Source organism: Xyrauchen texanus, chromosome 7 (assembly GCF_025860055.1).
Source record: "Xyrauchen texanus isolate HMW12.3.18 chromosome 7, RBS_HiC_50CHRs, whole genome shotgun sequence".
In the NCBI taxonomy this organism is placed as follows: domain Eukaryota; kingdom Metazoa; phylum Chordata; class Actinopteri; order Cypriniformes; family Catostomidae; genus Xyrauchen; species Xyrauchen texanus.
Genome location: NC_068282.1, coordinates 8,979,183 through 9,267,540, shown reverse-complemented (window position 1 = coordinate 9,267,540; position 288,358 = coordinate 8,979,183). Strand labels below are relative to the sequence as shown.

At 38.4% G+C, this 288,358-nt stretch overlaps 3 protein-coding genes across 5 annotated transcripts in view; 1 reads left to right on the top strand and 2 right to left on the bottom strand.

The window, feature by feature from the left end:
- The window catches only part of LOC127646621 (metabotropic glutamate receptor 4-like), a 274,744-nt gene extending 251,051 nt beyond the window's left edge, over positions 1-23,693 (bottom strand). For both annotated transcript variants that reach the window (XM_052130380.1, XM_052130381.1), the window contains exon 1: positions 23,468-23,693. The gene's annotated coding sequence lies outside the window, so the exon portion shown is untranslated. The remainder of the gene's footprint in view (positions 1-23,467) is intronic.
- A 13,453-nt stretch (positions 23,694-37,146) lies between these two features.
- On the top strand, positions 37,147-68,199 carry LOC127646678 (hematopoietic progenitor cell antigen CD34-like). The gene is made up of 8 exons (XM_052130482.1): positions 37,147-37,307; positions 50,805-50,879; positions 51,309-51,460; positions 52,848-52,928; positions 56,229-56,349; positions 56,452-56,504; positions 56,965-57,114; positions 64,612-68,199. The coding sequence occupies exons 1-8, from the start codon at positions 37,217-37,219 to the stop codon at positions 64,786-64,788; spliced, it is 900 nt and encodes a 299-aa protein (XP_051986442.1). The 5' UTR covers positions 37,147-37,216; the 3' UTR covers positions 64,789-68,199.
- A 31,468-nt stretch (positions 68,200-99,667) lies between these two features.
- LOC127646661 (membrane-associated guanylate kinase, WW and PDZ domain-containing protein 3) lies at positions 99,668-286,278 on the bottom strand. Of its 2 annotated transcripts, XM_052130457.1 has the most exons (22): positions 285,189-286,278; positions 160,467-160,583; positions 144,675-144,794; positions 137,018-137,224; positions 132,459-132,645; positions 129,412-129,491; positions 124,728-124,785; positions 123,700-123,812; positions 116,000-116,194; positions 114,737-115,354; positions 113,839-113,870; positions 110,067-110,226; positions 108,976-109,085; positions 108,663-108,855; positions 108,371-108,550; positions 107,891-108,076; positions 107,370-107,460; positions 107,104-107,209; positions 104,971-105,108; positions 104,173-104,308; positions 103,954-104,043; positions 101,655-101,789 (listed from the first exon to the last, which is right to left on the bottom strand). In XM_052130457.1, the coding sequence occupies exons 1-21, from the start codon at positions 285,496-285,498 to the stop codon at positions 103,991-103,993; spliced, it is 3,390 nt and encodes a 1,129-aa protein (XP_051986417.1). In that variant the 5' UTR covers positions 285,499-286,278; the 3' UTR covers positions 101,655-101,789; positions 103,954-103,990. The 2 variants fall into 2 exon arrangements, with proteins under 2 accessions (XP_051986416.1, XP_051986417.1); XM_052130456.1 differs by lacking the exon at positions 103,954-104,043 and having other exon boundaries at positions 99,668-101,789.
- Between the last annotated feature and the right edge of the window lie 2,080 nt (positions 286,279-288,358).

The window sequence follows — 288,358 nt, the reverse complement described above, 5'->3', positions numbered from 1 at the left end:
CTCCAAATTGGGTTGGGGCACCATGTGCAGCGGGCATGCAGCCGCTGGCTCCTGGCAGGTTCGCGGCTGGGTTGGCATCAACTGCCTAGAGTTGTTGACTGTACTTCTTGTCCTACAGAGATTTCTCCCACCCCTTCAGGACAAGCACGTTTTGAGTTGAGCCCTCAAACTCATGCTTGCTGGATGTTCTTCCTCCTAGCCCTATGGCTCGCGAATCCAGCTGAGGAATTTCCGACCAGACCCACTATGGGGGAACTAATTACTCTGTACTGGATTAGGTGCTCCATAAGTGCTTGTTATCACGGTAACCCCCTGTGATGTATTTTTCACGATACGCCGGCTGGCGCGGCCTGCCACCATGCTTGTCATGTTACTTGTTCCCCCCCTCAGGGATGCCGGAACCTAAAAATGTATGATGTCCTCTGGGCATTGGGGAATGTTACATGCAGTCTGATGCACCTGATCCTTTGGCTCGCAACAGTTTGCTTTGCACCTGCATCAGCAGTCCACGTAACACAGTTCAGTGTCATGGCGTTATTGAATGGGACCCCTAGTGTCACTTCAATCGACACAATGTCGAGTGAGTGACAGACAGGGAATGTCAAGGTTACTATTGTAACCCCTGTTCCCTGATGGAGGGAACGAGACGTTGTGTCCCAATTGCCACGACATTATACCATACCGCTGTAACGGCTGAACTTTATTCTCGGCTCCTCAGAATAAAAACTAACTAACAGATGCACGATTCCCTCCTTATATACCCGTATGTCCGGGGGAGGGACATGCAAATTCTGTTCGCCAATTTCTCATTGGCCTTTTATCAAAATCAGAGGTAACTGTGGCTTCTGAAAAAAGCCCCTAGTCTCACTTCAATCGACACAACATCTCGTTCCCTCCATCAGGAAATGGGGGTTACAATAGTATCCTAGACGATTTCATCACGAGTCATGCTGAATATTTTATACTACTTGTCACATTTTAAATAAAGTGTTGCGACTGCAAATCTGCAAGTTATGTTTTTATATTGCCAACAAATGGTTATGGCATATTGTTGACTGTTGTGAAGGTTTAGAAAAGGCACACATACATTTAGAGGCAATGTCGGGTCATTTCAAACTTGTCGCTCTACAAAACATGACATAAATCGTGAATCATTTTAATTACTGACAACCCTCAAACATTTGAACAGTAATTTTACATTTTAATCTTTCTGGATAATGAAATGATAATGAAATGATTTACTTACCTTTCCTTGTGGTTTTTGAAATGTCTGATGAAATTCGAGGTTGTTGCGGTTATATCGGATATTTTTGCGTTGCATATTGTGCATCTGGCAAATCTTTTTTTATTCACACAGTTCAATTCGAAATCGTTATATCCAAAGGATATTATTTTGGGAACTTGACAATCATCTGTCATTTTGGCACGCTGTGGGCACAGCGTTAACTGTGCAGATGCTGATCAGTGTTGCAGGCGGGCTTACATTTTTGCATATGAATTAATTGATGTGGCAATATTTTTTAAAACACATCTCATTACTGTTTATAATAATAAAAAACATTCAAGTCATCATCAAGTCATGCAGTTCAAGTCAAGTCAAGTCTCGAGTCACTGTTTCTCAAGTTAATGTCAAGTCAAGTCAGTTTCTTCATTTAGTCAAGCAAATCATAAGTCCTTAAATTTGCAACTTGAGTCAGTCTCGAGTCAAGTCATGTAACTCGAGTCCCCCACCTCTAATAATTGCCTTTTCTTTACACAAACTTAAATTAGCCTTACCCTGTTCTGTAGATGAAAAAAGTCAGCTGAATTTTCAGTTCATTTTCAGAAAGCTAGCTTTTGAACATTTTAAAACTTTACCTCAGATCACATTTGCTGAGCTTCTTCAAAAAATGTCAGTTGCATTATGATGCTAAAATTTATTTTAGATGGCAATCAAGGCAATCGGTTGGTTGTTAAAAGTTGCTGGACATAATGCAGTTGTGCTGGCAATGCTTTAGATTAGATGATTGTTCAAAAAATCATATTGAATATCAGAAAATTTCAGGAATGTATATGTAAACCCTGATATTACACAGCAGCCATTTTTATATAATAGTGGGTGATCCTTATACTAAGACTGAAAGTTTCCCCCACTATTGGTGCAGGTTGCCAGCTTGAAAAGGGCCATGATGATTTGCTTTTGGGTCGGAACTGGTGGCAACCCGGGATAGGTGCAACATCAGGACCAATATTACTGTCCTGTCAGAAAGGCAACTGCTCCCTTTTTATTGCTATTCCTCCTCTTCTTTTTTAATTTGATTGTGAAAATAAAATGACAGTAAGCTGTCTAATGTCAATTAATTGTCTCAATACTCTCCTCATTTCACAAAGACTTCGGGGAGAAAACATTAAGGACATCTAGGAGGCGAAAGGTACACAATTAGCGATGTACACACATTTCTGTATGGAAATGGCTTAGGGGCAGATTTCTTTTGTGATAAACCAAAATGATGTGACAAAGTTTTTTTTTTAAACATGACATCACGCACACATTTTTATCAATAAAAGGCCATTTTAATGGAAACAAGCAGAAGATGGCAAATTTCACAAATTTATTTATTTTTTGCATTTTTACTTTGTCGATAACAAAACAGTGTGAAATGTGGATGGAAACTAAACTTTTGAACCACAGTAATGTGTATGAATAGTTTTGATAAGTTGACACTTCCTGACCTTGTGCCATTGTTTATTGTAGTTATTTACAGCCTTTGCTGCCCACAGATTCTCGGCTGCTTACTGCTGCTCTTCTGCTATTGCTTTGTCCAGTGTGACTCGTATCCCCAAAAAAGTAAGGAGTTTAAAAAAAGCTATAGTGCAGGACAGCTCTGCCAGACTTCAGGACAGATTTGCTGCACAAGGCCTATTATTGTGCCAACATACTGAAATAGCATACAAAAATATTGTCAAAAGCAACTAAATTTAATCATAACTGTTACAACATTTTAGCAATCATCTAAGCAATCATTATTTGGTGAGGATTACGGCTGAGTAAAACAACAAAAAAAATATATATATATATTTGATGCATCGTAATCTTCATTTGAAAGATATCAATGAGAATTCTTGTCTTTGTCCTCTATACTCTGTCAAAGATCAATCTTTAAATCTAAGCAGCAACCCTCCACAATGCGAATAAATCACTCACACATCACTCACACCAAATTGTGTGCTATACAATTAAAAAATTCTGTCACTGGCTGGTAAATGTTTTAGATTAGTAGATTTAACTCACCAGTGATTGAGTAATGTAATAGACAAAGACAAGATCCTCATAATTTGTCATTAAATAATGTCTCTCTTAATGTATTTTATGTTTTTTACTGTCAGTTGTTGATGAAAAACAAACAAAAATAGAAATTTATTTCTTATCGCACATAGAACGGATGCAGTTAAGAAGCTCTGAATAATGTGCACTCAACCGCAAAATGTCAGTGATGCTTAATGTACTGCCGGTATTCTTATAAGTGTAAAAACATTCTTGTATTCTAGTTTTCTATGTTCTATATTCTACTCTAGTTTTACCACATATTTTACACTTCAATATAAATACTTGTAAATAGTTCAAATTATGCATGTAAACAATAAACATGTAACTCTATATATATATACTGTATATATATATATATATATATATATATATATATATATATATATATATATATACCTACACTTGTGGCTAAAAGTTTGGAATAATGTAAATATTTTGCTCTTTCTATGGAAATAAATTGGTACTTTTATTCAACAAAGTGGCATTCAACTGATCACAATGTATAGTCAGGACATTAATAACTTGAAAAATTACTATTACAATTTGATTTTTTTTCTCTTAAACTACTTCAAAGGGTTCTCATAAGACAATCCTCCATGTGCAGCAATGACAGCTTTGCAGATCCTTGGCATTCTAGCTGTCAGTTTGTCCAGATTCTCAGGTGGCATTTCACCCCATGTTTCCTGTAGCACTTGCCATAGATGTGGCTGTCTTGTCGGACACTTGTCATGTACCTTACAGTCTAGCTGATCCCACAAAAGCTCAATGTGTTTAAGATCCATAACACTCTTTTCCAATTATCTGTTTTCCAATGTCTGTGTTTCTTTGCCGACTCTAACCTTATCTTTTTGTTTTTCTATTTCAAAAGTGGCTTTTTCTTTGCAATTCTTCCCATAAGGCCTGCACCCCTGAGTCTTCTCTTTACTGTAGGCATCTATTTCTCAATCTAGAGACTCTGATGTACTTATCCTATTTTTTAGTTGTATCTGGGCCTTCCACATCTCTTTCTGTCCTCTTTAGAGCCAGTTGTCCTTTGTCTTTGAAGACTGTAGCGTACACCTTTGTATGAAATCTTCAGTTTTTTGGCAATTTCAAGCATTGTATAGACTTGGCAAGTGACTTTCTAGTACAGATTAGTAATTTAGCATGATTACTCAAGGATAAGGTGTTGTAGTGATGGCTGCTGGAAATGCGGCCTGTCTAGATTTAATAAAAAAAATACTTTTTTCAAATAGTGTTGGTGCTGTTTTTTACATCGGTAATGTCCTGACTGTACTTTGAGATCAGTTGAATAACGCTTTGGTGAATTAAAGTACTAATTCCTTCTGACACAGCAAAATGTGTAAATTTTTCCAAACTTTTGGCCGCCAGTGTATATAAATATTCACATATGATTGGGAATTGGAAAATAAATGAACATTATGACTGAAATATACGCATATGAATGGGAATCTAATTGAAAAATCAACATTATGTCAAAAATATTCCCATATGAATGGAAATAAAATCAAAAATCGACATTATGACTAAAATATACCCATATGAATGGGAATCGAATAGAATAATCAACATTATTACTGAAAAATGCCCATATGAATGAGAATCGAATCGAAAAATCAACATTATGCCTTAAATATACCCATATGAATCGAATCGGAAAATCAACATAACGACTGAAATATACACCTATGAATGGGAATCTAATAAAAACTGTAATATTATGACTAAAATATACCCATATGAATGGGAATTGAATAGAAAAATCGACATTATGACTGAAATAAACACATATGAATGGAAATCGTATCAAATCGTGAGCTTCTGAATCAGAATCAGAAACAGAAGTGCCTCTTCAAACTGAAGGGCAACTTGGCCCCTTCAATTCTTAAATTGAATAAATAAATGTATCTTTGATGATTAAGTTGAACAATTATTGTAGGTAAAAAAAAAAGTGCAGATCATTCATTCTGTTATCATCTACCCACCCTCATATCACTCGAAACTCAAGTTACTTTTCAAATTGTTCCACCCCATGAATTTGAAGATATTTTACAAATTCAGCACTGAGATACTTTACTGTATTAGCTCCAAAACAGATAAGTATTCATGAATAGATATATTCAGAATTGAGTGCCTACCGTATTCATGCAGCATTAATGTTGAAGCTTCCCTTCCCCTCCAAAAACCAGTAAACTGTATTCCATGGCTCTTATTAGCTGGAAAAGTGTGATAAAGAAAGTGCCATCCACAGCAACTTTTGGGTGTCCACTTAATTTCAGTTTTTTGCAAGAGGCAGAAATATCCAAACGGACAAAAGCATATGCTCAAAACAAAACAAAAAACAAAACAACACCCCTGTGAACATTAAATGTAGCCAAAAACATTTTTTAAATAAAAGACATCCATGACACATCCGACCTGAATAGGATGATTTTTATTTTTGCCTAGTTTTCATTGTTTTCTCAGTTAGCTGATGCAGAACTTCCACTGACAGTTTGTGCAGCACATGCACAATGTAATCCACAAGCTTGATGCAACTTGGTTCTAGCAGAATTTCGATGATGTATCTCCCAGAATCCAGACACTACCATAATTAGCTACAAGACGCAGACAATCCCAAACAGAGACAAATTGTCTGACTGAATCATTTCAGCATATGTTGAACTCTCTGAAAATAGCATGTGACTATGAAGGTGCTGATAAACCCTTAGAAAAGCCATCCCCAGGGTTGGGTTTGGGGGGTTGTCGCTGTCCTTTTCTGCATATTGATGCCCCCTTCGGCATATCGCGGCACCATTTTGTGGCCCCTTCAGCATAATGTGCCGGCTCATTTCAGCTTAGTACCGGTTGTCCCGAGGGCCAGTCTGCCCCTAATTGGCCCCAAAGTGAGTCGGCCCACCGGGAAAATGCAACGTATGCCAGATTACCAATCCAGCTCTGCTAATGGGTAATTTTGCAATAATCAGTGACGTGGTAGCTTCGCTAGTTTTTAAATCAAGTAGCTTTTCAGTAGCAAATCTATATTTTTTTAATAGATAGAGCGTAGATTTGACAAAAGCTACACCGCTAAATCATACATAACACCAGTATTTACTATTACCAGTTTTGAATCAGAACTAAAGGTGTCTTTTTTACCATGGTAAAAAGTACCATGGTATTACCATGTTTTTGGACACGTATCATTACCTGGGAGCACCATGTTAATACGGTATATGAATATGCAACACGTTCTCACTCCCAAGGCATCAAAGACTGTGGAAAAGCCCAGCGTGTCAATCTAAAGGTGACAAAAGCGCCCTCTGGTATCAGTTTGCAATGCATCTGGCAAGTGCATTATTTTCAACAAGAAACCATTGACGTCAAATGACTGCTGCGATGGGCATTAGAATTTTAACATAATTTAATTCTATGTTGGCTTACAATTTTGTGATCGTGACTTGTGTTGGGGGAATGATTTTTATTTCATTTAAAATCAGTAAGATTTGTTCACAATGGTTAATATTTAATCTGTTGTTCATCTGTCTATTTAATCTGTCTGTACGCATCCTGCACTGCTGAAGTGACCTGGTTCAGTCTGGGTGTATTCAGAGTCTTACAATCATGTGAAGATCAAACCTAAATGTAGGTTTTTAGTCACCGATCACGGTCATCTGGCGCCCACCGTCACACATCCTGCCTGCACAAGTTTCATTATAACGCATTCAAAAATTGCCGCCTCAAGTGTAATGACACAGGTTTGACATCAGAGACTCAGCGATTATGCCATTGGCTCTCACGTGTCTTTTGACCTATTGTCACAAGCTCAAGTATTTAGCATTTGCATCTTGCATGTCTTATGACGGATTAAAATAACCTCAAGTTCAGATGTACATATATTTTTTGAATGAGACGTGCCGGTAGAATTAGGATGACACAGGATGCCTTCACTAAGGGGGAAGATTTTAACCGATTTAAACCTTCTGTTTCACTCTGCTACTCATACAATGCCATCGTATGGTTTGGAATATCATTATAGTGCATTATTAAAAATAAATGATTGTGACTTTACTATATGTGCTTGTTACGTTTTTTCTATTGTTGAAAACTGGTTAGGTTTAGGCATAAATGTACGGTTGGGTGCTTAAAAATATCTATAAATAGTGTATATCAACTACATATCAAATTATGTATTTAAAAATGTCTCTTTCATGTTTTACATATTATAATTTTTTTGTTTGTTTTTGTGATTTTCTCCTCTTTTCTCCCAAATTTGAAATGCCCAATTCTCAATGCACTCTAGGTCCTCCTGGTGGCATATTGACTCATCTCTGTCTGGGTGGCTGAGAACAAATCTCAGTTGCCTCCACATCTGAGATGTCAATCCGTGAATTTTATCACGTGGCTTGTCGAGCACGTTACCACGGAGATGTAACGCATGTGGAGGCTTCACGCTATTCTCCATAGCATCCACACACAACTCACCATGCGCTCCACTGAGAGCGAGAACCACACATTATAATGACCATGAGGAGGTTACCCATGTGTCTTTACCCTCCCTAGCAACTGAGCTAATTTGGCTGCTTAGAAGACATGGTTGGAATCACTCAGCACACCCTGGATTCAAACTCGTGACTCCAGGGGTGGTATGTAGCATCAATAAATAAATAGTGTAACTTGCTACTTTCTCTGAAGTGTAGCTTTTAGCTAAGATTAACTTTAATTGTTCTGTTGAGTAGTTGAGAAGTAGAGTAATTTTTTTGTGTAGCTTACCCAACACTGGCAATAATGATTAGCTGATTACACATCTATTCAACAAATAAATAAAAACATGGCCATAAAATATTGATATTAGGTCAAACTATTTAATTATGCAAGAATAAAAAGACCTCAGAGAGATACAAGAGACATGAAACTAGTAAAGCTATTTAGCCAATCGGTTGCCTGGAAAAACAATCAATTAAATGGTTTAACAGTCGTTACATCTACGTAATAATCTTCAGAATGCCACAACTGACCAATCAGAATAAAGTATTGCAGAGAGCTGTGTAATAACATTGCTTATCTTGATGGAAAGATTTGAAAAAAATCTATTTAGATGGTCTCAAGTTGCACCGAAGCCATAATTATTTCTTTCAAATGGTTATTTAAAGAGCATTTCTCTGACATTTGCCCAAGTAATACTTGTAAATTATATATGCGAGAGGCATCAGACTGCTGCTTTAGCGACGTTTCACAGTGCATAGTTAACACAGTCAATGGTCAACCTTGTTTGCAATCCTGCAGAGTGTTTATACCAAGATATCTCTAGCATGCAATCTATTATGTTGTTGTTTTTTTCCTTGGTGCAACAAGTCCCGCTGAACCCCTTTGTCAGTGACAAATGTGAAAGGCTTGCTCAAAGCAGGAGGAAGCAAACCGCCTGCAGCCATTTTAAGCTCCTCCAAAAAGGAAATCAAGACGTGTGACTCTATAGACATGATGGCTTAAAAGCCGAAGACACTGGCAAAGCCACTGGTATGCATATCCTGATGGGAAGGAAAGTAAAAAAGTGTGCTTTTTCATGGATTAAGATGGTGCTTTTCAATCATCTAAGAGCTAAAGCTACCCCCGCAGCAAAACAAGAGCATCCCCCGTGGGAAAGACAAAGAGACAACACCCACGTTGCACAGCCATGAGCTTTCAAACATCACTCATTTTACTGCCTTTCTCCCAGTATGTGTCTATGTGTGTGTGTGTGTATGCATTTATATCTAATATCCTTGGGGAATTTGCCATTTTACCATTATCACTGTCAGATAGCATGCAGCTTGAGGAGCTGAATACCAAACGAGCAGTGGTATAGTAGTGTCGGAAGAGGTGGGCATACTGTGAATATATAGAGTGTGTGTGTGTGTGTGTGTGTGTGTGTGTGTGTGTGTGTGTGTGTGTGTGTGTGTGTGTGTGTGTGTGTGTGTGTGTGTGGCAGGGAAATACATTTACAATGAAAATTATGGTTACTCCATAATTGTGCATCAGCATTAGAATTTTACTGAAACGGTAGATATGATTGGTTAGCAAATATCCAATCACATCTGAATTGAACATTCTGATTGGTGGATCGGCTTAGTCCAACTGTCTGTCTTGCCCGTAGCATCAGTTGTGCTCCGCCTCCCACTGCTCAGTACGCGTTAAGAAACAATCTCTGTACACTTTTTCAAATAAAAGAAAATCCCACACAATTCACTCAACGGTGCTGCGGAATCGTGTTATTAAATTGAAAAAAGTCCGGGTCAAAAGCCTATACTCGTTGTTCTGGGGGCTATACGTTTCATAACTCATTTTAGGTGGGCATATGCCCTAGACCAGTGGTTCTCAACCTTTTTGACTCCAAGGCCCCCCATTGTCCAAGACAATATTTGAAGGCCCCCTCGCCCGAAACTAGACATGTTCGATTAAAATAATTAATCATGGATAATTTTTGATAGAAAAAGTCTGTTTATAATTTGTAGGCATGCATCTTAAAGTATTAATTTTAGCATTTTAATGAAGTTGAATTATTTTTATTATTTTTAACATTTCTTATTTTAAATTCATTTTAAGTCAATTTGAGATCCCCTTGGAAGTGTGCTGAGGCCCCCTAGTGGATCCCGGCCCCCTGGTTGAGAACCACTGCCCTAGACTACACAACTGCAAATGGGCAAGCATGTTCTGAAATAGAACCAGATTGCATTAACATGGTAAATTATTACAAGATTTGTATTATTTTATTATTATTATTCAATTTAATGCATTTTCTTCACCGGAAAAGGGTTGACAAAAAAACATTTGAAAATGACACTTTCATTGTAAGTGCCTCACTGTAACCTTTTTTTTTTTTTTAAGAAAAAGGGACAAGTCAAAATTATTGTTTTTGGTCAATTATGGCACAGATGCTGCCGTATAAGCTTAACTTTTATTGAACCCAGAATATTGCGCTAATTTCTATAAATTGAAATTAATTTCAATTGCAATATCAAAATAAATTATTGATATGTACGTTGATAGTTATCGATATATATATATATCGATAATGACAAAAACCCTATATATATATATATATATATATATATATATATATATATATATGGGGTTTTTGTCATAATTGTGCAGCCCTAGTCTACAGTACTGCAATCCAAGGGGCTAGAATAATGGTATAGCACTTCTTTTTGTGAAGAAAGTGTAATGAAACAAAAACTTTCTCTAACTGGCTGCCTGCAGAATATATTTAGAGGTGAGAGCAGCATGCTCAACATGGTCTTACTTACAACACCATGAGTCCCTCGTCACATTGCTGACGTACGTTTTAGACCAGAAAAAGATCAGAATGATGGCCCTGAAGCTGTGCTTCTGCAGAAACACTGATAAACAAAGAGAAAATTGATGGCAGTGTTGATGGAATGACACCCCATGAATGCAACAGCCATTTTAATGTAGAGCTTTAGAATGAGACTGTGAAATCCCTGACAACTCAGTGTTGCTATGAAATGTTAAGCCTCCTTCAGGTCGGCTAATCCAGTGATGTCATCAGATAAATTTGAATTTGTAACATGTACTCATTCAGGGGAAGATTTTTCTTTGACACTGATCACCACAGGAGGAGCCCAATGGAGCCTAGTCAGGGTAAACACCAGATTTAATTTAGCACCAATGAAAATGAGGCTGTGAGGAATAGATTAACAGCAAATTTTCTTTTAGTTTTTGTTCTTGCTTAGCAAAACCAATTTATATAGGGCGTATCTTTTAGCCACCTGCGCAATTTTGACGAGAGACAGATCGTTTACGGACATGTCCGTCGTGTGTGTGTGTGTTTGTCTTTTGTTTAAGTTAATCATTAAAATATTATTTATATTGCCAAGCCGGTTCTCGCCTCCTCCTTTCCATTTGAACTCCTTTACTTCTTGCAAATTATCACTGTGAATTTCTCACACCTTCAGTTTCATACTGAAAAACAATAAATATGCTGGTGGCCTGCAGTTATCGAATAAATACATGCTGCCCATTTAGTGAGCTCTGATACAAGAAATCTTAAGGTTTTTCCCAAATATTTTTGTTTCTGCCTTTGGCATGCTTTTTTTCTGTCCGCATGAGAGCAAGATTACACTCATGCATGCATCTGAAAGGGAACATTGGATGTTAGCACAAAGTTAGCCTCAGATACCAATCAATGTCATTGCATATTTTTTCCATACAATGAAAGTGAATGGTGACTGAGGCTAACATTCTGCCTAACGCCCCCTTTTTGAGTTCCACAGAAAAGAGGAAGTCATAAGGGTTTGGAACATCACAAGGGTGAATAAATGATGACAGAATTTGTATGTTCTGGTAAACTACTATTATCTATTCCTTTAAGACTGTACAACCCATTGCACTATAGGTCTATCCATGACAGCCTTAATTTTATATGCATAAAATGAAATATTGCAGATACCCTAACTAATTTATATAGAACTGCATGTACACACTGAGAGTGGGGCCTGGAAGAAAACTCAGGGATTCATTAAAATCGGTGTAGTTTTTTTTTCCTTTTGTAGAGTCATGACAATTACCATGCCTCTTAATGCAGCTCTGGTGGAGAATAATTGCACACCCCTTTTCCCCAGGTTGCAGACCATGCATAATTAATTGGGGCAGCTCAAAGTAAATAATTACATCTCATTATCAAAGCTTGGGTTTCTAGTATGGAGGCATGTCCTCTCTGTTTCCTTAATGAGCCTTCGAGCTGGCCCATTTTGCATTGTCAGAGATGTTAGGTTTGAAAGAGGCAACTCCTCCCAAACTACGGATCTGAATTCTAAAATCACAGGCCAAAACTGCAGCTATCAGTAAGCCAACTCCTGTGATATATCAGAGTTGGTCTTCCATTCAAGAACTGCATAATTATTTAATTTTTTTGCCATTCTGTTTCATCTAGTGAATTCGTGATATTGACTCTGTTGCTCACTCACTTCAAAAAAATAGAGCATGTAGGTGGCACATTCCACAAATAGGCTATGGTACACTCTGGTGTTGCCTTTTTTTTGTTTGTTTGTTTGTTTGTTTGTTTTTAAAGCATTAAAGGCACTAACGCCATGTTTTTATGTTGTGAGAACTATTAGATATGTTAGGTAAAAAATGGACAATTGTGTGTGTGTGTGTGTGTGTGTGTGTGTGTGTGTGTGTGTGTGTGTGTGTGTGTGTGTGTGTGTGTGTGTGTGTGTGTGTGTGTGTGTGTGTGTGTGTGTGTGTGTGTGTGTGTGTGTGTGTGTGTGTGTGTGTGTGAATTAAACTTTGGTAATATGGTTGAATGATTGAGCTTAACAGTGCATTCAGAAAGTATTCAGACCCCTTAATTTTTTCCACATTTTGTTATGCTGCAGACTTATGCTAAAATGCTTTTAAGTAATTTTTATTACATTTTTTCACATCAATCTACACTCCATACCTCATAAGGACAAAGCAAAAACCAGATTTTTGATAACTTTGCAAATTCATAAAAAAAAAAATAAAAAAATGAAATATCACATTGACATAAGTATTCAGACCCTTAACTCAGTACTTATTTCAAGCACCTTTGGCAGCAATTACAGTCTCAACTCATTTTAGGTATGATGCAACAAGCTCTGCACACCTGGATTTGGGGATTTTCTGCCATTCTTCTCTGCAGATCCTCTCAAGCTCTGTCAGGTTGGATTGGGACCGTCAGTGGACAGCCATTTTCAGGTCCCTCCAGAGAGGTTCGATTGGTTTCAAGTCCTGGCTCTTTTCTGGGCCACTCAATGACATTCAAAGAGTTGTCTCTAAGTCACTGTTGCATTGTCTTGGCTGTGTGCTTAGAGTCATTGTCCTGTTGGAAGGTGAACCTTAGTCCCAGTCTGAGGTCCTGAGAGATCTGGACCAAGTTTTCATCCAGGATATCTTTGTATCTTGCTGAGTTCACCTTTCCTACAACCCTGAGCAGTCCCCCAGTCCCTGCCACTAAACCACACCACCACAGCATGATGCTACCACCACTATGCTTCACCATTGGGATGGTAATGTGCTGGTGATGAGCAGTGCCTGTTTCCTCTAGACTTGATGCTTGGAATTGAGGCCAAACAGTTTAATCTTCATTTCATCACAGTCTGAGAGTCCTTAAGGTGCCTTTTTGCAAATTCCAATTGGGCTTTTATGTGTCTTGCCCTGAGGGGTGGCTTCCGTCTGGTCACTCTGCGATAAAGCCCAGATCGGTGGAGTGTTGCAGTGATGGTTGTCCTTCTCCACACATTAGCTCTGGAGCTCAACCAGAGTAACCATCGGGTTCTTGGTCACCTCTCTTACTTTCGCTGGGCGGCCAGCTCTAGGAAGAGTCTTGGTTGTTCCTAACTTCTTCTATTTAAGAATTATGGATGTCATTGTGCCCTTGGAAACCTACAATGCAGCCAATTTGTTTTCGTTTCTGTGCATCGACACAATCCTGTCTCTGAGCTCTGCAGGCAGTTACGTTGACCTCATGGCTTGGTTTTTGCTCTGATATGCATTTTCAGCTGTGAGACCTTATATTACCCATACATTACTGTTATTTTTATATATTATTATATAGTAATAATAACAATAATAATCCATGACCTCTTTAGGGTTCCATATATGGCATTATGAACTTGAAATCTCTGTACTGTTTGTGGATAGGGTCCTCTTGCAACTTATTGTGCATTTCTCACAACCTCATTTTCATACTGAAAATCAATAAATATGCTGGTTGCCTGCAGTTGTTGAATAAATGCATGCTGCCCATTTAGTGAGTTCTGATTCAAGAAATATTAAGGTTTTTCCCAAATATTTTTTTTCTGTCTGCATGAGAGCAACATTAAACTCATGCATGCAGACAGGTGTGTGTGTCTTTCCAAATCATGTCCAATCAATTGTATTTGCCACAGGTGGACTCCAAACATCTCAAAGATGATCCAGAGAAATGGGATGAACCTGAGATAAATATGGAATGTTATAACAAAGGGTCTGATACATTTGCAAAGTTATAAAAAATCAGTTTTTGTATGGTGTATGGTGTGTAGATTGGTGTGAATAAAACAATTATTCAATTCATTTTAGCATAAGGCATAACTGACGGGAGGTGGGTGTGTGTGTGTATCTTTGCATTTTATAGGAAATAAAAGTTTATTAATAACTACAAACCAAGCAAACCATCAAGCTAACCCCTACTGGATACAAAATGAATATAAGATAGAAAACATCTCATATAACATTTAGGCTGACAATCAACATTTTCAAAAAGTTTTAAGCCCCTCTTTTTGCTGATAATTTGTTAAAAAACATATATTCTTTTTTCTTTCAGGGCCTATTTTGTATAGGCTATAATTTATGGAAAGTACCAGGTCTGCATGATGGTCACTGCTGTCCTTTTGGGTAAATTACTTTTCATTCCATTTAGAGGAGATGTATAAAAGAAATTGTGGGGGGAAAAATCACTTATCACAATTTCAGTTACAGCATTGAAAGTAAGTGTAAGTGTGAAAGGAACTTTCTGAAATCAGTGGCACCATAGATTCATTTCAAATGGCAGGCAAGGAGCTGGTCATCTTCATTTAACCTATATATGTGGCCCAAGCCCCTGGTGTCACAGACAAAAGGAAATACATAATCTGGTGGGGTGAGATAGATGGGAGAATATGATCCAATTGGCAGTGTCAGGACAGCGAGTCATTGACTGTAAGTCTGCTCAAAACTAGGTCTGAGCGTGATGCTGGTGGGCTAGTTAAATGTGCTCATTTCACACACCATTTCACATGAGGCGCTTGTAGGGGGGGGTTGGCTGCTCAACGTGACATGGGGACCATTTGCCAGACACGATGCCTGTCTCTGGAGGACTTTGCTCTGGTGCATTAGGAAGGACTCTGTTGAATATCTGAGAGTTGTGGTTTTCAAACCGTGATACATTGTACTTATTATACATTACATTGTAATATTTTCTAAATGTTATTGTTGAGGTATATGGTTTATTTAATTTTTTTCCAAAAGGGACAGTTAAGGGATTGATAATGATTTTGCATCACCATGATCTATCTTAAAGGGATAATTCACCCAAAAAAGAATATTCTCTCATCATTTACTCACCCTCATGCCATCTCAGATGTTAATGACTTTCTTTCTTCTGCAGAACGCAAACAAAGATTTTTAGAAGAATATCTCAGCTCTGTAGGTCATCACAATGCAAGCGAATGGGTACCATAAAGGTCCAAAAAGCATATAAACATAGTGTAAAAGTAATCCACATGTCTCCAGTTGTTAAATCCATATCTCCAGAAGCAATATAAGTGTGGGAGAAAAACAAATCAATATTGAAGTCCTTTTTAAAGATCAATTACTTTCATATTCTTCTTCTTTTGTTTTTGGCAATTCTCATTTTTGTACATATCGCCACCTATACGATAGGGAGGAAAATGTATAGTAAAAAAAGGACTTGAATGTCTGTTTCTTACCCACTTCTATCACATCGCTCCTGAAGATGTGGATTTAACCACTGGAGTCTTATGAATTACTTTTACGCTGCATTTATTTGCTTTTTGGAACGTAAAAATTGTGGTACCCATTGACATTCATTGCAAGGACCTACAGAGCTGAGATATTGTTTGTGTTCAGCAGAAGAAAGGAAGTCATACACCTATGGGATGGCACGAGTATGAGTAAATGATGAGAGAATAGTCATTTTTGGTTAAACTATTTTTGATAGTTGAGGAATCAACTATAGCTATGAAAATATGGCATTATGGCACTCGGTCCTTAAAGGCATAGTTCACCCAAAATAAAAATTCTGTAAATCTGTATATCATTGTAATAACTCCACAATAAATCTGTAATCAGTTACTTTTTCTCATGTTGTTTCAGATCCGTATGACTTTCTTTTTTTCATGGAACACAAAAGGAGATATTAGGGAATTGGGAATCTAACATACTGCCTAACATTTTCTTTTTTTGTTCCACAAAAGAAAGTCAGGTTTTAAAAAACATAATGGTGAGTAAATGATGACAGGCTTAAATTTTGGGTGATCTTTCCATTTTAGCTTGTAGTCAGTTTAATCAATGCTGAAAGAAAAATGAAAGAGAAAATTATTGTAATCAGGTGATGCTCACATTTTATTTATGATTTGTATATGGTCTGAAATGTTTGAGAACCAATGTCATACAGAAATATGCAGAGTGGTGTTGAAAATTATTCTGTTTAAATCGTGTGGGATGAGCTAATAGAGATCTTTGCTTAGCGTAATTCATGCGATGTGGGAAGCTAGGGCAAAGATCAATACAAAAGCACAAAATCTCCTCAGGTGGGTTAATGGTGAGTTTTACTCTAGAGGCAAAATTACAGTCTGCATTCAATCAGATAATGATAAACTGTTGTCATATAACAAAAGGGTCTGTATTTCCGAGACGACTATGTAAGGAAACTGGCATTGAAGGAGTTTCATGTTAAAAAAAACATACAGTGGGGTCCAAATGTCAGAAATAAATACAATTATTTTGCATTCTTTTCTACTTTAATAGAAAATGTTTTTATTACAATTTATATTACCAGCATAGCAATTTGAGTGGAAAAGATTAAATGTACATGAATTTCACAAAGTCTAAGTATTTGGTACATTTTGCTTAAAAGACAGTATGCATTCAAGCTGGCATGGACTCAACAGGTTAAACCATGTTACCCAGGATGATTTGAGAGTATCATAAACATTCCTTCATCAATATAAAAAAAAACAATCCCCGGTTTTCAATGTGGTCTCAGACATTTGGACCCATGTATTTATTTCCATCCATTCATTCATTCAACATTAATTCTGTTAATTTGAGTTTGACATGAAGAAAAGATTTTGCTTCTACATATACCACATCTTCGTAGAACAATTGCAAATATTTGAGTTGTAGCATATGATTCATTGCCCCTTTTTAATTTGCCTGTCATTTTTTCACAACCCACTGTTCTGCCAAATGACTAATGGCCATTTACACATCATTTATTACTGTGGGTATCCAAAAATATATTTTTTGCTTTTCAAGCACGTCCTAAATCAAGCTCGGAGTGCAGTCGAGCAAACAAAGACGATTTAAAAGAAAATTTAGAAAGAGGAGTGTTTTTAAGCAATCGCACACCTTGCATTCTGATGCCAAGGCAGAAGCAGGCCTAATGAGTTGGCTCACACAAGAGAGGTGGACAATACTCCTCAAGCATCGCTCTGAAATGAAGCGATGCAGAGCGCAAGCCAGACTACTGAGCCCCCGTTTCATACAGTCCATTGAGTTCCTCTGAGGGGGTATGATCTTGTGCCACAGATCCTCTTACCCAAAACACTACACAGCCCATTTGCAATAATAGAGCACATAGGATCATTTTTGGTTTGTATGCGGTGAGAGACACATTCAGAGATAGTGACAACGATAGTTGTGCTGTGCTTTCCCCGCCATCTTCAAGCAGTTGGCCAGGGTCCCCTAAAGCAGATGGTCTGGACTGAAGACACTCAATATGACCTAATGTGTCTTGTTATACACACACACAGACAAGACACTTACACAATCAAATCCCAAAGTGCTGAACTATGTTATATTAAAAGATACTGCAAATATATATATCTTTTTTTTTTTTTTTTTTTTTTACACCACTTAGATCCACAAATGGAAATGCAAAAATAATGATTTTTCTGCCACTGGTAGGACAAAATAGATAGTCCCACCCCAATCTCCCATGATTGGTTAAGCTAATGTTGCTTAGTCAGGCTGGGGTGGATTTCCCGTATTAACCAATATAGTATGATAAATTGTTGGATAAATTAACTAGCTAGATGACTTTTTCCCGAAACCGTAGTAATTATGTTGCACATCCATCATTCAAACCAAGCTGGTTCAACAATATAGAGCTGTCGTTAATGGCCTTACGCAGGGGGTGGATAAATAACGTCTGCAGAGATCAAATGGATATCAAATTAAAATAGCTTATTTATACGTACACCATAATGCTGTTTAATGTGAGAAAGCTGCGGAAGACACGAAAGCTGCATGCACTATGCAAATACAACAGATACATTAAGCTGCAATAGTACATATTGAACAAATAATACACTCTTCAAACACCTGTTAGAATGGCAGTAATGTGTTAACATGGACATATAATAAGCAGTGTTCTCTGACAGAAGCCGTCTGCGTTTAAGCGCTTTCTCTTAACGGCCTTTAATTCCTTAATGGATAAATTTGTTTTAACGTGACTTTCAGAATGCCGCTTTCTGCAAAACCCCAGAATAAACAGTTTCCTTAAGTGCATGTAAACGTGGGCAAAGTCTTGACAGGATTATAGATGTATATGGAATAAAAGGTTTAGAAGCCTCAGCAAAGTGGAATGATGTCCACATAGCAAACAAACAAGGAACAATGATTCTAACCACAAGTGGGGTACTGAAGTTCCAACAACTTTGCATTGCTGTTTGTGAATGTTCGTTGGAACTATGGTATGGGGAGCACCAAATCATTGAACTATGTCTGTAACAAAGAAACTTGCAACCATAGTTGGCTGATAGATGCTTTTGGAAAAACACACCCCTGGTCGGTAGGCTCAAACTAACCACATTTTTCAAATTAAGCTGGAATAGGAAAAAAATAATAATTTAACGGACAAGAAAAATAGCTTGTTTTAAATTAAAATGAAATGGCATTCACAATCAAGCCCATTTTACTTCCATAAAAAGGGCCTTTCGACAAGGGCATGCAGGTCAAATTCACCGTTGAGAGCATCTTACATTTACATTACATTTACATTTATGCATTTGGCAGATGCTTTTATCCAAAGTGACTTACAGTGCACTTATTACAGGGACAATCCCCCCCCGGAGCAACCTGGAGTTAAGTGCCTTGCTCAAGGACACAATGGTGGTGGTCGTGGGGGTGAACCAACAACCTTCTGATTAACAGTTTAGTGCTTTAGCCCACTACGCCACCAACACTCCATCTTGAAGCATCCCATTTGTAACAGTTCTTATAATTGCCATAACATTTACTATATTAACATTAATCTGCTTTTCATTACTGCACGTATTATTTTCCAAATTTTGGAAAGGCTGCAATACATGAAACAGTAGACTAAAACAATGGCAAAAATGTTTGTAGATATTTGACTAGTTGTCAACATTAACCAATAGCTTGCTTGGCCAAGGTTTACCTCATTTAATCAAGGTTGATTAAAGATTACAATGACAAACATTATTATGTTGGCTTGACATACTGTTATTGTACAGACTTGGTTTAGGGTTTTCCCCAAATCCCTAAACTAAAAGAGCTTTCAATCTATGTTCCCCAAACTTGACACATACATTTAGACTGTTCTGACTGGGTTGCTATGTCTTTTCTAACTGAATGTACTTATGGCTTTCCTTTAACAGACATTTTTAAATCACAAAACTCCCATAGACTTACATTGATGGAATGTTCAAATTGGCCAAGACCCTGTCATGGAATGTTACTCAATTCAAACTCCAACTGTATCTATCTACCCATCTAGCCACACTCTAACAACTAGGTAGAATATCTTAGCAATGCCTATAGCAACAAACCCAAACAACCTAGCAACAAGCTAGAACAGCCAAGAAACACCTAGCAACCAGTCAGAACAGCCTGGTAATGCTGAGTAACCAAACACCCTAGAACACCCTAGCAACGATCTGATTGTAAGGCTTGTATAACCTTTACACAAACTTTTAAAACTACACTAAACAAGGCTTAATGTGTACTGACGTGCACTGATGAATTGTGCACAATAAGACCAGGAACCATGCATTATGAAAGAACATTTATACTTGAAGCTTAAATCTCACAAAATGTACTCACTGCATTATTATTTATTTTTTCCTGACAGCCTCATAGCATATCTTCACAGCTAACTCACTTCTGACTTAAGCTTTCATAGTCCAGCTAACATTGCTTTAAATATGCTAAATCTGATAATACATGTGTAATGATCCTAATATAAATGCTGCCATGTCACAAGTTATAAGCAGGCTTTGAATTTGCACTGCCTGCGAAGGGAAGGCGAGAAACAGAGTAAGAAAGAGAAAGCGAGAGAGAGGGTCTGCATCTGATAAAGCCACGCCACTCTGCACTGATGTACAAACCCAGATGTAGGCGATGACCTGGTATAGGCTATCACACTACACTCAATATACTGTCGCCTCTTCGAGCCTTCTGTGCCAGGTGAGGGTGTCATCAGATAATATAGGCAGAAAATCTATAAGCAGGAGCCTCTGACACATGACTAAATTGAGTAAGAATGTGTTTTTATGCTTAGTCAGTTGGTTTAAGTAATTAAGTTGTGATATCAGTCAAACTTGCTCCTATAGTAAAGGGTTTTGATGTTAAAGACGACTGCCCATTTGCCAGCAACGATAACGACTTTAAAACTTGCTCAGAGGCAGAAAAAGAAATTACGATAATCTTATCCACACTCACATGGCAACATTTTCCCCATCCAAACCAGGTAAACTATCTCTGTGTGATACTCAATTCAACATTCATGGGAACAGTGACAATTTAAAGACTTCCATTTCGTATCATATCACAATAAGTATGGTACCATGACTGGAGCATTGTAATAAGAAGGCTTATCTTAAAGTGAGGCCAGCCAATAACCCCTCTTAGCACACCAATGCAATGTTATAAATGCATACATTTCCATTTCAATTAACATGTCAAATTCTCAATTGTTTTACCAAGTAATTAAGATCCAACCTAAAAAAGAAGCACATCATTATAGTACATTTTGGTACCTTTATACACTTGTAACATCAGCAATCAATCTGATTTATTCTGAATGTAATTGTCTTATAAGCTGTTTTAGCTTATCACTATTACTCAAAAGCAGTTTTAGGTAAGTTACTGAAAAAATAATCTATTACAAATTACTTCAAAAAAAATGGTAATAATATTAATTCTGCAAAAAGTAAAATTTCTACTTAAGTTCAAAATAATGTCTATATGCCCTTCAACTGCAACAGAAACACAAACAGATGAATTTTTAATGTATTATATTTATAAATAATATTATTTTAGAAATATGTGTAACCCAATTTATGTAATTATTAATGTAATTACCCTGAAAATCAGTAACTAATCTGATTACAAGAATTGAAAATGTAATTTCCTACACTACTTTTAAACTAAAAATGAAATTATTACTGTAACGCATTACTTTGTAATTCGATTACACCCAACACTGCTCATAAGAAACATCAAATAAAAGCCAAGCATTGTGCGTCCTTACAAATCTAGTGCACGCCACACCAATAACAAGGCTTTGGAAAATGGGTGATTTTTGTAAGCCACCAATAAACATTTTAATGTAAATAAACAGTCTTTGAAGATCTGTTGCAATTGATGTGTATGGCAACTATATTCAACAGTAAATAATATGCAAATCATGGCAAACATATGCAAAGCACGCATTGTAGACATATAGTGTATATGATCATTCTACAGATATTTCTCATACTTACATATTTATATAATATGACTTATCTAGCCTGTCTATGTTCTTTGCAGATCTTGATGGTGGTAAACAATGTTAACCAATAAAGGCTCTCAACAAGAGGAAACCCAGGGTCAAATGCCATTTACAGAGCAAGAGTCCTATGAAAACTCATGAATAATGTATACAACCTTGCCTTGCTTCTTTTTCTACTGAGCAGCACTTACACTAAAGTGTGTGATCTGACTCGTAAGAAGTGCAAACATGCATCAACCGAGGTCTTTAAGTTAATGGACAAAAGTCGCAATTTGTCAGAGGCCAAAAGTTTACAAGTTGGCACAGCACCAGTTTTCTGAGTTTCTATCGGCGTGATGGAAAAGTTCATTAGCTCATTCAATTATGTAATAGAGCCATCTTGGCGGAGTCTGAAATCGGCAGTCCTTAGGATTCCAAGCAAATGCTCTTTCCATTGCTCTAAAAGCTTGCCTTATGAAGTCTAAAGGAGTGACTTCATATTGCACTATACATACACCGACAGGCATATTTCTTTATTACACACTCGTACACAAAAGTAGGCCCTGGTGATGCTAGTACTGGGCAGCAGTTGATGTTATCCAACCAAAGGCCCTGGAAACCTCTTTTTAGTGGCAAAACACTGAAATGCAGTACACTGCTTAATGATCAATGATTTTGTAGCCCTCTTACAAACAACCAGGAATGAGTCATTGCTGTGACTGCCTCTCTACTCCACAAAAGTCTCTGCACTCCATCAGATATTGTTATACCACATCATGTAGGTGTATACTTTTGTACTACACAGCTGACTCATTAGAGCTGACAATACAATGCCACATGGTGTTGTGGTGCAGTGTCGCAAGTGGTTGCACTGAGACTCATCATCCCTTTCAGTTGTTATTTTTAAAAGGTGTTTCATTGTACTAGAATAATTTCCAATCATTATAAGGCCACAATCCTAAAACAATTTTACCAAAACATCTAATGGCAGGCAGTATTTAGGAAAAGTTCAAAATGCCCTTTTAACAAGCCCATATGGTCCAAAGGGCCTCAAGGATTGACATCTGCAAGGCTGATAAACCTCTTCCTCCAGAGCTCCACAGGCTGCATCTACTTTTACTTCAGTGGCTGCACTTGACCAAAAGACTCTATATGTCAGATAGAATTAGGTTTAAAATGTTTTCCTTCTGGGCATACCCATCCATCGAACTTTTATGCATATTTTACAACAGTAAACCTTGATTAAAAACGCGTATTCATTAATCCAGTCGCTCTTATGCAGAGGCGTTGATGCGAAACACTCAAACCTGTTGTTTTAAAGAAAGTGATCGCCAGAACTTCACATTAGAAGGCTGTATTCGCTATATTCACAGATTGGAGAAATTTACAAAATTGAAATATATGATACATCGCAAAAAGTCTCTACAAATTCGATTCGCCACAGTAATCACTATAGGCTCATTTAACATCGTGCCGAGTATTTTCAATTCCAATGATTCAATTCTCATACATTACATACATACAGCTGTTTCTACGAGGAAAAACAGTAAATATTCATATAACATTAACAAAATCAACAACAATAGAGCGCGTGATTAATTCTTTTTTTTGTTTGTTTTTTGTTTTTTTTTGCAAAGAATCCGCTAGTGATGTTCAAAGTTGACCCATTTCCAGGCACTCACCGTTCTTCTATCTGCCGCTGCTGTTGCCAAACAGCCATGATCACCTAAACACAGTCGAATGCAGATTTTTGGGTACGTTGGCCCAACAATCCGCCAAACTCTATTTCCCGCGTACGAAAAATCAAAAGGAAATCTCCGATTGCGCGATGCCAAGTGGAAAAAGCTGTTGCGCTGTCCAGCGTAAGTGGTGCTGAAACGCTCTTAGAGCCAAAGTACTTTCCATTTATCCAAGTCGTCTCCGTGAGCATTCATTGAATATTGCGAAAAATTGTTCATCTTGTGCTAGGAGCTCATACCTGAAGTGAGGTACCGCACTGAGTATAATTGGAGACACCAGCCCCACAGCAAAGCAGTGCTGAGATGTAGGCAGTGCTCTTCAGCAGAAGCAGTGCGATCAACGCCCACATAGCCCACTCTATTTGATCACACACATAATCACACACACACACACACACACACACACACACACACACACACACACACACACACACACACACAGAGAGAGAGAGAGAGAGAGAGAGAGAGAGAGAGAGAGCGACTGATTCATTTCTTTAATAAATATAGCTGGATAGGTTACAGAAATGCGTGGTCTCATAAACATATTTACAGTATAAAGGTTGTTTTAAAAAAGTATATATATATATATATATATATATATATATATATATATATATATATATATATATATATATATATATACTATCTATCTATCTATCTATCTATATATATATATATATATATATATATATATATATATATATATATCACATAGTGAAACAACAGTGGAAGTGTCCTCGAAACAATTGTACATCTTCTTGTCAATGCAAGATGCAAAGTATAAAGAATAATTCAGGGCATCGATAACCACTGTGCAGTGAGCCATAAAGAGGCTTTAAAAATACAAAATGTCCCAAAAGACACTTTTTGGGAATGCTAAGTATATCCATTTGTGTATTGCTGGTTTTGCAGGACACATTTAGACTCAAAGCACGTCAGTACAAATCTGAGTTTGAATAAAAGGTACTATCTCCATTCGGATGGTAGTGTTGTATTTCAGCATTCTCCCAGGACATCTCATTAGGAAATCTTGTGTCTAATTTATTCAGATACATGCATTTGACTCCAGTGTCTTCTAAACCATTTCCCCAAGGGATTATGATTAAAAAATCCCTCTAGTATGTAGTATGCAAGCTATATTGATAGCTTACAAGTGTTCACCTACTCAGCATGTTGCTCACATTGTTCTTGAAAAGACAGTAAAAGATATTTCATGCCTCATAGTTCAGTCAATGTATCAGTTGTTCTTTGATCATTTTTAAATTATTCAATTATTAATGATAAGGGGACATTTTAATTTGTATTATTTTACAGTATGTACTCATGAAATTATGTTGAGATTTGTTAATTTATTTATAGCATATTGTAAGATTTTAAACTGTAATAACAAGATTTGAATTTACTATAACTAAAAGAGGTTGCTTTTTAACTTTAAATGCATTACTTACAAAAGCATTCTGCTTTGTTGCTTATTATATGTTTTTGTTACTCATTCTTGCAATTTATTGCCTCTGCATCTGCATTTTGTGCCATATAATCTATTTTTTGTAAATGTGTATTGTGAGGACATTTAGCATTATCATTTTTCCCATTCAGCCATAATTGAATTTTCTAAGAGTTATCTGGGGAAGTTTATTACCAGGCGCATTCAGTGGTAATTTGCCAGTTAACTATTATGCTATCCAAATTTCTGTGCTTTATTGTTCTTTGGCGAAATCTCAGAAATAGAGGTGTACTTGTGTTGTTGACATTTTGAATGGTACAACATCACCTCCTTGTGGAGAGGAAGTGAGTTCTTCTGGTCAATTTTCATTTTATATTGCCACTTCTGCATCTTAAAACAGTGTCATTTTTCTCTTTTGTTTTGTAAAGCCTGTATTTAGCAGCAATAAAAATAGGGGTTTTAAAGATTAAAAAATACCTTACATTTGACACAACCTAAAATACTGTATGTCTCACAAATATAATAATTTTAATTATACTTCACTGCATCACCAACAGCTTGATTAAATAATGGCATGTGAAACTCCATTTATGCAGTGCCTTTCCATCTACTTCCAATTTTCCCCCAAAGCATGCTAAAAACCATTATAGTGTGTTCAAAGTCTCCTGAAGCGCTGCAATGATTGTAAACTACTACCACAAAAGTATCACATACAGAGCATGATTTAGTTCAGAGCAGCGTTAATGTTTTGTCCCCATCGTACAGAGCCCATTTTGCTTTGGTGTCTAGCCAACCAGCTTTACTGTCCAGAAGCCAAGCTGCCAAGCCACTGCAGGAGCTCTGGCCAGCCTGCTCCTTATAAACTCCTCAAGGTGAGACTCCGCTCATCTTGGCACCATGTTCTAGCCAGCCATATATCATGGAAATGTTTGAATAGACCTTGTGGTTTTGTATTGATTTCCACATGACCTGTCTGCCCCTTCTATTTACAGGAAAGTAGACAGAGATCAGAAAATAATGGGGAGATGCCAAATTCGAACATGCATTGCTTCTATGAGCACCACCAGAAAATCATGACAGAACTTTCATATTTGAGTAAACTATCCCTTTAGTAGCTATCCTCACAAATGCTTCTGTATCTATTTTAAAAAGCTGTATTTGTAATAACTGCAAAACAAAGAACTAGAAAACAATAACACAAAGAAAGAACAGAAGAAAGAACAGAAGGGAGATTAAATATAGTTATATATTGTGTTTTTCAACAAGCTGCAAATATTAAAAAACAAAATAAAATAAATGTCCGTGGCATGAAGGTGTTCAGTGGAATAACGTTTCTGTGACATTTTCATAAGACTTGAATTTAGGCAGCAGATATTTGACAGAGGCAGCAATGAAGACATACAGCTAGAAGATGGATCATAGTAGGGAGTCAAGGATCCCTTTAGAGAGAATAATTCACACTTAGCGTAGCTCATGGTGGACCAATTTATTAACTGACATTTAAATGTCCCTTGCTAATGTTATGTTAACCTATACATCACAAGGCCTAGTAGAAGGGGATAAATAAAACAAATGGCACACAACAGCGATAGGAAGAATGAGACAAATCCAGACTGCTTAATTCAAACCTGTTTCAGTTCATTCTCTCCCTCACACACACACGACACACACACACGACACACACACGACACACACACGACACACACACACGACGACATCAGTTAATGCCAAGGCTTTCAATGCAATTTATTGACATCAGTTAATGCAGGTCCACAAAAGTACTGCTGGGGGTCTTATATAAATAAAGTTATCAGTGAGTGTGTGTGTGTGTGTGTGTGTGTGTGTATATATATATATATATATATATATATATATATATATATATACACTCACTGAGAACTTTATTAGAAGAAACACTATGGTCCTAATAAAGTGCCCAACGTGGTCTTCTGCTGTTGAAGCCTCTCCACCTCAAGGTTCGCCATGTTGTGCATTCTGAGATGTTATTCTGCTCACTACATTTGTACAGAGTAGTTATCTGAGTTACCATAGCCTTTCTGTCAGCTCAAACAAGTCTGGCCATTCTCCGTTGACCTCTCTCATCAACATGGCATTTCCATCCGCAGAACTGCCGCTCACTGGATATTTTTTGTTTTTGGCACCATTGTGAGTAAACTCCAGAGACTGTTGTGTGTGAAAATCCCAGGAGATCTGCAGTTACAGAAATACTCAAACCAGCCTGTCTGGTACCAACAATCATGCCACGGTCGAAAACACTGGGATCACATTTTTCCCCATTCTGATGGTTGATGTAAACATATGTTGAAGCTCCTGACCCATATGTGAGGATGTTATGCACTGCACTGCTACCAAATGATTGACTGATTGGATAATCGTATGAATAAGTATGTGTGCAGGTGTTCCTAATAAAGTGCTAATTGAGTGTATATTGATATATACTGTATATATATACTTTGTTGCCTCGGATGTTGTGCTGTGTGCCTTACTGAGAGATTACTATTCGTTTTAAGATGACAGCTGTAAAAATTACTTTTTTCATTCAGTTATAAGAGCTAACCATGTTAAAGTTTTTTATTTTGTTAATTACATTTGGATAAATTAGTAGGGAAGTGGGTGCCAATTAATTTAGACTCATTGTTCTCGTGTTTTTAAATATTAAGGGCTACAAAGAAGTTATTTGTTGTTTATTTGTGATTTTTTAATTTATTTATTTTTCTGTCAGAGAATTTACTCTTTTGTTTATTATTTTAGCCTTGCTCTCTCCTCAGGAATTCACCCACAGATTTTAAAAAACATATTTTCATTGAGAAAGTTGTTAAAGCACTTGGGCTGGGACGGGAAATCTCACTTTTGTTTCACACCACACCTAAACTCAATTGTGTTGCTCATCTCAAACGCAAATCAACCAAATTTCAGAAACTTCTCAAACTGAATTTTTTGATGTTTTTAATAATTTTTCTGAAAAAAAGACAACATTAATTAAGATCAATAAAATATTAAACATCACGGATCAATAATTATTTAGTAATCTGTTATTTTGAAGAGGGGGGTCAAAATGACAATTTTTACCTATCATTATAAAACAGTTCTAGGTAGGTCTAATAATAAACTTCATTGGTGTAGAACTGGTGGGGGGACGGGGGGGTTGACATGTCCCTTTCAAGGCTGCGAAGGGGGTTATTTGTCCACCCAATCATGCATCTGTCCTAGTTTATATTTTTCTATCAATGCTGAAAATAATTTAGTATGAGATACCTTGAAAGCAAAAGTATGAAAGCGAAAGCTTTTTAAAAAATCCTTATCCAGTAATAATAAACGACTGTGATTGGCCCATCCAGGCCAGTGCTGAGAAAAGTAACCATGTGACAAAAGGTAACCAAAAGGTACCAAGTGACACCACCATCTATGCTAGAGGGGGATTGTGTGACACTAGTTTGGACGATACCAACCCGTTCAATGGAAGGGGGACTTCAGTTTTTTGTCTGAATATGACAAACACACAGTCACACAATTGCAAGGTATCAAAAGCAAAATTGTGAGCTGGGGACCTCTGGTTGTGTTGACACAGAATGACCCCCTAGGTTTCTAAATACCTCTTGAACCCAGTGCTTGAACCCAATAGCATCTAGAACAAGCTACAACCATAAAAATACTTCTTTGAAAGAAAAATAATCAAACTTCTACCATTGAGCCAAGTCGCAGTCTCGCAGAGCATTGAGCACATTTGGTCAGCACACTCTCTTTTGCAAAAGTGTTTTCTTTAATTAACCAGCTACTTCTGCACCATTAAACCGACACAAAATAACAAAATCCTGGGGTGGTGGCTCTAAGTAATGACTCCATTAAATAACTTAATTTGAACTGGCAGGCTGACAACGTGAACAGCAAGTAAATTGGTTTGCTCCTTTAATTGTGATTACACTTAACCCTTGACCTGGTGCAACATTTTTAAATAAAGCTAGACACCAGGAAAACTGTGTACTAGCCTCAGCCATACAATGGATAATCATCAATAATCATTTAAAACCACTCGTATTTTTTGTCAACAGCATCAGTAGTGAATTAAAGTTAGCCTCATGTTCATTGGATGAATACTAATAGCAATAGCATCATAAATCTTAACATATACAATTTCAAATTTTGCTACTTCCCCATCATACTGTCCAGCCAACATTTTTACCCTCAGGAAGCCAACCATCTTCACTGTTTACTCTATGACCTCAATCAATGAAACCATTTCAGTACAATCAGTATTTACACCTGTAATTTAACATTATTCTTGAAGGATAGTCAATCACTTCAGAGCTGCAGACCTGTGTGTTTATCGCAAATTCAGCTACCAATCTCTGTTATGACTGTCATGTTGCTCGTAATAGCATGGTACTCTATGATAAACAGCCAGATATAATTGTATTACTGTGCTCTACAGAATATCTGTTTGATAAGATCATGGGTTTCAGCTGTAGAAACTGTCTCTGAGAAGGATTTAGGCATGTTTACTCTATGGGTCTGCTGTGATAGTAATACTCATTGATGCCCTCAGTTCATTTACTTCCAGGGTAGTATATTAGTCATGTAATTTTGGCGCAACAGATGGTGTGGACCTAACATGTTATTTTAGACAAATAGTAACTAAAAACCATATGCTAGAAAGAACTGAATTACTCTTGTTATCACTCCTAGCCTTATCACATAATACAACAATGTAGTAAATGACAAATGCCTATAAAACGTCAGACATATTATATGTTCAGAAGAAAATGTCTTTTGTCAGAAAGAGATTACATCCAAAAATCCTTCACCTTAGAGCCAAATTGACAACATTGCAGATCACCCTTGTTATTCTAATGTTGCACAGGAGAGTAATTGTGACTATATACTCTGAAGGAGAACATCTGTCAGACTTTTATAATGTATTTTAACACAATGATGGACCAGGCGTATCCACCCATCTCTGATGATTACAGCTAACCAATTAAGTCCTGAGAACATTCAATATTGATGATTTCATCCTTCAATGATTTGTGTTTTTTTAGCACAGGAGAGTCTATTTTACTACTGTAACTCTCTTCATTTACACATTTGACAGATGCCATTTTCCAAAGTCACTTACTGTACATTTAAAGTACTGTATACATTTATCAGTTCGTGTTTCCCCTGAGAATCAAACCCATGACCCAGTTGAACAACAGAAACTATCTTTTCCTCTCAAAAATAAAGGTGTTTAGCAGTTCTTTGCAACACCTTAAGTATCAATTAGGCTACTACATTTCTTGTGTAAGGTTCTTGGCAGTGTTGAGGACTAAAGACAGTGATGCTAAATACATTCAACGGTGTGGTATTAATTCAGCTGTTTACACAATACTGCCCTGCAAAAGCAAAAGACCTTAACTCACTAGAGTGTGAAACTGAGAAAAATGACTTTAAAGTTTCTGTTTTGTCCAGACAAAAGTATTATAGGTAGGACTCCCAAAATTTCACAACTAGTTGCTATACTGAAGAAATGTTTGTATGCAAAAAATCTTGAGCTCAAAATTGAACTTTGACCCTTGTTTGGCAGTTACTGTACTCTGCCTTTGTATCATGTTCCAAAAATCAGGAGTCATGCAAAGGCAAAAGGCTGTAACTGACATATAATCAATATTTACTTGCTGTTCACCATACTTACATCCATTATAAGAACACCTAACCAAGGTCTAGTCATCATGGTATTTGTTTTAAATTATATAGAAGACCTTTGGTTATTCCTATTTAGTGCTATAATGATCAGGATAGTGTGGCAACACTAACACAGTTAAACAGTATAACAGATAAGTTACTTTGCAGTACAGTATGTACAGTATGAATAACTACAATAAATATTTTCACAATAAAGATAATTTAATTATAATTGAATACAAAGGTATATGTATTTAAATGCAAGATATAGAGTAATAATTAATTAAACATTGGACCAATACATTAGAGATTAGAAACTGCTCATTCCAAGTTTTTTACTGCGCCCAAATAAACTCTTACTGAAAGCTCATTTTTTGAAATATCAACCTAAAATTTGGAACACAACTTGTCCATAGGTATATATGACAAAGCATTCTTGAAATACAACCATTTAAGTTTGGATAGTGATTTTCATGTCTATGCGAAAAAAGGGGGAGGGGTGACAGTTAAAGGCTTAAGGGCCACCAAACTGCTCAAGATGCTCAGTCAACGAACTCGACTTGGATTACTACTTTTTAATTCTGAGATAATATAGACAGAGTATACCGAAAAAAAGTTGGAATTACTTTTACTATTTAGGTTAGCCTACTTTGTACGGACGTTAGCGATAACCAGTTGTAAAATCTGACGTGAACACCTGCAAGAAGGAAATATGGCTCAAACACGTATGGATTGTTGTGGATACAGCAGATGACTGGCATTGCTATGGATTATATCTTCTATGGATTATATGGGATTGCATGGAAAGGTAGGATGCCTCTGTATTTAATATTTGGTTTTCAGCATCTGATGTGAGGCGAGTGTCAGCGTCAACGTTAGCGCTAATTTACGTGACACAGATTAAATTTAGCAAGCTCCGGGCTGTCACTGACATTGACAGATCTGAACCATCGCCCTATCACATCGCTATCACAGAGTAATAATACAAACAAGCAGTCGGCAGCCCACTGGCCCACTCGGTTCACCTTCTGGCCAGTCCGCCCCTGATCGGCCCCAAAGTGCGTCGGCCCACCAGGAAAATGCCCTGGTATGCCAGATTGCCAGTCCAGCCCTGGCTACACGGTTCCTTGATAGATACAGATAGATCTTACGCTTTTATGCATACAGATAGATCTTACACTTATATCATCACTAGGTATATAATTGCTGCAGTATCCCTGAGTTATAACTGCAACTGTGTAGATAAGTATCTGAGTAAAAGGAACAGTTCAATAACAATCACTCTTAAAGGAAACACAGTGGTTTCTCTGATATTGTCTGTAGTTGGGCTAAATGAGATTCTTAAGGCAATTTTCTTTGCTGTTAAGCTCACTAAGGAAGTGCCATTAAGGCAGTTAAAGTTAGAAAAGTTGTTAAAATTACACAAAAGCTGGAATCAGGTGATTGGAGAGGTGGCGTTAAAAAATAAGAGGCCTTGGTGACATCAGCTGAAATAGGATTCATTTTGATTTCATTGTGACTTTACTGTCCTATGTTGTACACTTTGGTGCTCAGTTTAAAATTTTTAACTTCTGGAACTAATCACCAAGGCCTGTGTTTGGTTCCCCTGCGTAGTGCCGTCCGCATTGCATGGCTAACTTGGCTAATTTCTGTACCAGTGGTATACTTGGCTTACAATCTTCGTCTCACAAGATACAGTTTTCCATGCCTCAAGGTAAGGAAACAAATCATGGGTAACAAAACTGTCTTCAGAAGTTCCCATGGTGACACAATGCCTATGGGCTGTAATGCATTAAATCCATTACATTCTCTTTATTTTTATAAGTGGAAATGCATGGCCTCCTTTGAGTACATCCCTGCTGTACTTCCTGTTATATTGTTGTGACATACTGTGGAAAGGATCTTATATGTCTAAGAGGAAATATGTTAATATATTTAACAGATTTTTATTCAAAGTGGGGTAGCGTATGCATTTTATCAGTATCTTTCCCTGGGAATCGAACCCATGACTCTGGCATTAGTAATGCCTTGTTCTAGCAGTTTGGCTACAGGTATGAACAGTTAGCATGACTGAAAACAATCACATTACTTGAGACAGCCTTGAAAGTTTTATATGTATATGGCTTTTGGAAACAATTTATGTACTGTTCCAATACATCAGGCAGATGTATTTTACATTCCGAATTCTACGTTTTGCTGCAGTTTCCTGGTGAAATTAACACTAGAGGCGCTACAACAACTGTCGGTTTTATTAACTTTAACACCAGTCATGATTACGACGGCTCTTCCTGACTTTATAAACACTTATTTTTCGCTCTATTACTCACACACACTGCTATGTTATGATATTGAAACTGTTTCAGCATTTGAAAAACGACACATTGTAAAGATGTATTACAGACTCAAATACATTGACACACTTATTCCAACATGATTAGCTTCCACTGTAGCTCTCCTGATAAGAGTGTTGGACTTTGGACTCAGAAGTCCATGGTTTGAGACCATCTAAGCATGCAAGCTGACATGTGAGACGAGAGTGTCGTAGAAGTAATACGAAATTATGCTTATCATTTCGCATTTTGTTTTTAGACACTATCGGTTAGGATGGCTGTTCTGTGTCTACCTCTCATTTGATTTTAGATCACTATTGGTTAGGTTTATGTTAAAGTTTTAGGTTAGGGAAATACATTTAAGGCTCATTCACACAAAGAACTATAACGATAAGTATAACGATAACTATATTAGCATCAACAACAACGAACGACAATATTCTGTTTATTCTAAGTGCGCCCTGCAGTTATATTCACAGTCAAGAAAATGGATATAAATGCTACTGCTCTACGTTTCGGTAAGAAATCAAAAGAAAAACAGAAAGGAACAACTTCAAAGAAGACATGACAATGTTGTCAACATTAGCGTTGGATGCCTGAGGAAATGTTATGCTACCAGCATGCGTTAGTCTTTCATTATATCATCTCCGTTAAAACTGAAGAAGAATGCTGAGGAAATATTGCTGGTTCTTGGGCAGGAGTTTCCATTTTGTTCATGTGTGTACAATAAGTGACGATCCGGTGCTGGAATGTGTTATTTTGAAGATGAGAAGTTGTGTCTCATGCCCTTTAATGTCAGAAGGATTTTGATTGGCTGTCAATGTTTTTATCATTCATCAACTGGAGAAAAACAAAAATGCTCTGAAAGTCATCCCTATGATATAGTTCCGAGGGGATTGTACCTGTAATAAGTGCACTGTAAGTCGCTTTAGATAAAAGCGTCTGCCAAATGCATAAATGTAAATGTTATCGTTATAGTTGTGGTGTGGACTCCCCTATTCTGTTAGTTAGAAAGATTTTCAATTAATATCACCTTTGCCTACAAAGGTACTTTTTTTCTGTAAAGCTGATCTGAAAAATTTGTACCGAGTAATTGCGCTTACTGGTAAGCATAATTCGGAGGTTGTATTTTCATTAAAAAATGTTTACTCCCCTGATGATTAGGGTTGGGGTTTGGGTTAGGGTGTAGAATTATCAAAATATACATTCCTGTCACCTATTCCCTGTTTTTGTGCTTAGTCTTTTATTTTGAAATTCTTGTTTAGTTCACCATTCCTGATTCCTGTTAGTTTTGTAGTCCTTTGTAGTTTCCTTTCATCATTGGTTTTCCCCTGATTGTTTTCCCCAGGGGTTCCTTGTTCCCTTGTTTGTCCTTGTGTATTTTATCCCTCAATTCCCCTGGTTTCTGTTTTGTTTACTTTTATTCTGAGTTACCTTGATTATAATTTGTTTTATTAAAAGATGCGTTTAGATCCTCATTCATCATCTGCCTTGTCACACCTACTGTGTTACATTATTTACAACTAAAATATTACTCACTTTTGGTGCCACTCTGTGGACACTTTTGGCACCCCTACTGTTGGCGAATTCACAGCTATAATAAATACGCCTAAATAAAACTCTCTTATCCAAGAGATTTTCTCATTACTAAAATTTTAAGAAGAAAAGTTGTGGAGATAATTGTAATCCATACAGTTTTACATAAACTGACATTTTGTCAGTGAGAAATTGTATCCAAAATGACTTCCTGTACAGTAGTCACATTGCAAGTTCCACTAGAGAAACTTTAGAACTTTACCCAAGGGCAAAACAGCGGCAGTCCAAAATAATCTCTCCAAACACATGGATAGACTCGACTCACCCTTCAGGGATCTGAGGGCACCAACGGTTAAGAGGCAAGCTGTTTAACCACATTTTAAGTGTTTTCTAAGTTCCTCCTAGAACTCCTGACAAGTATTTAACTTCCCAGATTAAGAATGAGCAATCTCTAATGAGAGAAGCATTAATGACAACAAATTTCAGTTTCTCCAGAAGGCTCTTCTGAAGAACATTTGCCTGAAATGCCTTCAAATTACTTAAAAAAAAATAAAATAAAAAATCCACTTATCAAAGCAGATGCCTGACACTTGCCTCCCCTCTCCCCGATTTGGTTTTGGTTACTTGGCTTTGCTATGTACTGATTTTAGAACTGTAGCATACAAGCAAGCAAGTCATTTATCTCCTGCAGGCGAGTCCTTAGGTCAAAACATTTGGGGCTCGAGCCCATAATGATTTTATTCCAGCCCTGAATATTTTTGTTTGGAATTGAACTGAAGTTGAACTGAAGTGGTGTTAAGTAAGTGTTGGTTATTGCAGCGGTTCTTCTGCAAATTTTATGATGTTTATCTGCCGTTCAGCATTATACATGCTTAATATGCTTCCTAATCTGAAGCATACGCAATTCAAACCTGGTTTTCATCCAAGTGTTACGCGAACCATCAAAAAACCACTTGTGTAAAGCTGCCAGGCACGGATAGGATGTTATTGTGTAATTTTTTAAGCAAAATGTTCGAAATGGGGCACTTGCTTGGGGCCTCAGAAATCATAAACCCACCCCTGCGGATGAGGTAAAGACTAAAGACTAGCTTCATTGATCTAACTACAGTAATGAGGAGCCATCTATGGTCTTACCTGCCTATGGTATTGCAGTGTAAATATAAGGGAAAGTAAATGGGCTTTAAAGCCTGGACCTCCAAGAAACAATCTGGAAATAAAAGGTTTTCTTATGGTTAGATACTAGCCCCTGATATGTTTGGCTTTAGCCCCTGATGTTTTCAAATCCTAGAGATGCCCCTGATGTCTCATGATTAAACCCTACAAGCACCTAATTAAATCCAGCCACAATGTCCAGCAATTGAGATTTTGATTCTATTAATTTTATCCAAAAGAAGACTCACCCTAGCAAGAAGAATATGCAAGCATACAAGATACAATATAGACTTTGTTTCATGTCAGTAAAATACCAACATACAGCTTATTTACATCGCCCTTGAATGATAAACACATATGCTCTTTGTAATAAATACTAAAAGTAATTAATATTGCATTGTGCAGTCATTTTAATTGGATAAAGGTGCTATTTAGATTTAAACAGAATGTATTGCCTTTAAAAATTATAAAAACTCTGCTAGTGATTCCAGATGCAAAATCTAGTTTCAATAAATGTTGTAAATTAGGCTCATTACACAAAAGATGTTTTCAATCTTCCCTTAAAGAGAGAGAAGGGCGTTTCCACCGTCAACTGCATGATTCAACACCCTAATCGTTAAACTTCCCAAATGGATTTTTGATGTTTTTGTACTACTAAATGCACTTTGGCTAGTGGCTTGATTTGTTGAGCCTGGAAACTATGCATTAACATAACACAGGAAACTACAACAACAGACAATTCATTGCATTGACCTACTGCTGGGCTTCTATCTAAAACTCTATTGTAATTTGAAAAAGGGCCATTTCTCATTCACTGTCAGCTTTAAAGGCATTTGCCATGTTTTCAGATAACACTTTATGCAAATGTTTTACATGTTAACTTGGGATAGTGCATCATGAACAATAAACAATGATTTTTACAGCATTTATGATGTACAAATATAATATTGCTCATGTTAGTTCATGATGTATTGTGTTCAATATTGCAACTATTGTGTTAACAAATGTTAACATATACAACCCTTTTGTAAAGTGTTACCAATCTTTTGGAAACATTCAAATGTAACTTTTTCTCTTAAGTGCTTTAGATAGACAAGTGATTTTATGCAGTTTAGAATTGTCAAACACATGTTGCAAGATATCTACACTCAAATACAGTATTTTGTTTACCTTTGATATAGGATGGTAGTTTAATGAATGATATAACATGTTTTTTGAATATGTGAGGACATCTCAGAATGCCATCAACAGTGTGGTTAAATTTGCATAGTTTTTAACATATTTACTTCCCTTAAAAGATGAAAACGTGCAATTTAAGCCACTCAAAATCAAAACATCATACTCCTTAATTACAACCCAGCTCATGGGAGTAGAGAATAGAATAGAAAGGAGAGGAGCAGAGAGAGAGAGAGAGAGAGAGAGAGAGGGGGAAGGGGTACTCATGAATCTGTAAGAGCACAGGCATTGCTTTATCCCTCAGTGAGAAACCTAAACCTCTCTCTCACACACACCCACAGTCACACCACCGTGCCGGACCGTGCGGACAAACACATGCTCAGGATGGCGACAAAAAGAATGAGAAAATGCCACAAAACATTAAATGCTGCATTTATATTCTGCCTTTTGACAGTTAGTTTTCAAGGTGAGTACTTTTAACATTTATTTGACTGCAGATGTATGGATATTGTAAGATGTTGTGCCGTTTTAGATGTGAAGAGGGTTAGGTGCTTTAAGATTGCTTTCAAAAGTGTTTTGTTCTCCTCCTAGCTTTCTTTAAACTAATGGTATTTTCTTTGCATTGCATCTATCAGACAAAAGTTATGTTAGTTCTGTATCTGCACAAATACCCCTTTGCATCATAACAATGACTTTTAAAAGTTGAATTTTCTAGAATTTAAAGGCTTGGAATCAGTTTTAATCACTTTCTCACAAACTGTATATGTGCATATATTTTATTACCAGGTGGCATTGTGTGCATCTGTATATGAAATAGAAGCTCCATCTGTTGTTATTCCATTTGCTGTCTGTTGTTATTCCAACAGGGTTTTGGTCATTTTGGCAGGCTATGAAGCCACCCAGGTGTCTAGGAGTGACAAAGGGACCCTGGGCAACAAAAATGTTTATACCATATGATGTAATGCATATATTATATACCCATTCCGTTTTTAAATATGAGAAAAAGAGATAAAGAAACTAATTATATTATAAATGGACACTTCGCAGAAACTGTAAACAGGAGGTGTGGTATTCGGAAATGTGAGGGAGTGTTAGCAATATATTGTCTATTTGTGCCATTGTGCCAAACAAGTTATACTGCAAGGATTTTATATGTCCGTTTAGCTCATTTATGGCAGATACAAACCAATAGTTTTTAACAAAAAAAGATTAATCTATATGAAATAGTCCATGCAGCAATACAGAATACAGTTTATCTATATATTTTATATATATATATATATATATATATATATATATATATATATATATATATATATATATATATATATATATATATATATTAGCAATACAGAAAAAGCCCTTGAACATGAATTAATCAGAGGTGATAACATTTATTAAAGCATTGTTACATCATTGTGATGTATCACACTGATATACACTTGGGACCAGGATACGATACAGGTTCCCTAAACCCCTTAAAGCCCCGACATACTCACAGAGAAGATGTTCTTAGTTCTTCGCCCAGGGCCAAAAAGAAGTTAGAAATAGCGGAGCAACAGAATACTTTTTGCGAACATTTAGACACCAGTCATGGCGATGTGGGAGGTGTTTAGAGGAGCATTTCAATATGAGGAACGCACAAGACTATATGTAAAACCTTAACTTATGTGACATTCAAATGTGTTATTGATGAATTCATGCCTCATGTTATGAGTTTAGTAAAAGGAGCTGTTTGAACCACTTGGTGATGATTTAAAGTAATATTTATGCCGTAGATAATGTGTAATTTGTAAGGTTTACATTCTGCATTCATGGCGCTAATGCACTACCATGCTATATGCTGTCCTATTATTCACCGTTTACACTCTGTTATTGCATTTTATGATGACACTCATACTACTGCAAAGATGGGTGTATAATGTTCAGAATACAGACAAAAGAATGATTATAAGAGAGGCATACCTTACTATAGGCAGATGTGTGTACGGCTTTCGCTGCTGACGGCACATGAGTGAAGCAGCTTATCAAACAAAAGCATGAATAGGCATTTAGAGTATTTGAGTAGATTTTATTATTTTTGTATTTAACTGATTGAACCAAAAAAAAAAAAAAAAAAAACTGAACCAATGGAAGTAGTTGCAGCCAGAACAAAGTATATATGAAAGTTTGCCTTGGCTTACCAAACACCGAAACGAACTCAAAAACACCTTGGTTTTGGACAGATTTTGTTCTAAATGATGTCACACTTGATCATTCTTCACTTTTATATGAAGTATGCCGTAGCCTTAACCCTAAGTATTAAACTTTGGTGTGTAATTCGTTCTGCATCGTTTGTAATACACAAGAATGATACCTCAAATCATGCAGCTTTTCCCAGGTGATCAGACTTCCGCTTTGCTTCTTGTGGACGATAAATGCTAAAAAAACATTACATTGTAAGCCATATCTAGGAACCAGAAAATCATAGAGACTTGGAGGTGGGCTCTTTTGACTTGGGCAAATAGGCAACCACCTAACAACCACCAAGAACATCCTGGCAACCACATATAGTAGCAATGCACTAAAACCATTGAAAGCAACTGCATAGCACAACACCCTAGCATCATGGCAGCGTGTTTTGTACCATTCACTTCTTCATACAATGTAAACATCTTGTTTGTATTCGTTTCCATCATTGTATTTTTCTAGCCTAAGCTTTTATTTTACAAGTTAGGTTTTTGGCAATGCATTCATTTGCCCAAGACAACCAAGCACAGATTTATCTCTAATTGGCTTAGGTCCCATAACTCAGTTATTGTAGCTTGAAGGAGGTACGAGCTCTACTGATAATGATGCTTTGGCAGGGCGTGAAGGGTTTGGGCTGCTCAGGGAGTGTCTGATTAGAAACATAAGAGCCTGTCGCTGCTCCATATGGTTGTTGCCCTTCCTGTATGGGTGGTGACAATATGGCCCCACACTTGTTTACTGAGAGAGGAAGAGAGGGGCTGAGGGGTCAGAGGTCAGAGGGCATGCTGTTGGGAGTAAGAGAGTAAGGAGAGTGAAAAGTTATGGGAGTGCGCAAAGTTATCCCTTGATTGTTTTAGTCTGAAATTCCACCATTCCTAAAGGCACACTCAGTAAAGCAGTAGACAACCAGGCATCCTTGTGTCAAGCACTCCAGAATCAAAATTAAATAAAGTTCTATACTATTGCCAGTTTCTCAACGTCTAAGGGAGAGAATGGAAGTCATAGATACCGAAATAGTGAATGGGAGTGTTTAGACAGTGTTTCGAAATTTCCTGAAGAAAAGTCACCACCATAATGCTAGTGTTGTGGGTGGTTTTTCTACAGGGTTGTTAAATGTTCTAAGTGGTTGCAATGGCGTTGCTAGGCTGTTGAATGGTGGGTGCTAGAGTGTTCAAGGTGGTTTCCAGGACAATGCTATGTGAATGCAAACGTGTTCTGAGTGATTTCTAGGCCATTGGTAGAATGTTCTAAGTGGTTGCTAGGATATTAATATTGGAAATAGCTTCACACAGATAAGATTAATGAGTGACTTTATCACACAAAAATTATGCTAACACGTATACAGTTTACTGTTTATAAGTTTACTTATACTGTATTTATGTCTTGTGATACTTTTGAAACAGTGTGTATTTTAGTGTTTATGGACTGGCCCCATTCACTTCCATTGTAACTGTGACAATTATTTTAGCTTCTTTTTTTAAATAAACAAGGGACAAGTCAAAAATATTGTTTGTGGAATTCAACATTATGCCACAAATGCTGTGGATTGAGCTTAACTTGTTTTGAACCAGGAACATTCAACAGATATGGCTTGAGTCCCTCCTTCAATGTAAATCTATGGAATTGTTTTCACCCATTTTACAGAGAAACCGTAAGTCTGATTGCTTAGAAAAGTAAGAGCACACCTCTCCTCAACAAGCCACTCAAATTGAGATATCATTCAAGTCCATAGCACAAATGATGCTGGATGACTTAAATGCCAAATACTCAGTAAGAGGTTCAAAACAAACCTTAAAGATGAGATACATTCTTAACATATTAGTAATGCTTGCCTTAGGAAGCACTACTGAAAAGTTAATTCATGGCAGAGATTTCAGCCCATTCTCTTTGCAATTGGTATAAGTGACAGATGTATTTGAACTGGGGTTTAGAGGCATGTGCTCATAACTCACCAATATCTGCTGTAGTAAAGCTGATCACTCATAGCAGCTGACGCACTGTCAGTGTTACCAACTGTGAAGTGGGCATGATGTTGTGAGCGTGCTCTCAGGTCCAGAAGGAATTTTGCCAAATAGCGGGAGAGTCTTAAAGGGGTAGTTGAACCACAAATGACAATTCTGCCACAATTTACTCACCCTCATGTTGTTGCAAACCCCTTTAACTTTATGTCATCCATGGAATACAAAAGGAGATGTCAGGCAGAATGTTAGGGACTCAAAGCCTCAGTCACCATTTCCTTTCAATGCATTTTTTTTCTCCATACAATGAAAGTGAATGGTGACTGAGGGTGCCATTCATCATTCAAAGTGAACACAAAAGGAGTTTTCATAGGAATCCATCTGATCCTGTTATTTAAGCATTCCTGGTGCTGGAATGTTGAAACATTCCTAGAGGGTTTGTGGAAATTCAGAGACAATATTCAAAAGAAGAACATAACTTCCTGTGTGTGCTGTGAAGGGAAAAGTAGAGGGAATGATGATGGGTTGAAGAATTGGGATATAACAGATATAACATCTGTTTGGAAGGGGCATGGGGAGGGGCTTCAAATGTTCCCTATGGTTGTAAGGGGCTGGATAGTATGGCAGGGAGGATGCATGAATAAGTTTATGTGTGTATGTACTGAATGTATGGACAATTATTGACATCAGCTCTCGTCCTGAAAAAAAGCATGCTGCTAAAAAGATTAAAAAAAGATTTAATTTGTGTATGCCCTCATTTTCTGGCCTCTGATGGTAGGAAATTCAGGACAATATGACATTATGTGAAGATTAAGACGGAGTGAGAGAGAAATATTGAATTAATTGGAAATCTATACACACCCATAAACATTTTTCTTATTTTATTGAATTACACTTCCTACAGGACATTGAAATGTGTCTTTTTATGATATTTTTAGCATTTTAATCACATATCAACTTTTTTATAAAGCAAATGGTAGTGGTGGCGTAGTGGCTAAAGCACAGGGCTGTTAATCATGGAAGGTCACAGGTTCTAACCCCACGGCCACCACCATTGTGTCCTTGAGCAAGGCACTTAACTCTAGGTTGCTCCGGGGGGATTGTCCCTGTAATAAGTCCACTGTAAGTCGCTTTGGATAAAAGCGTCTGCCAAATGCATAAATGCAAATGTAATAAAAACAATACTTTGTTAAACTACTTTCTTATATTACCACTTAAAGGACTGTGACGGGTTCTATTTGAGTTAAACTCAGCTAATAGCATTTGTGGCATACTGTTAATTAACACAAAAAAATGATTTCGACACATCCATTTGTCGATTATTTAATAAACTCATGGTTGCAGTAAGGCATTTACAATGGAAGCGAATAGGGCCATTCCATAAATGTACACACTGTTTTCGAAAGAATGACCATAAGATAGAAACATTACATGTGATAACGTAATTTTAATGTGATAAAATCAGGGCAACATTACCAACATCACAGCATTTACCAGATAACAGGGTTTACCAATATAAAATTGTCATGACAACAAAGTTGTAATATTGGATATACCTTAACACAGGAAAAGTTGTTTAGCAATTTATTACACTAAAATCATGTTAATATGAATAATGTTTATGTCTTGTGGCCATACTTTTAAAAACAGTGTGTATTTTAATGCATGCAGACCGCCCCCCTTCACTTCCACTGTAAGTGCCTTACTTTATCTGCAATTCTTTTTTTAATAAACAAGGAACAAGTATGAATACATTTTTATGGTAATCAACATCATGCCACAAATGCTGACGACTGAGCTTAACTTATATTTGAACCTGGAATGTTCCATTAATATGCAGAGACAACCTGTCTGTTATGCTGTAAGATACTAGCATGTTGATTCAGTTTGATGCCCAATTGCAGACAGGGGAAGTGTTTGGGAAACCTGCAGAACCTTTAACAAACATATTGTTTTCCTATGAAACATGCTATGAGGTGTTCTTTCCTCCTTTTTGTTGAGCCGCCTTTCAAAGCAATGACAATTAATAAAGTCTTTGAGAGTAATGGGCGTGAGTGTAAGATTGCATATTGTTGGATTTTCATCTGTTCTTTCTGGCAGATTTTGCTTCAGGTAGTTCAGTTTAGTGGGATACTGTTTCGGAAACTGTTGCCAAAGATTCCCATTGGATTGAGATCTGGGCTTTGATTCTGCCATTGTAGGACATTTGAGTCACTCCAGTCTTAATTTACCATTGGCTTTTGGTCATTTTCAGGTCTTTTGCAGTACTTTCCTGTGCTACACACCATCCACTCCTCCCTCTTTAAAAAAAAAAACAAATTCCAGTAATATAAAGTGACATCACCACACAGGCTACCATTTCTCATTCCACTCTCTATATAGTGTTTTCTGAGATGCGGTCGGTGGTAGATTTCCACCATACATAACGCTTTGATTTTTGAAGAAAAAGCTCTGTCCTCTCATCTGACCACAACATATTTTCCCACATTGCAGTAAGATGTGCAAAGTCATATTTTAGTAATGGGTTCTTTTGTTCCACCCCGCCATTCAGACCACTGTTGAACACAAATATTTACATTTGTCAACTGCTAAACTACAGTATGTGGATCTTTCAAAGAGAACCCTCACTGTAACTTCAGAAGTCTCATTCTTGTTAGTGCAGATAGTGGTTTCTGATTGGTTTTACGTAACTTTTACGTAAATACAATCACTGAGCACTTTATTTGAAGCAACTGTACACCTACTTATTCATGAGATTTTCTAAACAGCCAATCATGTGGCAGCAGTGCAATGCACAAAATCATGAGGAAAATGGCCTGAGGGTAAAAGATGTTCTTGTGCCTGGATGTCCTGGCGCTCTGTGCTCTATAGCGCAGGCCAGAGGGAAACAGTTCCCTCTTGTCAACTGCTATAAAGGGAGTGCCCAGGGTGTGTGGGGTCCAGAGTGATTCTACCTGCATGTGTCCTCACTCTGGAGATGTACAGGCCTTGTAGGGTGGGAAGGGGGGCACCAATAATCCTCTCAGCAGTCCTGCATGTCCGTTGTAGTTTCCTTCTGTTTGATTTGGTGGCTGAACCACACCAGCCAGTTATAGATGCACACAGGACAGACTCAATGATGGTCGAGTAGAACTGTGTCATCAGCTCCTGTGGCAGGTTGAGCTTCCTCAGCTGTTGAAGGAAGTACAAACTCTGCTGAGCCTTCTTCACAATGGAGTCTATGATGGTGTCCCATTTCAGATTTCTCCTGAAGTCCACTATTATCTCCACTGTTTTGAGTGTGTTCAGTTCAAGGTTGTTGTGACCGCACCAGACAGCCAGCTGTAGTGAGTAGAATAGCACCTCAAAATGCACAAGACGTTGAACATTATGGCGGATGGCCTGCAACAGAAAACCATGTTGTTACAACCATAGTCTTCCTAAGTGAGTGTACTTGCATGATAACAGAACCAACTGACACATCCAAACCCCAAACACTTAAATGAATGAAAATTGCAGTGAAAAGAGTTTGGAGAACATGCAGATGTGTACCAGTGTGAACCTGTGGAGAACTAGCGTAATACTGTATATCCATTAATATTACTTTATGACCAGTTTGTTTAAAGGATGTCAAAAAATAAGTTTGGCTTAAGCGTCTAATATTTTTCTATGTGCAAATACCATACTGTATATACAGCAACTGATGTACAATGAATAATAAAGAGTATCCTAGGAATGATACATTTTAGATGCCTTTTAATTTTGTGACCAATTAAGGTTTGGATTTCCTCAAAAGCTAAATTAATTTACACACTAAAGAATTTCGTGACCACACCACATGTAACAGTAGACCAAAGGGGAGAAGTTCATGTTTGTTCATGAATGTTGGAGGATACCGGGCGTACGGTGCTTTTCGCTGTCCCGATGTTTATGGGTTGTAAAATATTCCATTTCCATTTAGACACTAAAACTTTCCAAAACTCTGGGCAGGGATTCAGAAGTCACTTGATGGGAACAGGTCGGCAGTATTGTCAAAGTGTATTAAGTTGCTCTTACCTCTTGATATGTTTTTTCTATAGCACAAGTCAACAGCTGTGATGGCCAAGTATGTGAGAAATTTGGGGTTAACAAGCCAATCTCAATGTCTAAACTTTTCTCCAGTAAACGTTTAAGAACAAAGGTTCTTAAATGATATCTGTGGCATCTTAGATTCATCAAAGAGCTATTTTCCATTTTGAGGTCCTTGATGTTACATTTTAGCAGGTTATTCAGATCAGCATAATGGTCTTTGGGTTCCACAAATTATACAACATGAATAAAATTAATGTCAAACATCTCTCATTACAATCCAGGACAAGATCTTTGTTGGCCAGATGTTTTTTTTTTGCGAGAACCTCTAAATTAATTTAAAACAACCAAAACCATATGCCTCTAGACAAATACCAGACATACAGAAACACATACACACACTCACATGGGGCTGATACCACATATACTGTATCTGTTTCAACCAATTAATGAGCAAGGAAATAAACAAACTGGTATCAGGTTGGTAAGAGGGGGAGCAAGTGATTGAGTGAAAAACCGCAAGGGTTAGGTCATATTAAGCAAAAGGGGCTCAGAAAAACAGGAGGGCGGATTTCGAAGTAAAGGAGGATAAAAAAAAACCTTGAATGTACTCTCTAATTTGTCTTCAGCGCCTCTGCTGTGTTAGAATTAAATGTGAACCCACATTGGGATTTCAACTCAGGATGATGAAAACAAAAGCTTTAAAAGTACATTTAATCTTTACTTTACTGCACTGTATATTATATGTAAAGAATCTTTTAATAAAAGGTTGGCAAATTTTATTGCTCAAAAGTTGTACTTTCGTAGAGATTTAACAGTCTTCACTTACAGTATGTTTCATTAAAGTATCAATTCTTCTCTGATACTCCTACATTACAAATAAATATCTAATAAGCTCTAATATTTATGTGGACAGCATAGCTAATAGAACATTTGGTTTTGGAATAATTTGATGAGAAATATTTGAGTTCATATTGAAATCTCTGACTGTGACTTCGGTATCTTGGCATATCTGAGTATAGTTTGAGACATTGCTGATCTCGCTTCTGAAATTCTAATGGAGACACTTGAGAGTACTAGGGCCTGTTTCTCATGAGAAGCAGGAGCCTTCAAAAGCCTCCATTTAATCTCATTGTGCCATTAAAGAGATTTTTTTTGCAAAAAGTAAATAAATGAACACAAATGGATGGTAAGGATAAGGGAGACTTTCTTATTGCCATATGTCCAGACAATCACAGCAAGTTTACAAAAGTAAACCCTAACCACTGTGGTGTTGAGTGGAATTAAAGATGGAGTTATTATTTAAATGTATCATCTGAAATTAGGCTTGGGATCAATGCTTTTTCAAGCATCAATAATCTGAAGATTTTCCCACTGATTATCGATATACAGTATATCTGGATTTTTAATTGAATTTTTCAGATATAAATTGGGCTGCTCGTTGCACAATAGTCTTGTCTCTTTAGACATAGACAAGACAAATACCAGCTGGTAAACCGTTAGCGGCCGGGTAAATTAGAAGGGGGTCGCACACTGGACGCGTCTAGCGGACAACATGGCAAGTTCTAAAATTAGAAGCAATTATTTATTTTCTACAAAGGTACGCACACACCGCCAACGCTCAGCGTCGACATTCTGAAGTGCCATGGAGCACAACTTGCATAGTTTTCCATTTACTTTGACCCAAATCATTATTAAAGGACAAAGATTATTAACTCTAGCCATCACTGGATGATCTATTCTGACCATTTATCTTTCATAGAGGCTACAAAATGTATTTTCAGTTACAAGTATGTTGTTTTAAGGTTTGACAGCTTGAATGAAAGAACTATTCAATGCTACATACAGAGAAATTACATAATAAATGTCATCATTTCTAATTGTTAGTTTGGGCGGTCAACACGGTTTCCCTTGATATGCACGCTTCAGAGACAGGATAGTGCAAGAGCGGATTACTTGCACAAGTCAACAAGTTTATATATATAAAGTACTTCATTATTATTGCCCTAATCACAAACCATTAGCCCCTTATGTTTTTGCCTCAGCCACTGTGTGGCAGGGCGGAGGGCAGGGCCAGGTGGTGATTCTACACACCCGGTCCCTTATCGGGCTAATCAAGCCTCCGAGAAGGATAAAGGCAGTCTGCGGAAGATGGTGCGGGAAAGAGAGATCGTTTATGGGCATGTCCGTCATGTGTGTTTGTGTCTTTTGTTTAAGTTTATCATTAAAATATTATCAAGCCGGTTCTCGCCTCCTCCTTGCCCATCTAAACCCCTTTACACACTGATGTTTTCAAATTCTAAATGCTTCTGGATAACAGAACTGTGCAAAAAGTTTATTTCAAGAATCAATTAAACCAGGGTGAACTTATTAATAGTATGAAAAATAGAAGGCCTGAACCGCATGCACAAATTGAATTATGCAAATCATGCAAAATTGTCATTAAAATAAAAATTGTCATTATAATGAATTGAATGAATGTCTTAGAGTGCTCTAAATCATTCTGACAATCAGGGGCGTTGCTAGTCATAAAGCTCTACTGGGGCATTACTCATATCACCTTTTTTTCCTTTCTTGAGAGCCTGCTGGGTGCAAGAAGTGTGCAACACAATGCACTATACAAACTTCCCTTGCTTAACCCACTATTCCTACACTGCAACAAGAACTGTGAAATGTAAACATGTAGAGATATTAATCTTTATGAAAATATTAAGTATCTTCAACATACTGTACATGAACATTCTCAACATGTTTTATGGCATAAAATGCATAATGGTGCAATGCTCAAATATTTAGTAGTGCGTAATTTGTGACTCAGTGCCCATTTATGCCACAACTAGGTGAAGTTGAAATGTATAGCTATATACGTATAGCTGGTGCAACCGCCCCCTGGACTTCTTTGTGTGGCTGTGCGCATTGCGGTGTCTTTGGTTATAGCAAGCGCACAGGCACGTGCCACACGGACATGGATTTCTGCCCATGTGCATCAGACGCATTCGGTTAAACGGTGTTGCTTTTGCAAGCATTGATTGGGTGGGTTACTGCGTTGCATTTAGATAGATATATTTTTTTCTGGGATTACCAATCTAAATGAATGCACTGACAAATAAAGTCTCAAATTTGAGATTTTACTGGGGCACCGCAGATTTATACAGGGGCACGTGCCCCAGTAAAAAGAGTCTAGCGACGCCCATGCTGACAATTTTCTAAGTATTGTCTCTCTTTAGGTTGCAAGTGAGCACACTGAACACAGACACATGACACAAACCAAAATGACCTCTCTTTTTCAAATAAAATCACTCTTTTATTCAAAACCTCTCTAGAAGTAGTAGACATATATAAACATTTCAGCACAGAATCATGTGCAAATGGCTCCAGAAAGATACATAAGTGCTTATTTTTTCTCCATCTCCCTGCCTCCTTTTCTTTTACTATTCTTTTCTTTTTAACTTCTTCATGGCTCTCTTTGTGGTGTCAAGAGGGGAGTGTGTTGAGCCAGTGTCAGAGGTCAGGCCCTACTATGACATGGGGGAGGGGTCAGGTTAAGGTTAATTTGCTCAGTCTGTGTGGAGGTATCCATGCTCCATGAGTCTATTAATTACATCTAGTCACTGCTCACAGCACTTTCAACTCACTACATCGTACCAGCACGGCTCTTGACAGGGCCACTCGGTACCAAAACTAGAAATGAGGTCAAAATTATTAATTCCTCTTTTTCTGAAAAACCTTGTGCAATTTATAAACCTGAAGCCCGAGTTCCACAGAATACTGAGGGAAAACACCACTTCATTCCGAGCAGTGTTGGGAAATGACGCATTTAAAAACTGGATCCCTTTGAATTAATGAGTTGGGATTTGAATTGAATTGGCCACAGACTGCAGGATGTTGAATTGGAATGACAGGAAGAGGATTTTGCTTAATTGCAGTTCAAAGAAATTCAACACATCAGACAATGAATGAATTTCCTTAGTCCAATACAAACAATTGGGCATGAATAGATCATTCTTGATTTTCTGTTAAAGGTAAGCCTACTTCATTTTGTTAGAACATTCTGGTAATGTTTATTTATTAAATAAATAAATGATATATATATATAAATAAATTATTTATTTATTATTTATATATATATATATATATATATCTTCCTGAAATCCAAGCGTGACTGCTATGTGCATTTTCCATTCCCATTTTTTGATATGTGTTACAATAGCACCTAACAAACACGGAAAAACAAAAAAAAATTTTAAAAATTCCAGAGCAAATGCTTATCCTAAAAAGTGGGACAGTGGGACTAAGTTGTGAAATTTTAAATAATACCAAGCCATAGAGAGTCCAATTTCTTTGATCAAATTGTTTACTTTGTTTCCTAGAGTGATGATTATTCAAGTTTGTTTTTAGACATTACAGCTGATTTTCTGTAAAGCTGTTTTGGCATAATGTGTATTGGGAAAGGCACAAATAAAAACAATAAAAATAAAAATTTATTGATTTGAATTTTATGTTAAAATGTTTCTACTCTGGCAGTGAAATCTCAATGTTCTCACTTTGCACTGCCAAACAAATAAGTGATAACCTGTTTGGATTGAATGCACTTGGCTTCATAGAAAATCATCAGAATGCTCCCTTGCACCCTATTTAGTGAATTACTTAACCTCCAGTGCACTGGTCTCAGAACAGTTCAAAATGCAAATTATTTTCATCCTAACTCCATTTAAATCCTACATTTTTCTCAGTGTGAAAATGCACATTAAATATAGGATTTATAATGAAAACATTGTGCTACTGTACATATTAGTGTACATTGTGTTTAGCAGTGTGGCATTTTGCGATAAATCGCTCAAGTTAAAAAAATGGTATATCGGATGAAACTTTTAAAGTACATAATTAGGTTTCTTACCAGATGAAGTTTTGTTGGTATTTCTTTCAAAGAAAAGCTCCGCTGTGATCGGAGCCATGTTGTTTGTCACATGACACATGAAAAGTTTAACCCTTTCCTGACTGCCCAGAGTCTCCTGAACTGAGATCAGTCGATTTAAATGAAATGAAATTGTAAAATGATTCGATATTTTTGTAAATACTTCATATGTTGTGTTTAAGATGACGTTTATGGGGAAACTATGCTGAAAACATATGCTAAATAAAAAAATAAACTTACAGCAGTGAATATTCTAATTCTTCTTAATTTAAAATTGGAATTACAATTCTACATCCTATATTATACATCAGTTCAAATTCAATTCAAATGAAGAAACGGAATTGGAATGTAAAATGCATTCTCAATTCAAGGCACCGCACTGGCCTCTTAAATTGCTGCTATCAAACCAGGAAACAGTAACGTTAGGGGCGGTATAATTTCCTCACAAAGAACATTTTTCAAAGCAAAAACAACTCAAAATGAGAAGTAAAGCTAAATGTCATTAACTACATTGCATTTTATTCAATGACAAAATGGGACATGCATTCAGTTGACAGAAACCCCGCTCCTGTTTTTTATTTCATGCTTCACAGCTACTCACATGTTACTGTGCAGTTGCTACGATGTTCTGGGTGGTTGCTTACTGACCCAAGTCCAAAGAGGCCACCTCCAAGTCTATGATATTCTGGTCCCTAGATAAAAAATAAATACAAATAAATCATCAGACAGGTAAAAAGTGTAGGTATTGGATATGACAGTTTGGATGCTTTTGGCCTTAATGGGCTGCTCTGACTTTGTTTACCTTCTGCTTAAGGTGTGATATGTGAAGAGGAGCACAACCGTGGGGACGGTGTTCTCCCCCATCCAACAACAAAGGGGCAAGACAAAGGTAAAACAAAACAAAGAAATTATGCTAATAATACAAAAAGATGAAAAGTCGTAACTTTATTTTAGGGTATCCAAAAATTTGCTTTAAATGAACTTGAAAGAGGCAATGTGTGTTCCCACACACTGTAAATATAGGATAATGTATAAATAATGCTTTCATTAGCAGGCAATCTGGTTATCAAATGCACCTGTTAAAATATATTTTTACGGTGTATAAATGTGCTATTTGTTCATATTACCGGTACCCTGTTGCCTAGTGATATGGATTGTCACATTTCTTTTTTCACTTTCTTTTTCTATCAGACTAACGTTAGCTTAAGATTCAGCCAACTGGTGAACACAAATACAAATTATTACAATCACCTATTATATCACCTCTAAACGGTATGAGAAAGACAATTCAGTAATGACAAATTAATTTCCCTAACAGGAGATCCTCAAATCCAGGTATACCCCACCATCTTACCCAATTCAGAAACCACAAAGACACCAGGGGATAGTGACACTACTCAGTCAACTCAACCCATGAAAGATCGCACCAACCAGCAGAACACACAGACCCCAGATCAGACTCACTCTAAGGTGTGCGCATTAAAGCCTTCATCAGTATTATGTCAACACAATGCAGCTGTCCTTGCCAATATACAGTCTTTGTAGTCTAGTTGTTTGGTTTCTAAAGGGTCAATTAATTAAAAAAGTTTACCGCTTAAATTTGTTTTTTATCGCGATTAACGCATTTATCATTAACTAAGAATAAACCAGCATACACACTGTTCGGAAAAGGCCGGAACCTTTGCAATGTGTCTGCTCGAAGTCATTACACTGATGCACACACCAAACACAAATACAACAGTCTTGTCAGTGATCAAACGATGGGGAAATGAGCTCTTAATGCTATTTGTTGGACAGAATAAGCCCAGGTGGGACTTGTGACAGAAATCAAGTATTTTGCAGCCTCTGTAAGGTGCAATTATATTACCATAGAAGCACGAAAAGACTTACCTTTCACCCAAATGCAGAAAGATAAGTTGTTTGCAAGCGCTTTTCATGTGGAGTTCAAAGCGGCCCTTGACACTGCTGTTGACACCCTGACGCGATTTGTTAATGCAGCTGCTCAATTTCTGTAGCAAAGCGGATAGCCACAGTTTGTGGAGGATGAAAGTTTAATAGATTTAATGTGCATTGCAATGAAAATGCAACCTACTTGGGGGAATAGTTCTTTCAGTTAGTCAACCTCCCACTTAGATTTTGGAAACGTTTAATATTGCTTGAATTTAAGCTATTTTAGTTTGTCTTCTCTTTATATGGTGGAAGGTTGTTTTTTTGTAAAATGCTAATAAAACCTAATTGTTAAATATAGTTTTCTTTTCTTTCCTAAGAAGGAAATAAGTGCAGTTTTACAGGATATGAAGTATATATATATATATATATATATGAGAGAGAGAGAGAGAGAGAGAGAGAGAGAGAGAGAGAGAGAGAGAGAGAGAGAGTCAAATTTCAGCACTTTCAGTGGGAATTCAACTGACAGCACTATTTTTCTTGCATAGTTGATTGTTTTTGAGGGTAAGTGCAAGTCATGCAACCTGTCCATGTTGGCATCTACCTAATTTTGTTATCTTCCAACAAGTGGCGGATGAATTTGTACTAAAATGCCATAGCATTTGATTGGACGCATTGCCTTATAGGCCAACAACAAAAGATATTGGAAACCTAATTATTTTTGGTATGCTACCTATGCACAATTATATATTTGCATTTTTTTTATTTACCATATTTTTCCCTGCCGCATTCTGCAACCCCATCAGATACTGTGACCCTCCCATTGAGAACCACTAATATAATCTGCACTAAAAGAAAAAAGGGATTTTTGAAAGATATATTTGCCTATTTCTATACAATGAATATGTATGCTATTAGGTTAAGATTACTTTTGTGCCTACATTATAATTTTGTTTATTTTGCTCTGTAGGGAAATGTGGTGTGTGTGGATAAAATACCAGAGCACTTCAAATATGATGTCCTGCTGAAATTAAAAGCCTCCTCCACATGTGTAAGTACTGGCCTGGCTTTATACTGTGATAATGAGAATCTCATAGTCAGTTCAATGAATACAGTACTGTGCTTGATACACACTAATTAATACTTAGATTAGTCTCAAAAAACTAGGACATAAGGACAAAAGTGTACACTAGGGCTGGTTTATATATTAAATATTTAAGATATTGTACATTTGATTTATTTACAAATTTTTTGCTAAACAAAATTAACCAACTTCTTGAATATTACGATTATTTTAATGCACTTTTTATTTACCCACTAATTTTCCTAAAGACTGTGCCGGTAGGCTCAATGCATGTCCGTTTCTTAAGTAGCTTCCTCCTAGACATATTTTAGCAACTGTGCATTTAAAACATCATCAAAAATACTAATAGTGTGAAGTCCGGTTCTTTCAAACTTTCTGTTTCAGTGAATTATTACACAAATGTAATTTAAATTTGCATAAGTCTTCACGTGGCATTTTTCTTGCTTTAAAATGTTTTAATAAGAATATATGTAGCTAAATATGTGTGTTTAATACTAATCCTATGAAATTATTATTCTGTCAAATATTAATACAAATTCATACATTTTGTGAAAAATAAGAATTTGTTTTTACTTGCATTTCAAGTTTTTATTCTACTTGGCAACAATGGCTGTTTGGTCAAAACTCTGGTTCCTTGGATTCCTTATTGAACCAATTCAGATATTGTCCACACACCAAAAAACAAACTGAGAGATGTGTCCTCTTCGTGGTGTTCTGGACAATGTCTGTCAGGGCATTATAGAAGATATTGAAGTCTTTGAACAAGTCAGCCTGCAGAGACCCTAATAAGTGTGTTATTCCATGTGCTCAAGTCTGATTGGGTGGACGTGTCATAAAATCTTGTGGTGTGCACATCAATGGCATTCCATAACATGCTCTAGGCAGCTGCTTTTTGGAAATCGTGCAAGGAACTCTGCCAAAATACACAGTCAGGCCTCTAAGCTAGGTTTCAGAGCCAGTAAACAGCCTCAATAGAATGAATTATATACTGAGAGTATAACAGAATAGATTTGATAAAAGATTTGGATTGAAAATATATTGCATATTCCACTAAAACACAGAGCTTGTGGCACTGCTATTGGCGCTCTTGTGTCCTGGCTCGATTAAGAACACGATGCCAAGGCGGCCTGGGTAGCTCAGGAAGTAAAGACGCTAACTACCATACCTGGAGTCGCAAGTTCAAATCCAGGGCGTGCTGAGTGATGCCAGTCAGGCTTCCTAAGCAACCAATTGGCCCGGTTGCTAGGGTGGGTATAGCCATGTTGGGTTAACCTCCTTGTGGTTGCTATAATGTGGTTCTCGGTGGGGCACGTGGCGAGTTGTGCGTGAAGCCTCCACATGTGCTAGGTCTCCATAATAACGCACTCAACAAGCAACGTGATTAAATTGATTCAGACACGGAGGCAACTGAGATTTGTCCTCTGCCACCCAGTGATGATTTCTTTTGAGTAATTGATCCTACTTTTCAGTCAAAACGTGTCTGTGCTCTGCTACGTTAACTTTTATATACCATAATTAGGTTTCTTTTATGGAAGTAATCCTATGCATTCAAATGAAATCAAAACCTCCAAAAATTAACTCATCAAATTGTTTGTTCAGCCTTTGGAATTGTGGTATTGATTAGTTTGGTGTTAATTGTAAATTGCATGATTTAATTGAATGTTCCTATGAGATTCTAGTAGTCTTTTATTCTTCGATGTTCTCTTGGGGAAGAGTGATTCAAGGTGAAGGGAGGGTGTTGCTATTAGTGAACTGCTGAACATACAGGCTTCATATTACACCACATTCCTGAGAGAAAGAATCAGACAGGAAGAAAGTAAGAAAGAAAGAGGGGATGAGAGAAAGAAAGAGAATGAGACTGAAGGGCTTAAGACATCACTTTGCTTTCATTCACATACTTCCAGTATATACAGTATAAGAACTGTATATATACACAGTATATAGACATACAGAATATATATATATATATATATATATACACACACACACACACACACACACACACACACACACCGATCAGCCACAACATTATCCACCTGCCTAATATTGTGTAGGTCCCCCTCATGCTTCCAAAACAGCGCCAACCTGTTCTTCTCACCACAATTGTACAGAGTGGTTATCTGAGTTATCATAGACTTTGTCAGTTCAAACCAGTCTGGCCATTCTCTGTTGACCTCTCTCATCAACAAGGCATTTCCATCTGCAGAACTGCCGCTCACTGGATGTTTTTTGTTTTGGCACCATTCGGAGTAAATTCTACAAGTGCATGAAAATTCCAGGATATCAGCAGTTATAGAAATAATCAAACCAGCCCAACAATCATGCCATGGTCCAAATCACTGAGATCACATTTTTCCCCATTCTGATTGTTGATGTGAACATAACTGAATCTCCAGACACGTATGTGCCTGATTTTATGCACTGCATTGCTGCCACACGAATGGCTGATTAAATCGCATGGATGTTTGTTGGTGCCAAAGGGGCTGCTTTGCTTTATGCTGTTGGCTGTTGTGTTTGTTGTCACTTTTAGTTATTTGTTAAGTAACAATGGTTCAAAGTTCATCTTTGTTCTCAATGCGTTTGATGATTGTCACATTATTGTGATTTGCGTGTAAAGTGTTGAGGGCCATGCGTGTCAACTTAAAAAGTGTAAAGCTGATGTAGTAGTGATGGGTAGTCCGGCTCTTAAAAATATATGTTTTGATAGTTTGACTTTAACTGGTGTTAAACAATTCTAATTAATTTATTAAATTCAATAACCCTCTACATTAACACCACGAGGCCAGTCTATAAATGGTAGAACACACACTGTTTCAAACGTATAGCCACGAGACATAAACACTATACTTGTAACATGATTTTAGTGTGATAAAAATCACTTACTAAACTTATCTGTACAGTATCCAATATTAAAATGTTGTTGTCAGAAATAATCCTGTAAATGTAAATGCTGTAGTGCAGGTAAATCTTTTATCACACTAGTATAATGATGGCACATAATGTTTAAGTCATATGGCTATACTTTTAAAACAGCGTGTTATCTGAATGTTTATAGACTGGCCCTATTCACTTCCATTATGAGTGCGTTATTGAAAAAAATATTTTTGCATAGAATTTTGTGACAATTAGATTATTGATTGAACTTGTACTGAACTCGGAACATTCCTTAAAGTGTACAAGTATTCAGTATACATATATTTTTCAAGTGCCATTCATACAGTTATATTGCAAACATGTTTAATACAAACACACCGTTTCATCCAATAGGAAGAGACTAAAGCAAGAATTCAAAGTGTTTTAGAGCATCTCTGTGGTGAGGACTGCAAACTTGTAATCTACCAGAAAGACAACACGGATGAGATCATTGTTTATGGAGACAGCATTGAAGGTTTGCATTGTGTTTCTGTTATTTGTTTGAAATTGGTATGTTAAACATTATCCAGTGTTGTTAACAACTGAACTAAAAACTATCATTTTTCATTGTATGTAGCTGATCCTGAAGGAATGGCAGGAAAGTTCAACAATGACAATATCACAGACAAGGTCAGCAACATGGAAAACTCTGGAATTTTGCATACAGGGTGGAAAAGCACATACATACTTTCTATATAGTATAAACACATATACAAATTGAAATTACACTTCAATCTGGAAATATGGAAGGGGTGCACCTAGGGCGTACATCTGTTATCATAATTGGACATATTGCAGTGGTTGGGATAAAGCTTCACTCCCAAATTCCAGTCCATATGAATTATATGGAACACCCCAACAGGGCTCTGAGTCTTCTAACACTGCAAATTGTGCAATGTGGTTTAAGTTAGGGTGAGGTGAGCCTGTAACTCATTATGAAATAAATAGCTGTCACTTGAGATAAACACACCAGTGAACAACAGCCATATAATTCCACTCTATATTTTGTAAGATTGTAAAACAATGCTGTTATAACTAAACAACAACTCCCAGGTAAAAAAGTTAAAACGCATTGGCTGTTTGTGTTAAGGTTGAAGTAGAGGAGGCAGTGTCTCGCATGGACCAGCACTCTAAAATTGTCCTGATCTCTCTGCTGACAACTGGTCTACTTCTTGCTGCTTTACTAATCACTGGATACCTCTTGAAGACTCATCGAGGACATTCGAAAGGGTTACGACTGGTGAGTGTAAAAGTCAAATAATTTAAAAATGCCTAATATACCAAATTCATTGAATTACCGAAATAGTCCCATGACAACTTTTAATTATTGTACGATGTGGCAAAATCTTAAGATATTGTACAAATTGGCTTGTACGAAAAAGTAAGACTTTTATTCCCATTAAGACCAATCAATCAACAAACAGAAATTAAAAACGACAAAATACAGGCATCGCATCTTAGCTATCCAACACTTCACTTTAAACAAATTTGGCAATCCCGATGTTTTCTGTCTTAAAGTGGAAAATGAAATTTATTTTCATATTAAAATCATGGTTGGGTTTAGGGTTTGGAAACGGATTTTAATGGCTAGATTTAGCTTTTGGTTTATGGTTAAACTATGGATTGGTGGTTCGTTTATTGTTTTCTATGGGAGTAAAAGTCGTAGAAGGCCCAACTTGTATGTTTTCTTGCAATTTCGCCATTTTGGACACTGAAGAAAGTGGCTTGAAAGATTTATAAAAAATTTAAAAATTCACACGTTTTTGCACACAGTTCCCCTTCTGTCGCTCTCTTACGTTGTGTCAGAGAACGACACTAGGGGTCTCTCTTGAGCGCCGATATTCACCTCTGTACTATGAAAAAAGGCCAATGAGAGTTGGCAGCCAGTATTTGCATGTCCGCCCCGGACATACGGGTATTTAAGCGCGCAAATACGGGAGTTCATTCAGAAAATTTCTTCGAGCCGATGGTCGTGTTTGCAGTTTGCTGCGTGACTACACACCGAGTTCCTGCTATCCTCTGCTGCATGCTGTTGGATTCTGCGGCGCACAACAGCGGCTTTCTCCTGGTTGCACGGCTGTGCACTTCCTGCCCCTGAGCGCATCGACAGTTGCAGATAGAAAGATCTCTCACGAGTCTTTCATTCATAAAAGAGTGATTTTATTTAAAAGAGTAATTTCCTCTAAAAGAGCAAAAACACAGCGGCGTGAACGTCCTTTTTCAGGACGCGTCTTTTTAAAGATGCCTTTCCGCCCCTGTGTTGTTTCTGGATGCGGTAGAGTACTCTCCGCTTCCGACGGCCACAGGCGTTGTCTCGTGTGTCTGGGCAGCGATCACACCGAGGCTGCGTTTGTGGATGGTTCATGTTCTCATTGCGAGAACATGACCATGACAACGTTAGCGGTCACGGCTTGCTTACAACCGTAAGCAAGCCACTCCAGCCGCCCCGCGTCGCTCCTTCTTCCCACGGGATTGAGGACGATGCGGCTGGCGATGGAGGTGATTTGGGGATGGCAGCGGGTGCAGCTCGCCGGTACGCCCCTCGGACCACCCGCGCTCCAGCACGCTCGTTGACTCCCGTCCCCGCCGAGGTGGCGGCGACTCGCCTCACAGCCAGTCTGCCTACCCTCAGGCGATGGAAGCAGATGAGTTCGCCGCGACATCGGAGGGCGTGGGCTCTGACGCTGAGGGCTCCTCTGGGCTGCCGCCGGGCTTGCACGCCCAGCAGGAGGCCGACGCGCAGATGTCCGATATGCTTTCCGGGCAGCCAATAGCGTGGGCCTGGATTGGAACCCTCCATCCTCCCCGCAGCCATCACGGCTAGACGATTGGTTTTGGGCGTGGGCGCCGCTCACAGCCTCGCCCCCCAGTACCTTTCTTCCCGGAGGTGCATGATGAGCTGACGTCTTCGTGGAGAGCACCCTCTCCACTCGCCGTGCCACCTGCTCATCCGCCCTCGCCACCCTCGACGGCGGAGCGCCACGGGTACACGGAGATCCCCAGGTGGATAGAGCTGTTGCGATCCATCTATGCCCCGGAAGCACTACCACCTGGCGGGCCGCCCTGTACTCCCTTCCCGGTCCTGTAGAGCAACATCCTCGCTCACCGCGAAGGCCTACAGCGCTACCGGACGCGCCGCTTCCGCCCTGCATGCCATGGCTCTCCTGCAGGTCCACCAAACCAAGGCACCCCGCAACATGCACGGGGGTGGCCCTGATCCCGACACGCTGCAGGAACTGCGCTCAGCGACCGACCTCGCCCTGAGAGCGACGAAGGTCACAGCGCGGGCACTCGGGCAGGCGATGGCCACTCTGGTGGTCCAGGAACGTCAGCAATGGCTGGACTTGGTTGAGATGCGTGAAGCCGACAAGACTCGCTTCCTCAACGCCCTGTCTCCCAGTTCAGCCTCTTCGGCGACACCGTGGAGGACTTTGCCCAGCAGTTCTCCCTGGTGAAGAAGCAGACGGAGGCTATTTCTCACATCATGCCGCGCCGCAAGCCTGCCGCCACGGCCCAGGCCCCATCTGCTCGCCGAGGGCGTCCTCCTGCGGCCAGAAGACCTTCTGCTCCGCCCCAACCTGGGCCCAGCTCTCAGCCCCAGCGTCGAGCAAACCGCAGGAAGCGTACGCCCCCTGCCTCACGGACCCCGTCGAGGACCCGGAAGGCTCCCAAACGTCCCTGAGACAGCGGACCCAGAGTACGAGAAGTTAGCTCCGGAGATGGTGAGACCGCTCCGCCCCCGGTGGAGGGCCGGGAGGAGAATCTTGTGTTTTTTCATTTGCCGCACCCCTGACGGGGCTGCGGTACCCAAATTCTCAATAAAAGAGCTATTTCCTTTACCTCTGGGTCACATGGCCCGCAAATGCCGTTCTCACGGCACTTTTGTTTCAGGCCTCAACAGTCCCGGCACCCAGGATGCGGTGCTCCGCCCTCAGCCCCACGACTGTTCCCCGGCCGGCCGGTTCAGACGAGTCCAGAGGACGCCGACATCAGACCTCCTCCTCTGTCATGAACCCGCCCCTGCTGGGTGCGCGGAACAAGGTAAGTGCTTTGAGCTTATTCTCAGCACCAGAGCCTCGGGACGCCACAGAGCCTCCAGACGCTGCGTTACCTGTTCCGCACCGCTGCGAAGCCCCGCCGGGTACGTCCAAAATACTTGTCCCCTTGGTGCCCCTAGCACAGAGCGCAGAGGCATGGCTTTCTCTGCCCAGCTCGTCACGCTGGCTGCACCGGACCATTCGACTCGGTTACGCAATTCAGTTTGCCAGGTCTCCGCCCCCCTTCCTGGGCGTTCGTTCCTCCGCAGTGCACGGCGAACATGCCCTCTCCCTGCGCGAGGAAATCGCCTTCCTTCTAATCAAGGACACAATAGAGCCTGTCCCTCCAACCGAAACGAAGAAGGGTTTCTACAGCCCTTACTTCGTTGTACCCAAGAAAGGCGGTGGCATACGACCGATCTTGGACCTGCGAGTTTTCAATCGGACCCTGTCCAAACTCCCGTTCAAAATGCTCACCCAGAAACAAATCCTATCTGGCGTTCGGCATCTAGATTGGTTCGCAGCGGTAGACCTGAAGGACGCGTACTTTCACGTCTCAATTCGCCCTCGACACCGACCCTTTCTACGGTTCGCATTCGACGGCCAGGCGTATCAGTACAAGGTCCTCCCCTTCGGCCTGTCTCTGTCCCCTCGCGTCTTCACGAAGGTCGCAGAGGCGGCTCTTGCCCCGCTACGAGGAGCGGGCATACGCATACTCAAATACCTCGATGATTGGCTCATTCTGGCCCCCTCGCAGGAATTACTATGCGCACACAGAGACCAGGTGCTCGAGCACCTCCGCCGCTTGGGGCTTCAGGTCAACTGGGAGAAGAGCAAGCTCACCCCAGTCCAGAGCATCTCTTTTCTCGGTTTGGAGTTAGACTCAGTCTCAATGACAGCACGTCTCTCCAACGAGCGTGCTCAGTCAGTGCTGAATGCCTCGCTTCCTTCAAGCCAGGCACCGTGGTCCCGTTGAAACGTTTCCAACAGCTCCTGGGGCATATGGCATCCTCCGCGGCGGTCGCGCCACTAGGGTTGATGCATATGAGACCACTTCAGCATTGGCTCCAGACTCGAGTCCCGAGACGAGCATGGCGCCACGGCACGCACGGCATGGAAATTACCACTGCCTGCCTCCAAACCTTCAAACCCTGGACAGACCTCTGCTTTCTTCGGGCAGGGGTACCCTTGCAGCAGGTGTCCCGTCGCGTTCTGGTTACAACCGACGCCTCAAATTGGGTTGGGGCGCCGTGTGCAACGGGCGCGGCAGCCGCAGGCCGGTGGAACCAAGGCCCGCTGCGCTGGCACATCAACTGCCTAGAGCTGCTGGCCATTCGTCTTGCCCTGAAGAAATTTCTTCCGATGATTCGTGGCAAACATGTCCTGGTCAGGACAGACAGCACCACGGTGATGGCTTACATAAACCGCCAAGGCGGAGTACGCTCCCCCCACATGTCACAGCTCGCCCGTCGTCTCCTCCTTTGGAGTCAGCAGCGCCACTCACATCCCCGGCAACCTCAATGTGATAGCGGACGCGCTGTCAAGACAAACCTTGCCTGGCGGAGAGTGGAGGCTCCACCCCCAATCGGTCCAGCTGATTTGGGACAGGTTCGGCAAGGCCCAGGTAGACCTGTTTGCCTCCCAGGAAACCTCCCACTGTCCGCTCTGGTATGCCCTCACAGAAGCTCCCCTGGGGACAGATGCTCTGGCACACAGCTGGCCCGTGGGGCTGCGCAAGTACGCTTTTCCTCCAGTGAGTCTTCTTGCACAGGTGCTATGCAAGGTCAGGGAGGACAAGGAGCAAGTCACTCTGGTGGCCCCCTACTGGCCCAACCGGACGTGGTTTTCGGATCTCACGCTCCTTATGACAGCCCCTCCCTGGTGAATTCCCCTGAGGAAGGACCTTCTTTCTCAGGGACGGGGCACGCTCTGGCACCCGCGCCCAGACCTCTGGAAACTCCACGCCTGGTCCCTGGACGGACGCGGAGGGTCTAGCCGCCTACCTTTAGCCGCCATAGACACTATTAACCAAGCCAGAGCCCCTTCGACCAGGCATCTTTACGCCCTGAAGTGGCGCCTGTTCGCGAACTGGTGTTCTTCCCGAGCCGAAGACCCGCAGAAGTGCGCAGTTAGGTCAGTGCTCGTGTTTCTTCAGGAGAGGCTGGAGAGGAGGCTGTCCCCTCCACCCTCAAGGTGTATGTTGCTGCTATCGCGGCCCACCATGACACGGTAGACGGCAAGTCTCTTGGCAAGCACGACTTAATCGTCAGGTTCCTAAAAGGTGCCCGGAGGATGATTCCCTCCCGGCCTAACCTATTTCCCTCCTGGGATCTCTCGGTCGTCCTGATGGGACTCCGGAGACCCCCTTCGAGCCGCTTGACTCAGTTGGACTCAGGGCCCTCTCTCCCAAGACTGCCCTGCTGATCGCTGCCGCCTCCATCAAGAGGGTCGGGGACCTGCATGCGTTCTCTGTTAGCGACGCCTGCCTGGAGTTCGGTCCGGCAGACACTTTCGTGATCCTAAGACCGCGACCAGGCTACGTGCCCAAGGTTCCTACCACACCCTTCAGGGATCAGGTGGTGAACCTGCAAGCGCTGCCCCGGGAGGAGGCAGACCCAGCCCTCTCACTGCTGTCCGGTACGTGCCTTACGTATTTACCTGGACCGCACACAGAGCACCAGACGCGCTGAGCAGCTCTTCGTCTGCTTTGGGGGACAGCAGAAAGGGAACGCTGTCTCCAAGCAGAGACTCGCCCACTGGGTTGTCGATGCCATTTCCCTGGCTTATCACACCCAGGCCGTGCCCCTCCCTTTGCGGGTCCGAGCCCACTCCACCAGGAGTGTTGCGTCCTCATGGGCACTGGCTAGGGGCACTGCCCTAGCAGACATTTGTAGAGCTGCGGGCTGGGCAACACCTAACAATTTTGCGAGATTCTACAATCTCCGAGTTGAGTCAGTTTCGTCCCGTGTTCTCTCAGGTACCGAGCCCGTGAGAACTTCGGTGGCACGCCGACGATCTGACTGGGTGGATCGCTTGCACCCAGCTCCTTCCCCTAACCAGGGGAAACAGTGCGCCTTCTTCCCAGGAGATCCCAGGCTTGGGACACTGGTTGGCCCCTCCCTAGCCCTTGCGGGTCGCAGTTCTCGCGGAGGGACTCGCCGACCCAAACCACTCGCGGTACCGCTAGCTACCCTGTACTGGTATAGGGGCCCCACAGGTAAGGCCTCCTGCTCGGACTCCCCTGTGTGTAAAACCACGGTTCTGTCCCCTCACGTGAGTTGACGCCGTGTTTCCCTTAGGCAGTCACAGCTACCTCAGGTGCCGTGCTGTATGCTCCCCTCTCTGAGGCTGGTGCTACCACCGACTACTGTTCCAGCATAAGGCCTAGGTATAGGCCATGCGATGTATGTGCCACTCAAATTTGCCTCCCCTCCGGGTAGGTGTGGCCTCCGCAGGGTCTTCCCCGCCCTACCAAGGGCTAAGACCCCTTCCCTCAATGCGTGTAAGGGCCCCGGCCGTAGTTGCTCTATCGCGAGAAACATAGAGAGAAAAGAGGCCCAGCCAGGCTGGCCCGCTCCCATGTTGGCGGCCGTCACCTTGTTCCCCCTCCGGGTAACAATAAGGAATCCTGATGGCTTAAATGGGGCATTTTGGAAGGGTACGTGCGGCCTGATACAGTTGGTCGTTCTGCACGTAGGAATACCTGCTCGCTCCTGTATCAGCGGATCACGTACACGGCTCAGCCGCATGGCGCTTTTAAGTGGACCCCTAGTGTCGTTCTCTGACACAACGTAAGAGAGCGACAGAAGGGGAACGTCTAGGTTACGTATGTAACCTCAGTTCCCCGATGGAGGAACGAGACGTTGTGTCCCCCTTGCCACGTCGCTGAGCCGAGCCCCTGTTGTGGCCGGACCATTTCCGGCTCCTCAGAAAAATCCTGAATGAACTCCCGTATTTGCGCCGCTTAAATACCCGTGATGTCCGGGGCGGACATGCAAATACTGGCTGCCAACTCTCATTGGCCTATTTTCATAGTACAGAGGTGAATATCGGCGCTCAAGAGAGACCCCTAGTGTCGTTCTCTGACACAACGTCTCGTTCCCTCCATCGGGGAACTGAGGTTACATACGCAACCTAGACGTTTTTCGAAGTAAATGTTAATGGTATAAAATTACGTAAACTCTATTTAAATATTTCTGGCTCAATACAAGTTAGGCTCAATCAACGGCATTTGTGGTATAATGTTAATTACCACAAAAAGTCATTTCGACCTGTCTGTCCTTTTCTTTAAAAAAAAGTTAAAAAAAGAAAGTTGAGTTTACATTGAGGCACTTACAATGGAAGTGCATGTGGCCAATTTTTAGAGGGTTTAAAAAGGCAGAAAAGCGAAGCTTATAATTTTATAAAAGCACTTCATTCTTCTGCTAAAACTTGTGTGTTATTTGAGCTGTAAAGTTGTTTAAATCATAATTGTTAGGGTTATGATGATGCAAATTTGTTGGTACACAAATTTGTTATACATTTAATACTGTAGTATATATCAGATTACCATATTAATAACATCTGATACCATCAATGTACCATGGCACCACTAATCCTTTTTTGTAAGGGAAGTCTGTTTTACAACTCAAGGATGCCTGTAAGAATCAGGCCTTTTGTTTGTATATTCAGATTACTAATGTCTCTCTTTCTCCTTGAAGGCTGAGGAGTCCTTCCAAGTGGATCAAGAAAACCAAGGCAACACACTGCTGTCTGTGGCCCCCCTCCCTCAACAGGAGCCTGTGGACAAGCCCAGCATCAATGGACAGTCCTCTGAATCTCCGCCTACAAATGGACACTCTGCAAACCAGACACAGGTGGCTGATACTCAGATGTAAGAGGCCTGAAGTTCCCATAAATCCAATCATCAACATGCATCAAGGGTTATAACAAATTCAGGAAATCTAGATTTTCATTATGCATGACTGAGATTGTGAGTCATTAAAATGATGGTAAGAAACTGAACAATGAAGATGACGAGAGTGATGAAGATTCCATTAGTAATGTGAAATGACTGATTGTTGCATTACAGGCAAAGAGGTAAACGAAATATTACTTGCTAGCCAAGCTATCAGGTTAGCTTACAGAATCCACATCCATTACATCCAGGAACATCTACAAATCAAATATTTAACACTTTACGCTGTTTTTACAACAACAGTGCCAAAAATATTTTGAGGTCTTTAATGCAAAAAGAGAGTTGTGTTATATAGAAAATAGTAGTCTAGCCCAGTGGTTTTCAACTGGTTTTGCTACAGAACCCAGATTTGACATTGGACATCAAGAGTACACTACTTAATAGAGTACATTATTATTGTTAAACATACAAAAGTAAACAAAAATAAAAACTAATTTATGATTTATTCATATTAAAAGGAACTGCATAAGCCAAACATTAAGCAATAAAACTTTTTTGGTTTCTAAATTTTGGTTTCTAAATGTCTCTTGAATTTATGCAACCCACTAGTTAGGAATTCTTACATCTACAACTGCTGCTCCACATAGTATGATCAAGTGTGTTTGTAATATTTTCCCTTTTCCTATATAAAAAAAGGTAATTTTGAACAGAATTACTATTTCAACAACTCTTTAAATACATTAAGGAGACTCTTACCAGCTAGCATGAGTACGATTCTGAGGGAATTCATTTGGGAAAGCCCTATTTTTAGCTAACAACCTTGGGGGATTCTCTAATGGTGTCTTCTACTTTTTTATTGTTCTATGTTAGTTTTTTTTTTCTTTCTCTACCTTCTACCGAGATTAATTTCAGTAATGTTGGCATGCAATTTTATGCAAAGCGGCTTGTACGTTTAAGGTACATTTTATCAATATGTGTCAAGCAAACCCTGGCCTTGCCGTTTCTAGCACCATGCTTTATCAGTTGAGATACAGGAACTGGAGAAATAATTAAAAAGCATGTTTGGTGTATTTACTTATTATTTACTCCCCCTCATGGCATCACAGATGTGTATAAATGTATTTCTTCTGCTGAACACAATCTAAGATATAGAAGAATATTACAGCTCTGTAGGTCCATACAATGCAAGCAAATGGTGGCCAGAACTTTTAGGTCCAAAAAGCATATAAAGGCACCATGAAAGTAATCTAAACGACTCCAGTGGTTAAATCTGTATCTTCAGAGGTGATTTGATAGGTGTGGGTGACAAAACAGATCAATATTTATATATCCTTTTTTATTATAAATTCTCCTCCCTGCCCAGTAGTTGGCGATTTGCACAAAGAATGCAAATTGCCAAAAACAGAAAAGGAATAAAATGGAAGTGAAAGTGGACATTGATTGTAAAAAAGGACTTAAATATTGATCACCCCCACACCTATCATATGGCAATAGTTGCACTGAGCAGGTCTCTAAGTTGGAAAAATTGTCTAAATGAAGTTTATTACAAATTAATGTTGAAAAAACAAAGGAACTGATTTTAAAGATTCAAAAACCCCTCTGGCAAATTACATTATGTGGGCAGATGGTGGACATGGTTGATTGTTTTAAGTACTTGGGGACCATGATTGACAGCAAACTAACTTTTTTTGATAATGTCAGTCTCATTTGTAAAAAAGCAAATAAGAGGTTATTCTTGCTGCGGAAGTTGAGAGAGTTTGCTGTCAGCCAAGGTGTCCTGCAGAGTATATACCAGCCTAGTTGAGCGCATTCTAGTGTTCAACATAACAGTTTGGTACAGGCAACTAACTTTAGCAAATAAAACAAAATTGAGTAGGATAGCTGGGGAAATAGTGGGTGCCAAACCGAAATTATTGGATGACATATACAATATGATGGTACACAGAAAAGATTGTCAATCGCAAATTACGTAACACATCCTCTTAATAATGAATTTCAGCTCCTTTCATCAGGATGGCGTTATAGGACAGTTAATTTATTTAAAAAATCCATTGTTCCATGTGCAAAAGGCCTCCTTAATTAAAACATAGAAGGCAAGATTTTTCAAGGGTGCACTATTGGCTTAACTTTTAATTATATGAATTGATTTTTATTTTTTTTACTGTATCTAGTGCTTTTAGAAATGTGATGTTTTAGTGTGTAGTAAATGTAGCTCTTTGTGTTTTTTGTCAAGACCAAAGAACAATTTTCAGCCATGGCTGGACAATGAAGTGAACTAAACTAATCATATTGCTTCTGAAGATATGGATTTAACCTCTGGAGTCATATGGATTACTTTTATGAAGCCTTTATATGCTTTTTGGACCTTCAAAGGTATCTCCATAATTTACTTGCATTGTATGGACCTACAGAGCTGAGATATTTTTCTAAAAATCTTTGTTTGTGTTCAGAAAAAGTAAGAAAGTCATACGCATCTGGGTTGGAATAAGGGTGAGTAAATAATGAGATAATTAAAATTTTTAGGTGAACTATCTCTTTAATTGATAATGCAAGCTGCTAAATTCCTAAAGTGTCAGATCCCACCCTGTAGTGTGCACAAATTAAGCATGTGTGCTTTGAAATAGTAATGAGAATGGCTGGTGAATCAGCACCTGAAACAGCGTGTGATAGTTGATAAACCACTAAGGGCTGTTGTACAAGATACCCCTAAAACAAATGTATTCCACCTTAAATTTTTGTAATTGCCTATATTTTTATACAAAGTATATTTTGTTTTATACCATACCTTTTTTGTCTGGTGCATAATCTAAACATTCAGTTACTTATTGGGAAAAAATTAGATGGAATTTATGTAGGATTGTTTTTTGTGCACTGTATGTAGACGTTTATTTCCACAAGTGAGTGATTATTTTGTTTTTCATTGTTTTTTTTTTATTGTTTCATTTGATATAGAGGCCAAATATCTAAACTTCTATAGAATAAAACACAATTTTCATACATTTTTAACAAAATATGAATCATTTGTTGTGGTATCTGTATCTGTTTGTTTACTGTAATTATCTTGACATTCTGATGAGTCTTCAAGTTATGAAAGGTCTTTGAGGTGAATACATTTTATTTTGTTTATTTGTATTTTGATTAGATGGTGATAGATAACATCACTGCACTATTGTGTATTATATCAAATATAAACATACAATATCTTGCTAATTCACCATTGCATATAAAATAGCTTAACTTGCCACTTTAAAACTTTTTTTTTTTTTTATCATTTTACTTTGTGACTTAGGACTCTATATAAATCGCTTTGTATGGCTTTGTCACTGGACAAGTAAATTTAGTCTTGACTGTAAAGAAAACACTAGAAGGCCAGAAGTAAATTCCCTTGGGCCAAATCAAATTCGCTACATGTATTGCATGGAATTTAAGTGTATTCACACGGTGGTGGAGCGTGGGATTAAGTGAACTGTGTCAAAACCTCTGTAGAGCCCCTCAGTGTAACATTCTGTACTGTTCTCCTATATATCATATATGGAGAAGCAGGGGTGGTGAAGTTGTATCTGGTCTAACTACCAGCTGAATTCAACAAGAGCTGAAAACAGCCTGTATTCCATGGAAAATGAAGGTGGAGCTCATATTTACCTCCAACTATGCAGCTAATGAGTGTCCAGATGGGAGAATACAGTCAAATTCTAAATTAATTTAGCCCCATGAAAACCAGCCAAATTAACAACAGCTGAAAATACCAATTTTACTGTGTATTATAAGCAACAACAACAAATAACACACATTTGTAATAACAAACTTTTATCCAAATGTATTTAAAAATGAGGAATAAAAGTGATATATTTTAAGGGGCAATAACATGAGAAGTGCTACAAAGTGTCAAACTCTTCAATGGTAACATTGTTTAATAGACTACAATAGCCAGGATACAATCATATCTTTTTTAATAAGAGTAAAATTGTACTATTGCACTATTTGTTTGACCTATCTGATTAAATAACTTTATATCAACACATAAATTAAGACATAATGAAATGTTACATGCACATCAACAAGTTTAAATGTCCTTGTATACAGAGACTTAAATGTTTTCACAAAGTGCCCAAGAGACACTTCAAAAAGTAAATACCATGGAGCTAAATAAAGATATTTGGTAACACCCAGCTGCATGCTTCAGATGCTCAAGTGCTTTGACAGCACAGGCACACTCAGTGATACCAGCTCTACATCATTCTCTTTTGCAACAAACGTGACCTTGGAAGGGCTTCCATTTTTCCACCTAAAATAAATGATAATGCCACGAACAATAAACAAATAAATAAGTTTAACACATCAGGTTATCCAGTAGTGGGAATTTAAAACAGCTTATGGATGGATATCCCTAGCCGAGACAGTAAATAGTAATGTTCGAGAATCACATAGGGATCAAATCAGAGGGAATGTGCTGTATTGCTTATATGGGTATATAAATGCTTGGGAAATGTTTGGAGGAAAAAGATCCCATATTGAATTCTATTTGAAAAGGTTGAGTTCATTACATATAATAACTATGGATGTGTTTGACTACGTTACACAACCAGTCTCCAAATATGTGTTGTCTGTTTTTATCGGTATATACATAATTTAAAACCTAACAAACTTATTTTTGTGATTGTGCCTACAGATTACAATGGCAAGATGTATAGTGAAAAAGGTGTTCCATTTTGGTCTGTTCTCACCCAAAACTCAATAGATCACTTAAGATGACATGGATTAAACTATTGAAGTATTATGGATTACTATCATGCTGCTTTTGGAGCTTGAAAATGTTGGACCCAATAGAGTGCAACAGTCTGGTTCCAGAACTAAAAAGTCCATTCATTTATTCCATAGACACGTACATTTTCAATGATAACTTATAAACCTTTAAAGACAGATCTACCTTGCGCTCCAAAGTTGTTCATCGGTTGTATATGCTTCCGTTGAATTCATTCATCTGAGCTATTACAACTTCATTGTTTAAAAATTGTGTTTGATAGCGGAATTCATTGTAAACAACTACATTACCCATGGTCCAGCAGAGAAAGATTCACTAATCAGAGAACCACACCCAACGAAGCCCGCGAGACGTGCTTCAGAGCGACAGCCCACTCCCATGACGCACTGTGAATGACGTAATCGATGTTGGTGTCACTTCACCCCTAAACTACTTATCTATTTACACATATCGGAGTATTTCGCAATTAGTGTAAATTATTTTGTTTCTAAAAGTCCAGGGCGGCCCATGGGTTTGTGGGGCCCTAGGGGAAATTATGAAAATGTAAAATGTACATGCATGCATAAAGGAATATGTGTATTTTAGGTGCTTTGCAAGTCGACATTTTAATCTCAATTAATATGAGTTCATGGAAACTGCAAGAATGATAATTACTGGGTAACATTTTACAATAAGGTTTGCATTAGGTATCATTAACAATGTATAGTACAATTTTCCAGCATTTAATTAACCTTGGCTAATGTCAATTTATAAAAATACAACTGTTTATTTTTTGTTCATGTTAGTTCATATTGAATTAACTAATGTTACAAATTTACTAGTATATGTAGAAATTAACATTAAATAAGATTATTACATATTTTTAATTGTTAGTTCATGTTAACTAACGTAGTTAACTAATGTTAACAAATACAACCAAAAGTGTTACCCATTAAAGTTACACAAAATAATTAAATACTGTTTAAAATAGTTTTAATTGTATAGGACACTGCTGACAATGCTTAAAATTCTGCTGAAAATGCCTGACATTTTTATTTAGAGCAACAAAATCAATGAAAACAAAAGTTGGCCAGAATGTGTGTAAAAGTGAATAAAAGTTAAAACATCAGGGAAATAAGGTAACTACAACAATGTATAATGTATAATTAATTATAAATAAAATAACATATTTTAAATACAACACCTCGAAATATATATTTGTAAACAAATGTAAAGAATAAACACATACCTCTTAGAGAGCTGACATTTTTGTAGATAGGATGGTTTGCTTATTTTTCAGATTAAAGGATTAGTTCACCCAAAAATGAAAATGATCTCATAATTTACTCACCCTCAAGCCATCCTAGTTGTATATGACTATCTTCTCTCAGCCAAACACAATCAGAGTTATATAAGAAATATCCTGGCTCTTCCAAGCTTTATAATCGGAATGAATGGTACCTTAGATTTTGAAGCCCAAAAAAGCACATACATCCATCAAAAAAGTAATCCAGACAGCTCTAGGGGGTTAATAAAGGCTTCCGGTAATGGCCGTCCTCGCGTTCATGAGAGAGACGAATTCCGGCGTATAATGCAGGCATAGCGTAAGTTCCAGAGGATAGAGGAAGCCAGTGAACGTGCGGACGGCTGTTACCGGAAGCCACTGATTATAGTTTATAAAGTTATAAATATAGATGTTTTTCTTACAAAAACACATTGATTTGCTTCAGAAGGCCTTTATTAACCCACTGGAGCTGTATGGATTACTTTTTTGATGGAAGGATGTGCTTTTTTTGGGCTTCAAAATCTAAGGTACCATTCACTCCCATTATAAATCTTGGAAGAGCCAGGATATGTTTTTATATAACTCTGATTGTGTTTGGCTGAAAGAAGAAAGTCATATACACCTAGGATGGCTTGAGGGTGAGTAAAGTATGGGATAATTAACATTTTTGGGTGAACTAACACTTTAATTGTTCATATTTTTAATCTATGTGAGTTTTTTTTGCATCTTTATATCGGCAGTGTCTGAATTCCTTCCTGTCTAATAATACTGTAAAAAGAAGCAATGCTCCAGTTCCCAGCAATACAAAAAATATGTAGATTAGTGTAGTGCTTAGCTTTACTTCTTGCCAATTGTAGATACACTGCTATTTTTTTTATTTTTTTTTTTGTCACTTTCAGTTATTTGTCTTTTTGTGATTATTCAGAGCTCATTTTATACATAATATAATGGTTTAAGTTTTCAACGTCATTATAATTTGTATGCTAAATGATCAGGTCCATACGCATTGCACGTTATCCAGTGTGTAAATGCTATGGAAACCACTGGACTGCGGAGAGTTTCAAATTGAAAGTCATCAATGATTTAAATTCTATGACTTGTTCATATGCTTTGCACGTGTTCGCAGGGCCCCATCAGACATGTCGGGGCCCCAGGTGGTCGTCTGTATTTCCTGTAGGATGGGCCGGCCCTGCAACAACCTAAAATCAATAGTTTTATATATTCCAATAGTTTTTTATTCAATGACATCATTAACAATGCTTCATGGAATTGTAGTTTGTGCCCTCATGAAAGTCGGTAAGTACACAGCCTTGTACCTTTGTTTTTTTGGCCGATTTTCAAATACTTTTTTACCTCAAAACAAAGTTTGTGATGTTGTGATTTACCTCTGAGCTGGTTGGTTTGGTTCATGGCTTACAACTCTTTTATGGAGGATTTTATAAAAAGGTATATGGGAAAAATTAATGGGAAAAATACTTCCAGAAAAGGTGGACGGGCACTGTTGCGCTCTATTTGCATTGTATGGACCTACAAAGCTGAGACATACTTCTAAAAATATTTGTTTGTGTTCTGCAGATTAAAGAAAGTCACACACATCTGGGATGGCATGAGGTGAGTAAATGATAAGATAATTTTCATTTTTGGGTGAACTATTCCTTTAAGAAATGTGTGAGTAAGTTCGAGAACAACTTGAGCATCAGTAATGGCCTGAGCTATAAGTATTTTTTTGAACAAACAGCGACTCCTGGTGTATTTGAATAGCTCTTGCATGGGAGGACAATCATAATCTGAGAGAGCAGTGTAAGCAAGTAAAGTGAACGTTCATATACATTATAATCCTGATTTTTAAAAACACATACAAAAGTTGGCTATTATATGATCAAATAAACCTTAAAAGGTGCTTCAAAGCTTTTTAAACAACATGCCAATTAATAACAAATCGTTTATGTACGCTTGGGTTGTGTAATGTTATGATGGAGACCTTACGAAAGCGTCCAGCGATGCACATTAAATGGCCGCCTGTACCGTGTGACCTCATCCAATGTTTGTAAACACGCGTCAAGCACATGTGATCCCGAAGTGTTTAGGAACGTGTGGCGCGTCGTAGCCAGTCAGATGTTGGAGGAGTGTCGGGGGCGGGGCTTGACTATTGCGCCTAGGAAAAATCGATAGGGATCTTGGAGTGATGCGAGACTCAAGAATTAGAGGAGTTGGATTGGATTGAAGCAAGTGAAGAGTGCAGGCATCCATGGCTTGAAACTAATTCACGAAAAGATTCCATTTGAAGGCAAGTGTTCGGATGCATCAATGTAAGTGGAACAATTCATCAATATGAGACGTATAATTAATTAAAAAATGTTTTTAAACTAAACAAATTCACGAGAAAATGAGAACAGTATCTGAATACCTTAAAAAACGTAACAAAATACTTTGTTTTTTTTTGGCAAAAAATATTTAATGGATCTCACAAAAATGATTACAGCAAAAATAATGGCTTGCATATTAATCATCACTTTAAATCTGAGAGTGAAGTGTACTGATAAATACTCCACGAGGCATTTGTTTAGATATATTACTGCGTCATAGCTATTGCGACAAGAATACGAAGATTGGTTTGGAAAATTCGTTTGTCTAACATATTTCGTGGAACGTTACTTAGTCAAATAAACGCGTTGCGGCTGAACAATACATAATCATATGTGGGCATTCAACTATCTAAACTAACTGCATGCGTAGTGTTGAAGACGAGTGCTGGAAAGGATGCTGTGCGCGAGACGCGAGGGGCCGTTCAGACCAAATTCGTTTATGCGCTTACAATAAAAAGAAAGACGCAGCGCAACGCAGGTGTCTCAAAAGGCGCTTTTAAAAGTCGACGTTCTTTTTAAGTGGACACGGCGTAAGGCATTAGTCAAATATGTCCTTCTAGCGCATGTTTACACAGAAAACCCATAGGAAAAAGAACGCAGACGGACACCAAAAGACATTCGGTGTGAACAGCCCTCAATGCTGTAGTAGACGTGCGCACTTCATGTCGCTTCAGACAATCGCGTCTGCAACGTTTACGAATTTTAAAACGGGTTTCATAAAGTAGTGAACATAAAGCTGAGGTCATTGTTAAAGAATTTAGTGGCTCGCACTTTAAAAGTGGCTTAATCATAACATAGCCTACTAGTTACTTGTTTACCCTCAGACTTTTAAAGAGGCACATACCTAATCCCAATTAGATCATGTTTATGACGTCTATTTTCAACATTACTCTTCAAACTGACCAAATAAACTTGGAACGGCTATTTGCAAGTGCGCACTTGACCAAAGGAGGTAAACAAATAATTAGCGCAATGTTCAGCTTGCCCTCTAGATGGCGCAGTCAGATCGCATTTCAAGGCTTGCTGTTACATTTATTGAAGCAAATATGGAATGTCATTATAGCATCAGGGTTATATTTCGTTTCAATTGTGCGCATATGTATCATGTATTAGGCTATTCAGAGAAGGTGAGCTCTGTTGGTATCAGGAATTGTTCACTCATCACTTCAAAGCAAATGGTTGTTAGTATCCTGCATGTCTGAACTCTTTCCCAAGACAGATCCATTGGCTTATTTTGCCACCTTTGCCGCAAGCAAGGTAATTCTAGTTCCAACAATGCAATTAGTATCCTTTTTTTGTCAATACCCCAACCCAAGAAGATCCCCAAGTATGTCCAACAAACAAGGGAGCCAAATAAAACATTAATCATTGGACATATTGACTACTTATTCCTATTGTTACATCTGTGTCAAAATAATATGCTCAGGGATTAAAAAGCAATAAAATATTTAGCTATTATAAATGCTTTGTATGTTTTCATATATTTTACATTCATTTGAAAGAAACGAAAAATGTCATTTACATGTCTTCTGAGTGTTGACGGAGTAATGTTTTTGATGACCTCGATAAAGAAATATTGCTTTAGAACGTCTTACTAGTTCATTATGATGCATGTACACAGTGAAATATTAGATCAGATGCACAACATAATGCAACTAAAGCCAAATCCCGGACATTTTCGCAAATGTAGAAATCCCGGCCAGATGCTTTTTTAAGGTCTGAAAAAGAGGACATGTCCGGGAAAAAGAGGACATATGGTCAACCTATCTATTAAGAACAAAGTGTCTGAAACATTCTTTGTTTCATAGAAGAATAAAATGGTGTTCTTTTATCAATTTCATATTTCCTGCCTTTGTACAACTTGTAAAGGTAAACAAACTGTGGTTGCTCGCTTTACATAACCATCAGACAATCTCTTCTTATCCAAGTGAGCTGTAATAAGCAGCTTGTAATCCCCCACAAAAAAAAATACTCCTGTCCCTTTAAGAGCTAGATCAGCATTACACAAGTGGTCAGGTGCACAGAGGCAGCAAACCAAGAATACACCAATCTACTCGAGAGACTTGTAAACAAATGCCCTCCCTCCCTTTACTTCTTTTTGTTCACTCCTCATTTCCCACCCATCCCATACTGACTCAGGTCTCTTATTAAAGTTATAATATAACACATATATTCAGGCATATGACTAGCAAGGTGCACAGAATTATAGTTTTACTTTCGGTATAAACAATTTTTGCTAAAAGTTTAACATGCTGCACAGAAATGCTTTACAAGAATGTGCATCTGAATGTTTAAAGGCTCCAGTATCAACCACGATTATACTTTTTGAAATCAAACTATTTTATCTTGTTTTTTCAGTGCCTTCCACTGCTGATACAGGCTGATCTGGTTGGTGCTGCCCCTGGAAACTGAATTCATATGGTGCCATAGAGTACTTTTTGGCATCTAGCACCATTTGAAATCAGTGTTCTTGGGATGGCCTGTGACATCACATGGGAAATCTAAATGCTATGGACTGTGAGTTGTTCTGAACAATGCAAAATTCAGTTGAAAGTTTATGATGTACTGATTTCATTGCATATCTTTTTTGTATAAGCTTAATAAGTGAAATAAAACTAATTTATTCTTATAAAGTATTGCAAGTTTCATAATGACCTTTTCAGTACACATGGATAGCATAGCTTCTCTCTTGTAATTCATAGGGCTGTTCGATTCCAGAAATTTGTGAATTCCTGGTTTTAGAATCGTTAGAATCGATTCCAAGAGTTGATTCCAGAACTTCTTTTTCAATTCCAAAAAAATGGAACTACAAAGCGTTCTTTGCACTGTTTATAATAGCATGAATGATATTTACTATTAATATGCCCATTCTAAAATAAAATCAGGGCCTGTATACACATACCAATGCACGATGCTTCAATCCCATGAGATAAATTTGAAGGAAGCTTGACTAGATGCGCCTTTATTTCCAAGAACTACTGAAAAATTATCTTAGAAGCACCATTTAAATAGTCTGTTACCACTTATGAGTTCTTGTTTATAAAGAGGTTTATATTAGAATGTACAGTAATTTTCTGAATAAAATGTCCAAACAACACATTTCAATTTAATAAAAAAATCCATTGTTGTACTGGTTTATAAAAAAAATAAAATAATTATATATATATATATATATATATATATATATATATATATATATATATATATATATATATATATATATATTTGTTTTTGTTATATATATTTATTTTTATTTACATGTATTTAACATTTATGTTTTTGAATGATTAATTATTTTTATATAATTTGAATGTAAAATTGTGTAAAATGTCTGCTAATAAAAAATAAATGTATGCAAAAGGTTTTAAACACTGTAAAATTGTCGAGAAAGAGTAGAGAAGTGTTAGATTCTTGCTTTAATTAGTGCAGCACAATGATCATTTAAACTTTAACATATTTATTGATTTATTTAATCTGGGGGCGGGACCACCTACTTCTGAGAACTTGCCAGCTGTGAAGCTAACTCAACTCTTCTTATTGCAGACTTGTGTTGTAACATCGGGGTAGTTATTACTGTATGACAATTCACTGATACAATTTTGGCATGATACTTGATTATTAGTTTAATCCAAGGTAAAATACCTGCTATAAATAATCCAGGTCTGGAAGGCAGATGTGTTGAAATGTTTGTGGGATTACTTCATACAGATGAACAAACTGAGTGGATTTGACTCGGAGTCAGATCGATAATCGTTAAGATGCTGTCATTTTTAAATAATTTTGTAAATTGTAAATTAGTGCTGTTAGGCTTCTAAAATGTGTAGTAGTTTAGTGGTCGAGGAAATAAACAGTTCGAAAATATCAACAAGTTTCCCCAGAAGGAATCGACTCCAGCTTTGAAACGCACCACGAGGTGTTGGTAATCGAGAATCGATTCGAAACGTTGGAATCAAGTCGATTCCAACGTTTCGAATCGATTCTCTATTACCAACACCTCAAGGTGCATTCACATACAACGCGAAGTGAGCGTTTCACGTGGCACAATTACATACAAAGTCAATGCAAAGATAGAATAGAAGCTTTTATTTTGGTCGAACCTTATACATATATTTTTGCATACCGGTATATACAGTGAAATTTATTTGTTTTCCCATATCCCAGCTAAGGTGGGGTCAGAGTGCAGGGTCAGCCATGATATGGTCAAGGGCCTTGGTCTTTTGCCCAACAGTGGCATCTTGGCGGTACTGGGGCTTGAACCCCTGACCTTCTGGTCAGTAATCTAGAGCCTCAACTGCTGAGCCACCACTGCCCATATGCGAATAGATGTGAATTCGTGCCGGGCGGCACGAATGAAGCGAATGACGAGACTCGAACATGGGAAATCGCTCCATTCGCATATTCGAATCACACGACGTCGTGAAAGCCTATCAGCATTGAGATTATCTGGATGTCACTGATGTACTGACATAGTAGCAGAAGAATCTGGAAAAATGGATGAAATTTTTTTTTGTAGCAGTGTGTGGGCACCGGAATTGTATGACACAATGTCATACATGTACAGAGTAGATTCGAATAAAGACATTGATTGGCGGAAAGTGAGCGAGGAAGTTGGACTACATGGTAAGTTCTGAAAATATGTGTGTCTACTTGATTCCAGCTATTGGTTGTACTTTACTATGAACCAAGTTGTAGAAGCACCTCCTCCTGTCCTTTTCCGGAAAAGAAGGGGGAATACTCGCGAACGCGAGTTTAAACACAAATGTATAATCTAGCGGTCAAACTCGCACGAGCAAAGCGAGGTGAACATTTTCTTTGCGTTGTATGTGAACGCACCATCAGAATTGAGGAATCGACTCTTTTTGGAATCGATTCCCAACCCAATTCATTCTTATCTTCACTTCTTGTTAAAGCTGATGTAAATTTTTCTGTGGTAAAATATCTCCTATACCATTTTAATAGGCAAAGACACATGTAAGCCATTCATAAGTTAATTTTCTCGAAAACTGTAACCACTGTCTTTCTATGGTGCTATGAATATTTCTGTTTGTTTTGAAACTTTACTCAACCAATCGCATGAGTTGGGGGTGGGACTATCACTTTGTTTGACCAAGGGAAGATGGGGGTCATATTCAGTAAGTTGTTTTGAAAACAAAGTTTGTTTTTGCAATTCCGTTTGGTGGCGCAAGAATTACATAATTCAGCTTTAGGATAGCTTGTAGCCATTGATTTCTGGGCACCTGCAGCGTTTCAAAAATGGTCAGAAATTATATTTTTTTTTCTTTAAAGTACCACTCATAAAATATACAAGACTACCTGACTGATGTAACTGAACTAGGTGTCCTGAGAATCATTCATCTTTGTCAATGTAAGGCTTTTTTCACACCAAACGCGACGCGATTATGTGAGGCGAGTAGGTTTACATGCACGCGGCGCTTATCAAGCAATTTTACCCCCATGCATTAGGTGGCTCAACGCACCTTTGAGTTGGTCCACCCTCCGCCATTGTCAGGTGAGAAGAAATAACCACTTCACAAGTTTGCAAAACAAACAAGAAAAGCAAATTATACTCTAGCGATCAGATCGAAAAAATAAAAAAAGCATCTCTCTACCAGCTGAAGCAGCGATGACGAGTGTGTTGTTGATTTGCTTAACGAGAAAGAAAACTTTCGAGAAACTTCACAAATTATTTCAGTTCACCTGCTGGACAACATGACATCGTGACTCCAACGGCTCTGTAGACAGCAAAAATAATATGCCCGCGCATATTAGCGTAGCTCTGTTGTCAACAGCCAATAGCGTGAATCTGGGGGCGGGACCACCTACTTCGGAGAACTTGCCAGTGTGTTGGGATAGAAACAATCATGAGTTTGCTTACAGCAGCTTTAACTATTTCAATTTTTGAAAACTATTTATCAGATTTTCTTATATTATACATTTTCAAATGGGGCATACAAATGGGCAGCTTAGATGGAGCAGGCTGGTTAATATGGGCAAACGTTTTATACTGTATATCTTTACCTGCTTCCTTCAGGTTGTTCAGTGGACCTCCAACGTAGTGCGATACATTTATACCTCAGAACTCAGCAATTACAAGGGCCGGATTTTAATAAAATTGGCAAACAACGGATCGTTTATTTGTCAAATTGTGTCTTCAGGTATAAAAGAAAATACAACTTATTTCACTTAGTTTGGAAGGAAATGACGACGTCATTGACACAACGTAAGTTAACCGTCATTTTATGTCTTGCCACTTGATGACGCTGTGTGATAATTAACGATGGCCAAGTTATAAATATATATATATATATATATATATATATATATATATATATATATATATATATATATATATATATATATATATATATATATATATATATATATATATATATAGTTATAATTCCCTGTAGGCCTACTTAGTGTAACTTGTTCATCGTTAATTGTCACACAGCACATATGTATGTGTTAAATATATGCAAAATGCCCCAAGGCACATTGTTATAACTTTGGAAAGTATTGATGTCAATTTATTGATGATGAACAGATAAAATACGAGCATATGCCATTTTGTCTCTGCTGTCAACATAAGCAATGATCCAGAAAAGCTGCTGCAGTTCTACTTTCCCCTTGTCTGTAGACAGACAGTCTTTTATCATGGTCAAACATCATCTAAAGTGTACTGACTTGACTCTCTTGACTTGATTTCTTGCCTTCTTCAGAGGGATAACCTTAGTTTAATTAATAAACAAAAGGATGTGTAGGCTATTTCCTTTCTCTACTAATAGAAAAATATTTTGCATTGTCATATCATCCTTAGAGCATGCAAAAACCAGAGCATTTTCAAGAAAACTGACCAAAAGCCTTGTGACTAAATAGCTAAATAAAATAGTGGTCTGACCCACCCTTTGTGATTGTTTTCAGTACCACATAAGCTAGTAAATACAACCTCATTTAATATCCTTCCATTTAAATCTATTGCTAAGCGTTCACAAAAAATAAGGAATCATCTTTAATCCTGGTGTTTTTTTACCTTTCCAGGAAGACGATACACACCAATAAAGACACTCAAATGTATTTGGTTTCACGTCATTTAGCCAAAGTTAATGGTTAAAGGGATCTCCATAACTCTCCACTTTGTATTCCTCCTAGATGGCCGGCTGTGATAAGACATTATGGAGCTGGAGACTTATGTGTTATGCTATCTGCGGTAAATGAGATCATTTACTCAAGTGTATAGCGAAAGATCCGGGTTACTTTTAGATACCAAAACCAACTGAGACAAAGCGGAAAATTTGTGAAGGCGCATTGTCTGACTAATACAGTTAATATGTAAGAAACTTTATATTGGATAATCTGCAACCTTAGTAGTGCTCAAGAGGAGGGGAAAAATACCATAGAGTTAAAGGGATAGTTCTACCAAAAATGAAAATTCTCTCATCATTAACTCGCCCTCATGACAGCACAAATGTATATGACTTTCTTTCTTCTACTGAACAAAAACAAAGATTTTTAGAAGAATATTTCAGCTCTGCAGGTCCATACATTGCAAGTGAATGGTTGCCAGAACTTTCAAGCTCCAAATATCACATAAAGGCAGAATAAAACTCTCCAGTGTTTAATCCAGTGTCTTCTGAGGCGATGCAGTCACTTTGAGTGAGAAACATATCAATATTTCAATACCTTTTACCGATAAAGCTCTCCAATTTCACTAAAACTTGTAGAATGTGAAAATGAAAGTGGAGATGTATAGTAAAAAAGGATATAAATATTGATCTGTTTCTCACCCACACCTATCATATCGCTTCTTAAGATACAAACTTTAAACACTGGAGTCATTTGGACTACTTTAATGCTGTCTACATGTGATTTTTGGAGCTTGAAAGGTCTTCACTTGCATTGAAAGGACCTACAGACCTGAAATATTCTTCAAAAAAATCTTTGTTTTCTGCAGAGGAAAGAAAGTCATACACATCTGGGATGGCAAGAGGGTGAGTTAACTACCCAAAATTGATAGTTCAAATTTGTGTGAACTATCACTTTAAATTAAAGTATTAGCCAATATAGGGACCAGAATATCATAAGAGCACATTTCCATGCACAGCAATACACTGATAATGTTTTTTAAATGACAATGTAGGAAACGCGTTTACATTATTCTCTGCTTTCTACTTCAAAATGCTTGGGCACTTTGGATAAGCCAGTTAAAATGCCAGTAATTGTGTTTACATGCAACGCAATATCAGAATAGAAGGCAAAAATGTATGTGTGCCGATCGGTTTATGCTTAAATGTTTAAAATGCTTTTATGCCTTTTTGTTGGCTTATTAAGCACAATTGGTGTAAGAACGTGCATGCAAACACACTCTATAGAGACTTGGGAATGGGCTCTTTTGACTTGGGCCAGTAAGCAACCACTTAGCAACCTGCCAGAACACCTTAGCAACCATCTATGGAGACTTTTTGGGAACCAAATTTAAATAGAATCTCTCTTTGCTTTTGTGAGTACAACATCTGACTGCTTCTTCAGTTTATGTGACTGCTTGGCTTGAATAGCAGCAACTATCTCTGCAATTGTCTCGGTAACCACATTGCTGTGCAGGCTACTGCAGATGTAAAAGGGATAGCAATACTTTTTAAAGTGGATATACAGAGTGCAATAATTGTTACAGGTTGCAATCACATTATATACAGTACGTTTTCTCATGTTCAGGTTTGCTTCAGTCACTGTGTGGTCACCGCAGATCTGATCCCTTCAAAGAACTTGTGCTGTGGTGCACTATAAATAGCTTACTTTACAATGTCTCACTAAAACTGCACTTTCAGCGGTGGAAACACATGTGTGCCAGAGATTCTTTTAGGAGGATGCCTGGTAATAAGAAAGGGGAATTCAGATTTCAGAGGTCAGATTTAGAAAACATCCAAGCATTTTAAAAGTCTTTAATCAATCATACTTTACCAAAATATATGTTATATATATATATATATATATATATATATATATATATATATATATATAACAAGTACAAAAACTCATAGCAATAATAAATAAATAAAACATCTTGTTTATAAAGTACAATATTACATTGATAGTTCACCCAAAAATGAAAATTCTGTGTTGTTCCAAACCTCAATGACTTTCTTCTTTCCGTGGAACAGAAAAGATGTTATGACAGCCTCCGTCACTATTCACTTTCATTGTATGGGAAAAATTGAGCAGCTTGAACATTCTTCACAATTTATCCTTTTGTGTTCCACTGAAGAAAGTAAGTCATGCTGGTTTGGAACCATATGAGGGTGAGTAAATGGCATTTTGGGTGAATTTTCCTTCAGTGTTAAAAAAAATTGCAGCTTTAAGGAGTTAATACTGTGTCTAATGTCCAATGAGGAACAGATGTATGCTAAGACAAAGGAGCCATCCAATTTCTTCCCCTGTAGTTGAAAGTCCAGAGAAAGCATATTTAGGAAAACAAAACATGTAACCGCTATGGTACATTGTAAGATCAAACTAAGAATATATAATAGGTTGTAACCACTGATCTATATATATAATAGATCAGTGGTTGTAACTAATGCTAGAACTAACAACTAATAATGAATACATTATATTAGTTTGAGATGAAGTCATTTGATGATTTTGACTGTAAAACAGAGTATTCCATGTAAAGTTTTTGACACTTTTGACCTCTGTTCTTCACCAGTATAGTATGAACTATGCAGCATTTACAAACAAGGAGATTAAGTAATTTTAATACACTATTTTTGGATTGAACTAATTAAGTTTTTGTTAATATTCAATTAGCCATCTGTGCTGCATGCTGTCTGTATGTAATTAGCATTTGGACAATAATCAGCTCATCATAAATTTGTTTTTGTTATTCTGTTAGCAACATGATGCAACCCCTTTCACACCCTTTCATTTGAATGTTAATGCTCATTATATGCCCAGATGACATTAATACATATTTACAAGTCACATCAGAAATAATGAAGCTACCTAGAACATATGATCTTCCTTAAAGTTGGTAAGGATTTAACTTTCGACGCACCAAGACATGTGATAAAACAACATGGCACCGATCTCAGCTGAGTTTGTCTTTGGAAGTAAAGGCAACAAAACTACATCTGATAAGAAACTGCTGGTTTCTGCTAGTTTCTAGTCAAAATAGTAGAGTCTCTAGTTTCATTCGATATCCCAAATTTAATAGATTTATCGCAAAATGGTATGCTGTTAAACACAATGACCACGTATGAGGACTATAGGCTCATTTCCTTAAAATATCCTATAGTCACTGAGCATTATCACATTGAGAATAAACGGATGCCACCAGAAGCTGGAACATGTTGCTTTAGGAGGTGCAGATAGACACCTCCAGTGTGCTTAAGTCATTCCCTAATTAGTGTGCAAGGGAGCATCCTATAGCTTTCCTATGCAGCCAAATGCATTCACTCCTAACATCCGGTCAAAATGTTAGTTTCAGGCTGCAGATGATGTTTGGACCACTCAACATGTTTGGCAGACATGGGGCAATTGTATTCAGTACATAGATTCAGATTATTTCATGCAAAATTTTATTTTAACATGGTTGGCAGTGATTGGATGATGCTGGACATTACTTTGAATCAGAATGATTTAATTTCTGATGTAATGACTGGAAACTTAATAAACTATTTAGACTTTCTATAGCTTGGTATTATTTAGAAATTTCACAACATAGTCCCACGGTTCACATATGTGGTCATCAATTTTTAGGAAAACTATTTGTTTAAAAAAAAAATAAAAAAAATAAATACTTTTTTTTTTTAATGTTTCTTAGAGGCTATTAGTTACAAATCAAACAGGGAATGGACAAATCCACACAGTAGTCACGCTCGGGTCTCAGGAGGATATGGAAAAAAGATGCAATGAAAATGAATGGTGCCAGAGATTAACATTATGCTTATGACCTCCTTTTCTGTTCCACCAAAAAAAAGTAAGTCATACCAGTTTGGAACAATATCAAGGTGAGAAAATGATGGCAGATTTTTTTATTTTTGGGTGAACTATCACTTTAACAATTATCAATTTACATTTAGCAATTTCAAGTGTGAAAAAATTCCAAGTAATGCATTTTTATCAAGTATCAGACTAAGTTCTCATCATAAAGATATGCCATATTTAAAGATAAAGTGTTCATGCTAGACTGATGCATGCAAGTGGCAGCTAGAGTAAACAGAAAGTGTTTCTATGAATGCATTTAAGCAGCCATACAAGCTAAAGCCAGTTGAGAGATTAAGAAATATTCTCACATTTTCTGTTTAGAAGAACAATACAAACAAAATAAAACAAAAATACAAAGTTTGAAGAGTAATATTGTGAAGAGATGTTGTTAAAGGGTTAGTTCACCCAAAAATGAAAATTATCCCATAATTTACTCACCCTCAAACCTAGGATCCTAGGTGTATATGACTTTCTTCTTTCAGCCACAATCAGATTTATATAAAAAAATATCCTTGCTCTTCCAAGCTTTATAATGGGAGTGAATGGTACCTTAGATATTGAAGCCCAAAAAAGCACATCCATCAAAAGAGTAATCCATACAGATCCAGGGGGTTAATAAAGGCCTTCTGAAGCGTAGTGTTTTTGTAAGAAAAATATCCATATTTATAACTTTATAAACTATAATCACTGGCTTCCGTTAATGGCTGTCCACGCGTTCACGAGAGAGTCGAGTTCCAGTATATGACGTAGGCGTAGTGTATGCTCCAGTGAGAAGTCATGAGCGTGTAAGCACAGAAGATAGAGCAAAACAAAACCCCGGTCATGAATTAGAAGTCAACAACGAGGATTTTTAAAGAAAAGTGTCAGAGGATTTCGATATAAGAGAAGAGGAGATTGACTTTTTTGCCCAGCCCTATTTATTTGAACCGGAGTACACTGACCAGGAACTCAGGGAGATGGAGGAGGCTGCAGCAGCGGCACAAACAAAAGAATCTAGTAGATGGAGAGTACGGGAGACGTGGTGGTGCTCATGCAGGAAATGCGAGGTAATGCCAACAGAGGCTGAGAGTGTTTGCTGCCATTAATGGAAAATTGGAATGACTGGAGAGACGCACGTACACACCATTTTAAGACACTACAAATCTACAGTATAGCTAAAACAACTAACTTCTTTCCGCCGTTTTCCTTTGCTGTATACAACGTGCTCCACCGCGTTCGTCACTTCTCACCAGAGCTTACGCTACGACTACATCATACGCTGGAACTTGACTCTCTTGTGAACGTGCGGTTGGCCAATACCAGAAGCCAGTGATTATAGTATATAAAGTTATAAATATGTATATTTTTCTAACAAAAATGCATCGCTTCGCTTCAGAAGGCCTTTATAAAACCCCCTGGAGCTGTATGGATTACTTATTTGATGGATGGATGTGCTTTTTTGGGCTTCAAAATCTAAGGTACCATTCACTCCCTTTATAAAGCTTGGAAGAGCCAGGATATTTTTTTTTGTCTTGTCTTGTCATACCCTGAAAGGTTTATTTTTTTTATATAACTCGATTGTGTTAGGCTGAAAGAAGAAAGTCATATACTGTACACCTTGGATGGCTTGAGGGTGAGTAAATTATGGGATAATTATAATTTTTGGGTGAACTAACCCTTTAAATTACACTTGCCTTTTTAATTAATAGAATAGAATATGTAAGGGATATTGTACATGATAATGTCAGCCGATCTTTATCTCAGGACCACAACTTGGAGCTGAGGGGTCTTGTCATACCCTGAAAGGTTTATTTTGCGCTAAATACTGGCTGACTACATTATCCCTTACATATTTTATTATAAAATTGAGTATATATTCAAGTTATTATTGAAGAGTATTCCAGAAAGCTGTGATAAAAAAATTAAAATGACCTTATTCACAGTAGCGCCATCTCATACCATTTTTCACAGAAATGAAAATCCTGTGAGGGATAGACTTACGGGTTTTCCGGTTGTTTAAAGTGTTTTGAATCCTCACAAAAACTCAAGAAAACATGAGTTGTGGAAAATTAGATGTCATTGAAGAGACTTTGTCTGTTCCTCACAGACTCTTTTTCATTACTATCGAAAATTAAAGATGGCACTACTGTGAATAAGGTATATACAGTATGATACGATGTTCAAATTTTGTGCAGTTGATTCAACATAAATTGTAGTTTTATCCAAATTATTTATATACTTATTTGCCAGATACCACAGAACCGATAATCACACCACCTAAACGATAAGCAGTTTTGTTATTAAAACAACCTGTGCAATATACTGTACACTACCAATCACAGGTTTAGATACACATAGCTGATTTAATGTTTCACATTATCATAAAAAAAAGTGCTTTGTATTTTGAGAGCAGTGTTGACAGAGCTAAATGCAAAGCTGTATGCAGAGGGTGGCTACTGATTTGTTCAACTTTTGATTTGTTGAAAAGTTTTGGACACTGATTCATTCTTATACTTCCACTTGTACTATTTCACAGTTTTGATGACTTACATATAAAAAAATTTGGAAAGTACTACAAAGAATCAGTAAGTGTGTCCAGACCAGTCCAAATTAAGGGTATAGTGTAGTGTATAAACAGGGAAATCAACACTCAATTGCTAAGAGCAACTCATTACTCATTTAACCAACTGGGCCTTAAATGGTGACATATGTTGTACGGCAAACAACTACAGTACCCATATTACTTTTCCTGAGGATAAACACAGTCAGACATTGAAATTCAGCATAGTAGATGTCTCCTCTGGCATAAACGATTACTCACTTTGTGAATAAGTAGTGGGCTGTTACCCATCCCTTTCTGCAAAAGAAAGGGAAATTAAATAACCATGACAAATGATGCATGCATGCATTATAATGGAGATATTTTGTAGACTGGCTTTCTTACCATGTAAACTGTAGTTGGTTGTGTCTATGTTTGTGGTAATGTTTTCTTTTGTCTGTATTTTCATGTCTGTTGAAAGAAAATTCTAGCACATTATCAAAATGATACAAAAAGTATCAATAAAACATGTAAAGCTGCTCAACAGAGGAACATTATTGTGTAATCTTACAATAACAGTATTTATAGGTTGAACTGCCTCAATATATGAAGCATGGCATTAATGTTAAGCAGGCCCAAAAAGTATAAACGTAAGTTGCAAAACACTATTATTCTTCAAGACTGGGTAAGATTGTTCTCTGCTTTGGAACTGTATCTAACATTTATCTGGCAAGAGACATGTTTCTAGAGAAGAAACAGGTTATTTTTTATAGATGTGTGTTACTGTTAAAATTATCACTTGTTTTAACTGCATTATGTTTAATAGAGTGCAACAGACCTTATCTAAAGCAGCACTTGATTTTTGACTGGAGGGATAGACATACAGCCTCTTTAATGGGCTGTACTGCAGTTTAAAATGTTTTTGGATTGTTCTGCAGACAAAACATTGAAAAAATATCTTTCCAAGAACATTCAGTAAAAAACTCTAGACAACATGAGTTGTGGAAAATCAGATGTGATCTAGGATGCCATTGAAGAGATGATACGTCTATCCCTCACAGCCTCCTTTTAATTCCTGTTAAAAATCAAAGATGGCACTACTGTGAATGACATCTATAGCAAGAATTTCTCCATAGAGAAACTGATTTTTAACAATAACATACTGTAAGGGGGTTAAGATGTGCAAGGAGGAGGCGAGAACGGCTTGTCAATATAAATAATAATTTAATGAAAACTTAAAGCAAAACACACACAAGACGGACATGCCCGTAATTCTCTCTCTCTCGAACCGTTGTCACCGGCCGCCTTTATCCCTCGCAGGCCCATCAGGCCGATTGGGGACCAGGTGTGCAACATTCTAGCCCGGCCCCACCCCCCTCCGCTCCACACATACAAACCACTCAAGACTGGCCTACGATGAGCTTTGAGGTTCTTAAGCAATTATATACAGTACGAAGAAGATGTGGGACTGAAAATCACAGCAAAAGAGTTCAGAAACGACTGTCCACTCTGAAGCATTGAGACCTCCCAATACTCTCAAACAACATATTTGTGTATATATATGGATATTTTGCAATAAACTTAAAATATATTGTTTTTGTATTTAGAATCAAAGTCTATAGGTGATAGTTTTGTCAACAGTCAATAGTTTTTTCAGTCACTGTTGTTTTTAAATCAATTACATAATTTTCAGTGCTTCATGGGAGTGGTTGTTGATTTCCTCATAATAGAATTTAAATGAAGATTCTCTCATCATTTACTCACCCTCATGCCATCCTAGATCTGTATGACTTTCTTCTTCTGAAATTCAAATATTTTTATTTGAATTTTTAGAAGAATATCTCAGCTCTGTTGGGCCTTTCAATGCAAGTAAATGGTGGTTCCAGAAATCTGAATGTCCAAAAAGCCATTAAAAGTAGTATAAAGGTAATCCATTCGACTCAGTGGTTAATTCCATATCTTCAGAAGTTATATGATAGGTGTGGATGAGGAAAAATATAAATATTTGAATCTATTTTTACTATAAATATCCACTTTGTGAGGCGGCTGTGACTCCGGTGGTAGAGCGGGTTGGCCACTAATCGCAGGGTTGGCAGTTCGATTCCTGGCCCACACGACTCCACATGCCGAAGTGTCCTTGGGCAAGACACTGAACCCCAAGTTGCTCCCAATGGCAGGCTAGCACCTTGCATGGCAGCTCTGCAGTCATTGGTGTGTGAGTGTGTGTGTGTGTGAATGGGTGAATGAGTCACAGTGTGAAGCGCTTTGAAAACCGTTAAGGTTAAAAAATTGCTATGAAAGTGCAGACCATTTAGCATTTACTTTCACATCTGAAAGTCATATGTGGCACCTATTTAGTTTCACTTTCACATCTGAAAGTGAAAGTGGAGATTTATAGAAAAAAAGGACTTAATGTTAATCTGTTTCTTACCCATACCTATGATATCACTTTTGAGATATGGATCTAACCACTGGAGTCTTGGATTACTTCTATGCTGCTTTTATCTGCTTTTTGGAACTTCAGATTCCTGGCCACCATTCACTTGCATTGAAAGGAACACCAGAGCTGAGATATTCTTCTAAAAATCTACTTTTGTGTTCTGCAGAAGAAAGATGGCATGAGCGTGAGTAAATGATCAGAGGATTTTCATTTTTGGGTGAACTATCCCTTTAAGTACAAAGTCTTGCACCTTTGTTTTTTTTTTTTTTTTTTGTTATTTATTTTTGTAGTTCTTTTTTATAATTTCGTAATTTTTGATCTTTTTTTTACTGTTGTGATTCACCGTGAAGCTGGTTGATTTGGTTCTTGGCTTATAAATCTTTATAAACAAAACTTTTAAAATCTCTTTGGAGAAAATGAATGGGAAAAATGCTGGGCTGGACCCATGGGCTGTGTTCATTGTAGTCGGTAGCCCACCTGTAATAAGGGTTTGGACTAACCTGCTTGAAATTAAGAAGTGCTTTATCCAGAGAGGACTCGTGAAGAAATGGACATCATGTCCAGGTTATGAAACCTTGCAAACATGTATTGTGAGTACCATCCTGCTGCAAAACATATGTTCTGTAAGGAGACACCATTTGTCCTTGCCCATGAAGAGGTCATGCCTCTGATTAAATGCGCCTTGACACCAATAGGGCAATTTGCGCACTGTGACTCATAAGTGAGGGAGATTGCATCAATGATCCAATGAGTAATCCTTTGTTTGGAGAAAGATATTCCTTTTGTGCATCCTCCATAACAAATAAAGAGCTGATCTGAAAGACTAAACTGATGGGTGTTCTCAACATATGTATGCAATGCTCTCACCAGGCATAACATATGCATAGAATGCTCTTCATCTGAATTAAATGGTGGGGGAAAGAAGGCTTATAAACAAACCTGACGGCCGTTGATAAAACCTTAGGCATGTAGACTTCTCTAGGTTTAATGGTGGCTTTTGACAGATCTGGACCAATATCGAAGAGCCAGCCCTCCAGGGCGTGGTATGCTGAGATAATCGCTACATATACCTTGAGCATTGACGGGTAACACCAGAATCCAGCCACTCTTGAAGGAATGTCAAAATCTCAGCAATGGAGCAATTCACCAGGTTTTTACCACGTGAAGAGCACCAATTTAAGTGCATAGAGGCGTCTTGTAGACGGTGCTCTAGCCTGTAAAATGGTATATTTATCACTGACTGAGCAAATCCTGGCTCGTCCTTTGTGCTCCATTCAGTTGTTACTCGTGGTATTTCCACAGCTCTGGCTAGGGTTGCCAAATCATGCCTTGTGTTTGAGTAAGAAGGTCTCTCCTGGATCGGGCCTTGCTCATCCAACTATTTGAGGAGCTTAACTTGTAAAACCTGGAGCACCAACATGCTCTGGTTGCTGATCCAGCTTGGCCTGCTGCTGTATAAGCTCCTCCAGCCAGTGTGGACTTCAGTCGACATGGCTGGTGGGGAGGGCATGATTTCCATCTCATGGCAGTATAATGGCAGAGGTGAGCTGCAACCACCTGTTCCACAGGGGGAAGTTTTGAGCAGCCTTTTTCCTCTGTGTGGTCCACTTTAATGAGGGCAGAAGCACCTCCGACCTGAGTGCGTGAAAAGTAGAGTGAGTGGACATTTAGGGAAGAATGGTGCGCTGGTCTGTTGACGATGGCCGGTTTGCAAAAACCATTCATCCAGGCGAGAATTTTCTGGCTCTTCTGGAGGGGCCCACTCAAGGCCGAGCTTTGAGAACACGAAGAAGCTCCTTGTCCATGCGGTGTGCACGTTCTTAACCCTCGGTAGGGGAAGTGCCAGTAAAATCCTCCGTGAACCAATCACCTGAAGCTACGAGTGACACAGCATCATTCCCATCGTCAGAGCCGCCAAACGTAATGAGGCTGTGCGCTCTAATAGAGGGTCGGAGTTTATCACATGCATACTGCACAGGTGAGGACGTTAGATTGGAAGTTCAGAAGGCTTGCAGGGCTTGTGCTGGCACGAGATCCTCCTCTAATTCTTCCAGCTCAACCTTAATCTTGCAGTGAGGATGGTCTGTCTCCATTGAACACATGTCTCCGCAATGAATACAGCTCTCGTGCTCATCAGATGGCGGGAGGTGCCTTTTGCATAGGATCTTTAAAAAGACACGTATCATGCAAGTGGCTCTTTAGTTAATATCGTATATAACTAAATATATATATATATGAATAAGGGTTTCAACAAGGTCATCTAGAAAGACTACCCCATAGTGCTTACAGCAATTTTCTCCCCAATTCGAAATGCCCAATTCCCAATCTGCTCTAAGACCTCGTGATGGTGTAGTGACTCACCTCAATCCGGGCGGCAGGGGGACGAATCTGTGTTGCCTCATGAGACCATCAATCCACGCATCTTATCACGTGGCTTGTTGAGCACATTACCACGGAGATTTTTTTTTTAAATTTAATTTAACCTTTATTTAACCAGGAAATTCCCATTGAGGTTAAAAACCTCTTTTTCAAGGGAGTCCTGGCCAAGAGGCAGCAAAAACACAATCAATTAAATTTATAAAGGTTATACAACACAAATAATTAAAACATTTACAATTTAAACAGGTCATTTCAGGTTCTCTCAATCTGGACTTAAAAGCATTTAAGGAAATGAGTTCAGATAATTTCAAGTCTTTTTGCAAAAAGTTCCATGCAGAAGGAGCGGAGTAGACAAAAGCCCTTTTCCCCAGTTCTGTTTGGGCAAATGGAACAAAGAGCAGCAAGTGATCATTTGATCGCAATGAATAAGAACCAACACTTCTCCATGTGATTAAACTACTGATGTAGGATGGCAACAGACCAAGCATGGCCTTATAGATAAAAATATGCCAATGCCCTGATCTCCTGTTGTACAACGATGGCCATCCCACTCTGGAATATAATTCACAATGATGGGTCAAATTTTTACAATTCGTAATGTAGGAGTGTGTGGAGGCCCACACTATTCTCTGCGGCATCCACGCACAACTCACCATGCGCCCCCACCAAGAGCGAGAACCACAAATTATAGGTGTAACCATCGAGGTGGTTACCCGATGTGACTCTACCCTCCCTAGCAACCGGTCCAATTTGGTTGCTTAGGAGACCTGGCTAGAGTCACTTAGCACGCCCCGAACTTGCGACTCCAGGGGTGGTATTCAGCGTCAATACTTGCTGAGCTACCCAGGCCTCACAGTTTCCAAATATAAAATTTTGTGGGAACACTAAAATGTCCAACTTTTTTAATGAGCATAGAACAATATTTAGAAGTTACCACAATGTTCCTGAAACATTTCCTCAACTTCATTTGTAACAATGAAGATAGAATTCGAAACCATTTATTTCATGTTTCCAACCGCAGTAAAGAAGGATTGAAATTCAGATTTCGATTGGCTATAAACCCGTATAAATGTGCCGTTGTAGACATGTAAATGATGTTGCATGTGATTCTTCACGATTTCTGAATTCGGATGACATCATCCTCCGCTCAGCAGTTTGTTTTCCTGTCAACACTTTTTAAGTCCATGACCGCAATCAGTCATTTACATTTTACGACTCTTCATTTTCTAATTCAAATAGCTCCAAAAGTTGAACATCTAGAAGAATGAAACCACTCTCATCTTGACCAGTCTGTTTTTGTGAATAATTTTTTCAGCAGTTTTTTTTCCTGTCAACTCTTTTTAATCCATGAGTCAGGAAGGTGAAAAATAAGCACTCTTTTAATGGCTATTTCCAGTAAACACAATCTGGATTCATGCATATTCACTTGTACTGTATTTGGTAGAGATTTGTAAAAACTTTCACAGATTTATTTTACTCAGTTTGATGGCTTCTTACATATTAGCATGGTGAAAAAGAAATTCTATGACATAAAACCAATAAATGTCTTATAATGCTACAAAATGAGCACCTAGACATGCCACATTAGGCTTAAATAGACCATCTGTCATGGAATACAGAGATAGGACCCAGAAGCAGAGTTGAAGAAATAAAGGGGAAAAAACTCAACCAAAACTCCCACAAGGGGGAAACAAACATAAATTAGTGATGGGCATTCCGGCTCTTTTCAGTGAGCCGGCTCGTTCCGCTCAGTTCACCAAAAGGAGCCGGCTCTTTTGGCTCACAAATGGCTCTTTAAAAAAAACATGCTTTGTATTTTTTCCAAGTCAAACAGTTTAACTATGATTGGTGTTAAAACAATTCAAATTAAATTATTAAATGAAATCTTACTCTACCTTAACCACAATGTATTTAAAAATGCATTGGTTTGTTATGAAAAAGAATGCTATTTAACATTTGCATTTAAAGTATAACATTTTAATGTATATAAACAAAGTGCATATAAATGTAACAATTCAAAGCGAATACAATCGAACAACATAATAATTGAATATTGCACCATATCAAAGGAAAATAAATAACAATGTGCAAAACTGCAGCATCCCACTTAAAACATTAAACTGGTCCCTCTTTTCGCTCTCTTCTTTATTGCCATGTTATAACCAGCAGCGCACAGCAATGCTGACCATATTTTGCTTTTATGAGAGATTTGCATTCAGAAATGCAATCTGCCTCACTTTCGAGTGGCTGATGTGGTTTCTTCTCTCAGTAATTATTTGTCCCGTTTTCGAGAAGACCCTCTCAGAGGGAACGGATTTGGCCACTATGCTGAGTCTCCCTGTCATGACTTTAGTCATAGAAAGAAAAGTAGACAAGTCTTGGCCCACTGAGATGAATGAAACCATTTTTATTAAAGAAACCAAAACACAAGGGTTAAATAAAATGACTAGCTAGATGACATTTCATCCGTATCAAAATTGTTTTAGTCAACAACAAACAGCCAAAGCCACCTGTTTTATAGCGGTCAGTTAGCGCCGAAACAAGCAGTCAGTTTCGCACCAAAACAGGCTGGGCTCAAACACCATAGCCAATATTAGAATATTGCCGTTATTGTAGAGAGGTTTCAAATAGGTTGTGTATGAAGGCATTCCCCATATGCGTTAGTAAACGCAATGTCAAGTGGACTGAAGTCGTAAGGGAACTATTGTTTTTCCATCATAATTATCATGTGTTTCAAGAATGTGACTTCTCAAAGCCTATAACATTGATTTTTCAGGAAAACTGTTGACCCAAGAACCCCCCAAAAATTGGTTAAATGGTTAAAAGTCGATTTGAGACTACTATGAGTCTATGTGCTCAGTTTTTAAAGTTTTAGGTCTTTTATTACTTTTTTGGCTTACTGTCACGGCTCCGGTGAGTTTGTCGGTTTAATCTGTGTTTTGTTATTTTTTCTCTCTCATGTCTCGCATGCGAAGCCGGCATGCATGATCAGTGTTTCCATGGGAACAATGATTGTTCCCAGGGGAACGCTGATCATGCCACTAATTATCGTGCTAGCAATGCTTAATTCACTCCATACTTAAACCCTTCATGTTCTCAGTATCCTTACCAGATTGTTGTTTGATGTGAAGTAACTTACCTCACTCTCTCTGCCTAGTTGATCCTGTCTCCTGTGTCTGTTTGGTTGCACGTCTCTTCCGCGTGTCGGGAAAGTGATTGCCGTCCAGTCTGCTGGGCGTTGTTATCTGCACCTTAATATGCTTCTACGGAGGATTCCGACGAATCCGCTCCTGAAAACGCACACACACTTAACGGGTCTGCCCATTGTGTGGCTATGGCACGCACTCATCCCCAAAACACCTTCTTCGGTCTTCGCCAGCGCAGTTAAAGTGATCATTTATTGTTAGTAAATACTTTGAACTTTTCCTCTGCTCTTTGGTTTCTTTGTCTCACTCTCTGACACTTACATCCTTAATTTTTCACAATGCCAATATACATGAAACCATCAAACGGAGTCAAATCAATCTTTAATGTTTTCACAAATCCTGTTTTGTGAGAGACTAGTGTTTCATAAATATGTGCTTCAAGAATGTGACCTCTCAATGCTTCTAATGCAGATTTTTATGGTAAACTGTTGACTCAAGGTTGAGAGACTAACTTTACTGTGAAATTATTCACAAATCAGGATGTGGATGGATGATTTCTTTGATGATTGTTTGTGAACACACACAATTGCTGCATCAAAACGTATAAACATATATGATTGTGCAAGTCAGTGTTCTAATCTGCACGTGCAGCATTTTGCTGTCATTTTCAGCAAAAGATCATGTGGAAAAAAACGAAGCAATAAATGTTTTATACACTTAAAAAACGGTTATTTACGTTGTTTTAATAAATTAAAAAAATTCGTTATTACAATACATCTCCACATTGTACAGAGCACCCACACTATTTTTAGATGCACCCTCAGTGATTTTGATCTGGATCCCGGCCTGCATTGTACATTGTTGCACCTGGGAAACATTGCAAATCAACATTTCCATACATTACGATTAAATTTAGTAGCTGTTGCTATAGTAACAGTAATGCATGTGAATAACAAGGCTTGAAGGCAGTCTAGTTTCCATCTTCAGATTCAAATGGGATGGATGAGTCACTGTAAGGGTGTACCCCAACTAGGGAATCCCTGAATTAAAATTGAATGTGATTATATTGGCTGTGTAGCTCAGTTACAATGAAAAATGTTCTCCATGAGTCCTTAACGGCAACTGTTTTACCCTGCATGTCCATATTGTACTTGTTAACATCAGCATTTTGAAATTTTTCAGACCAATCTGTCAGTGTAAAATGTTTAACTCGCCTAACTTCAGTTTGTGGCTCACCATAGAAACCGTTTCTATTGCGTAACTGTAGACATCACCAATTACGCTACGGATTTAGTGACCCTTCATAAGCCTTGGTATTTACATAAAACTGATATATTCTTCTAAAAATCTTTGTTTGTGTTCAGCAGAAGGAAGAAAGACATTCACATTTGGGATGGCATGAGGATGAGTAAATGATTAGAGAATTTTCTTTTTGGGGTGAACTATCCCTTTAAGTAATTGTATTGTTTGGAACAACTATTGTTTATGTGCAACGGGTGACTATGAGTAGAAGCCTGTTTTTAGACCACATCACTATTGAGAAGTTCAAGAAAGATAAAAGTTGAATAAATAACACTGAAGTTGATAAGTAGAGCTGTATATAAGTTCATTGCATTTAGCAGTTCTTCCTCTTTCATCAGTGAGATTATTTCACTCTTATAAGATCAAATCCTCCTTGTTTTGATTTTTAACCAGAGTAAGGGAAAAAGTATTTCAAACAGTTCAGACACGTTAAAACAGATTCAGATATTTGCTCTCTCAGGGCTTACCTTAAAAACATGTACCCCACCCCTTTTCTCCAGACTTGAAAAGAGTGATAATATTTCATTTACTCCATTTTCAGACTAACTTATTTTCTCCTCGGCTTGTCGACACTAATCAAGATCCAAATTGAACGAAGTTCTAGAATTGTTATTAGCAGTATCAAATATTCATAATTTCCACTTTGTAGAATGGCCCCTAAGTATTTTGACACTCAAGCCACTCTTGCACATGCACACTGTAAAAAATACATATAAACGTTTAGAAACTTAAAAAAGCAGCCCAACAAGTTGCAAAGCATTTTTGTGTTGACTCAACTTCAGGCAAATGAGTTGTACCAACTTAACAGTTCAAGTTGAAGTAATACAGTAATAAGTTATTGACCAATCAGCAACCTTAAAATGTTAATGATTTCTACAAGTAGATCTAAGTTCAATAAACTTGAATTTTTAAGTTGCTCTGACTTAAATGGCATAAATGTTGACTGTATTTATTGTTTTAAGTCATTTGAACTTTTTCTACATTAGATAGTCCAATCAACTTTTAAAATGTAGTTCATCTGACAAAACTGAAGTTGAATTTTTTAAAAGTGTATGGATGCCATTGCATTAAATGAAAGTGATGATGCCGACCCTTTCTCAGAACTAACACCACTTTTCAGAGCCATTTTGCAATTTCTTTTTAACCATCTGGTCCCAAGATTAATTTTAGTGTATTTATAAAGCCATTTCCCCTCAAGTTCACATGTTCCACTAAAGTTTGACAACAAGAAACGTCTTAAAAACATTTTGGTCTTCATTTTGAACAGTAGGCCTATATCAATCTTTCTTTAAAAGAAATGCTACTTGGTCAGATATATGGATACCTAATGTAATGACATACCTAATATTAACAAATAGAACCTTAATATATACAGTACAGTGTTCCCTAATTACACATTCTACCTGTATATGACCCATTAGTGACACCTGGTGGCTGCACACCAAACACTTATAAGGCAACCGGAAATATGAAGGATTATATGTTAAGCAAACCTATTATATTACACATGTCAAGCATAATGTCTTTCTATCCATCCTCAGCACTGCTTCCAAGGTTTGCAGTACAGTTATCTGCACTACATATGTCGTCCATGGTTCTCAGAACACATCGCTGAGCAATCAGGAAATGATACAGCAATGTTCTGCTTAACTCAGCAGAACAAATTCAGCTTAGACTGGCATATTTTCATACTGTAAGCAATTTAAAGTAGTCTGCATTTTGTTATTTTTGACAAGCCAGACAATGCTGTGGGCTTGACATACTGTACCATGATAAGACATCCTTGTGGAGATGACTTCAGCTGGTCTAATCTCTGCCATGGTCACAGTCACTACATTTATAAATCATTAAGCTTCTAGTCCTCTTAAATAATTAAATTAGTTAAACATTGTTCAAGTCTTTATCATTTTATGCTTATCTTTGCAGCTTTAGTTTTTAGTCATTCTGGCTATTCTCTTCAAAACTCGGCAGAAAAGGACCTTAATTAAAATTTTAATTATGCTAATGTTAAATATAGAAATGATAGGGATAATATGCACATACTTTGATAATATGATTATTCTAATTCCTTATAAAGTTCAAATGAGTACAAGAACTTCACTAAACATTAAAAATGAATTAGTGATAAGTGACCCTTAAATAATATAAAAACACAATGAATTATTGATAAAACTCATGATTTGATTTTCCATAAACATTACTAGAACAGAACACCAGGACATTATTTTAGTTTATTTCCACTGTCTATAAATATTTCCAACCCACTTTTAAATAATTACTTAGAAAAATAACAGAACAAATATACAGATCTATGTACTTTCTTTGAGATAGAGCACTCAGTCAAGTTCTTTATATATATATATATATATATATATATATATATATATAATATAAAGGTGCTGTACAGTATTTAAACATTTACATGAATCAGACCACATTATATCGAGACCATGGTTCTAAAGTGAATCTAGGACTCACTTTTAAACATGGATGACTGATATGAGCAAAGTATGTACAGCAGATGATGCTAGCATTGCTTATATGACATTTTTAAACATTTTGTCCCATTTAAATATATATGAAATCAAGCTTTAGCATCGAAGTATGTCATATGCACAAAACACACTGTAACACCATCACAACTTATTGTAAACAATAAAATTATCTTAGTAATTTGATGTGTTTGAGTATTCATCATTTATATTCAAGCTGTGCTACTCAGCTTTTAGATAGATATCCATACCCCGAGGTCATTATCATTAAAACACATTCTACACAACATATGCATATTTGAAATCATGTCATTTTCAGTAGAGTTCAACCTTAACCTTACAAGTTAATCTTGGGCACATTTTTGATCTCAAAACCTTAATCAGCCATAAATAAGCCCTTTCAGATACTACCCACAACTGACTATCATGTGTCATTAGCAAGCATGGACAAAATGAGTTGATCATCATATTGATAGAGGAAATTGTATCCACCATATTCCTATTTAAAATTTGTCATCCTCTTATTCATATTTTTTAAATGGGAATCATTTGGGTGAATTACAAAAACAAAAACCATGTTCAGGTCATATTTCACCCCAAAATCAAAAAAAAGAAGAAAAAAAGAAAATTATACACACACGCGCACACACACGCATATTTTATAGTACATTGCATTGCAATATCATTTTATTAAAATTAAGCACAATTTTCCCCAAAATTCTCATTACTGCATGCATCTGGATGTTTTACCTTTGCGTTTGTATGGAATTCACATTATTATCAATAATGATTATCAATACAGTTCAATAAAAAAAAAAATAAATTCTGTAATCCAATCATTTTTATTTAAATCATTATTAACTATAGGCAGTACAACAAATAATTTGATGTATAAATTATTACAATGTAATCAACTTTTTTTTTTTCACATTACAGTATGAAGAATGGCATTTTTAAAATGAAATCTATTATTTATTTCTCCTGATTTTGGGATGAAAAATGACCCAGATATGTTCTTGACAAATATAAAGTAGTACAGTATAGCATCTCATAACTACTGTGTGTGTATATATATATATATATATATATATATATATATATATATATACACACACACACACACACACACACACACACACACTATATATATATATATATATATATATATATATATATATATATATATATATATATATATAATATGAAATCTGATTTGATAGACTATTCAAAAATACATTTGCATGTACCATTAGTTTTGTGGCAAGTCAAAACAGTTGCTACAAGTTAAAACTACCACGGTGCTTTGCATGAGCCTGTATCTCTAAACCTAAATAAATGTCACAATTTCATAGAGCTACATGTGTCTATATTCATATACTGTACATGTTTTCAATAAATAAACATTTGATAATGTTCTTGGTATAATAAAGCACAAGTGTCTGGTCATTTGCAGTTATAATATTTGGAGATCAAGGAATCAACAATCGGGAAGAAAGAGAACAGTCTTGAAAAGTCCCTGGTAAAGCCCCCAGTTGTGACGACAGTTCTTATTTACAAAGCTTGGAAACATAAGACAAACTGGGCGGGTCTTAAAGGCATGCAAAAAAGTGTTGTGTTCTAGATTGCGTGCGGAAAATAAAATATTCTTTGGGGTAAGGACTTAGCTTTTGTGACTGAAACATGAACTTGCACTGATGTTTTGGTGATTGATGGGGAATGTTCCCTTAAATTGCATAAGGAATAATTGCATCCTGATGTGTTTAGAGAGTCCTCATGTTGTTTAATGTCAGTTGGCATGAAGAAAATTAAAAGAGGCTGTCCAGACAAAATGAAGCTCCATGCCTTTGGCCACAAAGCTGTAGAAATTGCCTGTCAAAATTGTCCAAGTCTATTACGTTTATAAGGAGTGATCTCTTGGACTGCATAAAAGGCAGCTTGGATGAAGCTTCATGTCAACATGTTGTGACCGAACCGGTTTATTTGTATATCAGTGCGAATGATAAGTTGCTGATTACAAACATAAATAAAGTATTAGAGTTTGAATCCTTAAGAGCATGAATGTGTATGTGCTCAACTGGTTACCTGGCAAAGCTAGCAGGAGAGAGCCTAATCAATTCCTGGAAGGGAGACCTCCAGGGGGAAAAAAAGGTGTAATGCCAGACACACACTCTTCGCAAGTACGCAAATTCAGACACGAAGGATTTGTCAACACATTGCAAGCGTTAAAAACACTATGGTGTTAACAATCCTCAAATAGAATTATGTATTTGCGTAGAGTGTGTTTCAGGCCTCAGAACTTCAATGCCCATCGACAAGAAGAAGCTACTCGTGAACATCTCGCATCACTTCCTCACGAGTAAGAATGCGACAGTAGCTAGGGATCTTCCAAAGGCCATCGTTTAGTGGGCTCGAGCTGTCGAAGACTAGACTTGCCCTGTTGGGGATTGGGGCCATATCAGTGACAATGTCATCTTTCCTGCTATCACTCTCACTTCCTATGCTTTTGTTTTCTTTCCTGTCTATGATCCCGTTCATCATTTTCTTATTGTTTTCTTCTTTTGGATCCCTTGAAGATTTTTTATCCTGTGTTTGTTTACTCCTCTTCTCTACCTCTCTTCTTGATAAGTGGGTGCCATTATTTAATTGCTCTCCATCTTTTGTTGTTTCTGTCCTTTTGGTGTTTTTCAGTTCTGCCTCCCATTTTGGCTCAATCACTTTATCCACTCCCTCGCTCTTCCTCGCCCTCTCCTTGTCATCTCCAGTGTAATTTCGCTTCCATTCTCTAGAATACTGTTTTTTCATCTTCTCAGAGTCACTTTTCATCTGGTCCACCCTTGGCGTCCCCTTTTTACGATGTTTGTCTTTCCTTCCCAGCCCATCGCTAATTACCACTTCCTGTCCTTCAGACTTGGACTTCTTGGGACTAACTGAGTGACTCTGCTGGTTGGACTTCCTATTTTTGGTGGAGTCCTGAGATCTTAGTTGCAGGTTTTCTTTGTAGCTGTGAGCTTTGTCTTTGGATGGGCATTTGAATTTCTTTGTATCTCCAAGATCAAGGAGATTCTCTGCAGACAGACTCTTGATTCGGCAGTCCTTTGAGGCATTGGAAGAGCTGGAGTTTCGTGGTTTGGCAAGCTTCTCCACGGTGCTGTCTTTAGGACGTGGATCCTGGTGAGCAAGATCTAAGGAGGCATGCGAACGGGCAATTGAGTTTGACAGGTCTGATGTTCTCTTCTTCACTGATGTTGATGATGGATGAAAGAGAGTAGACTTGTGGGGAATTTTGGAAGTGTTGGATCCCTGTGGGTCAGGATGGATAATATCTCCTTGAGAACCTATGGGCAAAAAGATGTTCAGATCTACATTTGTAGCACAATCTTGCATAAAAACAGTATAATTAGTTAAACTGGATTTTTACATTTTCCCAAAAATAATTTTTTGGGTCTATGCAAAAGATGCAGGCACAACGTTCTGAGTGGTTTTTAGCATGTTGCTTAGCAGTTGCTAAGGTGTTATAGGTGGTTGCTAGGGCATTGCTAGGTGGTTGCTTAGGTGTTCTGGGTGGTTGCTTACAGGCAAAGTCAAGTTTGACTCACAAGTCAAACCAATCCCTAGATTTGGCTCGAGTCAAGTATAAATTCCTTTTTTGCTTGTTTAATTTTTAAAAGTAATATCACACCTCTCTGTTTAAGAGGTTGCATGATTTGAGGTATCATTCATGTCCATTGCATATATAGTGTATGAGTAATTTATATATAGTGTAAGTATGAATTTGAACTTTGAAAATAAGAACACCTAAGAAAATTCATGTTTTTTTACTCTAGTTTCATGTATTGATCAGGGCCAGTTCTAGAGTCAGTGGATATTGTGGGTTTAGCCCAGACCTCTTTGAATATACACCCACTGAGCACTTTATTAGAAACACTACGGTCCTCTACTGTTGAAGCCCATCCACCTCAAGGTTTGACATGTTGTCCATTCTGAGATGCTATTCTGCTCACTACAATTGTACAGAGTGGTTATCATGAGTTACCAAAACCTTGACCTCTCTCATCAACAAGACGTTTCCGTCTGCAGAACTGGAGCTCACAGGATGCTATTTGTATTTGGCACCATTATGAATAAACTTGAGACTATTGTGTGTGAAAAATTCTAGGAGATCCACAATTACAGAAATTCTCAATCCAGCCGTCTGGCACCAACAATCATGCCACATTCAAAATCACATTTTTCCCCATTCTGATGGTTGATATGAACATTAACAGAAGCTCCTTACCCTTATCTGCATGATTTAATGCATTTCACTGTGGCCACATGATTGGCTGATTAGATAATCACATGAATATGTAGGTGTTCAGGTGTTACTTAAAAATTGCTCAGTGAATGTATATGGGGCCATCTTTAGATGAAATCATTTTTTAATAAAAGTTTCAATGTTACATCTGTGAGGTTTTATTTATATAGTAAGTCTTTAAATATTACCAAAACTAAAGTTGAATGGTCACAGTAACTTCTGTCTTAGTCTCAGACATGCTCAAAGATCTGAAGTTGCATGCTTTTAACACTATGTACTTCAAAACACTTTTTTTTCCCTCCCTTTTGGCTTTCAGTTGTTTAACACTCAGTGTGAACAATTGACATTTACATTTACATTTATGCATTTGGCAGACGCTTTTATCCAAAGCGACTTACAGAGCCCTTATTACAGGGACAAGCCCCCCGGAGCAACCTGGAGTTAAGTGCCTTGCTCAAGGACACAATGGTGGTGGGTGTGGGGATCTAACCAGCGACCTTCTGATTACCAGATCAATAGCCTATTATTGCTTTGGTGCATGTTTTAAGTTAGTTTAGAAGATAGACGGCTGTAAATAGGCTAATATAGGTGCCTTTGAGGAAATTTTTTTGATTTTCCAAACTTTACCAGGTTCATGGCACTGTGTCTTAATAAAAAGAGTTTTGCAAAATTCGCAAATGTTTTGACTTGTGACGTTTGGCACATCTGTATATACTACTCTTTGTTTTCAGGGTTATATATCTAAATACTTGGTACTTACTGCATCTGGATGGACCAACTCAACACAGATTCCAAAATCAATATGTGAATCGCGAGCCCTCCTCTTGCATACGTGAACATACGCATAAGTACTGGAAAGTAGCCACCAATAAGACAGTGAACTGAATTGGTATTTACAGCTATCATTAATTTATATATTACATAATATTTAAATATATTTATATATTTACCACAGCACTGCTATTTTTGACATCACTACAGGATGACAAAAACATTCAGGTCTTTACTGAAAACATTCAGGGCTTAAGCTCCGAAAGCCCACCCCAAGAGCCGCCCATAGTACTGATCAAACTATTTTTGTTTTGTGTAATACAAGCAACCCCTTTGCGAAAGTGATTTTTCATTAAATCTGCAGACTTGCACAAAACAGCAAAGAAGTTTATAGTTTGTAAAGAGCAAGAAGAGCACAGAGAAAGTCCAATTACCAAAGAAAGAAAAGATGACCATAAGGAAAACAGGCTGTTAGTGATGGTGCTCCTGGGGGTAGTAGCACACCGCAGAAGAGCTTACACAACCTGTACAGGAGAGAGAGAAAAAGAAAGAAAGAAAGTAAGAAAGAAAGAAAGAAAGATATTGAAGTTAGCAAGCAAACCTGTGGTCCTCTTGATGTGTTTTTGATGAAGTGTCTGTATATCATAACTCACTGTTTTCAGATAAGAGGGCTTGTGGTCGCAGTAATAGTAGCACTTTGTTTCCTCCAGCCTGGATGAGCTCAATTGCTCTAGTGTGACTGATGCCTTGTGTCTGTTCCCCATTGATCTCCACTACCTGATCTCCTACCTGAGGAAAAATGTATGGGAAACATTATTGCTATACAATTTTTTTTATAATTTGGGTGATATTGTCACAAGTTCATACAGGCCATTAAAGTGATGATTTAGTTCCTGGAAAGTGGTAGACAAGACTATCGGTGAGACTGATTAATCAGACAATATTTAACAATTTTGGGATTATCAACATCAGCTGATATTCATCCTTACTTGCCATTTAATTTAAATTAAATGTATATCTTTATAATATCAGCCACAGGCCATCTTATTCACCAGATATTGGAATCAACATCTACCATTGAAAAAAACCCATATCAGTTGATCACTAATGGGAAGTTTTTATGTAATATCGAATATTTCTTGATTTTTTAAGATGAAAGAAGCAGCATGTTAAATGGCCCTTTTAATTCTAAGTGAAATGGAAAATGTTCACACTAAATTATGAGTATTATAAGTACTAGGATACTTTCTAAATTGTCAAGATTGCATCACTACCACTACGTATGCATTTTATGCGGGTAAAGTCACATATGTGTTCTTGGGTTAAATCCATCCTGCAGATTTCGCCCTAAATTCAGTGAAGATGAAAAAACTAAAATATCTGCAGATTCCGTCGGGGCCTGAGCACAGATCTGGTGTGTGAGTTATTAAAAAGTGTGGTGTTGTACTGACGTGTATTCTGCCATCCTGTAGTGCAGGGCCATCTTCAGCCAGTCGCAGGATGTAAAGGCCCATGTTATACTCTGTGCCACCTCTCAGACTGAAGCCAAAACCACGAGAACCACGCTCCAACTCAACTGCTATACAGCCCTATGTAGGAAAAAGTGTATTCTTGTAAAAAAAATTGTCAATGGTTTTATAAATTTGTCTTAAAATCTGGTTTAATCTTCATCTAAGTTACAATAATGCACCAAAAAATGTCTGTTTTAACTAATAACACAAATTATTGTTTTGAACTTATTGAAAACATGATTCCGACATTAACAGTGAAGGTTGGAAAAGCTACAGTATGTGAACCCCTAGGCTAATGACGTCAACAAAAGCTAATTAGAGCCAGGAGTTGGCAAACCTGGCATCCAATTAATGAAACAAGATTGGAGGTGTGGGTTAGAGCTACTTTGACTTATAAAAAGCACTTTAACATTTTGAGATCGCTATTCAAAAGACATATGATCAAGAATTGTTGCTTTGCAAACAGCTGAAAAGGGTTACAAAGTTATCTTAAATAGATTAAATATTCATCTACCACAGTTAGACAAATCGATTTAGTACTGTGGCTACTCTCCCTAGAAGTGGCTGTCCAGCCAAGATGACTCAATTGGGCACACAGCAGACTGCTCAATGAGGTAAAAAAAGAATCCTAGATGAAAGTTAAAACATGAATGAATCATTGGAACTGGTTAACAGTTCTGTTCATGAGTCTATATTGAAAATATTACACATGCATGGTTTCCAGGCAAGACACCATGAAGGAAGCCACTGCTTCGCAAAAAAAACATTGCTGCATGCCTGAACACTACTGGGAAAATGTTTTGTGGACTGATGAAACTAAGGTTGAATTGCTTGGAAAGAACAAATAGCACTACGTATGGTGTAAAAAGGGCACCGAACAGCATGAAAACATCATCCCAACTGTGAAGTACGGTGGAGGGAGCATCATGATTTTGGACTGCATTGCTGCTACGGGGCCTGGAATGCTTGCAATCATCGAGGGAAAAATGAATTCCCAAGTTTATCAAGATCTCCTACAGGATAATGTCAGGGTGGCTGTGCACCAGCTGAAGCTCAGTAGAAGTTGGGTGTTGCAGCAGGACAATGACATTAAACATCAAAGTAAATCCACAACAGAATGTCTTAAAATACAGAAAATCCACCTTTTGAAGTGGCAGTCAAAGCCCAAACCTTAACCCAATAGAGATGCTGTGGAATGACCTCAAAAGAGCCGTTCACACAGACATCCTAACGCCGGGATCACACATCCTCAGTGAGTGGGTCGTGAGTGGCACATTTTTGTTTAATTGTTTATTTGTTTTTATTTGTTAATAACCAAAAGCAAATGAAATGCATTTAAGCCAAACCTACAATACATTACAATCAGCATACAAACAAACACAAATTAACTCAAATGAATAAATAAACCGCATTGCTTTTGCATGTTTATGTATAGGGATGTATGGGCTTTACTACATTAACTGATACGACCAAGTTCACTGATAAACATGCACATGACATAACTGCCGTTTTTGTTGAAGCGACAATTTACCTCTTTTGGATTCGCATGGCCACAACAATGGAAGAGACCTGACTGATTGTGGAGGTTAAGAATGACAAAGTGCTGTACAATCCTCAGCATTTATTATTGAAGGATTTATTAGCAAAGGAAAATGTGTGGGATACAGTAGCTTCAGCAGATTTTTGCAGATGTTAAGTTAATGTTTTAATTTACAGTATGCCTTCATGTCATACAATTTAGTCAAAATAACTTGTTTTTTCAGGTGTTTTAACAAACAAACAAAGAAGTGCTGTTATTTGAATGTTATTACTTATTTAATAATTTATGGGCTGTCAGGCTGGATACAAACTCTAGAAGCAGGAACACTCTGACTAAATGCAGATGACTAAGGACCCATTACTGTGTGGGCTGGGGTCTATCTGTAAACTATTTATCATTGTGGTGTAAATGTTGTCCTCCAACATATGTACAAATGATTTAATGTAGACCAAATTTGTTATAGTAATCAATTACCCTATCTCAAAAAATGACGTTATTTAGGTAGAGTGTGTGATGTAAAGCGTGACTCTTGCCTGTTTGGAGTTGGTGACACACAGTGTTCCCTGATCACTCATGGGAAGAGATTTATACTCCATCCATGCAAGCTCATCCCTGATCTCATCCATATCCAAAACATACCTGCACACATACAGTATAAACCATAAGCATGGCAGAGGCCCCTCCATAAGTTATTAAAGCTTAATCTATGGCTGTAGAATTTGACTACCCACAGACATTCCAGAATACATGTATGACCAATTTTCAGGCTGATTTAAATAAAGGTAATAGTAGACTGCACCTCTCATCCTGTGTAGTGGATTTCAGAATCTTGTGCTGTGGTGCTGGACTTTGTTTGGCTGAGCTGGCTCCTGAGGGCGGGCCTTTGTACTCTACACAGCCAATTAAAAGAGATTTGAATAAAGTCATGTAGAATAAAATAAATATTCATCACAAAACCGCATTTATGACCCATTGTCCTTCTCTAATGTATTATCTGCTAATTGAAATCTGTAAAATATTCAATGAGACAGAAATGTAAGGTAGCCTCTGATAATTTACATATTTTTGTTTATGCATTCATACACATGATCTAATATATATTAAACACAAACACACACAAAAAAATTAAATGTGCATTTTCATGCTTTGCATTTAAACTAGGGTATTAATTGATCTAAGTGACCCTTACAAAATATTTGATTTAAACATGTGTGAATAATTGGTATCAAATGTCACTGTGGTTATTAGCATTTAATTTGAAGCTACATTATTTCCCTAGTGTGTCAAATCACAACATGTATAGTTCATTATTTAACTCACCCTCCTCAGGAACCACGGTGAGTGTGACCGAGTTTCCAGCGTCTTTGATAAATTGAACAATCTCGTTGTGCGAGAGCTCTATGATAGACTGACCATTCACAGCACAAATGCGGTCACCCACATTCAGCAAACCGCAGCGATCCGTCGGACTGCCCTCGATTATACGTCCAATCTTGTGAGGGATCACTGCAATGCACACTTATATAAATAACTTAGCAGCATTGACACGGTTTGCTGTGATTTCTGTTGTGTACCCTTCTCTAAACTCCACCCCCCTTTTTGAAGTATCAGTTGCTAAGTTAGGATTGGGCAGTAACCATTATAAAGTGGGGCTTAGCAAAGGGTCAATTTTCGCTCTGAATGGTAATGTGGTTTGTTGGATGGCTACAATATCAAATCTTTGTGTAAATAATGTGTCTATTTGCCAAACAACTTTGGATCGTGCATGAATGAATTTGTGTCACCGACACATGCTCTTACCTCCAGGTGGCGGTTTGCTTTTCGAGGTCAGAATGACAAAACCGAAGCCCTCGTTATCTTTACGATTAAGCGTGATATCAAACGACTCCTGGTCCTTGACGCTTGGCACCTGTATACGTGGAAGCCGCGGTGAGCCATTCACAAGGGTCAGAGCGCCGCTCCCAACATCCTCTGAGGCATCTATAGTGGAGAAGATTACATAGACTGACCTTTAATGAAAGCTTTTCAGACAGTTAATTACATTCCAGAGTTAGTTTTTATGTCCAAGCACTATCAGTCTGCAAAGCCTCACCTCTGTAAATGACCTTCCTGCGAACAGAGAGGAGCACTTGTCCATTGCGGGCTGCATTGGTCATTAGATCCAAAACTTGTTTGTGAGATTTCCCGTTAACCGTGATGCCATCAATGCCAATGAGCTCATCTCCGGCCCTCAGACGGCCCTCTTTCTCTGCTGCGCCCTGGGGAATGATGGCACCAATATACACCTAATGGGAAAAGACGGATAGCTAGTTTTAGAGCCAAGACAGAAAGTCGATCCTCTAATAAATGACATAAATACAGTGCATGAGTATAATTATTCAGTAATTTGGTTACTGTGGACTCACTGGCTGTTCTGCACCTTCTCCACCCAGCACACGGAAGCCAAACCCTGACTCCTGATCTCTCTTAATGAACACATCCAGCTCTTTACAGTGAGATATTGCAGGAAGAGATCCTACAAGACCACAGTTATATGGAGGCACCATAAACAAACTCATTCAAAGAAACCACGTAATAATTCTTACAATAAGTATAACAAATAATGTGTAAAACCAATAATAGCAATTGCTCCATTGAATTGTAGAGGGCAATTCTAAGCCCTTAGGTATAGTTCACCCAAAAATTAAAAAGCTATCATCAGTTACTCACCCTCATGTCATGCAAAACCCATATGATATTTTGTATTTTTTTTATGCAAGGAGCATGAGAGCTGACATTTAGCAGCTGCTGTTTTCCATACCACAACATTAGTTGGTGATTCAGGCCATGAAGCTTAAAAAAGGATAAAAATGTATCATAGAATTATCGTAGAATTAGTCCATACGACTCATGCACTATATCCCAAGTCTTCTGAGGCCATACGATACCTTTGTGTCAGGAACAGACTGAATTTTAAGTCGTTATTAAAAATAAAAAAGTCTATATAATGACGTTAACCCATTTGCAGATTGATTTCTCTGAAATGTTTTGTTTAAGCATCCTGACTAGCCTGACACAGCAACACTGGCTCAACTAACGGCTTGACTTTGGGGCAGTACTAATGTTTGTCAGTTATAATTTTGCAATTCTACAAGGTGAATCTAGAAGCACTGAAACTACACACTTTATCTATACATTTCAGTGAATATAATGCATGAATCACACTGACTACTTTCATGGTGCATTTATGGTACTTTTAGTTTCTTTTTGGAGCCTGACAGTATAAATTACCATCCACTTGCATTGTATGGAAAAGAACAGCTTGAATATTCTGCTTAATACCTACTTTTGTTCTTCACAGATGGAAGAATCAAATTCATCCCGGTTTTAAAATACATGAGGTACTTATTTGTGAGTAAATAATAGCATTCAACTAATTATGTCCGACTAAAACAGGCTCCACAACATGGTGGTGTTACAGTTTCCTCCTTGCAGCATTACTTCAGCACATACTTACCTATGCTCTCTGGCAAGGCTTTGGGTTTTCTGTAGTGGAGTGAAGCATCTTGTTTTGGTGAGTTGCATGGCAGTGTTTTTGAGTGATAGGTCAAAGCCGGGGGTACCATGATGTCATGGCAACGGTCCAGAGTCTCCGTGCTGGCACTCATTCCATGTCTCTGTTGGGATAAAAGGGGAGAGTAGATGCTTTTAAGACCATTTCACAAAACTGCCAGCAGAGTGCACACAGATATGGAGTCTTACAAACAACATATACTGTACACTGCTCTGGCTATACAGTATCTCCACAGGGAATGCCAACCAATGCATATAGGTTCAATATTTTAAGTGTATTTTGCCTTTCTATAAAAATTAACAGCAGACACAGAAACATGATTATTAACATAAAGCTTGTGCCTTTATGGTTTGTTTAGCTGGGAAAGGAAGATTCACATAATCCATATGCAAATAAAATCTATCTAACAGCCTCTGTGACAGAAGGGACTCTTCATAGACAAGCATTGTGATTAAGATCTTATCTTGCAGGAAGCCCATAGGAAAATTAAGCCTACCACAAGAATTTGAAACAAAAATTACATTACTGATTATGTAAATGTTAGATACTGTACATATGTGCGCTTTGTGAATACATATATACACACATGTACAATCCTTGGTATTAGGGGCCTAGAGATGGGCCATATTGCAATTAATATAAAATAAGTGGTGCTTACCAATGCAAAACTCACAGCCACATTGCTATGGTGTTTTGGGTGGTTGCCAGGGTGTTGCTATGTGGTTGCTAGGTGGTTTCTTATGCCGAGTTTGCACTACACGATTTTAGGACCAATTTATAGGTAAATCAGAGCTCGCTCCCGTGAGCATGTATGAATTATAAAAGACGCAATCTGAGAGAATCGCCGACGCTTCGCCTTTGTCTGCCAGATATCTAGCATGTTAAATATCTGGACCTGTCTGCGATTCCAAATCATGCGATGTGAAATGTGTTTTGAATGAATGCAACTGCAGCGTTAACCTACAGCCAATGATAGAGCAAGAAACGGGGCAGGGGACGTTTCAGTGGGAGGAGTCCTGATGTACCTGCAACAGAACATTTACTAGCATGACATATGATCATGCATTTGTTTTCATATCTCGTATCACTTCTCACGTGTACTCTGTTGTGAAATGTAATTTGGAGTCCAGGCAGGGTCGTCTGGGATTCGTCAATAGTGAAACGTTTTGTAATGTGTTCACCCCTGTCACCGATTCCTCGTGTAATATGAAAATCCTACGACTTCCATGACAAGACAGACAGTTGTGTAATATGAACGGTACCACAATCCGACATCTTTGAAATTCGTGTAGTGTGTAGGAGGCATTGCTGGCCCAAGTCAAAAGAGCCCATCCCAAGAGTCTCTAAAATATTCTTCTCCTTAGGTATGGCTCAGATCCCTCCTTCAATGTAAATCTGTGGGATTTCTTCATGATACTTTCCTTAGCAAACACCAATAATGAGTGATTATGTAAATGTTGGTTGCATATGTGAAATTAACATGTATGCCCATATCGTAGGTTATCTTGAGAAGGGCCATACCATAATTTAGAGGTTGACAGATAGTAGGTTTTGCTGATACCAACAATAAAGGTGGTGGAAAAGACCGATAAATCAGATTATAGTTTTTAAAATCAATTTATAGAATGTTAAAATGTTTTCTTAGTCTTTCGTTCCCATGCACAGGGATAGAGGCTACAAGTACATACAATTCTAAATGCAGCTTATTGTACAATAAAAATTCCAATAATTAAAATACGGTGCTTAACGTGAGACATGAGATATAAACAAGCCCGAAATACACCCTGGACTCTTATTTTGAAATTACAGACTTGGCTCCGTTACTTCACTATATGTAAGTATTTACCAAATTAAGCTGGTTGTAGCCTATATATTTACCAAATTAAGGGTTTTAGGGATATATATTTCACCAGATGAGGTTTAATGAGGAATAAGGTTAATTATTATTCACAAGATATGAAGCTGAAGGCATGTTGTATATGCTGATGGGGCATGTTTCCATAGAGCCTAATTTTCTTTGAATGCTCACGCTTCAATTTATAACACTTAGTTAACTAATCAAAATAACTAAATATCCACTGAAGTGAGTAGGGGTGTGCAGCAATGCCATTATCTGTATGTGTTCATATGAAAAAATGATCTGTATCTGTTACTGAATTTGTATAGAACCGGGTGAGGGCGGGGCTTAAATTGGAAGTGTGTCAAAACTAAATGAAACGCCCATTTTTAAGTGTTACTTTTACATTTATAGTTTCTATTAATAAAATATGCCTTGCATATGCCTTTTCATAATAATAGCCGAATAATAATAATAATAATTATTATTATTATATATTAATTATTTACACAAATATTATTTCATTCTTTTTTTTATAACCAGATGAAGCTGAATTTGTGGGCTACATTAACTTTGGAATATGTTGTGGTTTCTCCTGTTATTTCAGATATTAATATCTGCCTGAAACTGAATTTTCATTCATCTGTTCATGTATTACATTATTCTGGAGACAGGAGGTGTCAAGCAAAATGTGAAATGTCAAGCACACATTTTGCAGTGAATAATAAATACAAATTCAAACATTAAAAGAAATGAGAATAAAATCAATATAGCCTACAAACAGGTGAAAGTCCCTTAAGTCTATCAGGAATTTGTACGATAAGACAGCATTATGTAGTTGAATAATAATAATAATAATGTTAAATTTATATAGTGCCTTAACATTTTCAAATTTAGCACAGTTTAAAGAAGAAGAAGAAAAAAGATTGAGCATGTTTCATGTTTCTTCGTTTTACATGGCTGAATATCCCTAATAGATGACTACTCTATGGAGCATTTAAACCTTTATGAGCATTTCAACTTTTTTTCAGAATAAAGTCTTAACCAGTTAATAACTTTAATTGCTGATGTGGATATAAGTGGTCAACTTTAGGAGACGGAAAGACGAGCTCTGACATTAAATCACTTCAGGTCAGGAATTAAACACCGCACTAAGGTTTAGGCTATAAATAAATACATAAGAATCATGTGTGAATTGTGTGATACATTAACATAGACATTTCAAGAAATGGAAAGTGTATATGATGTTGTATCTTTATTAATATTTCACTCGACAAGCTACAGACGTGAACAATTAACAGAGGCCACAAATGGAGTTAAGACTGCACCCATCCGATCTGAAATCACAAGATGCGCATTTTCATTCATAAGTTTTACAGTATTTAGAAATACTGGCTGCAAAAATTCATACATTGGTTGTAATGTTGGCTATATTTATTTAAAATGTCACTTTATCCTTGTGCTTTTTGGATAATCAGTCATACAAATATTTTTTTAATTATTTGGATGAATCCGTTATTCATTTTGAAGTCATTATTCGTGCCTTTCTGAATAAGGTATTCGGCTTCGGCACATCCCTAGAAGTGAGGATAAAAATATGGATGAACATTGTGAATGATGAAAGATTTAGATAAATCAAATCCTTACGAGGTCACTGCTATACTGCAAAAAAAAACAACAATCGACACAGATTAATCAGTCAAACTGATTGTTTGAAATATTGTCTACTTCTACCGTATTTACTGTAAACCATAAGGTTTTGTCACTGTTGTACTGCCTGAGATTCTCAGTTTGTTTACGATCATGTGACTGATCTAATTATGATTTCCCCACATCAACAAGGCCATTATCATCTCTAAAATCTATTATCATACTCACAGGTCTTAAACTCTTCACAGGCGATGTCTGACCTAGAAACACAAGGAAAGGAAATGAGAAATAAGGAGTGATGAAGAAAAATAAATATATATAAAAGGTACTCATCATCATCGTCAGGATGAAAAAATAGAACTCGTTACTGAGATAGAAAGTTTCATGTCCTATTACAAAGACAGCATTGCATGTTTGCTGCCTCTCAAAGATATAAAAGGAATGAGAATACATTGTTTCAATGCTACATTATTAATTTCAATCCATCAAGCTAAAAAGCAACTCAAAGAGGCTGCGTCATTCAAGTGCTTTAAAGTGGGGTGTTTCTGAGCCAGTGAGCCAATTCAGGGCATTAATCAGGAGACATACATCATCCAGCAGCCATTAAAGATGTGTAGAATAAATGTACATAAGTAGAAAATGGTGACGGATACTACAGATGAATCCTCCAGAGAGATAAAATCTAAATTAAGAGGTGGAGAAAAGAATAGATCTGATTTCTCACCTACTGAATAATGGGGAGATAACCATGAAAAAAAGACAAAAGGGAAAATGGAGACTTTTAGCTTTTCCCTTCCAGCATATGTTGTGTTTTGGAAGCTGATTTGCTGGTGTCGCCACCAGACTTCTTTTCTACGTCATAGGCATAGTTCACCAAACAATGAATGCTCTATCATCATTTACTCACCCTCATGAAGTCTGCTTACCTTACTAAAACTTTTTCACACTGAACACATTTTGGGGTCTGCCTGCACTGATTTTCATTTGCTTTGCTATGTAAACATGCGCTATACAGACGTCTTTGACCTTTGCGCCACGTCTCGCTGTTTTTCAGGGTCTCACATTCATTGTGAACGGACCCTAATGCATCTGTGGGATGTTACCCTATACTCTCCAGCTCTCTTACCTCCTCTCAACACCAACAGGTTGACTTCACTTCCCACGGGCAGGTCCTTCAATATATCCACCACCTGCGCATGGCTCAGCATCTGCACATTCTGTCTGTTAATCTCCTTTATAACATCTCCTTTGAGCAGACCACGGCACCACTGCTCATCCAGTATCATTTTCACCTTCTGGCCCAGCGGAGAGTCTGCGATGGCGAACCCAAACCCACCAGGTCCCTTCATGATCGACACACTCACCAGCTCCGGATGTAGCATCCCAGTTTCGGGCCTATCGTTGGCACCGGCGGTGCTGGGAGGAAGTGCGGTGACCACAGGCCGCCCACTGGAGTCTGTGGTTACGTAGTGAAGCTCTTGGGAGGAACCATGGAGAGCATCACCTTTGACCAGCAATGGTTGGCCATTGATGAGGGGTACGGCAGTTACAATCTCTCCTGTTGGAGGAGGGGGAGGAGGGGGGAGGTCTTCACTATCCACGTCCACATCAGGGGGGAGCAAGTATCCGCGGCAGAGGACCATGTCAACGTACTGGTTAATGGGGATGCACTGGAACATATGTACAACGTCAGCGTGGGTCTTGCCTAAGACAAGTGTGCCATTAATCTCCACAATAACGTCACCTTGAATGAGAAGGAAGGGAAGAGTATGAGAAGACAAAAGTTAACAATCCTTAAAAAAGGTGAACTTCTTTGCAATCCATTTGTGTTTCGAAGGACACTAGATTAAGTATCGACAAATTCCTCTGGCATTTATCTAATTTTTTCACTCCTTAATCACCGCAAGTCTTTCTCATCCTAGAACAATTGTCTCATCCTGTTAAAGTGGTCATGACGTGAGGAAGCAAAATTTCCTTTATCTTTTGACATAAAAGGTCATTGTACTATAAAAACATCCTATCTGAAATACATAATGTCAGAACTAATATGCAGAGACAACTGTAAGCAAGTCATTTGTAGGTTGACTTCTACAAAGGCAGTGGCGAATTTGAAACATTGCTCTGTTTGTCCAACATGTCAACTTATGGAACATTTTGGGACTACCTTTATAGGTGAACTGTGTAATTTCTGTACCACTAGCATCACCAAACGGAACTGCAGCAAATATGACTGTTAACTTCACCATTAAATAAATACATTTAGGAGGTAATGTTGATCCTCTTACTAGGTGCCTAGACAAGTTATTTATGTGACATTACTTTTCAATCACCTGTAAAGAAGAGAGTGTTCACTAAAACTTTTTTTTATCAAATTGGACCTTTCACTCACCAGAGGCCATCTTGTTGTCCTGGGCAGCCGGTCCATCTCCAAGAACATTCTTCACCTGCAGAAACTCATCAGGTCGATCTCCTCCAATGATGGTGAATCCAAAACCCTGCTGGCTCTTCCTGAGAGCTGTGTGGTACAGCTCGCCCTTCAGCTGGGTTGGGTCCCGTGTGAACCCAGGCGTACCGCCAGCTCCACCTAAAGAGAGACAGAGGTATGAGAACACAAAGAACATCTGTGATGACTTGCATATACAATATCAGCAAACACAGAGATAGGTTGTGTACTATATTAGAGATTGTCTATATCTATCTGTCTGTCAAACTATCTATCTATCTATACACTTTTTCAGGTTTCATTATTCACATTATTCGTTCCGAATAATACAAGTCTTAATTCAGTATATTTGTCATGTTTTATGTCTAATGATCCAGCAAAATAGCCATAAGGTATTTAGATAATTGTTTATTATCTTGCTTCTTCAGCAAATTATTACTTTATTTTTCTAACAGCCATTTTCAGTGTGAGTAGTTTTTTCAGCACCAACTACACAAAAAAGTGCCTGCTTATAAGCACAAATGTTCAACCTATCTGACAGATGCAAAAATATTGATATAACAACACATAATGGGCCTTATTTTAAGAGCACTAAGTGCAGCGCTATGTGTTAAGTCAGACACTCAAAGTCAATGGGCATGGCCATGAAGTTTTTATATTTTCATGTAAGCATGCGCTATGTCAAGGCGCAATTGGGTTTGGCAAAATTGCGCACACAAAGCGATAATGGGCTGGGTAAAGTGCAAATTTAATTCTGATGTTTTTCCTCCAGTTATTGCACCCTGGGCTCCTATTTTATAGTCCATTCCCTGTCAAGTGTAATGGTAGCCAGCTAGTAGGTAGCTGTGCAGCATGTAAACCTCACTCCCCTGGCCTCAAGAGGCACACTAGCAACTGACACTAGAGGCTGTAGCTTTTAGCCTCCTCTTTAAAATGACCGCCTCCCATGCCAGAAACCCTGGAATCCCGCTTGGTGCAAGTCGAGTAGGACCGGTTACAGTAGCGCCATGACCCGGATGGGGGTGACTGTAACGTTAGCCAGCTACTGACGTTAGAGGCTGTAACCTTTAGCTTCCTCACCATGCTGGAGACCCCGGTTCAAATGCCACGGGTCAAGTAGAACTGGTTACGCAAGCACAATGATATAAACAAAGACAGCACATTCATAAGATGTTTGCAGTATAAATGGGCTGTATGCAATGAATTAGAAGAATAGAAATATGTACTTATGTTATTTTGTGCATTAACACATTCACTATGTTGAATGTCAGGCATATTTCTATGACAGTTTCACGCTCTTTTATATGGATAAAAAAATTGGGTTCCTGTCAGGATTTGCAGGTAGGCTCCATTAATTATAGATAATGTAAGTTTTATTATTCATATCGCTCAAGTGACACACAAATCATGTCTAGTATTATCAGTGATTTTATCGCCTTCAGGTTTGGCTGTGGATTTTTGCATGCACTTCACTTCTACTGGTCGATTTGGCTTTAAAAATTAAAATACTTTATTGAAACACAAAAAATTAAACCAAACATATTTCTAAATTTAGATTAAATAAATTTAGAATGAAAATATAATAAAAATAACAAAGTTGTATATAACCACCCTTTTGCAGTGACTTTAAAATCACTCAAGTTAGCTATATAAATATAAACATAATAATAATAATAATAATTGAAAAATAAACCATAAACTCTAGAAAGTTTAACATAAAGCTATACATTTTTGTTTCATAAAATGGCTACAGCAGTGATTGTCAGGGATATAATTTGACCTTCCACTATATTTTAAGATTTTGTAAATTTATTACAACCTGCCTGGTGGAATCTCCAAACTGCAAAGGCAGGAACTGAGTTTAGGCTTTGCGCTGAAAAAACGTGGTTCTGAAACTTCTTAGTGCAATGATCTATTTCTAAGGAAATTAGCGAACTGCGCCTTGTACTTCATTAACAGACAATACAAACCACAGTTTGCGTGTGTGTGCAAACACTCCCACACACACTGGCAATTGCATTGCGCTTAAAATAAGTGCTCACAAGAAAATTAGATAAGATTCTGTGCATGGTCATTGGGCGATGCCCCTAGAGCATTCTCGAAAATAGAGCCCAATATCCCTGTTTATGTAGAGATTCCATAGAAGTTCAGAGTTGTCTTTTGTACGTTTAACTAAAAGGTCATTAAAACAGCAAGTCATTACAAACGTCTTGAGTAGTAAACAAAACCTTTAATTACTCTCTCTCTCTCTCTCTCTCTCTCTCTCTCTCTCAATGCAAACAAGAACGTTCATTGTTAGTAACTAAAATAATGCTGTCGCGTGGGATCCCAAGAGGACAGAGTGATGATAACACTTACATCCTAAATATTGGACAAAATTCATTAGACCACACAAAACATGAAATCATTTCAACACTAGTGTGTGGAGCAAACTTTCCACTGTTTTAATTAAAGGTTTTAGGGGAAGCTGGCAGTTTTTCACGTTCTTGACTGTCCTGAACCAAATTTATTTTCTTCCTGTAAGAAAAGAAGAAAATTTGTCTCAAATTTGGAGCGTTCTCTTTGTACAGAGCATTTTTCCAAAAGAGATTTGGCAGCAAATTTTAAATCTGTATTATCTGTTAAGTTTATTTAGTAAATTTTTAGGGGGTGCAATGGCAAAAAAAAACTAATTTTGATTCTTAGGTTCAATGCTTGAGTCACGACCCGACTTCGGATAAGCGGTTGAAGATGGATGGATGGAGGTTCAGTGCTTAAATCTGACTTACATTCTTAATATTATACAATACAAAAATCACACGAAACAGGATCAAACTCATTCAACGTTAGGGTGTAGAGCTAAATCTCCACTGAGTTGAAATTTAAAGTCAGAACATAAAGTCACAACTAGCTTCCCAAACTTTTAAGGGAAGCTAGTTGTATTTGATGCCCAGGACTGTTTTTAAGAAAAGATGGAAACAGTCTGCAGTGTAATATGGAAGAGTCAACATCTAAGAAGAGAGGTTGTATCACAAATCAATGGAGAAGTCTAGAAGACATTAAGGATCACAGTTTTAATGAGCTATTATATCTCTGAAAAATAAAGGAAGAATTGCACTGAGCTAAAAGAAACTTGAGTATTAAGTCAATGTGAGTCTGAGAGTGATTGTGTTTGTGAAAGCGAATTGTGTGTGTCTGAGCCTGTGTGTGTGTGTTGTGAGAGAGAGAGAAAATGTGCTTTTGTAAACAGTCTCAATTGCATCTGCTTTAATGACAGTTGTGAATCTCTATTACAGAGAGGAAGGCCTGTCAAAACATTGCATTTTTGCCATTTATATTAACACGAGGGCAGAGAAAGGACAGGAAATGATTGGAAGAAAATTGGGGATTTGATCTGCAAATGACGTGAGCCAGACTCAATCTCGGATCTCCGACGTTCAATCAAAGAATTTATTAAGAAATTTTTAACAAAATTTGTTGAACTTACTGGAACATGTTTATATATTCATCCTCCTCTTTTTCTTCTCTTTTATGGCTGTTGGCAAAACAAGCTTAACTTGCTCTTACCACCTCCAACTCAATGGTCGATACGTTGGGAAAAAGTGCTTAGCGGCATTCAGCTCTGGCCTGTTTATATTGTATGGTTATAGCGCCCCTTAGGGGGTTAGAGCTGCTAATGACTTATTCACGTGGTGATCGTGGCGGTAGAAAGCCTATCTGAATAGATACCCACTGCATGTTGATAATGATACTCCTGCAGATGCTCTGATTTCTTATATGCTCTAAAAATTAGCTTGGAGCCAGTTGGTTAAAAGTTGTAAATACAAAAATGGCTAGAAAAGTTAAATTAGTTCGGCGAGGAGATGTAGATTTTCTTTACCAATGCCACTTGGTTTGATATTTTGTTATCTAATGCAATGACTTCAAATTAATTTTGAAGTGTAAACTAATTCATCACATGGTTATACAAGCTAGTCTGGGTGCTGCCGTCTCACCACTGCCATTGTAACTGTCTGTTTCAGTAAAGCAAATAAAATGCACTTTTTCCCCTTGACCTTCCTTCAACCCCTAATGACTGAATAGATGTTCTGTTTCGCTGGGCTCCATCCAATCATAGTGCTCAGATTGATGCATAATCCTCTCTCCAGCTGTTTCTATCATCTCTGCCGTACATTTCAGTAAATATGGATTTATTGGCCAAAGAATGTACTATTTGGAATAACAAAAGTCTTTTTGTTTGTCTGTAGCTTCACTACAAAATGCGAGGTGGTAGCTTCGCTAGTTTTTAAATCAAGTAGCTTTTCAGTAGCAAAGATATATTTTTCATTTGGTAGTACATAGCATTGACAAAAGCTACACTGCTACATCATACATTACACATGGGTGTTTACTATTTGACAAAAGCTACTTCTTTGAGTCAGAACTAAAGATGTCCGACTCACAAATGAATCGCTCTTCCGAGTTGGTTCTTTACAATTAATTGGTCACATGTTATAGAGCTGTTCAGCTTGTAGTCAAAATCCTGTGGATTTTCCTATGGGTTTTTATAATGGGGATTTTGAACTTATGAGGGAAAATAAGGTCTGTGGTAAGCATTACTTGACGATACATGGACGTTTTGCTCCACAACATTAATTACACACAGTCATATCTCAAACGGGAATTTTGAAGCAGTATTGAATTACATACTTTTTTAAAAACACACGGTGGCTCCAAAATTCATGTTTGAGGTATGACTGAGTAATTTATGTTGTCAAACAAAACGTCCACGTATCATCATGTAATGTTTAGCACAGACCTTATTTTACAAATAAGTAAAAAAAAACATTATATAAACCTATATGAAAATCCAGAGGGAACCAATGGCGAATTAGACTTCCGGGTTCACCTACAAATTGACGTCATGACTGAACAGCTCTATAGCAAAGCGGTCTGAATCAGTTCGCGATTCAAACTAAATGACTCAGAAAGCTCACACACGTGCTGCTGAATCATTTGGTGCATGCTCTAACTTGCCAACATGCTCACAGAATATTAAAAAAAATATGGAAAATAAAGATAAAGCTAGTTACATGGATCTACAATTGTTGGAAACCAAACCTACAAATGCATCCTTTCGTTTGCCAGCGATGAAGAAGGTCTTTATTAATTTCAACACATGTACAGGTTGAATGGCACTGCAGGTAAGATTTTACCCCAATAGAGTATCAAAAGACATAGTAGCCTACACAAAAACATATGAAAAAAGTACCATGGCATAACCATGTTTTTTGGACATGTATCATTACCAGGTAGCACCATGTTAATACAGTACAATATGAATAAGGTAAAGTGAAGTACTATGGTAGTACCATGGTACTCTTTGAATTACCTTAAAGCACCATGCACTATCAATTGTAAATGAATGGGATAATCATATATCAAATTACCATGGTAGTACCATGGTATTCTTTGAAGTACTTTAACGCACCATGTAAATACATAATAGTACATAAATATGGTAATTGTATCTCAATGTACCATGATATTACCAGCTGATACCATCAGATATCACCTTGTTATTGCCCAGATGTGCTCACACACTCTTAACAGCTCACACACGTTCAGGTGCTCACAGACCTCTGATCAGAAGCTGTCTGTACATACAGAAATGCAACAGCAAGTCACAAGATAAGAGGAATGGTATATTATACAGTAATGTGCTAAGGAAATTATGTTCAAATGGGTTTTGTTTGTAGAGGTAGTAGTATAAATATGAAAAATGACATTTTAAAATGTAGCTTTTTTTTTTTTTACACATGGGTTTGTATAGATAGCATGCATATTATATTGCACCATACTGCATACTTTTATACTGTAATGCACTATATTGTACTATGCTTATCTATGACAGAATACTCTGTACAAGTAGCTTAAAATGTAGCAAGCTACATTACGTGATTACAATCTTACCGCCATATCAGTAGGTGGTGACATTGAGTAGAAATGTGATGAAAATGATGAGGAGAAGAAGCTAGTGTAACGGAGGCCAGCTGATAGATATCTGTACAATGTGTATAAACCTCACACTTCTGACCTGAAGAGGTGCATTAGCAACTGATGCTAGAGGCTGTAGCCTCCTTGTTAGCGCACCCACCTCCCATGCCAGAGACACCAGTTTGAGTCCTGTACGAAGTGGGTAGAACAGGAGCGTCACAATGGAACCGTGACCCTGATGGGAGTAAGGTTTGGGTGTGAGCGTAATGGTGGCCAGCTGATAGATAGCTGTGCAATGTGTATAAACCTCACTCTCCTAACCTCAAGAGGTGCACTAGCGACTGACGCTAGAGGCTGTAGCCTTTAGCCTCCTAGTTAGCGCACTCGCCTCACATGCCAGAGACACCGGTTTGAGTCCCTTACGGAGCAGGTAGAACAGGAGCATTACACTAGCATATGCTAAGCTAATAGGCTAACCGGTTAGATTGTGAGCGAACTGGAGAAAATGAACAGAAACATTTTTAATGTCACCATTTATATCTTCAATTTTATAATAAGATGTATGTGACATATAATTAAAATTGTATTCTTGGTCAAATTTACACAGTTAAGACAACATGAATCATACCGTTATTGCACAGGATTTTAAAAGATATTTTAGCCAATAGAATTGCTTTATGATCCAAGTGGGGGTGTTACTTGGAGTGGGTGTGTCGTGTAATGAGTGTTCCTTGTCCTCTTATGGGGTGCAGACAGATACACTTGGGAATGTGTGAAATACAGGAAATATCATCAAATAAACACCTAGGCAGAAAGAAAAAAATCACTGCATCTTGTCATCATTTTAAGGGGAACTAAAAGAAGATGTTTTACCCAGGAAATATAAACTATACTTTAAAAAAAGGAAAAATATATATATATATATATATATATATATATATATATATATATATATGTATGAAAAAGAATGCAGGAGTCTCGAGGTGCATTTTTAAAAGTTTACTTTTTACTTTACAGGATGTCTAAAAACTATGGCACTCCTGTGCGTGCCACTGAAAAGAATACAACGAGACAAGGCGCAGTGGTCAAAGATTAACGTCCAGCGCATGTTTACATAGTCAGACAACTTTATTCAGCTGCTGTGTGAATGTAGCCATTGTTTCAGGAAATAACAGAATATTTGGAGTGATTGTAAAGAAGGAAATTCATGTTTTAGAGTGGCTCTGATCAAAGAGAGAATGTTAATGCATGATAGATGTTAATGTTCTCTTTTATGTTAATGCAGTCTGTGATGCACTGGAAAGCAATCTCTATAACATTTATACTCACCACTCATTCACCTTAAAACAGCACTCTCTCTTTCTGATTTTTATGCTCTCTCATATATGCACATGCATCTATAATGCATCCAGTGTAATGGAAGAATCTTGAATTTATTATATTGAGAATGGCAGAGGACTCACTGTTCTTTAATCTTATCTTTCTGCATCCTTCTTTTCTCTTTCACACATACACACACACACACACACAAACACATTTAAACAGCGAGGGCATTTGTTTGTGACTTGTGTGACTGTTGGTAAGCTCTGACATGCTAAGTGTCTTTGCTGTTCCCCGATAAACTCATAAATTCAGCTGAAATTCACAGTTAGAGAAGGTGTAATTTACTGTATGTGTACATGTGTTTGTACCTGGAGGAGGTGCTGCCCTCTGTTGGGTTTGAGTTGCAACGGCGGTGTCCAAACCAAGTTTTCTCTTGGCTTCTAGAACTGGATTCTCAAACTGGGTTCTCTGGTTTATGTGACTGAAAAGACAGGAGTTTGAAAAAAAAATTAATAAAATAAAACTTTAACAAACAGCCAAAGTAATCAAAAATGCAAACAACCCAAACAAAGTAAGTGGCCTTGCTGTGTTAGTTAGGCAGCTACCTACTAAAGGGGTCGTTCATACAGTACACGTTATTACGTTCAAAAACAACTAGCAAAGCACAGGACAGCGGAATGGAACAGAATATAGATGTCTTGCAGGTGATGGCTAATAAAAGGCTGAACTTCTTTTAACTTGACAAGGCCTCTGAAAAGCACAGCACTCATGACACAAAACATGCCGCAATGGTCAAAGATGTCCATCTAGCACACATTTACATTTAAAAACAATCAAATGGTAGCTCAGCGAGAAAAGACACTGACTTCCACCCCTGGAGTCACAAGTTTGAATCTAGGGTGTGCTGAGTGATTCCAGCCAGGTTTCCTAAGCAACCAGATTGGCCCGGTTACTAGGGAGGGTAGTGTCACATGGGGTAACCTCGTCGTGGTTGCTATAATGTGGTTCTCACTCTCGGTGGGGCACCTGGTGAGTTGTGCGTGGATGCCGCGGAGAATAGCGTGAAGCCTCCACACACGCTATGTTTCCGTGGTAACGCACTCAACAAGCCACGTGATAAGATGTTTGGATTCGTAGTCCACCACCCGGATTAAGATGAGGCACTATGCCACCACGAGGATATTGGGGAGAAAAGGGGAGGAAAAACTGTATAAATGAATACAAGAATGCTTTATGTGTGAATGGCACCCAAGGCAGATCCATAGTGAGCATGCCTATGATGCCTTAAAATGCTTTCTAGGTAAGCAGCTCACTAGGTTTTGAAATAGAGTCATACACTCACAAAAAAGACATACAGATTTATACACATCCACACAATATACTGTATATGACTTACTCAACATAATATGTGCCGTACTGTGGGTCATCAATCTCCTCCCAACCATATGGAAGTTCTGATGATAAGGGAATAAAAATATTGTGTTCATGTTTAAATGCAAATTCACACATATTCTGTCTAACACACACATGCACACACAAAGTAGCTTTTATGTTGTTATACTTTCATTTTGTATGTCACTTTGATCTAAATGGACTTCAGGGAGGAAAAATAAAATTATAAAAATTAAGGAAAGTGACCTCTTTAATGTAAGGAAAGACAGAGATTAAGTATTATTATGTCCAAATAGAATCAAATAAAATTTTTGCTGCATCCATGTTCATCTATATTGATAGTAAAGTGCACAATTTGAGATTTAAGATCAATTTGAGATATAAAGTGTATATATTAGAGGTAGACCGATATAGTAATCGGTGCCGATAGTTGCTTTTTGGAACTATCAGTTATCGGCAAAATCTATGCCATTAGTTGCTGATAGTTTATTTATTTTTTTCTTCAACCATAACCCTCAACTGGTGGAATTTTTTTTAATACAGTATATATATACACTCACCTAAAGGATTATTAGGAACACCATACTAAACTCTGTAAAACTGTGTTTGACCCCCTTTCGCCTTCAGAACTGCCTTAATTCTACGTGGCATTGATTCAACAAGGTGCTGAAAGCATTCTTTAGAAATGTTGGCCCATATTGATAGGATAGCATCTTGCAGTTGATGGAGATTTGTGGGATGCACATCCAGGGCACGAAGCTCCCGTTCCACCACATCCCAAAGATGCTCTATTGGGTTGAGATCTGGTGACCGTGGGGGCCATTTTAGTACTACAGTGAACTCATTGTCATGTTCAAGAAACCAATTTGAAATGATTCGAGCTTTGTGACATGGTGCATTATCCTGCTGAAAGTAGCCATCAGAGGATGGGTACATGGTGGCCATAAAGGGATGGACATGGTCAGAAACAATGCTCAGGTAGGCCATGGCATTTAAACGGTGCCCAATTGGCACTAAGGGGCCTAAAGTGTGCCAAGAAAACATCCCCCACACCATTACACCACCACCACCAGCCTGCACAGTGGTAACAAGGCATGATGGATCCATGTTCTCATTCTGTTTACGCCAAATTCTGACTCTACCATCTGAATGTCTCAACAGAAATCGAGACTCATCAGACCAGGCAACATTTTTCCAGTCTTCAACTGTCCCAATTTTGGTGAGCTCTTGCAAATTGTAGCCTCTTTTTCCTATTTGTAGTGGAGATGAGTGGTACCCGGTGGGGTCTTCTGCTGTTGTAGCCCATCCGCCTCAAGGTTGTGCGTGTTGTGGCTTCACAAATGCTTTGCTGCATACCTCAGTTGTAACGAGTGGTTATTTCAGGCAAAGTTGCTCTTCTATCAGCTTGAATCAGTCAGCCCATTCTCCTCTGACCTCTAGCATCAACAAGGCATTTTCGCCCACAGGACTGCCGCATACTGGATGTTTTTCCTTTTCACACCATTCTTTGTAAACCCTAGAAATGGTTGTGCGTGAAAATCCCAGTAACTGAGCAGATTGTGAAATACTCAGACCGGCCCGTCTGGCACCAACAACCATGCCACGCTCAAAATTGCTTAAATCACCTTTCTTTCCCATTCTGACATTCAGTTTGGAGTTCAGGAGATTGTCTTGACCAGGACCACACCCCTAAATGCATTGAAGCAACTGCCATGTGATTGGTTGATTAGATAATTGCATTAATGAGAAATTGAACAGGTGTTCCTAATAATCCTTTAGGTGAGTGTATATACACAACAGTTAGTTCCGTTCCTTGAATCTGATTGGACGAGAGACGTTCCATGAGCACTGATGGTCTGACACCATCAGCACTCTGACGCTTCACTGTGTGTGTATCACTCCGCTTGTGTTTGTGCCATTCTAAACTAAAGTGTAAGAGCAGTGCAGATCTGTTAAGAGCTATGGGTTGTCTTTTTTTTTTGACATTACATCTGTTAGCATGCAGGTGGTGGCAAAAGATAATTTTTGTGTGTAATATGAGCCAGTTAGGTGATGTGAAGTGCATCCGCATCAGCCGTTTACAACAGCTCTTCATGATCGCATAATACACTTACTACACTACACTACTAAAGCTAGGAAATAGCTTGAACCCGCTTTAAACGAACAACTTCAGCATTACGGTTCATCACAGCTGAGAGACACAACAGACTGATTAATTACACAATGGGTGCTGTTTAAAATGGTGGAGGACATTGCAGTTTCTATAGTGATCAACTCTTGCGCACCGGCTACCGCAAAATAGGGAGAAATATCCCTGCTTGGATGCTATTTTTCCACTGAGAAAGCTGACCTTCAGAAAGCTGACAGCGTCTCTGCTTGGTTGTGGCAACAGGTGATTGCACACGCTCCGTCTCTCTCTCTCTCTCTCTTTCTCAAACACACACACATCCATCCATCCTTGTTTATCAAATAACTTGTTCGAAACAACAACCTATCGTGTAGGTCTCCCTCGTGCCACCAAAACAGCGCCGACCCTCATCTCAGGATAGCATTCTGTTATGCTATTCTTCACACCACAATTATACAGAGCAGTTATCAGAGTTTCCATAGAATTTGTCAGTTAGAACCAGTCTGGCCATTCTCTGTTGACCTCTCTTATCAACATGGTACTTCCGTCCATAGAACTGCGCACCATGCGGAGTAAATTCTAGAGATTGCGGTGTGTAAAAATCCCAGGAGATCAGCAGTAACAGAAATACTCAAACCAACTCATCTGGCACCAACAATCTTGCCACTGTCCAAATCACTAAGATCACATTATTTCCCCATTCTGATGGTTGATGTGAACATTGCCTGAAGCTCCTGACTGGTCTCTGCATGATTTTATGCACTTCACTGCTGCCACATGATTGGTTGGATTAGATAATCGCATGGATGATTGTTGGTGCCAGATGAGCTGTAATTCTGTAACTGCTGATCTCCTGGGATTTTCACACACAACAGTCTCTAGAATTTTCTCTGAATGGTGCCAAAAACATAAAACATCCAGTGAGCGGTAGTTCTGCGGACGGACTTGCCTTGTTGATGAGAGAGGTCAACAGTGAGTGGCCAGACTGATTAAAACTGACAAAGTCTACGGTAACTCAGATAACCACTCTGTACAATTGTGGTGAGAAGAATAGCATCTCAGAATGCTATTTTGAGATGCAGGTTGGCACTGTTTTGGTGGCACGAGGGGGACCAACATAATATAAGGCAGGAGGTTTTAAAGTTGTGGCTGATCAATGTGTGTGTATATATATATATATATATATATATATATATATATATATATATATATATATACAGTATATAGGCCTATATAGAATGAAAACACAAGGCACTTGTATTCTACATTTGCATTCTATATATAAAAACCTTCTGTGTCTGTTTCTTTCTTCTCTAAACTCTGTAATACTCCTGCTACAATTAGAACTTATCAGTGGTATGCTTCAGATATTGGTGTCTTTTGTATAATGAATTGCTTGTGTTTCTCATTTTGTAAGTCGCTTTGGATAAATGTGACTGCTAAATGACTAATTGTAAAAGTAATTCTGACTGCACCAACATCGTTAAACAAAGCATGTTACTACATTTTGAAGAGGTTGTATCATGCATGAAATATCATGCAAATTTCCAGAATATTCAGAAAGAGGTCATTTAGATTTAGAAGTCTTGAAGGTATAATAGCAACCCTGCTATTATAATTCTAAGGGTCAAAGAGAGGTTGGAAAATGGTTATGAAAACCTAAATTACAATTTTGTTGCAAGTAACATTGACTGATACAGTATAAATGGATTTCAGGGAGGAAAAATTTAATGATCAGAAATGTAGGGTATGACCCCTTTAATGTAAGGAAGTACATTAATACGTCCAAATAGAATCAAAGAATCATTATGCTACTTCATTGTTTACCGATATTGATAGTAAAGTACACAATTCGAGATTTATAAATGGAAAATATCTATATGGTATTTATGTTTAGATACACACATTTACATATTATGAACTGACAAAGGCTATAAACATGATAAACATATATAATATATCAAAATAATAAAAAAGAAATCAGTAAAATAATGCATATGAAATACCATTTTTCAGGTTTTAACAGAAATATATTCACTGGCTGTTTTATGTGTGAAACAGTACTAAAGATGGCATGTTTTGAGCTGAAATAGTCAAATAAGCAGGCAGTGTTAGCTGTTGTGTGTACAAGTGTGTGTTCCCCTCTGCTGTACTAACATTATGCCCTGATGAACTAATGAGGAGAAAAAAAGAGCTGTTCACGCTACACAGAACTTTAAACACACACACAGTTACACACACAAAAGTATTGTGCTCCAATGAGCATACAGCACAGCGCTTTAAAACACTCTTAAAAGAGTGATGCAGCAACATTTTGCAAGATATTGTGTGCACTCGTGTGTGTGAACGTGTGTGTATTACAAGGAAATGAAAAGGTTATAGGAAGTGACTGCCTTCAGATGAGCTTATGAAATCATGCCCACTGTGTGTGTATTTGCACATACATCTGTTTGAATGCAAGTCAGCTGATATTTGTTTATGCGTGTATGTGTTTATGCAGCAGTGCATATTTTTATATGTGGCTAAATGTTTACAGTTTTGAGTTTACGTAACGATTTACCTCCATCCTCACACTTTTCGGGAGGCTTGGCTTTCTTGACCAGACGAGGGTCCAACCATGTAGTCGACTTTGTGTTATGACTAAGGAACAAGCAAAAAAAAGAAAAACAAATTAGAAAATCCAGCAAAAGTCACAATGACACATTATAAAGTTTTGGTAGACTAAACAGGGAGAGATTTTCAATGGCCCACAGTTATGAGGCCTATAACTGAAACTCAAATACTATACTGAAAATTTTTTGGAAACGCTAAAATATTTATGATGCCGACCCCTGAACGCACACACAGACACACACAAACATATTTTTGACTCTGTTCTTTAAAGAGCATCTAGGCCACACTGTGAGCTAAATTTATTCTTTCGCTCTGACAGCTACACTGTTGACTTTTAAAAGCAACACTACTTTTTTCAGTGTGAGATAAACATCAGAAAACAGTGAGACGGGTTAAGAAAGTGATAACGCATGCCGTTTGTGAAAATAGCAGTTGGAATACAGTGTTGCTGGCATTTTAGATTTGACCTGAATAGAAACTGTTGGCAATGCTGTGGAGGGGAACAAAATGTTATCTGCCAACGATGGAATATGGAATATTTGGCATCAAATGTAAAGCCAGTAAATAATTCCTTCATATACAGTACATCATTTACATACAATATCTTTGTATACTACTACTGCATCAATACAGTACATAAAACGGCCAATTTTGAAAACAATGACTGAATATAAAATTGCCATACTAAACACAAAGAAAAATTAAAACTCAAACAAAAAAAAGAATGTCCTGTGGTGTTGTATATATACAGTGTCAAATCCCACATTTATTGATATGAAAATAATACTAAACAAATAAGCATAGAAAACAATATCCTGTAATTTTCAGAGTTTTATATCATATCACATTAGGAAATGTAATAACAACAGGCACAATGGGGTTCAAAAATCCTCTTGTCTCTATTTTGCACTGTTCTAATGGAAAAACTTTGCATTAAGTTTGTATTCATTAACATTAGCTAACTACATTAGTTAGCATGAACAATATAAACAACACGTTTACAGCACTTTCTGAATTAATCTTGGTTAATGTTAATTTTAACATACACTATTGCATCCATTAAAGGAGTCATATCATGAGGAATACAATTTTCCTTGACATTTTGACATATAAGTGGTCTATTTACTATAAAACCATACTGCCAATTTCAGAACTCAGAACTTAATCCCCAATGCAATAAAAGCATTTATTGAAACCAGGCTGCAAAAACACCTCGTTCTCTACTTCCATGACTAGCCTACGTTACTAGGGGTACATTCATTCATGAACACCTCTACAGCTCAAAAACATTAATGCCTACTTTTACATCAATGCACCCCTGACCCCGCCCACTGGTGCTTCAGGTCGTAAACTAAGAGAAAAACAAAACAAGGCCTAAAGTGGCCTAACTATTCCTGAACACCAAAGGGGAACCATCTGGACTATTTTAAATTATTTAAATTACAGACGTCTTTGACCGCTTGATACATATCTTGGGCCTCTTTGAAAAGACGCAGTGTCAAGTTACAACTCTAAAGAGCAGAAGCCATTCTCTACTGGCTTTTGATGTTTTGACTCAAATGCATCATGGACACATTTTTTCACCAATCTGCACTATTTTGTATTGTTGTTGTATGAAAACATGCACTGGACGGACGTCTTTGACTGTTTAGAAGCGTTTCCACCAATGTGCATTTCAACGCAGGATGATACTGGAAAATGGATGTAGATGTGTCTACAGCATATTTCAGCGTGGATTGTAAGTTTTCATTTCAAGCTTTGCAAAGGAATTGTTAAAAAAGGATGGGGTAGTAAAAAACACTTGGACCTGATGCAAAACAGTAAGCAAAAAGTTCCATTCATGAATATTTCAAATGCCATGACTGTTTCATAATTTATGGTGCTGACACCCTGTTTACAACGGCCGTGTCCATTGACAGGGCATAATGTGACACAATGGTTTTTGGCTGTCGACACAAACTTTCTAAACTGGTTATTTGTGTTGTTGGTAGTGCAAAATGGAACCAGACATTTGTTTACTGTCGGTGAAACGAGATGTGCCGCAATGGACGCTTACATGGTAGACAGCATCATTGATTATAATGGGTTATATTGCTTTTGACGTGACTCGATACTCACATCAGCTGTAGACAGGGTATGAGTGATAACAGTTGTGCTTGAGATGAACAGTTTAATATATTTGTATACAATATTATAATGTTGAAGGGCTTGTTCATTCTCTTCAGACTGAGATTCAAATATGGCTGAATTCGAGGGACTGCACGATGTTAACCAATCAGAACAGAGGGTGTTTACATTGAAGTTTTAAGGAGGCACTTAAGCCAAAACCGAGCATTTCAGACAGAGGGCCAGAGACAGGGTGGAAAATTATTATATATTACTAAATTATGACTGTTTTAATGCAAAACATTTTTTTTTTATAACATTACCTGTGGACCTCAAGGAAGATAATAAAACTATAAAAAAGCATTTCATTACCCCTTTAAAATGTAATATTGTATATATTAACATGTGTTAATGTATTGTGAACTAACAATTGTATCTTTATAAATTAACATTAATCAATATTAACAAATGCAGTAAAAAAAATATATATATATTGTTCAGTGTTAGTCCATGATACCTAATGCATTTCCTAATGTTAACATTAGTATTATATTAACATTAATATTGTAAAGACTGTTATTGATATAAACAATTAGATCTAGAGAATAATAAAATATTCATAATTTAAAAGACTGAATCAACCTGGCTACATTAGCTTACATCAATGAAAGTTATTTTTAATAGTCAGAAGAAATATCTCTTTAAAGTAACATCTGCCCATTTATATTATTTAAAAGCACTCTTCCCTGCCAACACATCCAAATTATCATTGTTAGATGTAGACCTTGTTAGTTATCCACAGACATTGGCCCAAAAGTTGTGTGCATGTCAATAATGGAGCTCTCATACAGTTAGAACATCTCTCTTCTCACGACCACACACACTCACTCTATGAAGTAGACCATGCCAGTCTCCGTGTAAGCCATTTCCCAGTTGTACGGCAGGGGTTCCAGACTGTCGTCTCTGGGTAAAGAGCTCCAGGTGCGAAGTTCCAATGTTCCACTGCCACCTGCACTGCCTCCACCACTGGACTGAGTGTAGCTGGGCACGGCTTTCCTCCACTCCTCTGTCCTCTCTACAGACAGAAAGAAAGTTAAAAGTACAATTCAAAATGCAGGCAGGGGACGATTTGCATGTCAAAGTAGGATGGTGTGCAATCAACACAACGTCCTTTACTGTCAGGTATGGGCCAGGAAAAATATTTCAGTGTGTAGATACATATATGTGTTTGCGATTTACATAATTCATATCTACTATGCAACAGAGAGAATGGCAAGCTAGCCTTTGAAGCACCAAAAAGGAGATAATGTCAGCATAAACATAATCCATCAGACTTCAGTGGTTTAATCAGTTTCTTCGCAAGTGATCCATTTGGTTTTGCATGAGAACAGACCAAAATATAACTCCTTTTAATTGTACAGCTTGATAGCAATCTCCTTGGCGATCACGATTTCAAGTTCGATTACATTTCCTTTGAGCCATCTATCACTCTTGACATACATCAATTACTACGAAGTGTATTCAAGCTTGAAATCATGCTCAGAGACTGCAATGGCAAGGTGTACAGAGAAAAAGTAGTTATATTTTGGTAAGTTCTAACCCAAAACCAACTGGATCACTTTAGAAGACACCGATTAAACCCCTGGAGTCTTTAAGGGCCTCGTCTCCTTTCACTTGCATTGTATGCACCTACAGAGCTGACATATTCTTCTAAAAATCTTTATTTGTGTTCAGTAGAAGAAAGAAAGTCATACACATCTGGGATGGCATGAGGGTGAGTAAATGATGAGAGAATTACAATTTTTGGGTGAACTATCCCTTCGGGATGTAACTCGTCCCACACAGTTTGTAATACAGACATGAATAATGTCTCAAATCACACAGCTCGTTGAGGAAAAAGTGGGTTATAACTTTTCAAAGCGATCAAACTTTTGCCTGGCGGATGATAAAACAGACAAAAAAATCCCATTGACGTACACTGAAGGAGGTAGCCGAGCCAAACCACAATATTTGGATGTAGGCACTTCAGACTTCAGTCAGCAGACCCTAGCAAGACCCTGGCAATGCACTAGCAACCACAGGCATTAGTTTTGCACGTGTAAGCACCGTTCACATTTTCATCAGAAAAGGGGTTATATAGAATTATTTCCAAAATCACAAGATACAAACTGACTATTGACTTAATATACAATTTATGGTGCCACAAATATGAGAATAAGGTAAACACAACAACAACAGTACAACACTGCAGCATAACAAGAAATGCCCCTGGTAACAGCAGCTGTCTATGTTTGTATGTAACAGCAGTGTGTGTGTGTGTGTGTGTGTGTGTGTGTGTGTGTGTGTGTGTGTGTGTGTGTGTGTGTGTGTGTGTGTGTGTGTGTGTGTGTGTGCCATTTCCCTCTTGTTAAGCACACTTGAAGTGGCAGAAGACTTTGAAGCAAACATTACGCTAGTCTGCGGCAAGGACACTCCTCATTAAACGCACCCCTTTTAACATGAGCTGAGGGATTACTTACCGTAGCAAATTTTCAATAGTTATCATATTCCCTCTCCACTGGCTTTAGCCAAGGCTGGGAGGGAAGACCTCTCCAATCCCAGCTGTCAAATATAACTATACAGCTATTAATTAATAACAATACACTCAAGGAAACAGCAACAACTACTTCTTTGTAAAGAATTTCCTTCTACACATTAAGCTGGGATCGAAGAATATATTTGAAATATATCACCTTTAAATCAGTTTATTTGCCTTTATCTATAAGGTGGACTACACACATTTCTCCTACAGAAATGCAGCACGCATAATATAAAAAGCAAAGATGCTGAGGGTTTAAGTTCACTTCCTCTTGGGAACACTTGAGGCTTATATAAAGTCAAGGGCAAGGTTTGAGCGTTCATATCCCATTACACATTTGAGCATTTCATTTATGTTTAAAGCAGGGGTCAACGCTAGGTTGAAGGACTTAAGCACTTCCACACACAAAAGTAAGCCATTATGGAGCAATGCAACATGCTTACCATATGTGACTCTATAGGACCGCAGAATACATATAGAGCCCACAAGTAACAATTTTTGGCCTCAATTCTTGAAAGCATAATAACTGATCTCAAAAGAATTATAATGTTATATAACTCCAAGGTTATGGGTTCAATTCCTAGGGAACACACTGGCTATGCTCAGAATTGAATACTTGCATACTGCTTACTACATACAGTTTTTTATAAATAGTATGTGAAACAGTACACAATATGATAGATAATGATAAATGTTTCAAACATTGTCATCACATGACCTCAATGCGTTGCATGTTTTATTCAGCAAGTTCCGTCCAATTCTATTTGAGAGAAGTTGTTTTACATTTTTAATCCAAGATTGTACAAAAAAAAACCTTTGGCAATCCTATTAAATAATGAGTCAAGAAAAGGACGTTAAAAATCATGGCCACAGTTTCAGTGTTGGGTAAGTTACTTTAAAAGTAATCTACTATAAATTACTAACTACTTTTCTCAAATTGTAATCAAATACATTTTCTGATTACTTCACTGAAAGTAATCACTTTGATAATTACTTTAAGTAAATTTTTAAAACACTTGACACAAATATTTTTTTGTTTTTCCGCTCAACAAATTCAAAATAATATCTCTTTCCTCCTTGTTCATTGTCACTCACCCTTCAGGTGTCACAAAAACGCAAACAGACATATGGACAAAATAATTCACATTTTACTTGTGTTACGCATAAATAATGTGTTTTTTGAAATATTTGTAGCCTAAGTAATGTACTTAAAAGTAATTACTTTTATTGAACGTAAGTAACTGTAATCTGATTACAAAACTTTTGAATGTGATCATTACCTTTGGTCTGAAAAGTAATTAAATTACAGTAACTAATTACTTTGTAATCCAATAACATCCAACAATGCACAGTATACATACTGCAGTACTTTGGTAGCATGCTATTCCAAAGCTACATACCTTTAATAAACTGTAAATAGCTGTGAATTAAAGCTTGAAGCTTTTGCCAAATGAAATGTAAATGTACTGTGAAATAATGAGAGTATGTGAGCAGGGGGTTTGCATCTTTTTTAAGCAAAGCCTGCCTCTCGGTGGCGAATTCTCCTTGAACAAAGGACAGGGTTTTCCTCTGGGAAATCATATGAGGTCTTAAACTGATCATTTGCACATGGTGCTCTTTTCCAAGAGTAAAGTGAAGGTTAAATCACAATTCACTCAATTGTCATCTGTACTTTATGGTGAGCATAATTTGCGTAAAGGATCCACAAAATGTATCTGCTTTTTGGCCTAATATTACCCACATTCACATGCACTACAGAAGAGGAAGATTATTTAATGGTTCTCTTTCGACTTTGGAACAACTTTTTCACTCATCGAAAAATAGCTATGAACAGGAGACGTGGCCTAGTAGTTTTTAAAAAAATTTAACTTTTATTAATTTGAACGTAATTTGTTTAGCTAAATGCTTATGCTTACATGCAAACACTTTACAAGAAAAGGGGTCTATGGTATCAAGATGCAATTTTATGACATGATTGTATGTACCAATACTGCCAAATTGAATAAATACAGTAGTTAGAAGTATGATCTTTTCCATCGCCAGCAAAGTACGCACTTTTAGCAGAAGTATAGCAGAGGTATACAAATTGGGATTCAAGCTAACACTGTGGACTAACCAGGTGCAATGTGAAACATTTTAAAAGTTAATTTTGAAGTGATCAGAAAATTGCTTAAAAAAAGTGTGCTCAAAAGTAAATATAAAAGGTTCTTTAAGCAATATTCCGGATTCAATAAAGTTAAACTCAGTTGACAGCATTTGTGGCATAATATTGATTACCACAAAAATGTATTTGGACTTATAGCTAATTTTATAACTTCGTTGCCATTCTGATGTAATGACAACAAACCCTAAAACTTTCAAACGACTGTAAAAATGACAATTTATACAACTTTACAGCTCAAATAATATATGAGTTTTAACAGAAGAATGTAAGTGCTTTTATTAAACGATGAGCTTCACATTTCCGTCTTTAAAAGTTCCAAAAGCTGGCCTCATTCACTTCCATTGTAAGTGCCTCACTGTAACTTCATTTTATTCATTTATTTTTAAAGAAAAGGAGGGACGAGTCAAAATAATGTTTTGCGGTAGTCAATACTCTGCCAAAAATAATGTCGATTGAGGTTAACTTGTATTGAACCTGGAATATTCTTTTAAATGTTCAAATAGTAAGTTCCACGGCACACTTAAATTGGACTAGTACAAATATTCAAGTCTCAAACTCGAGTTTCCATCTCTGGTGTGACGAAAGTGCGGAAAGTTTTGTATAATTTGTTATAGGTATTTTTGGTTTCAGAATGTTCAAAGTGTATATCTATTACGAATACATTTTAGTTAACACAGGCACGCACACAATAATCTGTCGACTGACCTGGAATGCCGTTTGGGAGCTGTGGTCGTTCCTCATCTTCCTCCTCTTCGGGGACGGCACTGTCCTTGCGATCCATCTTGCTGACAGAAGTGGTTCTCTTTCTTGGAACCTCAGCGCCATAATCCTCCTCAAACAGAACCTGGTCCACAAGGTCAGGCTGAATCAAGTTGGGCTCGGCAGGAGGTTTTGGAGTGCCATAGAAGTTACCTAAAGCAAGGGCAAGAACATTCAGACCCTAAGAATTTGTTTGATGAATGGGGGCTCATGTGTCAAGTATTTGCTACATTAGTTTTGATATAACAAACCCAATACCTATGTAGCTATAGTATATATGTGATACAATGGAAAGGTAACACTTTTTAGCCCTACTTCTTATTTTCTTTCCCTCTTTATTCAGTTCCAGCTTTCTTAAAAACTATACTCTAGGTGTCGACTATCTAATATTCAGCGTGAAATGTTATACTCTTTCAATTTGGAGGTGCTTTGAAAGTAATTACACTCACCACTGGATTCAGAAATGAAACTTCTCTGACTATCTTCTCATGCCAAAATCAGTTCATTAATATACAATGCAAACAATAGTATGGCCAATCAGTGGAGCAGCATAATGTATTTATATAAATTTCTAATTTGGTGGTGTGTATGTGTGTGTGTGTGTGTGTGTGTGTGTGTGTGTGTGTGTGTGCTTGGTGTTGAAGGGTTGGAAGTGCTTCATTATTCCCTCTTGATGTAAGACTAAAGAAATCTCAGTATGATTAGACACAACCAACGGAAAGGCATCTATTCAAATCAAGCGTTCAACCTTCACCAATCATACACAGATTAATTTAAATTATCCAAATTTGTTGTTTTGTTTATTCGCTCCCTTCATCTTGAAAATAGATATGCTGCCCCTAAACATCATTAGGATCTGCTTAAGAAAAACAGCAGTTTAAGGTCAAACAATCATTCTATTTCAATGTAAAAGTTAATCCTTGTAATCAGTCGCAAGATTAATCTTCTCATTTTAGATTGGAAATTCTAAGAAGATTAATTAGCTAAAAGAAACTAAAACGGGGAATGGGGAATAAGCTTTTTCACAAGCAATTAACCACTGTTGACAACTCCGCTCAACTCTCATGAATATGCATGGATGAATTACCATGCAAAACCTACCATACAAAAACATCTGCATAAGGTCTTGCCCACATTGCAATCATGGTTCACTTTTTTATACATGCTGTTAAAGGGCGGGAAAATCGAACTCTAAGAAACCAGTCAATCAGATTGGAGCTTGTTGCTTTGGAAAGTTCTTGCCATTCTTGGGGCACAGAAAGACTACTAAAACTGAAACCTTCTTAAAGAGACAGTACACTTATTTACTTAGTAATTTAGTAATCTGAAATCCTTACAACAAAAAACTTTGTTAAAAAAATCTCATATTTCATAATAAGTACAGACCCCTAATGCCAAAGTTTGCTAAATATTGCTGGTAACTGTTGGAGGGAAATTTAAAACCTTACTTAATTACCATTTTATGGGAAGTTTAATCATTTATCATTTTTATCATTATATTTATTTACATACACAATTATAAAATAAACAAGAATTTGAAATAAACAAAATGTAAAAAATATAACTGCAAGCGGAAATCATCAGAGTCCAAGCATTTTGGAAATTACCAAGATTGCCAAATTTGAACAACAGATCCTGTTGTTATTGTGATAAATGACAACTTAAGAGTTTAGAAACATGTTCTTCATTTATAGTGCCCCGAGCATCGGAAATTGCTCACATTTTGTGTAGTTTCGACATTGCACTCAGTCAAGGTACAGGCCAATTAGTCATTATGGGCCATGTCTAAAAATGCACTGTACACCTGCTTATTCATGTGATTATGTAATCAGCCAATCATGTGGCAGCAGTGTAATGCATAAAATCATGCAGATATGGGTCCGGAGCTTCAGTTAATATTGACATCAACCATCAGAATGGCCGAAAAATGTGATCTTAGTGATCTGGCCTGTAGCCTGATTGTTGGTGTCAGACGGGCTGGTTTTGAGTATTTCTGTAATTAATTGCTGATCTCCTGGGATTTTTATGCACAACTCATCTAGAGTTTACTCAGAATGGTGGCAAAAACAAAAAACATCCAGTGAGTGGCAGTTCGGAAATGCCTTGTTGATGAGAGAGGTCAACGGAGAATGGCCAGACTGGTTCGAACTGACAGAAAGGCTACAGTAACTCAGATAACCGCTCTGTACAAGTGTAGAGAGCAGAATAGCATCTCAGAATGCACAACACTTCAAACCTTGAGGTGAATGGGCTACAACTGCAGAAGACCACGTTGGTCACTAATACGGAGATGAAGCCAGAGATGGAGCACTGGTATTAAAATTAATGGGAGAAAATGGAATGCCCAATATGGCATATGTAGAAAAGGAAGTCCACACTTACAGGTAAAAGAATCAAACACCTTTTAGATACACACATTGCCTGTCAACTCGAGAATGCGCATGTGCATTCGCGGGACCAGCTAGTTTTTTAGCGTGATCTTAGCTAAAGTAGCACAATTTATGATACCATTGTTGTCATATTTGACTACTGATTTGAAATATGTTCTTTGATCGTTATCTTGACAAACCATTTTGGAGCTGTCTGTCTTTCCCCTTTCAAGTAGTTAGGAGATGTACTTTTATGCCACTTGTATCCATAGAAAATAGCTGCCCGGGAGCGTTCCAAAAATTTCCGCCAAGTGGACTGACTTGCTTTGAAAGGGACTTTGCTTTTATCCTCTGAACTAGTTAATGAATCAGAATTCTTTGAACAACTTTTTGTCAGGAAGATATCTAGATGATGCACATTACATTTCATGGGAATCAGACAAACGGCCTAGGACGATTTGCATGTATCGTTCGGGGTCTCTGCAATTTACAGTTTCTAATACCCAGTAACTTTAAAAAAATTATAATAATAATAATCTGAAAATCTGAACAATTACGATAAGTACATCAGTTTATCCTTAGTCGGTCAATGCAAATTATTTTAAATAAAAATTCAGTCAGTACAAGACATCTATCTATGATAACTTTTTTTTATTGACTCAACAGACAATGAGTACAGTGAATTGTGCCACACACTATTTATGTTTACAGATCACATCCATTGAGGTTCTCTGTGTCTGTTTGCTTTCAGCGAGCCATAAATCTTTATTGATCTGGATTAACTCTTAATTCAACCAAGCTTGCTTAGACAGGATCATGTTAAAAGCTGCCTAGAGGCCTCTTAATTTATCAACACTATGAAGGAACACTACTGCTCAAGCATGGCCTCACAGAGTCAATATGTTGTACAATGTTGGGAAGCAACTAACAGAAGCAACTCTGACTAACTAACATTTTTCAGTAGCATGACAGTAGCTCAAAATATTGGACTGTAGCTTTAGCAAGCTACATTTTCATACAAGTAGCAATGTCTTGTCACATTTCATTGCATATTTAGCTTTACAGCCAAGTGAGCTGAGGTAATAATCAAACACAGTTGTCTACTAGAATCTCTCATATGTAACGAATGGAAGTCCAATTCATTTTTAAGGGTTTATGTGGTTTACGAGGACATTTTTTTAGATTCCAAACTGGTCATTACAAGGGTATTATGATATAAATGTGGTTTATGAGGAAATTTCTAGTGTCCCCATTATACAAATAGCTTAAAAACATACTTGATGTTTTTTTGAAAATTTAAAAATGCAGAAAGTTGTTTGTGAAGGTTAGGTTTAGGGGTAGGGTGAGGGTATAGAATCTATAGTTTGTACAATATAAAAATCATTATGTCTATGGAGAGCCCTCATAATGATAGCTGCACCAACATGTGCAGTTGTGTGTGTGTGTGTGTGTGTGTGTGTGTGTGTGTGTGTGTGTGTGTGTGTGTGTGTGTGTGTGTGTGTGTGCATGTTTATGTGATTTATGAGGACTTATAAACTGGTAATTATAAGAGTATTATGTTATAAATGTGGTTTATGAGGACATCTCTAGTGTCCCCATAATTTAAATCACTTAAAAATCATACTAAACAATGTTTTATTGAAAATGTAAAAATGCAGAAAGTTTTCTGTGATGATTAGGGTTAGGGGTTGTGTTAGGTTTAGGGGATAGAATCTATAGTTTGTACAGTATAAAAGTAATTATGTCTATGGAAAGTCCTCATAATGATAGGTAGACCAACGTGTGTGTGTGTGTGTGTGTGTGTGTGTGTGTGTGTGTGTGTGTGTGTGTGTGTGTGTGTGTGTGTGTGTTTGAGAGAGTGTTTTAACGTTTAGATCATGACAAGAGCAGTCTGCTGGGATTAGTGTGTCTGTGTGTGTTTCTGCACACATGTGTGCGTCCTAGCCTAGGACAAGATTGTCTCCTGCATTGCGAGCAGGCCACATATGGGCATCCACATCTAACTGGCATGGCACCTGTCCCAGCAGGGTCTGCTTGGCATGAGGCCAGTCCCCTTGACGACATGGGGCCACATTAACTCCGCTTCCCTGGCAAGCTTCGCTTTCACTGCCAAGAACCATTCATTGGTCCTGAGATTATAGAAATACATTTATTGTGACCTTGAATTTAGTTAATGATTTATAGCTACCCATTTTCTACCTTTTTTTCTTCAATAAAAACTCTTGATTCCTGATCCTATGACTTAGTCTTGACCCATATTTGAGCTTCTCCACTCAATATCACATTTTACAAGGAACAGACTGCTAAATTTACCTTCCTTGTGTGCCTTTTTTAGCAGTTTACCTTAAAGCTCCAAAAAGTATGTTTGCACGGACTAAACCTGTGCTACCTGACTCATTGCCTGTGAGATTTGGAGGCTAAATTCATCACACATTTTTGAGGTTGCACTTTGTCATGAGATTCTTTTTGGAAAAGATGAATGCCCTGAGGTGTTTTTAACACTTTCAAGAAAATAACACTAATTTCAAAGTTTAAACTAGATTTGCATGTCCAGGTGAAAACAGCAGTGTTTGCAAGGCAGCAAAGGAATAGTGTTTAGGCTTTAAGTAAGTTTAGATTTTCGGCTTTGACTAATTAAAAGCTATATCTGAGGCGCTCTGCTGATGTCATGACTCTTGGCATGTTTGTTTTTTGTTGGCTGTGCACAAGAATCAAAATGGTCTTTGAAGTGTAAAGGTGGCAATAGATGGTTATGTACATAAAAGAAAGAGAAGACCAATCAGAATGCAGAATACAAAGAAATGCATGAAAGATGACCAACTTTTATTCAGTAACTTCTTCACTGGCATGATCAGATTTTTCAAAGCAATGGCCCGTTGTGCAGCCACAAATAACTTTAGGCCACCCAGCTTTAGGAATGCTCACTACAACAAACAATATATGGATATATGGAACAATACTAGGAAGAGAAGGAGGTGGAGAAGGAATGGGAATAAGGCAGATGAGGAGGAAAAAGAAAAGAAGAAAGATAAGGCAAAATAAGAGAATAAGAGAAAAGAAGAAAAGAAATAGGAGGTGGAGATAGAAGAGGACAAGGAAGAGATAGAGGAGGAAAAGGAAAAGACAAGGAAGAGGAAAAGGAGAAAGAAGGAAAATGACGAGGAAGAGGTGGATAAGAAACATGGAAGAGTAAAAAGGAGGAGAAAAAGTAATAGGAAGACGACCATGATGAGGAGGAGGAAAATGAGAAAGAAAGAAAAGGAAGGGGACAAGGAAGAGGAGGAGGAAAAGTAAACAGGCAGAGGAGGAAGAAAATGAACAGGAGATATAAAAGGAAGAGGACAAGGAAGAGATAGAGGTGGAAAAGGGAAAGGAAGAGGAGAAGGAGAAAGAAGGAAGAGGACGAGGAAGAGGTGGCTAAGACAAATGGAAGAGTAAAAAGGAGGAGAAGAAGGAATAGGAAGACAACCATGATGAGGAGGAGGAAAAGTAAAAAGGCAGAGGAAGAAGAAAATAAACAGGAGAAAGAAAAGGAAGAGGACAAGGAAGAGATAGAGGAGGAAAAGGAAAGGAAGAGGAAGGGGACAAGGAAGAGGTGGATAAGAAAAATGGAAGAGTATAAAGGATGAGAAGAAGGAATAGGAAGATGACCGTGAAGAGGAGGAAAATGAGAAAGAAAGAAAAGGAAGAGGACAAGGAAGAGATAGAGGTGGAAATGGAAAAGGAAAGGAAGAGGAGAAGGAGAAAGAAGGAAAAGGAAGGGGATAAGGAAGAGGTGGATAAGAAAAATGGAAGAGTAAAAAGGAGGAGAAGAAGGAATAGGAAGATGACCATCAAGAGGAGGAAAAGGAGAAAGAAAGAAAAGGAAGAGGAGACAGAGGAAAAGGAAAAAGGCAGAGGAGGAAGAAAATGAACAAGAGATATAAACGGAAGAGGACAAGGTAGAGATAGAAAAGGAAAAGGAAAGGAAGAGGAAAAGGAGAAAGAAGGAAAAGGAAGGGGACAAGGAAGAGGTGGATAAGAAAAATGGAAGAGTAAAAAGGAGGAGAAGAAGGAATAGGAAGATGACCATGAAAGGAGGAAAATTAGAAAGAAAGAAAAGGAAGAGGACAAGGAAGAGGAGGAGGAAAAGTAAAAAGGCAGAGGAGGAAGAAAATGAACAGGAGATATAAAAGGAAGAGGATAAGGAAGAGATAGAGGTGGAAATGGAAAAGGAAAGGAAGAGGAGAAGGAGAAAGAAGGAAAAGGAAGGGGATAAGGAAGAGGTGGATAAGAAAAATGGAAGAGTAAAGAGGAGGAGAAGAAGGAATAGGAAGATGACCATGAAGAGGAGGAAAAGGAGAAAGAAAGAAGAGGAGATGGAGGAAAAGGAAAAAGGCAGAGGAGGAAGAAAATGAACAGGAGATATAAAAGGAAGAGGACAAGGTAGAGATAGAGGTGGAAAAGGAAAGTAAGAGGAAAAGGAGAAAGAAGGAAAAGGAAGGGGACAAGGAAGAGGTGGATAAGAAAAATGGAAGAGTATAAAGGATGAGAAGAAGGAATAGGAAGATGACCATGAAGAGGAGGAAAATGAGAAAGAAAGAAAAGGAAGAGGACAAGGAAGAGGAGGAGGAAAAGTAAAAAGGCAGAGGAGGAAGAAAATGAACAGGAGATATAAAAGGAAGAGGACAAGGAAGAGATAGAGGTGGAAATGGAAAAGGAAAGGAAGAGAAAATGGAGAAAGAAGGAAAAGGAAGAGGACAAGGAAGAGGAGGAAAAAAGTAAAAAGGCAGAGGAGGAAGAAAATTAACAGGAGATATAAAAGGAAGAGGACAAGGAATAGATAGAGGAGGAACAGGAAAGGGAAAGGAAGAGAAAAAGGAGAAAGAAGGAAAAGGAAGGGACAAGGAAGAGGTGGATAAGAAAAATGGAAGAGTAAAAATGAGGAGAAGAAGGAATAGGAAGATGACCATGAAGAGGAGGAAAATGAGAAAGAAAGAAAAGGAAGAGGAAGAAGAAAAGGAAAAAGTCAGAGCAGGAAGAAATAACAGAAGGAGAATGAGGAGAATAAGGAATAGGAAGAGTACAAAGAACAGGAGGAGGGAAAGGAGAAAGAAGGAAAAAGAAGGCAGAAAGTGAAGAAATAGGAGGAAGGCGGAGGAAAAGAAAAATGTTTGAGGAATATCAATTCACTGCTGCCTTGCAAGCACAATATATAAACATATAACTAATGTATTTGTGTGATTGTTTCAAACCATCATATGTTCCACTCTCCAGCAGCAAACCACTTTCTTCCAGAATGCGAAAATCCCCCAGGCTGATAAAATTATAGTCCACTCCAGGAACTTCCCCCTCTCTGGGCAGCCGTGTGGTACCTTCCAATAAAATAAACACAATTAGAGACAGTAAACCAGTTCTGGTTTAAATATCATACACCCACAACCCCCTTCTCTGCAAACGTTTTCTCTGTTTAAACAGCCTCAGTCGGACCTAAATTAAACTTTAATTCCCTGGCTAAATTTCAACATTTCCTTTCGGAAACAAGTGCAACCCGTAATGAATTGCCGAACTGTAAATAGAACCGATGCCAGGCTTTAATAAATTAGGTCACATGTTTTTTTATTCAAGAGCAGAACTGTGAAACTGGAAGCAAAAAATGGCAAGATGGCAAAAAGGTTTTTGCCCATTTGTGGGGTTTGAAAGGATTAAAACCCATGTCTTAGTAAAAATGTTTTGGAGACAGAGAAAGAAGTTAATTAGCTAAACTGAGTAAAACAGGGACATATTACAGTATATCTGAGCAAATCATGTTATTTAGTGTTAGTCAAGCATAGTGTAGTCAAATATTGTGGGGAAAACGATGACACAGGGGAAACGATGACAGAGTAAGGGTGTGCACAGACTGTGTAAAATTAGATGAGATTCCTTCTCTGAAGCTTTCTGCATTTTTTGAAAAGTGTGTGTGTGTCGTACAGTGTAGTAGGCTTGTTTCAGCAGAAAACCAAATACAAAACATCTTGGATGCATCCACGATCTAAACACTGGCATCTGATCGACTATGTCATTGCAAGACGTGCTGACATTAGGGATGTTCTGTTGACCCGGGCCATGAGAGGTGCAGAATGCTGGACAGATCATCGCTTGATTGTTACCAAGCTCCATTTCAAAGTGCGCCCCCCACAGCGTCTCAGGAAATCCACCAAAAAGCAACTGAATTGTGCTATGCTAAAGTCGGCTTCATCAAGGAATATGTTTCGCCGTTCAATAAGTATGCGGTCATCAGCGTGTGAGTCCATTCTTTGTTTTGATTACACCTTAGACCAGAAATGGGCATCCATTGCCTCAATGTTATATGAAACTGCAGTCGATTCTATGGGCTATAAAACCAGAAAACATCAGGACTGGTTTGATGAGAACTCTGATGCCATCATGTCCATGCTGGAAACTAAGCGCAGAGCATACAGGGCTATCATCACCTGCCCTGCATCTACCATCCTTCGGCAGCAGTGGCAAACAGCACGCAAGGAGGTACAGACAACTTTACGTACTCTACAGAATTCATGGTGGTTGAACAAGGCTCTAGAAATTCAATCATTTGCTGATAGAAACAACATGTATAACTTCTATAACTCCTTAAAAGTCATATATGGACCTAGGAATTGTTCAATTACACCTTTAAAAGCAGCAGATGGACTAACAATTGTAAAAGACAGGAAACAGATCTTGGCAAGGTGGGCTGAATATTTTGAAGTTCTCCTTAACCATCAGTCACTAATTGATTATTCTATCTTGGAGTAGCTACCAAATCGACCACCTATCCAAGTCCTTGATCATCTTCCAACATTTCAAGAGGTGCTAGCAGCGATCAACTTCCTCAAAGATAATAAGTCCCCTGGCAATGATGGCATCCCAGCGGAGCTCCTTAAACAGGGTGGCTACCTGTGTACCAGGATGATTCATCAATACATCCTGCAGGTCTGGGATAAGGAGTGTGTCCCTCAACAATGGAGAGATGCAAACATTGTCACTTTATATAAAAACAAGGGTGAAAAATCTATTTGTAGCAACAGTCGAGGTATATCGCTGCTAGCAGCTGCAGGTAAGGTCCTGGCAAAAATCATGCTACGTAGGCTGGTGGAAAACCTCACCGAACATTTGTTGCCAGAGTCACAGTGTGGCTTCAGAAAGAATCGGCGTACTGTGGATATGATTTTCACAGTGAGACAGCGAAAAATTTCGTGAACAACATCAGGACCTCTTCATGGCATTTGTCGATCTTTCCAAAGCATTTGACACTGTGAATCGAGAGCTGCTCTGGGACATCTTAACAAAATTTGGCTGTCCAAAAAAGTTTTGTAACATCCTGTCACAGTTCCATGATGGGATGGTAGCTTGTGTGACCATAGGTGGTCAAGAGTCAGAGCCTTTTGGAGTACGCACTGGGGTAAGACAAGGATGTGTGCTGGCACCGGTACTTTTTAATATCTATCTCCTTTGTGTCACAAAGCTTCTGTGTGATAAGCTTGAAAGCAGCATTGGGATTACTGTCGACTTCAGGTTAGATGGAAATCTTTTTAATATTCGAAGGTTCCAGGCCACCACTAAGATCTCAGTAATGCGGGTCCTTGAGTTGCAGTATGCTGATGACTGCGTGTTTGTGGCACATACCCCAGAACAACTGCAAATTATCCTTGATGCTGCTGTGAAGAACTATAGCAGATTGGGCCTGTCAGTTAATACCAACAAAACTGAAGTGATATGCCAATGGAGGATCTGTCCACCACCTACCATGCCTGTTTTTGCCATAGAACAACAACCACTTTCAATAGTCCCATCCTTTAAGTATCTAGGCAGCATTGTATCAGAGGACTGCAATCTCGATTACGAAATAAAAAATCGGATAAGGCAAGCTTCTTGTGTATAAATTTATGTATAAATTTATGTGTAGGATATCTGAGTCAGAAAATGACTTAATCAATGTTTTGGCTAACCCTGTACGTAGTTCTGTCAGATTTTCTTCCAGACTGTGGAACCATTGGCGAACATGTCTGTATATTATTCACTAAACATTATGGAAGGCTTTGTATTTTTATATGTATGTATGTGTATATGTATGTATGAGTGTTGGTATGTGTGTGTATGTAGATTTATATATGTGTGTATATATATATATATATTTTGTGTATGTTTTTATTGTGATATGGATCCTCCTGGGTCTGAAATAAAAGTTTTCTTCTTCTTCTTCTTCTGCAGCCTTTGGCAAACTTCGACGTAAGGTCTTTCAAAATAAGCACCTTCAATTGGGCACTAAAGTTACCATCTATAAAGCTGTGTGCATCACCACTCTTCTGTACAGCTGTGAAGCCTGGGTCATATATAGCCATCACCTAAGGTTGCTGGAGCGTTTCCATATAAGGTGCTTGCAGCGAATCTTGGGGATTTCATGCTATGACCATGTACCACATTCTGAAGTGCTTGCTAGAACAAACTGCAAGAGTATGGAGGCAACAGTCACTGAACATCAACTACACTGGCTTGGGCATGTTATTAGGATGCCTCAAGATCGTCTTCCACGGCGAATCCTTTATGGTCAGCTGCATCAGGGCCGCCACTCTGCAGGGGGTCAGAAAAAGCGGTACAAAGACCAACTAAAAACATCACTAGGAAAGTGTCAAATAAATCCATTATGCCTTGAAGAATTCGCAGCAAACCGAACCACCTGGAAGCAGCTCTGCCACACAGGAATTGTGAGCTGAGAGGAATATAAGGAAACAACAAAAAAGACTACGGAGACATGCAACCATGTCTGCCTCTACAAACTCAGCCTTTACATGTCCAATATGTAATAAAATTTGTGGATCAAGGATTGGACTCTACAGTCATAAAAGAGTACACCGTAAATGAAGTGGAATGTCATCATCGGATACGATGGACTACCGAAGGAGGAGGAGTAGGCTTGAAAAAACAAACATATTCTCACTTTTCAGTTTAATTCACCCAAACACTAAACCTTATCGACCAAGTACCAGGATTCTAGAAGAGCTCTTAAAGTGACATTTCACTCAAAAATAAAATTTCAGTCATCATTTACTCACATAACACAGACGGAGACATTTTGAAGAATGTCTGAACTGTTCATTTCCATACAACAAAAATGAATAGGGACTGGGCTGTAAATCTCCAAAAATGGCACACAAAAAAAAGCTAAATAAAAGTAGTCTATACAACTTGTACACTATAACAGACATTCCCCAAAAATCTTTAACGAATGTGTGCCATGGATTTATATGGATTTAGGGGTGAAAATGTAATCCTATCTACATTAGGGGAGAAATTTTAATACTTTGTAGATGGGATTACGTTTTCACCCCTAAATCCATATAAATATTTGCGGTCTGTGTGTTTATGTCTGTGTTCGTGTATCTTTGTTTTCTCAATAATATCAAGTATATACTGTACATTTTTAGACTTAATTTCAGAGGTGGGTTGTTTAGCAGGAATATCCTCATAAGAGACATCTGAGGGTGGCATTTCTTGCAAATAAAAGGCCAGAAATAAAAGATGACATTTCTCAGCTGTGTTCGTGTGTGTGCTGGAAAATGCCACAAGGCTCTACTGTTATTTAAAAGACATTTACATTAGATTCACCAAACTGAAATGCCAGAGTCAAGTGTCTGCCGAGACTTTAAGAGAAAATAATATTCAAAACTGTCTCCTTTACATTTTCCTTGGAGAATTACTGTTTAAATGCCACAAGAAATTAGAACAGCAGCACTGGCTCCAGATATGTGAATATCTACCGGCAAAGTTAAAAGGGGTTAAAATGTCCAAGATCTAAGAGATGAGAGGCCGGTGGCCAATCAGACCCCAGTTCCATGTGTCCCCACCAAAATGTAAGTTGGCATCATTTTGGCTTTGATATACACAACGCATATTTTCTTTTCATTTAAACTTTTATAAATTAAATTCTCTGGGAAGTCAGTAAATTATTAAACTTTCAACATATTGAGTCATGTGACAAAACAACATGGCACCGATCACAGCGGAGTTGGTCTTTGGGAGCAACGTAAACAAAACTACATTTGCTAAGATACCTAATTAAGTTTTTACATTGAAACCTGTTTAAGTCAAATGATTAGAGTCTCTAGTTTCATCAGATATGGCTTTTTTTATTTTTTATTTGAGCTATTTATTTAGAAATGCCACACTGCTAAACACAATGTACACAAATGTATACAATAGCACAAGGTTTTCATTAGAAATCCTATATTTACTGTGCATTTTCACATTGAGAATTGTTTTTTATATGGAGTTAGGATGAAAATACCATGCATTTTGAACTGTTCTGAGACCAGTGCAGAAAAACAGCACACTGGAGGTTAAGTGTTCTTAATGTGGAGTGTTGGTTATGTAGTGGTCTAAACCACATAACTGGTAAACTGTTAATCAGAAGGTCGCTGGTTCGATCCCCACAGCCACCACCATTGTGTCCTTGAGCAAGGCACTTAACTCCAGGTTGCTCCGGGGGGATTGTCCCTATAATAAGTGCACTGTAAGTCGCTTTGGATAAAAGCATCTGCCAAATGCATAAATGTAAATGTAAGTCATTCAATAAATAGAGGGCAAAGGAGCATCCTATAGCTTTTCTATGAACCCAAACTTCCTATCAAAAGTTCAGTTTCAGGCTGCAGATGATGTTTGAACCACTCAACATGGTTGTCAGATATGGGACAATGGTAATCAGTGATTAGATTCAGAATTTATTATGAATACTTTTTTAACATGGTTAGCAGTGATTGGACGATGCTGGCCATTGCTATCAGAATTAATTATGCTAATTTCTGATGGGTAAAATGCTTCAGCACAGGCAATCGCTTGTTTGTTTGACAGTGTAACATTGTAATAATATTTTATTTGTGCTTTTCCAGATACTCAGAGTTCCAAAGCAGCTTTAAAGAAAATCAGCTGTAATGTCTGTAACATCTCAAAAATATGAATAATCAGCACTCCTGGAAACATAAAAAACAATTTGATTTAAAAAATCTGACTTTCTATAGTTCAAATTTCACAACTTAGTCCCACTGTCCACATATGTGGACATCGATTTATAGGAATTTTTTTTTTTGGCATGTTTATTAGGTTCTTCTAGTTACAAATCAAAAAGGGAAAGGGAGCACAGCAGTCACGCTCAGGTCTCAGGAGGTTAAAAATATACGATAACAAATTTGAACCCATTTGAAAATCTAAATATTATTGCTTTTGTAATTACATTGCAGAAAATAAGGAAATCTTTTTTACATAATTACATTAATAAATTAAGAAAATACGTTAATAAATATATATATAAAACAATTATACTACAATTTTGATCGCATTCTTCTTTGTGCTAATACATTTTAATTGATGCTACTCAATTTTTCATTTACTAGCAGGGACGTATACATGGATGGTCACAGGGGCACAAGCAGGTAATGTATAAACATAGCCAGTTATGTCAATGTTCGACTCTCAACTCAAAGGAAATGTGGCCCGTTTCTGAAAGAGGTCCATAGATCCCCCAGGCGAGTACAAGATCTGCAGCATTTGGGTGAAAAATGGATATGAGTGGCACCTTAGGCTGCTCTTTCATTCCCTCAGTCTAAGGAGACTTTAAAAGCTTTTGTTCATAACTCCATAAAGCAGCTTTGTGACTGCAACACCAGAGGCCTTCTCTTCATCCATCTCTTTCTTTCTCTCTACAATCTTTTTCATTCCCCTTCTCTCTCTCTTCATTTCTGTCCTTCCTCTACTGTATCAGGCTCGTTATTCACTTACTAACTTAAAGACAGAGAGAAATAGAGAGAAGTATCTAGGCCAAGCACAGAGTGACCTAAGGACAAGGATGCAATGCTCAAATCGTTGACTTCCACTCAAAGTTGTTTTCTTTATTTCATTTTGTATTGTCTGAACTGGGTTAATTTGACATGAACATCAAGGAGAAGAGTAATTTTTTATTCTAACGGGGAATTATTAATAATTCTTGCCTTTTAACTTACTAAATAAAATTGTGCTCATCAAAAATTGAATCATCAGTAACCTAACTCAGTATTACTATTATAGCCTAACTACCATATTAAACATTGGCATGTCAAGTTTATGCAACGCACTGTACATGAATGATACTTCAAATTGTGTGGCTTCTTGAGGAGAGGTGTGCTGGTATTTTTGGCAAAACAAATCTAATAGACTTACATTGAGGGAGGGACCTGAGCCATATCTAGGGACCTGAATATCATAGAGACTTGGGTGCGTGCTCTTTTTATTGGGCCCAGGGCTGGACTGGTAATCTGGCATACCGGGCATTTTCCCGGTGGGCCGATGTACTTTGGGGCCGATCGGGGCGGACTGTCCACCGGGAGAACCGAGCAGGCCAGTGGGTCGCCCACGAAACGTGCCGAATGGGCTGCGTTAAGCTTAAATGAGCCACCACGTTATGCTGAACGGACCACAAAACGGCGCCGCGATATGCTGAAAAGGACAGTGACCCCCCCGACAAGTTTTGGGCCAGTTGCCATGTAAAATCCCGGGACGATTTCTCTTCCCAGTCTCTTCCCAGCTGTTAATCAACCACATCACAACTACCCAGAGCACCCTAACAACCGCATAGCAATTCCCTGGTAACCACCCACAACACCCTAGCATCATGGTGGGGAGTTTTACACAGGCATGGTACCATTTACAGTTTTTTCCGAAAATTTCCAAATCTTGTGTTGCGTGTGTAAAGAGATATAAGGGAAAGGAGGAGACGAGAACCGGTTTGTCAATATAAATAATAGATTGAATGATAAACTTAAACAAGACACAAACACACATGACGGTCAGCTGACCGTAAACAATCTCTCTCTGGTCGCACCACCTTACGCAGTCGGTCTTTATCCCTCTCGGAGGCTTAATTAGCCTGATAAGGGAGCGGGTGTATATCATCACGACCCGGCCCCGCCTTCCACCCTGTCACAGCGTTCAATGTTTAATTTTCTTTTAAAGTTTCTAAGAGGTTCTAAGTATGGTGTAATGTACAGTCAGCTGGTAATTATCACAAAATAAATCTGTCCAGGTAATTAGGTCCCAGATGCAAAGCTTGTTACAGAGCTACTACAACAAATAAATAAACACATACAACAAATACAACAAATTTTACACTAAGTGCAAATAGCCCATCTTGTTGGCAGAGGCTATTTACACTAACTCCACCCAACACTGCTCAGACCAAACTCAAGACAGCCACAACAGATTTATTTGGGATCAAACACTGATCAAATGAGGGCTGGCATATTTCAATTTTTCACACTGGGGCAGAGACATTAAACTGGTTAGCTGGTTAGACATTTAGTGGATTAAGAGATTGAATAACTTTAATTTGATGAATATAAAACAGAAAATTAATGTCTCTCTTTGGCGTAGGCCCTGTCTGGTGGTCCGAAGAAGTTGTACTCGGAACCGTCATATCCTGCCGGAGATAGGAGGCAGGGGCAAGGAGCCTACCCACATGCAGGACGGGACTCAACTGGTGGTGGTGGGGTGGTGGAGGTTACCATGTTAGCACACTGAAACAGCAATGTGATAGATTGTGAGCAGACTTATAAAGCAATGGCTTACATGTGATTGGCTGAGAATTACCTAGCTAATGGTGCGATGATGTACAGCTGCTAGTCTCCACGCTAGAACTACACTGTGCTTACATTGATTTGGTCATAGTGAAGGTCAGGGAGTTGAGAGTAGTAACCATGTGTTTTGGTGGAAACTATATTGTTCTAATGTCCTAAACATGGTGTTACTATAGTAACATGTTGTTAATAGTAGTTAATAGTAACCATGTTTAATTTTGTGGTTACTATGATTTTACAAGAAAAATGCCTTGGTGATCCAATAGTTACTGTAGTAAAACCATAGTTAATTTTTGTAAGGTAGGGTTAGGGGTAGGGATTGGTGTAGGGTGTCTGAGGGACTCCAAATAAATACAATAAAAATGCTGCAGTGATGCCACTATACTGTATGTTAGTTTTTAAACAGTGGTGTAGGAGTACCTGCCTCTATAGCTATTTGCATTTAGTGCAAAGACGTTGCTTTTTATTGCTTTTTACACTTAGTGAAAACTAGCATCTGTCACTATTTGCACTTAGTGTAAATAGCATCTATCACTATTTGCACTTAGTGTAAATAGCATCTATCACTATTTGCACTTAGTGTAAATAGCATCTATCACTATTTGCACTTAGTACAAGTAGCCTCTGCCACAAATAAATACATTTATATAAAATATTGATTTGCATTGAAATTATGTAATTATGTATCTGAATTCCGCCTCAGGTTTGCATCGGAGCTCTGTGGGTGTTTATGACTGTCTGACTGCTCATTATCCAAATAATTTTATAAGGGTACTTGTAGATGTCACACAGTGACCCTAGGGGTAGAATAGATGACTTGAAATGCCCAAATGACCGGTCTAATATGACTTAATCCCCAGATGTGTGGTTGTTATTCAGAAATATCAGACTAGATGTATCAGACCAGAGCAAGATGGTGCCATTGACCAATCAGAATAAAGTATTCAATAGACCCATGTTACAATATTCTTTAACATATTATTGACACTTCAGTTTGGCTATATAACAAACCAACAGTGAAACGCATTTGTATTATCCAGTAACCAATTCCTTTTCCATTTTTAGACTACTGTTTTGACACATTCGTCACTGTCACATATCAAATTTGACTAAATAGAGAATAATTATTTACCTGAGAAACTAGCAAGCAGAGTGCTACTGGGTGCATACAAAATGTGTTCTCTGAAATCTGACTCGACACCTCTCAGAAAATAGTGTGCAGGAAAAATATCTCACGCCGTGCATTACAGAAGAGAATTAGTGTGCTGCAGCAGGCCAGACTAACTGGAGAGATTTTCGCCTGAGGATAAGCTCTGTCTCGCCAGCTCAAACTAATATAGACACCAGTCACAAAAATGGGCATGGGGTTCACTCCAGTCACCAAATGAGAAAAGACTGAGATGTGAAGATGAGATAACCATACTGTCAAAGATCAAATGTATCTAAAATAACTGTAGAACAGAATCTAGTCTATTGAACAGAATAATATAATATAATATAATATAATATAATATTTTCTTCTTTCGGCTCCTACCATTAGGGGTCGCCATAGCGGACCATCTGTGACGTTATTTGACTTGGAACAGGTTTTACGACGGATGCCCTTCCTGACTGTCACGTCCCTTCATGTTCACGGACTCTTAGTTTGACACTGTAATGGACCTTTATGTTGTAGTTTTTCACCACACTACATTTCTCAGCATGCACCATCATCATTACTTTCACCAGTTTCCCATCAGTGTTCCCAGCTGTACTTGTATTGTAATTTCCGTGTTTGTATATATTCCCTCTTGTTTCCTCACTTGTTGTCTAGGCATGTACGTTTATCTCATTGTAGTATTTATCCTTGTACCTATCATCTCTCTAGTTCCTAGCTATTACCCGCTCCTCCAGAGACTCCTTCTCCAGCGGTTCCGTCCGCTCCTCCTGAGATTCCTGTTCCAGCGGCTCTCTCCGCATCTTCTGAAACACTTCCTTCAGCGGTTCCGCCCGCTCCTTTTCCCGAGTCTCCATACGCCTCTTCTGATACTCCTACTTCAACGTCTCCAAAGCCGCCTAATGCTCCAACCCTTGCAGCTCTGCCTCCAGAAACTCAATTCCCTGAGCCTGCTGCGGCAGCGCTTTCTCCTGAGCCGCCTACTGCTCCACCCCCTATGGCTCTGCTTCCAGAGACTTAATTTACTAAACCTCCTCTGACTCTGGCTTCTCCTCCTGATTCTCAAGTCCCTGCTTCTCCTACGGCTCTGCTCGCTCCACCTTGGCTCCTCCTCCTGAGACTCAAACCTCTGCCCCTCCTGCGGCTCCACCTGCTCCACCTCTGGCTCCTCCTCCTGAGTCTCAATTCCCTGATCCTCCAGCAGCTCCACCCGCTCCACCTTCGGCTACGCCTTCTGAGTCTCAAGTCCCTGCTTTTCCTGCAGCTCTGCCCACTCCACCTTCAGCTCTACCTCCTGAGACTCAATTCCCTGAACTAACTGAGAGTCTGCCCCCTGGGTCTTCACCACCATCAGCTCCACCCCATGTAGCTCCACCCCCCATGGCTCTGCCACCTGACCCTCTGCCAGTTCCATCCTGGTGCCTTCCTGGAGCCACCTCCCAAACTGCTAGGCCCCGTACCCTTCCATTTGCCACCTCCCAAACCGCCGGACCCCTCTCCCTTTTTGGGCTCCACCTTGGCCTTATAACTATCTGTCTATGGGGTTCAGGAGCTGCCCATTTAAGGGGGGGAGTCTGTCATTATCCCTTCCTGTCACCATCCCTTTATTTCACCATCCCTTCATTTCACCATCCCTTCATATTCACGGACTCTTAGTTTGACACTGTCATGGACCTTTATGTTGTAGTTTTTCTCCACACTACATTTCCCGGCATGCACTATCATCAATACTTTCAACTGTTTCACATCAGTGTTCCCAGTTGTACCATTTACTGTGATTTCCTGTGTTTGTATATATTTCCTCTTGTTTCCTCACTCGTTGTCGTCTCATCTATATTAGCATGTACATTTGTCTCATTGTAGTATTTCTCCTTGAACCAATCGTCTTCCGAGTTCCTAGATATATTTCAGCTTGTATATACACTGGCAGCCAAAAGTTTGGAATAATGTACATATTTTTCTGTATCGGAAGGAAATTGGTACTTTTAATTCACCAAAGTGGCATTCAACTGATCGCAAAGTACAGTCAGGACATTACTGATGTAAAAAACAGCACCATCACTATTTGAAAAAAGTCATTTTTTTATAAAATCTATACAGGCCCCAATTCCAGCAGCCATCACTCCAACACCTTATCCATGAGTAATCATGCTAATTTGATACTAGAAAATCACTTGTCATTAAATCAAACACTGCTGAAAGATATTTGGTTCATTAAATGAAGCTTAACATTGTCTTTGTGTTTGTTTTTGAGTTGCACATTATGCAATAGACTGGCATGTGTTAGGGTCAATATTGGATCAAAAATTAGAAAAAAGAAACTGCTTTCTCTAGAAACTCGTTAGACAATCATTGTTCTGAGGAATGAAGGCTATACAATGATTGAAATTGCCAAACAACTGAAGATGTCATACAAAGGTGTACACTACAGTCTTCAAAGACAAAGGACAACTGGCTCTAAAGAGGACAGAAAGAGATGTGGAAGGCCAGATGTACAACTAAACAAGAGGAGTCTCTAGATTGAGAAATAGATGCCTCACATGTCCTTAGCCAACAGCTTCATTGAATTCTACCTGCTCAACACCAGTTTCATGTACAACAGTAAAGAGAAGACTCAGGGGTGCAGGCCTTATGGGAAGAATTGCAAAAGAAAATCCACTTTTGAAATAGAAAATCAAAAAGATAAGGTTAGAGTGGGCAAAGAAATTAGACATTGGACAACAGATAATTGGAAAAGAGTGTTATGGATCTTAAACACATTGAGCTTTTGTGGGATCAGCTAGACTGTAAGGTACGTGAGAAGTGTCCGACAAGACAGCCACATCTATGGCAAGTGCTACAGGAAGCGTGGGGTGACATGTCACCTGAGTATCTGGACAAACTGACAGCTAGAATGACAAGGATCTGCAAAGCTGTCATTGCTGCACATGGAGGATTTTTTTATGAAAACTCTTTGAAGTAGTTTAGTAGTTCTGCTGAAATTTGACATTATGTATACTTCTGTCAAAATGCATTTATTTCTATCTTAGGACAAAAAAAACTTGTAACAATAAAATGCTTATTTAACATTTTCCAAACACAGCCTTCCACAGAATAAAGATCGAAATGCACTAAAATAGCATCAATTCAAGTAGCATTAAACATTTCCCAAAGTCTAAGTGGGAGTTTGACAAATAGAAAGAACTAATAACCACGTAGCTTGTATATTCATTACAATGTGCATTAAAACTTTTAACTCAAATCCTCCACAACATTAATCTGCCAGTAGACTGTGGCTATCCACGTTCCTACAGTAATTGTGAAGTTGCATTTATGATTAGCATCAGGGCGACAAAGCCAGTGGTGCTTAAGAATCCACATGAAGAACGTTTGCAAACAGAACCGTTTCATTTAGGAGGTGCTCTGAGCTAAGTTATTTTTATTTACACAGAGTATTTTGTGTTTTACATGCACTGTGATCAAAACTCTGCAGGTTCATTGTATATTGACATTATAATGTCAGATATTTGTTGCATTATACATTAATCTACCAATTAAGGATAGGAGGAAGCAGGGACCAGGATGACAAAGCACATAGACATTTATTGTCGAAGCCTTCTCAGCATTCCACAATGAGACTTTTCAGCCATAGATTCAACATATGCGCTGCTTTTCAGCACACGCAGTTCTGACACGCAGACCCACACAGACAGCTTCACGCGTCTCTCTCTCCCGTCTGCTGCTGTCTCTTCTTAAATACTCCCGCTGCTCCTTGCTGGAACGCGAGACCGGTGTAGCACGCAGGTGAAAGTCATTCACCACTTGTCTTCCCAGCCTTGCTCTACCCATATGCCTCTCACCACATACCTGCATCGCCGAATTCAGGTTGGGGATATCTCCGGCCTGTGACCTACACCCCCACCACCCATTCTATAGAGGGAGCATCGACGGGTCACACCGTGCATGCCTGGGAGGGGTAACGGGACGAAAGATAGGAGAAAGGGAAGAGGGGGGCCAGGTTGACAAAGCACACAGACATTTATTGTCGAAGACCTTTCAGCCGCACATTCAACATATGCACTTCTTTTCAGCACCCGCACTTCTGACACACAGACAGCTTCATGCATCTCTCTCTCCCATCTGCTGCTGTCTCTTCTCCTTAAGTACTCCCACTGACCCTCGCTGGAACATGAGACCGGTGTCTCACGCAGGTGAAAGTCATTCGCCACTTATCTTCCCGGCCTCACTCGGCCCAGACGCCGTCCTGCTCACCACAGTTACCATAAAAAACAAAGGACATGCAGCGACATTGGGACTTAAGTTGAATTATCATGTGTAGCCATAACAATAGAACTGTTCAGCTTGTAGTCCAAAAACCCTGAAGAGAATTCACCATGGGTTCCCTCAGGATTTTCCTATGGCAGTGGTTCCCAACCATGTTCATGGAGGCCCTCTTACACTACACAGTTTGGATATCTCCCAAATAAAACACAAGATTTAACTCATCAGTGCGTTAGTGGAGACTTCAAGACCTGAATTGGGTGTGTCAGAAAAGGGAGATTTACAAAATGTGCAGTGTTGGGGGGGTGGTCAGGGTTGGAATCCAGAAACAGGGTTGGGAGCCACTGTCCTGGGTTTTTATAATGGGGTTTTTCAACTTATGAGTAAAATAAGGTCTGTGGTAAACATTACATGACAACAGGTTGACATTTTGTTCTATAACACAAATTAAACACAGTTATGCTTACCACAGGCCTTATTTTACACATAAGTTCATAAACCCCATTATAAAAACCCATAGGAAAATCCTGTGGGAACCCATGGCGAATTACATTTCATGGTTTGCCTAAAAATTGATGTCACGGCTACACAGCAGGTGCTTGAACAAGTAGTTTCTCTTCTGTGCTTGTCTACTTTTTAGCCCATGTGTATGTTGCAAATTTACCGTTATTTACCATTATGCCATTAACAATATTACGGTATTATTGTGTTATGTATGCCCTATTATTGTGTTATGTATACCGGTTTTACTCAGGACAAGGGACAACACCAGTGTGAAATTTTAAACCAGGTAAAAGGGGGTAACATTATGATTAGAACTTCCAATATCAATACAATAGACTAACAAATAGAATAGCCTTAAATAAAGAATAGATGCCTAATGAAGAGTTTGTGACTCATGATAAATTAACCTAAATAACGCACTGAAAGCCAGATGATCTTTACCAACATATCAAATTACACAGGCAGCAAAGTACGCAAAAGTATATAATGTGCATGATGGGGTAACTGTAAGACGTCTCGGATTCGGAATGACACAAGAAATGCCGTCAGACACACACTTGAAGAAACATACTTTATTATATTTTTAAGAACAGATGACAGAAAAGCCGTCTATGCGGATGTCTGACGCACTGTTTGTTCAGAGACGTGCTGTCTCCTGGAACAAGCGTATGTAAAGGGTTCTCACTCTTTCTATGTTTCAGTCTTCTGAAAAATGTTTAATATAGTCTGTGAGAAAAGAATAATATAGTCTATGAGAATGCTGCAAATGACCTCAGACATCTCATCAGTTCGTTGTGAGCGCAACCCTGCAGGGTCACTTTATATATAGCCTATACATCTGTGATTACCTCGAACCACGATTTATATTTCAGTCATTATTATCATTATTATAATTATTATGTTTACATTCATAATTGTTTTTATATTTTAATTTGTATTAGTAATTTTCAGCCTGTTGTCATAGATGGATACTTGCATGATGGTAAACGGAAAGGCGGTTATATGTAATTTTTTTTGACCACTTCGTTATTTAAATCGTTTTTTTGTTTCATTTGGAGTGCAATTAGAATTTAGAAATGTCTTTGGTTTTTAAATAAATTAATTTAATTTTCAATGCAAAATCACTAAAGCAAGAATATTCACCGATCCCTCAGCCGAGGGATTTTTGCCTAAATATTATATAATATAATACTGTCTACTTGACTCTGATCATTTGTGGCATTTTGCATCTTTTTCTTAAATGACAGCTAAACTGTATAACAGAACCTTTTCACAGCCTGTTGTATCACGTTTCTGCCTTAAATAGCAGTGCAAATCTAGCTTTTTTTATTATTTAGAGTAAATTTATAGCAATATACTTTGTTTTATATTACCCTGGCATACTTAACTTCCCATTTAAAACATTGCGAGCATAATCATGACAATAAAATACCAAAACAATAATTCAAAAATGGACAGAGCGTACATGTTTGTGGGGGACTTACATGGAATTGTTCGCAGGTAGAGGTTGTCTCGGATCACTTGCTGTAGTTTGTGGTCGATTAATCCTTTCTGGAACTGCAGGCTAAGATAATGCCTCAAATCAGTGTTCAGAACTTTCCCTGCAGAGAGAAAAAGAAAGACAGAGAGAAAAATTTTATTGCTCAGATGTTGCTGTTTCATAGCACAAAAGTTTTGTTTGAATAAAGCACTAGCTGGGTCTCTTTTTCTCATAAAATTCCCTAGATTAAATACAAATTCTCAAATGAGGCATATTTGGTATAAAGCCATAAAATAAATGTGGATGTCATAGCTCAGAAAATTTGATCTAGGAATAATTTGAGAACTGTTTGACTTTTGATTGCTGATTTTATAACTATTAAAGTTTAGAACTTGCCTCTAAAACCCCTTTCCCCTTATTTTTAAACTCCTCCGATTAAACCACCTGGCTGTATTCTGGTATGTCATTTCAAAAATAAGTCAGTTCATGTGGTTTCAAGTTGATTTTAAGCAGAATTCTCCATTAACTTTCCATTTAATCCCATTGCTATCTGGAGAAACAACTGACATGTGACCTCATGGTATTCTTTTTTGTTTCTTTCAATAGAAGAAAAATATTTTCTATCAGTGCCTACTTGTTTTTATTTTTTATTTATAAAATGTTTTTAACTTTCAAGAACTACATTCACATCTTTTTTATGCACACACACACACACACACACACCCAGCATAAGAGACCCAGTCTCTTATAAGCTCTGCTTACTCAGAAAAGGCTTCACAAACACGCTGACACAGTTTGTCAAAAGCGACTGTGGAATGTGAAACCTAATGAAAACTCTCTGCATATAGCTTTTAAAAGCTGAAAACTCCTCACTTTTCCTCTTTCAAACTCCAAAAGACACAACTCTGGGAGAGTTCACAAGAAGTTGGAGAAAGTGGCTCTACAGAGGAAAGCTGTTTGCGGTATGAGTGAGGGTGGCTGAGAAAGGGATGAGAAACAGAAAGCGTCGCAAAGAAAAAAGTTTTAGAGACAATACGTAAACTATACTGGACCCGACAGAAGTTGCACTGTTCATTTCATATGCGAAAAGGGTGTTTACATGGAATACCAACAAAAAAACAGCCTGTTCAGTTCCAAGGGTCGGAGAGAGGGTCAAAAAACTAAAATGTAAAAAACTAGACTAACACTGTAAGTGGACCTGGAGGAAAAAATGTAAATGATTTATGATATGACCCCTTTAAGTGATAGTGAGTGAGAAAATGTGCAGATGGATGACAGAATCCTCTAAACCCTTCCTTATAATCTCCCTTCTTCACCCCTGTGCAATACTGCCAGACTTCATAAAGCAGCATAATCTCCTCATAAACACAGCGTGACCTGATATGTGTCATAACCTTTGGGCGGAAAGACAGGTGTCCTGTCAGAGGTCTTGAATTTAGCAGGATTTACCAACCACGAAAAGCTGAAATATCACACCATTCCAATTTATTTTGACAAGGATAAGACAAGAATTCTAATAGTGTTGACATGAAAAGACATCTGCAGCTCTTTAAATGACTCCATGACTTAATGTGACTTTGAGATGAATCCAACGCTCCATTTTACACACGGAAGAAGGAGTGTTCAACCATGCTTCATTTTGTTGTTCATATCATCAGCAAACAACCTTCCTATGCTCCTTCACCCAAAAATGAAAATGCTATCATCATTTACTCACCTTCGTGTTGTTCCAAACCCATATGACTTAATTTATACTGTGGAACACAAAAGGAGATGATTGGCAGAAAGTTAGCCTAAGTCACCATTCAAAAAATGTATTGTGTGGGAAATACATGCAATAAAAGCAAATGGTGACTGAGACGAATATTCTTCCCAACATCTCCTTTTGTGTTCCACCGTATAATGTAAGTCATATGGGTTTGGAACAAGGTCCTATGTCACCAATGAACATCAACTTTTTTCAGACATTTTCTGATTAATTTCTCAGAATCTGAAAGTTCTGAGGAACCATTTGAAGCAGGGCTGCCCTATAATATAAGCCTCCTCTCTCTCTCTCTCTCTCTCTCTCTGATTTTGCTTCTCTTACCTTTTCTCACACCAATAAAATGTGGTAATATAATAATCCTGTCAGAGGAAGACAGACTATTTGTTAGCGATAAGACCAGAGGATTTAGAGTACATTATCACTATGCCACACTCTCTTTATTTCCCATTTTCAACTGTCAATTTCTTTGGTCATTCTTCATCTCTTCTTTTTACTTTTTACTTACCTAACGTTGACATGTTTTTCCTTTATATTCCCCTTTTTCATATCTCTGTTCTATTTCCTTTCTGCTTTCAAGCATAATAGGTTAAGAAGGTTAAAGGGGTAGTTCACCCAAAAATTATAATTCTCTCATTATTTACTCACCCTCATGCGTCAGGAAGGGCATCCGGCGTAAAACCTGTGCCAAGTCAAATATGCAGATCACAGATGGTCCGCCGTGGCGACCCTAACAGGAGCGGCCAAAAGAAGATGATTTACTCACCCTCATGCCATCCCAGATGTGTTTGACTTTCTTTCTTTGGGTGAACAGGAACATTTCAGCTCTGTAGGTCCATAAAATGCAAGTGAATGGTGATCAGAACTTTGAAGGTCCAAAAAGCATATGAAGGAAGCATAAAATTAATCCATAAGACTCCAGTGGTTAAATCCATATTCAGAAGTGATATGATAGGTGTGGGTGAGAAAAAGGTTTTAAAATTTTTTTTTTTACTATTAATCTCCACTTTCACTACCACATTCTTCTTTTATTTTTGGTAATCTTGCCACCTACTGGGCTGGGAGGAGAATTTATAGTAAAAAAGGACTTAAATATTGATCTTACCCAGGGTTTCTCACCCTTACCTATCACATTTCTTTAGAAGACATGGATATAGTTATATTGACTGATTTTATGCTGCCTTTATATGCTTTTTGGAGCTTCAAAGTTCTGGCCATCATTGACTTGCATTGTATGGACCTATAGAGCTGAGATATTCTTCTTAAAATCTGTGTTAGTCATGCACATCTGCGATGGCATGAGGGTGAGTAAATGTTTAGAACATTTTCATTTTTGGGTGAAACATCCCTTTAAAGGTGATGCATGTAACCAAAAGAAATTGTTTAACCAAAAACATAATTTACCCCATGTCATTCCAAACCCTTATGACTTTATTTCTTGTGTGAAACACAAAATGAAATGTTAGGTAGAATGCTAGGGACTTACAGCTTCAGTCACCATTCACCTTCATTGTATGGAAAAAAAAAGATTATGCAATAAAAGTAAATGGTGATTGAGGCTGTCAGTCCTTAACATTCTGCATAACATGTCCTTTTTATCTATAACATTTTTTATCCCCTTTCTTCCAATTTTGAATGCCCAATTTCCACTACTTACTAGGTCCTCGTGGTGGCACGTTTACTCATCTCAATCCGGCTGGTAGAAGACAAGTCTCAGTTGCTTCCACTTCTGAGACAACCAATCCTCTCATCTTATCACGTGGTTCATTGTGCATGACACAACGGAGACTCCGCATGTGGAGGCTCATGCTACCCTCTGCGATCCCCGCACAACTTACCACACGCCCCATTGACAGCGAGAACCACTAATCACGACCACAAGGAGGTTACCCCATGTGACTCTACTCTCCCTAGCAACCAGGCCAATTTGCACACCCTGGTTTCAAACTCGTGATTCCAGGGGTGGTAGATAACATCTCCTTTTGTTTTCCGTGGAAGAGAGAAAGACTTAAGTTTTTCATTATGCAAGTCATTATTTATTCACATTAGGGTGAGTAAATGATGACAGCATTGTAATTTTTGGGTGAACTATCCCAGTAACTTTGAAATAATTAACATAAAAAATGTAAACAAAATGATAAAACGTTTCTGAAAACATACACAGTTTAAAGGTTTTAATTTTGTAATAATATCTGGATTATTGCATTAGGGTGGACACAATGGTTCCCACTGTATTTTTTATTTTATGTTTTTATAAAGACCCCCTCAGCCGGAGTATGTATCTACATTGGTTAAACTTATATATCCTGTTTAGCAGCAGATGGCACATTCGCCTGATTTGGCTCATTTGCCACCGACACCTCAAATAAGGGCTCGTTTTCTCAGCTGTGATCTGATTCCCCATTGAGTCTCTACAGCACTGCTGAGAAGGCCTGTTCTGCATGCCTCTATTAGACGTCACAAATTATGTGACATAAATTAGCCTTTTTTTAGCCCTTGAATATTCCTGCAAAATGTATCTTGATGGTACATTTGAAGCCAAAACTCTGTGCTTGAGAATCAGTGTGCGTTGTTTTGTCCTTTACAATTGTTGCTGGTCAGATTGTGTGATATGATATTCTTCAAATCATTCCTCAATGTCATTTTGAGGAGATGTTCATTCATAACATATACATACATATATATATATATATATATATATATATATATATATATATATATATATATATATATATACTATAATCTCTGTCTTGGCTAATCATTTTCTAATACAATTGAAACTTTGTAACATGAAAAGCACTTTTCATGTTACTGTCTCTATAGGATGAATCACTGTTGTACCCTTCCTCATTTTTAGTGTCTGCTAAATGAATAAATGTAAATGTTCTCTCTCAGTCACTCACTCACTTACACACGCACGCATGTACACACACTTCAATTTCTGTGCTTCTACTGGTTCATCATTAGACAGCATTTGACCAGACACAACATGATAAAGCAACAAGCGATTAAAGCAGACTGATCTCATGAAATTTACTTGACAACTGCAACAGTTTTGCAAACCAAAATTGAGTGCTGTACTACATGTATGGCTGCAGCTTCCTAGTGAAATGTCCAGCAGGGGGCACCAAAAATGAGTGAAATTATGTTGTAATCAGACCAGGTTTTTAAGGTGAATATTAGATGGATGTTTTTATGAGTAAAACGTATCTCCCTGACCTAAATGTTTAATCTAAACCTAACCAATAGTGTTCAAAAATCATTATTACCCTAAACCAATCCGACAGTGTTTGAAAAGGAAATTCGACATGAAAAGCACATTTTCTGCCATTTCCCTTCTATGGCATTTTCACTTCACCTTTTCTTTTGTTTCAAGTGTCCTTGACTGGGCTTGAGGCTCAGTCTCCGATTTCAATGTCCAAAACTCTATCAGGTGAGCTACCGCAGAAGTTATTTACATTGGACTAAGTGTGTACATGTACGTGGGTCTGTAATACAAGCGTTAAAATGTATAGTTTTTCAAATGACGCGAGTAAAAGGGTGTAAGTAATAGAGCGAAAAATATGTGTTTATAAAGTCACAACCAGCCTTAGTACCCGTGATTTGTGTGAAAGTGAATAAAACGCACAGCTGTTGTAGCCTCTAGTGTTATTTTCACTAGGAAATGGTAACGTTCATTCTATGAAACTAGTGTAAGTTGAGTTAAAGCTATCTCTTCCATGTTAATCATTGCACTGGGTAGCCCCGACCACTGTGAATTCTCAATCGTCCAATATCCCGCTCCTCATAACTGTATATTAAACCTCAAATGTGTTCTGATTGGCCGTGATTGTGCTGCATCCACCCTGATCTCTTGAAAACTACGTGACTGTGGTAATATTTTTGCAGTATTATCATTACAAGTTCTGCAGCAGTCATGAGGTGAAATGTCCAGTCTGTGGCACTTAATACAAATGTAATTTGCTCCTAAGCTGATGAGGTTTTTAAGGTTAATGCTCTATTGAGTTGAAAATCAATATATCTACATCGCTACCCTAAACCTTAAACCTAACCCTAACCGAAAGCAAATGTGTGATGAAAAACGCAATTGCTGAAGGAACCACATCTTTTTGTGGTGACATGTATGACACTTCTGGTTCATGTGTCGACTTGCATGCTCTTCAGGACTTGTACCCCAGTCCTTTGCAGCACTTTATCAGTTGAGCTAGCGCAACAAGCTTCTAAATGTAGTTTTTCATGTAACGTTAACTCATGCACTTTAAGTGTTTAGATAACACTTAACTTATAACATAGCATTGTGTGAGGAACAGGGCAAAAAGTATGTGTTTATGTACTGATCATTTGCCGTTTTACTTATGATTTGTGTAAAAGGGAATAAAAGTCATTGCTGTTGTAGTGGCTATTGTATTGATTTCACCAGGAAACTGCAGCGATATGTTCAACAAGCCACATAAAAATCATTCTGCAAAAAGTAGGTATAAAAACGTGATTCTATTAGACAGGTTGGCTACATAGCGAAGCAGTCTAGCGTTCAGTGTGTACAGACAAATTCCTTTTTTCATTGCATCTGTTTAGGCAACAAAAAAGACTACAGATTTTGTCAAAAGATTTTACATTTCCAACAATGTGTCAAATGGCTAAATTGTGGGAAAATTCGGACACTGTCCGAATTCACGAGAGGTTGAATACAGTGCCAAGACAGCTGAATCACTCTAATTTACAATAGCCCCTCACCTCTATGTCTCTTTGTCTCTCTATCTCTCCATGTACATCCACTACTCCGAAACCCCAGAAGAGCCCAGACACATCAGATGTGTCTCGCTGATGAAAGATTTGAGCCATCATGACAATCTCGCAAACAGCCACACGAACACAGTGCAGAGTTATTCTTGAATTCAGTGTGGAAAGCAATTATTCGTCTTTTTCATGAGGATGTCAAAGCTCTGCGTGTCACAACATTGTGGCGAGGGAGTCATGATTTATACAGAATGGCACTATGACCTTAAAAGATGTTACTGGAGGAAGAGAACATAGGCTGAACACATCCGAAATTCCTGACAAAGAAAACTATATAATAGTGAGCCAATGTGCAGAATAAATACAACAAATATGAGTAAATGGAAGCAGAGTAGAAGAGGAATAAAATAAAATAAAAAATAAGTTAGCGTATAAAAAATAAGATATCTTGTATTGTAAAGTTGTAACAATAAGTGTTGAACTTGATTTTTAGATATTTTCCAGGTTACCAAGGAGTTCCAATGTGGTTGCTCGGGTGTTCTGAGTGGTTATTAGAAATTAGGTTTTTCGTTGCTAGGGTGTTCGGGAGGTTGCTAAGGTTTCCTGGGTTGTTGTTTATTGGGCCAAGTCAAAATAGACTACATACGCCATAGATACCAGATTATCATAGAGACTTTGGAGTGGGCTCTTATGACTATGGCCACTAAGCAACCATTCAGAACATCCTAGTAACCACAAAGTAGTGTGCTACAAACCACTCAAAACACCTTAACAACCTCTGTGCCACGCCTTGGCAACTACCCACAACACCCTAGAATCATGGCGGTGAGTTTGCATGGGCAAGCACCACTTACTCTCATTTACTTCAAAAAGAAAAAAAAATTGAAAAATCTTGCTATGATCATTTTTACTAATAAATGTAATAATTTAGAGTTTTTCTCAATCGCTTTGGCACAATCATCGAATGACTATTAAACTTTGCCAAACTATTTGACTAACTATAGGAACATTAGGTCATTTTTCACATGACAATAGTCATTTATAATTGCTTTGGCACAAAATTAATTGACTTGGCATGTCTTGCAGATCAAAATAGTTTGCATGAATTTGCTATTGAATGATATAATCGCAAATGCAATTATACACATTTTCACTGTGTAAATCCCTCCATGCTAAATAGAACAACCAACAATCACAATAACCTGTCACACATATATTAGTAACATAATAGTTATGTGGTATTGTTGTAACAGTTGTCAGATGGACAGACTTAGGCTAGATGGGGAACAATTCAATTTCCTCACAATTTCGAGCAATGTATGTACAGGTAAGTATACATCATTGTTCACTACACAGTGCTGTAATCTCCTTGACTTTCAGTATTGACAATGAATATGTTACACAATGTGGGATATGTGTAACAATATGATTTACAATATCTACAGTAAATAATTTCCTAAATTGCTTTAATATAATTTATAGAGAGTGATAGAGCTGGAGGATGATGAATCCCCACACATTTTTGTGTATGTTGATGAGGCAGAATTTAACTTGACCAAAGTCAGGAGAAGTGGCCATAATATTATTGGTCACTGAGCCACTGTTGATGTGCCAGGCCAGCGTGGAGGGAACATTACAATGTGTGCTGCCATATGTGGGAATGGTGTACTCAGCCACATTCCCATCACTGGGTCCTATAACACACAACGTCTCCTCAATTTCCTGGAAATTCTTTACAGGGATCTCATTCGAATGAGAGGGGGTTGGTAAGAAATGACTTGCTAAAGTATGTTACAGTTTGGGACAACGTAAGTTCAAATACAGTCACAGTCACCCAAGTTTTTTGATGGAGTTTCTCGGATTCTCCCCATTACTGAATCCCATTGAGTTATTTTTTGCATGGAGATGGAAGGTCTATGATCACAGTTCTCATGAGCAGTTGTCCTTACTGGGTGTAATGGATGCTGGTTGTGAGGATATCAAAGCAGACTGTTGTAGGGAGTAGCTGCATCATGCCAAAAGACTTTTCCCTCGTTGCATTGCAAGGGAGGATATCAGGTGTGATGTGGATGAAATGTTGTGGCCAGACAGAGAGGAGAAATTGGAAGACCCAAGAGGTTGATGAACTTGCAGCATATTTTATTTTTTTCTTGCACATATTGTAGTTCCTGAATTTTGCAAACACAAAGCGAGTCTGTTTCAGACAAAGAGGGAGATCCAATCACTGTGGTGGTGACAGCAGTTGCTGTTTATAAGAACTTGTGTCTGTCCGTCCATCCGTCCATCTGTCCGTCCTTCCATCCATCTATCTATCTCTGGCTCATGTTTGCCAGGATAGCGTGCTAATTTGTAAGGATGTTGCTGATATTGTGAACTGTTTCTCACTTTTCTAACCTCCTTTTTACCTTCGGTCGCTATTGATCCCCTTCCCCTCTCTCGCTCTCTCTCGCTCTCTCTCTCTCTCTCTCTCTCTCTCTCTCTCTCTCTCTGCACTATGTTCATCCGTCCTTCCAAATTCCAGTTCTCCACCCATTGAGTAAAAAGTGCAAAAAGCATTGAGCTCAAAAAGTGTGAGATGAGGTGAGAGGATTTTTAGGGAATTCGTTTTGGAGATTTGTACCACACATCCTGTTAATATTGAAAGTCAAAGCCAGTTTTATTGTATTTTATTGTATTTATGCCCTATGCAGGAGAATAAATTCAATAAATTGTCTCCAGAACCTACAGTGCAGAACATTAATGCAGGTTTATCATAAAATAAAAGAAAACACTTTCCACAAATTGCAATACATGCGGACAATAAATAGTGTGTGAACAATATTTGCGAATATTGATAGTGCCAGTGTGATGAGGTACTTGAGGTACTTGATGTAGTTGTTGTGAATGCAGCTGTCAGTGTGCTCCATTTTGTGCAGTATTGACATAGATCGCAGCTTTAAACCACACACAACTATAGAGACAAACAATCCAGTAAGTGACAACAAGAACAGCACAGTAAAACCGCTTAATCACGCTCACAATTCATTCTTATTAAATTCCCCCCTGAAGGTACATAAAGTTAAAATAGGCATTTTAATTAATACCCAAAAAGAAATAGACAAAGACCATAAGTTTAATCAGATGAATAGAGATTGGAACCAACTGGTATATTCTCTGATGATTATAGAACAGGTCCTCTGAGGTAAAGCTTGCTGTGTGATCTCACTAGTTGTAATTATTATTATGTGTCTGTGGGGTGTGTGTGTTTGGGGGGTCAGTGCATCTCACCAAACTGCCCTCATTAGTCAACTCTGTGAGTGTGCATGTTTTTCTAATTGGCATGTTATTAATAATGAGCCCCTATTCAGAATAGCTGGTATATAAGAAACAAACGCTTGCATATTTAGGTGAGTTATTTCCAAGTTTGTGTGTGTTTGTTGTGTGCATGCTCAAAACTACCACTCAGTCAGCATCTGACTACAAGCAGCAGATATATTATATAGGAACTCAGGAACCGCACACCTGAGCACTTCTATGTAACTGCAAAAATATATTACAGAAGCCCTGTGAACTTGAAGCTTATTGTCAAATCTAATAAAAACACACTGGCCAAACCATTCTATTGCATATATATATTAGCTTTTTTTTTTTTTCGAAACCGCAACTATATGTCAATTTATCTGTCTGACTGTCTAGCTAGCAATCACCTAGCAATGCTATAATAACCACCGAGAACTCCCTAGCAACCACTTTGCACTTTAGCAACTAATTAGCAACATCCATGCATCTACCACAAAAGCCCTATCAACTGCCTTGGAACACCCCGGCAACCACCTTGCATCACTCTAGCAACTACACAGATCACCCTAGCAACCATCTTGCAATATAATAGTAACCAAACCAGAAGGCCATGGAAACTGTTAAAAAAAAAAAAGAAAATACCAACCTGAAAGCCCAAGTAACTGCCTAGCAATGCCTTAGCAACCACCCTGAATGCTTTAGCAACCACATAGCAATGCCATAGCAACCACTAGAATGCCCATGCAACCACCTACCAATGATTCAAACTACCTCATCAACCGCATAGCAACGCCATGATTTATTTTTTATTTTTTAATAACTGTTGAGCTACTAACCTGTATGCCTAAGCAACTGCATAGTAATGCCCTAGCAACGTTTTTGCAGTGCCCCAAGTACCACTGAAATCACATAGCAGCTACCTAACAAACTCTAAGAACACCTCAGCAAACTCCGAGCAATGTAATGGCAACCAGTAATAAAAATTTTTATTTATTTTTTTATTTAAAAAACCATTAGCAATGGCTTAGCTACCACAGAGAATGCCAAAGCAACTTCTTAGAAATTCCCCTGCAACTATTCAGGCCAAAATAACCTTCAAACTTCTCTTTTTAAAATTACAGGCAAAGCTTTGTTAAGCCAACATTCAAAGTTTGTCTTGATTAAATTAAGCATTGCAACATAAATTAAACATTGCAACACAAAGTTTAAGCTACATTGTTACCTCAAGTGTGGGCTGGATCAAGTGTAAAAAGTAAACAAATTCAAGTGCTGTTGTCGCTTTTTGCAGTCAAGAGGGGGTAGCATTGCTTATGTACTGTCTCTGTTAAATGCTAATATTTAAAGGGATAGTTCACCCTATAGTATAGGGATAGTTTTAATTCTCTCATCATTTACTCACCCTCATGCCATCCTAGATATGTATGACTTTCTGTGTTCTTCTGAACACAAATTAAGATTTTTAGAAGAATATCTCAGCTCTGTTGGTCCTCTCAAAATGTTTAACCCCAAAAATCGCTTTAAGGCCACATAAAGTAATCCATAACACTACAGTGGTTAAATCCATATCTCCAGAAGTGATATGATAGGTGTGGGTGGAAAACATTTCAATATTTAAGTCCTTTTTTTACAATAAATCTCAACTTTGACTTTCAAAATGTGAAAGAATGTGAATGTGAAAGTATAGATTTATGAATTTATGATTTAAAATTGACTTAAAGCTGCAGTATGTAAAATTCAGGAACCCTTGTTATTAATGACACCTGTGGCCGTTAAGTGAACTGCAGCTACCTGTTGCTCGTGCTTGCGCTCGTGCATACACTCCATAGGGACATGACTGTGCAAGCAAATAAAACAATGACTTAATGTACAAAGAGACAACGTGATTCATCTTGCTGACAGATGAGGTAGCATAATTAAAATTACACAGATATGATTGTTTTGCTACAAACATTGAGACGGTATATATTTGACTCTCCAGTGCTGGAACAGGGCTTAAACAAAGTGTGGATATAGGTCTGACTATGCAAGACTATAGTTTGAAGTAATTACTTTTCTTTGTATGATACATTGAACGCATTTATACGATAGCCTATGTCGGCGTTAGCTAGCCAGCTTTATTAATAGCTGTTAGCTTAATTTGGTGGATGATTACAGCAGCTGTTTATAAAATAGACTGTACATTATAAATATGTTAACACAATTCAGTATTGATGTGATTCACAACTGTCATTTTGATATATCTATGCGCTATTGTCTTATAATAATAGAATGTATATATTTTCTGTATAACCAAGTTACGTTACACTAATGAATAGGTCTTTATGCATTATCTTGAACATTGTCTAGCATTAATTTCATGTGTTATTGTAGTTTACCTTGCTGAATAATTACAGTTTAACATTGATTATGACAGTTACTGTGCAGGCAAGATCAAGTTAGCTAAAATGACACAGATCAATCATTTTGGCACTATATTTCACATGCTTTGCAGTTATGTAAGTGTTGCTGTCCAATAAGAAGAGCGCCAATTCAGGGCCGGTTTTGATCCCCCAAACCGAACAAAGGTCCCTCCAGGAATCAAATGCCCTGCCGATGTTCTCTCTAGTTTTCACTCAACCACGATCACGTTCTCACTTAGCCAGATGGATTCAGTAGATAAAGGTTATTTTTTATTTTTTTGCTTACTCAGAGTTTGTGTTGGAGTTGTGTTGTGCTTGGAGCCGGATGTCATCTCTAAGATAATGTTACATAGTGTTGCGATTTGTTGTCGCTGTTGAATAGCGAAGCTATTACTGTATGAGGCAAGGCTCTCGGGAGCAGGCATAAACGTTACATCCTTTGGATTTTCCCGGCATAAGCGACCCGCTCCCTTCACATGAAAAAGAGTACACTGGCTTTAATAGGCAACCTAGGAAGTCCGGGAAGGTCTCGTTTTTTAAGTTGCGTTACAAGCCATTCACACATTGGCCAAAAAAATAGGCGAATATTACATGAAAATAGTTACATACTGCACCTTTAAATATTGATCTGTTTCTCACTCAAACCAATCATATTGCTTTTGAAGACAGATTTAACCACTGGGGTAATATGGATCACTTTTTTATGACCTTAAAGTTTTTCACTTGCATTGAAAGGAGCAACGCTCTGTTGCTCCTTTCAATGCAAGTGAAACAGAAGAGATGTTCTTCAAAAAAAAATCTTTTGTTTGTGTTCTGCAGAAGAAAAAGTCATACACTTCTGGAATGTCATGAGGGCGAGTAAATGATGAGAGAATTTTCATTTTTGGGTCAACTATCTCTTTAAAACAATGGCATTCGGTACAGCAAAGATTGATTGCCTTTTTCTCTGATGAACAAAGAAATTCCAACAAAGGAAAGTGGTTTTTTTTGTGCTCCAGTTGCAACAAATTGATATGGGGGCGATCAAGATCATCAGCCCAAACAAACTGTTCTTTTGGTGAACGGGTTGATGGGAGTTTTGCGCAGGCAGGGTTTATAGTTTTGACACGTTACATAAGCAGCCTCCTCAAAAGGTGTGCACACGGCACAGCTGTCAAGCCTGAGAGGCATTTGGGTGGAAGACTTTGCAGTGTAAATACCTCACATCATGCGATGAATTTTAAAAGCGTGAAGCTCAGACTACAGAATCTTGTGCCTTATTCAACTTAACTGCAGCTGTAATCAAAGACATGCATGATTATTTCTCATTTAAATGACTTTACATGGTACTAATGTGATTAAGCTCACTAATCTGGTATTAATCTATAATTATCCTATATTTGATTTAATGTTGTCTGTGATTGTTTATGATTTTCACAATCTTATTATAGTGTAGATGCATATCTGGTCTAGTCTTCTACATAAATTAGCTCTGTTAAATAAGCTATTGAGCTGCCTTCTAAGGGGCCTTTTGCTCGAACGTGTTCTTGAAGTGCAACAAATAGAACAGATTGCAAGGTGTAATTGTCTCGAGATAGCTTTTAAAAGTTCTATTTTCTTTTAATTTGACACTTGGCATTCTAAAAATGAGATGCTCCTGCATGAGTCGCTGAAAAAGTGTGAGATGAGGCTCAACAGTCAAAGATGTTTGTCGAGCACATGGTAACAAAAACGGTGCAGACAGAAGCTTTCAGCGTGAACGGTCCCCAAAGCAGCATTCTAACCGAAATCGCTCAAGAAACTGAGGCCACACGCACTAATCAGTTTCATTTGAAAATTCAAAATTTTTCAGTTTCCTAGCAATGGAGAGCATTTCCAAAGGCCTCCATTTTCTGTGGAGGAAAATGCTTTTCCAGTGTGGATGAGAGGCCAGAATTTTAATAAATGGTGGTTCTGGGATTGCCCAGAATTTGGCAAGAATGAGGCATCCAATATGGAAGAATAATGTTGCTGCTTACATTTTAGAACAGCCTTTGGGACTGTGCTTATAAAGCCTCAAAATTGCAGTCTATGTATGCATCAGACTAGGTTTCAGAAAAGAGCTAATATCATATCCTTTACCCACTAGACTAGACTGAAATCTATCAACTTATAAACAACAAATTAAAGCAAGGGTATCCCCAGTGTAAGCAAGTGTACAGTGACACCTTATACAAAATATTTCAGTATATTGAAGTTAGGCTAAATACAAAAAACTAAAGTTTATTGTTTATGAGGTTATGTTTGACTTTTAAAGGACTACGAGAGAACATAATATCACAAGAGATATTGCAGAAGAGAGACACTTGGGAAGAAGAGAGAGCAGTGTAAGGAAGAAAACAGCTTAGTCTTCTAAAGGTTGAGGTGTATTCTCTATAAGTACAGCCTTATTGACTATGGTTACCCTTTACACACACACACACACACACACACACACACACACACACACACACACACACACACAGTGAATACTTTTCTTTTACTTCTTTTGGCTATCCCCTAATTCTACCACAAAACATAACCCCCATACAAACCTTTCTAAACTTTACCATTTTCACGAAGACTTTATTTATTATTTTTAATATGCTGTTTTCCTCGTGGGGACCGTTGGCTGGCCCCACATTGTCAAAGATTTCAGGTTTTACTACTCTGACAGACACACAACCATAACAAAGAAAGTATTTCTTGTAAAAATCCTTAATATATTGATAAAAGTGTCATTGACAAATAAAGTTGTCTGAGGTGATAAAAAAGTATATATATATATATAATTTGTATTTATTTTTTTAAATATTATGTGGTGTAGTCATCAAGTAAAAGGTGTTAAAATACCTTTAAATACATTTTTGAGTCAAGAATATCAAGTTTTCTCATGAATACTCAACATGACCTGAACAAAATTTGCCTTTTTATAAAAATGTCAAAATATCTGATATTTTTTAAAACTTCTCAGTGTTGAGGGTCTAAAGCAAGTCTATTCAATTAAAGTTCCAAGAAGTCCAGTCTTGACCTTTCCTTCCCACAAAAGCTCCAGACAATAATAACTTGTTGGCAGCAATAGTACTTTGTAAAATAAGAAAAAATCATAAATCATAATCAGTCAGGGCCTGGGTAGCTCAGCAAGTATTGATACTTACTACCACCCCTGGAGTCGTGAGTTCGAATCCAGGGCGTGCTGAGTGACTCCAGACATGTCTCCTAAGCAACCAAATTGGCCTGGTTGCTAGGGAGGGTAGAGTCACATGGGGTAACCTCCTCATGGTCGCGATTAGTGGTTCTAGCTCTCAATGGGGCGCATGGTAAGTTGTGCGTGGATCATGAAGAGTAGCATGAGCCTCCACATGCTGTGAGTCTCCGTGATGTCATGCACAGTGAGCCACGTTATAAGATGCACTGTCTCAGAAGCGGAGGCAACTGAGACCTGTCCTCCGCCACCCAGAGTGAGTAACCGAGCCACCACGAGGACCTACTAAGTAGTAAGAATTGGGCATTCCAAATTGGGGAGAAAAAGGGGCTTAAATAAAAAATTCATAATCAGTCAAAAAAGTATTTAAATAACTTGGCAAATATAAGGACATTGAGGGCCCAGAGACAACTAAAGTAGTGGGGTATGGGGGATCTTCTACCATTTATAAATGTATGTTTAAAAAAGTATATGTATATACCACCCTTTGCATTTAAAACAGCACAAATTCTCCTAGGTAAACTTGTGCACAGTTGTTCAAGGTTGTTGGCAGGTGGGCTGTTCCAAGCATATTGGAGAACTTGTTTTATGTATTTAGGGTTATGTATTTCAATTGCTTCTGTCTCTTCATATAATGCCAGACTGATTCAATGATGTTGAGATCTGGGCTCTGTGGGGGCCATACCATCTGTTGAAGAACGTCTTGTTCTCTTTATTCTATTCTATTTTCAAAAGGAATGCTGGAAATTTTAAATGTTTATTTCCTATTGAAATTGTCTTAAGACAAATGTTTTTTGTGAAACATCTAATGTGCCTAAGACTTTGCACTGTGCTGTATGTACACTAACTTAGCACTTTATGAGGTATAACTGTACACCTACGTATTCATGTGATTATTCAATCAGCCAATCATGTGGCAGCAGTGCAGTGCATAAAATCATGCAGATACGGCTCAGGAGCTTCGGTTAATGTTCACATCAACCATTAGTACGGGGGAAAAAATGTGATCTCAGTGATTTTAACTGTGGCATGTTTGTTGGTGCCAGACAGGCTGGTTTGAGTATTTCTGTAACCGCTAATCTCCGGGGATTTTCACGCACAACAGTCTCTAGAGTTTACTTAGAATGGTGCTGTAACAGAGTTAAAGGATGGGCAAGGAGGAGGCGAGAACCGGCTTGTCAACATAAATAATATTTCATGAAAACTTAAACCAAAAGCACACAAACATAAACACACATGACGGACATGCCCGTAATTCTCTCTCTCTCTCGAACCATCGTCACCGGCCGCCTTTATCCCTCGCGCGCCTCATCAGGCCGATTGGGGACCGGGCGCGCGATATTCCGACCCGGCCCTGCCCCCCTCCGCGCCACACTCCTCCCGGCGTTATCTCAGGCCGGGGTGCCACCGGCATGACGTACACCCCCCCCTATCCCTGGGGCGGGGTGTATCTTGCGTCCCACATAAATAATATTTAATGAAAGCTTAAACCAAAAACACACAAACATAAACACACATGACGGACATGCCCGTTTCTCTCTCTCTCGAACCATCGTCACCGGCCACCTTTATCCCTCGAGCGCCTCATCAGGCCGATTGGGGACCGGGCGCGCGATATTCCGACCCGGCCCCGCCCCCCTCAGGTGCCAAAAACAAAAAACATCCCATGAGCGGCAGTTCTGTGGACGGAAATGCCTTGATGAGCGAGGTCAACGGAGAATGGCCAGACTGGTTCAAGCTGACAGAAAGGCTACTGTAACTCAGATAACTGCTCTGTACAATTGTACAATAGCATCTCAGAATGTACAACCTGGCGAACCTTGAGGCGGATGGGCTACAACAGTAGAAGACCACGTCAGGCACTGTATTAGGACCATGTTGTTCATCATAAAGTGCTCAGTGAGTGTATATAGCCTACCAACTTCAAGAACACTAATTTTGTCATTTTATAATTGCAGTGAAACTACCAACGAACATCTGCATAAAGCAGTTATTGAGAAAGCACAAAAGACAAACACAGAGTTTGACAGCAGACACCTTCCTCCTCAAGCTTTTGCTGACTCTTACTGCCCTCGTTGGACACAAGAGCCAAGATTCCCCCAAGTGGTATTTTAATTAATTAAAGATTAATAAAACTGCCAGAAACCTTTATTTATTATGACAAATAGCCCAAAGAGTGTGATGGAGGAAGCTTCAGTGCTTTATTTTTTATTTCTTTATTTAAAGAAAATGATTAATTTAATCAACTGCGCTAAATTTGTCGAAATGTATACCACTTAACATGGTAATTCTCCTTCCTGAGTTCAGCACAAACATGATTATAGCTGGCAGGGGTTAGCGTGCGCTGCACAGCCATTATAAACAGTTGAATTCCTGGGATCCTTGATAACAATTTGTGGGAATAATAAGCCATTCTGGACTATAAATAATGAATTCCAGAAGAGATATGAGCTGAATTGAGCCTTGTAATTTCTGGCATTAGTGTGGAGACAAAGGGCCCTAAGGGCAGCTGTTGAAAACAGTCACAGACAGTATTAAGAGGAGGAGACAAACTACTTGCAGAAAAATGAATGTAAGAAATCAAAAGACTCAGCATGGCTACGCTTAGGTTGATTTTCTCAAAAACTGTAAACACTGTCTATGTGATTCTAAAAAGTCGCTCTGTTTGTTTAAGTGGCATGTGCAGCCCAAAAGGTTTACATTTCTGCCTTTAAACACTCTAAAAATTGGCCCCATTCACTTCTACTGTAAGTGCCTTACTGTAAACTCGGTTTTTGCTTCTTTTTTTAAATGAGGCAAGAGTCTAAATTTATTTATTTCAACATTATGCCACAAATGCTGTTGATTAAGCCTAACTTGTATTGAACCTAGAATATTCCTTTAATTATAGTTTTCTACAATGGCATGGGTAACCAAAACGTGATGCTGCATCCACACTATGTTGGTCGCCAATTGAACAGATTAGCCGTAATACCATGCATATGTGTGTGAATGCATTTGCATAATTATTTATGTGACATCTAGCTCGGTCTTGAGTCTAATGGCTGAGAAAGGAATTAGAAGCAATGCTTAATAACAGTATAAATATCAGCTGAATAAAGTAAAGTAGAAATGATGGAAAAGACATTTCTGAAATGACACATAAGTGACAAAGGTTATTATCTTCCCAGCAGAGCACTTGGATGCACTGAGACAGAGAAGCATGATGGTTTACCGCACTCCATCCCATCAAAAGCGCCCTGACACTGAAAAAAATGAAATGAATTTGTGTAAAAACCAGGGACATAACCTCTGGGCTCTTGAACGCCGAACTCCATTTTCCCACCTCATTGCTCTCAATATGATTGATCTTGCCATTACAAGAGGACACGGGGATCAAATGAAACATTACTAATGGAGAAAATTCAGGGTAGTGTATGGGGAAGCTCATATTCCATGCAAACCAGGATTGCATAGCTATGTAAGCATAATGCTATATAAAATGCATTAGAGGTGGGTTGTGCACTTGTGTTGGTTATGCGAGTCATGGAATTGACCCATAGAAAAAGAATAAGCTGGTTGAAAGGTAATTAACATGAAATGGGGTCCCAGAAATTAGGCTTGTATTTCAAGTATTCACTGTGTATTTTCAACTCAATAGCTATTAAAGTTTCTCAGTGTCACTATGCAGGTGTAAATTGCTGTCTAGATTGCTACTCTACCGTGCCCACTTTTTCAGCCATCTTAGTTTCAGAAGTGTTTTCCCAGGCTGAATTAGAAATGGCATACAGATATAGCAAATGACAGATATAGCAGATGTTGTAAGAGTACTATGGGTAGTATGCCATTCAGAACTCAGCACCATTCATTTTTTTCATTGGCATTTCATAAATGTTTTCATAATAGCATTCAAATCCATGAACCAAACCAACCAGATATGAGGCTCAACTAGGCTTACAGTGCGTTTACCCAAAAGCATTGTAAGACTAAGTATATCATAGAAACATTGGTGCAAGTGGTCTCTATGATCAACTTAATCTTGCGATGCTTTTGAGAAATGCAGCTGAGATTGACCTTGTAAGGTGAATCACAAAATCTTTGATTTGAAGTAAAAAAGTGTTTGAAAATTGGACAAACAGACAAAGACTTTGTATGTTAACATCTTTCATGAGGAATTTGGGCACGAGTAGTCGAATATTCCTTTTGCAATATTTATTCGAATAGTAAAAATACTATTAAAAAAAGTTTTGCTTTGCTGGCGATATATACAGTGAGATGCATGTTGAATCCTGAACACACAAACTAAAACTGGCAGTTATAACAGAATGCATTTGTTGAGCAAACATTTGGTCAGTATGTTCAGATGGACACCAAAAAAGCGGGTTATTGTGAGAATGTGGCTTACTGTGAGAAAGCTGGGTTCCTGTTTAAATGTACCGGATAAGCGGTGTACATTTTACTCTCGTATGTGTGCAGCTCGTCAGAAAGCAGCATCCCCGTAGCAACTTAATCCCCACAACGCTTCTGTAAACAACAAACCTGGCATCTGGGAAAGACTATGCTAGCTGAGGTGAGGGACATTCCATCATTTAAACTGGTGTGTATAAATGAGTATTGTTTACTGAGCATATGGATGTGCTTGTTTTTCTCAACAAAAACATGACATGAGATACAATATAAACATGATAACTATTATATGGCAAGTGTTTATAGTCGTCATGTACGTTAACTGTGTCAGTCTACTTTATTAGTGGTTTCTTTTTCTTCACTTTGCGTGAGCTTAAATGCTTTCTTTCTATTCTTTTTTTTGTTTTCAAGCATCCTACAATCCACCTTGCGAGCATGACGCTCGGCTTTCATAGGAATGAATTGAAAACGCTGTCAGCTTCGCTCACAACGTGGCAGTGGTAACGGAGGGTCAGACTGGATGAACTTGCTAATGCTAGCTGCCTTGCTAACGATTAGGCTACGTCGGACACCGGATTAATTCCATCCGCACCGCAAGGCTTCATGACAATGGTTGCGCTCTCTCATCGTCTCTAGTGAAGAGCGTGACAGAAATGGAAGCGCAGCGTAGTTCTAGCGAGAAGACTAGCAGCTGTACATCATCATATCATTAGCTGGGTAACTCCTAGCCAATCGCATATAAGCCATTGCTTTATAAGTCTGCTCACAATCTATCACATTGCTGTTTCAGTGTGCTAACCGGCAACCTCCACAGCCCCACCACCACCAGTTGAGCCCGTCCCACACAGGGGTAGGCTCCTCGCCCCTACCTCCTATCTCCGGCAGGATATGATGGTTCCGAGTACAATTCCCTCGGACCACAGACGGGGCCTACGCCAAAGAGAGACATTACTTTTCTGTTTTACATTCATCAGATAAATTGTATCTTAAACCTCACTCAAGCCTGCGTGTCTTTCCGTTAGAACAATAGTGATGTGGACAACAGCTCTGATCTTTCTGCACTTTAATCTTGAATATTGTTCTCTAGCACCAAACATGCATCATTTCTACCCTGTCCCGCTCCGCACGCGTTGCCTCTTTTCCCTGCATTTGTGTAGAAATGAAGCACCGCATGAGTTAACGTGGATTCAAAGCACCTTTCAGAGCATAACGTTTTCCCCATCAAAATGTATCTTTATTAATCAGCATGTTATGAGCCTTTAATAATAAACAAATCGAATAAACAAATCGATTTCTGTTCTAATTTTGTGAAAATTAATTAGATGTCTGGAGTGGATAAGGAAAGACTAAAATTACTAGTTGGTAGACTAAAATTACTAGTTGGTAGACTAGTCTCTCACTTTAATAAAAATATACAAATGGTTTTTTTTTTTAATTTTTTAAAAAACGTTTTCAACATTTTCTCTCTGGACACCCCTGAACCACATTCAGCATCATACCAGCTGAAATGTATGACTCAACTGGTAGATCTGGCAACTGACAAAGGGGAGGTAAAATTTCAGTTATATCAGACAAGCAGATGCATTATTGACCGATAATATCAAAATGTCCAAAAATCAGTAAATTAATCTGCCTGGCAGATCGAATTTTATATTCTACAAATGCAATTTTATGATTCAAGTGGTAGACTTTGGCCATGCGACACATCAATCTTAAAATGGCCAAACATTTGCTAATTATTCAGCCTGGCCAACTGGTATATTTTGGAACTGACAAGGGTATAGGTAAAACTCTAGTTAAATCGGCCAAGTGACACATTTCCGGCCAATGCCGATAATCTTAAAATGGGCAATATTTTATCACTAAACCTATGCCCCTTCTATGGCACTGAATTACGCTATCCGTGTCCTCTTCACGTCCCCATTTTCTTGCCTTATCTGCTCTCTCTGCACCAATCAAGTGGTAAGCGTTTCTCTCTCTCTCCCTTTGACCCTTTTTATCATTCCCATTACAGCAGCACTGATGGAGTGAAATGCTTTCTCCTCTCTCTTTCTCCTCCATCCTCATCCTGACTGCCCATTCCTCTTTTCTCATGTCCTCTTTCATGTGTTGTTCCCTCCCCTCATTTACCTTTGGGGAAATTGTAAGAGGGCATGCTAACATTTGTAGATGCTATAAAAACACATACAGAATTTCTATAATTCCAAGACGACTTGTGCATTAAGGCCCAACTCTATGCAACAACATGAATGTAGACACACCTTACTACTCATGCTCGATTTCACGCGTTGTTGCGTTGTGAAATGTGTCGCTCAATTCATAACACAATGCAAGTATGCGCTGCATTCTCGGCGTTGCGGAAAAGAGTGCTAGAGTGGATTTTCTGTCTTTTCAACTGTCATGGAGGACTCGGGTAGCCATTCGGGAAGTATGTTTCGGCATTTACTGTGCGAGCACATCATTGTCAAGTGTAGCTTTTGGAAAGAATTATGATGACTTGTGCCAAAAGAGAGTTGATGTTTGTTGCTGTAGATATTTGTACAGATGATGTAAGCCAGAAGAACACTCTGTGTTATTAAGCCACCTAAAAGATGCAGAGCAAGTGTGAAAATCATATGATTGGAAGAGCCAAATTATAAGAAACATCCCCTCAAATGCCTGGACAGTTCCCATGGTAATAACATGCCTTTGAGAATACTGAAATGCTCGGCAAGAATTATAATTAATATGGTTGAGGAATAAGGTTCTATGAAAAGCTTTGTTTTAATTCATTTTGGATCAGCAGTTATCTAGCAGTTAGCAAGCACACATCTTCCACACAATGAACCATGGAGCTCATGTAATCCTGTTCTGCCTTCTTCACCATGCTGTGAATAAAGTTGGCAAAAAGCACTTTAAAAGTCATATGTGCAAAGTCAGTGGTCATGGGAATGAAGTTTTAATATTTTAATGCGAGCATGTTCTAAGTCTAGGCGCAAGTAGGTTGGCAAAATTGTGTGTGCAACGAGCTAATGGGCTGGATGAAGTGCAATGTAATTCTTAGGTTCAACTCTGATTATTACACCATCTGTGACTTATTATATATTCCATTTCCTGTCAAGCAAATTTGATATTAAAAAGCATGCACAAGAATTGGTAGTGTAAATAGGCTGTTGCAGTGCATTTGAGGAATATAAATATCAACCATTCGTGTCTTACATTCTTTTGGGATATAACTACGTCTTTGCTGTAAACTCTCTCCCATTTTGTCTTCATTGTTCCAGTGCTATGGTGTTGAAATACTGAGGATGTTTCTGTTTCCTCCTGCCTCGAGGAATCCCCTACTCTGTTACTGTATTATCGACTGCACTGCTCCGGACCGCAATGTGTTTTTTAATATGTTCGCTATCGGCCTCTCTGGGACTGTTTACTCTCGTCCTGCTCGCCCGTGTCTCACCTGCAGTCTTGACGGTGTTACAAGATTATTGAAACATGCTTTGCTGCTCTTTGTAATGTATATTTGTTATATATTTCTCTGTTTAAAGTTTAATTACCGTACAGCATCCTTGAGCCTTTTAACCAAATAGCAAATGTCCCCAAAGGTATGGAAAAAGATTAAATCAGCTACATGGACCCTTCACATTTGCAAAGCAGAAGTCATCATAGTTAATAATAATAATAATAATTCCTTACATTTATATAGTGCTTTTCTAGGCACTCAAAGCACTTTACATAGTATAGGGGGAATCTCCTCAACCACCACCAGTGTGCAACATCCACCTGGATGATGCGACGGCAGCCATGGTGCGCCGGAACGGCCACCACACACCAGCTATTGGTGGAGAGGAGACAGTAGAGTGATGTAGCCAATTCAGGGATGGAGATTATTAGGATGCCATAATAGATAGGGGCCAATGGGGGGAATTTGGCCAGGACACCGGGTTACACCCCAACTCTTTAAGAGAAGTGTCCTGGGATTTTTAATGACCACAGAGAGTCAAGACCTCGGTTTAACGTCTCATCCAAAAGACGGTGCTTTTTTACAATATAATGTCACCGCCACTATACTGGGCCATTAAGACCCACACAGACCATAGGGTGAACACCCCCTGCTGGCCTCCCTAATACCACTTCCAGCAGCAACCTTTTCCCCAGGAGGTCTCCCATCCAGGTACTAACCAGGCTTAACCCTGCTTAGCTTTAGTGGGCAACCAGGCAAGAGCCGCAGAGTGATATGGCTGCTGGTTCCCTTGTTAAGTAAACTATGGTGATGATCTACAATGTTCCTAATTGCACAAATTCTAAAAGAAAATATCTGGATTTGGGTTTCCTTGAATTTCCAATAGATGCTAAACTTTGTACGAGATCGGTAGGTTCAGGCAACTAAATACAAAGAAGATAACTTTGTTATTAAATGAGGAAGCACTTTCGTCTGTGGACAGTATTTTCAAGATGAGGACTTACAGCAGTCGTTCACAGGTGGAACTGTGAAATGCTTTGAAATCTTAGCTGTACCGTCACGGTTTCATTGGAATGATTACACATCACAATCGGCACAAGAGTGTGAGTTTGACAGGGTTAGAAGTCGGAAGTAGCAAGACATGGACCTCTCCACTCCTTCACATCCTGCATCACCCCCCATCAGGTATTAGTTTCACCAAGTACAACTCACAGATTTATTAACTGTACCCTGTTTTTTCATTTTTCAATTTATCGACAGATTTGTAGATTGTTCCTTTAATACATAATAATGTGCCTTGTGATTTAATGCACAACCTCTCAATAATAAATACTTTTTACAGACATACCTTCGTATTTGTGCAGATAACCCTCGAAAAACAACTTGTAACCTTTGTTGAGTTTAGATTTAACCGCTGATGTACAATGTGGTTCATGTCACCAAACATAAATTCAGGCAAAACTTTTAAGGACTGTGAAAACACATACACCTTGGCAGTGGTCATAGTTGCGTTTACTCAAATATAACTACTTCCGCTTCATGAACAAGGATGTGTGACAATTTTCCATTGTATGGCCTAGCAACGGTCCCCATGAAGGAAACAGAATAATAAATGTCCTTAATTAAATTCTACAAACACAAAAATGCTTGTGTGAGGGTTAGGGTTAGAATTAGGGTATAAAAATATGATAAGCTCAGTATAAAATTTCCAAAAAATAGAAATCAATGTAATGTGTCAAATGGAATCTGGAATGTGTGTGTACATACAAACTTAGCTACAGTTTGTGAACAACTAAATCTAAATTCTAATCTGATAAACCCTCCATTTTGGAACATTTGGGGACATTACCATTTAGAGAAACAATTCATAAATATAGCTGCAAGCAGCGATGATGGGCTCAAGCACAACTGGTCCATTTCCACTCAGTGGATTTCAGAAAACTATGCAAGGTGCATTTGATATGCATTTGATATTTGATATTATTCAAAAAAACTTTTGAAGCAATTTAACTAAATAAAAATAGACTATTTTAAAGTCTGTTGTACAATCCACACTTCTTACTGCCAGGTAGTGGCACTATGACCATGACCCAAAATAGGAAAATTTGTCATTAGCCCCCAAGTCTAAACAAACATATCAATTTTGATTTAAATCACACATTGCATGCAGTAGATATGAGACACTTCCTGTTTCCCATTTTCACCATAAATGTATTATTCATGAATCATGAATCCCCTAGAAGGAGTATTTAAAAGTTCAGAGACTGCATTATTAAAAAAATAAACAGAGCTAATAACTATAATTCTGAAAGTTGTCCGGCTTGAAGAGAACTATATATGTACCAATTTTGGCGACTGTATATGAAAATGTGGGTGCTACAGAGGCCTTCTTACATGCCCATTTTAAAGTGGGCACTACAGAATCACCCCCAGCCCTAATGGCCAACGACTGTGATGTGTATGCAGAATTTCATAACATTTTAAACATGCCAATTGCATCAAAACACCCAAATATTGGATGAAAGGAATAATAACAATTAAAGTGTTGCAATGGCAAAATTATTTAAGATATCAAATATTCCTTTACAATTTTACATCAGCAGTGTCTTGACATTATTCTAAAGAATTTTGAAGCAATTCATGTAAACACAAGAGGGCTAATTCGAAGTCTGTTAAAAGTGCCATACTTCCTTCTGCCAGTTGGGGGTTCTATGACCGCACTTTCAGTGCTTGGGCCCAAATAATCCTTAGGAGAACAATAGGGCCTCCGCACTTTCAGTGCTTGAGACCTAACTAAATATTATTCGAAAAGAGCAAAACGTCTTTTTAGGGTTATAGTTTGGGTTACTCTAAAGTGATTAGCTTATACAGAGCCAAGTAAACGTGAATGTCTGTGATGACTGTAGACAGCAGGGGTGCTACTAAAGTCTGATGCCACTACAGCTTGAGGGCAAACTGTGATGCCTGTCAGGGAAACACTGAGACACACACACACACACACACACACACTGGCAGAGTAGGAGCTGGCATAGCTTGTCACTTTGTATTGGAATGAGGGCCAAAAGCCATGAGAAAACATCTCGCTGGAAAGCCGTGTCATGTGTTTTCAAATGCTTATCATCATAGTGATAACATCCAGCAATGCTATGAATAAATATGTACCAGCATATCTTCACCTTTAGTAACGAAACGTGTCTGTGGGCATGTGTGTTTGAGTGAATGCAAGAGATGTGTAGTGCATGCAAAACAGTGCATGTACAGCAGGTCAAAGCAATTCACCCTCACATAATTAAAGGTAGATACACTCATGACCAAACCAAATATTCACATCCACGTGATTAGCCCCCAAGACTAAGCATACATCTCAATTTTTATCTAAATCACACACTGCACAGAGAAAATGAGACACTTCCTGTTTCCCATTTTTTGCCATTAATTTAATGCTTCGTCATGGCAACATCGTTCGATATATCAAAAATCTGTTCACAATTTAGCATCTTCATTGTCTTGGCATAATGTTGTCTAAATGTGGTGGCAGTCATGAATCCTCTAAGAATATTTAAATGTTCAGAGACAAAGCTCAAATGGGGCTCACCGCAGGTCCAGCAGGACCAAGGAGAGATCCCATGAGGGAATGAGGTGCTTTCTTTGTGGAGCGGCTCCCATTGTGGTCCCTAAATCACCCCCAGTGCTAACCGACATAGCCTCAAACCCGCAGGTAGAAGGACCGAGGCGGGGAGCCGCTGGGGTGGCTTTCCCTCTAATGAAGGAAAGCCGCGACTGCAACGTTGCCATGGTCATGTTCTCGCAGTGAGAACATGACCCATCCACGAACGCTGTCTCTGCATGGGCAGCGGCCAAGCACATGAGACACCGATCATGACCGTCAGAAGCTGAGAGGTAATGACCGTAACCAGGAAATACACACAGACAGAAAATTATCTTTAAAAAGACGCTCTCCATCAGTGCCACTCTTTTAGAGGAAATATACTCATTTATTTGCAAGAATATATATTCTTTTAGGCTGTCGAAGCTCCCAGGGGTGTTCTCTGCACTCCACCACGAGGAGGAGAAGCCTCTCACGAGGGGGAGAAGCCTCTGTAATGCGCCATAAATCCAACAGCATGCAGAGGTGTATGGACTGGCAGAGGAATTCAGCTCACTGAAACACAACTGCTCGGCTCCAAAGAAAAAATCTGAATGAGTGGTTGCGAGCCAGCTCCTTTTATACCCGTTTGTCCAGGGGAGTGGCATGCACATTCCACTTGCCAATTCCCACTGGTCTTTTTTCAAAGATCAGAGGTGTTTGGGGCTCCAATGGGTGACCACAAGTGTGACTATATCGACACAACGTTGTGTGAGTAACAGATAGGGAACACAAAGTTCTTTATGACCCACAGGATTTCTTGTACAAAGATTTGAGTGCAAATGGCATGGAAGGCAGTTTCCTCTCGGCAGTTGGTGTGGATGGTAAGTTTTAATTTAAAATGTTTGTGATACTACCTTTTCACAGTTCCATGTTTAAATTGATAGTAATAATTATATTTTAATGTATTAAGGCCTTTTTTCGGAGCATATATTTGCAATATACCAGGTCAATTTCTCCTTGTATGATATTCACTGGAAGAAAACTGCTGCATGGTGGCTGGCTAAGTGAAGAAAACGATTCGCAAGTAAATTCCCTATAAAGCCATTAATATATTAGAATAGATCCATACAAATACATTTATGTAGCCACATTTTTAGTAAAATTCTGTGCTCTTTAACACAACAGCGGCTGGCTGGACTAAACAATGGGTACATGGCAGTTTTCTGCCAATTCAGTAATTTGACAGCTATAATGGCAAGTAAATTTCGTAAAAAGGCATTAATGTATAGATCTTAAGAATAAAATAATGTAATTCCTACAAATGAATATCGTACAAGGATAGATGTACCTGGTAAATTGCAAGTAAACTCTGTATAAAGGCCTTAATGCATAAGAAAAGATTAAATTTAAAAGGAAATGTTAAGCAATTCAGAGGTCACCATTGTTTATTGCAAGTATGCTTTGTAAATCAACTTAGAGAAAAAAGTGATACAAGTGCCAGAAGGACTGATGCATCATGTGATCCGTCAGTGCCAGCTTCTGCCAGCCAGCGAGAGATCAAACCCCTATTAACCACTGCGCGGAGCGAACAATGCAAAGACGAACCCTTTATGCTTGCGCAACCCACTTAAAATGTAGAGATGGCTTGGCGCCAAGTCTGTCGCTCCAATGGTTTGTCCACTCTCTTGCTATTGCCCACTGGCCAACCCCTCTGTGTTGCAAAGTTTGCACGAGTGTCAGTTATCCAAAACAAATATTTCTAAAGTCGCAATTTAGAAAAAGTTAAATTGAAGAAAGGGAGAGAAAAGGACATTTATCCATTCTTGAAGTAACCAGAAAAAATGGAAAGTTTCAAACTCTTTTTCTATTTTTGCAGTTTGATTGGTATAGTCTGAAAATTTTACTGTAAAGCATTACACGGACCTATATAGAAGTAATGAATGGAATATTATGTTGTTTATTTTATTGTGATTAAACGTGAATACATCTATCAAAGAGTTTATTACTGTACTGTGTTGCTCTAAACTTCATTCAATGTCCTGTCACCCTCCACCTTGATGTCCATTTTCTGAAAGTGTGTTTATGCACCACATACAATTTTCTGTTGGCTGTTGCTACATTAAACCATTTCGATTTTACATTTTTTTTATTATATTTTTAAGAAATGTGACAAGTGATTCAATATTGGCATTTACACATTTATTCATTTTATTTTCAGTAAATTTTTTTGCATCAGTTAAGTTTACAAAGAAGAAAAGCTATTTACTATTTACAAAGTCCTGTAGATTTACCGCTGTATTATTAACACAACCTTTTCAGTAACTTTAAGAATGTTTGCATTTCAAATCAAAATAATGGCAAACTACATACCCATTGTTGTATTTGTGGTATACAGAAGCCGCAGGTTCAGTTGCGAACAGATCTTATGTGAAAGCACAATCAAGCGCATGCTGCTTCCGCTCTGCCTACACACCACATCTGCACTGCTTATGCACTGCTACGCATCTAGTGTAAAACGGGCTTAAGGCTGTTTGTCCCCCAACAATATTTAAAATGCCTACATATGTATAAATTCTATTACATCAGCTGGAAATACTCTCAGTATTCCAAACCCTGCTACAAGGTATCTTGTAATATGAACACAAGTGAAAACAACCAAAAAGTCACATTTACGATCATATTTTTCAACTAACCCTCCCTAAAATAATTTCTTAATGGGGACTAATAGGGACCTCCTATAGGCTAATACACACTCTAAAGGCACACACACAGCACAAGCATACATTTCAACACACAGTGCAACAACTTGCCCTCAGATCTTACTCTGTAGTTCCTTAATTAGGGTCTAACAATGACTTTGTACAACCCTCAGTGAGAGTGCGTCTATGTGTTTGACAGGAAGATCTAATCACTGGGAGACATCAAAGGGCCAGGGCTGCCCCAGTGAGACAAACTCGAGCTCTGAAGAGACCAACACTACAGCATCATACATTATACATGAGATTAGAGCAGAGCCACAGATCCCTTAATGAAGAGCAAGACACGCACAGAAGTATTTGGTGAATAATGAAGTATACGTAAAAGACATGCTGCTACATCACTCAAATTGCACACACACACAAATCTGTATTCTGTATCTGTATCTGTTCAAAATCTGTATTTATCATTCATTAGTAGCTTCTTATAGAAAGATAACCAGACTTACCAGATAAATATGATCAACAGTCTTTTATTTGTATTTCTCACTCTCTCTCTCACACACACACACACACACACACACACACACATGTGGTCAAAATGTGAACATACCATAGACTACTATTGCAAAAAGAAAACATTTAGCCTTTTTTTAATAATAATTATAATAAAAGTAAAAAACAGTGAATAAAGTATTCTCTTTTTCGTGAATCAATTTTCCAATCACGGATGTCCCCGCATGTCCCCAAAGAGAGGTTTTGTCAGATTTACCTCACTTTTGGGGACAATTTAGTCTCCGAACTATTGTTAAATACACACCGCAAACACAAATCTCACTTGAAATTCTCCGGCAGAGGAAAAAACTTTAAACAAATAGCAAGATGGTACGAAACTAATTTAATATGCATGATGGTAAAATTACCTTTAAGAGCCACATACAAGGTCATAGCAGTGCGGATCACTACCCTTTAACAGTGTGTACGATGATGTGTGCATGTGTGTAATGCGCCAACTAATGCATTTCAACAATTCCCTGCTTTCATGTCAGTCCAATGAAACAAATATTGCAATACCAGAAAATGCCAAAATGTGTTTCTAACTGTGATATTGCTTGAATATAAATATACTTTATGAAAGGCATTCATTAAACAATCTATTCGTAAAGACTAATAATTCATGGTATCATACATTCAATGAGCACTATTAGTAACACTGGTCCTAATAAAGTCCCTTTCGTGGTCTTCTGCTGTTGAAGCCCATCCACCTCAAGGTTTGACATATTGTGGATTCTGAGATGCTATTCTGCTCATTACAATTGTACAGAATGGTCACCGGAGTTACCGTAGCCTTTCTGTCAGCTCAAACCAGTCTGACCATTCTCAGTTGACCTCTCTCATCAACAAGGCATTTCCGTCCACAGAACTGCTGCTCACTGGATGATTTTTGTTTCTGGCACCATTCAGAGCAAACTCTGGAGACTGTTGTGCGTAACAATCCCAGGAGATCAGCAGTTATAGAAATACTCAAACTAGCCCATCTGACACCAACAATCATGCCATGGTCGAAAATCACTGAGATCACATTTTCCCCCCTATTCTAATGGTTGATGTTAACATTAACTGAAGCTATTGACCCATATCTACATGATTTTATGCAATCAGCCACACCATTAAAACATATTGACAACTAAAGACAAAGATATAAATAAAGACATGGTCCTACATAATAACAATCACAATTCTTATTAACAAAAAAGGACATTTCTAATTATTTCTGGCATTGTAATATGTATTCTATACTTTAAATACATTTATTTACAACCAGTTTTCTCTGCCCCACCCACAACAGACCCCCAATGGAGTTTTTAAGAGCCATATAAAATCTTTTAGCTTTGAAAATCACAAACTCGCCATTATATCATATTGTGTAGTTTTGTTATAATCACTAGCTTATGGTGTTACACAGAGCCATTGTACTGCAATGTGGCAGACAGCATTAAGCTTTTAAAATCTATACAGGATTCCATTTAGCACAATGCTAAATAAATCTACCAGCTCTCCGAGGAGTCTAGCATGACCGCTAAAGAGCAAACATCAGGACATCTGCTAACATGAGCACTCGGGGAATGAAACCATCTCGTCGAAATCAGCCCACTTTTCCACTGCCCAGGTTGCTTTTTCATCCTCTCTCTCTCATTCTGGAAGCAAATCAAACCATTTCCCACATCACCACACAACAACTGATTCCACTGTTTATTGACTATGATTCAACGTGATTCTAGTACTTCCAATGGAGGTGAATGGAGCCAATTTTTAGTGCAGCCACAAGATGTAAATGTTGCGTTAGCATGATTTTAGGATGATTAAAATGACTTACTAACATAATCGGTATAAAAGACAAGGATTAAATAGTTTTGTTGTCATAACAACGAAGTTGTAATATTGGATATAACTTAACACATATTAAAAAAAAAAGAATTGTTTAAATCTAGCGAGGTACATACAATGGAATTGAATGGGGCCAATCCATAAACATTTAAATACTAACCATTTCAAAAGTACAGCCACAAGACAAAGGAAATCTGCTTGTTAACATGATTTTAGTGTGATACAATCTTACTAACATTTGCTGTGTAAAGTTATGTACAATTTTACAACCGTAAACCCTAAAACGACCATTTAAACAACTTTACAGTTCAAATATTACACAAGTTCTAACAAATTAATAAATGTAAGTGTGTGTCACGGAGAAAACATCCATGAACTAAACAGTGCCAGTTACCAATCTCTACTTTGTTCACTTTCAGTAATCCACTCAACACATAATTTAGTGGAAATGTTTAAAAGTTTGATAACAAACACTTACCAAACCTTAGTCCAACAGAAGGTGCACATTCCATTGTGACTTTACAGTTTACTACTTATTTGCATTTCCCATAAACATAAAATATCAAGCATAGAAAGAACAGTGAGCAAATGCAGATTCTATTGTAATCTAATTGTTTGCCTTAGCATTCCTTCTGATACAGCTAGTAGCAGCTAAAATGTTTTTACCAAAATACATAGTAACAATAATGTATCGGAAGAAATAAAAGAATACAGAGAACAAAATAGGAGGAACCCAGATATTATGGTGGGAATAAAGCCTTCTGGGTGCATAATAATTAGGGCTGTCAATCGATTAAAATTTTTAATCGAATTAATTACATGGTGTCCCGATTAATTAATCGTGATTAATCGCACATACAAATATTTGCTGAGAAATTATATATATATATATATATATATATATATATATATATATATATATATATATATATATATATATATATATATATATTCAGATAATTAAAATGCATTACATTCTTGTAGCAGAAGAGTTAATCATTGATAAGACCATTCAAAAAGCGGCTTTAGAATACAATGTATTGTTTACTACCATATTATTGATCATAAGTCAGTCATTGGAATACAGTTCACAGCAATCCATTACACAAGTGAATTTGTCAATCAGTTGGAGATTAATTATGAGGGCTTGTTTAAGGACCCGTCAATGTACACCTGCGAAGGAGCAAAGTGGATCTATTTCAGGGATCAATTTCTTAAATAAAGATTGACTGGGTAAAAATGGTGTAACAGTTTAAAGGACATCTCCTTAACCTCGTTGGTAATTAAATATTTGTGAGGTAAAGACCACACAACCTGCGTCAGACATGCTTGTGTCGCATCTCGGGTGTGTTGCGTCATAAAATTAAAATGTTTAGGTCACTGTGTCAAGTTAAATATAGTTTAATACTCAATCTTTAAACACATCTTGATATCCCTTGGTTCGCACGTTTATGTTGTGTGTCCGCTGAAGAGTTGTTAATGTTTTGTTCACTGTAATAAACTGTGTGTTGCTCACACAGCTGAAATTTCACTTACTGCCTTCTGGAGTAAACAGGTGGTACTACAAGCTTGAATCTCTCAGGAAAGCATTGCGATTAAATGTGTAAAAAAATTGTACGCGTTATTTTTTGTTAAATTAATCGCACGTTATTAGCGCGATAAATCGACAGCCCTAGTAATAATGAAACAAAATCTTGGTTAGGCATAGCCCACCTTTGTCAATCAGCCTATATAATTGTTAAAATGTAATCTAGGATGGTTAACATTCCAAATGAAGGATTTCGCTATGCTATCAAATTGCTTGAAATAAGAGAGGAGGACATCAACAGAGAGAGATTGTATCAGGTGGTTACATTTTGGAATACAATTCGTTTAAATAACATTAACCTTCCCAATCATAGATAACTGTAATGAAGCACACCTGCCCACGTCGGTCGAAAAACTTTTTATTATGGGGTAAAAATGAACACTAACTAAATCGGACAAATTTGCTGGGAATATAAATACTTGCCCAAATACTTAATGCCCTGTTTGGGCCACTGGAAGGCGCCCGGCTGAAAAGCCGTTATTGGGCAGTACGCTGTCAGATTTAGACCAATTGACTGTATCCTGAGAAATTAGAAAAGGATTTAATAATTCTGTGGAGGCAAGGCACAGATCTAATGTGGTCAGAGATGAATAATAAAATATCATCAGCGTAAAGCAAAAGCTTATGCGCCATACCTCCCGCCACCATCCCTGGAAAATCATCTTCCCTTCTTATCGCGGCTGCTAATGGTTCCAGGGCAAGACAGAACAATAATGGGGAAAGAGGGCAACCCTGCCGGGTGCCCCTATCCAGAGTCAAATAATCTGAAATTAATCTATTTGTTTGTACTGCCTCTATAAAGTAACTTTATAAGTAACCTTTTCGGCGTCAGGTGAGATGGCAGCGACTGGAGTCTGATCATTCGACACTGACCACATGATATTGATGAAACGCCTAATGTTATCAGAAGAGCTGTGGGCCCGAATAAGCCCCACCAGATCTATATGTATTAGAGATGTGATAACTATATTTCATTGGTTAGCTAGAATTTTGGACAATATTTTAACATCTAGCTGGATCAGGGAAATTAAATTAAATATAGTCCCTACCAGATGGGTTAAAAATTCTCCAAATATCTGTAAGACCATGATTTTTATACATCCTGTGAAGCATCAATCTTGCTCTTAGGGGCTTACACACTTTTGCTTCACTATGATCAAGGACTGAGTACATCAATAGATTAAAGTCTCCTCACAATATTATATCATGAGGGGTGCCAGTGGCTTGCAGCATCCCTTCAAGATCTATAAAAAAAAAGCCCTGATCATCAGCGTTAGGTGTGTAAATATTAGCATACATATTAGCCAAAAGCCCTGAATTTCTGCTAAAACAATAATGACTCTTCCTAATTTATCTTGAATCTGTTTATCACATTTTAATTGTAGATGCTTACTTATCAGTGTAATAACTCCCCTGCTTTTACTTCAGCCATCACTAAAGGAAACATGTCCACCACAAATCTTCCTAAATTTTTCAGCTTTGAAAAGTGTGTTTCTTGAAGAAACACTATATCATATATCTTATGTTTAAGAAGAGAAATAACTTTCCTTCTTTTTATGGGGTGCTCCAACCCATTCACATTCCACGTGGAGACAAAATTTAACAGTACAGGCACAAGCTTTAAGAGTATGTTGCAGTGCTTTTAGATCATCTCCAGTACCTGTATGGCATTGTCTATTTACGTAGACTAAAATTGACAATGGCATATTGGGTTATTTTGAAAGGGCATTCTGAGAATCACCCTGTAAAGAAAGTTTAGGATGAATGCTGGGAGCATGGAAACAGTTACATTAGAAGTTATGGATGGACAGCTCATAATGAGGCTCAAACAATGGATCTTACATAACAAATAACAATTAGTCCCACTGTTGTAATACCAAGTATACCTCCCTGGCTAGTCCAAATGCCTAGAGTAGATCCCTAAGCAGTTTATAGTACAACAATATCTAGATCAGTCATATTTCTCAGTGTTCAGTTTGTATAAAGATTGTTCTAAGAATCCTAACTCTGGTCACACAGCTTCAGCAGTATATATTCCTAATTCAAAATCAGCATAAAGAAGAGTGACAACTAATGACATAAAAATATTAAAAAAATATATCATTAGACTAGTTTTGCGATGATTCTTGTTCCTCCACTTGTGAACTGGAGAGCATTATCTGTTAAAATTTCAAATATTAAAATCGATGATTCGATTTCAAACTCTGATTCAACAATTTCTTCACATTATCAAATACTAAAGTCTCAGTGTGACATTTTTCATATATTAAAATGTTTTGGTAAAAATATATGTAAATAAACTCTGCTTGTCCATGTTCGTCAGTTTGTGCATTACTCAGCGAATTAAAACGGTAGATTCTGCTTTGGCTTCATTTAGAACTATTTTCATTGGTAGAGCAATAAAACAAAACAAAATAACCTGCTATATTGTGTCTAAAATGTTACTTGATTTCACATTCTAATAGTTAGTAGAACTGTTGTATAAAAGCAATAACACACTCGCAATCATGCTGTTGTACTGAATACCAACACAGCTATAATGACCTGTTCCACTTGACTGCTGATTTTCAGTACAACCGGACTCTTGCTTGTGTGATACTGCTTAAATCATCAAAAGGCAGAAAAATGTGTTGTTAATTTGATAGTTATATCGCCCTGTTGTTCAGCAGTGCTAAAATTGAATCCATTACAGCTGAGGATGTGTGACCTACTTAGGACTGGTCTCTCTCTCTCTCTCTCTCTCTCTCTCTCTCTCTCTCTCTCTCTCTCTCTCTCTCTCTCTCTCTCTCTCTCTCTCTCTCTCTCTCTCTCTCTCTCTCTCTCTCTCTCTGTCTCTCTCTCTCTCCCTCGCTCTCTCTGTTGACTTGGGAAGGTAGTGCCCGTGGGTTCCACTCTGACATCAAAGGTCTGTTTGCCACCCACTCCTTTTAGAGTTTGGCTGAAAACAAAAAGTCTATAACTAGAATGTTGCTCAATGTGAGCAGCAGTGCAAAATGGCATGTTAACCCCATCCTCTATTATTCAGTAGCTCGTAAACCAGGTTTGGCAGAACATGGTCTCTTAACAGTACTTTGATAACGCAGTGTGACTTTCACATCTGTTTCTCTCTTGTTCGCCCCTCCACTGCTCAGAATGTTATGCAATCTTGTAACAATTTAAGAAAAGAAACTTTGCTATGGGAAATTGTATTACCATCTAGATTTTTACGTTTTGTTAAGAAAAATGGTGCTTGGTCATGCAAAAGTCAACACCACTATGCTAGGGTGTTGTGGGTGGTTGCCAGGCAGTTGCTATGCAGTTGTTAAGGTATACTGTGTGATTGATAAGTGGTTGCTAGGGTGTTCTGTGTGGTTGCCTACAGGCCCACTAACTGGTCAAATGAGTCCACCTCAGTCTTAATCCCTTATAATCTGGTGAATTTTTGGGCTGCCACTCACAATTTTTCACCCTCAGATTTAAAAGCTCACCATTCACACATACTGTGGACTAATTGCAAAAAATTGGTCTCATTTTTCAGAGGACCCCACAAATAAAACTAAAACAAAGACTCTAATATTCATAAACAATATTGTATGTGCTAATAATCTTATGATAAACAAAGTTTTTTCAAAAAATAAAACCACTTTTATTGTTGGCCTAGTTTTGTAAACTTGAAATTCTGGTTCTGTACACTCTACCTCACTTTGAAAAGTCTCATTTTATTCCACTATATGAAAAATTCTCTATCACATTCCATCACAATATACAGATCTGAAATGTAGGTGGCATTCTAAAACATTTTAGGCCTCACAGATGTGCTCGTTCAGTCTAATTTTCTGTTCAAGCACCACCCTCATTGTTTCATTAAATATCTCGGCCTCCGAGTGGACTAGAAGCTCAATCTCATTCTCAGTCTCACAGTGTCATTATAAAGCTGAGATCTTCCCCTTTGCGATGACATATAACACCACCATCAATAGTGGAATTTCTTTTCTGATTAATTGTTTTTTTGTTTTGCATGCTTTTCATTCTAGATGGCATATTTTGTTCTGGACATCTAAGATATAACATTGGATTATTCAGCCAAGCAAGCTCACAGACAAGTAAAAAATAGCTAATTTTTTTGAAAACTCCCTAAGGTAAAAGCCAATATCAAATATTTTGCTACCTGGAGCTTACAGCAGTTATCAGAGCATAAAAGAGACATTTGTATTTTGATGACATATTTCACTTTGTGATTATTTTGAAAATCTTTCAAACTTTGGTATATTGCAAGAAAGTGGCACAGTCACATTCCTGAGAATGAGAGCTTTCATTTGATGTATGACATGTCCATTTATGTGCTATATGAAGGACTTTTATTTTCATATACATTTTCTACCCCATCACCTCTAGGGGGTGCTAATTTCAATGCGAATGTTTTGAGGCCTTCTTCTGTTAATTTAAGTAGTATAAATTGAATTGCTGGTTTTCTATGAACAGTTCAGATTCTAAGCTTTCAAATAATGCCTCATATGCCTTATGTTTATGAATACCCCCACCCCCTCAGGTGTAAATATGATTGCTTAGAGAAGTAATAGCACGCCTCTCCAAAACAAGTCACACCATTTGATGCATCAGTCATTTTGGTAGCACAAATAGTGTGGGTGAAATGCGGTTGAAGCGCCACAGTTGAATACTTAGCGCTTACCCTCGTTTCAGCAAAAGCAATAGTGATGCTTGTCTTGGCAAGCACAACGAATGATAATCAAATAAATTGGTTAACAGACAGAAGAGTCTGTTTCTTCCTCACAGATGGCTCCACAGCACCCTGGCAAACCAGTCTATTCTGTCTACTTCCACAATATTAAATGAGATAATTATCATCCAATTTTGAGAGCATTTTTAGAATCAGGTGAAACAAAATGTAAGTTGCTTTTATAGTCAAGCCATGTATTTAAAAAACCACAAAGTATTATGACTATGGAAGAAGTCCATCACAAAACAGATATGGATCCAGTGTTCATTGTGGACTTCATTGAGGGCAGTTAAATGACAGATTTGAAGGCTATTTTTGGAACAGAATACTGCCATACTACTCTCACTACTTCTGCAGTATACAGTATATAGTATGTATACACGTTTAGAAGAGATTAACAGCACACTGTAAGAAATCCTGACTTCTGCCCAACTTTACCTTCCTTTTCCAGTGCAATGACTAAACCACAAGTAATGTCAGCCACAATTGTTTTACATCTCATTCTTAACAAATTTCATTGGACTGTCAAACGTGGTTTAAAAAGTCCAAAATAATTATTTAATTTCTGAAATGACAACTGAATGTCACTAGTAGAATTAAACATGCACAAAATTCAGTCATGAAAACAATGTAGTATACTGCTGCATGATGCTTACAGTTTAACATGCAGTTTTGTTTAAACAGTAGGCACTACTATTTTACATTTACATTTATGCATTTGGCAGATGCTTTTATCCAAAGCGATTTACAGTGCACTTATTACAGCACTTATTACATCCCCCCGGAGCAACCTGGAGTTAAGTGTCTTGCTCAAGGACACAATGGTGGTGGATGTGGGGATTGAACCAGTGACCTTCTGGTTAACAGTCATGTGCTTTAGCCCACTACGCCACCACCACTACTATTCCATTTTGAACATTTTCTGTCTTTGTGCTGTTTTCATTCTGAAAGTCCATTCTCTGTCTCAGTGTTGTTGGTCTATAATTGATTTTCTTAGCACTTCTTCCAATCAAAATTAACAATTTTAAATGAAAGCCCAGCTTCTGATTGTCACCTGTTGTCAGATTCTGTCTAGACAGTATACTCTAGTATAACAGGAATCTAGGCATAAAACGTCAGTAAGAAATGGCAGAGAGCCTGACCACAGCTCATTGGCCTGTGTGGGCTCTGCCCTCAGGAGCTAGTCTGGTAGAGTCCCTTTAAACCAGCAGGAGGGAATATACACTCTCGCTCTAGCATGAGTAGCTCCTGAGAATATCAACTGAAACCTTGCTGATGCCACAGCTCTCTCTCTCTCTCTTGCTCTCTCTCTCTCTCTCTCTCTCTCTCTCTCCTTTCCTCCCCTCTTTATCCACATCTATGATTAAGCCCTCTACCGTCTCATGCACTCCCATTATCAGCAGCAAATCTAATTAAAGTTAAATCACAGTTTAATCACGGCAGCTTTTAAATCACACACCCCATTAGTTTAAATATTGACCAGGGCGTGCATACCTAAAGACACACAAACATGCAGAGGGTAATGCTTCCTACTTAAAGGAGTCATATTCCAAATTAAATGCGATCCTCTAAATATCAGAAAAAATATATTACACAAGTTTTTGGGTAAAGTGGTCCATTTTAAATTGTATTGAACTATTTTTATTGATAAAATGTGAATTACAGGGTAAGAATAAACAAGCAGAACCACCAAACTATCGGTTTCGGTAGATGTTGTTCTAAATCAGATATCATATCGGCACACAAATTTTGTATTGGTTCATCTCTTCTGAATAGGTATGTTAATGATGTCATGATGTCATAATTTCTAACCAACCTGTTTTTGCAGCTATTGTAAATGGTCTGGGTGGAACTTCGCATTGTGAACCTTCCTAGTTGTGAATGTGTTTCTATAGCATTTCAAGTTCTTATGTCAAAAGAGCAAAGAAAATCCTGTTTTCCATGGCATGGCTGCTTTAAATGCAACACAAGCTCTCTCCCGCCCATTCTCCTCCACTACAAACACGCACAAGCACACATGCATATGATCTGCATCATCAATTCTTAGCAGACGTAGAAGCCATGTGTACTGAGTGCCTTCCCACCATTTACACTATACCCATCATGCAATCTATATGAATCATGTGAATCATTAGAACTGATTTTGTGTAAACATGCGTTAGCATGGCACTGAAGAGCCTGGCATGTCTTATTAGGAGCCAGCTGTGCCAGGACAATGGAGCAGCATTCATATCCTGGCTAATTCATCCAAAAAACATACACTCGTGCACGCGTACATGCTACGCACGCATTCGGTTGCCAGGCTGCTGATTAGGGGTGGGCGATATAGCCAAAATCCTATATCAACATATGAGTCATTTTATATCAAGTTACATTTTTATGAAAATGTTATTATGTTATATGATATTATAATTGTCGCAATTTGTAATTTTGAGTAATCCAGTCAGTGAATTACATACTTCATACAATTTCATACAAATGAAAACTTCCTTATTTTATATCATTTTCCATTTATTTTGAACTTGACAAACACAAAGTAAAAAAATTAAAAATAAATGTCACATTTCAGTCTGATGATGAGCACAAATTTTCTTCTTTTTAATTGTATTATTATTAATAAAGCCCCTTCAGGGCTTGACCCCTATTGTAATCGTTAGTGTTCTTTCCAGAACCATTCGCAGGAAAGTTATGAGATTTTGCACACATCTAGAGGACAGTCTGAACCAATACTACAGCAAATTTGTACCTCAAACCCTTTAGCGTCACCAACAGGTCAAAGTTTCACTCATGTTTACATTAATAACATTTGAACTGTAAGTCCTAGAGACAAAATAATTTTCCCCTGATTCCCGAGCTCACGCCGAGTTGAATGCATACATTGATTTTCAGCAATTTAGAATTTTAGGGAAACAAGGCAAAGGGAAACATTTTTTCGCTACTCCTCCAACAATTTCTGTACAATTTGTTATAAAGCATCATGAGATAGAGCTACACAAAATGTAACAATTTTATTTTCGATGTTTGAAATCGTTCCTGAGAAATGCTTCACAAAGTCCAAAATGGACTTCATGCTGTATCTCCGCAACGCTTTGACGGATTGTGACAAAACTTGGTATGTGTCATCGCTATCATGACTAGAGGTCACCTGCAGTGTTTCTCTACACTGCCCCCTACTGGTCAGGAGACAGCGAAAATGGCTATTTTGACTTATAACTCAAACTCTTTGACCAAAAATTATAAAACTGTTCTCTTTGGATTCAGTGAAACATTCCGAGTCGAACGATACCCAATTTTCCCATGTCGGCCATTTTGGGCACCAGTAATTTTTTATTTTGATGCAAAATGTTGTATTTTATGAACGCATTGTCGTATCGTTACATAACTTGGTATGTGTCATCAGGACCATGCCTTGAAGGTGCCTGAGAAATTTGGTTCCGGCGCCACCTAGTGGAAAGACTATATATTTTTAATTTGTGAGCTTATAACTATTAGTGCCGTTGGTCTATTTTCACAGGACTGGTCTCGTTAAGTTCGGGAGGACTTGCCGAGTGCAACGATACTATATTTGCTATGGTTTGCCTTATAGCCAGTTGCCACTTTGAAAACACTTCCGAAACTACTTTAGTGAATTTCTTCAAAGCCATTTGTCCGAACGGAATTAAACCACCAAAATAGAAGGGTCATTAGTAAATTTCATAAGATTAAAGAGAACATGGCAAAATGTTGCTCGTAAATGCCAAAAACAGGCCAATTCATTTTAAATAAGGTCTCTGCTTTTACATAAATTGATATAACTCGGAAGTGAAATTAGATATTTTCAACAAACTTGACTCACTTATATAAGGGCTCAACCTTAGAACACACAGAAAAAGTTGCAGGGTTTGGCCATTTGGTGGCGCTATAACAGGGAACAATATGAAAGTGGCTCTAAATATAGAAACATTGGTCCGATTAATTTCAAAAAGTGTCTCTGCATTCAGTGTCTGTGGGAGTTGCCATCATTGATCATGAGGACAGTTGCATATATTGAGAAACATGGCAGCCATTGGCCAATCATCAACAAATTTGACATTGAGCACACCAAACTGGACTTGAGGCTGTATGTTTGCATTTTTGTGAGACTGGTCTTGTTGGATTGTGTGGGCCATTCAGAGAACAATGATACCATGGTTGGCCATGATTTGATTTTATGTAAAGTTTTTTTGTTGCTATTACTCTGTGGCAGGGCGGAGGGCGGGGCCGGGTCATGATCCTACACACCCGGTCCCATATTAGGCTAATCAAGCCTCCATGAGGGATAAAGGTCAACTGCAGAAGATCGTGCGAGAGCGCTACTACGGCGTATCCCTCCTCCTCCCCGGATTTCGGCACCAGTGTAAAGGGATCAATGGAAAGGAGGAGGCGAGAACCGGCTTGACGATATAAATAATATTTTAATGAGAAACTTAAAACAAGGACACAAACACACATGACGGACATGTCCGTAAACGATCTGTCTCTCCTGCATGATCCTCTGCAGTCGACCTTCATCCCTCTCGGGAGGCTTGATTAGCCTAATACGGGACCGGGTGTGTAGGATCCCGACCCGGCCCCGCCCTCCGCCCTGCCAAATACTCCTATAACATTTGTCCAATCAACATGAAATTGAAATCTGCTGATTAGTTTCAGACCATGTCTGAAAATATTAGCAAATAGATTTTTGTTGTTTAGAATTGTTTCACCAAAAAATTTAAAGTACCACATTTATAAAAAAAAATACCAAAGAGAAATTAAGGCTGTTGCATTTGCTTCGTAAAATTTAAATATTTTGGGACCTTGCCCTGGGGGTCATTGTGAATTCTGGGTGCCCTGTAGTAAACAATGGCTAAATGTGCTTGCTTGAAATATTTCAATCAATAAGACACATTTTTCAATTAAGTTAGTGTCATGGAAACAATCAAAACTTTTTTTTGTTTAAATTGGATTAAACTAAATATTGCTTAGATGTCTATAAAATTATTGCATATAACTCTGTGGATGTAATAACTAATTTTTTTCCAGAAAATCCTACAAAGTGCTTGAGAATACACAAAACAACATATAGTGTGTGCAATGTCACACTTCACACCCTCTGCACAACCTTGAGTAAATGCTCTTTATCAATGTACTAATAGCCAAAAGAGCACGCAATTTTGTTCAGCCGATGATAGAGATTTTAATGTGCAACTAGTACACTCAAATAGAACAGTAGTGTATCTTGAGAAACATGGCCATGGATTATTATTATATATATATATATATATATATATATATATATATATATATATATATATATATATATTGACTCCTTCAGCATTCATCAGAATTCTAACTTAAAATGTGTCACGATGCTTCTTTCGATGCTCATGTGGTTATTGGCTTGACCCTGGTATTGCTGGTTGCAGCTATATTTATTGTTGTTGTTGTTGTTATTATTATGATTATTGCTATAACTTTCCTCAAAAAACTTAACATCTTCTCAAAGCAAGGCAAAAAGTAAAATGGCATATAAATAAAAACATTATCCATAAATAAAACACTTAGGCTCTTAGTGTTTTTAGTCATCTATATAAAGAAAATATTAAATATATGAAGAAAATATGGTATGGATGGTGTGTTTCCTGATATCAATCATCATTAAAAAAAAGAATTTCAGAAAGGGTTTTGATGTGTATTTTAAAACTCCAAATTATATTAAGAGAAAACAAAATGAGTAACAGGTGTGATCTGCACTTTTTCTGTCACAGGAGCCCAAATGAAGGGAATAGGATGACTTCAAGACTCACATGCACTTGCGTGTTTCAGACTGCGTGTGTTTGGATAGGAGGCATTTTTGGAGCGTGGGATGAATGTCACTGAATTTGCTTTGACGGTGGCTCAAGCAAAATGTCATGCCACAGAAGTCGATTCAGTGTCGTTTTTTCTTGCGGTTTAGACAAGATTTTCATCTAATGACACGTGCAGCTGTCAGAGAAAAACTGCATTTCATTATTTCTCTCAGTCTCACGTGAAGCCTTGACCACTGATTTATATGCGCACAAGGATGTAAGCGACATACACAATGTACAAACCTTGCAAATTGCTGTTTTCTTTTCGGTATCGCATTTTCTAAAGCCAAACCAATTCCATACCATGGAGGATGCACTTTCTCCTTCATAATCTCCCCTCATCTTCTCATTCAAATGAATTTGAGGAACGAGCAGTCTCTCTGCCTTCCTCCATTTATCCGACATAGTGTATAATGTGTGCGTGTTATGTGCTGTACACATTTCTCATGCGGGAATTTTGCATTACCGCGATAGAGACAATAATCCAAAATGTATACCAGTTGTAAATTTCTACCGGTTTATCGTGTCTACTGGTATAATCGCCCACCCCTACTGCTGATCGAGTCTTGTATACCCACGGTGAGTGCCAATCAACCTTACTGTCAAACTGGCATGGTTCCCACTGCAACAAACTCGTAAATTCTCTGAATCGCATCTGTCGCTCTTCCTCAGTCTCAGTCTTTATCAATTCTCTTTTTCCATGTGCCAGAAGAGATAGCTATCTCCCCTCCCATAGAGTAGTCTCGGATTAATACTCATGCTTTGAATAAGCCTCAGCACAGAGAGACACAGATAACGGGAGTTTTCAAATCCCAATTCGAAATTTGCAATTCAGAACTTTGAGAAAAGGAGATCCACACAGAATGATGGAAAAAAATATCTCAAAGAGGGAAGTGTGTGAATGACAAAGCTGTGCTGACTTAATTTGTTCAGTGTCTCAGATGATCCTCATTTGCAGCTGTGCACTGCATTCTGGGAATAAAGCGCAGTGGCGCAGGGATAAAATCTCCCCTTAATAATGGATGTGAAACAGGTAGATGACATGATAGAAAATCATCCAAAGATGATAACACTCAGTCAGGCTCTAAGATGAAATGAGCCCACAGACTTTCACATCTGAGACTGTGCACCGCAAAAAAATTGTCTTTCAAGACAAGTATTTTTGTCTTGTTTTCCAGTAAAAAATATCCAAACATTCTTAAAACACGATTTATTTATTGACAAGCAAACTGGCATAAGATTTTAAAATGTATTGTGAAATTTATGCTTAAAACAAGAAAAAACTGTTTGCCAATTTTGTAAGAAAAATAAACTTAATTCAAAAAGAAAACAAGTTTATTTTGCTTACCCAATTGACAGATTTTAATTTAAATTATTTAAGTTTACTTGTCAGATTCATCTAAAAACATAATATCCCATTTTGCTTGACAAGTATATAAATCACCAAGATGGTGGACGAGTCTAGAGAAATGTTAAATATAAATATACTTGTATTTCATTCAATAAATGATGGGAATCACAAGAAATGTAACAATTCCAATTCCTCTAAACAATTCCGGTTCCTTTATGATACCATTCACAATTCCTTTAGAGTTCAGTTTTTGATTCACTTACATCAACCAGCTGATAAGAGTCATTCGTACGGGAGGTAGTGTTGTATGTTTTGCAATGTAGGCTCAAATAAGTTATTTGTTCTGGATTCTTGCTACACTGGTCGGGCTGCATAAGGCCCTTGACCCTATTTACTCCAGGGGCACTGTTTCATGGCTGAACCTGTGCTCTGCTCTAGTTGGGATATGTGAAAACAACTGCATTTCATTGGCTCTGTACCTATACTCTGCACAATGACAATAAAGTTGATGTTTCATTACCAGAACTGAAAGCCATTAAATTAATTTCAATGATGTTGAAATTTTATACCGGGTAAAAGGGGGAAACTTTATGAATGGAACTTCCAATATCAATACAATAGCTTAACGAATAGAATAGCCTTAAATAAAAACAATTTGCCTTCGACAATTTTTCGACCAAAGATAAATGAACCTAAATAACGCACTGAAAGCCAGATGTTCTTTACAAACGTATCAAATTACACAGTCAGCAAAGTACGTGCACTGACAGAAGACATTTAAATGCAGGTAGTGAATATAATGTGCATGGTGGGTAAATGTAAGATGTCTCGGATTTGGAATGACACAAGAAAGGCTGTCAGACACACAGAAACGTGCTTGATAAAACACAATTTATTATATCTATGTGCATGTCTGACATGCTGTTTGTTCGGAGGGGTGCAGTCTTATGGAATCATGTGTATGTAAAGGGTTCTCACTCTTTCTTTGTTTCAGTCTTCTGAATTTGTTTTTGCAAGAATAGTATCGTCTATGAGAATGCTGCAAATGACCTCTGAAATGAAGAATATTCACCAATCCCTCAGCGGGGGGGTTTACATCACTTATTGTAAGTATACAATAAGTGATGTATTTGCCCGGACAATGAAATACCCGACCGGTAGCCCATAATGGAGAGAATGCACAGATAAAATTGGTTTGTTGCCAAAGAGATGTTGCCCTTCACAACTGTTAAAAAGCCATCTTTCAAAAAGATAAACAACACAGATTTGAATTGCACTTTTTTCACTTTCATTTGAATTTTTTGTTAAATAAATTAAAATTAAGTTCAAAGTTTGAAAAACAATCTACCTTGCATTATTGTGTAGAAAATTACCCCATAGTACCACTTAGCGTCCAACTAGCAGTAATACCGGTGTTAACGTGAACATGGCACCGGTGTGAAAATTATGATATCATGGTAAGTCTAGTATGAAAACAGTGAGACACGACGTAATGTTCAAAGACATTCTGTGGAACCGGTATTGGCTACTATGCAACACTTATTTACCATAGAACCGTCTATTGAACCTGTTCTTTTCTCATTTTACTTTTTTTACTTAATATTTGAGCAGAAGTGGCTTAATATTTTGTGCACTTTTGTTAACAGCAAGATGTTCCTTTTTTTCCAATAAACAATTGCTATAATACTGTGCTGATTGGTTTATATTGATTTGTTGTGCCCTGTTGTAGACTTAGGAGACAAAAACAATTTAAAAATCAGATGTCTTTTAGATTTTTCCCCCTGACTGAAATAATGTCTTTAAATTTAAATATAATTAGAATTGAATTCAAATTTTGCTAATATTTCAGCATATTATCCAAATTTATTCTCAGCCCTATTGACAGCCCTAGTAGCTCCCTATGTAGGCGGTAGATGGCAAGGCAGCTAACTAGGTTTTAGAACAAAGACTTCAAACTCTTCAAATTAACCCTCTGGGGTCTGAGGGTGTTTTGGGCCCTGGAGAAGTTTTGAAATGCCTTGACATTTGTGCTTTTTTCAGTTGCTTAAAAACATATTAATGGCTAAAGTCTGATAACACTGTATTCAGCACAAACTGGGCAACAATAATATGTGAGCAGCATGTATGTACAGGTTTGTATTTTTGAGAAAATAACGTTTATGTGTGGTTCGCGTCATTGAAATAAAGCCATATAACACATACTAAACATTTGTCCACAAGCCTTTTGAGAACTGGATCTTGTAGCCTAGAGTTTTTGCTACAAAATTATGTGAAACCCATCCTGATCACTCATTCATACAAAACAATATACTAATTTAACTTCTGTAAGACACTTTTAGTGTTAGAATGGTCATATGCTAGGAGGTGTGAATGATCATGAATATTGAGGTTATTCACACCTGAGGAGACAAAAGACCCCTCCCCTGGGCCCATCACTGAGGAATGTGACAGAAAGAGAATGAATGTGAGGAGACTTAATGATCAAAATCAAGTTTTAAGTTAAAAGAAGTAATCTGACTATACATATTCTTTACATAAAGACTTTTAGACCTACACTACCATTTAAAAGTTTTAGAAGAAATCTCTTCTGCTCCCCAAGACTGCATTTATTTGATCCAAAATACAGTAAAAACATTGTGTGAACTATTTTTACCATTTAAAAGAACAGTTTTCTATTTGAATATATTGTAAAATGCAATTTGTGATCAAAGCTGAATTTTCAGCATCATTACTGCAGTCTTCAGTGTCACATGATCCTTCAGAAATCATTACAAGATGGTGATTTTATAATATGGGCATATTTAAAGTGCATTTTACACATTTAACCTGAACAGATATTTGCAAGCACAAGCATTGATGATAATGAGGCAGCATAATCACTAGATAAAATATAATCTAAACATTCATATTATTTTTACATCATATTACATATCATATTTATATCATACAGCATACAATTTAAATATCTGCTTTAGCCGAAACAGCATTTAAAAGTAACTAAAACTTGCTAATTAGGACATATTTCAAATTTCAATACTCTGAATCCTGGCTGGCAAGTCTGAAAACAGTCCCACTAGAAAAATATGTACATGTTTATATAAAATAGCATGTCAACTAATGAAAACTAAATGACTTACTCGTCTGAAATTGTATCCTCGGCTGGATCAAGTCTCTCTTCAAAACACAAATGGTCATCAGAGACCAGCTCTTCTTCTGAAGGAAATGTTAACTCTTCGTCACTATCCAGGAGTTTCCTCGCCTGTGTATCATTACAAATGCGCAGTAAAATGAATTAATTGTTTACATCTAACCTCACTGTTAGGGGCGTTTACCATTTGCATTGATCGTCTCAGAACATTAGCGTATGAATGGCACGCTCTGCTGGTGGGTGGGATCACATAAGAGATCATTCGCTGAGCCAGTAAAAACTGTACATCGCTTTGTTTCATACAGATTACATTGCAGGAGAATATTTGTTTTACATTTGAATTGTTTTATTTAAAAGTAGAAATTTGAAGCTTTCTTTAGACATATGTTTCATGTTTGTGTGATAAGTATTCGCAGAGTTTCAGTTCATTTTTGTGACGTGTTTCAGAAATATGCTCGTGGAGACAGAGACGTCTGACAGCTCACCCTTTTTATTTTCTTTATTTTACAAAAGCACAATGTTTTGTTGTTATTGTGAGTGTACACAAATCAAAGAAGACCCTTTATAGTCTCTAATGATGTCTCTTAAGTTGTCACTTATCTGTATGCCCCAAAATGACGGAGTATTTTAAGTTGTTTCCGCTGTAATGACGAAAATATCCATCAGGATGCGTCAGTCGACCCCAGAGGGTTAAAAGGTACCAGTTAGATTGCCATTAGGTAGGAAATGCCATACCTGATGCCATAGTAGAATTGTTTTACATTTCCACCAAGAACTACTTATTCTCTCGTTCGTTAGAAAACCATCGTTTGTTTTACTAAAGAGTGAAAATGGTTCTTAATAAGAAAAAATGTCTTTGCTGAATTCAAAGTGCTGCAAAAAAACACTTCAGACCTTCATTTTTATTGACTATTCCTGCAGTCCATTTTTAAACAAAGCTGGAGAAAGGTACCTTGTGTATTCAGAGTTTAATAATGAATAGTTTAAAATCAATTAACCAATAATCACTACTGGGATCAGTATGTTAAAGTGATTTGGGCGTTTTTTTTTTTGTTGTCTTTGGCTAATATAGAAAGTTTTACAGATAGTTTTCCCAGGCTTACTTCCTTTTGAGACTTTGAGGTAATAAAGACAGTTCTGTAACGGCTGAGTATCACGGCAATTTTGTAATTATGGGGGATATAAAACTTTTCCTTGGTCTCAATGGACACTGCTGGAAGAAAAAAAGCCCTGTAAACTAAAGTAATATGAAAGTTCGTTTGGAAGGAAATTTAGGTTGAGGCCTCTTATAAATGTCCCAGGGTGCCTTCATCTAAAAAAGGAAACCACAGTGAATAATGTACAATAATTCCCAAATGTCCCTTGATTTAAAATTCACCAGCTAATGCATTTAAAGGTGAAAAATCATAAATTTGGCATGAACACATTGGTAGAGCAGCTCAAACAAAACATTTTCTGTAGAAAATGTAAGTTGTGCTTGCCCAAAACACTTGCCACCATAATGCTAGGGTGTTGTGAGTGGTTGCCAGTGCATTTTTTATGCAGTTGGTAAGATGTGCCCGGTGTTTTTTTTTTAGCACATTGCTATGTGATTGCTAGGGTGTTCTGGGTAGTTGCTAGTGCATTGCTAGGTGGTTCCTTATCCAAGTCAAAATAGCCCACCAACAATTCTCTATGATACTCTCTTCCCTAAATATGGCTTGGGTTCCTCTTTCAATGTAAGTTCATTGGATTTTTCTGGCCGTTTTAACATCCAACAGGCAAAACTAAAAAGTAATAGGATTACTAGGGTTAGGATTAAGGGAGCTTGTTCAAAGTATAAGCAATAGTAATATAGATGCTTGTCTTAGTAAGCACTACTTATTATACACAATACACAAATATTAATGAGCCATATTTTAAAACCAAAAGCATAATGAAGATCAAAATAGAGCTGTATATTTTGCGAGCTGAGAATATGGCTGTTTTTTGTTTTTGGCTAAACATTTGCTCTTATATGCATCTACGGATTTAACAGTTTAAACCCTGTGGCTGGGTGAGCACGCGACAGACACAGTGGGTGTGGTGTCAAGCCTCAGAGAGGCATTTATTGGAAAAAATTATAAAAATAGCATGTCCATAAAGGGGGATAATAAAGTGTCCAAGGGGAATAGTGTTCATAACAAAGAAGGAATCTGGCATCTTTGTGGTGAGACGGGGCTCCATGAGGGGCAGGGTAGAGTGTGTAGAGTCCATCGGCTGCACACGCTCCCCTCCAGGGGTCCATGGCGTGAGGGGCGGCGGCGTCCTTGGCAGCCTGTCTTCCCGGGCCAGTGGCAGATGAGAGGGGAAGGCGGCCCTGCCTCTAGCCCGTCGGCTGTGACGTGTGCAGTTCTCCCCCGGTGACTCATCTAATCGGCCCGGAGGTCCGAGGAGCAGGCCCAGTGGCACATCACCTCGTCCGCGTGCGAGAATTCCAGTGTGCACACATGGAGATTTGAAGCCGGCTCCTTGAGAAGAGGTGCGCTCTGCATTTTAAAGACAGCATTAATGAAGCATTATTCACAACAGGTGTGCTTCATTCACCGCTGTCAAAACGAGGCTAATTATTTATGCAACTCCTCTCGCTCTCCTGACCAACTCCCATCGTGAGCATGGCTGAAGGGCGGCCCTAAGAGGCAGGGAGACGATGACAAGCCGGAGGGGTGGATCATTCCGTCACAACCCAAAATTCTGACATACACTGTTGCTAACAGCAAGCAATGTGTCAAAGCATTTCTGTTATAATTAACAAGGCTGCCTACACTGCAAGCATGCAACAATTTTATGTCGCACTTGTTTATCGTTTTGTCACATCAAAACATGTTTTGTTTGATTTATTTTGTTCATCACTAGCTTGCAGTGTAGACACCATGTAATCTTTGGATTTTATTGAGCGCAACTAATCCAAGGTCAGTGAATAATTGCAATTGCAATTGCAATCAGTGCATAAATGAATGCGGTTCTACCTCAATCAATGACACTGAGCAGCTATGAGATTTTTCACAGAAATTCAGTCAATGTACCTGAAAACAAGATTGAAGGACAGTTCAACACCACTGACTCTAGAAACATATGGCAGGGAATTTATATCATCACGGACTTCAAAGGGAATAAAAACTCTGCTGCCTCTCTCCCAGATGAGGTAAATACTTTTTACGCTCGTTTCGACAGAAATAACACCGCCCTCATTGAGAGAGCTCTTGTATCTGAAGCTAGAGAGGTTAGTTCACTCTCCGTCTCTGTAGTGGATGTAACATGATCCTTCCGACAGGTGAATATCCATTAAGCCACGGGTCCAGATGGCATTCCAGACCATGTCATCAGAGTGTGCACGAACCAACTGGCTGGTGTTTTTACGGACATTTTCAACATTTTCCTCTCTTTGTCTGTTGTCCCCACATGCTTAAAACGTCCATCATTGTGCCTATACCAAAGCAATCAAAAATCACTTGCTTAAATGATTGCCGTCTTGTTGCTCTGACCCCCCCATCATCAGCAAATTCTTTGTGTGACTAATTAGAGATAACATCTGCTCTGTGCTGCCCACCTCACTGGACTCACTGCAGTTTGCTTGCAACAATCGCTTTCACTGATGATGCCATTGCATCTACACTACACACTGCTCTCTCCCACCTGGAAAAAAGGAACAAATATGTGAGAATGCTGTTTGTAGACTATAGCTCAGCATTCAACACCATTGTGCCCTCCAAGCTTGATGAGAAACTCCAGGCTCTGTGTTTAACAGCTCGCTGTGCATCTGGATCCTGGACTTCTTGTCAAGCAGATGCCAGGTTGTTAGAATGGGCAGCAACATCTCCTCATCACAGACCCTCAACACTGGAGCCCACTCTCAGCCCACTCCTGTATTCCCTCTACACACATGACTGTGTGGCAACACATAGCTTCAGTGCCATCATTAAGTTTGCTGATGATACGACGGTGGTAGGTCTGATTACTGACAATGATGAAACAGCCTACAGAGAGGAGGTGCACACTCTGACACGCTGGTGTCAGGAGCACAACCTCTCTCACTCAATGTCAGCAAGATCAAGGAGCTTGTGGTGGACTTCAGGAGAAAAGACAGAGAACACAGCCCCATCACCATCAATGGAGCACCAGTGGAGAGAGTCAGCATCTCCACGGTGTCCACTGTCAGTCCACACTGAGGCCGTTGTGAAAAAGGCTCACCAGCGACTCTTCTTCCTGACAGAGCTGAGGAAGTTTGGAATGAACCACCACATCCTCACACGGTTCTACACCAGCACTGTAGAGAGCATCCTGACTGGCTGCATCACTGCCAGGTATGGCAACAGCACTGCCCTCAACCACAAAGCCCTCCAAAGTGTGGTGCGAACTGTCAGACACATCATCGGAGGTGAGCTTCCATACTTCCCTCCAGGACATATATACCAGGTGGTGTGTGAAAAAAGCTCAGAGGATTATCAGAGAATCCAGCCACCTGAGCCATGGGCTGCTCTCTCTGCTACCATCAGGCAGGCGGTATCGCAGCACCAGGACCCGCACCAGCCTACTTCATGACAGCTTCTTCGCCCAAGCAATCAGACATTTGAACACTTGATCTCTCGCGATTAAAATACATCAGCACTGTACTTTATTAATCTTACACTGGACTGTCATAAATGATATTCTCCCTTAACACACTGTCAACTGACTATAAACCGACAGCCTGAATGTCATTACAGCACAATACAAAACTACTGTATATTTTATATATACTATTTTTATTGTATATTTACTATTCTATTTTTATTGTGTATGTGTGTTCTATATTGTGTGTATTGTATACTGTACATTGTATATTATTATTTGTATATTGCATTGGGTGTAATTTTGTTTATATTAGCTATGTAAATTGTGTTGTGTAAATCTGATGTTTATTGTAAATTGGTATATGTCTCATCACTGTCATGACTGCTATGTTGCTCGGAACTGCACCACTGTTCACCCACTGTTGCACTTGTGTATATGGTTGAGTGACAAATAAGGGATTCGATTTTATTTTATTTGAAAACGCACCACAAATAACACTGGTGACGTCAGTCTCAGAAACAGATGGGTTGAGGCACACGTCTTTCATCTCTCTTTTATCATTTTACACCTCCACACAGCTATGGTATAGATTGTCCTTTACGACAGTATAAATCAAGCATAACGCCGTAAGCATGGGTTATGTGCCAGCAAATGCATAAACTTAATTAACTTGTATCTTACAAGGTGTGTGCGCACAGAACTGTAATGAAAACTTAATGTAAGACCAGAATTAGCATGATGAGATTGTGAAACAGATGTGTGAACTGTGATGAAGAGACTAAGAAGTGGGAGAAATGGAAAAATGAGGTAAAGTGGAACTGTCATGTGGTACAAAAGACTGTCAAAGGTTATTCTTAGAGCCATAGCTCAACAATGGACCTTCGATCCAACTATGTGAGGTATTTTTTATGAGCAAATCTAGAGTTTAATGAGGCAAAATGCCATGGGAGGTTGTGCATTACAGTGATTTAACCACTGCAAAATCGTTACAATGTATTGTCTCTCATGGCTTATATTGTGTGTGTGTGTGTGTGTGTGTGTGTGTGTGTGTGTGTGTTTTATAAAATGGTAACAACAGCAATACGATAAAAGACACCAATGTTCCATTAATACTTACATGTATTAACAAACACTAGATTTTTACATCCAAGTGGTGCTCGCCCATGAAAAATCACCACAATGCCAAGGTGTTACCAAGTAGTTACTAAAGTGTTCTTGGTGGTTACTAGGGTGTTCTAGGTGGTTGCTTACTAGCCAAAGTCTCATTTCCTACATGTCTATTTTGTCCCTTGATGTCTCACTAGATAGGTCCCCAAATATAAATTATATTCTATTAATATGTAAGTTTATTACAGGTCACATAAATATATGAGGATGACATAATCAAAACAGCAAATAACTTTCATATTAGTCCCTAACCATAAACCATATTTAATGGCATAGATTACTTTCTTACCAATAACTTGATAACAGACAGCATAATCAACCCAATGATTAGCAGTATCATCATATCAGGCCATGCTCCAGTAGGATTCACATTTTTAGCAGATTCTCCCTCTCGTCCCCTTGGCAGATAGCGCTTCAACATCTTCTTGAGAAAAGACAGTAAATTTTAGGGCTGCACGATAATGGTGAAAATGATAATCACTATTATTCTGCTCAAATGTTTTTTTTTAACCTTAGAGCTTACCAAAGCGCTTTACACTGTGTCCCATTCACCCATTCACACATACATTCACACTCACATTCACACACCAATGGCGGCAGAGCTGCCATGCAAGGTGCTAGCCTGCCATTGGGAGCAACTTGGGGTTCAGTGTCTTGCACAAGGACACTTCGGCATGTGGAGTCATATGGGCTGGGAATCGAGCCAACCCTGCGATTAGCGGCCGACCCACTCTTCCACCTGAGCCACAGCCGCCTTCCATACATGGAGAAATGCTCTCGTCTCTTCCTCGTTTCACACAACCCCGGTGCCATGGGGTTGAGATACTGATTTGTTACACACTTGTTATGGCCAAATATATTTGGAATTTGGCAAATGTGCAACTGAGGTAAATGCAAAGCACTTTAAAATAGCCCAGTCAGTGCACATTAGTGACGAGCATGAACCGAACTTGTCGGAACATTATCGTTGTGTGCCGCACATACGAGACTCGTCAACATCTGCGGTGCGGTTCTGTATTTCAGTGTGTGCTTGAAAGAGAAACAGTGATTGGACAGTAGCGATCATCTGAAGAGAGTGTGATTGGTCGTGTGAGGTGAAAACGGACTAGGAAAGAGCTTGTGATTTGGTCTTTCATCCGTAGACACAGCCTATAATGAAAATGAACAACAATTTGCAACTTTAGCTGGCTGACACCTTCTGTTTGTTAGCTCACTATTATTGCAGATGATTATGCTTAATTAACCATAAGAGGCAGAAATCGTGATTGCGATTAAAATATGATTAATTGTGCAGCATTATTAAATTTAAATATCTTCAACAAAATTTGAAATCTTTCTTAGAAATAAATGATACACCTGACATTTCTGCTTGTACTTTATGGGTACTATAAGAAATATGAACAAATTAAGAAGCATTATTTGCAAGAAGTGAAGAGACTGGCCTTTTAGGCCTTCAGTGTGATGCATGCCATTCAGAAAACCCAGTTTCACAATGAATAAGACACCCTATGTCTTTGGGCATCATACATTATGTCGCAGCTAACTAACAATACCAATTGACATTTTAAAAACAAGTCCATGCACGAAAGCCAGACCTTAAAATGACACTTAATTCTCAAGCAAGCCTAATTTTAACTGCAGAATGATTGTTTTGTGAAGTGAACGTCTCCAGAACAGACATTCAAAAATTATAATTTTTCATATGAATCTACCAAGGAGGTCTATAGTACCTGGAAAGGTCGATCTAATAATATTTGTGATTTAAATGTTGTTTGCAATAGATTTTGTTTCTTCAGGGTACACGGTTATGCTGTGTTCCATTCAAGTTGGATGAGGGCTATTCCTACTTGATATCTCCAACAATAAATGCATTCAATTCCCCGATATACAGAACTGCAACACTCCCGTTAGCTTAGCAGGGGTTTGACTCTCATTAGAGATGCGTCCTAGCGACCCAACTGGTAAACAATGCTGCAGCACTAGCATTTGTGCTTCAGGTGAACGATTATCAAAAGAGATTATAATGTTTTATACACCTGTTTCTGCAGGCATTTGTTAAACAAGCTTTAATAGCATGTAATGTGGAAATTAACTCATTTATCGATAATACTTAATAAAGTGAATGTTTATCACTTACATTGTATATCTCCCTGAGTGTCCACGTACATTCAATTAGTTCGACACAATAATGTAAAGATATTCTAAACTGATTATGCGAAAAAAACAACACTGGCATGGGATCAGGATTGGTATCGGACAATACTGAAATTTCCAATATCGGAATCAGATCGGAAGAGACAAAGTGGTATCGGTGCATCCCTAACAAGAACTCTGGGAAGCCCAACAAGAAATCACAAGGACCAGGAACATTTTTGGCACCTTTTTTCCACTCTTCTTCAGAATTATTTTAGAAATATTGGCAAAAGCAAATATATTAGACCACATAAATACAGCATTCATTTATCTCATACTAAAACCAAATAAAGACCCAACACAAAGTGGAAATTTCCATCCATTGTCACTTATAAGCGTAGACATAAAAATAATCAGTAAAGCCCTGTCCATCCATTTAGAATTGCTTATTTAATCTCTGATTAATGCAGACCAATCAGGATTTATCAAAGATACTCCTCTGAAAATATACTTTTTTAAATATAATTCAGTTAACCAAAGATACTGCCACCCCCTACTACCCCAAATATCCATGTGCTGTAATTTCTCTAGATGCAGAGAAGGCATTCGACAAGGTGGGATTTCTCTTCACCAAACTACACAACTTTGGTTTCGTAACCATTTCATTAATTGGGTTAAAATACTCTACAACTCCCCCATGGCATTGGTAATAACTAATGTAATCCACTCCTATTCACAAACCCTAATGTTTATTAGACAATGACTCAACAAAACAGACAAATCTGGATAGATTTAGTTTGACCCATACTTAATCTAGCCCTGGAAGATATTTTGTTCATTGATAAATCATCACTCAAGAAACACAACTGTCTAAAATATCAAACAATTAGCCTAATCCATCTTTAACAGTTTGGTGAAAAGCAAAGACAAACTTTCCAAATAGCTCATCTCCATCTTCTTTAACACCTATTTGGAATAACCCAATGTTTTGTGTTTGTAATTTCTGCTCTTTGGATGGAAGGAAAGAGGGATATCTAGCCTGAGTCAATCTTTTAAGAATTACCTGCTCATGACCTTCAACCAAATACAAGATTAATTTAGCATATTCCTGATAACTTTTATTTTCAATACATTCGGATAAAATAGGTCATAAAAGAACAAAATTTAAAAGGGCATATAATTTTATAATTTCTACTGCTATGTCCCATTTTGTTATAAAAAAATAATAATAAATACATTAACTTAAACCCACTAGAATAATAAAACTAATATATAAGATACTGCAATCTCAAGATAATTGAATATCAGTACCTATAACTAAATGGAACAAAGACTTAAAAGTGCAATACTCAGATGAAGATTATAAAACATTCGCAAAAGTATCTTCTCATAATACTTAACAGTAAGGCACAATTTATTTAGTACAAATTTTTACATAGAGCTCATATCACAACTAACAAATTACATAAAATGATATTACTTGATATTACTACTTCTATGCCTTCTGGCTCTGCCATAAAATTTACTCTTTTTGATTGGAGGTCGTGAGCAGGATGACAGAGATTGTCAACCTCAGTATTCCTCTTTCCCCCTCTGTTCTTCTCCTTGGAGACACACCTAATTATGAATAGAAACCCATCTCAACCATGTATAGTGCTGTGAAAAAGCATTTGCCCCATCCTGATTTCTTCGGTTTTTGTGTATTTTTCATACTAAATTGTTTTAGATCTTCAAACGAGATATAACATTAAAAAAGGCAATCTTAGTAAACACAAAATACAGTTTTCAAATATATATATTTCTTATTGAATCAAAAAATTTAGCCAACACCTATATCACCCATGTGAAAAACTAACTGCCCCCTTAAACTTAATAGCCTGTTGTGCCACGTTTTGCAGCAACAACTGCAGCCAAATGCTTCCAATAACTGTAGATCAGGCTTTCACAATGCTGTGGTGGAATTTTGGCTCACTCTTTATTGCAGAACTGCTTTAGTTCAGCCACATTGGAGGGTTTTTGAGCATGAACTGTCTGTTTAAGGTCCTGCCACAGCATTTCAATTGGGTTCAATCCTTCACACTACCACCTCCATGCTTGACCATAGGTATGATGTTCTTATTATGGAATTCTGTGTTTGATTTAAGCCAGATGTAACGGGACCACTGTCTTCTAAACATTTCCACTTTCGACTCATCAGTCCACAGAACATTCTCCCAAAAGGTTTGAGGTTCATCAAGGTGTGTTTTGGCTAAATTCAAATGAGCCTAAATGTTCTTCTGGGTTAGCAGTGGGTTTTGCCTCGCCACTCTTCCATGGATGGCATTTTTACCAGTGTCTTTCTGATAGTGGAGTCATGAACAGTGACCTTAATTGATGCGAGAGAGGCTTGCAGTTCCTTGGATGCTGTACTTGGATTTTTTGTGACTTTCTGTATGAGTCTTTGCTGTGCTCTTGGAGGAAATTTGGAAGGTCGGCCACTTCTGAGAAGGTTCACTACTGTGCCAAGTGCTTTCCATTTGGAAATAATCACACTCACTGTGGTTCTTTGGATACCAGAGCCTTTGAAATAGCTTTGCAACCCTTCCCTGACTGATGTATTTCAATCACCTTTTTCCTCATTATTTCTGGAATTTTTTTTGAGCTTGGTATAGTGTACTACTGGGTGAGACCTTTTAGCCAACATTCTGCTGCTGAAAAAGTTCTATTTAGGTGTTGATTTTATTGAACAGTGCTGGCATTAATCAGGCCTGGGTTTGTCTAGTCCAGCTGTCTAGTCCCAGTATGAATGCAGTTTCATAGATTTGGGTATTTAGTAACTAATGGCAAATAATTTTTCATAGGCCAAGTTGGTAGTGGATAACTTTTTTGCTTCGATAAATAACATTATCATTTATAAACTGTATTTTGTGTTTACTCAGATTGCCTTTGTTTTATGTTAGATTGTGTTTGAATTCTTTAAAAAAAATTAGTATGAAATATACACAGAAACAGAAGTAATCAGGACGGTGGAAAATAATTTTCCATCGCACAGTACATATGTATCTATTACAGTTGCAAAGAAGACTATACTACTACTGTAAATTGGAAAGACAAAACACAATTATATACAACACACTGGCTCAAAGTAAAATTAACATCAAGGTTAAGAAATAATACTTAAACATATTTAGACTCATTTTCCCCTTTCTATATTATTTGGAGAGTTGAGTCCTCTTTTGAAATTTCCATCAAAATAAAAGCTCTACTATTTTACATTTACATTTATGCATTTGGAAGACGCTTTTATTCAAAGCAACTTACAGTGCACTTATTACAGGGACAATCCCCCCGGAGCAACCTGGATTAAGTGACTTGCTCAAGGACACAATAGTGGTGGCTGTGGGGCTTGAACCAGTGACCTTCTGATTAACAGATATGTGCTGTAGCCCACTACACCACCACTCCAGAATTCCTTGGTTTAACTGGACAGGAAATCAATGCCCTGAGCAAAATTAAGATTTTATTAAAGAAATATATTACTAATTTTAATAATAATAATAATATATCATAAATAATAATTCGCAATATTTTTTAAATAAATAACAATATGACTTTTTGTCCAAATAGTGTAGCCCTTGTCACAAGTGTACTGTATACATATCAGCTATTTTACAAACCTTATTTCAGAAACTTTTTTATTTTTTTATATTTTTTATTTTACCAAAACCACAAGCATCTCGCACACACATGCCTAAAAACCTAAACGTATATACACCAAGCACTTTTTCGGTCAATTACAGCATCGCTTTGCACATTTCTTTTGCTTCAATTTGCTCGCTCTGAAATTCATGACTGTCGTAGCAAAACATTTCATTACAGTTATTATAGCAGGATTCACCAAGCCCTAAACATGATCCATCTCCATATTATAAAAAGCCATCTGAGTTTTAGACATTTCACTCCGGAATATTCAACAATGCATGGGTTATAGCAATGATAAAATGAGACAAGAATGTTAAAAAGCACAAAAGAATAACAAACTGCGGGACATAAATGTAAAGCTGGGCAATTTTCTTAAGGTCATGGGACTCAAGAAAGAAACCCAGTGTTCAGGGGGGACACATTGTCAAAGGAAGGAATACAAAAAAGACCGGAATGGAAAAGTCAGCTGCTTCTTGCTTACGTGGCATTTTCTATTATTTCTGTCTTTGAGAAATGTCTAAATGAAAGCATTCTCGCAGAACAGTTTAATTGTTATTCAAAGCAGCGATTGCATGTTATATTTATCTCTATTCTTCATATGCTGGGCCATTAATTTAAGACGAGCTTTGGTATTGTGTTGGAAAATAAGTAGTTTGTCCTCTGTAATCTCAGTTCGTCCTTTATAGATGGCTTCCGCTACATTTGACACACACCATTGGCCAGCAGTTTTGTCCTCCTGCGTATCACGGGGCAGAGCAATCGCCATGGAGATGAGCTCTCCATGCACAATAGACTTCAACAATGAAATTAAACCATGTCTGTGTCATTGTATGCATTCAAATAGCTCGTCCATAGTTTCCACATTCAGGCTAGTGTAATTTTAACAGACTAATAGTATCAGTACTTAATAGTATCAGAACAAACAGGTTTCCTCTTCAATTGCAACATTCTAGATTGCATGAGTTTTGTTGGCTTGATCTTTGATGAAATACAGCATGTAACATATTTTCCTGAAACGTACTCTTATGTCCGTTTTGTTATTGTTATCTGCTTTGAGACCAGATGGCACCTGAGATTCCCACACATATACTTTTCAAAGATATGAGAAACGTCAGCCATCGAACATTCCATTCTCACTCTGAGGGAAATAGAAAGAAGACGAGCAATAAAGCTACAAATTAAATATTCACAATATGTTCTAATTTACACTATTACTTTATTTCTCATTACGACAGATTTGGAAGTAATGGGTTTAATGAGTTGAAGTGTAGTCTTCCCACACATACGGCTATTTATCTGAAATGAATCAGTGAGAATGGGCGGTAGGCCAGGCCAGAGCCCACAGATAATACACTTGTGGTGGGTGAAAAGTAAACCATTCAGGCATTAGCCATGAATAGGGTAGAAAATTTGATTATTTGTTGAAAAAGTAAAATAGTGAAAAGAGTAGCGCTAGCTAGATTGTAGTTATAAATTAATTAAGAATTATTATCACTATAATTACCATAAATTATATATATATAAATTAGGGGTGTAAAACAAATTGTATAATATAGTATTGTACAATATACCATATGTATCGTACGATACATAAACAAACACATTATAGTGTAGTTAAAACCAAGCAACTCAATATTGATGTCATGTTATTCTTATGATTTCCCCAAGGACTCTTTATTTGAAGAGACTCTTATTTTGAATTTTTGTGTTCCTGTTCTTTACCCTGGTTGTATACTAGGTGTTCCTCATCTCCTTTTTATCCCAAGTATATATCTATATATATATATATATATATATATATATATATATATATATATATATATATATATATATATATATATATATCCTGTTGTTCTTTGCTCCCATGTCAGTTCTTGATTGTATGTAGTGTGTTATTTACCAGCATACTTCTGTTTAGTTGGTGTTATCTTCATTAACTCTTCTGTTGTTGATTAAAGTTATGCATTTGGATCCTCACAAACCGTGGCAATTGAGAGCTGCTGAACAGTCTTCTCCCTGGAGTGGCGGCACTGAGTGCTCACAGGAAAACAGAGCAACACGCTTACAGTGCATAGGTGAGAAGATTGATGGCAAATGCCAAGTAGATTGTACTGTAGTCGAATTTGCCAAAAGATCGTGTCATGTCCTGGTGCTACAGTACATCAAACATGTCTTATTAATGCCGACGTTACCGCGCAAATCGGTGGATTTGTGAGGCAGAAACTGCAGCAGAAAATTAAACATCCGCCTCTACCAGCCGACACAGAGCGTGAAATACTCATCAAGATACTCTTAAGTTTTGAGTCATAACTATAAAAAAACAGCTCATTAAAATACGACAACGTAAGAAACCCGCGATTACATGAGACTTAAATTTATCTGCTTTTGACTTTGAAATGTAAACAGCTTTGAGAACAACACTTGTCCACATTTTATTAGCCAATAATCATGCCAGTAAAGTTTACATGAAAAGTGAAACAGGGGAAAGAGGGCAAAAAAAAATTAAGTGTGGTGATTGGTTTTTGCTCAAGCCACTAAATAATATTGGATTGTGTACATATATTGTAAAACCAGAGGTCAGGTTACTCTCAAGTCTTTTTTTCTGCCACTAAATAACATTGAAAGGAGTTTTTTCCTTGGTACAGTCACTTCATCTTGTTCACAGAGGGCTTTCATACAACAATGCATGATTTTCTATAAAGCTGCTTTGAAACCATGTGTAGCAGACAAACATATTTTCTCAAGAAAAACATGAAAATTGTGAGTTCATATGAGTTTTTCTCAGCAATCAAACTACATAAATGCAGTGCTGTTGTTTAAGTTACTTACAGCTCAGCTTTTGTTGCCAATTTCTTAAACTTTTATGGCATTTATGATTTAAAAGACATTTATGTGAAATCCTTGAATAAGTTAGAGCGAAACATTTGAGGGTGCTCTTATCGTACCATATCATGAGGCTATGTATCGTATTGTATTGTAAAATGTTTGTATTTATATATTATTAATATATAATGTATTTATAAATGATTAATAATATATTATTTTATATTTGTATAAATAATATTAAAAAGCAATTAACGAAAAATATTTGTTTGATCATTCTGTCTTGTACCTTGTGCACATTTTTCATATATTCTTCTGTTCCCTCTTCCAGATGAATGCAGCCCACATATGATGGCAACACAAAGGCAAACTTACCCAGGCAATAGGGAGATGGCCTTCAATTTGGAACAGCGAGGCAAAGGAGAAGTGCTTTGCATGTTAGATCAATAGCAATAAACGTTTTCCAGCATGGTAGCCGGTATATGATTACAAGCATTGAGCCGTGCTCATATACACAGTGGCAGGTGCCTATTGGAGATGCAAATAAATGACGGATGAAAGAAGGGTAAACTGAAGGGGTAAGGGCTTACAAGAGGCATCTCATTAAGCACTGATAGCACTCGATGAGTGTGAAATTGTGTTTTCGTGAGGTGTCGGGGTGTGTTATCGCACTGATCTAATAACGACTTTGTGTTAACTGGCAGGTTAAAGCGACTCTGGCACATCGTAATGACTCAAGTGTGACTCTCAGAGAGAGAATGAAAATTGAGATGATATATGTTAGCATACTTTGATAGCAAAACAATGGTAATAGATGACTGGAGTAGCGCAGGAGCAGTTTTGACAGAGGATGCAGAGGAATAATGCATTTGCCTATTATTGTCCTGTCAAACTCTAAAAACAAAACAAACAAGCACAAAAACCTAACTTCAAAATAATTATAATATGCTAATCCTTTTCCTGTCAGGGGAAAACACAAGTCTAAAAATAAAAAATAGAATTAAATGAAAATAAAATAAGAATTCAATAAGACTCTGAAAATGCATAAAAAATGTGTAACATACATTAAACATGAGCAAAATGAATGTGAATTGTTCATAATAGCATTCTCAACTAAATTGTCACACTCAGTTGTTTTTAATAGTGATAAAGATTGTTTTTTCAAATTGCTTAGACAGAAATTATTGCTTCATGCATGAGGCACACGTTTTTTTATTTTTGTGCTGTCAAAAACTTCCCTTAAGAAAAAGAATTTAGGCAATTTAGAACTTTTCACCCCAAACTCCACAATAGCAAACCAAGAAACATAAAAATTACCCACAATAACTCACTTTGAAGAGAGCAATAAACCAACACAAGCACATTTTATTCCACTAAAAACAAATCCACTCCAATGAACCACTCCAATACCTTTTTTAAAATGGACTCTTCAGAGTTAATGAGCCTCTTGAGTATTGAATATGCTGAAGCAGACAGTTAACCTGTATATTCCTACATTGTCTCTTACTGCCTAAACATTCATTCATTTCAAGCCAACAGAATAAATAGCCAGCCATGCTGCGGCCTAAAAACAGCATATAATCAAGCTCAAATGTGACTGCAGTCAATTAATCAAATAGGTAACTATACCCTTCAATACAATTCAGTACAAAAAGAAATATGGCAATTAGCAAGATATTAGTAAGTTTCCATTCATGTATTTTTATGCGAATATATGGATAATAGCATAGAAATGCTGAATGGAAACTCCAAGATGCGAAATAAAATCTCCAAACCGCACGTAAAAAACATGTGCTCGCTTGAGGGTGGTTAAAATGTTTTATTCGATAAGATGACGTGCAAATACTATGAGGGAAACACATATACTGAATATATCCCTATAGAATTTATTTAGGAATATAGATGTGCATGTATCTAACGCTGAAGTTTGTCAGAGCGTTTTGTCAGCACAATCTAAATCAAAGTAATTTATTTCATTTAATAAAAGAGTTGTTTTAACTTCCATTTTCAGTTCTTTTTTGCACCGGAGTAATTATTTTGTTCTCTTAAATACAAGGTATGGATAACGATGCTTTAAGGGCCGGGCATTGATTCAGATTTCTCGATTTGATTTAGATTCACAAGCTCTCGATTCAATTCGATTCAGATTTCAGTTCAGAATTTTATCAATTTTACTAATTATTAAATTGTATTTGTTTTTCATCATTTTTGTCACATTTTAGCTTTTTAAAAATGAACAAATTAATGTATTTAATCAATGAAAATGATATTATATTGCATGTATTATATTTTGTTACATGTTTATTGTATAATAATTGCATAATCTGTACTATTAACAGGTGTTTACATTGATTTGTTGAACACGTGCTAAAAACCAGTACTGTCTCTTTAAGGAAACCCAGCAGTTCTGTAAATAGTGTCTTTAAATTAGCACATGTTAACAAGAGAGACTCGAATGGCTTTATCGCATCTGTGCTATGCCTGATTACAATTAAATGTTTATTTATTTATTTATTGTAAAAACAGAAAGGGTATTAAAAGAGACATTATTCATTGACAAATTGGTTGCATGGATCTTGTCTTTGGACACACACAGAACACATTTTTCTCTCAACATGCAGTGAAGGATCTCGCAGCTGAATACTCAACCACACTGCCTAATTAATTTGTTGCCATTTATTTACATACATTTTTAGTCACATAGCATGAAATTTGGTTGCAAACGCAAGTGATTTCCTCTCATTGTAGTAGGGTTGCGTATAGAGTAAATTATCGATCTTGGGATTTAAGAATTGATATCGAGAGTTCAAATGAAGGTTGTGATGCAGTGGGAAATCAATATTTTACCCACCCCTAACTGCTTTGTCCGCAAATTGTTTTTGTGACATTCTGATTTTGTACATAACTTAAATTTGTAACTTGGATGGAAACATGAATCATGTGATCTTTTTAGCATTCGTCTAGTGATTAAACAACAACTTGCTAGTTGATTAGTAAGGTTGACTAATTTATTCTAGATTTTTCAGAGGTTTTTGTTTTGATATTGTAGTAGGACTGGTCAGTATGGGAAGGAGGAAGTGATGTTCAAGTAAGTTCAAATCTTTATTCACACACAATAAGGACTCATAGGTAGCTTTCTTCAAACACACGGCATGGGCTCCTCTTATTGTTTTTCCTGGATTACTGCAACAAGAAACTGCTGTTAGACCTAATTGTCACCCAGGGATGAATCATTACAGTTTCCCCTCTCCTTGGACGGACACTCAACCACGTCTTCGCCGCACACCCCCACCGCCCAACTCAGGCCAGGGAGCCATCCGGCCTGCCCACCACTCCTCTCCCCCATTTCTGGAGAGAAAATCCGCGACAGCCATCTGCACCCCTGGCCTGTGGACCACCTCAAACTTAAAAGGCTGTAACCGCAGATTCCCGTAGCCAAGCTCCCTTATCATACAGCTGGCTTTGGCGTTCTTTAGCTTGGAGAAAATTCTCCTGTGTTATTAGACCCAAAGTGTGGAATGAATATGGGGCCTGGGTAGCACAGCGAGTATTGACACTGACTACCACCCCTGGAGTCGCAAGTTTGAATCCAAGGTGTGCTGAGTGACTCCAGCCAGGACTCCTAAGCAACTACATTGGCCTGGTTGCTAGGGAAGTTAGAGTCACATGGGGTAACCTCCAAATGGGGCGCATGGTAAGTTGTGCATGGATCGAGGAGAATAGCATGAGCCTCCACATGCTGCAAGATGCCCACTCTGGAATAGCATTTAATCATTGAAAAATACGGATGTGTGAGTGCAACGTTTGGCTGGAGACACTGACCATCAATCACTTTCACTTGATCAAAGGAGTGCCAAAGGGTCTCGTCTCGCAACTGCTCCAGAGGGAAATCCCCAGCAGGGAATCCTCTAAGGGCTGGGGAAGCCAAGACTTCCCCCTCCCATACGTCATCCTGATGTGGAGCTGATGTAAATGGCACTGGCTCTGCCTTCACAGCCAGTTAGTCACAACACACACTGATACACTTTGTTGCAGGACACATCCACACACATGCCCTCAGTAAAGAAGTACATTTCGGCCAATTCGTTCCCAAAATTAGTGGATGGGTGCAGCGGAAATTGGCCGCAGCCTCGATACTGTGATTTTCTCCCCAAAATGTAATATTGACTGTCACTATATGGTAATTTTGAATATCCCCATGCACACACCTCACCACACACAGCAAGGCTTGATATGTACTTTTCCTGATACACTCAGGTATGCAGTATGTTCCAGCTCGATTGGGGGTGGCACGAGAGGTGTCGGGGACCCAGACCAATACTCCCAGTTCCATTACATGGCATTGGTCTTGGAAGTGCCCCGGCTCCCCGCAACTCCAGCAAGCCATCCCAGGCGCTATGCCCACACCCATAGCAGCGGATTCACCAACCTGGGTGAAGAGTGAGAAGAGACAAGGGGGAACCACCGGCTGGACAAACCTCCAAGACTGGGGAGCCGGTGTGGGAGTAAACGTCCCCTCGTTTCCAGGGAAACTAAGTGAGGCGGGGACCAGACACGGGGGGTGGGGTAAAGAGAGCGCGAGAGAGAGAGGGAGAGTGAAGCTGGGCTTCCCCGGCCAACAGCATAAGGAGGCGTGGCGCCCACTGATCCTTCGGCCATTTCCACACCTCTGTCATTCGCTCAAACAGTTTTCATCCTGCGGGCCCATTTTCATAAGGGTGACCACAGGCATTGAGATTGCTGGGTCCGGGGTTGTGGTTGGGCCTTCCCCCTGGTGTAGCAAACTCTGGAACGCCTGATGGTCCTCCGGTTGAGCTCGGAGAATAGCCTGGAAATGTTGATCTTGCTCTTGACATAGCTCAAGCAAGGCATGGTGTTGTGCCTGATGCATACTGACGAGAGATTGGATTACTTCGGCAAATGGTGAGGACTCGATGACGGCGTACTAGCTTCCTCAGAGGTTCTGGGTTTCGGCACCACTGTAGTAGGACTGGTCAGTATGGGAGGGAGGAAGTGAGGTTCAAATAAGTTAAACTCACACACAATAATGTTTCATAGGTAGCTTTCATCAAACTAACGCGCCACCCTGCTGTGCAACTCTCTCTCTCTCCCTGGGGTCTGGCATGGGCTCCTCTTATCGCTCTTCCTGGATTACTGCAACAAGAAACAGCTGTTAGACCTAATTGTCACCCAGGGATGAATCCTTACCGCTTCCCCTCTCCCTGAGCAGACACTCAACCACGCCCTTGCCACAGATATTTTTAGCAGTAGTGTTTTAATTAGCTGTTTGCATTGAAATTTTGCATTGGAAAAGTTAATCATTAAGTTCATTCCCTACTGCCATACACAACTTCTAAAAAAAAGTTTGATCTCAATTATTTTCCATTGCACTGAGCTCCATCTAGTAATGTGTTTTATGCTAACACCCCATAATAAATCCATCCATCCCTTAAGAAATCCTTCAGGTTAACGTGAAACCAGCCTAATTATACAGGGCTCCATTAAGCCTAAGTAGTACGTTTGTCCAGGCAACCCAGCAACAAGTCGATTTAGAAAATATGTTGTTTTGTTTTTTATGTAAAGTATAGTTCAAGCACAAATAAAACTTTTTGGATAGACACTGATACATAAAATATCAATGTTATGGTGAGGACATTAGGATAGGATTTGCAATGATTTGCACATTTCTGAAGAGGGTTGGTACTGGAATGCCCAAAACATTTGCAAGTGTACCGCCACATATTTAGAAGCTGTCCATATGTTTATATTGTACGTACAAGAGTCAATACAAACTTAAAAAGATGAATGAGATTACTGTACACAGGATATCAGCATGTGATTTACAATGAAGCACTTATAGTAACTTCTTTCTTGTGTTATCTTAAAAGTGTTTAACACGGCACATATCGCTATATGAACAAACTGTGTGATCTCATTTGCAAAATATCTCCCCAAAACAACTGTGAAAAAAGGCAACAAATGCATGGTGTTAAATTCTTGGAAATGCCTCCTGGAAACCACGGGATTCCAACAACAAACAGGGAATGCTGGGAAGTGCTTTCTCCTCTTTGCTGCATCTTTGGAAGGATAATAAGATTACGTGCGGTTACTGGCAAATCTACCGCCTTGGAAGATAAGGCCAATTACTCTGTTGTCTGCAAAGGTAGACAAGAAGCAGGGAATAAGATGACTTGTGCCCATCTTGTGCATGGTGGTGGGAGGAAAAATCGATAGTCAACCATAACAGACAATAACGGTTTTATAGCGAAGATTGTTTGCCATTTGATTACTTGGTGGGTGTTGTTAATGCCTCTTAGTACAGTAAAGGTTTTCAAAACACACACAAAAAATATTCTGTTTAGTTTGAGAGATGGAGGGCAAATAGAGAGTGAGAGAGAGAAATGAACGGCCACAAGCCACCAAGTTGACTAAAGTGACACCTGAAAAGAGACAAAGCCACATAATCACATTTAAACATTACCTTATCTACTAGCTCTTAAACTGTGGTTTGAAGCATAGTTTGTTAGATTTCTGTATGGACATCATTTGAGTTTTACATGACTCATTATCAATCAATCAACCAATCAATCAATATTTATCAAGCACATTTATCAAGCACAAGCACAGGTCAAATGGTTATTACAAGAAAATAAAACAAAGTTGACAAAAAAATCAAATTCATATAAAACATATATTTAAACAATAATTAAAGAGTATTGAAAGCCACAGAGAAAAAATATGTCTTTAGAGTAGACTTGAAGGTTGAGATTGAGGGAGCTAATCTAATATGTAGAGGTAGACTATTCCATAGTTTCGGTCCAGTGACTACAAATCGATCACCATGTTTTTTTTAGTCTAGATCTAGGCAAAGAGAGTAAACCAAAATCTGAAGATCTCAGAGTTCTAGGAGTATATGGCTGAAGCAAGTTTGACAGATATTTAGGGGCCAAATGATGTAGTGATTATACATATTGCAGCGGTTTCCTGGTAAAATCATTACTAGAATCACTGAAACAACAACAATTACTTTTATTCACTTTGACACAAATCACATGTAAAACAACAGAAAATCAGTTCTTAACCTGTTGATGCTCATTGACCCCACCCATGCGTTTGACTTTACTTTGCCTAAAATGAGTTAACATTTACTGACATCAGTACTTTTTCACTTCGTTAACACAATACTATCTTATGACATCAAAACACTCTTACTCTAGCACATGACTTGTAAAGCAACACATTTTATTCAATACAATCAAGTTTGCATGGTTGCTCAACTGACAAAGCTCTGTACTTGAAATGTGAAGGACTGGGGTACGAGTCCTGAAAAGCATGTGATTCGATATACAAGCCAAAAGTGTCATAGAAGCAACACAAAATGACGTGGTTGCTTCAGCTATTGTGTTTTTTTTTTTTTCTAGGTTTAAAGTTTAGGGTAGGGAGGTAAGTTTTGTTGATTTAAAAGGTTATAAAGCATTAACCTTAAAACTGAATCTATTTGGGAGAACATTTATCTCGCTTTTAGTGCCACAAAGAGGATATTTCATGGACATGGACTTACGAACAAATACTTATGAGATCAGAAGAAATAACTCATTCACACAGCAACACTGTGCACACACTTTGATTCTACTGTTTATCTGCAAGGCGACTGGAACCACAGAGTGTGGCTTTCTCTATGAGATTTGTGGGCACACTCTGTTGAGCAAGAAGGAGCACACTCACACACAGTGGGCATACACAGAGTACAGGGTGAAACTCTAATGCGTCTATGTCCCCCCTCTCTCTCTTTCAATCAAGTCTGTACAAATATCTGATTTTACCAGATTAACAGCCACAATTTAAACATTCGCTATGGTGTGCATTGGGGAGATCTACTTCACGCTTTGTATTCCAATATCCGTGTTGTTAGAACTGTGCCAATTCTATACGTCAAGCCTATTTGGTGGCCACCCATGGAAGAAACCTAGGAAAATAGGAATGGAAAAAGAGTATCGAGTGATGAGGAACTGTTAACAGGCAAGAGAAGAATTTAAAATTGAAGCTGATAGGGCCAGCCAAAGTGTGGTCATCTCCATTTTATGACCTCATCATGACAAAATAAGAACTCCTACACAAACTTGACTCCGGATTCATAACTCCCTTCTGCATTACAGACACAATCAATAACATAGTCTAAGCATGCATAATTATTACCGCAGGGGGACTAGAAGAAACACATGTCAAAAAGGGGTCCTCAATTACCTACAGGCAAAGGAGCAGGCACCCTGTTGTCAAATTATTGGTTTACTTGGCAGTGTTGTGTATTCTATTGATCGAACAGGAACCCAAGGTTATCTCAGCATCCAATAGGAAGACAGCATGAAGATTCTGGGACTATATACTATACTCTTCTATATAGGGTAAGTGCACCCATTAAGCTCACGTACCCTTTAAGCCCACTGTTAACTTTGCATTTTTGCTTTTTTTTTATTTTTGAATAAGTATATGACCCCATTTCCACCTGGTATTAAGGTGCGTCTCGGGTGATCCAATCACATGTGGTCAGGTGAGGCATATCGCTGTTTACACTTGATCGCTTAAATGCATCTCCTGTGACAATTTGTGATTGGATTTGTAGGGAAGGGTCTGTTTCAGGATGGCATACATCAATCACTGTCAGTGTGTTACTGCATGATAATAAAGCGCAACAAAGTCAGAAAGGACAAAGAAAGTGCTTTCTCCCAGATGCGGTTAAAATTTAATCTAAGCACAAACGCAGCATTACGATCAGAATTATCCATTATTTTAATGGATTACCTTTAAATGAAATGAACTGGGTGTTCATGCTTGTCATCTGTGTTAATATCAGACACACTAAAGAAGATCTGTGAAGCTCTCGTAAGTGTTTATGTATCCGCTTTTAAAGCGCTTTCCTTTTAAAGCCACTCGTAATCTAAGGCTGACCGCATGTGATCGGATCACCTGAAAGGTATCTTAATACCAGGTGGAAACAGGATCTATTTGTCACCCGAGTGTTATTTTCATTACAAGCCAAGCAGATGAGCCAAAATTTGTTTAGAACTGCCTTTGTGCAAGCATTACCTAGCAACCACATAAGAAGTCGAAGATAAACTTTGGTGTGAAGAGACCCTGCTAATGAACATATATTTAATCTATTTCCAATCAATTATTTGGTAATTATGCATAATTTATGTTCATTTAAGAAATTAATACTTTGCTCTATGCGTGTAATGGGATTGCTTCTATAATTTTGAATCCTGATCAGAAACGAGAGATGCTTCTAGAAAAATGCATGTTTTTCCATCCGTCCGGGGATCCGACTGACCGTTTTGGGATTTGGAGCCACCGCCTTTTCTTTTGCCTATTTTAGTGTCCTTGAGGGATGTTATCACATCTTCCTGATGGAGCAAAGCAGGGCTCAACAATAAGTATTTTTTTCTGCTAGCCCAGTTGGTTTAGATTTGCACTTGCCCTGCCAATATTTTCAATGGCTCCATTAAAAATGTATACATTTTTAAATACAAATTTCTATTTATAAAAGAATGTATATATATTTTCCACAGTTTAATAGTGCATGTCTCAGAAAACAAATGTAATTTGCAATAATAACTGGTCCTCTCCTTTATACTTTATGTTAAGCCCTGAAAAGACTACTTTATCACAAAGGTGCCCTAAAGCAGGGCCCTATGAATTCCACGTTGTGGAAAACACGGACGGAATCTAGTCATAAAAACAGAATTAATTATAAAACGTGGAATGTCACAGAATTTGACATATTTGAGATGAAATGAATGTACAAATGCACAATTAATCAAATAAAAATGTTGATATGTCCTAGTGTGTAGATTAAACCACAAAAGACTGAGGGTTAATTAAACGAATAGCCAATATGGTCTACATGAGCTGTGTGCTACAACACTCAAAACATTTTTATTTGTATAGCGCTTTTCCCAACACATATCGTATCAAAAAAGCTTTACAGAAAATAATGCATTAACAGAAAATGAAACTACTGTAATATCTATAAATCATTGTGTATTTTGATTAAATATGAATGTAAATTGTGTATAAAAATAACTAATTAAATAATAATTGTATTTACAATGAACAATTATTGTATTACAATGTATTTAATGAACAGCATTTCCGTAAGAAGTGAAGCTGTCAAAAATATCCAAAAAATGACCAAATAAAAGCTCCATTTAGCTAGACATGTGAAATTGAAAAACTAATTTACTACTGTTTGTAACATTTAATATTCAAAGTAGTAGTAGTAGTAATGATAATAAAAATATAACAATATAATTATATTATATTAAATCAAGCTACAGTTTCATCACTGCTTTCATTTATACTCTGATGCTCTAATGTGCAGCACTGTATTTCCCCAAAATTATAAAAAATTATAAAAAAAGTCAACAAAAAATAAATTGGGGTTTTGGATCGTGCTGAGAGGATCAGTATAAATGCTCTTTATTAAATAAAAACTAATGCAAAGGTATGTTGAAAAGTAATTGTCCTGTTTTCATTTGATTAAAATTATATTAATTAATTTGATTTGACAGTTTTTTTCATGACAAAATGTAATTAAACATTAAAACCTGGAATTTAGAGAAATAAAACAGAATTTGGTAGAAAATTAAACAGAATTTGGAAAAAAATATATAAACAGATTTCATATGTTCCTACTAAAGGGTGCCATGTAACTCATGTGTATTATGCATGAAATGAAATGAACTCCAATATAATGCATACAATTAAAATATTACAGTGTTATCAAAAACATATGCTTGTTAATTCCATCTTTACTTGAATTAAATCTTGATATTAAAAACAGAGGAAAATATGTCACAGACATCATACCATGTAATAAACAGCCAAAAAGGCTGGATAAAAATCAATCTGTAAAAAAGCATGTCATGTCAACCATACATCACACACACACACACACACACACACACACACACACACACACAGCCTCACATCTTTCAAATCTACAGCTAATTACATCTAGTTTCCTAGAGTGCTTGCTGACCATATGTGAGGTATAACTGAGCTGGGACGTTTTGGTTTTAGCAGAGAAAGAGAGAGGTAGATGCTACGTGGAAATTCCAGAGGCATTACTGCGTTTGATAGGACACAAGCAGCACAACATAAAATCTACAGCTTAAAGAGGATTTATTCCGACTTAGAGATATTCACAGAGACATCAACACCTCTAGAACAAACACACACAGACAGACACAGAACACACACAAATATACCAGGCAGAGACACAGAGATACAGATAGAAATTTTGTTTTTAGGCTATTATGACTATTTCCTCACCAGGTGCAACATGGAATTGACATGGTTTGTGTGTTACGGCTAAACGAATCTGACAAACACAGACTCCAACGCACACGGACACGCATACACACATACGCAAATACAGCAATGGCCCTGGGGTTTGATGTGTGAGAGTGATTAAATTGGGTTTTATGCATGTGTGAGGGATGCAGGCGGTATTTTTGTTTTGAAAGGGTGGGAGGGGGTGAGGTAGCCTAGATGAAAGGAATAAGTTTAAAAGCAGGAAAATGGATTTCCATTTTTTACCAGAATTCCCAATAAACACACACAGGTGCACAAACACTCACACAAAATCTATAACTTTCTTTACACACAAAACAGATGTAGCGTGTGTGCATCTGTGTGCACACAAACAGGTAAAAGGAACGATATTCTGTCGAGAGTAGCACCGGCTCGCCTCTGAACAAGCCTGTCAGGCATTCATAATGCAAAAGGCTAAAAATACATCAGAGGGTTACCCACACACACACACACACACAGCATCTGGAATTCTCTTCCTACGATCGGAGCAAACGAACAACCCTGAGATTATAAGCATTTTTTTACATTGAGTAGCATACAAGCTTATGGTCGAAACATTCTTTATTACAACATTATAACTAGCTTTTCAAAAACGGATAGTTCCAGTAAGCGGTGGGAGGTATACCAGTTACATCGATATATTTAAAAAATAAATGTTGAGTAGATAAAAAAGTTATAATTGATTATTGAAGTTGTTTCATTGAAATGGACATGGCAGGTCCACCATTACTTTAGACATAGTTTTAAATCAAAAAGTAACTTTCATTCCATTTTCAGATGTTTTTGAATAATTGTTTTTAAATGGGTATATCATATGAAATATTGTATATAATTATGAACCAAAAAATTCAAGATATATCTTTTAAATCACTCACTGAGAACTTTAGGAGCTCCTGTAAACTTACTTATTAATGCGATTATCAAATCAGCCAATCATGTGGTGGCAGTGCAATGCATAAAATCATGCATGGTCAGGAGCTTTAGTAAATGTTCACATCAACCATCAGAATGGGGAAAATTTTGATCTCAGTTATTTCAACCGTGGCATGATTGTTGGTGCCAGATGGGCTGGTTTGAGTATTTCTGTAACTGCTGATCTCCTGGGATTTTTACGCACAACAGTCTCTAGAGTTTACTCAGAATGGTGCCAAAAACCAAAAACATCCAGAGAGCAGCAGTTCTGTGGATGGAAACACCTTGTTGATGAGAGAGTTCAATGGAGTATGGCCAGACTTGTTCGAGCTGACAGAAACGCTACGGTAACTTGGATATCCACTCTGTACAATTGTAGTGAGCAGAATAGCATCTCATGCACAACATGTCGAACCTAGTGGCGAATGTTCTACAACAACAGAAGACCACATTGGGAACTTTATTAGGACCATTTGATTATACTGCCCAACCCTTGTTCCAGTATTTGATGCTAATTCAAATAAAGTCACTAAAGCTTTCCAAATGCAGAAAAAGGAATTCTATGTCCACACAGAAACATTAACAGGAATAGTTCACCAAAAAATGGTAATTAATAATTTACAGCAAAGGCTGTCTCTCTTGCCAAGCAGGGACAATGGATGAGGTGGGAAGGCCTGGAGGGGAGAAAGCTTAGCTGGAGGGAGCTCTGGGAAATAGAGGCAAGCAACATCAGCTTCATCATCAGAGCCACCTATGATGTGCTCCCATCTCCAAAAAACCTCCACCAGTGGTATGGCGAGGACCCAACCTGTGCACTCTGCCCAACTCCAGCGACTCTTAAGCACATCTTGGTCGGTTGTAAGACCAGCCTCACACAAGGTCGTTACACCTGGAGTCACAACCAGGTCCTCAAGAGTCTGGCAGCAGCTCTTGAGAGCCAGAGGAATGCCACCAACTCCTTGCCCCTGAGAGCAATCAAGTCCATCACGGCCCAAACCTTCATCTGAGAGGGACAGAAAAAGCCCAACCATCCCCCTACCAAACCAGAGGCTGGACAGCTAGCCATGGCCCGGGACTGGAAGATGCTAGTCGATATAGGCCAGCAACTAATCTTTCCACCTGAAATTGCAGTCACCACCCTTAGGCCAGACTTGGTTCTTTGGTCCCCTTCATTGAAGTCTGTTTACATCACTGAGCTCACAGTCCCATGGGAGAATTCAACAGATGAGGCCTATGAACGCAAGAAACTGCGCTATATAGAACTGGCAGCAGACGCTCAACAACGAGGATGGAAAGCGAAAGTCTATCCGGTCGAAGTGGGATGCAGAGGTTTTGTGGCTTTTTCTACCATCAGACTGCTGAAAGACCTTGGCATCCGTGGACAGGCTCTGCGACAAACAATTAGATCAGTCTCTGAAGCGGCCGAAAGAAGCAGCCAGTGGATATGGATTAAAAGGAAGGACCCTTGTTGGGCTCAAAGAGCATCAACATGACCCACTCACTAATCCCCCCACCCTATAACCCACTTGAGAACCCAGGTCACAACCCTCCATGAGGAGGCTGAAGGTATGCGGTCAGCCTTATGCTTGACTCAGGGAAGAGGACGCCTCCTGCCTTGCATAGTCCTAATTTTCATGATTGGGCATGGGACACAAGCTCAGGTTTGATCACCCTGTAGCTGGCCACCTTTGATGAGGGTGTCTAGTGTTGAAAGGCCGAAACACCCCCTTATTCAAAGGTACATTACTGATGATGTGTCCCGAAATTTACATCTTTCCCATGACTGAGGTACAGCTCCCACGCCACTCTCAACATCAAGGCAAACCTCATGTGCATACCATCCTGTAAAACAGTTAAAGGATGGGCAAGGAGAGAACCGGCTTGTCAATATAAATAATAATTTAATGAAAACACATAACGGACATGCCCGTAATTCTCTCTCTCTCTCAAACAATCGTCACCGGCCGCCTTTATCCCTCGCGCGCCTCATCAGGCCGATTGGGGACCGGGCGCGCGATATTCCAACCCGGCCCCGCCCCCCCTCCGCTCCACATTCCTCCCGGCGTTATCTCAGGCCGGGGTGCCACCGGCATGACGTACACCCCCCCTATCCCTGGGGCGGGGTGTATCTCGCGTCCCGCGTGGTCATCCCCGCCTTCCTCGCCCTGGGAGGAGACAGGAGGGGAAAAACATCAAAATAGGCGAGGGAAAAGGCCAACACGGTGCGAAAGGGAGAGAGAGGAGAGAGAGAAAAAGCTCACTCACCGGTTCTCTGATGTACCGTCGCATGGTCCTCGAACACTCCTCCACACTCAGGCGGACGACAGCCGCTCCACCCCCGGGCGAACCCGAGTGAAACCGTCGACAGCCCAGCCGTACCCCGCATCCGGGCGGTCGGGCTACTCCGTCACCCGGCAGATGGCAGCAGCGCTCCCCTGGGTGGACGGCAGTGTCGAGGACTCTGCGACGACCATCCCTCCTCCTTCCCGGGTTTCGGCACCAATGTAAAACAGTTAAAGGTTGGGCAAGGAGGCGGCGAGAACCGGCTTGTCAATATAAATAATAATTTAATGAAAACACATAACGGACATGCCCGTAATTCTCTCTCTCTCGAACAATCGTCACCGGCCGCCTTTATCCCTCACGCGCCTCATCAGGCCGATTGGGGACCGGGCGCGCGATATTCCGACCCGGCCCCGCCCCCCCTCCGCTCCACACATCCATTGGCACAATGGACAGTTTACCATCACGTCCCGTGTTTATGATTCTGATTCTACTCTTATGATGTCTAAAACTCATATGACATACTTTTTTCTATATGATATTTTTATGGAGATATGATGTGAATGTATCCATTATATGAAAGGCAATGGGAACCAACACTACCAAGCTTCCAGTCTTCTGAAGCAACATGATGTTTTGGGAAAGAACAGCCCAAAATGTAAATCCTTTTTCAGACTTTTCACACTTGGTTAGCAGGATTATTGGCCCATATGTGAATGCTCCAAACCATCTCAGATCCCTTTAAAGCGTACTAAACAGAGAACATTTCAAGCTTCTGAGGTTGTCTCAGTACACAAAAAATCTCTGGTCTCACTTTATTTTTCCCATTCTCACAATGCCAAACACTCCGGAATGCCAAACATTCCAGTACTCTGGAGGAGAGTCGCAACGAGTTGCATATTCTACTTCTATGGAGATTACAGAGTTAGAAGCATATTAACACCATTGTAAACTCTGCACAAACCAAATTCAAAAGACTTTTAGTTTTCTGTGCAAATGAAGATTGGTTGCCTTGAAAAGCAGCATGAAAGTTAGGACACCACAACAGAAATATATTACTACTGTATTCTATGAATGAAAATAACCAGAGGCTGTGAGATTAAATCATAAATGTAATAAATTGTATTAACAAGAAACAATAAGATTAATCTATTGTTTCTTGTTAATACGACTTATTCACAAAACAAAACTGTCCTCATGCTGCTTATTCGTTTAAGAGCATTAAACATGTTTAATTAATCTCACAAGTTAATATTTAGACCTAATTATACTCTTGACATTAAATATAGCCCATATCATAATAATAATTACAATCAATATCTAACCCGTTATGTTGTGTTCTGGTCATTTTTCCCTGGATAATTTTTTTTTTCTACAAATGTTTTTTTTACCAATTGGAATAAAATTCCTTGACTTTGTTCACATATGGTATCTGAAAACACACAAAAAAAAACTGACCATTTTCTTTACATTTTATGTTTTAGAAAGTAATAAGTAAAAACATGACAAAAAGATACTCCTGTTTATTATGTGTATCAGTGGGAATTTCATACACTAATACTCAATGCAGTTTTGAATGAAATTGCGTTTTACTAATTGGAACCTTTCCAATAATATACAGTTGAAGTCAGAATTTTACATACACCTTAGCCAAATACATTTGATTGGTGGTGATGTAGTGGGCTAAAGCACTAAACTGTTTAGCAGAAGGTTGCCGGTTCGATCCCCAAAGGCACCACCATTGTGTCCTTAAGCAAGGCACTTAACGCCAGGTTGCTCCAGGGGTATTGTCCCTGTAATAAGGGCTCTGTAAGTTGCTTTGGATAAAAGCATCTGCCAAATGCATAAATGTACATTTCAATTCAGTTTTTCACAACATTTACATTTATGCATTTGGCAGACGCTTTTATCCAAAGCGACTTACAGTGCAATTATTACAGCGACAATACCCCCGGAACAACCTGGAGTTAAGTGCCTCTTGGTGGTGGCCGTGGGGTTAGAACCTTCTGATTAACAGCCCTGTGCTTTATCCACTACGCCACCACCACTACAATCACAAGTCCTGACATTTAATCGTAGACAACATTGCCTGTCTTAGGTCAGTTACAAGCTCTACTTCATTTTAAGAATGTGAAATGTCAGGATAATATAGACAGAATTATTTATTTAAGCTTTTATTTATTTCATCACATTCCCAGTGGGTAAGAAGTTTGCATACACTTTGTTAGTATTTAGTAGCATTGCCTTTAAATTGCTTAACTTGGTTCAAATGTATTGGGTTGCCTTCCACAAGCTTCTTACAATAGGTTGCTGACTCCAGACAGAACTGGGGTCAGGTTTGTAGGCCTCCTTGCACAGTCCCATGGTGTTTATACTTGTGTACTACTGTTTGTTGGAAATTGCTCCCAAGGACGAACCAGACTTGTGAAGGTCCACAGTTTTTGTTTCTGAGGTCTTGGCTGATATCTTTTGATTTCCCCATAATGTCAAGCAAAGAGGCACTGAGTTTGAAGGTAGCCTTTAAAATACATCCACAGGTACACTTCCAATTGACTCCAATTAGCCAACTAGCCTATCAGAAGCTAATTGGCTAATTGCCTAAAGGTATGACAATTGGCACAGGTAAATTAGTGTATGTAAACTTCTGACCCATTGGAATTGTGATATACTGTAGTCAATTAAAAGTGAAGCAATTTGTCTGTAAATAATTGTTGGAAAAATAACTAAGTAGATGTCTTAAATGATCAAAAAACTAGTTTGAATGACTTTTGAATGTTTGAAACAGCCTAAGTGTAAACTTCTGACTTCAACTGTATAACACATGTATATGTATATGTCATCTTTTTTATGTTTTTACCAACTCTTACCAACTTTCTGCAGGGCGTGCCCTCCATAAGCTCCATTCAATGAATCATTCTATTCATATTTTTTATCTTTTTTGAATATGTCATAATTACTAAAAAAAAAGAAGTTGACAAAAAGTTCTAATACAATATCTTGAGATAATATATACAATTTAAGATTAATAAAATCTCTTATTGGGCAGGTCATTTTTGACAGGGAACACAAAACATGTTAGGACAAACGAACACAACTCAAGGGATAAAGTGAGCTGTGTTCCACAAACAACATTCTGTGTGAAAGCAAAATGGACTGAGACCCTGCAATGGCTAAAGTGGACAAAAAATAGATCTGAGCCCTCTTTCAAGGTCATAGACAGAGTAAATGCAAAGATAACAAGGTCCTTTTTCACTCTGTCCACTTAAAGAGGTCTATCAAAGAGGACTCACTGAAAACACTAGTCTTGACATCTGCAGTCTCCTAGACGTGACTAATGATTTAAAGCTCGATTACACTTTCTCGCGCTTGATGCATGTGCACAGCGCTGTACACGTGCTCTGCCCATGTCCTTGCGCTGTACACACTGTGCATGCGTAAAGCTTCACCTTTAAATAACACCTTGTGAAACAAAACATACTGCCCCAAAGACATTTGCATAAAATGAGCTGAATAATCAACTTTTATTCAATTACATGGTTAATTAATGAATTCCCATGCTAGCCCTACATACAACTGTGCTTAAACACAGCTAATCACACAGCAGTAAATGTGCTCAGAATGAGTGAGTGTGTCAGTTTGATTACTGTGCTCCAAACTAGAAATTACTTCCCACTGACACCCACAACCACCAAACTCATCAAATTCAGACAAATCTGCCAAACATCCTATACTTACTGCTACTTGCTCCATCATATGTATAGTGGTGGAGAATGCAGCATCTACGCTATACATAGTGCTTGTCAGATGTATGACACCAGGCCAACAGAAATGGCAGCGGTAATATAAAGTGCTGACGTTGATTGAGCCACAAAACAGAAGTAAATGGGACCACTGCGGGTGGCATTAATAATTGTTTGCATCCACTTCAGTGACCATCATGGGTGAATCATTTGCAACAAATAGCCATCTCACCAGCAGGCCACGATACCTCAAGTCACAGTGAGACATTTGAACATTTTCATTTTATTGCAGCTGGTTTCTAACCAGACTCTCATGAGCACAGGTTGAATTGAACTGCTGCTTTGCTGTCGATATGCGCAAACAGATCGATTCGATTTTAAAGGACTCCGCAGGGTGCACAAGAGAGACAATAATACTAGATATTCAAGCTGCAAATCGAGTTGTTTGCTTTCCATCTGAGATTCAGTGCTAGGCTTAGTTTGCTCAAAAGCATCTACAAAGAGTACATTGTTGTTGCCATGATAAATTTGTAAGGGCAGACTTACAGTACATGTCATGAGAAAAAGCAATCAATCGATTTATAAATGCATCAGCACAGCAATAGAAGAAGTATGGTATCTTGGTAGCAACTATGGTCACCATGGTGAAGTTGTGTAAGAGAATATGAAAGAATCTGAAAGAAAGAATTAGTTATATTAACACAGACCATTAACAACCACAGCTGTCATGGCCCTTTCCTATTTCAGGAACACTTAAGAAATGATGTGTGTGTGTGTTTCATACAGAACTTGCTGTACGTTGCTTTAAGCATGAGATAAAATGAGAAAAATGTGGAGCAGAAGAAAGATAGCGCTCAAACGACTAAAGTATGAGCTCAAAGAGATGCGATCATACGTGATGTGAAACCTACAGTAGAGCTTCAGCAATGTCAGTGTGCTAGACTGAAATACTTTGAAAGTGTTTTTATGCCTGATGCTGTTAAGTACAATTTCAATACTAAGAGGAGGTTATAAAAGTGCAACATTTTCATAAAGTTCCATATTCTCAAACAAATGTTAACTTTTTTTGTAAACTTTTTTTTTAAGTAAATAGTTTGAAAATAGGACTACTGCTGAAATCAATATCTGTGTGTCTTAATGCAGGCTAGTGCTGACTGATGCATTGAATATTCACATCATATTCGTAATGATTTTTCTGGCAATATTAAAAAAGAAACATTGTGAATAGGGCTAAGGGACAAAACAATATCGATACTTATTAAAAAAAAAATCTTTTCAATATCACTGATACATTTTTGAGAAATGTCCGATATATAACCTATGTTCTACGTCTAGGTGATTGGATCAAGTACGTGTCACCAAAAACGCAAGCAGTTCAGCACACAACTACCTAACTTAATCACATTCATGAAATCAGCCGGTTAGGATATATTAGCTGGCTAGTGGCTGCTTACCTGTAGACCTGATGTCATGTAAACCAACAATGAGGCTTGGTAGCTGCTAACTAGCTATCCAGCTAATATGAAATCATTGTGTACTGAAAAGGCTGCAATTTAATTAAATAAATATGTAGCCTGTATGAACCTTGCAATAAAAAGTGAGTTAGTGCTCTGCCTACTGTCATTTGCTACAAACAGAGCATGTGATGCTCATGATAGTGTTTTCCGTGTATGAGCCAAGGATCTCTAAATGGTATAAGCACTTTGGCTGAGTTCAGAATGGTGTACTACCGTACTACTCATTCTATTTCTGCCACTGACACCAGGGCCGTATTATGACTAGTGAGCACCTTGGGGCCAATTTTCTTTTAGGATCCTCTTGTAAATACTGCAAATTATGAATACAAAAACTAAGCATGTAACAAAATGTGTGATAAATGTGTAAACTCGCATATATTTAAAGGGACAATAATACTGTTACGATTCACTGTGTTTTGCCTCCCCTGCTCTGATCACTTCCAGCTGTTCCCTATTGTTTCTCACCTGTGTTTCATTTACCTCGTTATCCTTCTGTATATATTGCCCTGATGTCTGCTTTACCTTTGTCAGTTGTTATGTGTTTTCTCCTGTTCAGTTATCGGTTCCCATCATGGATGTAACGTTTGCTTTATTTTCTAGTTCATAGTTCTGCCTTGTTTGAATATTTACCATGTTTTTGTAATTTGCTTTATTTTCCATTAAACTTTAGCTGCATATACTTCCAGCTCTCATTACTCCCTTCCAAACGTTACAGAACAACTGACCACAGAGGTCGTTTCCAGGTCTCTACCAGTATTCACGACCCAAAGGTCGTTTCCAAGTCTCTGCCAGTGTATACGACCACAGAGGTCGTTTACTAGTCTCTACCAGTATTCACGACCACAGAGGTCATTTCCAAGTTTCTGCCAGTGTTCACGACCACAGAGGTCATTTCCCAGTCATCCTGGACTCTTAGCCTCTAGCCTGCCACAGCTCTGCCTTCTACAGCTTCGCCCTTCGAGCCTTCACTGGCTCCGCTTACCATGCCTTTCCCCATACAGCCTCCTACATCTCCATCTTCCATGGTTCTAGTCTCTAGTCTGTGATCACCACTCAGGTGTCCTGACCCTGTTTCAGCTCTGTGGCCGTCGACCAGGCCTCCTGATCCAGTCCCTCCCCTGAGGTGGTCTCCCTGTTCACATGGCCGGCCGCCTGATCTGCTCTGATCTCCTGGATCTTGTAGCCATACAGCCAACCCATACAGAGCCCTGCTCCATAAACCTAATGTTAACCTAATAATAGCATTAGTATAAAATAGTAATACATATTTGTTGATGCCCACTGGGGCAAATCAGGTCAGAATGGACAGGTAAGGCAATTTTTTCATAGTACAATTTAAATGTTAGGTGTGTAATACTATTTTAATATTTCGGTTCCAATATTTTTTGTTGAAAATCTGTAGCTGACATGAAATTTTACTGTTTTAAATTTTTACTGATACTATATGCAATTTCCTAATATCATATAAAAAAAAAAAAATAATTATTATTTACATTTCTTGTTGCACTTAAATCTGTTTTGTATACTATTATGATGATAGTGAAACTTTGTAATATGGCACTTTTTGTACCACTGTCTCCCTAAGATGGTTCGCTGATGTTCCTCCTCTTTTGTAAGTCACTTTGGATAAAAGCGTCTGCCAAATGAATAAATGCAAATGTAAATATTATTGCTAAAATAAATAATTAGTACATAATATAATGTACTAAGTGTTATAATAATATAAGAAGTACATTTTAAAAAAGCTAAAATGTGGTTAAAATGTTCTCCAATCATGTATCTTTTAGGGATGCAATGCAGTGTACACATTGAAAAATGTTGATCATAAATGTAACAGCACCAAATAAAGTAAATATCCACTAAAAACTGATTATACCGTTGTATGTATCAAAATAAAATAAAAAACTAAACTCCATGTGTGCACACACTGGCATTCTCGCATGCCCAGGACCGGAGCTGGGTGGGTTCGGATGAGGTAATGTGCCACTGGACCCGCTCCTAGGACCCCTGGGCCAATAAGATGATTCGCCAGTGGAGAACTGCACACGTCGCGGCCGACAGGCTAGAGGCTGGGCCGCCTTTCCCTCTCACCTGCCACAGGCCTGGGAAGATAGGCCGCCAAGGATGCCACCGTCCCTCGTGCCGTGGACCCTGGAGGGGAGCGTGTGCAGCCGACAGATCCAGTTCACGCCTGGGCCATTCTATGGACATTACCCCGCCCTTCATGGAGCCCCTTCTCACCACGCGGATGCCAAATTCCACCTTTGTTATGAACACTATTCCCCTTGGACACTTTATGGACATATTATTTTGATTATTATTTCCAATAAATGCCTCTCCAAGACTTGACACCACATCCACTGTGTCTGTCTCGTTCTCACCCCACCACACCTTCCACAAGCTTCTCACAATAAGTTGCTGGAATTTTGGCTCATTCCTCCAGACAGAACTTGTGTAACTGAGTCAGGTTTGTTGGCCTCCTTGCTCACACATGCTTTTTCAGTTCTACCTACAAATCTTAAGCTTAAAATACATTCACAGGTACACCTTCAATTGACTCCAATTAGCCTATCAGAAGCTAATTGTATAATTACCTAAAGGCTTGACATCATTTTCTGGAATTTTCCAAGCTGCATAAAGGCACAGTTAACTTAGTGTATGTAAACTTCTGACCAACTGCAAAGTAGATGTCCTAAAACTATAGATTGCTAATATGAAATCAGTGGAGTGGTTGAAAAATTAGTTTTAATGACTTCAACATAACCATATGTTAACTTTTGACTTCAATTGTATATAAATATATACACCGATCAGCCATAACATTAAAATCACTTTGAAACAACACTTAATGATCAAGCAAGCCTAATTTTAACTGCAGCATGAGAAATGAACATCTCCCGAAAAAACATTCAAAAATCATAATTTTTCATATGAATCTACCAAGGAGGTCTATAATAGCTGGAAAAATCTAATAATATAAAAATAATTTAAATGTTGCTTTCAATAAATTTCGTTTCATCAGGGTACACGATTATGCTGCTTTACATTCAAGTTGGATGTGAGATATTCCTACTTGTCATCTCCAACCATAATGATTCCATTCTCCAATGTTCGATGATGTTTAAGGAAACAAAACTGCAATGCTCCTGTTCACTTAGCTATGGTTTGACTCTCATTAGAGATGTCTCCTTGCAACCCAACTGATAAACCATGCTGCAGCGCTAGCATTTGTGCTTCAGGTGTATGATTATCAAAAGAGATTATAATGTTTTATACACTTGTTTCTGCAGGCGTTTGTTAAACAAGCTTTAATATCATGTAATGTGGAAACTAACAAATTTATCAATATTACTTAATAAAATGAATATTTATCACTTACATTGTATATCTCCCTGAGTGTTGACATGTTTGTTTTAAATCATGTCCCTCAATGAATTACTGCATGAGCCAACAAGTTGTAATTCTGACTTCAAGATGCATTTCATTGCACTTTTCCTAGTAGGAAGTTTCCTAGTAGTAAATTAGCAGCCTAATTTACACTAAGAAAACTCCTGATGTTGCTATAACAATAAAAAAAGCTCTTACCAATTTGCTTGAAGTGAAAATCAGTCCTCCTTTCCTTATTAATAAATTAAGCAATCACACGGTCATGCAGAACATCTCCTGTTTTTAAATCCATAAGAATCTCTTTCACAATGGCGATAGCGGCAGTAATGACAGTCGACTCGTCAGCGAGATCTCGCGCACTTCGCTTTCAAATTACGTCACTTAAAGTGTGATTGCGTCACTCAAGGCCAGCTAGAAGGCCTCGACCGGGACATATCCTAAAGATCACACCCACCAAGAACAAATAAATCAATCTGATTGGCTGATGAATCTGACAATTTGACTTTAGTTGCCCATTCATTTGAACTGTTGAGGGATTATGAAGAAATTCTGAAGGCCTGATGGGGTGGAGCTCAAACTCACACGCTGCTTCGGCTTCGGGCATGCGATTTGTGAAAAAATTGTCATGCTTCGCTTGTAAGCATCAAGGAATAAATTCTGTCTAGATAAACCTTTTGTTTTTCTCTATTTGTTTGTAGATTAATTAAGAGTGGAAAGCCATTAAAAATACATAGGCAAAAAGATGATTGAGAAAGGATCAAATATATTTATTTATTTGGCATGTTAGGCCAGCAGAGAAGGCTTTGCTGGCCCTGAGAATTTGCCACTGTCAACAAGGCATTTCCATCCACAGAACTGTCACTCACTGGATGTTTTTTGTTTTTGGCACCATTCAGAGTAACTTCTACAGCCTGTTGAACGTGAAAATCCCAGTATGTGGGATGTAAATTAATGTGGAAAAAATGTGATCTCAGTGATTTGGACCATGGCATGATTGGTGCCAGATGGGCTGGTTTGAGTATTTCTGTAACTGTTGATCTCCTGGGATTTTCACACACAACTGGTCTCTAGAATATACTCTGAATGGTGCCAAAAACTAAAACATCCAATGAGCGGCTGTTCTGCAGATGGAAATGCCTTGTTGATGAGAGAGGTCAACAGAGAATGGTCAGACTGGTTTGAACTGACAAAGTTTAGGGTAACTCCGCTCTGTACAATTGTGGTGAGAAGAATATCATCTCAAAATGCTCTTCTGAGATGCGGGTTGGCGTTGTTTTAGTGGCACGAGGGGGACCAACACAATATTAGGCAGGTGGTTTTAATGTTGTGGCTGATCGGTGTGTATATAGATATATATGTGTATATATATATAAAATGACAGGGCGTGCATTAGAGCTAGGTGATTATAGTTCATATATATACTGTATGTATGTATGTATATATATATATATATATTAACTATAATCGCCTAGCTCTAATGCATGCTGAGTCATAGAAAAAGAAACAGCTAGGCTAAAAATACCTGTTAAAAGGTGATTATTTTCTTGTTGACCATGTATTCTGCCAGTTTACATAATTATCTCACAACAAAGCCCAAACACCAAAATGTTTTACATAAGAATTTGCTCTGCCAGCTCATTGTCTCTGGACTTATATTGGAACAAGAAACACCCACAAAACACACACACAGGAACAGGCCAAGCCAGTTTGCTTTATCGGGCCATGTGCAAATGTACACAGAAGTATGCAAAGCCGTTTTGCCTTTCCTTAAAACAATAGGTTTCCTCCATGAAAGGTCTTATTGTACCATCAACATCAATACATACATACTTAAATTCTACTGTCTGCCATGGAATACTAGTATACTTTTTACTGCATACTGCGCACAGCATACTGTACACTGAATAATGCCTACCATTTCTATTAGAACGTGACACAGTGCACATTATGCAACATCAACCATTTCAAATGTACTGCACAACAGTTTATGGGATGAATATAGTATCAAAATTATTCACAAATTCATAAACACTTATCCATCAATTTGATAAATGTCATACATGCATCTATACACACACAAATGTCTTTCAATTTGTGTCTGTGAAATTCCGATTTAAATGAATGTGCAACTATCTGTACAAATAGAGACATATTTTTTAATATAAATGTTCCCTTTTGTATAAATGTAACAAAATTTGCATGTCTAGCCAAAGGAAGACTTTCCAAATTAAACACAAAATGGCCTTGTGAAGCATTGAACATGCATTTGTGGATCAAAATACATGTGCATTCATTGACATGTTTTTGTGTCTATTCTGTTTTTTTTATTTGAATTTTGAGACTTTTGTCTCACTGTTTTTACCATGGCCGACCCACACAGTCATTACACAGTCACAAGTAAAAATACATTTGTATAAGGCTAATAAATATATGTGAATTTTTCCCAAATTTGTGGGAAGATGTGCCCACACTAATGGATACATTTAGAACTTATTCATTGGTAGTTGTTTGTGTGGGTCAGCCATGGTAAAAGCAGAGAAACAAAAGTCTCAAAATTCATAGAAACAAACACATGTCAATGAATGCACATGTGTCACTTGATCCAAAAATGCACATAAATTCTTCACAAGGCCATTTTGCATTTAATTAGGAACGTCTTCCTTTGGTTAGACACGCAAATTGTGTTACATTTATATAAAAGGGAACATTTGTATTCACAAATATGTCTCTATTTGTACAAATAGGTGCACATTCATTTAATTCAGAATTTCAATCAGAAGTTGATAGGCATTTGTGTGTGGATGGTAAGATGCATGTATGCCATTTATCAAAATGATGGACAAGTGTTTATGCATTTGTGAATAATTTCGATACTATATTCATCCCATTCAATGCTACTATTGCACGTCACATGACCTCATGTTTTACAGAAAACATGTTTAATTCATTGAGTGGCATGCATTTTTCTTGGAAATATGATTATTTTGCACTTTTAATCTTATTCTGTGTTAAAATGGTGTTTTTGGCAATCAAATAATGAGTCAAGAAAAAAATAACGGCTGACATTACTTCCAGTCCATCTGTCACACTGAAAAAAGAAAGTTGTATACTGCACATTCTGACAAATGTAATAGGTCATTTGGGTACTTCATGCATATTTTGCAGTGTGTGCACAATATGCATAGTACAAAAATAGTTAAAGTAGCATCTGAATATTTAAAGCTGTTGCTTACACTCACAAAGAGAAATATGAAACTCTACTTGCATACAAAAGCATTACATGCACGTTTATGAGCACACAAATGCACACGCTACGGATATAGCCTTAAGCATTCCGGGAAGTGCAGCAATTGAGTTTTATTGTACTTTCAGTGCAACAATTCATACTACATCACATATATATGACTATATAGCATGCAGTATTAATATTACATCAAATCATTCGTTTTTAGTCAATATTCAGCGCTGACATACACACATACACACAATTATAAAGGTAAACTCTGGGCACACATACAAACTCACTCACACACAAACACACTCATTAGGAGTATCATGAAAAGAGTCTCCCATCTTTTCAGCACCACTGGCCTCTGACTCATCCGGAGGGGACGTAACCCATAGCAACACCCTAAATGAGAAGACTGCTTGAGTCAGAGAAAGATGCTCTGAGCTTTGCATATGACCGCACAAACACATACATGAGAGGGATTAGAAGTCTTGTATACTAAAATAAAAGCTGTTATATGAAGCAAGAAGTATGAAATTAATTTTGGTAAGAAAGAGAGTGAGAAAGAGAAAGTGAGAGAAAGAGAGATAATGTTTTTAATTATCATTAACCCTTTAAGCTCTGAAGGTGTTTTTATAGATTTCCTGTTTCAGTGGCATACCCAAAATGAAAGGTTTATAACTCGACAAAAAAATAAAAGTGTTTGGTTTCATTTTAAAGAAACTTTTACATTTCTGATTTGACATTATATACCTCAGGGTGTAAATAAGGTGGCTTCGAAAAACTGCTTTTATTTAGTTCTCAATCATGTCACCTGTAACTGAGTAAAATTTTGTGTTGATACAACAAAGCAATCAAAAGCTATAGCATAACAAAATAATTTATCCTAGTGGACAAACACATCTCTTAGTGTACAAACGCCTCTCCAAACAAATAAATCAATAATTGAAAATAAGAACTAATTACACATAAAAAACAACAATGACTAAAGGTTTGCATAGTGTGCAGAAATTAATTTAGTAATGAGAATTCACAGAATGAGTTTTATTCTGTGCCATTTGAGTCATTATTGAGTCTATGTCATGTACTTTGTGCCATCTCCTGGTGGCCATATGTAATTAGAGTGATTGACCACATGAGTCTCTGCCCAAATATGGAGGACTATCACCACTGGTTGGAGCAATCTGAACCCAATCCGATTGGTTTAGCGTTCCATGATGCTGCAGCATTTCTGATAATGTCATCTGATCCAGGAAAGCTAACATGTTTGTAGCCAGATTGCAAGATGTCAGATAGCCAGAACCTGTGTGCACATTGTGCTTCGTGTGGGTTATCTAAAGACCTATACATCCGATTTCTTTCGTGCTCATTTTAAAATCGCCTCATCTGTTATGTGATATTTTATGTTTATTTTTGGTAAAGTTAGAAGTGAAAATGAAGCATATGAGCAACACTAGTTCCATGAAACATAAATGTCAAAGACATACAGTATACTTAGCTTTTACTCATAGGCTGGTTGTTTTCTACTCTTTGTGAGCTTTCCAACAACATGACACATGACCACAATTACCACAGATTAAATTTAGTTTTAGATACACAAATCTGAATCACTTACACACCTTTATTAAACATGAAAATTCCTATAATCCAAAAAACTATAATCAAAACTACTGAAAAACTAAAACTATTTTGAAACTAGATAACAACACAAACGTCTCGGGTTATGACTATAACCCTTGTTCCCTGAGAAGGGAACGAGACACTGCGTCGTTGAAAACGACTCTTTGGGGAACGCTCCTTAGCGTGCGCCTCTGAAGTATGAATGAAACTATTCCAATCTTGATTGGTGTTGCGTCATGGCGTAACATGTGACGGCATAACCGGATGCATAAAAGTGGCGCCGGCACACATACACATTAGCCTAGCGATGAAGCAAGCCGCTCTCAGGCCTTGAGGGCGTGGCAGGGCGGCGCAGTGTCTCGTTCCCTTCTCAGGGAACAAGGGTTATAGTCATAACCGAGGCGTTCCCTTCCGAGGAACTTCGCACTGCGTCGTTAAGCGACTCTTTGGAGAGCGAATGCCCACTAGGCCACGCGCGAAAAAGGCCTGCCCTAGGGTGAAACTGAACTCAGGCACTCAGCTAGGGCGAGAGCACACGTCGCCAGGCGTACTAGGGAGGTGCAGACTGTAAAACCTGATGAAAGTGTGCGGGGTAGCCCAACCGGCTGCCTCACAGATCTCCTGGAGGGTACTCCCGATAAGAGAGCCCTAGAGGACGCCATGCCTCTAGTTGAATGAGCCCTCACGGCCAAAGGTGAAGGCAAATTAGCACCTTGTAGGCGAGATAATAGCCTGAACAATCCAATTACTAATGGTTTGTTTCGAGGCAGGGAGCCCCTTCTTAGGTGACCCAAAACACACTAACAGTTGGTCCGACCTCCTCCAAGAAGAGGACCTCTCGAGGTAAGCGCTCAAAGCTCTGACAGGGCAGAGCAAATGGAGCCTCTCTTCTTCTGCCGACACATGAGGTGGAGGATGAAAAGCCTGCAGGACCGTGGACCGTGCCGTGTTAGGCGGCACCTTAGGCACATAGCCAGGTCTCGGGTGTAAAATGGCTTTAACTCCGCCAGGGGCAAACTCCAAGCAAGCTGGCGTCACTGCCAGGGCTTGAAGATCACCCACCCTCTTTAGAGAGGTAATAGCTAAGAGAAAAGCCATCTTGAGCGTCAGGTCCTTGGGCGAAGCCGACTGAAGGGGTTCGAAGGGGGCCAGGGATAACCCTTCGAGAACCACCGCCAGGTCCCAGGCAGGAACCCTGGACCTGGTTGTCGGTCTCATCCTCCATGTACCACGGAGAAAGCGAATGACCAGCTGGTGCCTCCCCAGAGGCCCATCACTCAGTGGTGCATGGAGCGCCGAAATGGCAGCCACGTACACCTTGAGTGTGGAAGGGAGAGACCGCAGAGAAGCGATCTTGAAGAAACTCCAGAACTGAAGCCACCGGGCAGTTAACTGGATCTACTTCATGTTCTCTACACCAAGTGGAGAACACATTCCACTTGAGGCCATATAATCTCCTAGTAGGCGGAGCCCTAGAGCTAAGTATGGTTTCAACCACCCCGCTGATAGACCAGCATTTAGGTACTGAACCCCTCAGGGGCCAGACCCACAGTTTCCACAGCTCTGGGCGAGGGTGGAAGACTGTGCCCCCGCCTGAGACAACAGATCCCTCCTCAGAGGAATCTGCCATGGCGGAGCTATCAGGAGTGAAATTATGTCTGAGAACCATACTCGGGCCGGCCACATGGGGGCAACCAGAAGTAGACTGATGCCCTCTTGGCGGACCCTTTCCAGGACTCCCGGGAGCAGAGCGATCGGGGAAATGCGTACAGGCGAAGCCTCGGCCAAGCCTGTACCATGGCGTCCAACCCCAGTGGGGCTGGATGTGAGAGGGAGAACCAAAGTGGACAGTGGGGCGTCTCTCGAGGCGCGAACAGATCCACTTCTGATGGTCCAAATTTGTCCCACATCAACTTCACCACCTCTGGATGAAGTCTCCATTCCCGGGCCTCAGCCCCTGCCTCGACAGGATGTCTGCTCCCTGATTCTGAACCCCGGAATATACATTGCTCTGATAGACAGTATTTTCCCTTGGGACCAAAGAATTATCTGATGCGCCAGTCTGCACAGAGGCGCGATCTGAGTCCTCCTTGTCGGTTCAGATAAGCTACCACTGATGTATTGTCCGAGCGTACTAGGACATGGTAACCCTTGATGTCTGGAAGGAAGCTCCTCAGAGCCCTGAACACAGCCAACATCTCTAGACAGTTTATGTGCCAAGAATGATGATGGTCCTGCCACAGACCCCTGGCAAAGCGGCCGTCCATGACCGCGCCCCAGCCAGTGAGGGAGGCGTCTGTCGAAGCGGTTTTCGGCGACATGGCGCTCCCAACACTGGCCCTTGGGACAGGAACCAAGGTTTCTTCCATATTAGCAGAGAACGAAGGCACCTGCGGCGTTACTCTGATTATACTGAAATGGATTCCGCTGGGAAAACCCTTGGCTTTCAGCCACCACTGGAGGGGCCTCATGTGTAGAAGGCCCAGCGGTACAATGTTGGATGCCGCTGCCATGAGGCCCAGCAGTCTTTGAAATTGCTTTACAGTGATGGCCTGGCCTAGCTTTAACCGGACACCATCGCCATAAGGGACTCGATACGTGCAGGAGACATGCGTGCCTGCATCGTAACAGAGTTCCACACAACGCCAAAGCGTTGTGCACTGGGATGGTTGTAACACACTCTTTTTGTGTTGAGTCTCAACCCCAAACTTGAATGTGGCCAGAAGCGACATCTCGATGCCGAACCGCCATTTCTCGAGACTGGGCCAGAATGAGCCAGTCGTCGATATAATTCAGTATCACGGATGCCCTGAAGTCTCAGTGGAGCAAGAGCTGCATCCATACATTTGGTGAATGTCGCGGGGAGATAGTGCTAGGCGAGCGGAAGAACCCGATATTGGTAAGCTTAGCCCCGGCGAACCTCAGGAACCTCCTGTGACATGGAAGGATGGATACATGAAAATAGGCATCTTTTAGATCTATCGTGACAAACCAGTCCTCGGATCTGATCTGACTCACGATGACAGGAATAGTAAGCATTTTGAACCTGAACCTCCTCAGAGACCGGTTCAAAACTCTGAGATCTAAAATCGGCCTCAACCCCCATCCTTTTTGGAACTATAAAGTACCGGCTGTAAAGACCGGACTCCTGTCTGAATGATGAACACGTTCTATGGCCTCCTTCAGCAGCAGAGATTGCACTTCTTGTTCCATCACCTGAGCCTGCTCGGAACCACTGTAGTCTGCACCACCCCAGAGAATTTGGAGGCGGTGCCGAACTGCAGTCTGTACCCTGAATTTATTATATGCAGGACCCATGCAGATATGTTGGGAAGATGATTCCATGCCTCTACAAAATCTACTAAGGGAACCAGCCTCTCGAGGCTGGTCTCGAGTGTTTTCGAGCACTGTTCTCGACTTCCTGAAGCGGGATACCGGCAGGATTTGGTCGATACAGTGCTTGTGACCACAATTGATGTGTGTTTTTTATTTTTTGGCCTGAGCGGCACGGTGTGCTTTAAGCTGGAGATTGGTGTGGCCCGGCGTCAGAGGCGGCGGAAACCAACACCGATTTCCTGAGGACTCCGCTCGAGAACAACCTCGGTTGCTCTGCAGCGGGAGCAGCCCTCCGAGGTTCTAACACCCGGTTAGGACCTCTTCCCAAGCCCTCCTAGCCTTAAGGGCGTCCCTCAGGTCGGCCCCTGGCTGGAGGGCTTCAGCTGAGGCGTTCCTCTGTTGCCAAGCTCCTGGAGGAGGGGCTCTAGAGAAGCAGCTCTCCTTTTGCTCAGCGGTCGCGAGGAGCTGACTGAAGGCTGGGGCTGATGTGTTTGCCCCACCCTACTTGACTTAGACTTGGATTCACGGGGAGAAACTGCTTGAGCGCCGCAGATTGTTTCCTCGCCTCTTGAAACCTGTCGACGACCGATGTAACGGCGTCGCCGAACAGGCCAGAGGGCGAGGCGGGGCATCAAGCAAAAAAGCTCTGTCTTTTCTTTTATTCCCGATAAATTTAGCCACAGATGCCTCTCCGTGGTCACCATAGCTGCCATAGAGCGGCCAATAAGCTGGGCCGTCTCTTTAGTTGCCGGAGAGACAGATCTGCGGCTCTCGCGCAACTCCGCGATATCTTCGGAGTTGGCCCCTCCCTCGTCTAAGTCTTTCAGGAGATCGGCCTGATGCGCCTGCAAAATCGCCATTGAGTGCAGGCACGAACCAGCCCGACCTGCCGCCATGTAAGCCCTGCTTATTAATGCAGATGTATCTCTGCAGGGCTTACTAGGCAGCGCCGGGGTTTTAAGGGAAGATGCCGACTCAGGAGAGAGGTAACCGGCTAAAGCCTCCTCCACACCAGGCATCTTCCCATAGCCCATATCCCGTGCCCCTAAAGCGTCGCTGTAGTCGACCACACTGGGGGTGGAGACACGGGACGAATGTGGTTTATCCCACGATCTCGAGATCTCTTTGTGGAGATCGGGGAAAAGCAGCAAACCCGGCTGGGGTTGTGACGCGTGCTGCAGGAAGCGCTTCGTCTAATTTGCTTCCGGCGTGCGTTCCCTGCTCATTTTGTGGCCAGCTAATGTTAAGTCTGGCCACAGCACGCGTCACAACCTGAATCAGCTCCTCAAAAGCCTGGCCGAAAACCGGCGTGCTTGGCTGCTCACGGTCGATCCGCATCAATGCTGAGCATTTCCACTTCCTCGGAAGCAGAGAGCTCGAGCATTGGGACCTGATCGTGGGCAGAAGAAGCGCGACGCGGGCTTCTGCACCACTCACAGTAGGCTCGGGATCCTCAAATGAAGAATGAGAAAGTGCCGCAGCAGTCTCATTCTCATCTGCAAGATCCGCTCGCGAACCCCACGATCTCAATCGCGCGCTGCCTCAACAGACGCGGGACCAGAACCGTGGGGAACGCGAGCCTGACCGTGCTCATCAAAGCACGCCAACCGGGGCGCAGCACTCTCATGGGTAGTGCTTCACAACTTACACAGGCAGATCCCTCGAGAGCTGCCTGTGCGTGCTACGCTCCCAAACAGTTCACACACAAATCGTGCGTGTCCCTACCCGTAATAAAACGAGGGCAGGGGTGCACGCACTTCTTGAACTGCTTGGTGGCCATAATTCTTTTAAATAGGACAAACAACACCAAATAAGACAAACAATATACATAGAGCGCTTGCTGAAGAGCGAAAGCTAATGTGTATGTGTGCCGGCGTCACTTTTATGCATCGGTTATGCCGTCACATGTTACGTCATGACGCTAACACCAATCAAGATTGGAATAGTTTCATTCATACTTCAGAGGCGCACGCTAAGGAGCGTTCCCCAAAGAGTCGTTTTCAACGACGCAGTGCGAGTTCCCTCGGAAGGGAACTAAAACTGGACTGCATCAAACAATTAAATATACTAAATTGAAACTAGAAAAGAAAACTGAACTACAACGAAAATTCAGAGTGACAACTAAAAAAAAAAAATACAATTTCAAAGGAAATTAAAAAATTAATATGAAATGAAAAGGGAAACACAGTGGAGGGAAAGAGAATGAGAGAGTGTGAGAGAGAGAGAGAGAGAGAGAGAGAGAGAGAGAGAGAGAGAGAGCACATGAAGTAGAAAGCTTGGATGCCTCTGTGGCCTGCCACTTTGAATCAGACAGCAGAATCTGATGGCTCAATGTGAATGCGCCCCAATAATAGAAACAGTTTGGCTGGAAATATAAAGGAAAGAGGGCAAAGTAGAAATAGAGAGCGGGAAAACGAGATAACAACAGCAAGCTTCTGAAAGCAACAGACCTTAGGGCCCATCATTCTCTCTGCTACCCTCGCTGCTGTGTTGAGCGATTGGAAGTTGAAGGACAATGCTATACTTGCCCCAATAATTAAGAGAGCTGCAGGGGGCACATGTAGCTATATCTACTATATACTGTATCTCTAAAAGATGCTTTTTTGCAGCCGCACTATAACTGAAACAGCCTTAGTATCACTTATAACAATCTTGTTGTCGGATCACAGTTTTTTAAAGGTGCCATGTCATGAGGAATATATTTTTCCTGGATATTTTTACATATAACACATTACATATGTCCTAAACAGATGTGACGTGACGTCACAACGCGCAATAAAAGGTATCTTTTCCATGTTAAACAGAGTTTTTGTACTAACCAACTGCGACACACTATGAGTGACAGGGCTTTCTATTTGTGGAATGGTTTCTGTTTCTGTGACGTTGTCAAGACAGTCAACAAATGGGTCTGAAATTATTCTTATTGCAGTATATTGAAGTCGGCATCTCACTAGCCGGTTCACAACAATTTGATTTTGGCTGAGGGTGTTACACACCTACCAAATGTAGTGCTTGAGGTCTCATTCTCTTCAGTGAGAGCTCTGTTACAAACACACATAATGGTTCAGATTCAGAATGGCAGAGACATCCCGGCTCACTACAAAAACTTTCTCTCCACTTCCCTGTCACTTGGAGATCAGCGAAATAACAACAGGAGTACTGTATGAACACAAACGATTGTAACAGACTGAATAAGAATGCGGCTCATGAAGTAACTTTGCAGGAGGCAAAAGCAAGGGCAAATCCCCTTGAGGTTTGACGTAGAAAGTGAATGCCCTTACGGAGCTTTAGTGAGAAAATGAGTTGCGTTCAATATACAAACTGTCCCATCTGTGATTGCTCCGATTTCTACATTTTATTGTAAATTATCCTCATTTTAGTGTATGAATATCATGGTGTGGCAAACCATATGGTGTGGACAGGCAGATAGCTTATCGCTGGAATCTTATCGTGTCACATATAGTTAGGACCAGGTGTAAGAGGTCGTTCTACTATAAAAACAAACTTTAAATTTCAGACCTCAAAACATAATCCCTAATGCAATAAATGTATTTATTAAAACCTAGCTTCAAAAAAGCCTTGTCTACTTCCGCAATTTCCCTATGTCACTTGGGGGCTCATTAATTCATGATGGCCTCTAAAAATGAAAAAAATCAAAGGCTACTTTACATCATTGCACCCTTGGCACCGCCCACTAGTGCTCAGTTCATAAACTGAGAGAGAGCAGGACAGACAAGACTAGTGCGACATAACTATTCCTGAACAGGAATATTTTTGTGTGTAAACATGCATTTTGACCAATGTCTTTGACCGCTGTCATGTATCTGGCTTTTTAAAAAAATGCGGTGTCAAGTTACAACTCTGAAGAGGAGATGCCATTCTGTTTCATTCAGCTGCTCTGTCTCTTGCAGTTTTGAGCACAAACGCATCCTGGACACGTTCTTTCGCTCATTTGCGCTATTTTTAATTGTTGGTGTATGTAAACATTCTGATGCGTTTCCAGGGATGTGATACTGTATGTGTGTGCATCAATTCACCGTGCTTTGGACTATGTATGTGTGTTTTTTTTTATCATATTAGTGTGGATTGTTTGTGAACTGTCATAATACGATTCAAGCTTTGCAAAGGAACTGTTATTGAAGGATGGGGCAGTTAAAAAAAACTTAAAACTGATCAAAAACATAAGTCAACCATTTCATTTATAATGGCTTGTCATGGCTGTTTGATAGTTTATGGTGTTAACAGATGTGCTTGAGATGAATAGTGTAATATATTTGGATCCAATGTGTTGAATGTGAGTTAGGTGTAAACCCTGAAATGTAGTTTTATAAAACTGTGGACCTTGTTCATTCTCTTCTGATTTAGATTCAAAGATGGCTGTATTTGAGGGGCTGCACGATTTTAGCCAATCATAAGACTGGGCGTTTATGTTGAAGTTTTAAGGAGGCGCTTAGGCCAAAACTAAGCGTTTCAGTCAGAGGGCAAGTGACAGGTTGGAAAATTATCATATATTACTAAAGAATGACTGTTTTGGTGCAAAAAAACGTACATTGTCAGTAGACTTCAGGGACGATAATAAAACTTTATAAAAAGAGCATTTCATGACCCCTTTAAAGCGAGACAGCGGATTTCTCCTTAAGCCACACAATTTGAAATATCCTTGATGTGCATAGCAAAAACAATGAGTAATGTGTTGTGGTCTGATGTTGTAATAAGTTGGTTAGGGGTATGTTTAAATCTCTCATCCCAAGTATGAGCAATGGTATAACATTGATACTTGCCCTACAGCTCACTACAGCTAGATATATAAATATTTTCCCCAGCTTACATCACTTAGTAAAGACGGCACAAAGCACAACAAAACTGTTGCAACAGCTCCACAGTTGTTTTCCGTAATATTTTCTGCCTGTTTGTTGCTGCCTCTTGAGAATAACAACTGAGAGCCAATTGAACTAGAGACTGCCTCTTATGACATGCTATGAAACCCGATATAACAATCAGATACAGAATCAATCAGAATCAGATCTGAACATCATGACATTAGTCTCATATCACCTAATGCTCCGCTCTAATCTAATTGGATGAAGCCACCATGAGGAACTCCATTCACTCTCGCCCAATAATGGTGCTTTCTTGATCATTCAAGCGATTTATCTTGGTTTAGCATACATTAGGTTGGCATACAAGTCCATGTCTATAAGAGAAGGGCATAAATTTCATGTGTATATATCATAGAGTAACGGTAACTATATATAGGGATGAAATGGGCTGGTTTTCACACTTTTACTCAAGTGAATATTTCTCAGGGTACATTTATTTATGAAAGTCCATTTCTGCCATAGATATACCTTGAAGCCTTTGCTACAAAAAAAAAAAAAAAAAAGCTATTGAACATTTCTTTGTTTTGCCAAGGGAACACATTGACCTTTTTGTGTCAACTTGCCCCAATAGTTATGCACTTTTACTTTTTTCACACTATATGAAGTAAGTTGTCACAATGAAAACTGCCAGTGGTTGTAGGTTTAATGTAAACCTGGGGGGGGGGGGGACGACTCAAGTTCCCCTTATCAATCACAATCACCAAAATAAAATCAACACCTACAATAAACAGTCTTATTAGGCCTACTGGTTTTTCAGGTAATTTTATCAATTAAAACAACTATGAGGAACAAAATCATTCATGAACAACAGAAATGGAAAAGGCAATGTACAATCATAGTTTTATTCAACAACAAAAAAGTGTTATTGATAATACTGATATGACTCCAGTGGTTAAATCCATATCCTCAGAGACAATATGATATGTGGGTGAGAAACAGATCAATATTTTTTTTTTTTTTTTACCATAAATCTCCATTTTCACTTTCACATTCTTTCACATTTTGATATTAAATGTGAAATTTGAGATTTATGGTCAAAAAAAGAAAGAAAAAATAAATAAAGACTTAAATATTTAACTGTTTCTCACCCACACCTATCTATAGCTTCTCAAGATATAGATTTAACCACTGGAGTATTATGTGTTACTTTTATGTGGCCTTAATGTGATTTTTGGAGCTTTAAAGGTCTGATCACCATTCACTTGCATTGTATCGACCTACAGACTTGAGATATTCTTCTAAAAATCTTTGTTTGTGTTCACCAGAAGAAAGAAAGTCATACACATCTTGGATGGCATGAGGGTAAATAAATGATGGAGCATTTACATTTTGGTTGAACTATCCCTTTAAGGGGACATTCACCAGCAGAGGGAAGTGCAGTAGGTTTGTTCAGTCTGCCTGTGAAGTGTTTGTGGATACACATCGATACAATGAAGAATGTGCATAAGTAAAAAATTCTACTTTCATTTCTTCATACCTCAGTCAGGTCAGACTGGTTTTAGCACATTCTTGATGGGCATGTGATACCAAAACAAGTTTTTTAGACAAGGCTTGAAACCCTCTCTAAAAATGCATTGGGTTGTAGTAACTCAGGGTTCAGTCACACTAGAAAAATCACATAAGTCTCAGTATGTTGATCAGTGGTGATTTCTTTAAGACTGCAAGGGAAGCTCAGCTTCCCCTATAATGTCAAAATAATAATGGTCAAATATGTACTATTGTGTAAACAATTTATTGACTAAAAATGCATTAGAACACGTTCATCTCGAAGACGAGTTCGTTCAGAATCAGCTACATTACATATAGCAGGTCGGCTGACTCGATTTACTTCTCATACATTCCCGTAGCGTCAGTGCATTTCCCTGTTGAAGCCGAGCATCCATTGACTTCAATGGGGCTGCTCTGAACAGTTTTTTTCAGTGCTCCGAAAATAGACGGTCATTGGATAAATGCTGCGATTATGTCCCGCCCACGGACGCTCAGCGTCTCTGGGGGTGAATGAGGAGTGGGCTGGCCCGGACTCCGGGCTTCCGCGTGATGATTGGAGGATCTGTCGAAAGACTGCATCTCCTTTTGATTGACAGCGAATCTGTACTATAAGAAGTCACTGAAGCTATTTCGCGCTCAGTCCCATCGTGGATTCCTCAAGTGTAGTCGAAAGACAAACTGCTGCAACCTATTTCTTTATATTTGTTTGGCGAATTTGCTAGTCAATTTGCATAATACATTTCACACAATTATACACCACATTCCTTGTTTCAGTTTTACCAAGTTTAATATATTTTGTTTTAGAGCGTTCGTTCGTTCGTTCATTCATAGGGCAGAATTTACTTTTAAATAAGTTTATAATGTAGGCCGAAAATGAGCTTCCCCTCTTTGAAAGACCAGCAGCCGCCACTGATGATGATGGTCCTTCAAACTTTTCCGGGATGCATAAGGATGCCATATGCTTGGTTTACAAGACTGGATCACTATAAGTGACAAAAGTACATTGGATTACATTTACACCTGCATTTAGCACTGTGGACTTGTGATTAGAGCAACTGAAATGAATGTTACGCTGTGATCCAGTCAACATGCAAAGTCGGAATTTCCAACTTCCTACTTTGAAAAGTGTTATAGAATGGCAAACTTCCAAACTGGAAGCTCAGGCAGAAATTTTCAAAACCAAATTCATCAGAACACGGTAAATTATCTTCTCTGATCGTACTCCTGCAAAACAAATATTACTATCACCATTTGGGTTTTTTAAACATCATGCTCAGAGCACCGAACTAGAACACTATATAGTGGGCAATATCAAGTAGGAATATCCCATGTCTGATTTTGAAAGTAAAACACAATAAATACAAGGTGTAATTGCGGGGTCACAGTAAACCAACAAGCTTGAAATCCTCATCTATTAAAAGTTATTGAGAGTTTATACTTTGCAGTGTCTGTTGGAGAAAGCCATGCATCCCATATTAGACCTGTAATATTAGCCCAAAGCTGCAAAGTATTAATGGCTACTTAACATAAGTAGCCCAGAAAAATGCTGGACCATCAACAGAGCATCCGTTAATGGTTTACGGATAGAGTAAACCAGTCTTCCATAAACTAAATTAAATATTAAGATCCAATTAAAACAAGAGTGTGATGCATCATTTATCACAACATAAGGGCAATTTCTGCTGAGGTCTGGAATTGTTTGGAAAATATGTTAAGGATGTTTAGATTGAATGTGAATCGATGGTGTGGATCTTTGCCTCAGTCAGCCGTGTCTAAATGGAGACAGGGTCTCTGAAAACACACACACACAAACACACTCCTAAACAACCCCAGTTAGCCTCAGGAGACAAACCCAGATACTCCACAGCACATGATGCAACACCCAACAACATAACATTTTATGAAATAGCTTATTTAAAAAAATAAAAAAATTACTGACTTAGCAGTAAACAAATCTAAATTAAAATGTACTTATACTTTAAAACATTAAGTGCTTTATGCATTAATTTACCTATTTTTAATTGGAATAAATTACATTTAAATTAGTCGATTTTTAAATTTTCCAAAGAACATGCGAGTGGTGCTTGCCTGAACAAAACTCGCTGCCACGTTGCTAGTGTATTCTGGGTTGTTATGTGGTTGTTAGGTGGTTCCTTACTGGCCCTTGTCAAAATGTATGATATTCTGGGGTCCCTAGATATGGCTCAGTCCCTCATTCAATGTAAGTCTATGGGATTTTATTTTCACCAGTTTTATCGTCCGTCAGGCAAAAATACAAAAGTCTGTTTGCATATAAAAGTAATAGCACACTTCTTCTCAATTAGTCACAAAATTTGAGGTATCATTCATGTCCGTAGCATATGGTGTGGGACAAGGTAAAGTTTTACACTTAGGATTAGGTAGGGGTGGGTAAAATTATAGTTTTCAATTGCAATCTTCATTTGAACAATTTAGTAATTGATTCTTGAATCACAAGATTGACCTTTCACTCTATGCACAACCCTGCAGCCACTGGCTGCTGGTAAATATTCAGATTTCACTCACCAGTGATTGAGTACTGTAGTGGAGAAGTTATACGGAGCAAGATACTTTCACTGCGTGTTGAGAGTTAAAGTTTGAAAATGCCCAGTGGGACCTGCCTGGGCATTGCGCCTGTTTCTGTGTTAGACACAACAAAGAGCAACCTCAGTGCTGCTCTTATATCAGGGTTTGGTCTGATTTGAATTCTGGAATTGACATTTTGGTATTTTGCATTTGCATTTTAAAAATAAAGTGGGATCCAAACATCAGAAACCATCTGGGATTCAAAATCTTTTCATTTAAACTTGGAAGGAAAAACTGTTTAAATTGACTTTCTATTGTGGGAGATGTACAGAAAAGTATGCGCAGCGTATTTCTAGCGGGAAGATTAGCAGCTGTACATCATCGCACCATTAGCTGGATAATTCCTAGCCAATCACACATAAGCCATTGCTTTATAAGTCTGCTCACAATCTATCATATTGCTGTTTCAGTGTGCTAACACGACAACCTCCACCACCCCACCACCACCAGTTGAGTCCCGTCCTGCACGGGGGTAGGCTCCTCGCACCTGCCAACTTCTTCGGACCGCCAGACGGGGCCTACGCCAAAGAGAGACATTATTTTACTGTTTTATATTTGGTTTAACTCGTTTTGTGTGTCCTAAGATGAGATCAACATGTATGTATCAATATGTAATTGAATGATATCTATTTTAATACTTTCTCTTCTTTACAGTCAGTTTTTAATTAAAAACAATAAAAAACAAACATTTAATTCTAATCACACATGGAATCGCTAAAGAAATCATGCACGTCCTCTCTCGTTATAGGCACTTGCCTTAAAGAGACAGTATCGATTTAGCACGTGTTCTTTATTTCGATGTAAATACAAATTATGCAAGTGAGCAATAAACAGAACTATATATGCAACATAATATATGCAATTTCAAGACATTAATTGAAGGAATAGACTGAATTTGAACAATTTAAATGCTTAAATGTGACCAATTTGATGGAAAACTAATAATAAGATATAATTTGTAAAATTTGTCCTTTCTAATTGTACCTAGAATGACTCATAAGTAAGTAAAATGGACATTGTAACAAATGTACCCATATGAACCAATATGGAATCGAAATCAGAATCGAATCGAGAGCTTGTGAATCAGAATCGAGTCAGGAAATCTGCATCAATCCCCAGCCCTAGGTTTAGGCCAGATTATCAAGATTATCATTAATTTTATAACATTTAAAAACTTTATATATTATTTTATATAACTATCTATTAATAATTTAAAATAAAACGTATATAAACAGCTAAGATATTAAGCAAATTATAAAAGAGGAAAGATCTGATCAAAGCATCAATTTTAAAGAGTTGAGCTCTTGGTTATATCTCAGTTTGTAGCTGTAAGTATGCGTTTGACTGTTAATAAATAGAAAATTATGTAACAAATTATAAAGAGAGATACCATGCAGCCTGTGTTGCTCATATCATTAAATCATTCTATCAATCCTACATGGACTTGGCATTTTTACCCATATATGTCCAGCTCTTAGTGTTTATGACCTATGCTGCCCTTATATGTCAGCTGTGTTATCAGTCTCTGTCGTATTTAGGGACACAGACATTCTGGATTACTGCAGGCAAGCAGAAAGCAATGTCCCCATGAGGATGTCTGCACGGTGGTTATATAATACTCCATAATCCCCAGATATGCTGTATGTGTATGAGAGAAAGACTGAAAAAGAGAGCATCTGACTGAGAAAGCAGGAGAAAGCATATGTCAGGGGGGTTACGAATTCACCCACACCCAACCCTGTGTTTCCCTGTGCTACAGTACTATTACTTAAAGGTAAAGTATGTAGTTTTATTAGGGGCAGGTAAAAATATTGATTTCCTGATGCATCGCAATCTACATTTGAACGATCTCTTGAATCCCAAGATTGATTTTTTCCTCTATGTGCAGTGCTCCACTACAATGAGAGGAAATCATTCCTAAAAATTTCTATATTTGACAACTGGCTGGTAAATGTTTACATTTCACTAACCAGTGAATGAATTGTGTAGTATTCATCAGCAAGATCCTTTCAGTGTGTGTTCAGAGTAAAAGTTGCTACGTGTAATGTGTGTGTGTCCAAATATGATATCCACGCAACCAATTTGTCAATGAGTAATGTCTCTTTTAATACCCTTTCTGTTCTTTACAGTCAGTTTTTTTTTTTCGTAAACAATAAAAAATAAACTTTGAATTTGAATCAGGCATAGTACAAATGAGATAAAGCCATTTGAGACTCTCTTCTTAACATGTGCCAATTCCAGAAATGCCAGGTTTCCTTAAAGAGACAGTATCAGTTTTTAACACCTGTTCAACAAATGTAAATATATATACCCTGAAATAGTACAAATTATGCAATTACACAATAAACATGCAACAAAATATAATACATTTAATATAATATCATATTTATTGATTAAATGTGTTGATTTGAAACCACAATATTACCAAAATGACAAACTAATAAAATATAATTAGTAAAATTAATATGTTCATATTGTACCTAGTTAGAAGGTCCCTGTATAATTAACAACATTAACTGGGAGAGAATTTTTATTCACATATTTAAGCAAAAGGGACATTATAATTTAAATATACCCATATGAATTGATGTCAAATCGAGAGCTTGTGAATCAGAATAAAATCGAGAAATCTGTATCAATACACAACCCTATGTTTTATGTTAAAATACTTTCTCTTATCCCCCTTTTAATGCATAGAGACAGCTATAGGCAAGGCATTGGCTCAGTTGGTAGAGTGGATTGGCCACTAATCGCAGGGTTGGTGGTTCAGATCCTAGCCCACATGACTCCACATGCTGAATTGTCCTTGGGCAAGACACTGAACCCAAAGTTGCTCCCAATGGCAGGCTAGCACATTGCATGGCAGCTCTGCCGCCATTGGTGTGTGAATGTGTGTGTGTGTGAATGGGTGAATGAGTCACAGTGTAAAGCGCTTTGAATACCGTTAAGGCTTAAAAAGGCGCTATATAAGTGCAGACCGTTTACTGTTCACAAGATTCGGCATCCCCGAAAACTGTTGTTATTTTATTTTATGGGCATTATTAAAGGTATGTTTAAATGTATGTAATGTTACAATTGACAATTATTTATATATATATATATATATATATATATATATATATATATATATATATATATATATATATATATATTTATTTATTTATTTTTTGAGTGGGCCAACGTGTCAACTTCATGCTGTGAGTTTAGGGCAGGAATACTTGTGTGTCTCAAGTAATATTTTTTGGGAAAACTGCAATTGCCAATTTTCTTTGGTTCTGGTAGTGGCCCAGACATTACACAATTCACCTCTAACTCACCCCACGCATTTTATTTTCTGCATTGTCGGGATAAGTTGGTGCACAGGGACTGTTTCACCCTTATCTCTATTATGTCATTGGTATTTATGTAGAAAAACAAGTGTCATAACTTGACTCTTGCCAGCATTTCCAACTGTTTAGACAGCTAACTGTCATTGAGTTATTGTGGTGTACATGTGTGCTATGGGAAAGAAACGTTATCCCAGTGGGACCTGCCTGGGCATTGCGCCTGTTTCTGTGTTAGACACAACAAACAGCAACCTCAGTGCTGCTCTGATATCAGGGTTTGGTCTGATTTGAATTCTGGAATTGACATTTTGGAATTTGCATTTTAAAAATAAAGTGGGATCCAAACATCAGAAACCATCTGGGATTCAAAATCTTTTAATTTAAACTTGGAAGGAAAAACTGTATAAATTGACTTTCTATTGTGGGAGATGTACAGAAAAGTAAGCGCAGCGTATGTCTAGCAGGAAGACTAGCAGCTGCGCATCATCGTACCATTGGCTGGATAATTCCTAGCCAATCACATGTAAGCCATTGCTTTATAAGTCTGCTCACAATCTATTACATTGTTGTTTCAGTGTGCTACCACGACAACCTCCACCACCCCAACACCACCAGTTGACTCCGTCCGGCACGGGGTTAGGCTCCTCGCACCTGCCATCTTATTTGGACCACCAGATGGGGCCTACGCCAAAGAGAGACATTATTTTTCTGATTTATATTCATCAAATAAATGTCATCTTAAATTTCACTCAAGTCTGTGAGTCTTCCTGATAGAATGGAGACGTTAGACAGAATGTTAGCCTGCCTTAGTCAACATTCACGTTCATTGCATCTTTCTTCCATACAATGAGAGTGAATGGTGATTGAGACTGAACATTCTGCCTAATACTTTTGTGTGTGTGTGTGTGTGTGTGAGCGTGTATTTATCACTTTGTGGGGACCAAATGTCCCCATAAGGATAGTAAAACCCGAAATTGTTGACCTTGTGGGGACATTTTGTCAGTCCCCATGAGGAAAACAGCTTATAAATCATACTAAATTATGTTTTTTGAAAAGGTAAAAATGCAGAAAGTTTTCTGTGAGGGTTAGGTTTAGTGGTAGGGTTAGGTTTAGGGGATAGAATATAAAGTTTGTACAGTATAAAAACCATTATGTCTATGGGAAGTCCCCATAAAACATGGAAACACAACTGTGTGTGTGTGTGTGTGTGTGTGTGTGTGTGTGTGTGTGTGTGTGTGTGTTCCACAGAAGAAAGAAAGAAAAGTCATACAGAAGAAAGAAAGTCATATGGGTTTGAGATAACATGAGGTGAGTAAATGACGGCATAATTAAAACATTTTAGTGAACTATCCCTTATAGATGCATTTTCTTAGCAAGCTCCTCATTCATATATTCTTCATGATTCATGACATCAGTCATTCACCTCCCTTTCTCTTTTCTTCATTTGTGTCATGACAGTATGGCATGTGCATATATTTTTTTCTAAAGCTGTATCTGCCTTTCATTCATAACTCTGCATATAACACTTCCCTTGATACACCCACTTGTTTTTCAAAATATGTCCTTCATTCCTTCATCTTGCTCTGCTACATATCTGCTACTTGCTACACTATCACACCCTTTAAACACACATCTACATGTATAAAACCCTAGTAAATCTAGAGTAACACCGACCAGATAATCAGCCTCTTCCATGAAACACAAGCCCCTCCCACAAATATGCTCTCGTACCGTTACCAAATATTAAACCCAGGGATAATATGCGTAACTCGGAAGAATACACACGTTTTCCATTATTTAATTGCTTTATATAGGCACAGTTCCTCAGTTTTATCCATTCTAATGCTGGTAATTATCAACAGGGTCATTGTAGGTGATACAGGATAATCTGTTGTGCCATAAACACAGCTGGATGTGCTGGTTTATGGGCAAGGGCATTAGTGTGCATGTGTGCATATCTGGTCACATGCACCAGTGTCTAATGTAACCTCTAAAAAAGGGAGAAGTATAGATCAGAACAAGATTTACAAAAGATTTTAAATTTAATTGGTGTTTGCTTATGCAAATCTCACTGTCACAATATTAGGGTGTTTGGGCAATGTTAGGGCATTGCTAGGTGGCTGATATTAGAGGTCGACCAATAGTGGATTTTACCAATACCGATAACTAAGTTGGGTAGTGCCTGCTGATAATGATTAATCAACGTGTTTTTAAAATTGATACTGAATGACAAAATAACACTCAAAGCAAAATAGTGTTGAACTTTATTACAAAAATAAACTGTACTGACTGAACCATGAAAATGTATTATACTTTTTTAAATGAAATAAATAAAATTATATTAATATAACAATTCCGGTTGAAATTACGATTCCTCGTAATGATATTGGTTACTTAACAATTTCATTCACGATTCTTTTAGTACTTTTGAGACAGAAATTAAAATAATAAAATAAAACATTAATTTTGCATTTAGGTCCTATAGTCCTCAGCAGTTTAAACCAAATGATGATCATTGCATATTTTAATAGAACTAATTCTTCCAGAAGGTGTGTTTAAACAGATTTTAATATATTTTATTCACTCATTCATTCATTTTTATAAAAAATAATAATTACAACAAAACTCAATGCGTATATTTAACTACACATTGTCATATGATTCAAGTCTCATGAGTTAGACATGGTGAAATTAATCCAATTCAGTACGTTTTTGATTAACTGAATTGATGTTTTTTGTTCGGGAGGAAATGCTGTGTTTTGCAATATATATTCAAACAAACCGGCTCATGTTAATCATTCATTCGAGAATCTGGGTTCACTAGTCGCGATGTATATTTTGCACTGCAGATTCAAAAGAACCGGCTTGTGTGAGTCATTTGTTTGGTAATCTGACTACACTAGTCATGCTGTATATTCCGTACTGAAGATTCAATAGATCCAGCTTGTATGAGTTATTTCTTTGGAAATCTGGCAAATCTTCACGCTGTACACTTTGCGCTATAAAATGCATTTCGCACTGCTAAATAGCAATGCAGGATACATTCGCAGGGTATTTTTAATTATGCTATACTATTCTGGTTAGGAAAAGGAGGATATCTATCAAATTTCGATATATCGCGAACCAATAAATGACTAATCATATTGAGGTAAAACTCAATATTTCTAAATTTGCAACATTGTTTTCTGTTTATGTGATCATCTGTCCAACATCATAATTTTACCCCTTTAGTGCTTTATTTTTCTACAGAGTTTACACACTTGAAGTGCTTCAAAGGCTTGAATTTAGCTTTAAAAATTTAAGAACGGGAATACCTGGAAAATTGTTGTTTTGTTGAAAAGTGCTTGAAATTAAAATGGACCATTTTTCTGTGTAATGTGTGTCCATCAAAGATGAAATCCACGCACTCTACTTACGTTTACATTTATGCATTTGGCAGACATTGTGCACTTATTACAGGGACAATCCCCCCAGAGCAACCTGGATTTAAGTGCCTTGCTCAAGGGCCCAACAGTGGCATCTTGGTGGTGCTGGGGCTTGAACTCCCAACCTTCTGGTCAGTAACCCTGAGCCTCAACCACTGAGCCACCACTGCCCCAACGCCTCTACTATATATTCATTCAGTAAATAAACTGAGAGACTTCTCTCTCGTTAATAACGTATCACTGTAAGATGCTGGTTGAACTCTTAAAGTGACAGTACCATTTTAGTGCTCGTCAAACAAATGAATGTAAAACTCAATGTTATTACTTGTAAATTATACACATTATTTCAAATAGATGAAAGCTCTTTTTATTATTATATGTACAATTTTTCTATTTTTAAAAAGTTACAAAATATTCTATTAATGATAACAAATTATTATTATATATTTTTTTTAATATATATTTATATATATATATATATATACACACACACACACACACACACACACTTTCAAATACATTTTCAGGACAGGTTCTGTTCAGTTCTACTGCTTGTTCTGCATCTGATCAGCCTGAATGTAGACCACTATTTACGAAGGCTCATTTGTTTGTGATCTTTTCTTATAGAGAAAGGGATATGAGAAACTCTTATTATTTAAACTTTTATCATTTATATTGTATATTAAAGAACATTATTTTGATGAAAAATTGTTTTTCAATAAATAAACACACTTTTCTGTCATGCTATGTAATTTAAATGTTATTATATTGAATCAATATTATATAGAATTGTGAACCTCATATCGTATATATAGAACTGAATTGTGAGATAACCATATTGTCCCATACCTATTTCCGGTATATTTTTAAGTGTTTTAAAACTGATTCTGAATAAGCATCCTTTCTCTGTTCCAAACCCTATTCATGAGTTTAGAGATTTTAACAAACCCCTAACCCAATGTAGCAATAGTGATAGAGATGCTCACCTTTGCAAGCTCCACTAACTAGGAACTTCTGGCAACTTCCATTAAAGATAATCGAAAGTCAAATCTGTTTTTACCTTGCATTATCAGGAATATTTGGCCAATTTCATAGACAGGCAAGCGTATTTTAATAAATGTATTCAGCTTTCAATCAACTCAGGCCTTTGACAAGCTACTGTACTTGCCAGTTCATTCGGTTGTCGAATGGAGAGGGTGAAAAATGAATAAAGAATGAAGAAAACAATGTTAAAAAGGCGAGGAAAGAAACACTTATAAATAGTGAATGCATATGTGCTATGTAGGCTTCAAACACTGCAAATTCTTGACTCCTAATTGTCAGGTTTTGTGCATTGCCGTAGGCGCACACACACCACGTTGACAAACTCTCGATGCTCCTCGTTATACCGGTACTTTTGGCTGGAGGCTGCCGGTGGTTAAATTAAGCTAATTAGTGCATTGGTGACATGTGCAGACTTTTTCATAGTCTGTACACACTAGACAATACCACAAGGTCATTTTCTTTCATTACACACTGAGCTTGCAATGATAATTAGATGCTGGAGAGATGTTCTGTGCAAATGGGTTAAATATTATGTCTCTCTCTGTGCCACAGTGGTTTATCACCCTGCTGAGATGTTTATATAGGCAAAATACCCCAATACAACATAAGCTTGTCCTTTATTAAGTATATAAGCTGGCGCACTGCCTATATATTGTTCATCATTACTATGAAATATAGCGGACTGCAGACAGCTCAATGGGATGTGTGATGGTTGATACCACTAAAATAACTGCTGATTCACAGTTTTGATATCATTTATCAAAATAAACGAATACCCATTGGAATGTTTAGCAAAACCTTTCATTAAACCTTCAATGTGCTCATTAAAAGTCAAGGTTTCTTTGATGAATTTGGCCCGAATCTATTTCCCCTTACAAAGATTTTATTTTATTTACTGTATAACAATGCGAACAGTAAAAATCACATTGAATCTGACATTAAACACATTCAAATTAAATGTAAAATATGATACAAACTTCTTTGCATGTGACTTCATTGTGAGGGGTCAGTTTGGAATTAATGCCATTTTAAACATCAATCTAACTCAACAATCGTCCCAACTGTGCACTTGATTTGCCATTTAGATGATGGAGGACATCAAAACCGCAAAGGCAAGGTGCTGGACCTCAATATATGGAGCACCTGATATTAATAATAAATATACCAAAAATAAAATATAAATTACTTTATATCAAAAATAAAATGTAAGTTAATTTTAAAAAAAAAGTATTTTAAAATACATATACATTTTTATTTATTTTACATTATTTTATATATTTAATATATACAGTATTTAAATAATTAAAACACGTGTGTGTGTGTTTGTGTGTGCCATTAAATGAGGACAAATATTATATATATATATATTTCTGTAATTGTAACATTAGAATTTATTCTATAATTCATATAGCTGTTTACAAAGTCTAGTGCAGTCAAAGAGACTGGTGAGATATCTCATGACACTTATTTCGTTAATATCTTTCAAGGAGTAGAAACCTTTTTTGCATCCCTTTTCATGAAAAAAATTGGTTACAGCACCTTTAAACAGTCAACTATAAAATTGCAGAAAGTAACGTGTTAAATTTTCCAGTCCTATTTTATATTTATAAACATTTATTAAATAAAATTAACCTTACCTGTTCAGACCAGTAAAGGTCATATGAACAACCTCACAATAAATAAATAAATAAAATGGATTTGACCAGAAAATTGGGCTCGTCTGCAGTTTGAACGTAGCCAAAATTGCATAAACCCCTCCTGGCATGCCATTCATTTAAAACAGTCAACACTCTTATTGCTACAATTATGAGTCACTGACCAGCCAGGCCTCCATCGTTTCAACATGTCTTTATACGCTTGTAAAGCCCTCAGGAGATGATATTCCCAGCAATAAAAGACTTAATTCGGCCTAGATAAAAAAGCTGAATTACCTTTCATATGTTCAAATCAAAGGTTCACTATTTGGACAAAGAATTGCAGTTTCTCATTATATGAACTTTGGAATTAAACCCCAAGGGTGACTTCCATATGAAAGGGCTAAAACTATTGTTGGCAGTCAATGCTCCCCTCCTAGAGAGATGAAACTATAACAAAATTCAGGAGTACAACGTATCAGAATGGATACGAACTACAATTCCCACATTGGCAGAGCCTCTGAAAACATATGGGAGTTCTGCCAACATAGAGCAGAGGTTTGAGCGCTTTAGATGAAACACCATCTGTGCTTTGACTTAAATTAACAACAGTGTTAAGTTATCATTTCGCAAATAATGTTCCTCTAAAGTGACTTACAGTATAAAAACAGTTGTCCAATAGAAGTAGCCTGAGGCTAAGAACACAGGTAGTTAACACTTGATAAAACATCAATCACGATTGTCATTCACTTCATTTGCTGATCGGAAAGTTTTATTTTAAAGCCATATTTGACATGCAATTTGCATGTTTTACAACAGACTTTGATTTTCTTAAGTAGAACACATAATTAGACGTTAGGCAGAATGTTAGCCTCACAATGTTTTTTTCCGTAAAGTTAAAGTGAATAGTGACTAAAGGCCGAAACCTACTTCAAGCAAGTACGCCGATGCATGCGCAAGCCAACGCATGGCCAACATGTGGTCCCGTTGTACATACATTACGTGCGATCTTGCGTTGCTCTGGCGGTTACAAACCTCAGACCACAAGAGGGCAGTTGTGACCACGAAAATGGTGCTGCATCCGAAACCAGGAAAATGTTGCCTTTGGAGGCTGTATACGGAGGTAGGATAAAAATAAGGTGCTTTTCAAACTGTTCGGAGACCAGTTCCTTAAGAGTTCCATTAATTCAAAACAGCTGTCAGTTAAGCCAGTGGTTCTCAACCGGTGGGGCGCGCCCCCCCGGACACTCTCCCGGGGGGGGCACGAGTAGGCTACGATGGAAGGGAAAAAAAACTGAAAAAAAAAATTTTTTGGGCACATTTTTTTTATCACTAAACTACTGTCATAAAAAGTTATAGTTTTGTATATACATAACTCCTGAATAAAAATTCAAATGTGTTTGGACTGATTTAAAAAAAAAAGTTTTGAACAAATTTGATTGGTTTGTCGATAGTGAGCGCAAATGCAGGTGATAAGCATAAGCTGTTTCGTTAAGCGAGTCATTGAGTCGTTCATTCAAACGATTCGTTCAAGTGGCCGATTCATCAAGAATGAGACAGATGTTTGTGAATGGGTCATTGAATATTTGACTCAACCGATTCGTTCACAACACTGAATCATTCAAAACACGATTCAGTATTGCTGTGAGATGCGCTATGCTAAATAAATAACAATACATTGTTGAAACAGCAATATCTCCAAGTTTTGTTTTTCACTGTAAAAATGTCATGATTTTCCAATGCAAAGAGAGTGCCGCCACCTTTTCCCCCCACTTCAAGCACTGATCATCCTCCTGGCGGCTTTTTTTTTTTGTCAAAAGCGACAAATCCAGCGACTTTTACTGGTGTTTTTGGAGACTTTTGTGGTGTTTGGAGACTCGAAAGCACGAATCACTCTGCAGTTAGGCCTACTGTGCTCAACGAACAGCGGGTGCTGCTGTGAGCCCCTCTCCCGTCCAAAAGCACTCACAGGCGGTCAGTCTCTCAGTAGCCTCGCGCAGCAGTCAGAGCAGAGAGGAGACACACAGCCCTCCGCGTCCAGGCTGCAAATGAATCGCGCATGGCCGCCGCCGTTCCCGCCCTGGGTTACAGAGCAGGGTATAAATGTAAATGTTCACTCACTCTCACACAAAAATAAATCACTGCATTTAAATTGACTCACGACATAGCTTTCCATTCACTCTAGTCTAGTCTCTTGCCAAGTTCGCTTGTGCCAGCTCTCGCTAGTCTTATCAATCTCGATTTACATAGGCCTTTACTACAAAACCCCAACAGTCTTTTTAAAGACTAAACCCACAAACATTCTTTTTTAAGATTAGATCAAATCTCAGCCCTAGCCAGTATTTTTTTTTTAACTGCTAGGCAGTAGCTACACTTAGCTAAAACTACCCACATGACTAAGACACACACACACACACACACACACACACACACACACACACACTGACGAGGACTACAATCGTTAAGTATTAAAATAAAATCTGAATTGTCTGCAAAATAATTATTTTGTTCGTTTAATTAAAGATTGTGCCTAAGTCCCGACTGATTAGCCCCTGATACGTCTCTCAACATACACCACACACACAGTTACATATTGCCTAAACTTTATTGAAAACACATCAAAATGGAGAAATTTCTTGTGAGGACCAACAAGCCAACCGACGCACCACCAGCTGCAAAAAAGCTTCGAAGGTACGATGAAGCATACCTGCAATTTGGGTCTACAGTCACGGCTGATCTGAGACCTCAGTGTGTCATGTGTGCCGAGGTGCTGGCAAACGACAGTATGAAGCCCTGCAAATTAAAAAGGCACCTCGAAAACAAAGCATGCTGGCATTAAAAATAAACCAGCTGAATATTTTAAAAGAAAGCTTGATGGCCTCCATCAGCAACAGGCAACCATTTCAGTGCACAGCACTGTGTCTAAACAGTGTTTGGAGGCATCGTATGTAGTGGCCAAAAGGATCGGTAAACTGGGTAAACCGCATACAATCGCCGAGACTCTCATTTTGCTGGCAGCGCAAGACATGTGCAGAATAATGATAGGCGATAGTGCAGCAGCCAAACTCGGTGCAGTACCACTGTCCAATGACACAGTCGCTAGGAGAATTGTAGACATGTCCAATGATATCAGAGAGCAACTGATAGAGTTCGTAAAAAAGAGTCCTTACTACGCGCTGCAGCTGGGCGAATCCACTGATATTGCTGGGCAGGCACAGCTTCTCACCTATGTCAGGTATCTGCGGGACAAGGCGATTGAGGAGGATGTCCTGTTTTGCCGGCCTCTTCAGTCGCACACTACAGGAGAAGCCATTTTCAATGTCCTTGATATTTTTATCCGTGAAAATGGTTTGGCTTGGGACCGATGCGCTGGCCTATGCACGGATGGTGCGCAGGCAATGACGGGGCGTGAGCGTGGCCTAGCTGCTCGCGTTCAGCAAGTAGCTCCACTTGTGAAATGGACACATTGCATGGTCCATCGCGAAGCACTAGCTGCTAAAAAAATGCTGGTTCTCTTTGACTCCGTGCTGAACCAATCCGTGAAAATAATAAATCTCATCAAATCACGGCCGCTAAACTCTCGCTTGTTTGGGGTCCTCTGCCAGGAGATGGGGTCAGGGCACGAACAGCTGCTTCTGCACACTGAAGTTTGCTGGCTCTCCAGGGGGCGGGTGTTACAGCGGTTGTATGAGCTGCGAGAGGAGGTGAAGTGGTTTTTGACAGAAATCAAATCAGATCTGGCGAAGCATCTGGATGACACTATGTGGCTTGCGTCTCTGTCCTATTTGGTCGATATATTTGACCGCTTGAATGGCCTCAACCTGTCTTTGCAAGGCCGCGAAACTCATATTTTGCTCCTTGCAGAAAAAGTGCACGCCTTCACACAAAAACTAGACCTCTGGCATGGCCGCATCAGTCGAGGGAACTGCAACATGTTCCCCAGCCTTGCAGACTTTATCACTGATGCAGGCACGTCACACGATTTCTCCTCCCTATTTCAATCAGCGTCTGAGCACCTGTCAGCAATGAGAAAACGATTTGCGACGTACTTTAAAGAGGATTATCGCTCTTTTGCGTGGGTTCGAGATCCGTTTGTGTGCACAGCAAACGAGCTATCAATTGATATGCAGGAACAGCTTATTGAGCTGAAGAGTGACAGTAGACTGAAGGAACTCTTTAGCTCCTGCCCTCTTTCGTCATTCTGGGCAGCATTGATGCAGGAATACCCTGAACTCTGTGACGTCGCCTTGAAGATTCTCCTTCCTTTCGCGTCGACATATTTGTGTGAGGCAGGATTCTCAAAAATGACTGCACTCAAAACGAAATACCGCAATCGTGCACAAATCGAGGATGATTTGAGGCTATGTTTATCAAACATTGAGCCAAGAATTGAGGATCTTTGCAAGGCAAAGCAGGCTCAGGTCTCACATTAACATCACCTACCAGCAAGCTTCTGTAAAAAATGCAGATGATGCCTACTATTAGGCCTAGTAATAATAAAGCATAAATTAATATCAGAGGTCTGGTGCCAATTCCCAATTATAGCAATAGCCTAGTAATGATAATAGGCCTACTGATGATGATGATAATAATAATAGTAATAATAATAATAACAACAATAAAGCATGTAACCTCATATAATTATATAGCAATAACCTAGTAATGATGATAGGCCTACTACTACTCATAATAATACTAATAATGCCTGCAAGCTCACATTAGAAGTCTGGTGCTACTGCCAATTATAATAATAATAATAATAACAACAACAATAAAGCATGGGGCGGGAGCTTGCAAAAGGTTGAGAACCCCTGAGTTAAGCCATTAACTGATTAGGCAGCAAGTCAGCCCAGATGTGGTAGATGAGTCAATAGTTGAGGAGTGGGAAGAGACACAGAGAAAAAACTATTTTGTCTGGGGACAACAATTTGTAAATATTTTTTGAAAAGACTCAACTCAAATTGCTGCCTGAGTCCTCCATGACAGTTGTTGATTGAAAGAAGAAAATCCGCTCTAGCGCTCCTTGCGGCAATGCTGAGAATGCAGCGCGAACTTGCGTTGTGTTATGAATTGATCGCTGACACGTCACAATGCAACGACGTGTGAAATCGAGCTTGCGTAGCAAGGTGCATCTTCATTCATGTACTTGCGTAGAGTATGTTTGGGCCTTAAGGCTTTCATTCTGCCTAATATCTCTGTGTGTTCCACAGAAGAAAGAAAGTCATAAGGGTTTGTAACAACATGAAGGTAAGTAACAGAATTAAAACATTTTGGGTGAACTACTGTATCCCTTTTAAGAATGTAACTTTGTTTAGTTGAACTGTCAAAAAACATCCCACTTCCACCCACACGTGACAAAGAAATTCTCTAATGATACATAGAGACACTCACCATAGACTCTATAAAAAAGCAAAGGTAGTTAAGGCAGAGATGAAACAGCTGGTGAAGGAAGCACTGCTGTGTTTTTGCCTGTGGCAATAACTGTGACATCATTTCCTGTTATCAGCTCATTTTTATTCTGTTTGTGTGTGTAGGCATTTCACTCACTCCATCTATTATTCACACTCTAGGAATTCCATACAAGGAGACACATGTGCTTACACACACACGCCGCCTACACACTTTACACCACAATAAAGGTTTAAGGCAAACAAACCTTTTTAGTCAATGAGCTTTTCAAAAGAGATCCTCTTTGTTAAAATGGAAAAGAGTGTAGGACAAAAGAGTTGCTTAACTTCAGCTTCTCAAAAGTATAGATATATACCCACAAACATATTTTACACATAGAGAATCGAGATTTACATTTGTGTATGTTCTATAGGCTTGGGTCTTCTACATGATTTCATGGGAAGTCGGCATGTTGTTTCTGAGAGTTCCTGCACCCTAGGATTGGCCACATTATGCTGACTCACTGACAAGCGCCATCTCCTATCAGACATTTTTGCATCAGCTCCGGTGTGTTTACCCTTATGTTTAGCACATCCGGAAGCAAGTTGCATCAGCAGCAAGGTAGACTCAGGTTTGGATCCCAGATGGAAACCAGGTAGTAATCGCATTCACAGTGATGAGCGTGATTCAGTGGTTGCATTTCCCCCCTAACATAATTTAACAGCCTGATCTCATGAAATTTAGGTGTCAATGGCAACAATTCTGCAGTCCAAAATTACATGCATCATTGCCAGTTTCCCAGTGAAATGTCCAGTAGGGGGTGCCAAAAGCAAATGAAATTATGTTGTTATCAGATGAGGTTTTTAAGGTGAATATTAGGTTAACTTTTTAATGAGTAAAACGTATCTCCTTAACCTAAAACTTTAACCTAAACATAGCCAATTGTGTCTTAAAAGTAAATGAGAGGTGAACAAAACAGACCTTACCCTTAACCAACACCTAAACTTAACTGAGAGTGTTTTAAAAGCAAATTTGAAAACATGAAAAGCACATTTACTCAAGCAACCACATAATTTTGTATCACTTCTATGACAGATTCACTTCTCTTTCACTCCAAACGTCCTTGACCGGACTTAAGGCTTGGTCTTCGAGTCCAAAGTCCAAAACACTATCAAGTGAGCTACCATCCTACTAATCGTGTTGGAATATGTGTGTAAATGTATGTGAGTCTGTGAGTAATAGTGTGAAAAATACGTGTTTATAAAGTCAGGAACAACCATAGTACCCATGATTTGTGTGAATGTGAACAAATACCCTCTAGTATCAATTTCACCAGGAAACTGCAGCAAAATGTAGAAAGTGCCATGTAAAACTCAGTTTGTAAAAATGTGGTTATAATAGACTGAACATTACAAGACTAGATTGATTTTTACTCCACTGATGGTTAGGTTTATATTTAGGGTTTGGGTTGGTTGCAATTTATAAAACATTAATTCCTGTTTGCTGTATTACAGACTGTATGTGCTTAATACAATTCACATCACTGTGACCATTACACCCGGAAAATGGGAGAAGGATATAGCTGCAGGCATTGCTCCAAAATGGGCATTAATGATATAGGGAGCCCCTTACCTAACCCTTTTCCTAACATTAACCATGAGTGGAAGTGAACCCCCTCCCCTTTTGGAGTTGGTGCAACCCCCTTTTTTGAGTAACCATGCCATCTTCTGGCATATCCCCACCCTCTTTTGGAGATTCCACCCCCATTTAGAGGTCTCCAGCCTGCAGCTATACCAACTTGGAAAATGGAGCTCACACATGCCGATACGCACGACAACACTTACAGTTTTCACCAATGGGGTCAGTGTTTCAAAATTTCTGTAAGCAAAGACCGATTTTAGCTAAAGGAATGTCATCCAACTTTTTCAGATTTTACTGTGAGATCAGTCTGGGGTCTCAGCTGCTACTAATGTAAGTTTTTGTACAATCCCAGATACTGCTCATTTATTCAACAATCAACAATCCAGTTAATGCTATCCTTCTGTACCCTGTTCTCCATGGCAACAACGCTCACATCTGCATGCTAATAACATTCGCCTATCTCCATAACAACTCTGACATATTGTGTCTCCCTCCTCCTGCTAAGAATACACTCTTTCCACCTATCAATAATGCTAAGATATACAGTGTCCATGGTAACAACTTTCTCCTCCCCATTACCAATCTCTTACAGCATGGTACAATCACCTTTCTATAGTGGCAGGACTGTCCTACAGTAAGGTGATTTCCTCACTGTGATCAATACACCCACCAATGGTGCAGTGTCCTTAGAATTGGTGCTCATGCATTCATAAGCTGTCTGTAGAGTATTTACTGCCCACTAGCCCTAAGGCAAAGCCTGAGCCTTTTGACACCAAGGTACTTTCAGCACAGCACATGTCACTGAGAGGGCATGTGGTGAAACCACTGTGGGGGAGAGAACAAATAGTCTTTTGAATGCATATTCTTTGTGCATATTCTTGGGGTGATTTATAAAGTATTTTACCAGAATCTTAAAAGAATAGGTCACCAAAACTGATGATTCTAACAATATTTAACCACCATGTTGTTCCAAGTCAAATAATATTCTTTTTAAGAATAATTTGTAGAATGTTCTACATTCTTTCCCCTACAAAAAAAATTGAATGGGAACTAGAGCTGTCGATTAGAAGTTGACCGATTTTGTCAATACCGGTAACATTTGTTTTCTGCACACAGCATGATAGTGTGTACAAAATGACAACAAGCACGGTTGATCTCCTTGTTTCATCCCAAACTACAATTATGTCTGCGATTGCCGGGAACATTCAGCTGACATCTCACCATCACCCGAGAAGCATTATGTATGACGGTTAGTAAGACGCACTGTTTACACAGCGTGTTATTATTTCACTTAATTTCAATTAAAAAATTTAATACAAAGGTCCAATATATTCCACAATCCACAATGTGAAGTTTTAATAAACTCAAACATGTATACAAGTTATATATCTTCAGTTATTTTTAACACAAAAAACTGTAATTAACAATTCACAAATTTGTACTAAATATAGCCTAAATGTATTAAATACACTGAACTTAGAATATTTTAAGAGGAAAATTCCAATACTTGCATTTCTTAAAGCTGCACTATGTGTAACCAGTCCTACTCGACCCACTCAGAGCGGGATTCGAACCGGCGACTCTGGCATGGGAGGCGTGAGTGCGCTAACAAGGAGGCTAAAGGCTACAGCACCTAGCGTCGGTTGCTAGTGCACCTCTTGAGGCTAAGGGAGTGAAGTTTACACATACCGTACAGCTATCGTGTTCCAGCTGGCTCCCGTTACACTCACCCCCCCCCAGGTCATGGCACCACTGTAGCCGTTCCTGCTCGACCCACTCCAAGATAAAAACACTTGAAAATTAGTGGCCGACCGATATGTGTTTTTTAATGGCCGATGCCAATGCTGATATCCAGAGGGCAGGTGGCCGTTAGACCGATACAATGCCGATATAGCACACAATTTAATATAGTAAATAACAAGCATAAAATTGCAAACAGTTCACACAGCAGTCCAGCAAACACCTAAGGAATGTCCACATTAGCAATCGTATTTTCTCAAAAAATACTGAATCAAACCAATTGTACCTACAGTGCATAGTGCGGGAAGAAAACTCTGGATTTTCGTGAGGTTCGTTAAATACATCTGTTTAACGGAGATATCTGTATATTTGCAAATGGTATATAATACAAGTTTTTTTTGCTATTTGCCTTTTGTCATTAGAAAAGAAAGTTCAATGTGACAGGGAACTGTTGATGAGTGACTGTTAAAATATGTGCTTTAGACACAAATAAATGAGCACTCCACAGGATGCTGGATCTGCTGAAGTTGTGTGAGGTAAGGTTATTACATTTGTTTAAACGTGATATGCGCATATTTGCAGACATATATGATGGTATATGATATTATGGCATATGATATGAAAAAAATCGGCCAAATGGGAAAATGAATCGGCCGATGCTTAAAAAAGTCACAATATTGGCCGATATATTGGCCTTGCCTAAATATTGGTCGACCACTAATTAACGTTAACAATTTATTGATTCATTTATCGTTAATTTCCACGATGAACGATTATGAACATGTCTGAATATTGACATCCCTACAAATCTTACGTAGCCTATGTAGAAACATGAATAAGATGAAAGAACTGCAGTAAAAGATTTTCAGTGAATACTGACTTAAGAATAACCATTTGGGTGATTCTCATGAAAACTGTCAAGAAAATCTCCTGGTCATATTTAACCCTAAATCAATGCAAAAATAAAAGAAAATATTTAAATATTTTTTGCATAAAAAGGTTAAGCCTACATTTAGGTTCATTATGATTTTTTTGCATTGTGACAATATTTTCAGGACACGTAAATCCATTTTACCCCCCAATTCTTATTACCATAACATGTCCGGACATTTTATTTTAAAATTTCTTTAAATGATGATTCTTATTACTGCAATACAGTCGTTTTATTTACTGTATTACAGAATGCTTTTTTATTAAAACCAGCAGAATTAAAAGCAACATCACAGGAGTACAACTATGATGTATAAATATGTTGCAGTTTAAAGAGGCTTTAAGCGATTTTGGCCATTCTAGAATTTCCACAAATTGAGCCATTGGATTTACCACGCCCCCCCATTTGCGATAATCCTGCACACCAAAGATACCAAATTAGCTTTATTGAGACCGACATCGAGCAGGACTGCTTGTTAAAAACAGCAGCAAAATAGCAGCCTCAACTGACAACTGTTGTAAACAACATGCTATAAAAATGGCATTAAATGGATAGTTCACCCAAAAATAGAAATTCTCTCATCATCTACTTCACCCTCATGTCATTTCAGATGTGTATGACATTCCTTCTTCAGCAGAACACATTTGACGAAAAACTGAAAAAATATCTTAGCTCAGTAGGTCCTTAAAATGCAAGTGGATGCAGCATGCAGCATAAACGTCATCCACAGGACTTCACTGGTTAAATTAATGTCTTCTAAATTGAAACAATCACTTTTGTTCCAAAACAGATTAGTATTTAAATACTTTTTAACTATAAATCATTGCTTACGGTCAGCAGCAGTATACACATATACAAGAGGGCAGAGTTCACACAGTCTCTTGTGTGACATATTCATGTTAGCATGTTCAGACGTAATCTCAAGTTTTTTTCATGGTTGAGACAATGGCACAGAAACACACTGTTGTGAGTAAACATACAGATACAAATACAGATCTAAGCCAAAACTGACAAAGCTTCTGTACAGAGTTCCTCCAACTCAAATGTAAACAGCGCGCTCTTCCATGTGTATAGCACGTGCATCTGTTCTCGCATGAGCATGGCAATGCAATACGATGCGATGCGATGCGATACGTCACGCGCGTAACTGCTGCTGACCAGAAGTGATGATTTATAGCTAAAAAGTACTTCAATACTTATCTTTTTTACTCCAAAAGTGATCGTTTTGCTTAAGAAGACATTCATTTAACCAGCAGAGTCCTATGGATGACGTTTATGCTGACTGTAAGTTCTTTTTAGAGCTTCAAAAGGACATATCACCATCCACTTGCATTTTAAGTAACAACTGAGCTAAGATATTTTTTCAGTTATTGTTAAAATGTGTTCTGCTCAAGAAAGAAATTCATATGCATCTGGGATGGCATATGGGTGAGTAAATAATGAGAGAAATTACATTTTTGGATGAACTAACCCTTTAAGCCTCAATAATTCACTGCAACCACAAGACTGTGAGAACACGAAAAATGACTGACAGTCAGAAAGCATCAGAGGCCGCAGCCCACAGACACATTTTTGTTTGCTGTTTACAGAGTCTAGAGCTGTCACAAAGATCGGTGAGATATCTCAGGACACTCATTCAGTGATATATTTGTGGAAGTAGGACATTTTTTTATTTACCATTCCATTAAATAAATCACTTACAGCACCTTTATACACTATATAGTTTTTCATAATGACACTATTTCTTGCAGTGAGGCTATGAGAATTTGGTGTAAAATTTGCATAACTGTCATGAAAATAATGTCATAGTGTAAAGATAAAATATATTTTTTTAAATCTGTATGGCCCAAAAATAGACTTCAGGCTACATTTTAATATAGTTTTGGAATAAAATATGACCAGGACATTTTCTTGAGAGGTTTTGAGGATCAAAAAACATTTTCATTTTTGGAGCTTAACAACCCCAAGTCCCCATCCACTATCGTTGTAGGATAAAGAGCAGCGGAACATTCTTCAAAACATTTTCTTTTATGTTCCTCGGAGGAAAGAAAATCATATGGGGTTTGGAAGCCCATGAAAGTAAGTATGTATTTGGGGCGAACTCTTCCTCTAAATTTACACATCAATTGAAGCACCTGTTTATACAGGTGCATTCTGAGCCAGATGAGCGCGCTGGCACGCGCACTCCAGCATGTTGCCAGTTCACATTTCAAAACTCTCTTTATGACAATAATATTGTTTGGCAACAACATTCCACGTTTAATTGGTGGAATAGAACTATAATTTTTTCGAGCATCAAAAAAATACGAAGTTTTCTCAGCTTACCTGGTTTGACGGTCTTAATGCGGATCGGCTCCCGAAAGTGGCGGATCACCGCGTGCGTGTCTCGGTTCGTCAGCCCGCTGACAGGTGTCCCGTTCACCTCCAATAACACATCCCCGTAGTAAGGTAGTCTCCCGACGTGGCACACTAGTACGTCCAAGTTCATCTGACCAAGAAACGGGAACTCTCCGTGCTCGGCGCCTCCGAGGATCTCCACAACATCACCGAATTCTCCGACGCTTCCCCACGACACGGCGCATTCCTCCACTTTAGTGGACCAGTGTTTCTTCCTCTTTAGAGTTTTAGACATCATTTATCCTGAAAGTTTCAGTGCAAAATCAAGAGAACACTTTAAAGCCTTGCTTTCCGGTGTGTTGTTCACTTCACCGGGCGTGGGGATGAAAAGATGTTCAATTGTTTCCAGCCCATCTCAATAGAAAGACAGCAACTGTCTCGAAAATAACAGATGAAAGGGTCCATATCAAAATTTCTTTGCTACCATTATAAGTTCAGGACAACATTTAAATTGCTTTTATTTTTGCTTACATCAAAACGTTATTAACTTTACGTTATGCGAAGCTGCTGTTATGGCTACATAATTAATTACATTATTATTAAATCATTAATGTTCCCAATTAAGTTCACATCCACAACATCACGCGTAGCTGACTGAGATACGCGATGACAGATGTCACTAGAGCGCGATAAAAACCATGACAGTTTGTGTCAAGTGCCGGAATGTGCTGTTAAACGGTATCTCACTGGTTTTTCAATCAACAAAAAGCGACTGTGTCGTGTATATTCGGTTCTTGTCTGGACTGTCCAAACGACCGACGCTCAGTATCCTCGCCGCTCTTCGAAACGCGATGCTCAGTGCGTGTTTGGATGTGTCTGAGGCGTCTTCATTCCTGGCTTTAGCTGAACCGTCAGCTCAACACGCCTTTATGAACCCTTGACAAACGACCTGCTTGAGAATAAAACCTGTCGATCCTCTCTTTACGAGGTATCTATCACCCAGTGAAGCCTCAAATGGTCGCTGTTATTCTGTCAAACACGGCGCTGCCCCCTCAGATCTCCAGACGCGGCTGCTACTGTTGCTCTCTCAGCTTGTATTTGTCAAATGAGGCGAGTGTGTGCGTGTGCGTGTGCGTGTGCGTGTGCGTGTGCGTGTGCGTGTGCGTGTGCGTGTGCGTGTGCGTGTGTGTGTGTGTGTGTGTGTGTGTGTGTGTGTGTGTGTGTGTGTGTGTGTGTGTGTGTGTGTGTGTTCACGCACATACTTAGAGCAACCAATGCAGCCTATAACTGGAGGGCTGCAAGAAGGTTATATAGAGTGATCAATCAACTCATCTGGTAAATTAAGACCCAAAGGAACCAATTAAAAAGGGGATAGTTACAACTAAATTCTGATTGGATGAGCCATGATTTAAGCTGTTGTAAAATCCCCAGTATCCACACACCTGTGACCTTGATATGTTGCTATGCTGCATGGCAACCATAAACAGCCTAAAGTAAGGCTAGCTAACTAACTAAGCAGAAGATTTTTGAACCAATTAAAAATCGGATAGTCCCAACTCTTAAATTCTGATTGGATGAGCCGCGATTTAAGCTGTTGTAAAATAGCCAGTATCCACACACCTGTGACCTTGATATGTTGCTATGCTGCATGGCAACCATAAACAGCCTAAAGTAAGGCTAACTAACTACTCAGCAGATGATTTTAGAACCATCTTAAATTCTGATTGTGAGAACCAGAAGCCATTACGCAAATATAGCCAACAGAGTGCAACAGTCTGGTATTCCCATTAATATTTTCCATTGAGGAATTGATTTTTAAAGACAGATCTCCCATGAGCTCTGAGGTTGTTAATCCTCTATTGAAGCCATCAGTCTGCTTATTTTTAAGGCTGGGTATTGATACAGATTTCCTGATTCGATTGGATTCCGATTCACAAGCTCTCAATATGGTTAGATTCCATTTTAGATTCAATATCGATTCAGATTCCAGTTCTAATGTGCCTTTTGCTTACATATAAAATAGATTAGCTCCAAGCTAATGCTGGTAATCTAACTATGTACATGTAGAAAATATCAATTTTACTAATTATATTTGATTAATTTTTCATAATTTTTAGCTTTTTATAAATAAAATAATCTTTACATTCAGTCAATGAATATGATAATATGTTGCATATATTATATTTTGTTACATGTTTATTGTTTAATTGGATTATATTGTACTATTTAAAAGTATTTATATTGATTTGCAGTGTACATGCCATAAACCATCGTTGTCTCTAAGAAAACTGGCATTTCTCTTTGTATATGAGCACATGTTGCGAATGGCTTTATCTCATCCATACTATGCGTGATTTTAATTAAATGTTAATTTTTTTGTTGTTTTTGATCAACAATTGACTTAATTAAATATTAAATTATTAAATGGCAAATACTTGTTTTCGTATGATTCTTGATACTTGACTCAGTCAACCATGACTGTTTAAGGTGAAAGTCCACCATCTTTGAACGTTGGGTGTTGTGTTTGTCTTATTACAGTAGTTTCACACATTTTAATTTGTAATTTTTTAAGAACCTCGGAATAACATGCAACTGTTGACATGGCCGTTATTTAGCATGATGCACAACTTATATTTTTTTCGCTTGCAGTGTTGGTTCTCTCGTGAATTAATGTTTTTTTATTTTTTTTATTGGGAAGTACCTTTTCTCATGCCCAATTCCAAATACGCTCTGATTCCACATGGTGGCGCACTGACTCTCCTCGATCCAGGTGGTGGAGGATGAATTTCAGTTGCCTCCGCTTCTGAGACAGTCAGTCCGTGCATCTAATCACATGGCTTGCTGAGCACGTTACTGCGGAGACCAGGGCTGGACTGGTAATCTGGCACACCAGGCATTTTCCCGGTGGGCCGATGCACTTTGGGGCCGATCAGGGGCAGACTGGCCATCGGGAGAACCGAGCGTGCCAGTGGTTCGGTCGTGAAACCTGCCGAATGGGCCACGATAAGCTAATATGTGCCGATGCGTTATGCAGAATGGACCAGAAAACAGTGCCGAGATATGCAGAAAAGGACAGCGAGGACCCACTCAACAACTTTTGGGCCAGTTGCCATGTAAAATCCCAGGCCAATTTCTCTTCCCAGTCCATCCCTGAAGGA

Coding starts and splice junctions, on each gene's coding strand:
- LOC127646678 (XM_052130482.1), top strand. CDS start 37,217: ATGCTCAGGATGGCGACAAAAAGAATGAGAAAATGCCACAAAACATTA. Junction 51,461..52,847: donor CAGATCAGACTCACTCTAAG/GTGTGCGCATTA, acceptor TTTGCTCTGTAG/GGAAATGTGGTGTGTGTGGA. Junction 56,505..56,964: donor ATGACAATATCACAGACAAG/GTCAGCAACATG, acceptor GTTTGTGTTAAG/GTTGAAGTAGAGGAGGCAGT.
- LOC127646661 (XM_052130456.1), bottom strand. CDS start 285,498: ATGATGTCTAAAACTCTAAAGAGGAAGAAACACTGGTCCACTAAAGTG. Junction 115,355..115,999: donor GGACAACAAGATGGCCTCTG/GTGAGTGAAAGG, acceptor TTCTCATTCAAG/GTGACGTTATTGTGGAGATT. Junction 113,871..114,736: donor CCTGTTGGTGTTGAGAGGAG/GTAAGAGAGCTG, acceptor TTGTGTTTCTAG/GTCAGACATCGCCTGTGAAG.